The following is a 286,550-nucleotide window of genomic DNA, read 5'->3' on the forward strand; positions in this document are numbered from 1 at the left end:
CATTCTGGGGGAAGAGAGCAGGGTGTGTGTGGTGGTGTGCTGCACTCAGCTGCTGGGGGCTGCTCTCAGAAGTGGGCAGAGCACTCTCTCAAAGCCAGCAGGCAGAGTCTTTGAAGCAGGAGCTAATGATGCCTTATTATGTGGGAAAACACAGCTCCGGAGTCAGGGGGCGGCCAGCATTTGGGGTTGAGGAGGAAGGTCACTGGAGAGGACACAGAGAGGCAAAGCTGCTGGAGATGGAGGCTTTATGAGCAAGGGGGATGCTCCTTGCTTCTGCTGTGCTCAGGGAAATACAATCTTATGAAGAAAAGAGCTTCTTCCTGTCAGAGCATTCAGCCAACAGACCTGCCCTGTTCCACTCCTTGGCTGTTCCAGAGCAGCCCTGAACTCCAGCCAGAAGGAGAAAAGGGCTCGTGGGGGAATCATCTTCCACTGGGTACCAAGAGCCAGGAACTGCCTGGGACTGGAGGACTCACTCAAGGAGTTACACAGAGCTGGAATAAGCTACAGGAACAAACCAAAGCCACTGGAAGCACTAACTTATAAAATAGTTATATTTGTGCTGACATAACCAGATAAGCTCTGTGTCATTACCAAAGATGGCCCCCAGCAGTGGCCTTTGCCACTGTCAGTATTTAACACCTGCATCCTCACAACCCCCCTGTGAGGAGGGGCAAGGCCATGAGCCCCACTTCCCCAGGGGGAGCCTGTCAAAACTGAGCCACTTTCACCCAGGAAGTCTGCTGCTGAGCAGGGAGAGGAGCGTGGGCTTTCCTCCGTGCCCGTGGGGCTGCTTTGTGGTCAGACACCCTGCACTGCCCACAGCTCCTCTGCTTCCTCTGCTCCATCACGGCCACGTCTGCTGTAAGCAAACAGCCACGAGCAGCGGGTGGTGCTTAAATCCTCACAGCCACTACAGTGATCATAAAACAAGAATTGGGGGTAGAGGAGAAAGAACCTGTGGAAAGACCAATCTGATTTGTAACCAAGTGCCAGTCTCAAACACCTACCATGCTCCTAGTGGCATTAATTAAGCGCATATCAAAAACCAAAGTACTTTAAGAAAATGGGACTGCTTATCCCCATCACCCTAAAATCACTTAAAACAGGGTTGGAGGGACTGTCAGGTCTTTTCCCCAGCTTCTGTGATCCCGTGTGGGTGGATCCCTTCAATAGATGGAGCTTATGGTGCTAGCCTGGCTACTTGTGTCAGAGCTGTCCAGCGTCACATCAGGACCTGCGTCCGCGCCATCGGGATCTGCTTGATCTTTAGCAAAGTTGATGAAAACCTGGAAGTTTAAAGGCAAACACTCAGTATGTGACAGCATAAATAATTTATGACACGAATGAATATAAAAAAGGCATGGCTGTTCATTTGACTGTGAGCCTGGAGAGCTCGCTCGGGGATGGATTCACGCTGAATTTGAGAATTGCAGATTGTTGGGCTTCCGTGGGCTCATGTAAATAAATGGATGTGCGCTCCCGTACTGCGGAACCGCCAGCGGCATCTAAAGGCAGACATTCCTGCATGGAGCCTCATTGTCCTGCAGCTCAGGCTCCCCAGGAGCCAGCGAGGCACTGCCCATGCAGTGGCTCCCTTCAATCACACTGTTACACAGCCCCATGATTACTTCATAAACCCATCTGTCTCTGTGTTATTGACATCTGTGCGCGCACAACTGCAGAGTGTACAGAGAGGTGTATAAAATCACACGGAACAGCCTGCCTTTCAACAGCAGCTAATGAATACAGAAAGGACTCTTACCAGAACACTCCCTGCAATGCATTTGCATATTCACAGAGCCAAGCTGTCCTCCCACAAAATCTGAGCTGGGGCTTCCTGCCTGTTTCTCTCACAGCCACTCTCCCTTACTGGAGCAGCACTGAGGAAATCCCCTCCCACACTGCTGTGTCACAGTCCATGGCACTGCAGGGCTGCAGCTCTGCTCCTCTGTCTGGGACAAACCTAATATTCCAGGTGCTGATGCTCAACAGGAGAGTCCTTGTGGCAATCCTTTCAGCTGATGTGCTCCCTACGAGATTCTGTTGCCATTGGGAATGCTCTTCCAAAGGAAAATGGAATGAACCCCAAAGCTAAGTTTGGAGTAGTGCTAAGTGAACTTACAACCTGAGAAGTGAAATTAAGCTTATTTTCAGTACCCATGGAAAGCCTAGCCCTGGACTTGGGGGTGATTCATAGTGCTGCCCTTCACCCACACCCACGAGGCTCCTGAAATCAGCAGTGACAGGGAAGAATAGGTCCTTTATGCTCCAGGCAGCTTTCTGTGTGTGTTTCCCTAGCACCAGCAGAGGTACCTGGAGGCAGCAGTGCTGACAAAGTACCCCCAGGAGGAATATAGATGGAAATCCCTTTCAAACTGTAGTCTATTGTGTGCAGCAGTCCATTATGTGTAACCATCATTCTGCTCCCCTGTTAGCAGTTTTAAATGGATGGCCTCACATTTTAATTCCTTACCTCCTCCAGCGTCGTCTGACTCACAGAGAAGTGCCTGATGTTGAAGGCTGCTTTGCTGCCTTCCAGGAGATCAAATATATTCGCTACCCCTCCTGCAGAGACCGGGACGTGGTACTCCACCATCCTGAAATGCTGATCCTGTGGGGACAGGAGTGGTGGGGCAAAGCCAAGAGCCAACAGATCCAACAGCTGGGCCATGGGAGGATGAAGGGGCAGGGGCTGTGGTGTCTTCTGAATGTTATTGTCTGGGAGTGACCAGCGTTTCCCCACTGGGAGCTCTTGTGGGGTTTGTGACTAGGGGAGCACAACTCAAGTGCAAGGCTGGAGGCTCCAGGGTGGCCACAGTATTTTCCAGCTCCAGGTGTGCAGTTTTGATTAATGCAGAGATTGGGTTACAGACAATGGATGGGATTTGTGACTCAGTAACTCTGGTTTTGTAATCATTCAGTTACTGGAAGTACTGGAACCATCTCAGTGAACCTAAAGGGGGTTTCCATCTACTTCAGGCTTCAGTGGGAAGGGCATTCCCAGGGCAGAGGGTCACCTAACAGCTGCCTTACAGGGTCACTGCAGCTCTTTGGCTGATGTTACTGCAGCCACCAGGAACTGGAGTGCTCCAGCCCTCAGAAAATGTAGCTGAAAGCAGTGACATGTGTGGCTTTGAGAGCTCAGATCTATGTGCACAGTACATGACAAGATGGGCACCTTGCAAGGATCTTCTTGGACAGTTTGAAGGGATTTTGAAAGCCTCTCCTGAAAGCATTTGCCTTGCTTACCTTCAGGCATGTATTTGGGAAGTGTGACTTCATGAACTCTGTCAGCTTCTCAGTGCAAACTGTGCTGCTGTTTAAGTGCATCTTCACAGTGAATCCTCTTCCAAATCTGGGGGAAAAAGAAAATCACAATTAATGCTGTAGAAAAGAGAAAAACACATGAAGAAACTCCTTTCAGAGTGCTGCACAGCGTCTTTGGGGAAATCTAATCCAGGCTCGGTGCAGCTTGAATGGGGTCAGGGTTGTTAACCTGGAGTGAAACTTAGTAAGAAGCTGAGCTATTGTTATAACTAATAAAACCAAAGCTCAACCCTAATACATATTTCTCATTTGTAGCAGTGAACAGATTACTTTGGGGGACACATTCTGGGAAGGCAGGCTGTGAGGGAGTAGAAAGTGCATTAGTTAACACAGAATTTCAGCGGTGTATAAGGGACACGAACCAGGAGAAGTCATTGTTTTGATAACACAGGTCTCATGTTCTGAGCACTCAGAGCTGTAGGTCAGTAACTCCTGAGGCTGTTCAGTAAAAGTGAAATAGGTTCATTTTACTGACCTGCTCTTGATGTGCTGCAAAGAGCCAATGCACTGGAAACTCCCGTTCACCATGATGGCCAGCCTGGTACACAGGGCTTCACACTCCTCCATGCTGCAAAACCAGCCAAGAAACTCCAGTTAGTCATTGAGAAGGTATAAAAATATGGTTAAGTACCTGGAGAACACCACTGCTCCTCCCTACAGTGGGTCTCTGTGGACACCACAGTCAGCCACAACACACCCCCACACCTCTCACAGCTTGGTGCCCTGAAACTGTGCAAGGACCAGTGAGGGATGGATCTCTCCCCACTTCTGCTGACCCCAAAAAGGGAGGCAGAGCAGCCCAGCCCTACCTGTGGGATGTGAGTATCACTGAGCATTTGTTCTGCACTTCCTCACTGATGATTTTCCAAAGGTGGCGTTTGGCGTTCGGGTCCATTCCAGAGCTTGGCTCATCCTGTTGGGAAAGACAGGACTGGATGGAAATTTGCACTCAAAAAGCAAACAAGCCTGGGCTCAGGCAGCAGTTTAGTACAGAGAGAATTCCCCCCTCCTATTTTTATTGAGATTTTTTTATCTCACAAAGCAGCAGGAGCACTGGCAGGTGGTCAGAAGTAAAGGCAGCACTGCTGGGCTTGGTAGAAGTTGGGATAAGGGATATTTATGTCCACTAGGTATCCAACTTAATATTGCAGATCCTGCTCACAGAGGTCTTCACATACTGAGTACACAGCAAGTGGGAAAACGGCACAAAAAGGTATGTTTTACCAATGGGGTAAGCCCATGGAAGAACTAGAAATTCAGAGTGAAAGACAAGACAGGAAGCCTAAAAAAGCAGTCACTTTATGATCCTGAGGGAAGCGGCCCCTTTGCTCTCCTACAGTTTTGGAGCCTTGGCTGTTGCTTTTCTTGCAAGGCTCTGCAGGTAAGCTGATGGAAATAAAAAACAAGACAGAGCTGGGAACTAGGAGAGTTTAATTGGCAAATATACGGTCTATTTTTGACTTCTGGAAGATGCTGCCAGAGAAACTGAAAGACTTGCCACTCTCTTATGGCCTCAAAGAAAACATGAGTGTTTGCTGGAACCTGAACTTTCCTGTGATGCTTTCTATCGTCAGGCCAAGTACGGGCACGTGTGGAGTGTCCCTTAAGCTGTGCCTGAGGAAGTTTTGTGAGACTGTCCAAGTTTTCCTGCCAGCCCAAGGACCTGCTCCTCCTCCCTCAACAAGACCCCATTTCTCACCAGCAGCAGAATGGATGGATTGCCAATGAGAGCCAGAGCAGTTGACAGTTTCCTGTTGGTGCCATAGCTGCACATAGAGGTGACTCTGTCCTTGTAGGCCATCAAGTTCAGCCGGTGGAGGAGCTGGAGTACAACCTAGGGAGTGAGAGTTCTGCTTCCACAACACGTCCAGCCCATGGATTACCACACATGTATCTACTGAAGTGTGAGGTTTCAGCCCCGGATTGGGGTGACCCCGAAAGATGGAAAAGTCTCTGCTCCCAACCGTGCCTTCAAAGAAAGACTCAGTAGTCCTCTGTTGTCCGGTCTCAAGGTTGTTTATTGTTGTTTATCTAAAAGATTCTTCTCCTGAACTGCTGTGGCCCGTTCAGCAGCTCAGACAAAGGCACACTGCCCTCCCAGGGGCTGGTGCCATCTTTTATATCACACATTACATGTTAGGTGTTTATACTTTTTCCCCAATGCCTACTATCCATATTGAATGGTGACTTTCTACTCTAAACCAATCTGTGAGTGCCAACATCACCAAAGACATGGAGGCTAGGAAGGAGAAAGGAGGAGGACAGGGCACACCCAAATCCCTCCATCTTAGAACCCCTGACCCCCATGTACAAAACTTGGACCCCTGCGTACAAGGCTTAAAACCCCCCTGTACAGCACTCAAAAATCCTTCCTTTCACTTTGTGATTATCTCTACTACAATACCTAAACTTGTGTGTGGCTTGTAATTCTTCATACAGAGTTAGTAATTTGCTCCACGGGCTAAGATCAAAACCCCACGTGTGTCTTTGGCTGCATGCCAGGGTCTCAGAGCCCCCTGCCAGCAGCTCTGGCCATCCAGGGCACCCAGAGGGATGTCCTGGGTTCCCACACTGAAGGACTAATTTAAAGGCTCCAAATGACAAAAATGCTGCAAGTCAAACCCCTTGTTACTCACTCCCTTGATGTCCCGCTCTGGGATGCCGTGCAGCCGAGCGTAGTAATACATGTGCTCTTCCACGGTCAGCAGGTCATCCAAGGCATCTTCCTGAGGACAGTAGCCAAAGAGTGACCAGTGGGCCTCACTGATGTCATTCAAGGACCTGTGTAAGGAGGTTGGCACATCACTGTAACCTCACTGAATTGCCAGTGCACTCTGGAATCAAACAGGAGGGAGAAAATCCCTTTCTCCTACTCCCTAGCCACCTCCCCAACCCTTGAAGAAAAATGCAGTGGATCTGCAGAGCTCCAGCTTTCAGGCTCCTAGTTTTGCAGGGGCTGCATGTCCAGTACCTAGCTCTCCAGTTACTGCCAGCACCTCAGGTGACACAGCTGCCACCAAGCCTACACCTGGTAAAGAAAGCTTTGAGGTGTGCCCTGCTGGCTTCCTGGTCTGGCTTAGAAGTGGGATCACACTGCTCAGGATCTGAGCCTGATCCCATTTGCAATGGGCTGAAGTGGAACAAACGCCTCTGAGCAGCAAAATGCAATCTCCTAAGAAGCAACCATGCCACCTTTCAAAAGTTGAATTCCCCGGCTTATTTACTTTTGCTCTGGTTTGACTGTTTTATTTAAGACTTTTACATTTCTTTTCCTTTGCCACCCAGCCTTAAGAGCTGCTCTCAGGTTGATCTGCTTCCCCAGAAATCATACTCTCCATACCCAGAATGGTCCTGGACCCGCAGCCTTCCACTGGATGCTCCAATATCCCCTGTCAGCATCTTAAAGATTGTTGTCTTTCCAGCTCCATTCACACCAAGCAAGCCAAAGCACTGGGAAAAAAAAAGTCAAAATGTAAACTTGCTGTATTTGTAATGCAGAAATATTGCTCTGAGATGGGTGCTCAGTGCACCTTGCCCCTTCTTTTTCCAGCCCCTTGAGCAAGATGAATTGCCAGAGGAACTCAGAGCGTGCCAGTGTTATAATGGAGGTTGTTCATGGTGCAATATACTCCAGCTTATGTTAGCACCATTCGTTTGATGTGGTGAAGAACCAAGGATGTGTCTCCAGAAGAGTCAATCCTTTTACTGTGAGGTGCATTTCTGCAGGAGCTCAGGCCAAATCCCCACCAGCTCATCTGTGCCAAGCCTCCCCTTGACAGGGACAGAGCTGCTCCTGGCAATGGGGTGAGTGAGGTTTGGGCTGGCACTGGTTAAAACCTTCATCAACACAAGTTTTTTGTCACGTAGTATCACCAAAGCACTACATTAATAAGATGAAGAATTGTCCCTCTGTAGTGTAGTTCCAGCGTGTCATGGTAAAATCCACATTTTGTTACTAAGGTTGGAGATAGGCAGTGGTGTGTTGCATCAGCCATCTCCATTGTGCTGATAATTACTGTTGTTTGGCCATCATTAGTACAGACCAGCTGATGTGAAAGTCCTCCTGTGCTGGGGATGCACAGCAATCCATGGCTCTTCCCCACCTTGGTCCATACAGCAACAGGAACTGTGCACAGTCTGCAGTGCAGGGCCACAGCTTCTGCTTACAGGTGGGGAATGGTGCCCTGAATCCCAGCAGCGTCAGGGTGCATTTTGCTAAAAGTCAGAAACCTCAATGCCAGTCCTGGATTATAAAAATCCCCAGCCATAAAGACTAGCACAGCGTCCATGTGAGGGTACTGTCCTTTCATCTCCGTGGGACCCAGGCAATTAAAATGAACCAGGTGCCAAGGATTAATTCCAAGCTTCCCCACAAGTCAGGTGCACAGCCTGAGTTAGAATCTGGTCTCCAGTTTCCTCTGGATCTCAGAGGTGCTCTGTGTACTCCTGTCTTTTTACTTCTCAGGGAAGCAACTGCACTGACGTGACCATAGAAGGTTGTTTTCTTTGGAACTAATTTTAGGTTGTGATTCATGAAAATGTGTGTTCAGCTGGAGTGATTTGTCTTCCCCTGATGGGAAAACACAAGCAGATAAGCCTGACTCACCATCTCCCATGCAGTTCAGGTGAGTAATTTCAGCTGGACACGTTCTGCTGTCTTCATTTACCACCTGGTGATCCCCAGTGACCCCCCCCCCAAGACCAGACTGTACAAACAGAGCATGCAGACATTTTGCTCTAAATATAGAGCTCCATCAATTCCCATCCACTTTCCCTCCTTCTAGGGCCTTCAAACTGTCACTTGATGTCCCAAATCTACCAGGAGCCTTTTGTCACTACTGTAACCCCAAGAATCAATAAATGAGGCAAAGAAAGGAAGAGGCCAGAGCAGAAACAAACCATTACAGAAGATGGCAGTGACAGGGGAAGGTGCCTGCAGCCCTCTCCCCTGGCTCACCTCCCCAGCAGGGATCCCAAGGCTGATGTTCTTCACTGCTGTGATGCGTTTGTGAGGGAGGTGGTAGATCTTGGTGAGGTTCTGCAGCTGCACCACGTCGAAGTCAGCTTTGCCGGACTCCACCCGGCTCCTCTCTGCCTGGACATCCCCATCCTCCACGGCCCCGGGGGGCAGAAGGGAGGCTTTGCCATGGACTCTGTCAAACAGGAACCTGGGGGAGGGCAGAGAGAGACTCAGCCTCCAGCACCAGCCAGCAGCTGGGATAGATCCCAGGGAGCCTCCCCGTGGGCATGCACACAATACTCAGATATACAGTTTCTGTTCTCTCCTGGTATTTGCTCCACCCGGTGTTCTCTTCCTGCCTGTTTTTTTTCCCCCCTTTTTCAGCAAATATTCTGGGCTGGAGCAGGTCCTGCCTTGCGGACAGCTCCTAATGCAGGTGACAGGAATGTTCTCACTCCTCTCTGTGTGCAGCCAGGACAGAGGAGACGGGGAAAGCCAAACAGAGGAGGTTGTCAGTGGAGTGACTGCCCCACCAAGAGCTGAGCATCCACCCACCAAACCAGGGCTGCAGTGCCAGCCAGCACCATCCACCAGGGCACTCTGTAAACTACACCTCTGCTAGGTGTACACCCCCTAATTACCAGGACTTCTGCCAGAGAAAACTCACTCCACATTCACAAATTGTCCTGGAAATTTATGGGCTGCATAATAGCCAGTGGTGGTGCAGGAGCCCGGAATGAGACCACGGAGCTGTGGCTGTTCCCAGTGAGGCTCCAGATGTTACTTACTCCAGGACCTTGTTCCAGACTCTCTGGATCATCCTGTCGTGAACTGTGAGTCGAATGGCAAAGAACACGGTGCCCTGGATGAACATGGCCAGCAGCTTGGATGTGGTCTTGTCCAGCTCAAAGGTTTTGTCAGGGTAGTCCACTCCATAGGCTCTTAAGAAGCCCAGCAGTGCCTGATCCTGAGACAGTTCAATCAAGCCATAGCCAAAGCAAAATTGTGGGAACAGAAGGAACGCATGCCTTAAATTTTCAGCAAGATCACGCAAGCCCTGGAAAAAAACAAAGAGCAGCACAGTCAGTCACTGCTTTTATTCATGGAATAAATTCCTAGCTTTTACTGTGGGACTGGAGTGTAACAATTACATTGGGATTTGCCTGTGTCTCAGCAGAGATAAATTGAGAGCAAAGAGCTCTGCAGACAGCTCGTTTCACAGGCACAAGGTCATAAAAGTCAACAGGCAGCTCTGAGGTTGTGATCACCCATAGTAAACAGCAGCCAGTTCCCAGCATGGTCCCTGCTGCTGCTCCAGCACTCAGAACCCACCCATGAGCCAGAGCTGAGTCCTGCCACTGTGCCCCCTACTCTGTCCTGCACAGCCTGCTCCCCTGGAGCGCTGCCCTGTCTGTTCTCCTTGGACAAACATCTCCATAAAACAAAAGATTTGGCTTTTCTAGACATAGAAGAGCTTTTCCAGCTAACTCACAGCAGAACAGCCCAGTGCAGCCTCACAGTAAAGAACTCTGGTACATTTCTAGCAGAAGAAAGGATTAGTGCACAAAGCAAACTGGAGAGGCACTCAATTAGCATGGAAGGGAACTGCCTGCCTGCCTGCCAGTGGGGCACAGAGGGATGAAAGGTGATCATAATTGTACATCCCTAAAATCCAGGGGGGTGCTGAACAAACTCTGTCCAGACAGAGAGAAAAATCCAAGCCAGCTATTGTGATTGCCCTCCATACAGAAAGAAATCTAAGTGTAAGGTGTGCATTTTATCCCAGCCATTCCCAGGCAGATCTCAGTTTAAGAAAGGGCTTTACTTTAGGGAATCATCACTGTCTCTGGGTTGTTTTTCATCCTTGCAGGGAGAAGATGACTGTGTTACAGACTGAAATGACAGACAGCTGGTGCTGGGTTAACTGCAGCACATGTCAGACTCAGGGCAGTGACATTCAGCTGTCACTCCCCACAGCTCATGCTCAAGAACTCAGCAATGGTTTGAAGTGTCCATCAACAACTGCTTATCAAGCATCTCCACCACCTCCTGCCCTCCATCTTCCATCACCAGGGTGGTTATAAAGAAAGTCCTCAGTTTTCTCCTTTTCTTTTCATGTTCTCCTCTCTGTCACCATCGTTTCCTTCTTTGCTGGGGGTGCAGATTTACAGACAAGCAAGATCCATATGTGATGTGACTCATGTCCTGCCTGTAGGGAACCCCATGAAATCCTGTGACTGTGTCCAGCTGCTACAGACCTGATCAAAGCCACCAAGCCCACAAGAAGCCTCCAGCTGGGTCACCACAGGGTCAGTACTTGTGGGGCTCCTACCTGGTCCGTGGCCTTTTCCTGGGAGAGCAGGAACACAACAGAGTGAGTGATAATGGTGTTGATGCCAAAGAACAGGTTGACACAGACATACACAATGAAGGCCATCCCCGTTTCCTTGAAAAGCCCAGCCAGCAGGTACATCCAGGAAAATGATGCATATCTGTAAATACCAACAGTGCAGAGAAAACCATGGTAACTCAAAGGCTACTTTGAAAACAAACCACTGAAGACATCAGACAATAGATTCATGGGATGGTTTGAGTTGGAAGAGAGCCTAAAGCCCATCCAGTTCCACCCCCTGCCATGAGCAGGGACACCTGCCACTAGATCAGGCTGCTCCAAGCCCTGTCCAACCTGGCTTTGAACACTCCCAGAGTTGGAACACAACGGTTCTGTTTTGGCATGTAACTACATTTCCCCATGACAGAGCTTAAAGAAAGGAAAAATGCCTTTGTGTCTGTTAGAATTTGGAGAAAAGCTTTATGATACATACTTTGAACATGGAATCTCCCCTGAAAACAGAGAGACTGGGCCTGGAGGATTCAAAGCCAGGGAGAGTTTGTCTAAGTTTTCCAGAATTGTGTTACTGCTGTTTATTTTGCTCTCTGATATTAAAATGCTCTTGAACTTTGCAAGAGGTCAGCAAGCACTTGCTTACAGCTTGGGCTGTTGCTGGGACCTTGGATATTTCTATACCCTCACGTAGGGATTGCTTTGCATAAAGCAGGCATGACAACAATGCTTCAGTGCTTCACCTCCCTGCTCCTGGAAGGAGCAACTCAGTCACTGTTTGTGAAGGGCATGTTGAAGAGAAAAGCCCATGTATTCCCCCCTGGATCTCAGACTGCAGCAGCCTGCAAGATCCAGTTCCTTACCCTGTGCAGTGATATTTAAATAACTAAGCTCCACACTTACCCAAAGAGTAACAGCAGAAGAAACACTGCCACTAAGTTACTGTTGTTGCAGAAAGCTGGGATCTGGAAGGCTGAAATAACTCCTACTGAGAGTCCAATAGGGACCATAAAAAGTACCTGCAAAATGATATTAAAAAAGATGTTACTAGGACAACAGTTCTGAAACACCTAACTACAACCATACAGAAGGAACAATGCCAGGACTGAATCTGGTCCCACAAATGCAGCTTGGTTTGGTTTTTCTAAGGGAATGCTTTTTCTAGGGAAACCAAACACAGGTGGGCTCTCAATTCCCCCCAGAAGAATTGCAGATGAATTCCCACAGAACCTCTTTGAACAGGCAAAGCCTCAGCATTGAGGAGAATGGGCAGAAAGTACCTTAAAAAAAAGGTTGTGAATGAAAAATACCCCTCTGGGTTTTCTGTTAGCCTTGCAGTCAGACCACTTCATTGTGCCCTGTAAATCTAGTCTTTATAGTGTTGAGTCAAGCCAGAGACCTACCCAAAGTCTGCCTGGAGAGCTCCCTCTCCTCCTCAGCTTTGGGATTTAGCAGAATTTACTGGCAGGGATTCACTGAGAAATATCAAGTTGCTGAGAGCGCTGGATTAGTTTCAGCCCGCTGAATACTGACTGTGCAAAGACTCCGGGGATTTTGCCACAGGCTGATTTACAAATATGCAGTGCTGGAGCGAGGGCCCGGAGCAGGCAGGCAGGCACAGACTGGCTCCACCCTCCCTGCTGTGCACTGCCGAGCCAGGCTGGGGCCACGCTGCCCTGGGACCCCTTCCATTCCTCCTGCAGGGCAGGGCATCCTTGTGCTGCTGCCTTGGGACCCCTTCCAGCCCTCCTGCAGGGCAGGGGATCCTTTGGTTCTCCCTTCCAGCTCTCCTGCAGGGCAGGGGATCCTTTGGTTCTCCCTCCCAGCCCTCCTGCAGGGCAGGGGATCCTTTGGTTCTCCCTTCCAGCCCTCCTGCAGGGCAGGGGATCCTTTGGTTCTCCCTTCCAGCCCTCCTGCAGGGCAGGGGATCCTTTGGTTCTCCCTTCCAGCCCTCCTGCAGGGCAGAGGATCCTTGTGCTGCTGCCTGCACTCATCAGCCCCTCCAGGCAGGCACTTCTGGCTCACATTGCCCATAGGATTCCAGCCCTTGGTTCTCCCTGAATCAAAGAGGGCAGGTCACCCAAACGCCCTTGAGGATTTCGTGGTTTTGGGAAGCAATGGCATCACTGGGATTTTAGGCACTTGCAGATCTGCATCCGCAGAAGTGTGTGGGATGGGGGAAGCTGGTCACCACTGCAGCCCAGCTGGCAGTGCCCAGGCTCAGGAGCTGGGCTTGGCTGCTCTGCCCATTCCCTGAGTGAGGGAATGCAGAAGACACAAAGCACTTCAGCCTACAGACACTACAAACATTTTTCCCTTGGCCCAGCAATGCTTTCCAACAGTGCCATGAACCCTGTGCACCAGGAGGAAACTTAACTTCAGGAGGAACAAGGGCACACCTGTGCCAGGGAATGCAGCACAGTGCTGGGAGCTCAGCAAGGCACATCCATGCAGCACTGTGAAAAAGAACTGCTCAGGTCCTGCAAGGCTGCACTTGTAGCTTTTCTTGGCTTAAAAACTTTGTGACACAGACTCTTACAGACAGTATTCAAGCTAGAGGTGCCCAGCAGGGTTGTGTCAGCTGTGGGATGCCTGCTGCTGTGCCAGCCATGGATCTCAGACTGGCTGTAGCCTCGAGCCCCGAAGCCTCAGCCCAGATCTGTGGAGCCTGGGTGACAGCAGATCCAGCCCTGCAAGCTGTCAGAGCAGCAGCTGGGTGCTGGGATGGAAATCGAGCTGCAGCCTGCTCCCTGCTGCTCCCATATAAATGTGCTGGGTGTTTTACACACACTCCAGAGAGCAGGAATGCCTTTGCTTAGCAGAATCCAGTGCTGCAGTTCACATTTAATCCTCCCCAGTGCCTTGGAGAACAATTACTACACAACACTCTTGGTAGCAATAAGAAGAACTTTAAATACAGAACTTTTTTCCCCTCATGGTGTGTAATGTTTCCCCTGATGCATTTAGGAATGTGAATTATTTACCAGATCATAAACCAAGTTGGTCACCCAGTAGGTTGTCATCCCAATGCCTGAAATGTGCTGCAGCTGCTTGGCTTTGGTTTGGTGCTCCTTGACCATGTAGAGCACAAAGCTTGCTGTGGTGATGGAGTAGCCCACCAAAACAGACATGGACACTATGATGTCCAGTAAGCTGTTGAGCCTGGGAAAAAAGGGGACAAAGATGCACTTGGTGAGTGAAGGTGGCAGATTTCCCTCACTGTGAGGCTTGCTCAGAGCTCAGAAGCAATAAGGTCCTGATTCTGGGACAGATCTTTTATAATCCTGGAATGGTTTGGGGCTGGAAGGGACCTCAAAGCTCATCCCATTCCACCCCCTGCCATGGACAGGGACACCCCCCACTATCCCAGGTTGCTCCAAGCCCTGTCCAACCTGGCCTTGGACACTTCCAGGGATGGCCTCACCACCCTCATAGAGGAGAATTTCTTTCTTTCTTTGCTCCCTGTGCTGATGGCAATGATGCCCAGCAAAAGGGACTCACAGGACTGAGCAGGAGTGCTGGAGCATGGAGTGAAAGGGCCAAAAGGAAAATCACGTCATCATCATAATCACTATTATTATTGTTATTGTTATTGTTTTAGTTAGTTATATGCCCAAGCACACAAATGTGTGAGGCTGTAACTGTGACTTCCAGATCTCCATGAGAGCCTGCCAAAAAAAAACCCCACAGGAATCCCCAGCTCTGGTGGCAAACAGGACTCTATTCATGTATAGAGGGAATGAACACAAGTGAGAACAGTTTCATCACTTAGAGAAAGATATCCAGTAATTTAGGCTGGTTTATGGTTTCTAATAAGCTGGTTTGCTCCTTTTAAAGCTAAAAAAATTCAGGCATCAGCCAAATCAATCTTCTTACATTACTTGTTCTTGACTCTGTCCTCCAGGATATGGGTGAGCTGATAAGAAAATACCTATGGGGAAAAAAAAAAGAATTGAAAATGTGTCCAAATTAAAGCTTCCTTCACCAGCTCCTGATATTGACAACAATATAGAAAACTGAGAGGAAAGAGAAGAAAGGCAGATCAAAAGTGTGTTTCTGCTCTGTCATCTCTGTGTGATCTTGGGCAGAATTTTGAGCATCCTCCTTTTTCCTAGGATTTCACTTGGCTGCAGAGCAGATCTGAAATTCAAACCCTAGACCCTTTTCCTACACCCGTGTGGCTGCCAGCCCCATTCCCTTCCCACACCTCAAATCAGGCACTGTGGGGCTGTGCATTCCAGCTGACTCCTCAGCACTGACACCTTCCAAACCGATCAACGTGTTCTGTTTCAGAGCTGCTGTCTGGTGATCCCACCTCGTTCCATTTGTTCTTTTATCACCGGGAACAATTCTTTCCCTGCTGCCCCCCCTCCACAGCTGCTACCTGCCTGTGATAGATGTCTTTCTCCATATGGGATCTGTGGAGGTGAGAGCAGAAACCCAGGTAAGCTGGAGACACTTTTGCCCCCAGTGTGGCAGCGAGTTCATTTTGAACTGTTCTGGCTTAAAAGGCTAGGAAAAAAAAAATTTAAAGGAGTATTTTGATCAAAGTTACTTGCAAAAATTTAATTATCTCACTGATAAGTCCCTGTGATGTTTTAAAAAAAAAAATCCATTAAAAATGGGTTTGCATCAGGCCCAAACTGCAACTGAGAAATTCCCTGCTTATGTGCAGGTATCTTCAGATGAGGTTTAAGCTCCTTCTCCAAGGAGAACACCCAGCACAAAAGACACTAGTATTGTTCACCACTGTGCTTTTGCCATGCCTGGAGGCAATTGGTGCCCACAAAAGCAAAAGGAAGAGCATGGAGGGGCTCTGGTGGCCAGTTCCAACCTCCAGTGCAGGTCTCTGCCTTGGCCCCACCAGGATGGCAGCCCAGTCCCTAAGACTCCAGAGCCTGAGGAAGGGCTCCCGTGTTTATGTGCCTAAAAATGAGGCTCTCAATTTGTATTTTGACACTAATGCCTCAGGGAGTGCTGGGCAACCTCCAGCTGCTCTTAAATCCAGAGGTTTTCTATACTGTGCCACCTGTGGAATTTAAACTCCTCATAGCCAGGTGGCAGACCTTAGGAATGATGTGATGAAGGATTATTCTGGGTAATTTTCCCTAAGAATGGGCACTCTGATGGGGGGACCAGAAGGGAGGAGCCTGAAGGTTTAGCTGACCAAATGCCATACTGAGCAAATGAATTTGAAAGGGAGGATTTAATCAGAAATTAATTTTGGAGGAAAAAAACCCTGACCAAACCTCAGTCTTTTCATCAGTGAGAGAAATGGGATTAAAATCTTGGACTGCTGATAAAGCCATACAAACAGCCAGGAAATGTTTCCCTTCTCCAAAAGGGAGAGAGAGAAAGAAAGACACTGTCTGTCTAATCTGTTAATATTTCACTATAAAGCCATTTTCCTTTACTGGAGCTTAGGCTAGAAGTCAAAATTTCCATTTCAATGCTTCCTCCTTTTTTGTTAGCTGGGATTGAGAGAAGAGAAAGCACAATATACAGAAGTCAAAAGCTATTATGACTTGCTTAGTGACAGGGTAAAAAGCTTTTCATGTATTTTTTTAAAATATACCCAGTCTAAGTCAAACCTCTAAAGCAGGACTGGCACCTCTTTCTGACTGCTGAAGTGACAACACACTTTTATCTGGCCATTTCAATGGTTCTTAAACCATCATTTATTTGTCACAACAACTCCATTGAGCTGCCAGGAGCATACTCCACGGAACGTGCCTTCAGTTGTATTTCAGACTGGATTTACTCCTCCTCAGGGAAACCAGCCTCATCTACTCATTTTATTTCTCCCCTTCTCTGGCTTGGATGATTACTGGGAAGCAGAGAATTGTCTGTCTGGTCATTTACTACTAAGCATTTCTTTCCAAAAACATATAAGCAGTGGGACAGATGGAACAAAAACTGCTGCTATTCTTTCTCCCTGAAAATTGCTATTTTGGTTGTATAAAACTTTCCCTGTGAAAACTTTCTGGCTGTTCACAAGAGCTTCCTGCCTTTGCTCTTTGCTCTTCCCCAACACAGCATGTGTTGGGAATAGAGAGACAGAGCAAGGAGCTTCACTGCTCAATAATTCAGCTGCTCTGGGATGTTGCTGCTGCTGGAAGCTCCTGGCTGGGGTCTCCTCTCTGGGCAGCTCTGTGATGTGTGAGCTGAGGGCACACTGCAAACCCCAGAGGGGACAGCCAGGCCCTGTTTGAAGGGGTGGCCAGGACAAGGCTCTGCTGTCACTCTCTGTGAGCTGAGTCTCAGTGCAGTGGAGTGAGCTGGGAAGCAGCACACGCTGGGGCCACTTGTGATCAGCATCTGCTGGAATTCAGGGTGTCACACTCAAAGCTCCAGGCCAGATGCCTGGTTCCATCATAGCTCAATTCAGACATGTCCTGTGAGCCAAGAGACACTGCCACCTGTCCCTGTGTCACCAGGGACAGCAGCTCTGAGGTGAGCAGGGCTAGGCCTGGCCAGGATGTGGCTGGAAGGGCACTGCTGGTCCAAGAAAGTCAATCAGGAGGGTGTTTCTGCACACAATTGCTGCTCTTGGCAGAGCAGAGCACAGACATCGCTGTGTAAGATTTCTCAAGATAAATCTCTCTCTTGTCTCTGCACCCTGGCCTTCTCTGGAGGCAGACACACCTGCAGACAGGTTTGTGCCCACACTGCACTTTGAAAGGGGCTAAACTGCAAAGGGAAAGGCAAGGTGCCCTGGTTTACCAGCAGGAATTTGGGTTGCTGCAGTGTGTTATGGAGGAGAAGCTATGAGGACCCCAAATGGGCCATCAGCACTCCTTGGATCTGTGTACGTCAGGTGTGAGAGGAAAAACACAGCTGAAAAGGATTTTCTCCTTTCATCGCTCCCTCCCCACTCTCACTCACACCCAGACACACAGATGCCCACACACCCTGGGCTGCTCTCAGCAGAACGGGGACATCTTAAAACTTCCAAACCTAACCCAGCCCTGGAGATGACCTAGAGGAGCTTTTCTCTGCATAACTGATGGGCACCTCTCAAGAGCCAGCCCCTGCAGTGCCACAGGAGAGGCAATGAATGGATCAGCAGCCGCTGGCATTCTCGGATGAAGCGTTTTGTGTAGGAGCTGGGGTCCTCCCTGCCCAGCTGCCCTGAGCCTCTGACTAAGCCAAATGAACCTGGTGATTTATTCATGCTCTCAAATTCTGTTTTGAAAGGAATTGCAGAGCAGTGAATAAAGAAAAGGCCTCACTGATGTCAAGGTAAGTGTTGTCATTGACTTCAGCTGAAGCAGGATATCCCTCCAAAGGGGAGAAGTTATCTGCTCGTGTAAAGGGACACTTACCATATCTGGAAGTCTCATTTTTTGGCAAGTTGGCTCGGAGAATGAAGTTGTTCAAGCTGTTGAGATAGGCCGGGAGGCTGTGATAACCCTCAGGATTGTACCACACCTGCACACAATTGAGAAATTGAAACAATTTGGGAGTTATTACTGACAACATGTTGGTTTGTCCTGCTTCCCTTCTGCAAACTACCTCACATTTTAGCCCTGGTGCTTACAGCATTTTTACTGAGCTGAAGCAGAGAAATGGGCATATCAGAATGCACCAGCCAGCCCTTGTTATGGTACATACATCCCCTCATGAGATAAAAGTGTTACTAATTGATCTTTTCACCTCTGTATAATAAAATTATGACAGCAGAAAAATTGCCTCCTGCTAGCAAGAGAAGTGAGACCAATAAAGAAGAATGGGAAAAGAAAAGAAAATGAACTGCAAGTCATCTTTGTCATGCCAAGCTGCAGATTTCAGAGGGTTTTGCCCTTTTTTTTTTTGGAATATCCATGAGCTTAACATCACTTCTCCCTAGTCCCACACTTCCCATGCCAGGACGAGAAGGTGGAGGTTGGTTACCTTAGTCAGGGTTCTGTTGGGGGGCACTGGCCTGATGTCAAACTGCAGATCTGGTGTCAAAGGCAGCCCGAAGCTCCAGCCACCATACCTGAGTGAAAAGCAGAGGGAAATGCATTGCTGCCCTCATCCCAAAGCTCTGATTGCCTCGGATGGGCCATGCCTAAGTGCTACTGCAGCCTGACTTTAGAGAGCTTATCCCAGCGTGGGGCCAAGCCACCTCTCCCGTGGGAGCCTTTCTTTGGTGGGGGAAAACAACCCCAGAAGCTTGGCAACCTTGCCACAAAACTGTTGAAAGCCTCCCTTAGAGGAAGATCCTGGAGCCCAGTGGACTCCTGAGCTGTGTGCCTGCTACTCTGGGGTGAGATGCTGCTTCTGACCCAGGAGATGAGCTGCTCAGTTAATCACTGGCAGATGGACACATTTCCTGCCAGCCTCAGTGGCAGGTGACCTCTGCCCCAAGCCCTGCTGTGCAGCTGCCTGGCAGAGCCCAGAGCCCCACAGCACAAGGAAATGCTCAGACTCTGCTCTCACTGGAGTGGATGCACTCCTCCAAAGTGAAGCGCACACTGAGACTCTTGAGAGAGTCAAATCTAGAGGAAAATCTCTCCCCAGGGTCTACCTCATGACAGGCTGTATCAGATTTTCCTCTTTTTAAAGGTTTGAGTCAGACAAAGGCTTGTCTGCAGATGCAGCCCCAACATGCCAGGTGATTGACACGTTATCCCCGGGCTATGATCCGCTATATCAAGCAGAGCACTTGCACGAGCCTTTGTCTTTTATCCATGATTGCAGGACACTTCAGCTCCTTTCACCAGGCTCTAAACCCCTACTGCCCTGCCACCTCTTCAGGCAGAGGGGACGTGGCAGGTGTGGGATGTCCTGCCTTGCTCCCAGGGCCATTCAGCAGAGAGGGAGGGGTTTGTACCGTTTCTGCAGGAAGTCTTTGGTGGTTGCCAAGATGTAGGTCTCCACATTGTGCCCTGTCACGTTGTAAAGTGTCCGTGTGGAGAAGGTCCTTCTGTGAGGGGGAGTGTAGTTTGTCTGTGGACATGTCTGAGGGGAGACAAACAAAGAAAAACTTTTAAAAAGTGTTTGTGTTTTAATTAAAACCCACCACATTAGGACAAGATTGAGAGCCTGCCATGGCAGCAGTCTGGTGCTGAGCCTCATTGCTCCTTCCCAAGCCAGGGTGCAGGGACACACAGCACACGTCCCCAACACATTCAGGGACATGCTTAAAAACAACCTCTGCTTAAATCTACCCTTCAGTTCTCCTGGCATCAGTGGGACCTTGAAATGTGCTTCATGCTACGTAGGAAGATTTTGGCTGAATTAAGGCTGATCCTACTTAGCAGAGTGACTGCACAGACAACTGCAGAGGGCAAAACAACTCACAGAGCAGAAAACTCTGTGGTGGCCTCAAACTCTCATCTTCCATTTCTCAGCAGCTACACTCTACATTTCTGCTTTACTGTCAGTCACTGGAAATGTTTTCCTGGGCTTCAGAGAAACCTTGAATTAGTCCTGAATATATAATTTAACATGCTGAGGGCCAAAGTCACATCAGTGTTTCATGAGGTTGAAGTGTCCTCCCAGACAGCATGTTGGCTTTCTTCCTTCAGCTCATCCATAACAAAAGCCCTGGACTCCCCCATTGTGCATCTGTTCATCTGAATACACAAAATAGCTTCCTCCATGCTGAGGAACACCTGCCTGTGCCTGCTAGAGGTGAGAATCAGCTTTGAACATTATCCCAACTTGCTGGAGAAATTATGCCAATACTTTTAATGATGTGAAATTAGGTGTATGTCCAGAAAACTGCACAAAATAGCTGCTTTTAAAAGAATGACTAGAAACGTTCAGCTAAGTACATCCTTTATGTTAAAAGGCATCACATTGTGCCATGAATTTATTTGCTATGCCAAAAAGCTGAGGACAGGTGAGCAGCACTGGAGGGAGGAGAACTCAACCCCAAACTGAACTGTAAAAACTGTAACACCCCTGGGGCAGAATCTGCCTTTTCCCCATGTGCATGCAAATCCCAGCAGCTCTGTAGATACCACTGTAGTGCAATTAGGTAATGATATTAATCATTACTATTTAGAACAAGGAGCAGATCTAGACTTTGCATAAAGTTAAATTCTGAGGAGCAAGCAGCAAAAGCAGCTGTGGTTTTATACACTGACAGTGCTTGTGTAAGATGAAGTCTTCCTCTTGAACTCATGCTCACCTCTGTCAAAAGGGACAATCATACAACACTCAAAAACACCATTAAACCTTTTCCCACCATGGGGAGCAAGGCAGAGATGTTAGGGTGTGAGTATCCTGAGGATGCTGTCTCCTTTCCTGTCCCCAAACTGGTGCAGACAGTGGTTATCCAGTGTGCAAATTCAACAAGGCCAAAGAGAGACAGGAGGACTTGGAAGGCTGAGTCCCCCTTAGCATCATGCCAGCCCATAAAACCACTCCCAACAAACGAGGCCCTCAATTATCCCCCAAGCCCCTTCACTTTTGGGTTTATCCAAGTTACCTGGATGCCATCTGTGCAGTTGCAGGCAGAATACTTAGTTCTCTGGTTTCCACTGGTAATCCACTGGCCAAGCATGTCCTCTGTCAAACACTGCCTAAAAAGGAACACATTTTCCTTTGAGGCTCTCTGGGCTCAGGTGTGCAAATGAAGCTAATTGCTGTCATGTTTAATGACAGCAAGGCTGGCAGTTGGGCAGCTCCAGCAGAAAAGCAGAGCTTCCTGTCAGCTCTGGGTGGTTCAGGGAATCCCCAGCCTGCTGCTGTCTCCCGTGCCCCTTGGCAGAGAGCCCTCCCTGCTGCTCCCTGTGCCTGGATTCACTCAGCTATCAGATGGAATCCAGGCAACACTTCATTCCTACAGTAGACAGTGCAAGGAATTGGCACTCCAAGGCCAAAAGCATCTGAAACCTGCCCAGAAATTAGGGTTATTGTTGTGGCAATCCCTGGGCACTCCTGTGATGGGCTGTATTGCCTGGGCAGTCACTGCAAACACCCAGGGTAAATATTTGCCTGCACGAGCATTCAAGTGTGCCCAGGACTTTATCATCCTGAGAATTTATCTGCACAGCCCAAAACAAACCAGCCCTCATGGCACAGCTTCCAGATAGAGGTAACAAACACTGTGCTGAGGACTTGCTGTGTGGGCTCACGTTATAATTGGAATTATTGGGGCGGCAAGGACCACTTCCCAGAGAGGAGAATTGCTCATTTTCCTCCTGGCATCCTGCCACCACCAAAGCTGCTTCCTTATCACTCCTAATAATGCAGGAGTCCAATGCATGAGAATTCTGCCCATGATCAAAGATGGTTATTAAGGTCTAATGGCTAATAGTGTCATGCCAATTCTCTTGCAGGTTTGGAGTTTAAGTGGATAAAAACCCCAAGAAGTACTTACGAATTGCTTTCGTTCATGCACGTGTTATCCGTCCCAGGGAAAGCCAGCATCGAAGAAACTAAAGCAGCTGTGGTTTCATTAAAATTCCTAAGAATTAACAAAGAAAAACAGAAAACAGGAGAAGGTTCAAAGAATTTCCACTACCACAGTGCAGAGGAAAACTGGGTTTGCATGAAACAGGATTGAAGATGTTGAATAATTGAGTATTTGTGGAAGCAGCGCTGAAGGACACGCAGTACGTGAGGACAGTCACACAGGTTTAACAGGAGCCCTCATCACCTCAGCCACTCCAGGGATTTGCCGCCTCTAGATCCAAGCAAGATACTTTCAGATAATCAAGTTTCTCTTTATGGGGGAAAAAAAAAAAAATCTACTGCAATTTCCAGGCACTGCTTGCAGCCCTGCTTTGATCAGGTCTCTCATCCGTGACATCCACTTGGTTTTGATCATTGAAGAAGATTGTCCTTAGTTCTGCCCCAGCTCTACAGCAATGATCCAAAAAGAAAAGCAGGGAACAGGAGGAAGAGAGGTCTCAGACATGCAACTCTGGCTCATTCCCCCATCTAGCAGGACTGAAGTGGAAAGGTGTGAGGAATACTGGGAAGAACACCTAGAGCAGATGGCTTTAGAGCTAAATTTTGTATTTCTGACTCAGAGCTGAGAATCACTGGAGAAGGAAAGAGGTTCACAGCATGAAAATCAAATTATACCAATTACAGTTGTTTTGGTAACAGGATTTTTAAGGAGAATGAAGTAATTCAGTGGGGGCATCCTAATGACCCTGGAAAAGCACATGCTCTTCCAATTGCTGTGTGCCTTGGACTAGCAGGGTCTGACCAGGAAAGAACATCCTGTGCTAACAGAGAGGAGGGAAATATTCACAAGATGGATAAAATTTGATCCCAGAATTGTAATGTTGGAGGCAACTGATGTGGGTACCTCATTTCACCCTGGGGGAGGAACATATATGCATACATTAAGAAAATCCCTATGGCTGCTACGGGATTGAAAGACTCCAATGGGAAACACCAAAAACATTCCTCAGACATTTCATCGTTAAATCCAATTGAGAGGTTGTTTTTCTGAATCTTTCTGATCTGAGCCAAGCCATCTCCGCAGAGATCCCTGGGGAACAGGGTTTTTCTGTGTTGTCTGCACAACACAACTACATGTCCTGTGTGTAGGACACTGGCTCAGAAATAACCCTGAAGGGCTCATTCTGAACCAAGGGGAGTCGGGTGATGCCTCAGGTTTTAGCTTTTATATTTTTCAGATTCTGTGCTGCTTTAGTGTGTAATTCTGAGCTTCATATTAGGGGATGGTGAGCTCTCTTCACAGAGCAGCGAGACAAAACAATTCCTTCTCTAGCTGGGGACCAAGGACAGATGATCCAAATCTCAGGCCCAAGAGCACAAACAATATGGAATAAAGAGAGAAAAAACAGAAGGATGGGACTTCTTAGGCTGAAGCTGTAACTGGACAATTACCTCCAATATGCAAGTGGACCAGAACTTATAAAAGTGAGAGACCTTGTGACTGGTTGTCCATTTTGTGACCATTTTGGGTTCACCTGGGGTGTATCCCTGTCTGGGCTCTTGTGCTGCCCAAGGTGGATCCATGGAGGCCTTTTAATAAATCCCTGCTTTATTCTTTAGCTCTGTCTGGCCTCTGTTCTAGGCCAGCCTTCACAAAGCCTCAGGGGGCCCTGAGGAGCAGCACTCACCCAAAGAAGTCTGCCTGGTCGGCCGTGCCATACAGGGAGGGGGACAGCAGCAGCTCAGGGTACTCGGTCTCCTTGGTCCTCAGTGTCCCCAGGCCCATGGCAGCCATCACGAAGAGCACAGGGAGGATGACCTGGGCGATGAAGCCGCGGACGTCCCGGCGGGTGTGGTGGAACCTCTTGATGAACAGGGCTGAGGTTCTCTTCAGCAGCAGCGGCAAACCCTGCAGGCTCTTGGACCTGATCAGGAGCTGGTCTGGGCACAAAGGATGGCATCGGGTCATGGCTCAGCATTTGTGCAATGCAGGGAAGTGATGGGTAGAGCACTCTGGGAGGGTATTTTGCTTCCTGCACACATCTACAGATGGCAAATCCAAACTACTATGTGGCATTTACATTCTCTGAAAAAATCCCTTTGCCCAGGATTTTTCTCCTGGGAAGCTGAGAGGCCTCAGAGAAAAGGAAAACAATTCTGATCTCATTTGCTTCTCCTGTGTTGTGCTCCCATGGAATGTGTTTGGGGATTGTTTCACTGCATTCTGCTGTGAGTTGTTTTGCCTCTTTGGCCAATCAGGGCCAAGCTGTGTGGGGACTCTGGAAAGAGTCACGAGTTTTCATTATTATCTTTTTAGCATTTAGTAAGTGTCCTTGCTGTATTCTTTAGTTTAGTATAGCATTCTTTAATATAATATAGTATCATAAAGTAATAAATCAGCCTTCTGAGAACATGGAGTCAGATTCATCATTCCTGCCTTTGTCAGACATTCCCTGCAAATACAACACTACTAAGGTGGAACAAACACAGGATCAGGCATGGGACAGGACTCCAGTCATAAGCTCATGTAACACCAGTATTTCGTTAAATTTCAAATGTGTGTGTGTAGTGAACTTCAGTGTGAGACCTTGCAAGAGGAACACAGGCTTCCAGATGAAATAGGTTATCTAAATCCACTTCAACTTTCAGGCAAAACATATTTTTCTTTTAGATTTGCAAGTTGAAATTTTTCATCATTTAAAAAGCTGGTCCTCAGAAAAATAAATAACAGAATTAATCCTGAAATAAGAAAACAACCACAAGCCACTGGGCCTCTTGCATGGACAGGTTTTGTGGTTTACTAAATGCAGAGCCAAACCCTGTGCCAGTTATTATTCTTTATGAAATATTAACCTGTAAAATACACCATGAAGCAAATCCTTTTCAGCCCTTTTTAAGGGTGAAACAAAAGACTTTTCTACATGAGTGACTGTTTACAGTAACATTTACAGTGCAGGTCAGCTTTGAGAAGTACAAAAATACCTCTGTGTCATCCCTTGGATGCCTCCCTGACTATAAATGGTATAAGTACAAACCAGTGTTTCTAACCCAAGAAAGCACTGCAGCCAGGTATGTCTCATTTTTGGGTTGGGTGACCTTTAGGAGGTCTCAGACCCCCAGGGACAGTGGTGTAGCTAGGTTCTCTTCTGAATTTATCCCACTGTCTGCTGCCTTGGGCTCCTTTACCAGACTGCAATGTGTGGGGCACAGCAAAAAGCATCAAGGAGGACCCAGCTCAGAGCTTTGCTGCTTTTCCAAAGGACTAAGGGATTTCCATGAAGCTGCTTTCCAGTTCTACTAGTTATGGGGAAATAATCCTCTACATCTATTACAGCAATTACTTTCAGAGGTACACATTTACTCTTTCACCCACATGCTGTATTTGATTAGATTAAAACCTGGATCAATTTAAAGGAAGGCAGATGCAAACAAAACCCCTTTAGTAGTTTACCCTGTGATTCAGACTATTCCAAAGCAGGGGATCTAAAGGACTGATGAGTGCTGTATTTCCAGTGATTTATAAGTTTTGTGATTCCTGGCTGGGTGAAATGTGGTTTTCAGCAAAGAAAGAAGACAGGGAGCTCAAATCAGTCCATCTGTCAGTGTTTGCATGTGCAGTAAATCTGGAATAAACCCTGTAGGTGATTGAGTACCGTCTCTTTCTGTGAAGGTGTCTGTGCTCACAGACATCTCGTCACCACCAGTGTGACCACTGTCTCCAGGCAGCTGATGGGGCAGCACAGCATCTTCTTGCTGGTCCTTCACAAGCTCTTTTGTCAGATTGAGGAACACCTATGGAGCAAGAAAATATGAAGGAAAATTTGTCCAAATGACTCCATTTACCAAAACAATTACCAGAATCCACTCTCCTGCTTTGTAGCTGTAGTTGGTGCAGCAGTTATGTACAATAATCCTCTTTCTATTCCCTTTGTGCTCAGTGAGAGAAATTAACTTGTTTTTCCGTATAAAATTGTTGCCCAACTCCTTGCCACCTCCTGTCTCTGTTCTCCTGCAGCAGTGGAAACTCAAACCTGTTTCCCTCGGATATTCACCCTCTAGCTCCTGACAATCCTACTGCCTCCATGCTGGGAGTGTACAGTCATGGCACATGGGACACGATGTACAACTGATTCTTGCTGCCTTAGGAAAACACCTTAAGAGAAAGGAAGAAATTCTGAGCAGGAGGGTAACAATCTCCCTCCCTCCCTTCTGCAAGACATGGGTCATCGCTGCTCATCATTTACTTTTTTATTTCTGATGCAATTAAATGTGTTTATTTGACCAGAGATTTCCCATGGGCAGAAAGGTGCTTGTGTTACTCTCTCCTCAGTCAAACTCCAGTGCCTCATTTTCTGGGTAAAACATCAAAAGGCTGTCAGCAAGGTGAGACAGTGCACTAGTATTTGTGTAGATTTATAGATGCATCTGCACACTCGTGTACCTAAGTGTAACCCCTTCCTCCCTGCCTGAAACCCTCATGGAATTCCTAAGATGCCCAGAGAGCAGAGCCACACAGTGCTGTGAAATTCATCTCCATGACATTTCAGCAAATCCAGCAGCTCCTGAGCTCATACCTCTTCCACAGTTGTGTTGGAAATCCCGTAGCAACCCAGGTGGAGATCATTCAAACTGGTGTCCAGGGCTCTGAGAAGGGCCTGGTAGGCCCCTGACACTGTGGACTTGAAGGGCGGGAGCACATACACGAGCTCTCCACCAATATCCTCCTTGAGATAAGCCTCTGGGAGATAGGACTGGATCAAGGAGGTCACTGCTGTGGTGTCACATTCCTCTATCATGTTCTGAAAAAGGAGGAAAACACTCTGTGGTCACTGAAAAGGTTGCAAGGTCAACCTTTCTCCTGCTGGATGTAGCCCAAATCCTGTCCCACAGCATAACTGCTAAGTGATCTCAGTCCAGCCATCCAACATGTCAGGGTAAATATCAAAAGCAGATGAAAGTGGGTTTCTGACCCTTGAAAAAGGGATGTGTGACAGTCTTCCATCATGGTCCATCCCAAACCTCAGCAGGTTGGGTTGAATCACCTACTTTGCAGTGCTAGAGGTTTGTAGTACAACAGAGCTTAATGGGGCTGCCAGCACAAACTCACTCTTTTTCCCATGAAAAACAGGGCTTGCTCATGGGTCTTTTTTCATTTTCTCTGTCTCCAGTGCCAGCAGTCTGGAAGAGGGGCTGGTCTCTCATGGTACCTGTGCGCTGGGGCTACCAACAGCACTGTAAGAAATGCTAGCAAGAGCAGAATTGCCCACTCCTTGCAAGCAGAACACTTTGCCCCAGGCCAGACACTATGGATGGGCTCTTTCCATCTGTTTTATCCCTCTCAACTCCAGAGTTCACATTCTGCAGCCTTGCCTTTAGCCTTCAAGGAGACCCTGTTCTTTTTCAACAAAGCAGAGCACTGACATTGCTGTTTTCACAAGGTCATGGAGATCACTCAGCTCCTGCCCATACATCCCTCAGCCAGCCCTGATGACTCCCTTGGAGACAGAGCTGCCAGGAGCTCTAGGACCAGCTCAGACACAAACCTTCTTTTTGGTGAGGGTCAGGTGGTAGCCATCCCCAAAGGTTTCCTTGAGGTAGAAAGGTGAGCCACAACATTTGAGCCCTCCATGCTCTAGGAAGGCGATCCGGTCACTCAGCACTTCTGCTTCGTCCAGGTGATGCGTGGAGAGAATGATGGTTCTGCCTGGAAAACACAGTCACCACAGAATGGACACTTGGTTTTATGGCAAAACTGGATTTTAGAAGGATTTGGGTAATTTTCTTCCTCAAAAACTTCTCTATTTCCCCACACAATGATATCATTCATACAGTTGCAGGGGTTCCAGAGCTTCCCCTTGCTCTGGATCAGCCCATGGCAAGTAAATACACATTGTTAAGCCAACACAATGAATGTTTATAACAATTTTATCACATTCTGGTCAGATCTGCCCTTATCTCAACAGTGAGACAGCTGAAAGCCTCACTGAATGAGGGAACAGAGAGTATCAGGTGAAAATCAACTGCATTTTTTGGTAATTGTTAGTGAAATTGGATGAAAGGCAACAAGAGAGACAAATTTTACAGTATTGTAAGCTGTGTTCTATGGTGGAGTTATTTTTTAAATGACACTGTGGATTTACAGAAACCAACCAGGATGCACCCTCCAGAATTGCAAAATCCCAGTCTCCCAAATTTTTTTCTCTCTGGCCTCCAAAACCCACAATTCAAAGCCGCTGGTACTGTCTTTGTAAAGTGACACAAATCACCTCTGTCTCTCATCACAGTACCTTTCTTATTCTTGGAGATGATTTCCCAAATACTCCTCCGGGAGCACGGATCCACGCCCGTGGTTGGTTCATCCAGAATCACCACCCTGGATCCGCCCAGGAGAGCAATGGCTATGGATAACTTCCTCTTCATCCCCCCAGACAGGGTGCCAGCCAGTTTGTGACGATGGCTGTACAGCCCAGTCTCCTTCAAAGTCCTGGAAAACAGAGGGAAAACAACCCCCAAAAGTTGCCCTTCAAGCATCTTTTCCAAATACCTGAAAAAACTGTAACTGGAAATGAAAACCTGCTCAAGTATGGACTGCTCTGCTGAGTGGTCAGGGTGTAGAGTCACCCTGCAGCTCAGTCATCGGGATTTTCATTTAAAACATTTTTGAGGATGTTTTCAAAGTTTTTCATCTGACAAGTCAAGGTTAAAGGCTCAACCCCATCAACTGAGACACCAAGATCCAAACTCCCTGGGATGTTCTGGCTGCTTCATTTCTCTGCAGAACCAATAAAGCCAACATCATCTTTCTGACTGGTTGATTAAATCTCTTCCCAGGGCAAACTGTAAAGCAGCAAGGAGTAGACCCTTAGGCCTATAAATTCATCTCCAAATAATTGCCACAGCAGCCTGTAAACCCCCTGGAGAAGAGATATTGTTTTCTTACAGCACAAGTATCAATATATTCCTCTAGTCAGAGCAAGGCACCATTTGAACCCTAAGCTGGAGCTGCAGCAAGACCTCCAGTCCATGATTTTGAGCTTTGCAGGGGCACTGGCGCCACCACACAACTATTTTGACAGCCCTCTCTCCCTTCTTCCACCCTGCTACTTTTATACCTCTTCACTTCTTGGTAGAGCTCTTGTTTGCTGCAGTGAGGGACTTTGATGTAGCCATAGAGCAGCAGGTGCTCCTTGGTGGTGAGGTAGTTGAAGAGCACGTTGTGCTGCATGCACACCCCCATGTTCTTCCTGATCACCTCCTGGTCAGTCCTGATGTCTTTGCCATACACAAAGATCGTGCCTGATGACGTAGGGAACAGTCCAGTCAAAATAGATCTGAAGGAAAAAGAAATAGAAAGGGGGAGTTAGAAAAAGGAGGAAGCCGTGGGTAATTTTTTTCATGTGGCCTTGTAGCTGTCACCACTTCCAAGGTTTTCTTGCATCCCCCTCCCACTCCTTCCAGCCAGACACCACTGCCCACTGGGTGTCCTGCTGCCCTGCCATGCTCTGGCAGAGCAGAGGCAAATTAACATCCATGGGCATCCTTGTTGCCCTCTGTGGGACTGCTCCAAGCTCACCCTGGCTACTCCTCACCTCTACTTTTACCTGCTGCAGCCTCCCTCTGCCTAGGTCAGACCACTGCATATCCCACACACTCAGGAATGCCCTTGACTTCCCGTTTAATTACTGGGAATCCACAGAATGCACTTCTTATTCTCTGAGGTTTGCCTGGAATGCCCACACGGCCTCATATTGTAACCACAGCTGAGACTAAAAACCACCTCCTCATCTGACTAATCACAGCAGAGCATGGAGACCTGATTTCACTGCCATTATTCATGAGAAATGGGAGAGGACTTCTCCACGAGACACCTCACAGTGGGCAGCACTTTCATCTACTTCAAGCAAATAATCACCCACCACGCAGGAGCTGAGTCAAACTCCCTCTGCTCAGAATAACTACTTGCACATTACAGCTCATTTTTGGTGCTGTCCTGCAGGGACTAAAGAGAGAAGATGCATCTCAGACCGCCCTTCACCTTCACAGAGTTTTTCTCTCTCCTGGGACTTTAAACCATCATTTAAAAGCAGTAACTTGTGACCTTACTCAGGAACTGAAGCCCGTGCTAAGTTTCAGGCAGGTTTTATACTTTTCTGCATATCACCTTTGCTACACTTTGCAAACAGAATATGAGGTGAATTGATAATAAGCTGAGGTGAAGCACACATCTGTCTTACTGATTTTGGCTCTTCTGAGGCTTCTATTTATCAGCTTAATGTTCCTTTCAGAGATATGCACATATATATCAGTGGGGAAATCAAGTTCTACAGGTCTGTTTTAGTGCTGTTATCTAACAAGTCAAATAATAATTTATAAACAGCAAGGCTGAAAGGCCAATGCATTAATCCCCTGCCATTCCAGCCCAGCCAACACATGACTCTGTAGAGCTGAAGTGTATCTTTATTAAGTTTTCTTGCTAGTATCACTTCAGCTTTGGTGTGTGCATGAGCTCCCCACGGGTTCCAGAGCAACCTAACCCCAGGCCATGGAACGAAACGCCTGAACAGCTGCTGTGCTGTGTATCCCAGGTCTCTCAGCAGATTAAAAAGCATGTTCCTAAGCAGAAAAGGACCTTTTAGAACCCAAAGAATTCTAGCAGATGAAGGAACTCCTGAGGTCATCCATGAGCAAGATGAAACTACAGCAGGGATTTGGCCCAGTGAAGCACCTTCCTCAGTCTCCCACTGCTGCACAGCCCCACTTGCCCTCTTGCTCACCCAACCACACCCCACAGGATAAAAAAGAGCTGCTTGAAAGGATACACACATGGTTGTAGTTTTCCCAGCTCCATTGTGTCCCAGCAGGGAAGTGATATTCCCTTCATAAAAGTTGAGGCTGAGGTTGTCCACTGCAGCTTTGGATCCATAAACCTTTGTAATGCCCTGGAGGGAGACTCCCAAGGTGAGGTCGGTGGGCTCTGGTTCCACGTGAGGGTGAGGGGCACCTTTGACACCAAAGAGAAGGGTCAGGGGCAGTTACTGCAGTGCAGCAGGTGTTGTGCTCCTTTTCTCATCTCAGAGCAAACCAAAACACAGCAAAGGCAGGTGCCCTTCAGCCAGGAATATTGAGAACACGCCACCAGATCTGCATCATTTTGAACTCTCTGGGATTTTCCCTTTTTTCTTTTGAAGCTTCTAATAACTCCCCATGACAGCCATTAACAACTTCTGAAAAGGTCTCATATTCAGGTGTTTCAGAGCACCTAACTTTATTTATACTAAACAAGCACAGAAAACTAGAGGACATGAAGCAAAACTACAGTTATTTTCAGTTAGGTGGAACCAGCAAGCTGTTATGTGTGATCTCAATATTCTACAGGCTAAATATTTAAAGAGATAAGCAAAGAACATGTGCCCTTTGCCAAGTGGAAACCTGTATTGGCTTGCCCAAACAAAAGTGTATTTCTACACAGAGAGACAGGCATGGAAGGTAACTGCCCAACTACAACACACATGAATATGAGTGTGAAAATCAGTACTGACTCTCCACAAAAAAATAGGAAGAACAAATATAATATAAGGGCCAGATCTCCATTCATGTGAGTACCAGCTTTCAATACTTCCTATGCTTCAAAACAACAATCAAAGGTGTTTTCTGAGGATGGTGCCCCTTTACAAATTTGGCTTTGTTTACCCAAAATATAAGTTATTATTGCTACCCCGTCTATTATCCACATACATATCTTGTTGGGGAGGGTGACTTCTTTCCTTAACATCAGCTTGGAGAAGAGCAGGCCTCTTTGTTTCTCATTCCAGAAGGGCAGGTAGCTGTTGTATTCAATCCAGTAAGATGGAAGCAGTGGGAAGTACCAGGGAGCAGCCATGCCATATCTACCTGAAGGAACAGGAGTCTCATTCAGCTATCTGTTCCTCAGGAAGTGCCACGGTTGGGGTGTACTCAAAACAGCAAAAATTAACTTCACAGAGATTTCTTGATATGCTCATGCACTACCAGGACTTGGCAGAGACTTTTTCTGATTGGCACAATAGGAGGCACTCACTAATTTGTTATTCTGAGTAACTCCATAGCTGGAGGGCAGGAGAACTTTACATTTTCCACTGGGTAGATTTCCGTATGCCAGTGGACTGCTTCATTAGGTGGGGAAGAAAAGCAAAAGACAAATGTACTGGCTCTTGCCCAAGGCAGGAATTACTTTTTGAAACCAAATGATGTAAGTAACACAGCTCAAAATCACTCGGCTGACAAATGCAGTCTAACATGCTCCACTCTCACCCACCAGACTGCAGTCACACCCTCCTGTGTCCTTGGCTTCAGCTTCTTCAGGACACCCACCTACCCGAGTGGCAGGCTGAGAAACCCTAATTCTCCCTTGCTCTGCTTTCTCTCAGTGCCATTAATAGGCTCAGACATCCACAAAGTCATGCTCCCTTTGGTCTGGGACAGAGAGTGTGCACTGTCTCACTGCCTCAGCCAGCTCTGTGTTCACTGTTCTCCAAAAGAGGTGCTACAGCACCACCCTCAATGCTCTGCATCCTTACCTGGGAAAACATTCCTTATGTACCACCCCAGGATGAAGTAAATGAAGGAGTCTATCAGAATGAGCCAGCACATCCAGCCAAAGGAAGTGTTGTCTCCAATCATTGGGGACTTGTACATGTTGTCCCACTGCAGTCCTGCAGAGAGCAATTGAGAAATACAATCAGAACCCCTCTCAGCCAGTGAAACACCACCCCCAGGAGAGCTCAAAGCCTGGCTTTGTCAGCCATAAACTCACCTATGCCCTGTGCCTCGTAGCGAGCAATGTATTGACTTGCATAACTGAAGGCAGTTGGAGACAACAGACTCTGGGGAATAAACAAAATTGAAAACAAGAAACCTTTGAATTAGTCTCAAAGTCAGGTCAGTCAACCAATCAGGTACCTCACTGGGTTATTCCAATAGCCAGAAAAATGAGCATTGGGTTTGTTTTTTTCCCAGCAGTCACAAGGAGCACTGGACCAGGCCTGTGATGGCAATTGCTACCTGGTGACAGGCTGAAATGACTCCTTAGAGCTTGACTTTCTTTTGCTTCCACACCCAGGACACAGCTTCCTCCCTCATACAGGGCTTTATTTTAGGCTTTTGAAATACAGCAGTGCTTGAGAATCACCTCATGGAGCCATGTGGTTAATTCTTTTACCACTTGCAATAATAGATGTCATTTCCTGAATTTGGTGACGAGTCTGGCTTCTGCAACCTAACACCTACCTACTCTGCCCCTTGGTAAGAAACTGGGCTTTATATCTGCTCCCATGTGTAGGAATTTGAGACACAGGAAGCCAAAGGATGATCTGAGGCAGCAATGAGCAGAGCTACCCTGCTACCCAAAGCCCCCACTGAGACAGCCTGGTTTTTCAGAGCGGGCGAAAGCGACCCGTTTTCCTTTGCAATTCCAAAGGGGAAAGTACGTAGTTCAAACTACTGCGATTCAGCTGGCAGGTGGGAACTCACTAAAATTCCACAAGGAGTGCCTTCAGTCAAGGGACACAGCTAATTCCAGGTGTCCCCTCAAGAGGGCCACGGCCAACTCTCCCACCGTGCCTGTCGCCACCCGCTGATGGAATTCAGAAAGGCACGAGATACAAGGAGAGCTGGAGTGTAGCGAGGTCCCTGCCTCCACACACTGCCTGGGAATAAGGAGAAGCAGAACTCACCAGGAGGCTCTTGACAGAGAAGCTCAAGTGGTTCTCGATGACGAGCAGCACGATGAAGGGGAAGAAGGTGAGGATGTAGACGAGGCTGCCCACCAAGGCCGCGATGTTGGTGTTGTTGAAGAAAACACTGATAAAGTAGCTCATGGCTATGATGGACAGGCTGTAGTCCATCAGGTACAGGAACAGGAGTGCTGTGTCTGTTTTGGGAAGGATCTCACCCACTTTCAGAACAACAATGAGGAAGGTGACAGTAATCAGGAGGAAGATGGCGCACTCGATGAACCAGGCGATGAAATGGCTGCTGGCATTGACACCCATCATCTTCATGTACTGCACAGAGGAAGGTAAAAATAACAATCACAAGTGGCATTTGAGAGAAATCAAGAGATCTTTATGCTGATATTGAATGATTTCTTTTTCCAGCTTCTGGACAGGGCCTGCAACGAGACCATGCTCATTCTGTCCAGGGACAAACCATGCACTCCCATTTCAGGAATGCCCAAGGTTTGCAAAGCAGTCTGTTGGAAAAGAACAGCCCAGACAGGACCTGCAAAGATCAAGTGTCACAGCCCACAGGCTCCAAAGCAGCTTCCTCCCTTACATTTGTACATTTTCTAAAGCCTTTTGGTTGTTTTTTTAAAATAATGATAATTGATCCAGTGTCTTAAGCCTAAAAGCTCTCAAATGTCTTTGAAACCAGACTTTTCTCACAAAACCCCAAGACAAAAAATAACAGCTAAATTACCATGGTCAGAAGGAAGAAATATTAATTTATAGTAGCTGATGATTGATTTCCCATACTTGCATAAAACTGTAAATTTGTATTGATAAACAGAGAAGAAACGACATGTGCTGGTGTCTTCTTGTGGATTATTACACAGCTAAAAATAGTGATGCCCTGGTCCTTGGAGACAGTGAAAATGGTTGCCCAAATTAGAGTAGGGGGCTGTCAGGGAGCACACAGTGGGGTTCATTCATTTCCCATCTCATCACAGGTCAGAGTGTCCTTTCTTGGACGTGTTTTTGGTGAATCAGTATTTGTCTCCATGGGGTTGGATAAAAACCAAAACTGCTCAAAGCTTTTCTTGCTCGCTGAAGTTTAGTTTGACAAAAGTTCTTTGCTGTTCATCTCTGTTGACAGTGATCACACTGAAAACTTGAGTTAATTTAATACATTCCCAATGTCTCAATGTCATTTCTTTTCCAACAGGCAACCTGAATGAAGAATTTCATTTCAGAGGAGCTGATGTAATATGTAGCACCTTCTGAAATATTAAGTATAATAACTTCAAGGATAGGAAATAAGTCACTTTTCATGTCTTTGTCCCCAGTAAGTATGACTCAAAGTCAATTTTTAGAGAGCTTTAAATCTTCAGAAACCCTGTAATTTTGTGAGATGCCCATGTTTCCCGTGTTCAGCACTGCAAAGCAATATTCCCTCCTCTTGAAGGGCAAACACCCTGCATTTCCATGGCTTTGAGCTTGGTTATAATGTCAGAATTCACACACTGCAGGTCAAACAATAGATATCTGGAATATTTCCCTTAATGCTTGTTTTGCTCCATTTAATATTGAACATCAGACACACTAACCACGACTAAGGAAAATCTGTTTATAATTCTGCACGCCCCAGAAAGTTTCCCCATACCTCATAAAGCCTCAGATCTTTCTCCTGGACAAGTGTTTTAACAAAATCAGCTATAAACAGCACCCAGGCAGCCATCAGAGCAAATGGAAGGGAGTAGGTCACGCTGGTTAAGAACCTGTAAAAGGCAAAAGCAGGCTTTAGCTGAATACAAAATATTCTGGGGATTAAGGCTTTATACAAGAATATATTTTTCAGAACAATACTCTGGCACAGGAAAAGACACGCTTATATTTCAAAATGTGGAGTAAAATTAATAATTACAAAAAAAAGGACTCCTTTGCCATTGCACTGGATTTTCTATTCATCAAACTCCTGACTGCTCAGATTTTTTTTTTTTTAATGTTGCAGAGGGATTTCCTTGCTCAGCAGCACCACTGGCAGGAGCAGGAAGCAGCATGGGCAGTGGCATCTCCTGGCTCTCCGATGGGCTGCATTCCATTTGGAAACATCATATAATTCCCAGCTCTGTTCCCAGATATAATGGCCAAATTCCATGATCAGGCCATATTTCCTGGTGTTGGAGTCTGGATGTGGGTGCTTTCCTACAGGTTGTCTGTCCTACCACCCCCCAGGACAGGCAGACCCAGAGCACATTTACTGGCTCCTCATTTTAGTTAAAACCTTCTTCCAGTGCCAAATGTGTGAAAAAAAAACCAAAAAAAAACCAAAACCAAAACAATGGCCAAAAATAAATTTCTCCTTTTTCAATGGAAAGCAAGTTGATACACCAGGAGATCCCCTTCACTGCATCTGCAGGGCTTGTGCTTTCCTCCTTAATTTCTAAACCTGACTTAAAACCCACAGCCCGTGTTATTACTGGAATAATGTACAATAACAGTGATAAATTAATATTCTATTTGTTTTCTAACTTTTTTTTTGCTGTAAAGCTGAAAATTTCCTATAAACCAGCATTTTAGGAAATGCTTCCAGGCAAATGAAGCCTTATTTAGAAAGAATCAGGGAAGGCTCCTAAAAATTCAGCATACAACACCTCTTATGTACTGTTATATATATATATATATATATATATATTCTCCCCTCTTTTCTCTCCAGGGTGATAACTGTGCAATAACAATCAATAAGCAGGCATTTTGTGATGACTTCTGCTGGATACAAATCCAAAGCCTTGAGGTATTTTAATAATTGAGCAAACACCTCCCTCAAAATGGGCTGGGGAGGGAAACCCAAAGGCAAGTGCTTTTCCCAGCAGGCCAAGAACAAAAAGGAGCAGACAGCACTGGAGTCAGTGCTTCCAGCAGGCAGTTAATCACTGCACAAAACTCTCTCTCAGCAATAACCCAGGAGTTTGCTGCAGAACTGGGTTTGGGTGCTTCCTTCCTGCTTCCTGGGCGCCTCACATGCTGCTCCCCTGAGGAGGGGTTATGGGTGCCCAGCTCTCTTCAGTGACAGCTGACACAGGAGATGAACAGCTCTGCTGTGGCTCCTAAATGATATCTTATAGCTCCCAAAAAATCTTTTGGCTCATGCAGTTGGCATGGAGGTTTTTCAGCAGGAAAAGCTCCTAGGCCCAGCCTATCTCTTTGCTCCAAGGGAGAGCCTCAGTCAGGGCACAGTGATCCTCACATCTATCAATACTTCTGCTGAACATCCTCCAGTGCTCCCTGATGGACACTGAAATCCCTTCCCTGTGTGTTTTCCACTCAGTTTGGCCACTGTAAAGCTCATAAACCTAGGCACCCTTTTTTTTCCTCCCAATTAATCAATTTTCTAAGTTCTGCTGCATTGTCTACATGTGAACACCTGCAGAACAAGCCAAGACTCATATTTAACCAAGTTCTGCCAACTCTCAACCCCACTATGTGCAGTAAAACAGGGACAGGGAGTTTTACCTGCTGTAAAACCTACAGCTACCACCACAATCCAGGTATAATAAACCACTGAAAACAAAAGATTAGGCAAACTAAACAGACCATCTTAGAGTCAAAGATTCCCTCTTTTGTTCAGCCCCTTGAGAAAAAAGCCCAACTGAACAGAATTAAATTCTTTTTATGCTACGTGAGTATGTTATGAAGGAATGGTGAAGTCCACCAGTCACACAAGACGAGCTGACACAAAACACGAAGGCAAAAGCCACCCAAACTTACATATCCTTGTTGTAGCAGGGGTAAGGCATGGCCTGGACCTGAACAGCTATTTCCTCTGGTTTCTTGCCAGTCTGCAGTTCAATGATGGCCCTTTCAATGCTGTCCTGGATGTAGATGAAGGCCCGGCTGTAAATCTGGCTCTGGGAGGTGGAGTTGTGCGGGCCCACAGTCCAGATGCGCTCGCGGATCCTGTTGGTGGTTTGAGTGATCCTGCTGCTCATTCGGATCGTGTAGTTGAGCACAGGAGGGAGGGACAGGCCCCCGGCAACCGAGTGGCCAGGCCTTGAAGGCAGCTTGAAAATGATACCTGGGAAAAGAAAGAGAAAAGGAAAAGGATTTCCTTTGGAGTCGACAGCACACACAGATATGTGTCGGAACTCAGAATGTCCCGCAGACATTCTCGGACGTTCCAGACCCAGGTCAAAAGCATCTGAGACCCTGGCATGCAGCCAGAGACCCCTGTGGCTTTGAATCTGACCCATGGAACAGTTTACCAACTTTGCAGGAAGAACAAGAAGTCACAAAAGTTTAGGTATTGTAGTAGAAGTAGTCACGAAGTGAAAGGAAGGATTTCTGAGTGCTGTACAGGGGGGTTTTAAGCCTTGTACGCAGGGGTCCAAGTTTTGTACATGGGGGTCAGGGGATTCTAAGATGGAGGGACTTGGGTGTGCCCTGTCCTCCTTCTTTCTCCTTCCTAGCCTCCATGTCTTTGGTGATGCTGGCACTCACAGATTAGTTTAGAGTAGAAAGTCACCATTCAATATAGATAGTAGGCATTGGAGAAAAAGTATAAACATGTAACACGTAATGTATGATATAAAAGATGGCACCAGCCCCTGGGAGGGCAGTGTGCCTTTGTCTGACCTGCTGAAGGGGCCACAGCAGTTCAGGAGAAGAATCTTTTAGATAACCAACAATAAACAACCTAAAGAACAGACAACAGAGGACTACTGAGTCTTTCTTCGAAGGCACGGGTTGGAGGAGGGACTTTTCCATCTTTTGGGGTCACCCCAATCCGGGGGTGAAACCCCACAGATATGTAGGGACTTCTCATTTTTACAAGGCTTCTTCACAGAAATTTTTCTATCCAGAACATTTTTCCTGATTATTCCATATATAAAAACATATGATAGAATGGAGGATAAACAGAGAAGAAAACTGCTACTATGGGAAAGGACAAATATTATCAGGGTTTGGAGTTCCAAGAGAAGCAGAAGTTTCTATCTGCTCCTTAATTATGAAGTATAAAACCAAACAGGTCACAGGATTTATGAGTGGATCTAATCTTTAAATATTAAGATGTATTAATGATACAAATGTAAGTTCCTATTTCCTGCTCCCTCCACACCTCTCTGCAGTCTGATCCCACAATCCAATCCCACGAATGTGAAAAGTGTGACTTAGAAGACCCAGCACAAAATTATGGTGCTTGGCTGGAATATCTCAAGTGATTTATGACCTTCTAACAAATTGAATTGTCTCATATTTGGACTTGAGGATCTTAAAGGTCTTTTCCAACCTGAATGATTCCGTGATACCTTTCTTGATTAAAGTACCTTTTCCTGTACCAGCTTGAAAGGAAATGGCTGCACAAAGATCACCTTGGGGCAGTGGGATTTTATTCAAACTGAGAATTAACCAAGAGAAATCACCACCAGGCAGGGGAGGTGTAAGGGAAGAGGAGGTATGAAAAGGAGGTCTCAATGTGCAGGTCCCACACACACCTCCTCCAAAGGGGGTGTGGGTGGGAGCTGTGACCCACAACAGTTGCTGGTGAAAAGCCAAATATTTTATGCTGCATTCCCACACTCTATGAGGCAAAATTTAACTGTCAGGGGAATTTGGGATTGTCACATACTTGCAAACAGCTCGTTCTTCAGGAAGAGCTCCTTAGCCACCGCTTCCATCTCATCCAAGTCCTTCACTGCCCGAATGCGGTTGAAGGAGACGCAGGAGGACACGTTCACAGCCAGGGCAGCCAAAGTGTTCAGCTGCTCAACAACATCCGCATTGTTCTGCAATTCCAGCCGGATATCATCTAGGGAAACACCCCACAGACAAACCCTCCAGCATCACTACACCCAGCAAAAATCCCGCTCCATCTTTCCACTCCTTCACGCTGATGATGACACCAGAAAGGAGGAAAGAAAATAAACCAAAACCCATCATGCTAAATATGCAGCGTGAAATACATTTCTGCACTCAGCAATGCAATGAAGGCATGCTGTTGACCCAGTTTTTATGTTAATCATTTGTAATATGCTCGTGAGTTTGCCTTTGGGAGGATGCCAGCAATGGGATGTGACAGCCATCCCAAATCAGAAGTCCCCACTAACCTGCTGAGGCTCTAGACACGCACATGGTGCTCACCATTCCTTCCACACCCTCTAGTTTAGGATGTAATCAACTCGCCTGTTGAGCTGCTGTGTCTCGGGGGAGGGCATGCTTTATCCAAGCACATCAAGGCAGAGCTGTGAGCGCTGTGCTGATGTGTGGACTGAACCTGATGCTGCAGTTAATAAAGATGCTGCTGTTTGCTGGCAGGTTTCAAAGGTGGCTGCATAATGCAAGGTAACTAATATGGAACAGCTGCTGCAGGTACCGTGGCTTTATGGGGAGTTAAAGCAGGAGTTGTTGCTCATGAATAACACAGGGGTCATCACCAACTGGATGGAAATGACTGCAACAGACCATAATCACTCCTGGCTGCTGCTGGGATCTGCTGGCACAGTCCAGATTTATGGTGACATGCCTGGCCACTCACTGCAAAAGCAGGTAGGGACAGCAAGGCTGGCAGGAAGGGACTGTGATCCCCATGCTGTGCACTCACAGGGGATGTACCACCACCAGTGTTGCTGGCGATTCTCACAGAGCACAGCACCAAACGTCACCTTGGAGGACCATGCAGGCCCACCAGAGAACAGCAAACTGCAGCAGGGCATCCCCTGCATTGATGCCTCTGGCTCCATCAGCCTGGGTACATTTCTGATCCCTGGCTTTTCTGCTCTGGAGAACTTCTCATCTGAACCTCGCTGCGATGCAAGGGAGCTCCCCACGACATTTTCCAGCCGAGTCCCAGGTAGCTCATTACGGCTAAACAGTGTCCTCCAGTGGTCACACACCATGGCAAAGTCTCCCATCCCTCCAGCTCTGAGCACCCAGGAGAAACATCTCTTCACACCAGCGCTCTGCTCTCTAAGAGCCTTTTCCCTGGAAGATTTCTGCATCACAGCTGGGATTGCCTTGCCCTGGAGCTTCCAGCATGGGCCAGAGAAGAGCAGACATGGGGAAGGCTGCAGCTGGCTGACTCTGGAGCTCCCAGGCCTGAAGTACAAGTAAGGAAGAGGGCAGCACATCATGGACACACTTACCCAGCTCATTTATCTGACTCAGGAGCTCAGCTGCATCCAAATCCACCATCAGCTTGATAAAAACCTGCACAAAGGGATTCTGCAGGGCGTTCTATCAACAAGCAGAGAAAGACAAAGCATCAGTTTGACCAGAAGCTTCTTGAGCTCACACACTGTGTACTTCTAAAACATAACAGAGCAGCTGTCTTCACTAGGTATTTGTACTGCCCCCTCCCTCCTCCCTTCACTCTGCATCAGGATGGGGAAATGCCAGCAGTGGGAATGTCATAGAGAGCTCTCTGTGTCCAAGTCAGTGCTTCTTTGAGCCAAGAAAGGATGCCTACTGAATCTCCACCAGGCACTAGAGTCCCATCAAAAAAAAAAAAAAAGGACAATTTTAGTTATTCTAGAAGTAAATTTCCCTTGTGTCTGTTTTAAGTCCTGTGAACACAGCCAGTGCACAATGCATAGGCAACCAAAACTTGGAGATCAGCACAGGTTTTTGTTTGGCAGAATATTTCATTATTCCACCAATGACTGCAACCAGCAGAGAATATTTCATTTCACTTTTGCATATTCCACTCTGGATTTTCTCTTGGTGCCATGGAAATTAGAATGAATTCCAGCCCCTAAAATTAACTGCTAATGCTTTTGGCTTCCAGGGATCTCATTTTTGTAAGAAAAGGAGACAATTTTTACTACAGAGAAGGGGAAACAAGTGTGTGTAACATTACAGTCTACTGCTTTCTTTATCCAAGCAAGGCTAGGCTTCTTAGGAGGGGGAAAAAGAAATTTTATTTACATTCACTGAGGTAAAAAACATCTTCCAGCTCTTATGTGTGTACCCAGAACTACACGCTTATTATAGATACTGTTTCATTTTCTGAAAAATTCATTTCTTGCCTAGTCTTGGCTGGCTGGATCAGTCCATCAAGCAGAAAGTTAATTTACAAACTGAAGAGTGTTCCCTGCTCATCTTAGCCCTCCAGCAGGCCCCAGCACAGCCAGGGTCAGGGAGCATATTACAAACAGTTCATGTGAGAAAGAGAATTTGCAGGGAAAGGTGAGTCAGGAGCATCTCTGTTAAGGGAACAGGCAGGCACAGAAACTGTGAAGTCCAGGACACCCTGAGAGGGGTCTCCCCAGCTGACCTAAGATGTCCCTGGAACCCCAGTTTACTTCAGTGAACAAATCCATCCTCTCAGGTCCCTCCTGGCAAGAGACAGAGGGGAGGTGGGAAGTCATACCTTGATCATTGGAACTGTCTGGTTTAACTTAGTCAGTGAATTCAGGATGACAGGAGACTGATCCAGCCACTCCTGGGACTTCAGGGCTAGCTCAGCCATCTGCTCCAGGGTTGCATTTGACTACAAAAGAAGCCCACAACATATCAGGATTAATTTATTCATTACCTTACAGGTTTTAACCACTAAATAAAACAATAAAACAGCTGAGACCAAATTTGTTTTCCTTAGGATTTTTCCCAGCATACCCTCATTGTTTGGCAAAATGCCTTTTAACACACTGAATTTATGCAAGTACTTTAAAATATTGTATTTAGAGCATGTCTTGAATATCTGCTTTCCTTCTGCCTCTGGTCTGCCTGTGAACAAGCATTGGTTACAGCATTTGTCCCGGGAGGCACATCTCTCCTGCTGGCTGAAAATATGGGGGTGAAACTTGATAAAATGAAGGCCTTCAACAATTGTCCTATAAATATTAGACCAACAGCAGCTTCTGGAAGGAAGACTCAACCAAAGAGAAAAGATGACTCATATGGCCAGCAAGGCAAGTAGGAAAAGATAATTTGATGAATACTCCAAACAGTGAGAAAGCAGCCCTCTGCTTCCCAGGGAAACAAGCCTGTGCTAGATAAATTACAACCCTTTGCAGTGGGTGTAGCCTGATGTCCTGGAACAGAGCCATACCTTTCCCATGATTGCTCGAGTTTCTGGGGTATCTGGTGTGAAAAGGATCTTCCCAAGCACCATTGGTTTTAGGAAAGACCAAATCAAAGCTCCAGTGGGGGTCTTGACCAGGTCCAGGTAAAAGGATAAGCAAAACGGGGCTGCAAGGGGAGAAAAGCAAACAAATTGCACAGAGAACAAACAGACCAGACACAAGAAAGCTGCCGGTGTGTTTTTTCTCCCTTCTGCCCAGTTTGTTGCTGCGGCCAGTGAATGACTTCAGGGCCTTCTTCACTGACTGATCTAATGCATCTTGACAAAAGCATTCCACCCCCAAGATCTCCTGTTGCTGAACTCAAGACAACAAGAGTCTCGCCGTTCGAGCCAACATTATCTGCTTGAAGGTTAAATGGAGTTTTGTGAACTCAGAGGAGCTAATAATGCCAGTACAGTCAGAAAAACTACACATCAAGAAAAAGCAGTGACCTGTCGAGCCCTAGGACCAGATCATCAACAAATGGGAGACAGTGCAGTGTCAAGCACTGCTCTGCTGCACAGGCAGTTTTCCCTTTGAACATTTATGGAAATAAACCACCAATAATTAGGGCAGTGCAGATCTTCAGCTACCATAAATAATGAGCACTTACAGCCCTCAGAGACATACAGAGAATAGCTCAGCACTAGATCTGTCTGGAAACAGCAGAGTTCAGCTCTGAAATGTTTGTGCCCTAGGGAAAAGCCAGACTTACTGGAATCCTGAGGAATCCCATATTTCCTCATCAGCTTTTGGACATAGACATCCTCTGCATGAGAACTGTTGCTTACGGGGTCTCCAAAGTCTGGAAGCAAAGACTCAAAAAACAGGGGTGTGATCTCCTGGTTGCAGAGGACTTTTGACATGGATTTAAAAGTGCCATGTGTTATCCCAGAGCTGTTCGGTTTAAACAGCGCCTGCAGAAAAGACAAAACACAAACAAATCCTGCACACTGAAAGCACCCCACCTGGAGAGAAATAACAGAATGAGAAGGAAAGGACTGAACATTTTTATACTGCTTTCTTATGAGAGGTTTGCATTTACAAAAACAGGAGCTTTCCATAGAAATCATGCGTTTTTTTTATTATGACAGAGGTGGCACATTTATTTCCAGGTAAGACAGCCAATGTGGGAAGTGCCTACAATGTGTGCAGAGAAATTCCCTACGATGTGTGCCTGCTGACATTCACACACCTGGGTTACAACACACATTTGTCACATGGATGTGCACATCACTGTCCCCATCTAGTCCATGGCTGCACGTGGCTCTGCAATGTGCAGGCAGAATGATGACCAGGAACAATTCCTGTCACTTGTGCTCTCCTGGACTATGGATCAGAGATGGATTGGGCGCTGTGCTGGATGAAGGCAGTGCACCCTGGAGTTACTGCAGCTGTCAGAGCAGTAATGGGTTTGTACTGAATGTTTTGGGCTGGCTCGAGGCTTTGGGTGTGATCTAATGCACACTAAAGCTAAGGCAGTTTTTTGCTGCTGACTTTGGTGGGTTTGCCTTTAGTGGGCAGTTCTCCAGCTGTTTTCACCAGCTGATCCTTCCAGTATTTTGCTGGAAGTCCTCCCTTCTTCAAGACATTATTGCACCAAGTGTTCCTCCCACAGCACGTGCTCCCCACTCATGAGCACATGATGGTCCCACTGCTCCAAATCAAAACTCTCCCAGGAGCATTCCTGGGAGAGTCTGAGCAGTAGAAAGCAACAAGACCTCCCTAAAGGATAACAGCAAACTTACCTGACTGCTGTTTTCTGGGAAAGATGCTTCCAGAAGAGCATCAATCAACACAGAATCACAGAATGGATTGGGTTGGAAGAGACCATAAAGCTCATCTCATTCCAACCTCCTGCCATGGGCAGGGACACCTGCCAGAAGCCCCATCCAGCTTGGCCTTGAACACTTCCAGAGAGAAGTTTGATAGAGCTTTTCCTCAGAACACTGTTGCTTTGAAACAGAATCTATAGTTTAATGCACCTGCGGCTTCTAGGGTAAGAAATTACTGTGGAAACAATTTCGTGGTATTTTGCCTCAAAAGCTCATGCAGACTACACATACCTTAGTCAGTGGCATTTTCCTGGACTGTTGGAGCTTTTTCAGGGAATGAATAGCTTGTAGCAGTGGATCAATGCCAGATTCAACCTGGTGTCTGAAATATTTCATTTTTGTCAGAAGGCCTAACATCTTGTCCATGGGTTTCTGAAGTTCCTTGGGGAAAAACATCTGCAAGAGGCAGGAAGGAAATCAATTATGATGAGCAGGAATCGGCGTGCACAGGCATGCACACGCCCATATTGTGTTAACTCAAACATGAGCACTGTGGGATTTTCAAAACTGCAAGGAGGCTTTACAGATTGGGTGTCCCATGGGAAATGAATGGGATTTGTATTCCTTAATCCCTGAGCACTTCTGCAAACCATTCAGCTGAACATGACCAAATCTAACAGTGTGTTTCCAAACACCTACAGTTGGGAGGTATGTGTCATGTACTGGCTGGGATGTGATCAAATCTCTCATTTCACACAGCACAGGTGTCAAACTCTATGAGTGACTTTTGACCTGAGCCCAAATTCATTGGCATCGTCATTTAACAACTCTTTTTTTGCCCAGGATCACTCCTGTATTTTTAAATAACATGCTCAGTATTCACTTCTCTGTGAATCTTTTCTTAGATGCTGTTGCTATAGCTGGGGGGGGGGTGGGGAATTTCAATAACTTAATAACTTTGTAGTTCCAAATAGATAGCAAAAAGGTATTTTATAGGACTTTTTCCAGGGCTTCCCTTTTCTAGGAATCAAAAAATTTGGCTCACTTTTGGGTCATCTGGGAGTGTTCAAGAGGTTGTGACAGCACATAAAGGATACTAGCAGACAGGGAGGCATTTAGAGTAGGTCCAGTGCCTTTAAATGAGGTTTGCTGCTTTACACCAGCTGGGATTCTCATTTATATCCACGCTGCCACAGCATGGATATGCAATAAAACTTGCTGCATGAGCAAAGCCTGATCTTTGGCTTGTGTAAATCAGTGTAGCTTCTGGCCACTGCAATGATATTTTATAACCTTTCAGCCACGGCGTGCAGCAAAGACTGTAGAAAGCACTCTAAAAATCCAGCACTAACCTTGTATAAGAAATTGTAAACGTCCAAGTGTCTCAGCAGGGTGACCCCTAGGAGGTAGATCCTGCGAGTCCTCTCTGGCAGAGGGAGGCTGCACAGCTCCTGCACCACCACTTGCAGCTGTGGGTCCTCGGGAAGGGTGCTGCAGGACTCCAGCTGCAGCATCTGTGAGAGGAGCTGGGTGTGCACAAAGGAAAGAAGAGAATTGTTAGGGGTGCACTGCACACTCCACCATGCCTGGATTCATCTTGCCTGGCTGTTCTTTCCACAGAGCCATATTTCAACCACCCAAGAACCAGAAAATGCCTGCCCATTACTCCTGCTCCCAGGGACAAATCCTAAGGACTGTGTTTTACTACCCAGCTTGCATAGTAGTAAAAACTTTTGTGGCTTCCATTTCTCATTGACTGATGCATGTGAAGTTTGGAAAAGAGCATGCTCTTTGGGGCCCAGTCCAGACAAGATGGCTGGGAAAGGGAAAAGCATCTGATCTCTGCTTGCAGGAGCAGGAGGCTGAGGAAGGGAAGCTCATCTCTCATTCTGGGAGGGCACTTTTGGACCCTGGTGCTCTCACACATTGTGGTTATAAATGTACTTTTCCACCTGGACTGGGACAACTTCCCAGTGATCAGGACTGACCGAAGACCCTGCTCAGCCCCCATTAGTGTGTCCCAGAGAGCCTTGCCCTGCTCCAGATCAGAGCCATCCCTCTCCAGGCAGCGCCTGGCTGCTGACCAGCTCCTGGTGACAGCCAGAGGGACCATATGGCTCCCAGTCCCCAATGGCTGGGTTGACAACAGTCATGCTCCTACTGCATTCCTGGTGGCTATCCCAACCCACAACACACTCTGCAATCCTCTGTCTATCCCTGTGGGGTTATCTGTGCTGTCACACACCCAGTGACCTGCTCAGCTGCATTCACTATCAAATTACAGTTTTAATGGTCTGAGCAGTAGAAAGCAACAAGACCTCCCTAAAGGATAACAGCAAACTTACCTGACTGCTGTTTTCTGGGAAAGATGCTTCCAGAAGAGCATCAATGCTGGCTGCGGACATTCCTGTTGTGTTTCTGAGGTCCTCTTTGAGCTGGTCCAGATTTTTAAACACATCTCTTAACTTTTCTGGAATGAACAGTCAAAGAACAATTGATGTTACAGCTTTCTCCAGACACGCAGCAAATCTCAAGCACACGGAGAAGACTTCATGTGAAGTATGGGAGTGTGGTACCTCATGGTAAGAGGTAAGAAAAAAAGTTTAAAAAAACTTGGAACATTACTTCCTACATTTTACAGTCTGGTTTGTGGGCTGAAGTTATCACCTCTCAGGACAGCAAAATTTGCTCAGATGGGAAGACTTGGTTCTTTCTTTGTAAAGAAAACAAAGCGTGGTCTTGAACAGGCTCTAGAAGTACCCCAGATAAAGGATGCCAAGGTCATGGTGTATGGTTATTTCATTAATACCAGTTCTTCCTGGCAGCTAGGCAATTCTGGGATTTCCAGCAGTCAGTGTGGTACCAGTGGTGATGTTTACCAGCACTGTAAAGAAAATACAGAAGAGTACCTTGCTTGCTTGAGTCTGTTAAACCCTCGGTGACATTCAACATGGAATTCAAAGTGGCCATATACTGAGGAACCTCTTGGAAGAAAGCAATTTCTGGTACATTTTCTTGAAGCCTGAATTGGAAAAACAAAACAGCAAACAAAACTGAGAATATAAAGAGAAGGCAGGAAGTCATTTCACAAACAGAATACTAAAACAGTCTAGTTCAGAGAGAGAGCCTCACCACTTGAGCTGCGCCTGGATGCCCGTGGCATCTCCAATGAGTACATTCTGGAGCTCCTGGGAGATCCTCCTGTGACTCAGCACGCTGGTCACAAGCTGGCTGCTCAGCTCAGCAGCACGGAGGAGCTGCTCCTGAGACTGGCCTTGCTCACACAGCTCCCCAAAGGGAACCTCAGGGAGGTGGCAGAGCTGCTGGATGGACTGAAAGCTCTCATGGTCACACAGAAGTGCTGTCAGATCCTGGAGGCGAGAGATCTTCAAAGGACATTTTGAAAAAAGGAAGACAAATGCACAAACACTAGTTAGGTGACAGAATTATAAGAGGCAAGCTTTAAAGAGTCTAGCTGTCCCTTCCTGTCTCTCCTTAGGACTAAGATTTTGAAATATATATATATATTTAGTTCTTTCAAAAGGTCTCCAATGGAACAGCTTGTGACAATCATTGTGTGAGCTTCTGGCAGACCTGGCTGGATCTGATAAACCTTGCAAACCTTAACATGTCACTTCCCCTGCCCAACACACTTAGACAGCAGTACTCCACTGGACTTGCCTGTTTACTAATTAATCTCCTCAGAGACCAAATAAATCTGCCTTGCACAACAGGTTTAGCCTTTCAGATACCACCTGGTCATCTTCTGCAGCACAGGAAAGGGACTTGGCCAGAAGTCAGAGCTTCCTCATCTGCCAACCCCTGTAAAATTATAGTCCTTTGCTATTATGGGCTTCCCTCTTGTCTGACATCATTATTTACATTATCAGGCTGTTATGGGAAGAATTATTTTCAGCTTTATGCCCTTAAGTACCTGTCACACTGAGGCTCATCATATTATTGTTACAGATATATTACAGAGCAACAACATTGCAAGCTGCTGTATTTTTTAAAAGGACTTTTAAATGCTATTTCTCATATGGAGCAATAGACTAAAGTGCATGCATGCTATTAGTGCAGTCAGGAACGCATGGGCTAAGAAGCATTTTATTCAAATGAGGCACTGCCAAACCCCAAGCTGGTGAGGGAACTCCATGAATCAATGCTGGTGCTTAATCTCAGGAGCCATTCTGGTGTTGTGTGACATCTGGGGCCAGAGGAGCATGTGGGGACTTGACTCCAGCCATGCTGGTGCTGGTACAGCTCCTTAGGCACAGCAGAAACCCAGTTAGTCACGCTGCTAACTGCCAATTAGGAGTGCACAATTCCACGGATTTTCAGCAGGGCAGAGGTATCTAATCCCTATCTGTGCCTTCCAGAACTCCTCCCTGTCTCCTCCAAGTGAAGCTGAGGCATCCTAGAATGACTGCAGCTCTACAAGGTGCTTCAGGAAGTCTCAATGTACTGAATTTTAAAACTAGTGGTGCACTGAGGAATATGCTGCCACTGGCCATCTCTGCAGGGCTCATCCTCCTGGGACAGCTGGTGGGAAACAGAGCCATCCTATCCAGCACATGGGAGGACAGGAACACCTCTACCTTCCCTGGAAAATGGGTGTACACTCAGTAGGGACAGATAAAAAAACAAGTTCCTCAACCAGTTTACAGGTGACCTTCAAATACAGGCAGCAGGCAGAACACAGAGTTTCAGTCCTAGTTTGTATCAGCTGTTCTCTTAAGAAAACTTTTTTCCATATGCTGTTTTTCAAAACCAGCACTGCACATTCATGTATCACTGCGGGATGTCCTTCAAGTCAGCATTTTAAGCAGACTCACTTTTAGCTTCAGGAGCTCTGGTATGGATGAATGTTTCTCAGAGGCATTATTTTGCATAAAAGAGTTCTTTTTCAGATGAGTTTGCTTCAAAAGCAGTGTGATGTTTTCTGTGCAGGGGAAAAAAACAATAGTTACTCCAGACAAGAATGCCAGAAACTTCCCAGATGGGAATATCAGCACTTTTATTCTGAGGCCAACTGGGCATTGCTATTTTCCACCAAACCCCCATGGCTGAGGACCTCTGAAATGACAGAGCAAGGCCTAAATTGCAATCTGGATTATAAGGGATTGAGTTCAAGTAGATGCTCTGTTCCTAGTGAAATCCACCCCATCCTGGTAATAGGTGCACAGGTAAAACCTCTGGGGTGTTACAATAAGCACAAATGATGAGTATCTATGTGAAATACCATGTTAACTCTCAGAAATAACTGCTGTCATATTACAGCTACATAAAGCTGTGAAGGGAAAGAGGTTTCTATTTGTAAGATTGCTTTGTCTGAATGTCAGCAACCTGTCATCACACTGAGGAGAAGAGATGTGCCTTCTGGAGAGACCGGGATGGAAACTCATAATCCCAACGTGACACAACTCAAACAAAACCCCAGTCTGGCTTCCCCAGGTCTCACAGCTCCAGTTAATTGCCAGCAGATAAAACCATGTAGCACCGTTCCTTCCCACCATTAGGCAAAACACATTGCAGCTGAGGCCCCTCAGCATTAATGAAATCATGGTCACCTGTCAATTCCCCGTCTTCAGCTTCTGCAGAATTTATTAAACACATCAGGTAAGGGTTATAGCTGTTATTCGCTGTCACCTGCAAGATGGTGTTTTGAAATTCTAGAAACAGAAATCTGAAAAATAAGACAGGAATTTAAATCAGCTTCTCTTTCAAAAAACAAGGTATGTATTAGTGAGCGACCTGTCAGCTGTGGATGCTGCTCCTCAGCAGAGTAAATAAGAATTCCAGATGAAAGCTATCTCTCCTACGTGGGTACCCCCCCCCCCAGTTTTATTCCATCAGTTCTTTTTGCTGTTATTTCCCAAAGCTGTCATTCACTCTCAAAATAAGAAAACACACTTGAAAAGTTCACATCTATGTGATGGATGCATTACACAGATGGAAAGGCACACCTAAGGGAGACTGAGGATCAAAAATTAGAGAGTCATCCCACAAAGGAAGGTTTTCCCAAGAGCCTACCACTGGTGGTGAGACTCTGTTCCACTGTGCATTGATACGTGTGCCAACACACAGAATTTTTTGTACATCTGACTTTCAGCTGTACAGCTCAAGGAGAAGTTTCCTCTTCTTCAATTTAACCCACATTATACCTTGTGTCCTAAATTACAGTGATTGCAGGCTTAGGTTGTTCCACTGGAAGAAAATTCCATACTTCTCATGCTGGAATGAGAATGGTGGTCACAACCCATCCATGGAATTACAATACCCAAAGCCCAAACTCACTGTGTGATCAAGCTGGTTGGGGACAGGGTGTGGTCCCTCAGTGTCCAAGGCAGGGTCTTGTTGTAAAGGGTTTCTGCCATGACAGTGAAGTGATGAGCAACGATATCAATCACACTGTCAAAACTGGTTTTGTTGGAGGGAAAAGCTGAGCTGGAACTTATATTGAATTCATTTAGCAGGCCAGGGATGTTCAGCTCATTGAGAATGTAGAGGGTGGCTTCTGTGATTTCTAGAGCTGACAGATCACTGGCAGAGTCACTTGCCACTGCTTCCAACAGCCTTGCAAGGGAAGCTCCTTCAGCTGGATTCCTTTTGGTGCTGAGGAAGCTGTCAAACACATCCCAGGCACTCGTGTAGAAACTGCCTATGATGAGGCTTTGCTGGAGCCTCTGCAGCAGGCTGTGGAGCTCAGCCTGTGCCACCCTGGAGAGCGTGGTCAGGTTATTCCAGCCTGTGGCACTGCCAGAGGAATCCAGGGAGCTCAGCACTGTTTCATTCAGCAGGGCAGGAAGGAGCACATTCAGAAGCTGGGATGGGGACACATCACCCACATCCTGGGCTGGGAGGGGGCACGAGGCATCACCCTGCACCAGCCCCTCCGTGGCTGCACTCAGAGCTCTCAGCTTCTCCTGCAGCCACGAGTTCCCCAGCTCAGAGACAAGGTTTAACTTGGAGAGGAAACTCAGAGACAAGCGCAGAGCTCGGGTGAGGCACGACAGCTCCTTGGAAAAGCTCTCCCTGCTGTGGTTGTAGGCAGCAGCAAACTCTGGGGACAGTTTCAGGTTGCTTATGGCCAGCTGGAACACCCTGGCAAAGGTGTCATTGCTCCCTGTCCCACTCTCCACGCCCAAGGAATCCAAGAGGGGCTTGCAGGGGCTCCTGCCCGAGGACTCCCTTAGAGTGGCATTTTCAAACAGCACCTCAAGGCCTATGTCAAGCAGATCTTCAAAGGAGCAGTTCTGGAGTGTCCTGTAGCCATTGCTGCTGTGCTCAAGGAAAGGATCCAGGGCTAATCTCAAGAACTCCCATATTTTTGCCTGCAGTGAGGTATTGTGCTGTGAGGGAGATTGGCTGAACTCCTGCAGCAGCAAACGTGAGAAATTATAGACAGTGTCCATTTTTTCCTCAAATGTTTTGTTTAAGTTGGTGTCATGAAGAACTTTCATTCCTGCTCCCCACATTTCCATCAGTCTCTGGGTATAGTTACTGTAAGAATCAAGTAACAGGCTGAGAGATTCAAGCTCACTGATGTTATACCTTTTCTGCAAACCTTTCAAAGATAAGATACCTCTCTGCATGGCCAGCAAGTACGTGGAGATGTTGTTTCCCCTGGAGTCCTCTTCATCATACAGCTCAAAGATGGAAGATGCAAAGTTTAGCAGCTGCTTCAGCTCCTCACTGAAAGGAAGGCTGGAGTCATTTTCCATTGTATTTAGCAGATTTTGCAGCATGTCCAGAAGTGACTGGGCAGTGAGACTGTCTGTATGACTCCAGTTCAATGACTGGAGACCTTCAGCAATGTGCCAGAAAGCATCAAGTTCATTTTCCTGCTTTCCAGGAGGGAGCTTCTCCATTAGCTTAGACAAAGAAGAGATCAGCAGATAATGATCACTGGTATTCACCTTTGCCATGGCACCAAGAAGTTTCTCAAGGGACAGAAGGTGATCTGCAAAATTTTCAGAAGTTTCAGGGGTCAACAAGAAGTCAGAAAATAATGATGACACTTTTTCATTTGTGCTGAGATAATTTTCAATGTCTTCAAGCGAGATTGCATCGAGTGCAAGCATTTTGATAACCTCCCGTGCATTCTCCACATTAAAATGAGTCCTGTTTAAAATTATCTCATTCCATATCACTGCAGCCATAGTCAGAACATCTTGATTTTCTTTTCCATAGGGATTAGAGTAGAACAGTCCTTCACCACTCCCTTCATACAGAGGAAGTATTTCTTGAAACATTCTTTCCAAGTCCAGTGTGTTGTCTGTGGCAGAAGTTGAACTGAAAAAGAGTTTTAATGAACTATACAAATCACTCAGATCTGAGGATTCCATTGCTTCAGTAGAATTATGAAAAATCTGGCGCACCAATGCTTTTCCAGGAGCCACCCCAAAGTCCACGAGGATCAGAGCTTTCTTCATCATTTGCAGGAGTTCCACATATTCACCCACTTCTGTCAGGCTCCATTTGGAGGTCAGCAGGCTGCCAGTGGCACGCCACAGCCGGGAGAAGTGTCCCCACTCGGGCTGGCTGGAAGCAGCTCTGCCCACCTGCAGCAGCTCGTAGAGACTGCTGTTCCTCATGGAAGCAGGCGCTGACAGGTGGGAAAACACAGGCAGCCCGTGCCAGTCTGCTGAGCTGCCAGAGGAATCCAGGGAGCTCAGCACTGTTTCATTCAGCAGGGCAGGAAGGAGCACGTTCAGAAGCTGGGACGGGGACACATCACCCACATCCTGGGCTGGGAGGGGGCACGAGGCATCACCCTGCACCAGCCCCTCCGTGGCTGCACTCAGAGCTCTCACCCTCTCCTGCAGCCACGAGTTCCCCAGCTCAGAGACAAGGTTTAACTTGGAGAGGAAACTCAGAGACAAGCGCAGAGCTCGGGTGAGGCATGACAGCTCCTTGGAAAAGCTCTCCCTGCTGTGGTTGTAGGCAGCAGCAAACTCTGGGGACAGTTTCAGGTTGCTTATGGCCAGCTGGAACACCCTGGCAAAGGTGTCATTGCTCCCCGTCCCACTCTCCACGTCCAAGGAATCCAAGAGGGGCTTGCAGGGGCTCCTGCCCGAGGACTCCCTTAGAGTGGCATTTTCAAACAGCACCTCAAGGCCTATGTCAAGCAGATCTTCAAAGGAGCAGTTCTGGAGTGTCCTGTAGCCATTGCTGCTGTGCTGAAGGAAAGGATCCAGGGCTAATCTCAAGAACTCCCATATTTTTGCCTGTAGTGAGGTATTGTGCTGTGAGAGCAACTGGCTGAACTCCTGCAGTAGCAGATGTGTTAAATTATAGATGGGGTTAATTATGTCTTCACTGGAACCTTCACTGGCACTTGTATAGTGAAGGATTTTCATTCCTGTTCTTAGAAGTTCAGACAAGCTCTCCAAGGTTTTGTTGTTAAAATTAAAGAAAAGATCTATAGATTTTAATGTACTGACATTATAATTCAGCTGTAAGTCTTTTAAGATGTACAACGTCTTCTGGATGGCTTGAGTGACTTGTGAGATATTGGCTACTCCAGAGCTTTCCCCAAACTCTTTAAACACAGCTGTTATGAATTCTGACAGCTGATCCAACTCTTCACTGAGGACACCACTTGATTTATTACTCAGCTTTTGCAAATGGCTGTTCAACACCTCCAAGAACTGCCCATAGGCGACGATGGCTGTGTTATTCCACCTCATGGATCTCAGCTTCTCCCCAATGCGCCAGTAGACGTTCAACTCATCCCACCAGGCCTCACCCATGGACTTCTCTACCCCCCTCATCAGCTCCAACACAGGCAGCAGAAGGTACTGATAACCTACATTTGTGCCTATCATTCTAAAAAACATCTTCTCCAGAGCCAGGAGCTGCTCTGGGAAGTTTCTGTAGGACTCAGGCTCAAGCAGATCATCAGAAAACACAGATGGCATTTCTTGCATTCCATTCAAACGGTCTCTGAGACCTTCCAGAATTGGAAGAGAGCTTGTGGAGAGCAACATTTTGAGAGCATCCTTAGTTTTCAATGTACTAAAATTGGAATTACTTAGGAGAGCTGGATTCCAAAGCATTGTAGCTAATTTTAAAGCCCTCTGAATTTCTTTCCACTGGGTCATTGTATTGAAAATGGAAGTCCCATTAAAGTCACTCTGTAATTGCAGTGATGTGAAGTTATAGATTTCATCAATTATTTCCTTATTATATGGTTCCTTTAATTTATAATCATGATGTGGATTCGTTCCCAGTTCAAGAAATGCATACAATTTCTGTAATGTTTCATTCTTCAAATTTCTGAATAGATTTAAGCTTTTTAATTCACTTCTATTCATTTTTTCCTCAAAGCCTTTTAAACGATGTAGATGCTTTTGTATGGCTTCTAAATCATCTGAATTAATGGACCTCTTGGAGTGCTTTCCACCAATCTCTGGTGACTTTATTTTTCTGGAGGGGAACAAAAATGTGTTTTAGTGAATATGAAATCAATGCAAGTGGAAATGTATGGTGATTTAGAGCAAAGATCATAGATTTGAATTACACTGTTAGTAATATCCCTTTAGCTAATGTCTTACCTTAGAACTTCTTCCAATTCAGATACTAAAGTGTGATTGTCTTTCCAGCGAACAAAGGAATTACAAATAGATCTGGTCACCCAACTTCCTTCTTTATCTACAACAAAAATGTGAAGAGCATGTTAGTAAAGATCATGTAATCCTGGAACCTGAGAAGTGCTACAATGGCAAATGTATTCAGGATAACACGCACATAGGAAGTTAGGCTCCTACCACAAGCCACAATCTCCTGGTTACAAATCTGAGTTTTCTTTTGGGGTGTAACTCTTCCTGGCTTTTCGAGGGAAGTGAGGATGGCATCTTAGAAGTGACTTTCTGTGCTGAAATCATTCAAAGCTCCTGTGATCTGGACGCTAACAGAGGCCTCCTCCTGCTTTAGGAGCACTTTGCTGTCAGTAATGCAGAGTAAGGTGGCCAAGTATTTATTATGGTTTCTTTCCCTTCGTTTAGGGTTGCTTTTTGCTGCTAAGTTCTAAGACACCTAAGTTCTGTCTGCAGCATCATTTATGTCTCCCACAGCCATTTACACTCATCTTGATATCCCCATGTGTCCAATCCTCTCACCAGCCACCTTCCATGTTTTCACCTCTTGCACACCTCGTCTTTCTTTTTACCCACCTCAACTTCTACAATCTCCACGAAACAAGTAGAAAAGGGACTGCAATCCCCATCTGTCCCTTGTAGCATTTAGTTCCTTTCCCTTGCCTGTTCCCAGATCCCCAGTTAGAGGGGGATATCTCTGCTGGAAGGGACAGGGATCTGAAAGAATGGCTCATCTGGATGTAAACAGCTCACTGTGCAGCCCAGCCCCAGCCCCTGCCTTGCTGCACCAAGCTGACTCAGACAGAGTCCACAACCTGAGGCACATTTTGACATCACCCCCCCAAAAAAGCAAATCAAGGTGAAACATCACTGCTCCCCATTTCCACTGAGGCTGCAAACTCATGTTAATTCATTGTCTACTGACAAACCCAAGCCTTTTTACTTTTCCATTTGAAATGAGGCATTTTATTCACATTTGTAAAAAGCTGAAGGAAGAACCCATTATGCTGAGCCCTGAACAGTGTGCAATCTGTATGGTTACTTATTAGCCTGCAGTTTGCTTCTCCTCAGCACCACAGGTTTTCAGCAGAGATATGACTCAATGGTGGAGTCTTACCTTGCTCCAAGCAGTTCAGGGAAAGTGGAGAAGCTGTAACTCCATTCTGAACAGTTTTGAATCTATCATCACTCACAAGAGATGCAGAGACATTCTGAGCTCCCAGCACAACACTGAAGGAGGGGGAAATAAAAGGAAAATAAATTGTGGTTACAGGTTTATGTGCTCTAATAGGAAACAGCTGGAATACAACCTATCATTCTTAAAATGTCAGACAGGCAAGACATCACCCCTATTTCTAATTATTTGTTTGATCATGCACAAGACACAAACACCAGGGGCTTTGATGGGAAAGCCATGGTGGTGTATTAGCACAAACATACGTGTGGCACTCATTTGGTGCACTTTTTCAGAGTTATGTAAAATCTACAAGCCACTAAAATCCAGCCAGCAGGTCTCACAAAACACCCAGGTGACACACCAGCCATGTGATTCACTGCTGCAGGGGAATTTCCTCCTTAAAAACCCCAAGAACCAAGGAGACAAGGCTCCAGGGAAAGCAGGGATCCCAAGGGGGAAAAACATCTGTGGAAGGAAGAAGCGATCACAAATAACTGCTGCCATTTCCAATTCTCCTTCTTTCCTTTTTCATGCTGTAATAGCCAGGCTGACAGGGAAGCAAGGAATGTTTTCCAGTCCTAGGAAGGAGCAAGCTGATGATCAGGCATATTGTGTCACAGAGGAGCTAATTTAAAGGACTGTCTGCTCAGGTGTGCAGGTTACTGAAAACTTCACTGTGATTATTATTCCCTTTTTCTTCTCCTGTATAAAGAACAGCCTTCGCTGTAGCTGTGGGGTCACTGAAATGCACCACCTCTCTCTCACCTGCCTCAAATTCTGCAGGTGATACACAAAGAGCCTGGCTGGGCTGATCTCAGTGGCATGAATAAACACACACTGAGCTGTGGGAACAGGCTGCTACTGAGAACAGAGCACCGGGGATCTCTTCTCTCCTAATTTAACATAATGTCTCCATGCAGGCTTCGTGGGCTTGGTGCTCATCATTCTCATTCTGCAGATGTGCTTGAAAGAGTCTTAGAGGGGAAGAAACCCTGTTATAAATGACATATTTAGCTGAGCGATGGCAGAGCCAAGGAGGAGGCAGGCACAGACTTGCCAAAAACAGATGCACATCACGCAGATCAGAAGGCAGCAAACACGGAAACAAGTGCTGTTGCTGCCCTTTTATTTCAGTCTTGCAGGGTTTCTGCAGACTTTAGCTGTGGAGAAACTTGCTTAGCTGAAAAACTATCTTACAGCAACAAACAGGAACATTTGTGAAATCAGTCTGCAAACCAGGTTTTTGTGAGTAATAAAATTTTCTGCTAAACTTTCTATAGGATTCATGACTTGGAAGTTACTGTTTCACACTGGTGGTATTTATCACTCGGTTCACACAGATGCAACAATAAGCAAAAGTTCTTTCCTTCTATACCTTCATATTTCAACCACAAAAAGAAAACTCCCTGTACAGCACTTCTTTAGGAGTTCAGTCCTGCCTGAGTAAGAGACGTGGCCAGGCTCGCTAAGATGTGCTTTTGTAAGCATCATTAAAAGTACTATTTGTGCAATCTCTTTGCAATAACTTTTTACTCATGCATTTACAGTGCCAGATGCCAGGCATAAAAGCACTGCACAGTTCTGGTGATGAAATTCCATGTGCCTCTTTGTCGTGCCTACGATAACTTCCCCCAGCTCTGCAGCTGGAGAGCAAAGCAGAGCAGCACAGTAAATATTAATTCTCCCTGGGCACTCCAGCAGGGTTGGTACTCAGGCTGGGTTCTGCAAGCCAGTAAATGCAACCAAATGTAATAATCCTGTGACTGAAACAGCAGCATGAACAAAACGCTTCTGAATAAAATTACAATTCTTGCCACACTGCTGCTGACTCCTTTCGGGATAAGGACATTACAGCTTACACATGGGTCTCACAATGCAGCACGGAAAATTACCTTGATATTAAATGTACAGGTTTCTAAGTGCCTCGGCAACACACCAGTGATCAAAAGTGAGTCCCTCTAAGCCTGGGGGCAATCAAAGTAGCAAAGCTTCTACAACTCCTTTTGGCATCTTAACCCAACTGCTCATGTATGCAAGATAAAAACAAGAAGCAGTCTGAAGACACTCAGTTTCTTGGTGTCCTCCATATACTGTAACAACTGGACTGTCCAGAATATTTTAGAGCAGGGTCAGTCACACATCCAGAAGATGACTTGGAACAGAGTCCCATAATCTTGAGTAACTTGTGTCTTCTGCAGATCAGGGAGAGTTTAGCCAAACTACAGCCCAGGAAAGGGATTTCAAGGCTAAGCCCATTTTAGAAATTTGTACTGCCCTAGGTGCAATGCAAACTGCATCAAATATTTCAGTACAGTTAAATAATGCAGTTAAGCCAGCTCTGTTTTAATATAACCACTGTGCAAGTACATAACTGCCACTTTTTCTTCTTCAAGTCAGACGTGTTAAAGCTCATATGGTAGAAAACCAGGCTCCCTCTCTCCTCTGCTTTCTTGGGACCAGTCTTGAAAGATGAACCCAGCAGTAGATTAGGAAATCAGTTTTAAAAAACAACATTATGGCTCCCCTACAAGTGCTTGAGGTGTTCCAAAGCAAGCTGAACTTGGCTCTGTGCTTTTTTGGAAAGAAGCAGCTGGCTGCTTTCTTTATCCAGCCAGGAGGGTTTTTCTTCCACCAAAGGCAGTGCCTGTGACTCACCAGCTTTTCTATCTGCACAAGGGCATGACAGTGCCTCTAAGCAGGGTGGGAGAAAACTCAAGAGTTGATATCAAGTTCCCATTAAAAGAATGGCACAAGAGTCACTGAAAAACAACACACTGCTCACAGTCCACAGACACCTTTAGAGATGCATTAGCATGGAGCTGCATCATTCCCCAAACAAATAATGCTTTTAAGGTAACACCTTTCTTTCCAGAGTACAGGTGATGTCCTTGGAGGTCAGTACACAAACCCGCCAGCTTTCAGTGTTTCTCCTGCCATTTTCTCTGTTTTACCTGCTTGGATTCTGAAGGAAATCAATTATGTCTTGCAGCTGCATGTTGTCCTGAAACACATCTGGGGCCAGCAAAAGCAGGTGCCACAGGGAGGTGTCATTCTGCACTTGGGAGACGAGTGTCAGAAATGAGACCATTTCATCGACAAAAGTCTCCTGGTACTCTGGGTTGTGCTGCACCTTAACAAATAAAAAATGTAAGAAATTATTTAAGAACCAGAAGAAATTGTTTAATAACCAGAAGCCTTGCTGCTGGGGGGCACTTCTATGTTTTTCAGCTGGCACTGCACTTGCAGGCAAGTCTACAAACAATACATTCAAAGGACAGGTAATAACTGAGAGTATGACTGTGTTTTACCTTCACACCCCAGGTTGTACAATAAATTCTCTGCTCAGACAAGCCCTACGATTCACAATGTCCTAAAGAGTCCAAAGACTAGGAATACAAGAAAATTAATATCAATCCTAATCTTGGCAAAGAAAAGAAAAAAAAAAAGAAGGCTTTATCTTTAAAGGATTAATTTGCTTTAATTATATTGCTTTCCCAAAGACAAGTAATGCTTCAATCATGAATTGCTGGATCAGATGCAGGAGTCACTGGATGAAGTTATACTGCTGAGCTAATACACAATTAAATTTATTGCCTTCCCAAGGTTTAAACACTCTTATTTACACCACTTCCTCAAGCTGTTCTATCGACCTGCCACTGCAGTGGGGCAAAGAAAGAGGAGAAGCAAGGCCCAGGTGTGGTGAGAACCCTTAGTAGCCATGAGCTGATGGCTGGATGACCCTTGACTTTCCAAGCCATGTACTCAGCTTAGAGGTCTTTGGGCTAACCCCATGCACAAGAATTCACTCAGCCTCACCGTGCCCTACTTGCACTTGGGTACAGAGATGAGCAACTCCTGCCCAGGAGGGACCGTGTTGTAGCTCCAAACCCTGCCTGACGGGTGTGAACTGCCACAGCTCCCAGCTGCAGCCCCCAGGGCAGCTCCCAGGCACTCACCTGGGAGAGCTGGGTCCTGAGCTCCTGGGCAAAGGACTCCAGAAGCGACGAGTTGGTGAAGCAGAAGGTGTGGTGGATGTTGGCCGCCACGCTCCCTCCCGTGGCACCGGGATGTGCCAGGTACCGCGACAGGACCTGGCACAGCAGGGCCCTGAGGGTGCCTGCCGTGGAGTACTGGGGCTGGCTCTGAAACAACAACAAACTTTCAGGGGGGCTGTAAAGCAATACTGCGTTTGGGATGGTGCTAAATGCAGTGATGAGACTTTTTTCAAGGGGCGGCAGTAGCATCTGAAAAGCGTTGTGGTTACAGGGTAGACAGAATTCTAACAGCTGAACAGCTTGACTAAAACCCTTCAAGTTCCTCATCTTATTGCAAAGGGAAATGTGCGCTTAAGTGTTTGTAGGCCTTGACACCAAACCACAAAAGCCGTGTCCACTACATTGTAACAAATTTCTATTACAAAGGAATAGATTCTATAAATATCAAATACCTCTACAATAAACACACAGTGCCTCTGATGCCACTGCAGGACTGGCATGGGCAAGTAAATACTTGAATGTCAAAACCTGTAACATTGTATCTTTAATTTCATAAGTGAGGAAATATACTGCAAACGTCTTAACTCACACAAGTTCTGAACAAAGTATCTCAGGGTATTTCTTGTGTGTGACTATATTTTGTATTTCATGGCATTATGTTTCAAGGTTTGCCTGGTTTCTGCCTAGAGGATAAAAAACTCACCACAAAGCTTAAAAATCCACCCACAGTCACTGTGTTTCCAAAATAAAGCTCATGCACATAATAGGGGAGATCCTAAAGCAATAAAAGCTGTGTCTTGGTACTTTGAGCTTCTAATGCTTTAAGAATGTGGATACACAAATGTTCATACTCAGCTGTTTTGCAAACACAGACTTACCTTCCCAAAACTGAAGATCTTCTTGAACGAGTGGGTGCTTGAAGTCAAGTTGGATGGTGATGAAACATTCTGAAGGTTTTTCTCTCCATGAGATACCAAATCCCCAAATGCTGCAATAACAGTTTGAAACACTGTATTTTACTTAGGGCTTTTAAAACCTCTTTGCTACATAAAACCAGGACACAGGACAGCTACGTACAGCTTTGGGTGCATTATCAATCTGTTTCCAAAGGTACAGCCAATGGCAACCTGTAAGAACTTTAGGTTTTTTCTAATATAATGAAATTCTAGATGACACTGTAACTTGTTATATGAGGCCACGACCTATCATTTTTTTTTTAATAAAATGTAGGACTGAGTTCCTCCCTGACCATCAGCATGAGTCAATAGTTCCCATAACTGTTCATTGATTTGCTTTTCCCCTCCCCACGCCTCTGCACTTGGCCCCTTTTGCATTCTACCTTTTTCTGTCTGTGCACCACGGAGGGTGCTGGCAGGAATGCTAATTGGACCAGTGAATGGCTGGAGCAGAACAGGCAAATGCAAATCTGTAATCATTCATTTCGTCGTGAGCTCCCTGCAGAAAGGGCTATCCATCATGATGGCTTGCAGATTGTACCAGCCATTACCATCAATAAATAATAATTGTAATGATTTTATGGAAACTTTCAGGCTGAAACTTCCTTCAGAAAAGAGAATCACATCAGAGAAGAACATCACCAACAATAAATATCCACTCTGGCACAGAAGACAACTTATTTGCTGGATAACTGTGGGTAAAAACCCATTTGAAAAAAAAAAATCATAAGCTGTTTATGGAGAATTTGTGGGTAGTAAAAGGGCAATATTCCATAAACAGCCAGGTCTCTAATTAATGTCCAATCAATCTGTGATCTTGCATTGCTCTTGTGAAACACAACCATTTAATCCTGGTTTCTTGGCCAAATTCCAAAGTCTTCTCTACAGCTACTTGTATTTGTTCCCAAGAATTTATACTAATGTCATGGCCACGGTCACGTGCCACTATGAAACACATAAATCATTTCAGCAGTGCTCTAAGAACTGCAGCTCTGTCCGGAGATCTTCAAAAGATCAGCACTTCCTAGAGCAGTGAGTAACCTACCCAGTGAAGCATTCCTGCTTTCAGGAACCTCTGCACTCCATGGTGATGGTTGCCTGTCCTTGGCTACACTGGGTGAGCTCCTGCGCTTGCTGGGGGAAAAAAGAAAAGAAAAAAGAAAAAAAAAGAAAAAAAAGAAAAAAAAGAAGAGACAACTGTAACAACTTCCAGAATTTCTTATAGTTAACTTACTGCTTTAACTCAGAATGTGTCTGTATTGCATGGCAGGTGTGTTGAAATCCGGGTTATGCAAAAGCCTGGTTCCTTCTGGAGGCCTGGCACGTATCTTGGGGAAGCAAAAGTACAGAACTCCATGGCTATAAAGTGCACGGCCTAACCAAGAAATCCTTCCAGACAACAGGACCTTACTCATCCTTCCCAACCATTCTACTACAGGAGAAAGGGTTGCTGAGCTTGATTTTTGGACTTGGTTCCCTTTTATTAAGGGAAAATTTCAAGCCATGTTACCATGCACACCTTGGTAAATGCCTCTAAGGAACAGAATCAAAGGGGAGAGCCTTGCCCATTTTCTCTGCTGACCTCTGGTTATACATAGTTTTAGGGCAAGTTATACAACAGCTTAACAAGAGCTTCAGTGAGTTGCACAATGGGAGAGGAGAAAAACAGCCTGGATGAGCTGAATATTACAAAACAATATATCCAGGAAGTGAAGGGCTACAGATAAAACGCTTTGTGACCACCAATGGGGATCCAGCACCCCTGAGGCAGAGCTGCACCTATTCATCTGGAGCCTTCCCCTTCCCAAGGAATCTCTTCCTGAGGTTTTAGACTCTGCTGCATCCTGCTAGTTTTGCTGTGGCTACTGAATAGCTGGTGACTTTCCTTGTAGAACATGCCAAGGCTGACACTGACCATGCAAGGGGAGGTATGGCCACGTATCTATAATGATACTTCCCACCGACAACCTCGAGCATCAAGAGTGGTCAAGATGCTTGTTAATAAATCATGTTTTTGATATAAAATTTGGCCAAATCCTTTGGTTTTCATTTGGCAGGAAAAACCACTTATTTCCTAAACAGCTTTGCAGAAACCAAAAGCAGAAAGCAAGGAGGATTTGCAGCTATTCAAACCCATGGAAGACCTCCAGCTTTGGCACTAGAAGCTCCCATTTCTTCATTTCAATACCCCAAATGAACCATTGTTTAACATGCCCAGGGAAAAATAATGACACTGAGGAACAGAGCTGTGAATCCAGGCATCCAGTCTCCACGTGGCTTTGCCTTCCCTCCTCTCTTCTGCTGCATGACCTTGAATTTGATTAGGATTCACCTTGTGCAACTTCAGTTGCCCACATCCTTAGTCATCCTTCCCACCCACGGAGAGATTCTGACCACTGAACTGGCCTAGGAAATGACTCCTTCTGCACTAAGGAGGATCCTTAAGGAGCCACCAAACTCAGAACTGACTGATGTGCTCTCTGGTGGGGCCCATTTTAGCTCTGGCCAAGGGGGATATTGAGACTCTGACTATGGAGCAGCCCCTCACCTGAAAGCAAAGATGAGTAACCAGGGCCATTGTGAGAAGCCCAGATTTTTAGCTCTCCATGAACCAGCCAGGCCTCAGCATGGCATGCTTCCCAGGAGTCTGTCAGAACTGGGCAGCCAAGATGTAGAAACCATCCTGGCTGGCATGCTTTAAAGCAAATGCTACTTGACTTCAACTGGAACATTAAGAAGTTGAAGTGGTCCCACTGAACATTTCCATTCAGCAAATGGATATTCCAACGAAACATGCCCAGCCAGCTCCATGCTGCAAATCTCTGTGCTTTTGTGGGCAAAAATTGTTTCTGCATTTTTATGTGTTTCCCAACATGGCCTGCAGAGAGGACCCCCATTCTGGCTGGCACCTGGAGGACCTGCTCAAAGAGCACTTGCTCCAGAACAAACATCCAAACTTCCAGCCAAAGCATCCTGAACTGATCCCTCTCAGTGGCAGATCAACATTCTGGGCTGCTCTGGGGGCAAGTCTTATCACTGATCTGACCCACAGTCATGCAAAGACATGTTCCTTTGCTTTGATCTGGGTGAGCTGAAGAGTTTTTCTCAGGGAGCAAAATTCCCTTCAGGAGAAGATTCAAGCCTGAATCAGTGGACACAGTCCTGAGAGCTGTCCCTAATGTGAGTATTTCTGAAGTGCCCAGTTGCAGCTGATATTCTCTTTTCTAAGTATCAGACATCTGTTAGAACAGATAGTTGAGGTATATCTGTTGTACATACACACAGACGTGCATGGATGCTCCCTCCCCCTCAAAACAGGCTTTGTTTTACACCTCCTAACACCTGGAAATATTCAGATTCCCTTACAGTCTGAGGGTTGAGATGTCATTAAGTCTTGGCAGCAGATCTTCTGGTGTGTATGGTGTGCCCTTACACCTGGCATCAGAATCACACAGCACTGTTTGCAGGAACGGGAAGAAGCCCGCACTGGGAAGGTTTCGGGGTGCAAGGTAACCTGGACGGAGAAAGAGAGAGAAAATGCCGTTATGATGATGAGGACATGCACTTTTTGGCCATATGTTTCTGTCAGGATGTGCTATTTTCCCTTCCTAAACAACAGGACAGATTCTCAGTTTCACTGAGGCTCCTTTCCCTGACTCCACCCTGGCAGGATCATCTGCCAAATCCCACTGCGAGCACCTCCTCAACACTGACAAAGTCCTCACAGGCTATTTAATCACAGAACGGTTTGATTTGGAAGAAACCTTGAAGGTTGTCCAGTTCCAACATGCCTGCCATGGGCAGGGACACCTTCCACTAGACCCAGTTGCTCAGGGTCCCAGTTAATAGGAAGAAGAGCCAAGCTATTTGTTCATAGGACACCTGTCGGTCCTGAAGCAACTGCACATTTCCTCCCTTCTCTCCCAAATCCAACAACAGGCAAGAAATGACAAAAACCCCCTTAGATTAAGGTATCCTAATTCTGCTTTAAAAAAAATAAAACAAAGTGAAAGCAGGCACATGGCCAGAGTAACCTGAAGCACCATGAGAACATGTTCTCCAAGACTTGTTGGCCTGGTTTCTACACAATGCCACAATCTTTATTTCCAAGCCAGGCTGTTAAAACAGGGCTTTGTCTCAGCTTATACCACAGGAAGGGGCGATGGATCCAGGACCAACACACATCCTTTGCCTTTTGAGCAGAGCTGCCCCGGGAAGGCAGAGGAGCAATCCATCACCACCACCCCCCGTGCATCCTCCCAGCTCAGAGCAGCTCCAGCACCATCTGCCTGGTGACCTGGGATTTTGGCAGCCAGTGCTGAGGGATGAGATCTGTGTCCCCGTCTCCATCTCTGCAGACACAGAGTGGACCTGAGCAACGAGACACTCGAGTGGTTGATGTGCCACTTGCCCCGTGCTGCTCGCTGCCAGCCCGCAGAGTTCACGGCTGCTCTCCCTCTCGGAGACAAACGCTCTCATAAATCTCCAAACTCTTTTGCTGGATCACAGCAACATATTATTTAAAATAATCATTTGGAAAATTACCTGGCACAGGACATTGCTATTATTTCTGCTATGGAAAGGAGCCAGATTTGCTGAAGGCCTGCGGGCGGGCTTGTGGTAATTGATTACCTTGCTCTTTAGTCTTCAAAGATGACCTGAGACTCTCACTCAGGCACAGCTTTATCTCCTACCCCTCCAACAAGGACACCGTACTACATTTGTACAACATTAATGCATTATAGCAGTGGTCAAACCCCAGATGCTCCCAGAGGGCTTGGCAGGGGTAGGTGGATTCCAGGGCTTTTGGTCTCCTTGATGGAGACTGGATTTTCCTGAGCTTTCCTCAGCACAGTTGGTCACTGCATTTTGGGGTCAGAACACAAAAGCTCATGGTTTAGCACAGGAGCTCCTATTGCTTTGGCCAAAACAGCAATCAGCACAGAGGCCCCTGAGACCTGTAGAGGTACAGGCACACACTTTGTTGGTGGTGTGATTCTCTTCTACACTTCAGTGGAGAGTTAGAAGCACTAGAGAAAATTAAAGGACATGGGTAACTGCCAGAGGAGAAGGCTCCCTGCTGTGGGGAGCTTCCCCCAACACTCCCTGCATCTCTCAAGCCACCTCAGGAATTACACCCCTCTTTCCCTCAGGAATTACACAGCTGGCTGAACCAGCTCCCAGTTACCTCAGAGCACCAAGGGCAGCAAAAGAGCTCCCTTATCTCTACAGGCAGAACTTCTGGTGCTGGGGCCACAGGACCAAGCATCCACCACTCCAAAGGTGTTGTAGGGTAATTAATCTGCTGCCCACGAGGGAAACTTTAGAGCAGGGCACTTTAATCTGGAAGCATCCTTGTGTGAATATCCCTGCCATGTCTGCATGTGTTTGCCCTTTGGGATCACCAATTACAGCCCTGCACGGCATTCTGCACACACGGGCACTTTCCTCTCATCTTCCTTCTCATCTCCCACACCCTCATTCCCATGCAGGGCATTGACTTGCACACCAATCCCAAAATGCACACCACAGACCTCACTGGATTGGTGTCCCTACCAAAACGAAGCTTCAAAGATGTGGGAAGCCATGAGGACTGGGACGGAGGGCATAGCCAACAACGACGTGTAGGAGCTCCACCCTTCACTGCCCTCCACACCTACCAACAACCACACAGCCAGGAGCTAAGCTCATGTCTCTTAGCAGACCAGAAGCAGCCAAAGCTGTGTAACTCCTCAGGGTAAGGCTGAAAGGGGAACACAAGGATGGGTCTGGGGAGCACTGGTCTTCTCCAGAGACATGCCAGATGTTTACAGAGGTAATTAAGCAAGAGATCCTGATGAATCCAGATCAGAGGAAGACTCTTCCTTGAGGTACAAGTATAGCAATAACAAATTCTAGAATTGGACTCAAAGGTGGCACACTTTGAGCTAAGTGGGCAATTAAACAATCAGCTGCTCTGTCACAGTGAAGTGTTCAGCGTCAGAACACAGTGACGGTATCGTACAAAAGGTTCTTCCTTTTCTTTTGAAACAGCAGCCCCAGAAATAAAGAGCCAGGAATTTGTGACCTGAAGTTCGGAAGCACTGCCACTGGTGGTGGTGGCACAATGCCTGTGAAGACATTGCTGGCCTATGAGGTTGAGGCACTCGGTGAGGCTCTACCAACTCTCTGGCAGCTGGATGCAGCATGGGGCCTGATCCACCCCTGAGTCACTGCAGGCAAGAACCAGCATTACCCCATGATGCTCCTGGCACAGGAGCAGCAGCAGTGCCAGGGAGGACTCTTCTGGAAGAGGCCTGGGCTCTGACAGCAGTTAGAGAATTAAAGAAGATTTTTGAGAAAGACCGTGACATGGAAAAATCCAAAATGTCTGGGCCAGATTCCCACGTGGTGTGAGTTAGACCCATGCTGGTTCTCAGCCCTGCATCCTGCAAAGGAAGGAATTTACTGATGCCAAGGTGAGCCAGGAGATTAATGCTCTCTTTTCTCCTGCCCTCCATCCCGTTGCTGGTGGTGAGGAGACGTGACCCCACAGAGCCACAGGGGCTGTCCTGCCCTTACAGATGAATTCCCTGCTGGCCCTGTAACCACTGCATGGATAGCCAGGGAGGAAGCTGCTCCAGGACATCTCCATACTGACCTGTCCCTGCCTTGGCTGAGGTTTATTCAGCACACCAGTGACATCAGTGCACAATGTAAGCACCAGCTAGCAAACGTGACTGAAGGAGAGTTGTACCTGCTCTGCAAATTTTAAAGGACAGTCTTTCCATGGTGACAGTTTCCCAGTCTGAAGTGTAACACCCCCACTAGAGACTTTTGCAGTATTTCTACTGTTGGAAATCCCTTTGTCTCCCACAGGCAGCTCATTCTCCCACTCAAACCTATGGCAATGCCATATCCAAGCCCCAGCTTTATGATCCCACATCACACACTAGAGCAGATCCACTACACATCACAAAATTTTTTTTTAATCTCTCCACTGCCTTTAGCTTTAAACCTCCTAATTTGCTAAAACTCCAATTTCCCTTGAAGGGTCCCAGTACCAGTGCCCATGAGTCAAGGGGGAGAGATCACTGCACCCACTGCTGCCACATGTCTGAGCTGGGAGATCACCCTCTCATACTTCTGGCCAAATTTACACCTCTGCAACCAAAATCCAAGCCTAGATCTCCATACTGTTAGACTTGGGGTCTGCCAGCAGCAGAATCCCAAGAGCAGAGGCTTTTACTGTGTCTTCTGACAGGGAGTTTTGACTTCCTACCCTCACTGAGAGAAGGGCTCAGGAACTGAAGGAAAGAGGCATCCAAAGGGCAGAGGAGGGCAAGGGCTCAGTGCTGCATGGGCTGGTTCTCCCTGTTCAGTAGCATCTAACCAGGCCAGCCACATCTCCAAGAGCTGGAAAGAAACAAGGCATGCAGAGCAGTAACAACAAACATAAGACACCAATTAATGCATGCATGCCACTGGTAATTCTGGCTTTTCGCCACTGGTAATTCTGGCTTTTCCCCATTTGCTCTCATTCAGAGTAAAAAAAGAAAATTAATTTCTCCTATTTTTCTGAATGTTGTAAATTCCAGCACATTTCCCTTCAACATGAGCAAAACATTTTGTTTTCTTCAGGTAAAGGTGCTTGGTATAATACCAACGAGGAATGTCAGAGTGGTTCTAAATGTCATACGAGAGGGATGAAAATTACTATTTCACTATGGTCTATAAGATTAATTAAAATTGACCCAAATGTTTAAACCTAAATGGACCATGTTTCACGTTGCCACATTGATTTTGCTGCTTCCACTGCACTGAGGTTTGTGGCATTTGCATTATAGCTGAGTCCAGCCATCTGCTGATCCAGCCAGGAATTCAGCAGATCAGAGGCACAGCACCATGACCACAGCAGCACCCGGCTGAAGTTTTCTGGTTTCTCCCCACCTCTAGTTTAGGGTTGTATCACCACTACTTGGGCATGAAAAAATTCTCTTGCCTTCAAAATTCACACACTCTGACACTACCTATGCTCTTAAGTCCTTCCAAATTCCTCCCGTAGTTCATAAAAAAATCCATACAAATCTCAGCTCTGGTGAATTGGAGGCACTAATGAGCCAATGGCTTCATTAGGAAGTATTGTGTTTAATTGGAAATGCGTTCAATCATTGCCAAATCATCCAAGGCAACATCATAACTGGGACTTTTCAGCTAGGGGAAAGGTGGCCAAAAACTGGTTTGATAAAGAAACGAATAAAGTTAAGAATCAGTGAGTAAAAAGGTGAAAGAATGGTCACCCCTCACAACACAGGGACAGCAAAGCACAGTGAGATCAGGACATAACCAGCAAACAGGACCGAAAACACATTTTTGTAACAAATATCAAAATGTTGTAGAACTTACTGCCATGGGATAAAGCAGACACTGATTTCAGAAGAGTTAGACAAATTCACAAAAATAGATTTGTCAGCAGCTCCTAAAATGATCACATGGATCAAACCCCTTCAGCTCCTGGCTGAAGAAACCTTAAAACTTTCAGGATTTTTGTAATGGAGGGAACACTTTGTGCTGTGCTCCTACACACTCTCTTAAAACCACCCCTGAGCAGTGGGGGTCTAACCCAGAGCAGCAAAAGACCCCAAAACTGTTCATCAGCTTTATCTCAAGAAAAACTCCTAGTGAGAATATGTCCTGCTCTGGTGACCTCCTCCCAGCTTTCTATGGCAAATGTTTGGCTGGGTTTGTGCACACACAGTCTTCTGGCTTCCCTTCTAGTCTTTCTCATTGTCACACAGCATCACTTGAAATTTTAATTTCTGCTGTTTTCAACAGCCAAAAAGACAAAAGTGCCTGCTTCATGACATGACAAAGATCCTGTTGCCCTTCAACCACATGCAACTGTCCATTTCTAGCTTTGTTCACATCTCTTTATCAGTAACAAAAGCTGCCCATTTTTATTTTTTTATTGTACAAAGCTTTATGCTAATGCTAGGACTTGGAATCTCTCTCCAAAAACTAAACCAAATCATCAAATCTATGGGATAAGATTAATTTTTAAGCAGGGTACTTTTTTTACATGAATACCCAGTTGGCTTATGCCTTACCTATTAAAAGGGAATATTTAATTGCCCTGGCACTTCTATTGCTGTGACATTTCAGTGCAATTTTTTTTCTAATATCTAATCTGACCCTCCCCTGGCATAATTTAAGGCCATTTCCTCTCATCTTTTCACTTGAGACATGGCAGAACAGACTGATCCCCACCTCGCTACAGCCTCCTTTTGCATCTCCTGATTTTTGAAATGAAAGCACAGCAGGACCTCAGATAAATCCATCCAAGCCCCCTGGACACCCAATGTGGCTGGGTGAGATTTAAAGCCTTGCATTTTTTTATCTTTACAGCAACAGGACCCTTGTTTTCTCGTGATGTCCTCAGCTGCCTGCCTAGGACACTGCAATCAAAGCAGCAGACAACTCACAGCCAGACTCCTCCCTCCTCTGTGGCCTCCACGGAAGAAACATTTCATGTTGTTGCCCAATTCTTCCCCCAAGCACTTCAGGCTCTGCAATAAGACCAGCCCAGAGCAGACAGAATATACTTCCATGCTTATTAAGACTGGGCAAGCTGGTTTTGCTGGCCCACAGACCTTCCACTTCCACCTCCTTATTTAATAAAGTAAAAATCAGCGCTGCGATCTGATTGCACTGGATTGATTCGTGGACTGATCATAAAGAGCAGAGAGCATGAAAATCACAAAGGAGCCAAAGAGCAGCAGGTGGAAAGGGAGGAGAAAGAACCTCCACACCACAGGCAGGAACAAAGGAGAGGAGGTGGAAGCTGGAACCCTTCGAAGAGGTGTTGCAAACTCAGGGCAAGGTGGGGAAATGACAGAGCTGCTGTCTGCAGCACGGGGCAGAGCTGAGGAGGTTGACAGTGCTAGGAAGGGATGCTCCACTGCCTGAAGCACAAACACACCAGGAGAAAGCACTAACTGCACACAAGCCCTTTTCCTAGAGGGCTTTTTTAAAGCAATATTTAATGCAGACAAGGCTAACCAGGTCTTGCAATGCAGCCAGGTTGATCTTGTCTGTATGAGCAGCAGGGGACTACCCAAACAGGACCTAGGAAGAGAGTCAGGACATTTCCCAGCAAGAAACTGGAACCTAAAAGCTTAAATCCATATCTAGACTCTTGCAAAAACACCTGCACAAAAACTGTGTCTACCCAACCAACATCTTTCAATGCTGAGTGCCTCCAGAGCCCAGGTTTAGATTCTTTAACCAAAAGTGACCTCCTTTCCAGAAACACAGGTATCAACAACTGCTAATTTCAGTCTGAGCCAAGCTGCTCAGCACCTTTGGAAAAATACCTCTGCCCTTTTAGATCCCAGCACCTAGACTGAGACGTTTCAGGAAGTCAATTAGAATTAAGTGACTGCCCCAAGGCCCTGCTTCAATGAGGAAGGAAAAATCACAGTGGTAAGTCAGGAGTTCCCAGCTCCATCCCTGAGCATCCTTCAGTCACACCCCAGAAGGCAGAAGAGTCTGTGGAAAGCAAGGGAAGAGTGAAGATTTATGACAAGGGAGGCATTACAAACATCACAGTGCTCTCTTTAAGCAATTGATCCCGAGCCAAAGGGAAGACAAGGAACTGTATGGCTGGGCACTGCTTCTGCATGCAAGGAGATCAGTGTGTATGTCTATTCCAGCAAATGTGGGTTAATTAATATAACCCATCCTCCCTTCAGGTCTGGTTTAATGAAACACAGGGTTATATGGCAGTCTGCTCCCTAGCACAACAGAATGAAACAGAACATTCACACCGAAGCCAGAGACGTGGTGAGGTATTTTCCTAATCACTGCAGACTCCAGCAGATAAAATATCTGACGTGCAGAAAAGGGGGGAAAGACTGACAGAAAAGCAGGGGAGGAAAACGAAGCAGTGTAAAGGAACACAAGGAGTGGGGCTGCTCCACCACAGGCAAGCGGTGAAAGAGAGCCTGAAGTCTGCTGTGTGCTTGTCTGTGTGCAGAATAGGCTGAACCCTGGGGGTGGATTATGACTTGCATAAATATCCATGACTTATCCAAATGAATGGAGTGGCCTGTGCAGCTGAGCCATCATCCCAACTCCCTGTAATTAGCATGGGAACCTATTAATTTTTCCACATTACTGGGAAAAGAGATGAATACAGGTGCCTCCAACTAAGAGGCAAATTCCTATAAAGTACAACATATTTTCAGAATTTTCTCACCTCCAGGTGAGATACCTTCTAAGGCATCAGAGAGCTCTGCTCAGGGGCCCATACTGATTTTTCAAGCCAGTTCTGGACATGGCTCTGTTCAAATCCTAGCTACCCCAGAGGCAGAGCCTATCCTGGGCCTTCCTTCTCCCAGGAGCACTGGAGCCAAGAATGAGAGCAGGGTCTGTTCCTACACAGTGCTGTGCCACTAGCTATAAGCTAGACCCAAACAGCTGTGCTGGTACTGACCAGCAGACCACTGACCAATTCTGATGATATTCCCCCAAAATATTGGCTGCAAAGAGCAGCCTCGTGGGGGACTCTGCTGCCGAGTCTCTCTGACAAACATCTCTGAGCGAATGCAATGCACCCTTGCAGGCATCTCCACAACGCCGGGGAAATCTGGGGGGAAATTCTGGGCAGAGGTGAAGGGTAGAAAGTGCTTCAGGAAAAGTTCTGCCAACGGATTCCCTGGCAGGATTTGGTGGATTTAAGAGCTGATCCAAGAGCACAGCTACTTTCCATGAAGAAGTGTCAGTGAATGAGGCCCGGGTTTGACAGCCCAGCTGTCCCTGGGAGTGCCGCAGGAGCAGAGCCGGGGTCTAACAAGGGTGAGGTTTGTCCCACATCCTCCCCACAGCTCAGGGTTCTGAGCAGGGCTCTGTAACCACACCCAGGAGAGCTCCTACCGGGAATAGTGACGAGGTTCAACTGACAGCAGGGGAGAGGAGGCCAGCAGGTAAGGAAGAAATCGGGCGGGGAGGGTGTGACAGGGTGTGACAGCTCGTTAAAGCAAGGAGCGTAATTGGGCTCCTCTGCAGACTGAGTGGGCTGAGCCCTGAGGGACAGATTGTATCTCGTACACAATTCCCATACCTTGCTAAAACCTGTAGGATGGAAAGGGACTTGAGTCCCTGCTCTAGAAAACAGGTGATACAGGCACAAAAGTCTGGATGATACCATCAAACCCAGTGGCTTTCACCTGCAGGCTTCCAGTCCAGAGTTTCCTATTGCACACATACACATCCCAGTGTCTCCTAGCAAAGACAAAGGCTGAAATAAAAGGGTCAGAAGTCACAGCTGCAATGTGAATAGTAAGTTGGATGGGGATTTTGTTTGTAAGACTCTGGGATCATTACAGAAAATGGGTATGCAGACGGTGAAATCTCTTTTTCACTTCTCCTGACAACAATCTCTGCTGACCTGGAAACACAGCATCAAACAGAATCCCTGAATAAAGAAGAGAGATAGGGTTTTTTTTACCTCCTAGATACAAGATGCTTTAGTCGTGAAGAAAAATATTTATCAGACCTCAGCTCCTTGTTTTCCTCAGTTCTTAGTTCTCCTATGAGCAGGTCTTGAGTGGTGACATTTATTTGGCATGTCATTTCCCTCTGAAGCTCAGCCTGGCACAAGCTCCCTTTGCATTAAGTGCTACGCAATATAATTCAGCACGAGCAACTTGCTCCTGCAGGAAGCCCTTGCCATTTGTTCACCCTAGACTGATATTTGCCAGGTAATTTCTCTACATAATCCTCCATCTATTCCATGTGTATTAGCTGCCCTTCAGAAGAAATGACTGTCTTCAATTTGAGCTGTTTTAATTGAAAAAAAAAATAGATTTCATGATATTTCTGTGGCCCTGAATACACAAGATAAGCTTACAGAGTGGGATTTTCTGTGGGGTTATCCCTAAGGCTCCAAACCTCAGCATCTGAGTAGCTTATTCCATCTCTGTGCCATTGATTCTGTCCTTCCTGACTTTTGTCTACCTGCAGTAATCTCTTGACAGCAGAACTGGAAACAGTTTCTTGTCACTACTTAACGATTCTGTCTTAAGGCAGGCACTGGAACTCAGCATAAGGTGAATTTTATGAATAAAATGAATAAAATCCACTCCTGTAATAGTTTTCCTAGATGTGTCCACCCCCGCCTGCTTTTCTATCAAAAAGGAAAGTTCCCAAGTGATTTATCTTTTGCTTTTCAAGCAAAAAGTTTGATACATTTTTTCCAGTTGTCGAAAAAAAAGTGTAATTGTCAAGCAACTGTTCTTATTTAACTATAAAAGCAGCAGAAACTGGCTGTTTGATGCTCTGGTTAGCATCCTTCTCTATTCCCTCAGGATTCTTAGATGGTCTCTGAACATCTGGATCACAAGAATACACCAAAACCATTATTTTCCAGCAAAAAAACTCTCTTGCAATAGAGAGTTCCTATCATCCACTTCTAAGAGAGACAGACGCCTACTCACATACTTACTGAGACTTGTACTAAAATAAAATTCATCTACAGAAGGAAAGGGAACTCATCCAAAGACACTGCCCAACTTTCCCCTTTCCTGCAAAGCACAACTGCTGATGCAACTTGCAGTTCATAAGATTATTCCTGTTAATTCATCAAGGCAGAGATGTGATCATCCCGAGCAAAAACGCTCCAAGTAAATATAGGTTCAAACTAATAACCGTGTCAAATAAAAGAATAAATATTTCCCCATCCAGTTGGCTCCCTTGACATCCAACTTATCTGATTTATTGGGGACAGGAAGTACAACGGATGGGGCAGCGTGGGAGGTCTGCCATTTCCACACTTGGCAAAATCCAGGGTTTTCACAAAGTACAACATGTTCGTGTCTTGCCTGCTCCAACTTGTTCAAGGGAATTTGGGAGAACTTGGGATATATAACATGCCTAAAGAGGTCTTTTGCTGACAGCAGATGGGCTTGGGGTTCAAAAATGATCCCAACACTTCAAGAATGTCCCTTCCCATTAAAGAATTCCTATGATACTTTCAGGAACAGCTCGCCTACATCGCTGCCTATGGAAGGAGGTACACAATGCTTCAGTAGGATTAGGCTGCAAGCTCTCTGCAACAAGGACTATCCTAATTGTACGTCTGATGCTTGTCACAGTGTGGTCCTGTCTCACACCTCAAAGAGGAACGAGGAGTTTCTAACCAAAGAATCACACCTGTCACTCACCAGGGTGGACATTCCCAGTGTTCAGAGGCAGATCCCTCCCAACCACAACTCACACATGGGACAGCTACAAACACTGGGAGCCAACTGCTGCCAGGCATTGTCTCCTGTCCTCCTGCATCAGTCTCCCTGCCCCAAATACAAACCCCCAACCTTGCCCATGCCAGGGCTTTGCTCCTGCAGGCCCATGACAGCCCCATGTGGGTCATCCATGGTGGTGTCTCTGCTATCAACCAGGTGCTGAAATTCCTTAAGATCCCTTCCAATCCAAACCATTCTATGGCTTTATCATTTGATTCAACTCAAAGCTAACACTGTGAAAGGTGAAAAAGCTCCCAAATGGATGAATTCCTTGCTCTGCTTTACTCTATAACTTCATGAACAAATGTGCTCAGAGCTGGGACATGCTTCTGATGGTGGTAAGGACTCACTGATCAGCAGAATGGCTTTAGAGCAGACCCAAGTGCATCCCTGCTCTGAGATGGACACTTCCTGACCCAAGGAGCAAGGCTTGCAAGTGAGAACCAGCTTGTGCAAACTCTCACCCATTTGACCCCCAGCAACTACTGACCCACCCAAGGAGCTGCTGTTTTTATTACAAGGGGCTCACACGCACCACCAGGTCCCAGGAGCCAAGCAAGTTATCACTCTTCAGCTGAGCCTTAGCAGTGAGATACTTTAATGTGCACATTTTGCCTGTGGCATGCACAAGGTAAAACCTTTCATGTCGACCAACCTCATGTTTGCCACCTCACCTGCATAATCACACCTGCAGCCTCTGCCCTCACTCATTTTACTGAGTAAGCTCTCCCCTAGCTGCCCTCTTCTCCCTCAGTTTATCCTGGAAATTTATATTGCTGTCTACAGAGCGGTATCCAAATAAATCTTGATGAGACAGGTCTTTAAGGTCGTTTTCTAATTATAAAGCTAATTTGGAAAAAAAAACCATGAGCAAAAACAACCTCAGAGGAGCACACACATTTTATTTACAGCATGATGCATCCCAGGAAATCTCCACTGGAAACTACACGGAGCCAAATTTGTAAAAGTAACAAAACACATCAAACGAACACATCAGTCACTGAAATGAGAACTAAACCCCACAGACATAAAAACAAACCAGTTACTTACAGTTTTCCTGTGGCTCTGGAGGGAATTTGAGACGGATAATGGCCAAGATTATGAAAACAACCACAGGCCAGGAAATTAAAACAAACGACCATACCTATAAAACAGCAATGAAAATATATCGGTTACGTTTGTGGCATTGATGTTACCCAGAGCCTGTCTGGAATGTACAAGCAGTGCCCTAAGTGAGTTAGGAGGTGCATTGTAAATCACACCTGTCTTGGCATGCATACAATTAAAACCCAAGCATTATCTATTCAGGAAGAAAAACTACCGAAGATTTTCAGAGCAAATAACAAGGCTGAGAGCAGCACAAGGTTTCAGTTTGGCCGATAATTATGGGGGACTGTGTTTACCCAGCTTTGAGACACTGCTATGCCACAGTAAAGGCACACTGGGAAGCACCAACTGGGAGATAAAGCAGCTGCAGCGTGAAAGCTGGGTTTCACTTTCAGTGAAATGATGGGTAAATAGGACTTCAGTTGACCTGTACCCCAAAATGAAAGTGTTTGACAAGCCTACAGCAGTTTTCCCCCAAAAATTTAGCTGTTTTTCACAACCAGTGGATCCTCACGGTAGAGCTGGAAGGAAGGATTTTCACAGTGGTCATTCCCAAGATGTGGAGCTCAAGCATGGCAGAGGAAGGGGTTTATAGAGTTGTGCAACCAGCCCACAGAACACTCATCTAAACACTCATCATCAAAAAAAAAAACCCCTTATAAGAACTTCTGACCCCAGCAGCCCAAATCCCTGGTACCTTTCCATCTCCAGACTGTAGCAGTCCATACACATGAGCTGAGATGATTCCCAGAATGGTTTTGGTTAAAGGGACCTTAAAGCTGATACAGCCCCACCTCCTGCCATGGGCAGGGACACCTTCCACTATCCCAGGGTGCCCCAAACCCATCCAACCTGGCACTGGACACTGCCTGGGCTGGGGCAGCCACAGCTGCTCTGGGCAGCCTGGGCCAGGGCCTCCTCACCCTCACAAGGAAGAATTTCTTCCCTATATCTAACTTAAGGTGGAAATATGTAATAAATATTAATATATATGTAATAATATTAATATATGTAATAAATTAATATATGTGATAAATGTATATATATGTAATATATGTAATATATGTAAAATATGAATATATGTAATAAATATGTAATAAATAAAAGAAATAATGTAATGCTGCCCTAATGTGTTGGAAAACACATGAACAGGTACAGAACTCTTGCCTCTGACATGAGGGTTGCCCCATTCAGTGGACAAGAATTAAGAAAACACTGGAATTAATCATCTAGTATAGTAAACCATTGTAGGGAGGATGCCCAAAATCTTAAAATACAAGCCTTGGTGTTTTGTGAGCTAGGAAATTGTAATTATTCAAATAATCCTTTGCTTTTGCACTAGCTGGTGAGCTGGCTCCCATGCTTACTAAATTAAGAGTTTTCTATCCATCAGTAGTTAAACTGAAACTCCTCTGTGCTACAAAATTGCTGTTTTACCTTCATGCCAACTTTTGGAACTGCAAAGATGTCTTTCTTTAAAATAATCCCATTTTCCATCGTTGTGTTGCTATTTTTTTTTTTCAGATCAGCACATATTACCCAAAGCTGTTTTTCCAAAGTAATTCCAAGCCCATAACCGTGTTTTCATTTCCTGTAACACTCACTGGAACATAAAGCCAAACAGACAGACAAACAAATCCTGGAGAGCAATTCAGCTTAAAGATGGTTGTTCCACAGCAACTCCATCCCTATCGTCCCTGATGAGGTGACTCAGGCTTGAAAGTAGCAGCAAATTCATGCCCCAAAATAGGTAAGTGACAGACATCAAACCACAAGGCACCTCCCCACACACCCCTGCAGAGGTGCTCCTATAATTTTAGCATTCAGCCACATTTTAGCTTAGACAGACAGTACCCTTCCTGCTTTTTATGTATACACTGCCAACCTGTAACAAGATCCATCACTGGCACTGACATATTTTAGTAATTTTTTTTTATATCAGATGCTTTCCCTATAATCAGTCCCCAAACATGCAGTTTAACTGTGATTAATTCTCATGCAAATGGTATCATTAATGTGTCCTCCTTGTTTAGCACCACACAGGCTAAAGTAAAATTACGGGGTAACAGCACAGAAACTGATATTAGTCAGAAGCTGCCTAAAGGAAGGGCTGGACATCTGTCACATTCCTGAGACAATAAATGAATACTGATTGCTCCTACTCAGGAAAATCATTGTCCCTCCCCATTTTGAGCTCACAATGGTGCTTATACTCCCCACTTTCCAGACATGTCTTCTCTCAGTATCTCTGTCCTGTGATTTAATTGCATTTAATAGTAGCTGGGCACACCAGTTGCAACATCACAGCATTCCCACTGTCCCAGGCATTTCTAATAAACAAAAACAAGACAACCACCCCGGCCAAACTGTTTGCAGGTGGAACGTGTTGACTCCAATGGAACCACAACCAACCTCAATCTGGCTCTTGGGACACTAAGAACTGTGACGTAGGTTGCATAATCTCTTAGTTGCTGGATTATTTCACTGCCAAAAGTTGATTTAATCTCTCAGAGCTTACTTAGGATCTCTGGTTGAGTGCACATTTTCTCTCCCCTTCCTGTCTCTGTTTAAATAATGAAGTGCAAGACATAAGAGGCACCAATATCTCCAGTTCCCTTTGGCACTCAGGCCCAACTTGGCTCCCAAAAAGATCTGAGTTTACCTCCTCACATCCTCCTCAGCCTGAGCAAGCTCCCTAATTTGGAGCAAGAGAGGGAAATTAAGGAGGGTTGCAAGGCATGCCTGCCATAAAATAGTCAGCAGTGGCCAGATTTTTATTTTAATTGACATTTCAGTTCTACAGAGTTGATATTTCAACTCCACAGGAAACCAGAATTACAGCAAGTCAGACTGTGGTCAGAAGCACAGGTAGGGCTTAGGTGGCATTTACTCAGGGTACACAAGAGCTAAAAGGGGCCCAAGCCTTCTGCTTTTAACGAGGCTGTTACAATTTCTCGAGAGAAATTAGAGGTAATTTATGGGGATTCTTCTGCATCTCAGGAAAAGTGTATTTTGCAGCTGCAAAGAAGGCTCTGAGGCACACAGCATATCCACAGGAGTCAGAGGCACTCAGCACCCCTCTGAATCAGGCTCCACAACCAGGAGATAGGGCAGGGCAAGCTGGAACAGACCTTGCCAAAGCACACAGTCATACAAGGCCTTTCACTTCACCCTCACATCACACCCTCCATGGACATCTCTCTTTGGCCAGCACCTCCTGTGCCTGCCAAGGTTTCCATTCCACCAAGGCAAGGTTAAACCCCACCACGTTTGGGTTTCTAGAGCACAGGTTATGGTGCAGCTCCCTGAACTGCCCAGGCTTCTGCTGAAAATACCACACACAGCTGTGCCAAAACTGGACTGGGACAAAACTACTCTGCCTGGCCATGCAATGCCTCCCAAAGGAATGTTTGCTGCCTGATGCTGCTGCAGCTCAGATCCCTCTCTGAATATTGCTGGCAATGGTTTATCTTTCAGACACAAAGATCATTGGGGTGTCTGGACTGCACTGGAAATCTGTTCTGCCTGCATCTCTCAGAGCTACTTTTTTTGTTATCCATCCTTTACAAATGGCTCAGTGTAAGGGCAGTCCCATCACCCCCAGATCCCAGGGGCTCCTCAGAGGCTGTGCAGCAGGCACAGGGTCTGCTCACATGGCAGCAGGTGCAGAACTGCAGCCCTAACTCAGGTCTGCTCATGAATGTGTGCATGGTTTTGTTTGCACAGACATTGTCCCAGGGGAACAAGAGAGGCATCCCTGGTACTCAGTCTGGACTCCTGACTTCACACAAGACCCACCTTTGCTTCTGTGCCATTCCCTTCCTTCCTTCTGCTTCTCCCACCAGCCTCCCATTCTAACAGCACACCCTCCCTCTCTGCAGTGCCCCCCTTGCTCCTCAGCTCCCGGTGTTTCCAGGTTCCCCCTCCTGCACTCCTCTGTTGCCACACTCACCAGCTGCCTCTTGACACTCAGCCAGTTCTTCCAGAGCAGGATCCTGAGGTGCTGGGAGAGCGCAGCCATCCTTGGCTCACCCGGCCGACAGCGAGGGGGCTGCGTGTTCCTCCTCCCCGCGCTTAGGAGGCAAAAGTGGAGGCTCTAACCCAAAAGGGCATCCAGTGTCCAAAATCCAGGCCTCTGCCTCTTCCCCACAGCATAGCTCTGAAGCAGCTACTCCATCCACTTGTGGCTGCTGTAACTCCCAGGAACCGTGGCTCTTGTCCTCACAGCAATAGCTCCTAGCAAATTCAACAGGTTCTTCCTCTCTGGGCAGGCGGGCAGATGCAGCAGCCTGCCTCCACTTGTGTTAATTACAATACCCAGCCTCTCCTGGATGCTCCCTGTCCAAGCCCTCCCCGATAAAATGGATAGCATTCCAAAAAGATGCTTCTGCTTAAACAAAAGGTGATGCATGCCTCCTCCTCCCCATGATGAAACTCCCTGTCTGCCCACACACCGCTTCTGCTGGAGAGGTGTCATCAGCAGCAGAGTTAGGCCACTTGCCAGGCCAGTCTGACTTCCCTGAGTTCACAGGGAATGTCTGGGAAGGAAGCAGCCACAGCATGCATCTCAGGGACTGATCCAACTGCTTGGCTTCCTGCATCTTCCCTTTCCTCCAGGAAATCAAGTCCCAGGGTTCTCACTGACTGGTTTCCATGAAACACACCAAGTCCCCTGAGAATGGATCAGATTTCACAAGATTTCAGAGCGTTAGTGTGGCTTAAATACTCATTATTCAACTAATCATTGAATTTCCCAAGCTAGTGGTACCTAAAAAGAACAGCCAAAGATGAGAGGAAAGAGAAGAGGCAGGTACAGAGGGAAGCAATGACAGCACAGGGAACTGCTCATTGCACAAAATGACCAGCATAAATCTGAAATATGGATTTGTCTGATGGGCTCTGGTCAGCTGGAAGAGCTCTGGTCCCTCTCCGGTGTCTGGTAACACTGAGACCATCCTTGAAGCACTTGGCAAGCAATGGCAAACATCACTGTTCTCAGCATATTCCAAAAGAGACATCCAAAACCATTCCTGTACGTGGCATTTCTTTCAGCCACAAACTAACTTCAGGCCTCAAAAATGAAAACCATCTCGAAGGAGTCCTTGCCAAACTCCACCCAGGGACCAGAGTGGAGGTGGCAGCAGAGGAGTTTTGATCCAAGGGTTGCTGAAAGCACTGAGAGGAAGAGAGGGATGTGGTACTTGGTGAAGGGAAACAGCTTCTCTGGATTGGTGAGGAAGCACTGCAAAGGTGGGAATGGTAACAGCTCCAGAACAGTCCCTGCCCCACATACCTTCAGCCTAAATAGATTGGACATTCCAACGGTGGGAGTGAAGCTGCAGCTAAAATTAACCTAAAAGGCTTCCCTGGTATAGTTTCAATAGCAATGGGAAGAAACCTAAACGTCTAACCTTCTAGCTCTATATTCCCTTTTTATTTCTCTACTAAATATCCTTAGGAGGGAGAGGGATCTCATTTGGGTCTGGGAGCTGAGAACAAGCACTGCTCCTTGGGACACTGTTCTAGTTCAGCTCCACATAGGAAGCACAGCTGGATTCACTGCATTTGGTCCAAACATGGTTTGCAAACTTCATTCACTTCCTCTCTGGGGTTGAAAAAAGAAATCCAAATATAGATAATTCTGCTCTGAGGGGGTAAGAGAGAAGAAATTTATAATTTCACCATTCACTGCCTTGCCAAGGTCTTCTAAGGCAAGTGTCTGATTGCTTCTTTTTGGTATTCAGTCAAACAACTGTTTCAAAAGAGCACTATGATTTGGATAATAATTTTCCCAAGCAAATGCACATCCTTACTTCCTTTGTGAACTGAGTCAACAAACATTCCCCTTGGGAAGTACCCAAAGGATAATTTGCTCAAGATCATCACTGTAAAATCAGAATAACTCAATGTCAGTTGGCTCTCAGAGCACCTGCATTCAACTCCCCAAACACCACAGCATTCCCATTCCAGAAGACAGGATGAGGACTTTATTAAACCATTATACTCTTCTGCTTTTTAATTCCTATACTTAATAATTCCTGCAGATGGCACAGGAGGCTGTGGGCAAAGTGACCAGAGCAGGAACACGTCCCAGTGTGCCAATGTGCAAATAGCCAGAGAGGGAAAGGAGGGAAAGGCCAAATTCTTCCCTCTCCTAACACATCCTCAGTTGGCTTATTCCTCTGATTGAACAGCTAGGGCTCTCCTGGGCTGAAGGGCAAACCCACTGAGAGGTGGTTCAGATCACTGAGAGGAAAAGCAGCATCTGCTTCTGTGCCCACGGAGCTGAGGCAGCTCTCAGGGGAGCTCTGAACTGTGATTTTATCCAATGCAAATGATTAGAGCCATGATTCATCCCCTGTGCTGCAGCTCACATCACCCTGCAGGGGCTGCAGCTTCCAGGGCAGGAAGACTCGCCCCACAGAGCCAGAACTCACCAACAGACCCTTCCTTGGGATGCTCTTTCAAATAGAAGAGTTTTTATTTCAGCAGCAATGAATGCATTTGTGCTTCCCAAGTGTGCCCGGTTACCTCTATGAGAAATGAAAACTGAGGCAAGTGATGCAAGACAGAATAAAGCCCGTGAGTGAATGATGTGCCAGATGCTGGAAACATTCTTGCAGGACATGTCCTTACGGGTCCAACGTGCCAGGGCTGGCAGCTGGGAGTGCCACAGGCAGCAGCATGGCAGGGACCCATGAACAGAGCAAACTGCTGCAGAGGAGCTGCTGCACAGGGTCAGTCGGGGGGTGCTGGGGGCTCTCTCCAGCCCTAACACAGTGGGGGAGTGAGACAAAATGGCCACACTTATCATTCATATGTCACTGGTTTCTTGGCCAAAATGACAGGTCCACACAGCAGCACCACAAAATGCAGCTGTCTGCTCATGGCTTGGCTGTGAAATACAAGGGGATCAAACCTTACAGGGCAGAATATTTACCCCCTTGAAGTCAGTGCCAGTCTCTATCCCTGGAAATGTTGAAAAATACATGTGGATGTGGCATTTGGGAACGTGGTTCTGAGATGAACACAGTGGTGGCTACACAGAAGCTTGGATTTTGAAGTCTTTTTTCAACCTCACCAATTCCATGATTCTAACATCACATGTCCTTGCAGCACCAAGGAAGGTGACATTTAAAAGTCTATAACCAATTTAAAGCCCTGCCTCCCTCACAGGTGGAGCAGCAGTTGCCTGAGGACTTGCCAGCATTAGGCAACACGGTGCACAGCACTGGATGATGCTGCAGTGGTGTAAGACAAACTGAAACACCGCTTGAGAAATGGTAGAAAAAAGCTTTTGTTGAGCAGCCCATGGCATTCCCCACGAGAGGCTGCACACACTCTCTGGGAATTGCTCCTAGCTCTTTCCAATGGCATGGCAGAAGCCTGGAAATGCAAATTCCAACACACTTCCTGGGTGCCTAAACTCAGGCACAAGACGTGGTTTTGAGAGAGATGGTCACTCAGCATTTTTAAAAAACTTTGAGAACACTCCAAAAAACTAAAATGGGCAGCACTATTTTTAGTCCCTATGAAACTGCAGGTGATATGGCACCACCACGGTACCACTCTGGCACCAAACACATTTCCACTATTTACTGGTGATTTCCCCCCCCCCAATTAAAATACATGCGCAAAGCAGCCCCTCCTGGAAGCAGTTTTCCCTCAAGGGGTCTGTCACTGTCATCAATACAAGGATTATATCACACAGGGCCTGCTCCAAAGAGGTCAAGGAGAACTGTGCAGCTGATTTTTGGCTCGAAGTTCTTGGATATTAACTCTTTATTCCTGCAAGGCAGCCTTGTTTCCAGGAACAAGCCCCCAGACCAAGCCTCAAAGTAGAGCTTTGAGATACTCTGATAGAAGAGCACGAAAATAAATTTTATTTTAGCCTGAGTCCAAGTTTCCTGCAAATTAATTAAAGGCATGACAAGCTGAAACGCTTGGGACAGGATTTGCAGAAGAGCTCACCATTGGGGTTTTTCCTCTTATGTCAACAACGCTCTGCTGGAGCAGATTGAGGAAAAGGCAGGGAAATGCAACTTTTTGTTTTAAAGCCATGGTGCCCTGTTCCCAGCCAGTCTTTCACCCTACTCCTTTGCTCCCAAGGTCACCTTCAGCCACATCTGGCCCTAGCAAACCTACAAGTGTGCATGAATCATTTCCCACCACGCCCAGCACCGAGGGCTGGATTTGTGAGGCTCCCCCACACACACCTACCTTGCCACAGGGCTGCTCGCGGGCTCCACACTCCCCCTTTTCCAGTGGTTACAAACTCCTGTGATCCCATCGACACGCAACCCTGCATCAGGATTAAAAGTTAGTCAGCAAAGACTTGTGGGCACAAAATGAGCAGTGAAAGGCAGCAGCTGCTGGGAGATCCTGGCAGGCACCAACAACTCCAGTTTAGTCTCTCCCTGGTACAGCAGAAGGTCACCAGTAGAGCCACCCCCCACTCTATTCCTGCTCAGCAATGTACAGGTCTTCAGAGTGTGCAGGGAAGTCTCTAACTTGGGGTTTGTTGTGCTCACACAGTTATGGCCAGGCCTGATTCATTAAAACCCTTTCTTCAAAGCCTTATTCTTGGGGCCAAGGCCCAACTCCCAGTCTACACAAACCCACTGAATCCCAAGGCTGGAGCAAGTGGGTGATATGGGAGTTTCATCAGGATGTCCTTTAACCCTTCCTTCAGACCTTTAACAACGTTAAACCCAGAACTGATGCCAACAAGAGATGGCTACCAGTGTCCAAATCCTGACATTTCTCATTTATCATTCTTTGTGCTTTCAGCTGGTTTCCAATCTGCCAGCAATGCTCCTGTCCCATCACGTGAGCCTGGACAGCTGACAGATGGACTAACTAGGGATCACATTATTTGTGGCAAGGCTGATAACTAGGTCAAAGCAAGGTCACTGTGAAAAATAGATTTGACTTTGCAAAGAACAATTGGTATTTCCAAGGCTGGGCACAACTTGCGCTTTCCAAGCCAAAGCGTCAGCAAAGCTGCCCAAAAAAACTTCAACAAAACAGCTTCCAAGTTAAGAGGCCTAGGAACAGACTGTAAGGATAAGGAAACACAGAGGCAGGATGTGCTTGGGACAACAGCTGTATCAGGGGTGGGTTGCTCTGTATGCAATGGAACCATATTTCCTGAAAGATTAAAACAGTATCAAATTAAAAATTAACTATATTTGCACATCAAAGGAAGTTAAATCCTCAGTCATGTGGATTTAGTATAGGCTTTTTTCTACGTTCCATAATGCAGTGGTTTGACCCAATATACATAATCATGCAAAAACCAGGAAAAACCACAATTTTTATTATATTATAGGATAATAAAACACCTACTTAGAGGCTTGCTCAGATTTAGCAACTGAGTTGTGAGCAATATTTGTTCCCCCCATAGCTGGAGTGCATTCACACATGCTCCTTCCCACATGGACTCTGAAACAAGCACAGGACTTCCAGCCCAGGCGCTTACCATATTCTTTCTCTACAACCTGGTTGCACATTTCAGTGAAGAACCTACAGATCATTTCTGTGGGATATATCCACCAACAGGCTTGGAAGCTATGGGGAAGGGCTAACAGGCAGCCCCACAAGCTCCATTGTCTAGAAGCAAACAGCAATCTGAGAGCATAGTCTAAGGCCACAGAGCCACCACACTCCTGCTTAATAGGTTTCTAGGGTGACTATCCATCACCAAGTCACCTGGGTGTTATTACAAAATCAGCTAATTAAAACCACACCCTGGGATCTAAACGAGCATAGGGAGTGCTGATGAGTAATGACAAGTTACACAAGGCCTGTCAGCCTCCTGGAGCTGGGAACTTGCTTGCTGTAGAGAAAAATAGGTGTTGTAATAATCCCTCACAAGCACCACAGTGATGGAGGAGCACAGAAGGGCTGCTTACCTACAGAACATTTCTGAGAGTTCCTTCCTTCCTTGCAAAGGAAAGGTTAAAGATCTCTTAGGTCATTGATAAAAGGCAGGTGTCCCAAAAGAGGGTTTGATTCTCTGACTCCCAGGGTGGAGATGGGCAATCTTCACTGGATGGGCAAGGAAGGTGGCTCTGCAATCAGCCTGGGAGAGAGTGCTCACCCCTCCTTTCCCTAATGACTGTAGCACCAGGCACCCTTCCTGGGAGGAATCAGCCTGCTCCTTCAGGAAGTGCAGTGCACAGAGAAGGGCTCGTTGTAAGGCATCCCCTGAATTATGGCCTGCATGTCAAAGCCCGTGTGTGCCTGATCCTTGGAGAGCTGGGGAGCAGGTGTGGGACACGTGCTGGGAGAGGCAGCTCCTTGGGAGGGGCTGCAAGATGTGCTGCCACCCACCTGGGCCTCACCTGCACACCCTGAGTTTGCAGTTCCCTTCTGCCTGCCACCTGCACGCCCTCACTGGGGCTTCCATGATGTGTCCTTACCTTGGGAGGCGTCCTGGGAGATGCACATCCCTGGATGCCCAAGCAGACAGAGCCCACTCTGGATTTACACCTCAGAGAGTTGACTTATGCTGTAGTTTAACTTTTCAAACAGAAATGAAATCTTGAGTTGATATTGGGACTTTGCTGTCACATGGAAGTTATCCTGGGCATGGAACAGAGAAAGAGGAGAAGTTAAACTCCAGCACTGCTGGATGGATTTGCACAGCCAGTCCAGCAGCTTCTGGATAGCCACAGATGCTCAATCACACCCAAACCAAGCCATGCTTGGTGGGCACAGAGTGATGCACCATGCAGGACCTCCTCAGCAGGTCAGACAGGTCCTGTTTGTGCTGGTCCCACTCCATGAGCACTGTAAAGCTGAAAGGCAAGCTGTCCACAGCCACAACTCCAGGACATCTGAATATCTGGCAGGCCTGGCAGACCCCTCTGAATATTAGCAAGATTGTCTGGTCACTGTATTCAGGACTTCTTGGTCTGCAGTCCAAGATATCGCAAATATCTTCCTGGGTTTTGCAGCTTCTGACCAGAAACATCTTTGCCCTCACTGCCAACCTGGATGTCTGAAAATCTCCAAAAAGCGACGTTGTTTGTTCCTTCTTGGTTTCTTTTCCTTGCCCCCCAAAATTTTCTGCCCAGAAAAACTTTTACATTATAAAAACCCCTCATAAAATACTCCTCAAACCCATGCCAAAGGATGAGTGTCCTTTTGGATGCCATCACAACTACCACAATCAGAAATGTAAGCAGCAGGACCAGTGATAAGAGAGGAGCACAGGACAGACACTGTGCCTGTGGGGGCAGATGAACACCTTTGGGCAGGAAGTTACAGTCTGTCTTCAAAGGGCCCCAAAGAGCTTTATTATTTATGGATAGCATCATTATTTAGAGTCCAAAGGTCTGCCCATTTTCTCCAGCTTGTTTCAACAAAGATCAAAGGAAGATTCACCAGTGTCTTCCTCTGCACTGCCAGAAGGTAGTACTAACAGCAGCAATTGGGGCTCTTTACAGCCAAAATGCTTCTAAAAAACCTTTTCTAATTATTTAATAATGAGACACTTGATGATGCACTGGAAGCAACATTCATTGCCTCCAAGAAAACAGAAGCAGCATCAGATGTCTGCTTGAGGAAAAAATGCCATGGAAGAGGGTGCCCTCTGTAGACACCAATCCATGTAAACCCCTGGGAAGGAGCTAACTGAGCCTTTCCAAAATGAACTCCAAGACAGACTGTGATAGATATACACCTGTATCTCACTAGAAGTGGGTGAGCAAGGCTCAGTTTTGCCATCCTGACAACTGAAAGACAACATTAAGGACTACTGATGGGATTGGCAAATGGGATTGTGTATTTATCTGGGATATAACTTCTTCCTAGAAGCTAAACCAGAGGATAAATGTGGAGGTAATACCCAGCGTGAGGCAGATGACACAGCAAGGCATGAACCTCCTCACCAGTTCAGGCTGTTTGACTTGGGTGAAGAGACCTGAGGTGCACAAATAACATAACATGTAATAGCAGAAATCAGCAAACAACAGACGATTGTCTCCTTTTGGAAACATTTTTCCTCTCAGCCCACGAACAGAAAACTGGGGACTCCATGATACCTAGACACGGTCTTCATTTGACTAATCCAGCTATTGTAGAATCAACAATTTATCTCCCGCATTTACATGAAGCAAATTAAGCACAGATTAATTTGGAACAAGGGTGGGCTAGCAATGGGACAAAATACTGCAAGCAATTCTGTGCTGCAGGACTATTTTCAGATTGCTCTGGGCACGAAGGCTGCCCAGGAGCTCATCACTTGGAGGCAGGCAGGAGCCTTGGGGCCCCACCAAGCTAAAACACTGAGTTCCTACACCACGGGAATTTATGGAATTTCCCCCAGTCCCACATGTTAATGCCACTTGGATACAAATGGATATTTTATGACAGTGAGGTTATCTTAAATTCCATGGGAAAGTTGATGAAAACTGTCACTTAAAACATCCTTATCAAGCATTGGTTAAACACTGGGTTTGGGAAGAGAGAGAAATTCTGGAAAAAAAACCTCTCTTGCATGTAAGAACGTGGAATAACTCCCACATTCATACACACACACACACAGCAACACACTGTGGTGTGAGAGCACAGGGAGTTTCAGCACCACCTTGCCTTGATTCTTGAAGAATTTCTATATTTGCTTTGATTCTTAAAGGCATTCAGAGCTGGGGCTGCAATGCTTGGAGTTCACCATGAGCTGAGCAGGAATGGTGTGTCAGCTAACCACAAACACATTTCCACATTTCCTCAGTTTTCCTTGGAGTATGAGCGGGGCAAAATCAAATCTCACTGCAAAATCCCTGGAAGAAACCATCTTAAAATGTGTGGCCCTTACATAACCCAAAGTTTAAATGACCCACTTCTACAATCATTCATACACATGCTTATCTCCACAGACAACTGAAAAGTGGAACAGCTCCCCACAAACAGGAAGAAAAGCCTGTGGAAAAAATCCCTGAGGACTGGGGCACCAGCCTGTGGGAGCCAGAGGCCTCTCCTGGGTGGCAGGAAGGCTCTTGGCACGCTGCGGGTGCCATGCAAAGCACCACCAAAGTCAAACCTTCCCATAAACACTGGTTAGAACTATTTCTTTATTCAGATCTCAGGAAAGCTGGGGAGTCAAACATCTCCTTTTTTTACAGCAGAAAATGTGAAAATCCCACGCTGCCTTTTTCCTGGACTGGATACTGCGAACTTCCAGACAAAACCCTGTATTATGCATTGGCTTTGAGACTTTCTATTTCTTAATTTCTAGAATCACAGAATCATAGAATAGCCTGAGTTGGAAGGGATCTTAAAGATCATCTCAGTCTAAGTCCCTGCCAAGGGCCGGGACCGCTTCACCACTTCCCCTAGATCAGGTTGCTCAGAGGATGCACAAGCATCTCTTGCAGTTATTTTTTTTCCACAGGCAACAATCAACAGCTCCAAACCCAATTCCAAACGCAGCTTGGTTCAAGTTTCAAAAAGCTCTCATGTTCTGTCTGTCCTGTGGGTGTGCACATTTTCCTTTAGTGTGGCTACAGCATTGCATTTGAAGGGCTGCATTTAATTTTTCTTTTTTAATCTCCAAGGCAGTTATCTCTGACAGCGAGTGTGTCACAGGACAACACTTCTTGCAGGGATTGCACAAATAAGCCTCCAGCCTCTTGCCTTAACAAGCTACGCGACCCAGTGATGTTCAGCATGGCACTCCTTGTGTTTTACTGCTGGCTGCAAAGATTTGTTTTGAGCCTCTTTCAGTGCTAAAGGTCTTCATTGCTAAACAGCCCTTGCTGTTGAGAAATACATGAATTTAATGTACTCATACTGGAATGCCTGCTTGGAAGGTCGTGGAAATTCAGCTTAAAACTGCAATCATCTCTCTCTTCCCCTCTTTTTCATTCTGCCTCTGAGTTTTCTAGTTGCTGTTTGTAAACCACTTCCTGAGCTGGTTCCTGTGCTGCAGCAGCTCTTAATGAAGCAGGCAGTCACCTCAGTGCTGCTCAGGCACATGAAAAGGATGATCTGGAGGAGGAAGGGGCAGTGGTAAGTCTCATAAAAGCAGCATCCTGCTTGTGCTGCTTTGACAAGGTGTGAACTAGTTCCATTCATCCTGGCCAAGTTATTAATAATCAAAATCCATCCACAGAAGAAAGCAGTGCTAGCAACACTTTCTTTGGCTGTCTGGCAAGATGCCTGTAGGGAGGACATGGAAGAATCTTATGAAGAGGAGCACCAAAGCCCATCCTGGACTGTTTCATACCTGGAAGAGGTTAAGGAAGGTTTCTGGAGGGCCTGTCTTTGGAGAGGAAATAGAAATCAGGCTTTTGAACATTTTGCATCAAAGCTCTCTTGCCTGTGCTACTGTTGCCTGTGTACCTTTTGCTAGGAAACAAAAAGCTTCCATGACAGCTACCAGCCATTCCAGGAGTGGAGCTCTCTTACTACACTGGGAGAGAAGTTCTGAGTATGAAAATGTGTCTGTGAATTCTTAAATAAGTCTGGCACCTTTCACGTTGTTTTTCAGCAAGCACTCTCCACTACCAGCAAGAGCTCTGACAGTTTACTGGGAGCAAATCCTGTGCTGTATTCTGAAAGTACATTTGCAGTTTTATGCTCTCAGGTATTTCATTTTTCTCCCTGGTGTTTCTGGTGCTGGCATCTGGGATATAAGCGAGAGCATTCCTTTACTTGAAGCAAAAGATTAATTTTCAGCTCTCACAACTGAAAAGAAAAGCTGAAAACCATAGACTCTAAAAAGACATGGTAATCAGAAAGGCCACCACAATTTTTGAGTGGTTTGGGGTAGTGAAACTTTAATTGTGCCTGTCCCTCTGATTGTTGCACATGAGAAATCTGATTCTAAGAGTTACGCTCCCATGGTCAGTGGAGAGATGCACACAAAGTAGCTGAGCTATCCAAATCTGATCAAATATTGCACAAGCTGCTCTCAAACAAGTTACAGATTCAGTATCATCTGCAGAAATAATAACCACCAGCATTTGGCAGCCTCAGAGAAACCTACTATTTTCTAATGGGCTGTTCACGGCGACCCCAAACAGACAAAATTATTCTAATAAGGTGTTCATTATGTATCATTTACCAGCTTGTGCAAGTGTTGGCCCAGAACTCAGGACCACACCTGACCTTTTAATAGACACGTTTTTCTAACCACCACTTTCTAGCAGGCTGTGCTGTAAAGCAGCTTAGCTTTGATTGAAATGTCCCTCCTCCCCTCCAGCGCTGAGCATCCTGCTCCATTAATGCTCCACAACTCTTATCACACCTCCTCGCTCCTGCTGCTGTGATGAAGGGCAGGAGGTGCATTGTGTCTGCTGGGCCCTCTCAGAACATCTCTATTGCCGGCACAGGCCATTAGAAACGGGACAAAAAAAGCACCAAGAGCAGAAGCAGTGGGGACATGAGAGGAGGTGGTGTGTCTGGCAGGTCAGGGGTGCCGGGATGGCCCATCCACGTCAAAGCCCAGGGACCAAGGTGAAACATCCCCCAGGTCAGGGCCCTGACTCACAGGCACTGACGCAAACACCGCAGCTGTTAAAATGTCACTGCCTGTCCTGCCCCGGGTGGCACCCGGCAGGGAGCAGCCCCTGTGCCAGCACTGCAGCACACCCGCGGCACCTCCCACACAGCCAGCAGCCAGCCTGGAGTCAGGGGCTGGGCACGCCGGGATGTGAGCCCTGCTGCAACGAGGGGCACCCCTGGGGGAGGCTTTGTCAGCAGCGGGGACTCCTCAGGCCAGTCTGGGGGGCTTCCATGGTGCAGTGAGCTCAAGATGCTCCAACACCATTAGAACTAATCTCAACAGCAAAAGGAGCTTGCGAATGGACAAGTGGCACAGCAGTTTGCTATGGAAGAAATCATCACACTGCCTGGGCACTGACTCCTGAGCCAGGGCAGCAATAACCTAAGCCATAACCTAAAGTGACCATAACCTATGGGCCATGACCTAACTTTGCAAATACCCAGCAGCCCCAAAACTCTCGGGGCCTGCTCACAGCTACTGCATGTGGTTTAAGTAAAGCCCCTCTTTTAAGGCTTTGAGGGGGTGCTCAAAGTATCTTCCCCACTGCGGAGGAAGAGAGAGCTGTGTGCTCCAGTCTGGTGAGAGCTCACCTGCAGAACTGCCTCCCGACTTGGGGGCCCAGCACAGGAAGGATGTGGGGATGTTTGAGCCAGTCCAGAAGAAGCATCAAGATGATCAGAAGGATGCAGCACCTCTGCTGTGAGGAAAGGCTGGGAGAATTGGGATTTCTCAGCCTGGAGAGGAGAAGACTTTGGGGTGACCTAACTGGAGCATTCCAGTGCCTGATGGAGCTGACAACAAAAATGAAGAGACTCTTTACAAGGGCCTGGAGTGACTGGACAAGGAGGAATGGCTTCCCACTGACAGACAGTAGGTTTAAATCAGATGTTAGGAAGAAATTCTTCCCTATGAGGGTGGTGATGCCCTGACACAGGTTGCCCAGAGAAGCTGTGGCTGTCCCATCCCTGTCCAAGGCCAGGTTGGACAGGGCTTGGAGCAACCTGGGATAGTGGAAGATGTCCCTGCCCATGGCAGGGGGTGCAACTGGATGATCTTTAAGGTCTCTTCCAACTCAAACCATTCCATGATTCTATCTGAAACTCAGGGCAAAACTAGAGCCATTCATCTGAAGTGATGCTATGAGGTGCTCCCACTACCTGTTTTGAACTCCATGGTCTCCTGCATCACCTTTCCAGGGTTCTCCCTGGCCCTGTGTGTTCTGTCTTTACCTTGGCTGCTCTGTGAGGGGACAGTCAACTCATCCTAAGTGTGCTAACCAAGAGAGACACAGAATCATAACCAGCCCTGTCCCTGGCACATTAAAGACCAGCCCACACAGGCTGGGGGATTTTTACTATGGAAGGTCCTTTCCTTTGGGGTACAGTTCCCTCTCGCTTGAATCAATGATCATTTGTTACATTAATCAGAGACAGAAATCAGCTACACTGCATTCATGCTCTCTAATTGTCCAGCTGGAAAAATCAATGCTTTTATTGAATTAGCCAGTTGCCACAGCAAGTTTTCTTTGATTTCTATGGTTCCCATGAATCAATAGGAGTCTGTCATTGCCTCTAAGTGGAGCAAAGTCAGGCCCCAAGTCACGTGGCTGGATGACAACATAAATCTTCCCCAGAGTTCTGTGCAATTTGCTGAAAAAGTACCTCCAGCGATTTCCTCCCCTGCCTCAGCTCCTAACTCCAGCCCTGCTTATCAATTCTCATCTCTCACACTTCATAACCCCTGTTCTCCTGCCTCCTTATCAGGTTTTCCTGTGCCCTAGGCAGGACCTCCTGCTGCTGTCTCCCTATTGTTTTAGGTGCAGGTGTGTGTGCCAGAAACATCTTTCCCTGATAAACCCAAATGCCTCCCCAGGACTCCCCTCCCTGTGCTGTTAGCAATAAGTCATCTTTAATCAAACTGCCGGTCCAAATATTTGGTTTGGTTTGGGTTGGTTTTCTTTCAGAAAGGTAATTTCGTTGCTCTTTTCCAGCCTTCCCATAAAAGTGGCCATTTTTTATCAGCACAGCTGGCTGGGAAGCATGACTCATACATAAATTACCTCTTTTACTGCCTTCCTTCCCTTTGTCAGCCCTTCTGCTGTCAGCTACCTGGGACAGGACCATTATTCTTCAGCGTTTAGCAAACACTCTATACATAATGGGCCATACTGTAAACAAATGAAAATCAGACCCGAAATCAAATGCAAGCTGACTGACAGGACTTTTGTGTGAAGCCCTCCGAGCTCTGCGGGGGTTTAATCAGCTGTGCTGCAGGGCTGTGGTACAGGGCTCTCACAATGGCTCTGCCTTACTGCCACGCTCAGACGGGATCCCGAGGGATGGCCACGGAAATCAGGTCTTTAGCTCTGTTACCCGTGGCACACTGGGCTTGATTAAGAACGATCGCTGCCTTGCAGGCTGAGAAGAACCCTGTGACTTGTGACTGGCGGGAGATGATGGATAGCCCAGCACTTATTGCCTAATCAGAATTTCTTCCAGGGAAATCGGGGGAAGCGATAGAAATTAATGCTAAGGAATGGCAAGCTGCGGGAGATGTCAAAACTGATGGGGCAAACTTCCCAAGACAAGTTGGCCCTTTTTTAGTGAGGGCAGAAGCTCATAAAAATCCTGTGCTAACAAATTTTGGTCATGCTGTAGAGAAGAGAACACAGGGAAGGCAAGGATTGTAAAGATGACTAAGTGCTAATCTGAGCATGAGTGAAAATCAGGGGGAAACAGGAAAGCAACCTCAGAGGGCTGCAGCATTTCAGCCACCAAGTGTGAAAACAAGAAATGAGCAGCAAAACTGCTGCATGGCATGGCATGGCACAGCTCAAACTGCCTGAGCATTCTGCCATCAAACCATTATGAAGAGTATTGCATGGCATTATCTGCAGGAGAAACAGCAATGCTTTCACAGTACCAACAGTGAGAAGCTTGTGAATGTACGTGTGTTGGAAGGAGATGTTGGTGGTGTGGTATTGCCTACCCCAAACACTCATAACTTTCAAGTTAGGCTGAGGAAATGGTCAAAGTGGCTTGAAAATGGATGGGTTTATAAAAACACTCCATACATTCTAAATGTTTCTCTTCTAGTTTCCAACATTCATGGCTTATTTCTGCTGTGCAAGGGTAGAGTCTGCTCCAAGTGTCTGCAACAGAGCCAGAGATCAGACTTCAAACACCAGACCTCCCACAGCCTTGTGGTTTACCCTTTCTGGGGAATCCAAGGAATCCCATGGAGTTCAGCATTCAGGGTCTTCCCAAGATGCTTAGAAGAGGATCTCTTTAGCCTAAAATGTCTGTGAAAAACAGTACCCACCCTCTTTCCAGATGGGATGATGCTGATAACCAAGTAAAATTATGAACAGTGGGTCAGCAAAGGGAGGTTTTGGCAGGGAAATGTCAAAGCGGAAAAAAAATACAGGATGTGAAGAATTAACCATCCTTTCCCCAAACCAGAACATTAGATCCAAATTTCTAACATTAATTCAGGAGTAAAAACCCTTTCACATGATTTAACCATGTTCTTCATTCCTACTCTCAGTGTGCTCCTTGCCATGGCTTATGGCATCAGTGGAATTTGAGGCTGCCTAACACTGGGATTTCAGTCCCTTGCAGTGGGTAATCTGTAAAAGAACTTCCCATATTCTATTTGAAGGGTTTTTATCTGACCCACTGGATCAAGCTGCCTCTTGCCTGGAGAAATAGTTCTTCTCCCCATGTGTTTGTTATGATGCTGATGTGTGCTCGTGAGATGAGTTAAAAGGAGTCTGTTCCCAGGTCTGACAAGGTGTGTATTTATGTGGAAAAGAGTGTAAATAAAACCAACCAAGCAAAAAGTCCTGCTTTCCAGCTCTTCCAGAAATAGCTAAATGTTGCATATTGTCAGCAGAATTTTATGTTCTGGGAATTCTGTCCCCAGCATGTTTGCTTCTTTTCATCTAGGCAATAAACCACAGCAACACAAACTGAAGTGTGACCCTGTCCTTATTTGTCACCCAAGTCTTAACGGAGAATGAGATGAGGTCATAATTATGTGATTGATGATAGTATCATGAATTAAAAAGCAGGGCTGGAGAAGACATTAGTTAGACAAATTGAAGAAAGTCAATTGAAAGTCTGTGGCTGTGTTTTGCAGGAAGACCCATTAAATTCCCCCTGGCCCTGCTGCCTTGGCCTGAGTCCCAGGCTCAGTTTTTACCACCAAACTCATACAGGGCCGAAATTGTCACCCCCATGTGTCTGCTAATTTAGCTCAGGAAAACAGCTCCACACAATTAAAGCTCCAGTGCCTCCAGAGCCACTGAGCACAGATGGGCACAGGGACAGTTTCCATGCCTGAAATGCATGGAGACAGGTGGAGGAAAAGGTGGAGGAAAGCTGCAGCCCAAGCAGAGCCCAAGCTGATCCTGCCCTCGCCCCAAGAGAGTCAGGAATCATCAGGACACGAGGCACGAGCAGCACCACTGCAGCTCCAGGTTAATTAGTACCTGCCTCAGCTCTGCCTAATGAGGGGTGGTGTTTGTCATCCCCGTCCTGAAGGCTCCCTGCTGCTTCCAGGTGGATTTGCCACATGAACACGGGTGCTCTGTGCCCAGGATTGATGGAACTCAGTCCTGCCCAGGGCTTTGCACCAAGAGATTTCAGCTGTGAACAGGCTTTTCCCCCACTGTTTCATGCAGGGAAACACCAACGCCCCTCACTGAATTCGCACTGGCTTATCATAACCTTGCATTTTCCAATTCCCAAACAGCTGTACTAAGCTAGCTCAAAATATTAATGGAACAGAAGCTACACGATTAAATCCTGCTTCCTTGAAAAGTAGTATCTGGAAAACAGCAGCGTTTATTCTAGAACCTGGAAATGTTCATTTTAAGGCCTCCTGAACAACTTCAAATACTTGGTTTTTAATGAAAAGCTCAGAAACTTGGCTTTGATTGAGGTGAAAAATGAAAAGGCTTGATTTAACAATGTTTTCTGAGGGGAAAAAACCCTTCTTTTTCTAGCCATAAGACATCAGGAAGATGATTTTGAAAAGCCAGAATTTGTCCTGTCGTGACTTGAGACTCTGAGCAAGGAAGGTCAGAACAGAAAGAAGCAACCACAACAGATTATGAATGCAGGGCATACAGAATAAGAGCATTTTCAGAAAGCACAACAAACTCCTGGAGAATCCAAAGCCATTGGGTTTGGAACACAGAGAAGAGACAACATTTATTTTCAATTTTTTGTCCCCACAATTCTTCATTAAAATGTTATCCATGTTTCTAAGGCCAAAACACAGTTACCTAGTGCAGTTACTTGAGAGGAAAAACAAAGGAAAGGAACAAGTGATTTATGAAAAAATGTCTCACTTTTCTCTTCTGTTATTAAAATTAGACTGTGTAAAATCAGCAAAATCTGAAAATGGATGATTTGCTGCAACTAAACCCATCTGCCAGCTAGAGACTGCTCCAAGCCTCGCTGGCTGTGGCACTGCCTGCTGTGTGATGCTGGCCATGCCTCTTCACTCAACTCTGTCTCTCTTCCCATGTTCCTATTTAGCCATGATTTCTATTCAGCTCACAGGGTCTTGCAGCAAGCCCTGTTTTTATCCTGGATCCCGGCTCTCCAGGGTCTGGATCTCGGTCATTTCTAATGTAACAGATAAATAACCACCTATGGCTGTCTTTCCCAGAGAGCTCGTGCCACCTTTGGCAAGGTGCTGTTTTTCCAGGCATTTGAGGAAAATGGCAGCTCTGCCCGTGTTTGCTGTCAGTCTCCTGTGAGCCTGACAGTGTGCCCGTGGTCCCCCAGAGCGCTGGAACTGAACCCAGGCTTGCAGCGTTTCCTTCCCTGTAAGCCAGCTCCTGGATGTCAGACAGAAAGATGAGTCCCGTGGAGTGATGGGGACTGTGCCTAAACCCTTCACAGCCAACATGGGCTTGTCTGTCACTCATGGAAATCACTGTTTCCACCCTGCCTGGAGTCTCTCTCTTCTCTAGATAAGCGTGTCGAGGGGGTTTGTGAACCAGAGATGACTGGGGCTGGGTTGCTATGTAAAATCACTCTGTTCCTTCTTCATCTGTTGCAGGCTCTCTCACCAGGCTTCACTGATTTCCAGATGCTTCTCAACTACCAGAGCCATGACTCTGTTTGCATTTTGTACTAAGAAAAGCTCCTCATCTAGGATTTTTGCTTTGCTTTTCGCCTTTGCTTTGCTTTTTGCTGTAGATCTACCAGAGATGGTGCCTGGTGGACAGTAAAACTATGTCACCCATGGCTCCAGGCTCTCTCTCGCTGGGACACAGGAGAACACCCCGCCCATTTCATCACCTCCCAGATCCTGCTGGAGCAAATTCCAGCTATCTGGGGAACCACAGTGAATTAACATGCAAATTGAAACCTAAGCCAAGATTCGTGTCACTGTCATCTTTATGTATTAGACCGTGGATCATGAAAGGAATTATGCTCCAGCTGGCTAATTAAGTAAACATGAAGCAAACGAGGGTAGCAGACAAGGGTCTAAGGGCCTGGGTGGAGGCAGGAAATTCTCCTGTGAAGATGGGCAAGTTTGTTAGGGGTAGCTTCAAAATGCACAAATGACAACAGCAGACCAACAATGGGACTTTGAGGTGGACTCCTGTCCATGTCCAGGTACTGCACAGATTTCCACCTCCCCTGCCTCACAGAGCAGCACACAAAGGGACTCTGAGATGAGACAGGCCTTGAGGACAAAGCTTCTCCCTGCCCTCTGTCCAGGCCAGTGCTTTCCAACAGGTTTTTGCTAGCACTTGTCCCAGCCCAAACCTCAGTGCTCTAAGGCAGCTACAGCTGGCTTTGCTGCACACTCAGCCAGGGGAACTGTACTCAAAAGATGGGGAGCTTAGCCAGAAACCCTGCTGAAAACCAGAAGTGCCGTTCCTCACATAGGCATCTTTGATGGTTCCACCCCGATGCCAGCGGAAAACCAGCTGCATTTTAACTGTCCTAGCGCGCTCTAGTGGGAGCCGGTTCCCTGCACATGTGGCAGCATCCCGGCAGGATCCCGGCGGGATCAAGCAGGACAGCTCTCCCGGCAGGACAGCTCTCCCGGCAGCAGCCCTCTCACCCAGGGACACAAACACCGGTGTCCAAAGAGCTGGAGGCAAGGAAGACACCGATGAATCGGTGATTTCAATTTCCCAGAGAAGCTGTGGCTGCACCCCTGGAAGTGTCCAAGCCCAGGTTGGACGGGGTTTGGAGCAACCTTGGATAGTGGAAGGTGTGCCTGCCCATAGCAGGGGGTGGGATGAGATGAGTTGGAGGTCCCTTCCAACCCAAACCATTCTGGGATTCCATGGCACCGTGAAAAGGTGAAGCAGCCTGTTATTTGTGGATAAAGTTATTTCTTCCCACCTGCTGCAAAAATACCCCCACAAAATATTTCCTCCTATTTCCTTTTCTCTGGGAATTCATCCTTTCACACAAACTGCCTGACAAGGCAAGGAACCTCAAAGCGGATGGGATTTTTTTTTTTTTTTATACTGCAAACCCCAATTTGCAATTGCAAACAGACCTGCTCACCCACAGCCTGTATGTGGGGTTCAGATCATAGAGTAGGCACTGAGTCACCAACAAGAGAAACTATTTCATTTTTTTTTTGGTATTATTTTTCCTTCTATGCTTGGATAGGAACCAGCCTCTGGGAGGAAAGGAGTGTTCAGAAAATAAATCGTCCTTCAGTTTATGCACCTTTGGGTCTCATTCATAACCCAGAGCATTAGGAGAATAACTCAGGCTGAAATCTGCAATATTTATTCTATTACAAAGAAATTGGTTTCTTTTGCAGGAAAAGCATTAGGCATTGATACCACAGGTTTGGGAAAAGCAACCACTGGTGTTAGTGAGTGAAAAGGGGACGTAACCTTCACACCCCAGGTCAAGTTGAACATGCAGAGCTCTTTGGTGTCTCTGAACTTCAGCTAAAGGCTCACTGTCACCTCAGCAGCTCCGTGGGACCCTGAGCAGGGATTTACAATGACAGCCGACAGCCGGCACGGCACGGATATGATTTAACTGGGACCTCCGAGGAGCACAGTAAAACAAAAGCTGCTCCGAGCTGATAAGGGCTGAAAAAGAAACTCAAAATGCATCAGGGCTCTTGAGCCTCTCTGTTATTGTGGAACACTCCTGGCCAGCCTGTTCATCAGCTCAGTGCTGAAGCTACCCCAGAGTTAACTCACAGCGAGTGGCACGGGCAGCGTGATGCAGCTCTCGAACAAGGTTCAACAGAGCAATACTTAGCAGCTCTTTTTCTCCTGGAATACACCAAGAAGATTTTACCCTGAAGTTCTCATGAACCCTGAGAGCAAAAGGCAGACAAACCAAAAGCCTGCATATAGCAGTAACCCTTGAGAAGCAGCCTGGATTCAATTGCACTCTCACCTCTACTGTTGTGCAGCATCTGAGACAGAGCACTCGAAGCCTCCAGGAGACTTTTGCAGTAAGCAATCCCATAATACTCAGTAAGGGGCACAGATAAGTGCTTGCAAGACTGTGGTCTCTGTGAGACTGGAGAAACTGAGGCCCAGTGCCTGGCAAACAGCCTCCTCAAGGGAGACAGCAGACATCAGAACAATACACTTCCTTGCTTCCCCCTTAAATAACTGCCAGGGAAGAAAAGAGGAGTTCGGGTAGGACAGAGGTGTGTTTGTCTTACCTCATGCTGAACACCACAACCTCTGCTTGAGGGCAACACAGCGCACAGCACAGGCTAGGGGTTGCTGAGGGAAGGCGTGGGGAGGGCTGTAAATGAAAGCAGGGCCTGGTTAAGGAAGATAAGCTTGGTAGGATGGGGAATTTCAAAGCTGAGGACTGTGTTCATACAGGCACAGATGCACACAGTAACATGTTTTTCCAAAGCAGCCTTGTGATGTTGGGACACCTTTCCTGGGCTAAGACAAATCCAGATCAGACCATTGGTGTAATGCTCCCTACTCGTGACACTTCATCTCTGAAGCCCCAAACCAGGCCATCCACTTTGAATGGAGTCCTACTTTTTGGCTGGGTCTTCCTTGTCCACTAGCCCAGCCCAGCCTCTGCTAGCCCACAGGCAGCTGCAGGTAGCTGGAGAATCCTACCTTGTTTGCTTCCTACCCTAACAAATTAATCAACAGCCAAACTCACGTGTTTTTCTACACCCTTCTTGGTCTGCTACACGAAAAAAACCCAACAATAGAAAACAGACTCACAACAGAGACTCAAAGCCAAGCTAAAAAGCATCACTTGCTCCCTACAGCCTAAAGAGAAGGGAATCTAGGGTATTGTCCTAACACCAGCAACACCATCCCTTTTGTATGCCTCTATTCAGCTTCAACCTCTTTTTACTTCTCCTTATTAACACAGCAGAGCACAGTGCTTATTAAGCCTGATTTTTCTTTCTTGGATGTAGGCCCTAGTATGATTTAGAAATAACCTTAATGTGGTATTTGTAATTCTAGCATTTACCTCTTCCCATTATTTCCAATATGATGTTACTGCATTCTTGGCTCAGGACGAGCTTATGTAATGCTTTAAAACACCAGGAAAAAGCTCCAATGAGACCTCATTCCTATTGAATAAATGATGGGACATGAGCAGAGCACAGGATATTTGAATATCCTTTAAACATCACCAAAACCAATTAAAATTAAGCTCTATAAAGCAAAACTAAACCTCTGGGGAGGCAGACTGTCTGATTTCCCTGCAAAGCCATCCCCATCACACTGAAATCCAGACACCCCTTTAGCACACAGCCAGAATATCCCTTCTCAGACACAGAATCACAGAATGGTTTGGGTTGGAAGGGACCTGAAAGATCATCCAGTTCCAACCCCCTGCCATTGGCAGTTCCAGTTCCACTATCCCAGGTTGCTCCAAGCCCCATCCAACCTGGCCTTGGATGCTTCCAGGGATCCAGGGGCAGCCACAGCTGCTTGGGGCACCCTGTGCCAGGGCATCACCGTCCTCATAGGGAAGAATTTTTTCCCAATGCCCAATCTAACCCTGCTCTCTTTCAGTTTCACTCCATCTCCCATTGTCCTGTCATTCCTGGCCCTTGTAGAGTCTCTCTCCATCTCTCTTGTCAGCTCCATCAGGCACTGGAAGGCCACAATTAGGTAATCCTAAATCCTTCTCTTCTCCAGGATGAACCATCCCAATTCTCCCAGCCTTTCCTCACAGCAGAGATGCTCCATCCCTCAATCATGCCAGTGACCTCCTCTGAACTGGCTCCAACAGCTCCATGCCCTTCCCGTGCTGGGACAGGGATTAAGCCCAAACCACCCCCTGCCACTCCTGCGCAAACAGAAACCTCACCTCGGGTGCCAAGGGACAACGAACTGCTGGACAGGCAACGGAGCCAACGCCATTATTGACCCTGATAACATCCCTCCCACTGTTTGTCTGCAGGCAGCAGCGTCCCTGTCCTCATGCGCAGGCTGACAGGGCCACCAGGCACCCCGCTGGAATACACAGCCGCTCTCCAACGTTGGATAACAATGCAGTGCTCTGTAAAATTGTTCATTTCCTCACACATTCATCATCACCAAAGCCCACCTCAGCTGTACTCTGTGCACAACTTTTATTCTCTCCAAAGCGTGTATTTTCATAATGATAGTGCTCACGTACCACTTAACAGTATATTTTCATTTGGCCCCAGCCTCCCTCTGAGCAGTAATTTATTGCTGCTTGTCACTAGCTGCTACTGAGAGTAATATACACACCGGGTTTATTCAGTACGTTTGGTATTTCTGGCTTGACTCTTCCTCACACAGACAATACTACCTAAGCCCAGAGACTCACAAATCACAACAGCCAAGCGTCTGGGCCTTCCAGCTGCACTTTGCCTTGCACTTCCCACCTTTTTTCCTGCCAGAGCTAAAAACTTCCATTTATTCCTTCTTTTGTAACCGAGTGGAGAGCCTAATGCAGTCTGAGTGCTCTGGGAGCTGCAGGTGTACAGGGAACCCCTGCGTGGCCGATGAAAATGTGACAGAAGTACGCAGGGATGCCTCGGGGGCCTGCCCGTGCTGACATAATTGCTGATTCAATATTACCAGGGGGGGCCAGGGCTTGTGCTGCAAATTAACTGCAGAGCTCTCTACGTGCAAAGCACTGCCGTCCCAGTGCTGCAGCTAAACCCTGCCGGGGTGCACAGGGGCACAGCAGAGATTGTAACCAGCTAAAGGCCACATGTTCAGTGTTACCTGCGAGCCGCAGGCCAGCGGGAAAACAAACAAAGCTCTTTTGCAAGGAGCATCAGGAAATCTGGAGGCCCACAGGGGGATAAAAGCTCCCTTTAGGGAGACAAATAGAAAATAAATAAAGAAAAGCATCATTTTGCTATTGGCAAATGATTTTTTTACCTCAGATTTGCTAAATGAGTGTTTTGCCTCTGCCCGTGCGGAAGCTGTGAGAGAGGACTTGGGGACTTTCCACAGATGAAACTCCTGTCAGTGCTCCTGCAAAACATTAATGGTCCTTACCGCACCACCTTCCACTGCGAAGAGGTACTGCCTTAGTTGGCCCTCATTTCTCACCTGTGCACCAAGCTGGTTTCCCACCGCGGAACACTCTGTATGTGTGCGTGTGTGTGCGCACACATGTACCTCTGTGTGGGTGCGGTGCACCCGTGTCAATGCACACAGATGCACGAGTGTATGCGCGTCTGCGTGTGCCTCACGTCGCGCACACCCGCTCGCCCACACGTGGCCCACACAACAGCACGGGCCATCCTCACCCTCCGGGGCACCTCACCCCCGCTGTCGCACCCCGAGGACACGCGAGTGTCCCAAAACACACGTGCCCGCCGCCCGACCCCGCCACCGCCGCCTCCCTCCATTCCCCGCCCCGCCCGGGCCGCCCCCTCCCGCTCCCGCCCCCGTGCGCCCAAATCCCGCCGGGCCGCCGCCGCTCGTCCTTTCCTGCGCCCTCCTGCACCCACCGACGGCGCCATGGCCGCGCGGCAGCAGCTCGGTAACGTGGGGCGGCCGATGGCCGCGGGGAGGGTGGCCCTGAGGGCTGGGGGGTGCCCTGCCGCTGCCGCAATGGCCGCCGGCCCGGCCCGGCTCGGCTCGGCTCGGCAAGGCGGCCCCGGAAGGCGCCTCAGCTCCGGTTCCCGCGCGGGGTGCCGAGGGCGGGCAGGCGCTGTTGGCGTCCCCCGGGCCGGCTGTCCCTCGCTCCCGGGGCACGGCTCGGCGAGCGGGAAGGCGCTGAGGCGATCGGGCCCGCGCTCTGAGGAGCCCGCCCTGAGGCCGTGGCCTCGCCTGAGGGGCGGCTTCCCCTGAGGAGAACCGCGGGGCGGTGGTGCTGCTCCCCTTACGCTCCCCAGGCACCTGACAGCGCATAAACTCCTAAACTACGCAACTTGTAAAAGCTTCTCTGGCTTAATCCTGTTGTTTTCTCTCTTCCGCCGTTAAAACTGAAACACTCGTGCTCTTCCCGCCTGCCAGCTTTACTCAGCGTCTCTGACAAGACCAACCTGGTGGAATTTGCGAAGAGCCTGAATGCGCTTGGCCTGGGTTTGATTGCCTCCGGAGGAACGGCCAAGTCCCTGAGGGATGCTGGCTTGCCGGTCAGGTACACACACTGCCCTGTACATCACCACCAAAAATGCTCTTTTGGGCCCTGAGGTTGCTAAAATTGCCTTTTCTCTGAACAAAAATGAGTGAAAACTGGTCTGAAAGAAGTATTCCCTTCAAAAACAACAACAAAAAAAAGAAAACCCTGCCCCAGCGCAAACTTCAGACCCTTTTTGTCTACAGATCTGTTGGCTGAGGCTGAGGAGCCTTACTGTGAGGAGCTTTTTGTTGGGTTTCCTTGTCTGCCTTGATCCAGCTTTATTTCTATGGGACAGTCTGTTACCTTGATGTTTGTAATCTGTCCTGAGTGCTGCTCCTCACAGCCAGGTGAAAGCTGATCTTTGCCTGGTCCTGGGACAGCACGGATGTGTCAGGGACATGTTGAAGCTCGCTGGAGTTCACTAGTCACAAATAATTTTTCCAGCACAATCACTTAATGCAGATGGAGCCTTTAAGTGTTGTGCATCCGCTGTTGGAAAAAGGTCACGTACAGTCACTGGCTGTTTTAGCCCATGATTCTGGGGAAATTTGTTCTGGTTTCTTCCATGCTGTGATTAAAAAAAAAACCAAAAAACAGCTCTGGCCAAATAAAAATGGGTTTCAGTGCAGTGATGAAAAAAATACCAATTATTTGGCAGGACAGGTGACTGTGACTCCGTTTTTGCTCCCTGTGAATGCAGTGGTTGGCCCCTGGGTCACATCAGCACGAATCTATGTCACCTTCAGAGCTCACTGTTACCCAGCCCTTGGTTGTGTCTCTCCCTCTTATTTCCTTGGCTGTGCTGTCAGTGAAGCCTGAAGCGAAGGATGCTGGCATTTCCCCTTCCCTCTTTGTTATTACCACCCTAACAGTCACAAGGAGTGGTGAAACTAAGCTGGGAGGAAGAGCATCTCCACATGGCCTTCCATTTTGACTTGGGGTTTGCTTATCTTGGTTATCCCAGTGTATTCAAGCTGTACTGCTTAGCTGGGTGTGACCCAGGAACTGTTTCCACCCATGGCAAAGGCAGTTGTTGCCCCTTTGGCGTAGGGGGGTTTTGTAGTGAAATCTGTACGTTTTCTTTGGTTTGGGTCACTCAGCCTCTAGATAAAGTCAGCATGGCACATCTGTTTTCTTCTTGGGCAGAGATGTCTCGGACCTGACAGGCTTCCCTGAGATGCTGGGTGGGCGTGTGAAAACCCTTCATCCTGCAGTCCATGCTGGTATGTTTGTGCTAATACATCTTTCACTCCAAAGAGGGCAGGGAGGGTGGGAAGGAGGAGGTGACAGATGCCTTTTTTAGGGGTTGTATGGAAGAACCGAGTAACAAGAACAGATTTGGTCCAGGAGCGGAAGGAGAGGTGAAAAGCCACGGGGTGGAGAAGTGCAGGGTGGCTGAATTACCTCCTTGTTGCAATGCTGGCATCTCTGCAGTTAGCAAAGCTCTCTCCCTGGGGCTATGAGTAACAGAACTTCTCTGTAAACGCCTCTGCAGAGTCAGCTGCACAGAGTTTAACCTGGGGGTGGGTCTGGTGTGCAGCACAAGGAACAGCGTAGCCTTTAGGGGTGATTCTTGCATGCTCTGATGTTCTCTGACTCCTCTTCAGCAGGGAGGATCTCTGATACCTGGTCTGCCTGCACATTAATCCATCTGCTCTTTCATCTCCTGTTGCTGTGCTTGAGGTACCTCAAGTGGGACCTGTTGCCCATCGTACGTGAGGGCTGGAGACAATGTCCCCTGACCCTGAACACAGGACTGTGCTGCTCCTCACGCTGTGCCAGCCTGTCACCCTCATGTTTCTCTGAACTCCTAGACCCCAGCAGCCACCTGCACTGCTCATCCTCTCTTGCTTCCCTTGTCTCCTAGGGCAGGTGCCCGTCTTCTCTCCCCTGAAGTCCTTGATGATGGTTTCAGTGTGTTAAGGGTAGCAGCCGAGTGCTTAGAAAGCATTTTGTTGAGGTTGCTGGTTGGTATTTGGAGTACTGTAGGATTTAGCATTCCACCTGCCAGCATGGAATTTGAACAGCCAAAGACTGTAAAGTGGAATAAAGGAGCAGGGGCTGAGGGTGCTGTCAGAACTAAAATTAAAAAGTTAAGATAGAAAGGCTCAGGACAAAAGCACGATGTGAAGGGGGATGTTGAATTGAAATTTTAATTAAAAAATTAAAAACTAAATGGTGATTTAGTTCTTTTTTAAATGAAGATCCACTGTTTTTTGCAACTAGGCATCTTGGCTCGCAATATTCCAGAGGATAATGCTGATATGAAGAAGCAGGATTTCAGCCTTGTAAGGTAAATGTTGGGGGATGTGATGCAATCCATCAGTAATCAAAAACCAACAGCAGAGCCCAGTCAACACCAAGGAAGGGGAGCAGTAGGAATTGTAACCTTTACACACCAGCAGATCTGCAGTGTCCTTTCTTTGCCCTGGCAGAACATGCTCTGTATTTAAAAACATCATTTTCTACAGGACCCGCTTCGCCACTTGTAGTAAGAGAAAGCTGAAACAAGAAAGTTAAGTTGTGGTTTCCACAGGGAACTCAGAGGTCTGAATTTCTGCTGTTTCCCTGGAAGTTTTGACACGTTACACTCAGTCAGTGTAGGGCCACGTTACACGTGTTGCAGAGTGGAGTTCAGTACTTTTGAAGCTGGCTCATCCTCCCTCAGGTTGGTTCCACGTGTCTGATCAGATGGCAATTCCCGATTTTGAAATGCTTGCTTAGTAAATATACCCTTTGATATTTGCATAATGTTTACTGAGTTTCAGCACATAAATAAAGAATAGACACGGAAAATGGGTCAGGAACACTGCGTTTGTTCAGACAGAGAACACACAGATAAGAGACAGAAAACCTAAACTTTGAGAGCCATCTTGGGAGCAAGTGAGCTGCATCCAGAAGCTGAAGTAACAAAGCTTGTGCGCTAATGTACCAAAGTTTGGGGTTTTTTTTTTGGTTTTTGTCAGAATGTGTTTACTTAGTTCAGTCACACAGGGCAGCTGGGGGCTGTATGTAACTAACTGGTGTTAACATCCAACTACTGCTTGTGAATAACCAGTTGTACATCAGGAGTAGCTCCTGGTGCAGAAGCAAATGGCTGAGCTGGACATAGCAAATTGTAGGTGTAGCCAGGGTGGGAGGTACAGTACTACTGTGGGCCAGAATGCATCTGGAGTTTTAAAATTACTTCTAGAAACTGATGGATGGATTTCTGGGCTGAATTTGAAAACCTGAAATTTAAAACCACGGGAATCCTCTTAGATGGCTCAGCAGTGGTGGCTCTTCAGAGCATGCTGCATATTAAAGCAGGCTCTGCTGAATTGCAGGGGGAATAACGTGCCCTTACATCAGTGACTTATGGTGCACTTGCATCCAGACTGGTAATTTGGATTCAGGTTCTCTTGCAAAAAGCAGAAGTAGCTGATCCTCAGCAGGACTGCCTTTGCGTAGTTGCATAAAATTTGCATATCCAAGTCAGTGAAGGAGAGCCTGATACTGTCTTGGTTTGCACAAATAAAAGTGTCAGCAGCGTTAAAGTCCACAGGTTGCTCATGGTTTGCAGCAGGTCAGGAGCATGAATGGGTCAGGGGGAAGGGGGCATCACAAACACAAGAGACAATGAAAGACATTGTCGGAAATTTAGAGACACGGGGGGTTCTGAAAGCCATACTGGAAGCTTATCATCCCTTCCGCTGGAGTTCACAGGGAGTGGGAACAAAGGAATATTGTAAGTTGGATGCAAGGGTACTCATCACAGCAGTTCTGTGCCACGCTGAGCACGCCTTGGAGTTCTTTACCTTCATGTACTCAGATCAAGAGAGTAAATTAATTCTCTTGGATTAAAAACCCTGTTTGTGAAGGTCAGAACAAATCCCTCCTTTCACTGCAGTTCCTGTGGCTCTGGTAAGATGGGACAGGCAAGTTATTACATCATGCTTGCTGGAATACAGACCTGCTTCTAGATCAGATGGAAAAACTAATTCCAGTAAGGTCCAGTCTTAGCTTGACAGGGAAAAGTCGATTTTCTCCCTCGCTTTCATGTGCTACAGAAACTTTATGGCATTTGGGCTGCACACTCAGGTTTCTTATATTGTTGGTATTTTTAAAAGTCCAGAAGGTGACATGTAGGTCATTTTTTGCTCTTGGAAAAGTTGTGGAAAATTAGATTGATTGTACTTCGTTTGCAATGGATCTTTCTTGGGTGCTTACACTCTTTGGAGAATTGGTGGATGCACATTTTCAGTATTGCTGAGAGCCCATTTGGAAGTCCTTTGAAATGGCTCAGGTTGGGCACCAAAATAACTAAACATTTATATTCAGGCACATGTGTTTAAAGAAGCTCTTCCTTCAGTCTGGTTGCTGTAAGCTGTGGCTCTTACATTGTTTGGTCCCTGATCTGAGATACAAGACCATAAAATCACCGGTGATATCTTGTGCTTGCCAAGCCCAGTTTGGCACTTTTATTTCTTGCTGAGTAACCCAGTTTTCCCCCTCAATTCTCAGAGTTGTAGTGTGCAACCTGTACCCCTTTGTGAAGACCGTGTCTTCTCCCGGTGTGACTGTACAGGATGCAGTGGAAAAGATTGATATTGGTAAGTTGAAGGGAGAGCAAATCTGCTTTCCGGACAAACTCTGTGCTTCTGAACTCTGAGTGGTCTCAGCTCTTCTCTTTTTGTTTGGTGGTCTTTGCACACCTGTAAAGGGAGTCTGCTCAAGGGCTCAGGAGCTGCAAGGAGCAGGCTGAAGGCATAGTTGGGTAAGCCTCGTTGCTTTTAAGCAATTAAAGTGTCCGTAACAGGCTGGCAAGGCATGCTGCATGTGGGGCAAGTCATGCACTGCCCTGGAGAAGGAGCCTGAGGGCTAGGAAAGGCCAGGTGGACCATGCTTCCTGCTGAACATGGAGAGCAGACTAAACCTCTTTTACAGCCTGACACTGTAATAGAAATTTAAAAAAAACATCAGCTTTGGAGAGCAGAGCTGAGCCACTGGAAGTGCTCTGAGGATGAGTGAGAACTTCACTGCAGGAAGCCATTAGAAGGAAAGGGGCTGGTCTGAATATGTGGGAGAGTGCTCGGGACCTGATCTGGGAAGCATGGACACCTGCTTTGGACATAAGCACGTTTTCTCTTGCTGCTAGTTATTAACCCCAAAGGCTTGCTGTGCCTTCACTGCAGCATCTCTGCTTGGCAGCCTGTGAACAGCACAGGCACAGTTCTGTGCCATGCGCTTGGACTGGGATTGGATTTTCTTGCAGTAGTTTAGTCCAAATGATGCCCAGCAGAGCTCTCTATTAAATGTTTTATGGAGTAATACTTGCTCTGCATGAAGCAGTGCCAGCCTCTGCTTTTCCTTTGCAGCAGCCTAGTATCTTGTATGATTTAAAGAGTTGCAATAGCAGTGCAGTCACACTGAAGGGAGAAGTGTGGCATTTTATCTCACACAGAGGACCTGGGCAAGATTCATTATTATTTGCAGAGACATTTGGGAATCTCTGCTGTGTGGCAGCGTGAAAGCAAATCTTTCTGCAGACCCAGTGTGCAGAGGATGGTGGGTGAGCCATGTGTGGGGACAGCCATCTTCTTTCTTTGGGATGTGGCTGTGCTGTTGGTAGACATTCTTCCTCCAGTGTCTTAGGTTGGAAATTTCAAACCAAGACACCCAGTTGCTTATCACGTCCTGTTCCTGCAGCTCTGCCAGGGTCTGTCAAGCCCAGTCAGTGTGCACCTTCACCAGCAGATTGAGTTAAATCCACCAGCCTTGAGCACTGGGAAGAGCACTCTCACCCCTCTCTGTGCTGGAGAGGGGACACACATTCATCTGGCACAAAGGAGCGATGGTGCACATCCCTTCCTGGTGGTGCTGTGTCCCGGAGGGAAGTGCTCCACGGCCGTGCCCCTCTCTTGCAGGGGGAGTGGCCTTGCTGCGGGCAGCTGCCAAGAACCACGCCCGTGTGACAGTGGTGTGTGACCCTGCAGACTACGCTGCGGTAGCTAAAGAGATGGCAGCGTCCAGGGACAAAGACACTGCCATGGAAACCCGGCGGCTGCTGGCACTCAAGGTTGGTCACGTCTTCCTGCCATGAAGGGCGGGGCCAGGCTCCTGTAGAAAACACCAAATCTTCTGAAAGGTGATGTTTCTAAGTTGACAGGTGTCCCCCGTTGTGTCCCCAGGCCTTCACCCATACTGCTCAGTACGATGCAGCCATCTCTGACTACTTCAGGAAGGAGTACAGCAAGGGAGTGGCGCAGCTGCCGCTGAGGTACGGCATGAATCCTCACCAGAGTCCCGCGCAGCTCTACACCACGAGCCCCAGACTGCCCCTGACAGGTGAGGCCCCGGCTCTGCTGGCCTGGAGGGAGCTCTGGGATAGCTGGGAATGGAGGTGCTTGGACAGCTCTTTGAAACTGAAAGACCATCTTGTACCTTAGTCCAGGGGATGGCCAGCAGTGTCTTCACAGCTGCTTTATGACTGAGTGGCACTAACTTTGCAGTTAAAAGTTGAGCTGGATGAGACAGGAAAGCTGCACTGTTGAGCCCCACAAGGCCAATTGCAGCTCCATGTTCTCTGTTGCTGGAGGATTGTGTGTCCAAGGTGCCTTGAACAGATTTATGTAGTTTACTTTATGCATTCTATTAGATCCTGATTTTGCAAAGGAAAACCTCATCATCCTTTTAAGATGCTTTTCTACTTGCAAGTTTCTTTGTTTAGTATCTTCCCCATTTTTTTGTGTCACTATTTACTCTGCCTAGAAACCAAGCTATTTTTCTCTAGGTTTGATTCTTTTTTTTTTTTGTCTTTCTTTCTTTGATGGATTTGAGCAGGGGGGGTATTACCTTGGGTTTGTAGAATGCTGCTTCTGCTGATGGTGGCAGCAGGAAGGGATACTAGTTCCACTTGCAAATTTGGCATGAGTCTGGTGTATCTCTGTGCCATTTTACAAGGGTGTGCCACTTGCCACAGCATTGCTGTAGCGAAGGAAAACCCTGTTTTGGAGGGAAAGTCTGGCTACTCTTGTTCTTGAGACTGCTTTCAATGTGTGTAGGATTGTCCTGCTGAATAAGCAGGGAAGCTTTGTGTCGCAGCATTTTCCCCATTTCAGCTCTGGGACCTCTTTGGAAGCTTCTCCATTCCTGCACTGGAGGTCGATTTGCTTGCAAGTCTGCTTCCCAGTATGGCAGCAGAGCTATGCTATGCTCACTCCTCCTGAATCTGGATTATTGTTGAAGTGCTCTTTTGTCCTCCAGTCTCCTGAAATGCTCACAGTGCTGCCATGTCAGTACAAGCAGTTCTTCTCTCAGGGCCAGAGCAAAACGTTTTGAGAGCAGACCTTTAAATGGCCTTTACTCTTGGTGTGGATTTCTGGGCACTCCACCAGTTGCTGAGGAGCCAGGGTCATTGAACAAGAGCAGTTTGTAGGGATTTCAGTGCTCTCTGGGGAGATCCTTTGTGCTGGCTCTGCAGGCTCTGGGGAGTGGGCTTTGCCTGCTTTAACTGCTCCATGTGCTGTGTTTCCAGTGGTGAATGGCTCCCCCGGCTTCATCAACCTCTGCGATGCCCTCAATGCCTGGCAGCTGGTGAAGGAGCTCAAGCAGGCGCTGGGCATTCCGGCCGCAGCCTCCTTCAAGCACGTCAGCCCCGCAGGTAGGCTGGGCCCTGCTCCCCGGCCCCGGCTGCGGGCAGGTCCCGGGCCGGGCGCCGGCAGCTGCAGTGCCCTGGCTCGTGTTTCCCACTAGGTGCTGCTGTTGGAGTTCCGCTCAGCGAGGAGGAGGCCCAAGTGTGCATGGTGCACGACATGCACAAGAGCCTGACGCCCTTGGCCTCTGCCTACGCCCGGAGCAGAGGTGAGGGCTCCAAATAACCGCAGCAAAACTGTCCAGAGAGCTGAGCTCGGGGCTCAGCACCTGAGCAGCATCCTCAGCTCTTGCCCTGCTCTTCCCTGTGCACCACACTCCTCCTCCAGAGGGGTTTTCTCCATAAGGGTCTTCCTGACTGCCTGTCAGGAGTTGTTTTCCAAGAGAGCAGCCTTTGTGTACCATTTCAAAGAGCTAAAACCACTTTGGATTCTGTTCCTTGGTGAATATAGGAGACCTGTAAGAGGATATATTTTTAAATTTAAATTTGTACGCACACACACACATATATATACATATATATATATGGGACTTTGACTAAAGATTCTAGATAAACAGCAGTGCTGGTAGCACACTCAGCTTTGGGGTACTCAGGAATATTTAACTTGAGTGGAGATGTTTCTGTCTGGTATTTGATGGGGTTTTTTTTAGTGCTTTTGTACTGCAGAGCTCACCAAAAAAAGCTAAAAAAGTGAACAAAACCAGCTTCCTCTGCTTAGCTGAGATACTTTGCTACATCTCTCATTTTCCATGGCATTCCTAGAAAATCTGCACAGATTACAAAAATCAAGGCAGACTTGATAAGGAAAGCAGCACGTTGGCTTGGGTTCATTTTTCACAGACCTTCTTTGCATGTTGCTTTCACAAAACCATTGCATGATTGCTAGAAAAATAAACCCTTAGAAAGGCAGGGACAGAAGAATTGACCTTGCTGAGTAGTGGAGCATTTGTGATGGGAATTGATTTCACCTTAGCTATGCCATTAAATAGGAAATACTTATTTTAAGACAAAAGAAGAAAAAATTTGCCACATTTCTGGATCTGCTTTCTTGCAGGAAAAGCCAGGTGGGAGCATAGACATCTAAAAGCTTTCCTCTTTTTCCAACTATCTCCCATCTAAAATCTTTCTGTGTGATCCTTGCCTCTCCTTGTCCTCCTGCCACCAAGGGTACAGCTGGGCTGCTTGCAGTGCTGCAGGTAGTCATTACAGAGTTAGAGCTTTGACAGAGGCAGTGAAGAAGGAAGAATATCTGAACTGTGGGAATATATAAAGGTCCATGTGTTTGAGGTAGGATTTTTCATCCTTGTTGCTTTTATGGCCTCTTTTTTGGTTATTTTTGCTGTGGGATTGAATTCTTAGCTCTCACAACAGTTGACTGGACTGTAGGAGTGGAGAGTTTTCTTTGTCTGATGCTGAAGTTCGACAAATGAGTAAAATCAGGATTTTTCAGGTGCTGATCGGATGTCCTCTTTTGGTGACTTCATTGCCCTGTCTGATGTCTGTGATGTGGCTACTGCCAAGATCATCTCCAGAGAGGTCAGTGACAGCAGCAGATCATCCCAGGGTTTCAAGGAGAGTCATTTCAGATGCTGCCATTGGTTTCTAACAGACTTTTTGTTGGAAATGGACCATTTTACCAGCAGGACTTTTACAGGGCCATTTGTGTCATCCTCTGATCTGGAGTGCAGAATTTACACCAGTCTTTTGATGCAGTTGGTTTTTTTTCCATACCAGTTAGCAGCTGGCTGTGTGCTGGAGCCTGTGAAACAGCAGAGCTGGCAATGCTGCTTTCCACGAGATGATTGCAGACCTCTGGAAAGGAGCCCTGGTTAGGCTGTCACAAGGTTGAGCAGCTGTCATGGGATAAAAGAAGGACTGGGATGCTGATGGCCAGCCCTTGCCCTAGGCAGGAATTTGGAAATAGGTTGCTACCTGCCACTTCCATGTAGGCTCAGCCACTTCCCAGGCTGTGCTTTTTCCTTAGCATCACTGAATCTTTTAGGCTTGGAGCAGCCTGTTCTAGTGGGAGGTGTCCTTGTCCACAACAGGAGGATGGAGTGAGGTGGCCCTTTCCAAACCAAACCATTCTGTGATTTTATGATGCCAAACAAATGGAGGAGCACATTCAGCTGGTTTGTGAGGGTAACATCTCGTACAGTGCTGCTGAAAATGAAAAAAAAAAACTCATCCACGCCATAAGGCACGAATGTGAAAGTTGTGTATTGCTTCACAGCACTGAGCAGTGTAAACTCTCAGTTTCCATGCTCTTAACAGCTCTTTTTCCACAGTTTTTGCCTCCTCAGGAGTGTCACTGTTGAAATAAGGATTTATTGGATTTTAAGCCACGTTTACTGTTAGGGCTGAGAAGTGGGGATGTCATGGTCAAGCTGTTTCCCCCTGGAGGAGGATATCAGTTATTAGTTCCATTCTGATTAGAGGGATGTGGGGTGCTTTTTACTATCTTCTGCAAGAGCTCACAATGCTCTGCTGTTTTTTGTTTCCAGGACTGAAGCCCATACTGTAACAGTGCTTTTGCTGTTGTAGGATACAGACAAACCCCAAGAGACGTGTGTCTTCTGTGCAGGAGATGGCTGGTGCAGCTTTCAGGCTTAGCCCCTGTTTCATTTTTCTCCTGTAGAAGCTGAAATCTCTCTGTGTTGCAGGTGTCTGATGGTGTGGTGGCTCCTGGCTATGAGGAAGAAGCTCTCAAAATCCTTTCCAAAAAGAAGAACGGTGCTTATTGTGTCCTCCAGGTTTGTACCCCTGCTCCAGTCAGGGATGAAGCTGGAAGCACAGACACTTTGGACCTGAGGTGACGCACTTTCACATGCTGCAGCCAGCATGCTTGTCAAGCAGTGTTAATATTCTGTGGTCAGGTCAGTGTCAGGTTGCCTTCCTGGTTCCTGCAGTGATTGTTGGGACTCCAGAATCACCCAGTTGTGGTGAACGTGACTCGTGGATCACACACTGCTGTCAGGTCCTATTTCCCCTGCCTCTGAGAGACAGATGAGCAGAGAACTTCACTGTAGCATCACAAAAAGAAAATCCTAGGCTTAGCTGAGGTTGCAATTGTAGTGTTGCTGCCAGGGGAGCTGGAGAAGATGGCTCAGGAGCTTCAGGCAGGAAAGAATGAAATTGCAGACAGTCTTGGCAGCTGATTACCTCCTGGAATTCAATTAACTTCACAAGGATGAGGTCACGTTGGTGAAGCCTGTATCTTCAGGGCTGAATGCAGAGCAGTGCTAAGGGAAGCTGGTCTAAAACATTGCAGTGGATTAGGAAAACCACATAAAGCATGTGCACCCTCCTGTTTAGAGCTGGTCACCTTAGTCTGGCTTGTTTCCTGTCTGAAACCTCAGCTAGGGTTCCCAGAATTCTGAGTAAGGCCATGCATGGGTGGATGTGAGTGCAGTGTCACAGTTCCAGTTGACCTGATCCCTGGGCTGGTGTGAATTCCAGCTTGCATGGAGATGTGCCCCAGGAGTGCAGCTCTGGAAAGAATCACGTTCACTGTTCTTGGATGCCACAGAGGGCTGGCAGTTGTAGCTTGAGGCGTGTAGGAAGCAGCTCCAAATATTCCTTCCTCTGGAAGGCTCTGTGTGTGCGTATGTTTTTCCCCTTCGTGTGAAAACTGGAAGCGTGTAGGTTTTGGTGTAAAAGTGCTTTATTGGGCTGTCTTTGGCTTTCAGATGGATCCCCACTACGAGCCCGACGACCTGGAGGTGCGAACCCTCTATGGCCTGAACCTGATGCAGAAGAGGAACAACGCGGTCATCGACCGGTCGCTGTTCAAGAACATTGTCACCAAGAACAAAAACGTGAGTGTGGGAGATAAATGAGCTTGAAGACACACGGAGTGTATGAACTGCTGTGCCTTCATCAGGGAGTTTACCACTGGGCAATTTCAAGAGCTCCTAAATTATTTTAATGAGGTTTAACTGGCTCTTAGTAAACAATGCAGTAGACTTTCTGGACCTAATATACTTGAGTAAATCAAGATAGCTTTCCTTTGTTTTGATTCCTTGGATAAATAAGAGGAGCTGGAGTTTTCCCATTATCTCAGACTACCACAATGTTTGTAAATACTCTTTGTAAACAAGAAGCTACCGTGTGCAGTTTTTTATGGTGAGACAGCCATGTACTAAGGATCCATCACATCTCCTGACTCATTGTTTACCTCACCCTTTTGTGTGCATGCTATTGTATAAACTCTGGCCTGGCTGCTATTGCTCAGCAATTGGAGCCCACATCACCAGAAAGTTTTCAGTGATTTCTTTGTCTCTGTTATTTTAATAAGAATGAGATCAGACATTCATGAGCACACAATTAGTCATGGGCTCAGAAGCAAGTTCAGATATTGAGGTAACAAAAATAGTATTCCTAAATTAGGAACGGAACTTAAAAATAATACAGGTTTTGGGAGCTGTTCTAATTGTCGTGGTCCTGGTTTTTGCCTGTGAGCACATCTGATGACAGTCAATGCAGGGGAGTTTTCAGGCTGAAGGCCCCACCGAGACTGAGTCTTACCCCGGAGAGTTGGGAGATCAGCTGCCAAACCAATCCCTCATGGGTTTTAATCCGAACAAAATTAGCTGGTAATTGACCAAACCGGGGTATTCTTGGCTCCCCTGTTTCCCCTGTGTGTGGTTCAGGGGCTGTGCTGGCTGGGGTGCAGCGTGGCTGTCAGGGTGGTGCTGACCCCGCTGCTCTGTTCCAGCTGCCCGAGGCTGCTGTCCGGGACCTGATCGTGGCCAGCATCGCTGTCAAGTACACCCAGTCCAACTCGGTCTGCTACGCCAAGGATGGCCAGGTAGGGAGCTGCAGAGGGCTTCCCCACCCCCTGCTCACAGGCAGCCCTGGAAAACCCTCCTGCACAGCTGAACAGCGCCAGAGGAGCTGCCCTGCACGCTGCCGCGCAGAGCAGTTGCTTCTCAAGGGGCTGCTTCAAAACCTTGCTGCCATTTTTTTGTGGTCACAGCAGGGCTGGCTCTTTGGTTGGTGGGATTGTAAAAGCTCTTACGTGCTTCTGCACTGTGGCCTTGAGTCATTTCTGTCTAACTGCTCTGTTCTTTCACATCATTTTTCTCAGGGAGTGTTGTAGTCGTTGTAGAGCCTTAGGAAATTACAGTAGGTTTCTCAGCTGGATTCTGACTGTCCAAATGCTTCTTTGTTTTCACTTTTTCCTTCATAAAGATGGGATAGGCTTTCTTCTTTTCACCCCTTTGGGGTTATAAAAATCTTCACCCTGATTGTGTTTTTTAAAAAAGCTGAAGATGGATGTTGGAATTTTTAGGGACATTATCAAATGTATAATTGAGATTATGAATCATGTGGTCACACAGTGGTTTTGGGCTAGAAAGGACCTTAAAGCCCATCTCATTCCACCCCCTGCCATGGGCATGGACACCTTCCACTATCCCAGGTTGCTCCAAGCCCCATCCAGCCTGGTGTGGAACAATTCCAGGGATGCAGGGGCACCCTGTGTTAGGCATCACCACCCTCACAGGGAAGAATTTCTTTCTAATACCTAACCTAAAGTTCTCCTCTTTCAGTTGGAATCTTGAATTTTAAAAAAGTCTCTTCTTTCCAAGTCATCACTGGGTGTTCAGCCAACTTATCTAAAAGTTGGTGTAAAGGTATTGAAAGTTGTATTGTTGCCCAGCAGACCATTCTTGTAATGGTTCTGTTTAGCTGGCTCTTTGCTCTCTGTGGAAATTTTTCAGTAGGTCTGGATTAGTACAGAAGAATACAGAGAATCTTTTTGAGCTTTGGTACATCATAAATCAGCAAAATGGATCAAAGAGTGAACCCTACAGGTAGAGACTGAGACTGAGCTGCAGGGCTCTGCCTGCACTGGCACTGATGTGTGTCAGCTTGTTGGTACAGCCTGCAAAGGCTGCAGTGCTGTCTCACAGGACTTCCTGGGGTCCTGTGCTGTGTGATTCCTCAGGTGGTGACTCTGGAGAGCCACCATTTGTCTTTTATTCTGCTTTATGTTGGGTTTCTTCTTTTCCTTTTAAATGATTTTCTACACTCAGCAGTGTTAGGTCGCATAGCCCCAGAACAAAGGCGTCCCTGTCTTTGCTCCTTTCCCCTCACCACAGCAGCAACTTCCAATTTCCCCAGTGCTTTTGCAAGGCTGGGCTGAGCGTGGTGCTGCAGATGTTTCCAGAGTGTGTGTGGTAATGGATGTACCATATGGAAGGGAGAGGGCAGGAGGGAGCAGGGAGAATCCCTGGGCAGGCAGGGATTCAGCTGGCTGGGCTGCAGAGGGGGCTTGCAGATTTTCATGTGGAAAACACCTTCCACATTGCTGCACTCCGTCTGCTCCTCCAGGATCTGACCTGGATTGGGCTACATAAGCCAAGCCTGGGAAGTCCAGCTTGCTTTCTAGGGGTTATTTCAGCCTCACAGCATCCCTAAGAAATGGGGATGCTTAGGAGAACTCTGGTGTATGAGACATCAGCCCATCCAGCAAGGTAGCTGTGTTAGTAGATCCCAGGAAGGTGTGGAGTGGGAAGCATTTCTGGACCTGGGTGTCACTCCATGTGCAGGAAGCCAGCTGCCACTAATTGCAATAAACGCTTCCACTTGTTCTGGCTGACTTTCAGCTTGTACCACGTTGATTTACTCTTGCTTTAATGACACCATCATGTTTTAAATTAGCAATTTAAAATTATTCTTTCTTTATTCTCTGTACAGAAGCATAAAACAAACCTGCTAATTTACCTTATGCTTTCCCAGTGACTTCCCTGTTTTGTTTGTCTTCCCAACAGGTCAAGTCCTTTATTAGATTCTTTTATTTCCAAGTGTCTTTAGGGTTTTTGTTTCCATTCGTTATCCAGGGTAAATCTGAGCAAACCCAGACCAGTCTGGATCATTTTGCAAGAATCCTTTGGGCATTATCCATCTCATCCACTCTGTGCTGTTGCACAGCATTCCAGCCATGGAGTGTGTTTGACTCTCCTGTGAACCAAAGTGTTTTTAGTCAAGTAATTCTTAATTCTCACCCAATCTTTTTCCTATTAAGAAAATAGATCTTTTTTTTTTTTTTCTGCTCACCCTGTGCTGCTGTCTCCTTTCACTGCTCACACTTAATAGGCTCTGCTTAAGCACTTTTGGATTCCCAGGAGATTAGGTTCTGAAAGAAACAGAATTAATTTTTGTGTAGGAAAGGGGGGAATGGCTCCTTAGTGGAGGATTTTGAAGGTTTGGCTGTGGTTTTGGGGGAGGGAAGGGCACCACGTGGGGCAGGGAGTGATGAGGTGTAGGAAGAAGGATTTTACAAAGTGAAAAAGGCAGGGAATAGGTACAAGCCAGTGTGAGGGGAGATGCAGGTACAAGTCTAGAGGTTGTGTTACCAAGCAGAAAAGCTAAAACCTACTGATTTCTCTTCTTTAGACCAGAAATTCCAGGCTGGATTGAGGAAATCTTCCCCAGCAGTGTTCCATCAAAACCTGTGCTTTTAAAAAAGGCCAAACAATGGCTTGAACCAGTGTTACAGATAAACCTCTGCAGATGTGGGGATGCTTGTGAAGAATTTACAGGCTGCATCACTTTGATCAACTGAAGTACAAAGTCCCTGCCATTTTGGAGTTGTTGAATACAAGACAAAATTTAGTTACCGATCTCTTGACAAAATTTAGGTCACAAGAAAAGTGAAATACTTTGAGGGGTTCACAGAGGAAAGGAAAAGGCCTTTTTAGAAAGGTTCTTGGATGCTGACAGAGCACCCTATTCCATCACAGGAGTGCCAGGCCCCAGCTCACAAGGACACGATGAAGACTGAGACACCATTCTGGCTGGGAAAGGACACAGGGCATCCCAAGTATTACAATTTTGGGGATGTTTCCTGGTATTTTGGCCCCTGCTAGCAGCAGTCAGTCTGGGGTACTCTCCAACATTTGCATCCCCAGCTAAAAAGGCCTGCCTTAGCCTGGCCTTGCTAGTCCCGCTCTGAAGGGCTGCGTGGCAGTTCCTGGTGTGCTGTGGGACACAGCCAGCCCTCTCCTTGGTGCAGGGAGGGAGGATAAACCTCTGTGGAGGTGATAACACACCAGTGTGCAGCTGCTGTCGAGCTCCTTTGGGTCCAGGGTCCCGTGGAAGTGGAAGTGGGTGGGTTGAGAGCAGAGGTTGGACATCAGCAGTGTTTGTCGGGGGCAAGGTGCCACTAAACTGTAAGAAAGTTTGTGTCTGTTCAGTGTTTGTGGTACCAGCAATATCCCTGTGGGTTTATGACACACTGGTGACTTCAGTTATGGCTGAGCAGATTATATAAATCTGATAGCAGCCCAAGCTTCCCAAGCCTTTCATTTGCTCCTTGGGGGGAACAGGATCCAGCAGAATGTTTTATGGTTCTGGTAAGAGGTGAAGTCACTGTGTCCTGATGAATGGGAAGACAAATGAGTCATTCCTTTGAGGGCAGCCTGCAGCTTATGGCTTTACCATGTGTCCCAGTCTGAGCTGGGAACTCTGAGGCACTGGCCAGCACCTGGAGCCCCAGCACTGTGTCCCTGGAGAACAGCTCAGCTGTGGCTGAGCAGGAAATGATGGGAGAGACTTGTTTCCTGTCAGCTCTCCAGAGTGGAATGGCAGGAGTTCTCCGTAGGAAGCAGGACCCACAGGATGGACAAAAGTTACCAGCCCAGCTCTGCCATGCCTGGTGGCTGGGTCTGGCTGCAGAAGCTGAGCCAGTGCTGTATTTTCATGGCAGCTTCCTTGACATAAAACCACTGTGTGGGTTTTGCTTATCAGTTAGAGATCAAGCACAAGTGCTGTTAAATCGGGTTAGCAGCAGCTATTTCAGAAAGCCTGGGTTCTGGCAGATGGCAGCATGGGAGATGTCTGGTAGCTCCAGGGCCTTGACAATTCATGGATGTATTGGTGGCACTGACCAGCATTCCTGTGTGAGCAGTGGGTTTACTTCCTGATCAGCCTTGCCAGACAAACTGCCCCTCATCCTCTGCACCTCTCAGCTGTGGTTAAGCTCTGCGTGCCTGACTCAGCAGAGAGACCATGGTCTTTGGGTGACCTGGGCTCAGGCATTGACACTCTGACTGAAGTGGCCCTTTCCAGAAGAGGCAGGAAGCCGTAATTGTGTCACTCTCCTGAGGTTAAGGCTTTGACTGATGGCCGGGGCTGTGTTCTTTAGAAGCATGAAGGAACATCGGTGTTTGAGCGTGACTCTCAGCTCCAAAGAGCTGCAGGAGTTCGCAGTGCCAGTGTAACCAATCTCAGGATCAGGAGTGCAGGCATTCCCCCGCTCATCACCTACACCTTCTGTGCTTGGAGCAGCTAAACTGGGGGAGGTCAGGGCTGCAGCTGTGGCTCTGATGCCAGTGCGTTGTGCTGCAGGTGATCGGCATCGGCGCGGGGCAGCAGTCGCGCATCCACTGCACGCGCCTGGCCGGGGACAAGGCCAACAACTGGTGGCTGCGGCACCACCCGCGCGTGCTGGCCATGCGGTTCAAGGCGGGCGTGAAGAGGGCCGAGATCTCCAACGCCATCGACCAGTACGTCACCGACACCATCGGAGAGGTGAGGGCTGCCGCGGCGTCCCCTGCAGCACAGCTCCTGCCAGACCAGCTCTTGGAGCAGGACTTACCGCTGGTGTGTGTCGTAAGGGGGGGCTCCAGAGCTGGGGTGTCCCGGGCCCGGGATGGTGATCCATCCCCCAAGGTCACTGACTGCACCCACAGCCCCGGGAGCTGGAGCCTCAGGGAGCAGCTTGGCTTCTTCAGCTCCTGGTTCTTCCCAGCAGCGAGGATGGGTTAAAGGTCCAGCTGATGTTCCAGTTCTCCCTGCCTTGTCAGTGGCACCTTCTCACACAGAGCTGTTTGTTTGTGTGGCACTTTGGATTCTCAGAATCCGAATTCTGACCTTCCCGTTACGGGCCATAGTGAGACAACAAAATACTATGTCCTTTTTAAGTATCAAAAGCCAGGAGCTGGATTAGGGACCTTGTGAATCACCTTGTGAGCAGTTGCTTGTTTAAAGGGGCAAGAACTGGATCAGTTGCTGTTTCAGAAGGTGAATCATAAATTGAGCTGCTGTTGGTCACGGGTTAAGTCATCTACCAGATGCCTGCTGGCATTCGTGGAGCAGCACACTGCAGGCAGAGCATCTTGGAATTCAGGGGGGAGAAAAGGAATCCCTCAGGTCCTGTGGTGAGGAGAGGGAAGGAGTTAAAAGGATGCAGAAATAGCTGATGGTGGTGGTGTGTTTTAAACCCTCCGGTATGAAGTTCCCAGCAGCAGAGTCATGGAGCAGAAATCCCGGGATCAGAGGGAGGCCATCACTCATCCCCCTGGCAGGGAGCTGGGGGAGCTGTGTGCTCTGGGGCTGAGCTGGCTTCTCGTGCCTGCAGGATGAGGACCTGGTGAAGTGGCAGGCCTTGTTTGAAGAGGTGCCCAAGCAGCTGACAGAAGCAGAGAAGAAGCAATGGATTGCCAAGCTGTCTGCTGTGTCCCTCAGCTCCGATGCCTTCTTCCCTTTTAGGGATAACGTTGACAGAGCCAAGCGGGTAAGGCTGAGGCAGGGCCAGGAGGCTGGGGTTGGCTCCAGGAGGCTGGGGTTGGCTCCAGGAGGCTGGGGTGGCTCCAGGAGGCTGGGGTGGCTCCAGGGCAATGGCTGTGCAGCCCGAGCTTGTCCTTTTCATTCTGCGTGCACTGCTGAGCAAAATCCCTGCACTAGGATAGCACATCCTGGGAAGGATGTTCCCGGTGGTTACAGCTCTCACTGGACAGTAATTATCCAGTCATTGCTCAGTTTGTGGATTTCGGATGAATAGAGGATTAAAGTTTATTAAACTATTTAGGAATATCAAGCCAAGGCCTGTCCCTTCCAGAGGAACCAGTTTAGATTCTCTCTGAGCAGCAGAGAGAACTTCCTGCTCCCTTAAGGAGCATCTCTGGGACTGGAAGCCTTTGTTCAGTGGGATGTGGATGAAGGACTGGGACTGCCATCTCCTTCTGAGGGGGATTTTGGGTTTCCATCCTCTGATCCGTGCCCTCCTCCCTGTGTGTGTGCAGAGCGGAGTGCAGTTCATCGCCGCCCCGTCGGGCTCGGCTGCTGACGACGTCGTGATCGAGGCCTGCAACGAGCTGGGGATCACCCTCATCCACACCAACCTCCGTCTGTTCCACCACTGAGCCCCCTCTGGGCACGGCCTCACCAGCAGCCGAGTGTCACTGCTGTAACTGGGAGGCTCCTGCAGCCTGTGCTTAGCAAGAGCTGGTCACTCTGGGAAGAGGCCTTTCCCCGTGTTCAGGGAGAAGATAGAGGTACAGCCTGGCTTCCAGTGTAGAAAATCAGTCTCTTTTGCAAATAAACATACAGGTGTTAGCTACCTGCTGTCTGTGTGGTCCCTGTCACCCAAATTCTGTGTCCTCAGGAAAAAGCTTTATTTTTGAGGTAGGTTTTATGGTGCAGACTCTACTGATGGCATGTGGGATGGTGTGAAAGCCTGGCTTCTGCTCAGCTTCTCATGGAACTGCTCAAGACCTGCATTGTCCTGAACTAAGTTGAGTTGGTGGGAGTTTTTTGAGTCAGCAGGTACTTCTAATCCATTACCCTCTTCCCTGGGAGGAGAGGGGAGCAGCTCCTTTGCACTCTGGGGTTTGGTGCTCTGAGTCCTGCCCTACACTCTGCTTTGGCAGTGCTGCATTGCTTTCTCCAAGGTAGAAGCCCCACTGACAGGCCTGTCTCCTCACTGGGAGCAGAGCAGAGTTGACAGGCTGAAGTGTCTGGAGCCACTGCCCTTCTCTGCTGGCTGCAGTTTGCATTAAGCAGATTTGAACCCAAGTCTGGGAAAAAGCAAAGTGAAAATCTGGAGCGCAGTGAGGGAAGTGCAGGATGAACCCAGACACATTGTTGCTGGCAATCGCTGTTGCCTGTTCCAAAGGGATTTTCTCTTTTTGGTTCCATTTTATAAAATCTGTTCAGTTTTGCCCAGGAGCAGCCCGGAGTTTTTCAATGAACACTTCTGTGGGCTCAGCTGGTGCAGAGCAGGGAGTCTGCACATGTGCCCTTGGCTCAAGCAGGGCTGCCCAGGTGGGAGAAGCACCTGGGAGAGGGGAAATCTGGGGTGTGCTGCCGACTTGCTGTGACTGTGGCCGTGGCTTTTGTTTTACCTGATTGTCTGATCCAGACTGGTTCAAATGGAGCAAAGCAGAGACACCTCCTGGCTGAGTTATCTAAGGTACCATAATCCACACACTGGTTTTCCTTCAGCACTGTCGTTCATCTGCCCCTGCTCCAGCCTGAACAGAGCAGACTCCTCTCTTTTCTGATCTCTACAATGAATGATTTTGTCTTTTCTGATCTCCACAATGGATTATTTCCAAGTGACTAGATGAGACAGGACAGGGTAGAGAACATTCTATTTCTTTGGCACAGATTAGGACAGCAATCCAAAATAAAAATTGTCCATTTCTTCCTGGCTGGCCCCTTTGCTGTGCTAACCCCAACCCTGGCCTCGGACTGTTTTCTGTGCTGTTGATTCCAGTAAATTGTCATTGCTTGGAGTTTTACTTGAAAAGTTGGGGTTTGGGACTCTTCCACAGAGTCCACCATGTCCCTTGCATGTCTTCTCTGTCCTGCTGCTGTGGCTGCAGCTGGCACAGACCCTGCTGTGAGGGTCTCCAGGGAATCCCTCTGTGCATCCTTTACCTGCATCTTCTGCGGCTCGGCTGAAACAGGCTGGCAGTAAGAATCTGGCAGCTCCTGTTCTGTGTATTGCCCTGATCCTTTGTTTGCTGTCCTTGGGGTGCTGTTTGTTTTACCGAAGGCAGTTAATAGGTACTGATCTTCCAGGTGAGCTCTGCAGGAGATAGGAAATGCCTCCCTCAGCTGATAGCTCTGTAGGAGCTGCCTGCTGTCTTACTCGTGCTGCATGACTTGCACTCATCATCTCAGCACCTGCAGAGGGATGGTTTTGCCTCCTGCGGTGCCCGTGGAGAGGTTAAAGGACAGGCAGGAGCTGTCAGAGGGGGGAAGTTGGATTGTTTAATGTCCCAAACAAGAGCTCTTGACGATCCTGCCTCACTTGAGTGGATAAAGGTTGATAAAAATCTCTGGTCTGGTTCCAAGCGTGAGGTGACTTCACAGGAATGTCTCTGGGGATGGCTTGTCCCCTGGGCTGCGGTGACAATTTCAACTAGCCTGGCACCTTCCCCCTGAAGGAAGCTACCCCTGAAGCTGTGGGAGGGATTGTAGGAAAGGGCTGTGGTGGTCTCAAGGTGTCCCTCCTGAGGTGTGCTGATCTGCTACTGCCTTGGATGTTTGCAGGGATTAAAAGCACACTGGGAGCTCTGCTTGGTGTCAGTTCCCAGAAGGAAGGGAATGTCCCTTCAGCTGATGTGTCCTGAGGAGCAGCTGCTGCCAGGCTGGGATTTGCACTGTCACCTGTGGCACCTTACCCCTGGCAGGTGCTGTGCTGGCAGGACAACAGCTCCCAAAATGTGGATGTGAACAGAGAGCAGGGAGGAATCATTCTGGGCCTTGGCAGCCAGTAACAGAGGGGTTTCATCTTCTTCTTCAGCCACCAAGGGACTTTTCCCTGGAGTAGAGAGCCCTGACTCTGGTTGTTCCTGGGCTCTACCCAAACCTGAGCAGACAAGCCCTGTGGAGATGTGCCTCCTGTGCCTCCTGTTCTGGAAAAGAACTGCCAAGGGCTTAAATTCTGCAGGGCTTGGCACAACTGTGAGCACCATGAGCTTTAAGGCGCAGACAAACCTCTACAGGGAGCTTGGGGAAAAGCACTGTTTAAATGATTTTATCTTGAAATGCTCCCTGTGGGCACGGGCAGTGTTTGCTGCTGGTACAGGAGATGTGGCAGAGGAGAGGAAATGGGCTCTGACTCCATTCAGTGTGTTGGTGAAGTGAATTATTTATTGACAAAGTAAAAGGATCATTGCAGAGTTGTTCTCTGGTCCAAAATGTGTAGTCCTCACTTGGGAAAACCCATCTGGTTTACTGGGAAATGACTCCTCTGTGTCTCTGTCTAGGCCAGTTTCAGTTCTCGGGTTTTTTCAGGGACATGTTTGGCTGTGGAGCACTGGTGGGGTAGGACTGACTGCTGCTGCACTCATCCTGCTCTCTGCAGAGGTTTGGGGTGCAATCCCTGCTGGCAGCTGCCACATGTCAAGAAGCCAAATGGAGTTTTCACGTGATGCTTTATTGGGTCCAGAGAATGGCAGTGACTGGAGCAGTACAGTGCGTGTGCAGCCGAGGGGAGGGGGCTCAGCAATCCTGACAGGACCTGGCCTGCTCTGCGTTTGCAAGGCTGGACAGGTCCTGGCAGAGCAAGCAAAGGGACTCACTGCTGGCTTGGTTCACTCTCATCCAAAGGGTTGTGAGGAGCATTTTGTTTACCTCCCTCCCCGCCATGAGGTAGAAGCACAGGAGACAAGAAAGGGGCCTGTGCCTGCAAGAGCCAGGCTTAGACCCAGCTGGTGCCTGTCTCCTGCTGGGTTTTGAAGCTTTAAACACATGGAAATTCACAGGTTTGGACCGTCTCACTAATTCTGGCACCTCGGCCACTGAAAGCTTATTGAATTCTAGGTCTGGAACCAGCTCTAGCTCAGTTCATGTGCAAAGCAGGGGCTGTTTGCCTTTCCCTCCCTTCCCCTGTTGCCCCAAAGCAAGCCTGTGCCTCCTGCCCGTGCCATACCTACCACTGTCTGCGCTCTACGGGGGCAGGGGTGCAGCTGGAAGCCTTTAATTAACAAACTGCTCTACCCATAGTCTCTGCAGGTTTACTTCACTCTTCTTGGGGATGTTTGTTCCATCTCGTGTCAAGGCAATGTTACTCCAGCTCTGAATCATCCCGCTCAGAATGATCCACCTCAGAATAATCCAGCTGAGAATAATCATCTTCATCCTAAATTCCACGGCAGCAAAGAGAATCACTTAAACTATTATGTCTGGTTTGTAAATCTTTTTATTAAAAGAGTTGGTTTTTTTTTTCTCTTCCACAGTAGTAAAGCTTTGGCACTTACAGTATAAAAATAATCACTGATCATAATTACACCAAATTCCTCTTTTGTCAACTGCATACTAAGTGTCTTCCATACATTTTATTCCCATATAAAAACACTTGAAGGTCAGGGGAACAAAACTGATAAATAACAGTATGAGATATAAAGATACAGCTAGAAAAATACTAGGATCATCAAGAAAGAATTAGGACTGTGCATATTTTAAATATCACAGTGATTGGATTTGCTGTTCCTATCTTATTGCTGGCTGCACGCTTATGTGAAAGCAGAAGTGTTTGGTGGACTTTCCTATCCCTAAACCTCAGTATCGTTGTACTCAAATGTTCTTGCGTAGCACGGGAACCTTGAATTTCTACACCCTCCCTCCCCATCAGTATTTTGATCCCCCACCAAATTTGTGATTTACAACCTCTCCCCCTCCTCCCTTTTTTTTTTTTTTCTTGCCCTCTTCAAATTTGAAAATATTGACTGGAATTCAACCCCTTGAGGAAAACCAAGACAATCGCTATCAATCATGAGAAAAGTCTGAAACACTCCAAGAGTGGCGCTTGGAGAAGCTGTGAGTTGAGCTTAAGCTGGGAAAACGGCTCCAGAGCAGGGGGCCATTCTCACTAGATGCAGTTTTGCTAGCATCACTCCAGTTTGGATGGTAATCGTGGCACATAGGGATTTACACTTTGGTTTGTCTGTTGCCATGGCCGCAAGCAGTCTCGCTCGATGTTACTTTCCCCGTGGATGTTGTGTGTCTGCCTGTACATCTAGGGGCATGAAACACTCAATGGGGCAGTTGACGTTCTGTCGGGAGGGAAGGAAATCAGTTAGAGCTCTGTCCTGGGCGTGCTTTGTGCTGGGAGCTGCCGGCAGCGCCCGGGGCTGTTTCCCAGCACAAAGCACACGGCTGGAAATCACTCCATGCACTACTGCCTCGGAGCATGCATCGAGGCCCTGCTGGGACCGTGTGTGTGGGGGGAGAGCTCAAGCAGGTCTGTGTGTACTGGGGGCTGCCATGCACTGCTGGGGGAGCACCAACGCGCGGCTGCTCGAGCCCTGCAGCGACCCCGCCACCTGTGCCAGACTCACACCAGGACGGGGCAGAGAAAGAAAGCTGTACTCACAGTGTTGGTGGCCTGGTGGTACCTCTGTGTGAACTGTGTGTAGGTGTGGCCAGCAGAGCCTTCGGGGGCCACCTCCACGCTGGGCCTGCGGCAGTTGTCACAGCGCCAGCCCTGCGGGGACAGAACGGGCCCGTCAGCGCCGTGGCCGAGGAGCTGCCGGGGCTCACAAAATCTAGTCCCTAAAGCTCATCCCATTCCACTCCCCTGCTGTCAGCAGGGACACCTTCCACTATCCCAGGCTGCTCCAAGCCCCATCCAACCTGGCCTTGGACACTTCCAGGGATGGGGCAGCCACAGCTTCTCTGGGAAACCTGTGCCAGGGCCTCCCCACCTCCACAGGGAAAAATTCCTGCCTGATATCCCATCTAAATCTACTCTCCTTCAGCTTAAAGCCATTAATTCATGATCATTCATACATGAGGCTAGAGCCAGCAGCACCAATGAGGCTGCTCCTGTGTTACACCAAGTACTACAGCTCTCCTAATTACTTCTCTCCTTATCTGAGCCCGTTTTGGCCCCTTCCATGACCTGAAACCCAGCGGTCTGGTAAGTGCAGCCCAGCACGGCCTCCCCTGTGTCCAACATAACACCTCCCCCCTGCTTACCTGCTGTCCTCCGTAACAAGTGCAGGAGCAGATGGCCCCAAAGTACTCCTTCTGCCACTGCTCCCCAACGTGGTACATCTTCCCATCGTCATAGCACGTGGTCTCATCTGTGGAGGCACAGGCAGAGCTCAGGTGCAGGGCCTGGGCTGGGCTTTAGGCATTCTCAAAGCAGCCTGGTGCTCAGCAGGGGGGGCCCTGGGGAAGTGTGCTCCCCTCGTCTGAACAGAGGCTCCCTGACTGGCAGGGAGCATCAGACACGTTCACAGCTCTCCAGGCACTTTAACCTCCGGCAGGGGGATATTTTCCTGACATGAGCAATGCAGTTTGAGGCACGGTGTGAAGGCCAGAGGAGCTTGAGGGAATAGGCCCTGCAGGAACGTCCAGCTGGAGCAATCCACCCCTCTGAGACAGTGACATGTCCCTGGTGTGCAGCTCCAGGGCCAGAGGCAAACAGGTGCTCAGTGTGCTGTGACCTGAGCTAACAAAAGGTTTTCTTCTTTTCAAGCTCAGGAATGTGAGATTTATGCCTTCATCTCTCGTGAGAATAGACTGAAGCTGTCACCAGTTCAGCCTGAACCAGACACACTGAGAATCTGCTTGTCCCCCTGGCAGGACAGAGCTGAGATGCTGAGACTTGCTGAAGGAGAGCTCAGACTAACAGCACGAAGACACTTACGGGGTTCACACTTGAATTCTCCTTTTCCATTCCCAAGGCAGGTGCAGCTCATCATCTGGCCATTCTCCCCTTGCCTGTCCCACTTCTCCCCAATCTTGTAGTTAACTCCATTGTCATGGCACCACTCTGGAGAAGGCAGGGCAACAAGAATCAGGGGTTATCCCACATGCAGCAGGAGGAAAAGAGCTTGGCATTGTATCAGGAAAGGCAGGAGAAAGAAACTTCTCAGCTCATCTAAGTCCCAAGGAGGAAATGAGTTCAGCTCCTGCAGTCTTTAACTGCTGAAGGCTGTTGCAGCTCTGGAAAATGTGTAGAGGCTCTTGGGAAAAAAAGTAGGATGTGGCAAAGAGTGGGGAGAGGCAGTTTGGTTCATAGGAGATGAAAAGGAATTTAATAGATGTGGGGCAGGAAAGGAGAGGAAAAATATTTAAATGCTTTTTTTTGTACAAATACCCAGTATAAAATTTACCACAATCTCACAAGGCACCATGGGTAAGCCATGTGTATCAAATAATGAAATATAAATATTAATCCTGTAAAATAAGCATCTTTTCCTGTAAAATTGTCTTTACATAGACTCCTCTGAATCTATGCAAATTGCAGAAATACTCTCTCTGCTGTGCTTATTCCACAATTTAAAAGCCTAATTTCAATTAGCTGGGTATGTGTTGTGTTAAACTGCTCAATCACAGACTTTTGTTCCATTCCCTTGTGTCAAGCTGGATATTTTTCCATGTAAACCACACAGTTCTGCAAAGAATAAAACTTAATGCCCTGGGCAGAAGTGTTAGAAAAATTAGAAAACTGGTTTTGCAAGCTGCTTTGCAAAGGCTGCCTGCAATGCAAGCCAGATTTATTGTAATACCAGCACTGGCTGTAATACTCACTGAAATCCACACTTTCCCATATTACCTAGACACGTCTGGCAAGGTAAAAAAGTCTCTTATCAACACAATACTGATTGTTGCTGACGGCAATTCTAGATTAGCTGCGAAGCTCAGAGGTAACCCAAGTTTTCCATCGCTTCTCATGATGCAAAACACCGCTCTGGTTTAAGACCCTGCCCTTCATTTGCATCATGTTTGGATCAGGCTGAGCCTGTCAAACATGGCGCTGCTGCTGGGGGAGAGCGGGGATGGGGATGGTTAACAGCAAGCTACTCACTAGAAGAGTCACATCTGAAATGGCCACTGCCAAAGCCTAAACACTGGCACCAGAGCTTAAAGCCAGTTTCAGATAAGCGCTCCCATTCCTCGCCAATGGAATAGAAGGAGCCCGTGTAAGTATCAAAGCAGGTGTCGTCAGCTGGCTGGTTTAATCCTTCAGACACTGGAACAGAGAGAGAAGAAACAGGCATCACACACAGCAATGGGAACTGCTGAAAGACAGACTGATTTTCAGCGAACACACACGTTTTTCTTCTTGTAATATCCCGGCAGCAATGGAGTTACCCCATGGGCACACACTTGATGGTTGTCAGCAGCCCAGCTCCCTGTGATTTATTTTCCATTTGCATGTGCCAGAGCAGTTGAATGATAAAAAACTGACATGAAGGCTATTTTCATTTTGACTTGCCAAGTTTGAAGCAAGTGTGAGTTTTTGCGTTTGCTGCTGGTGAGCAGCAACCTGACTCTTGCCTGTCTTTAGGAGAAAACGTGCTGTAGGATGTTGAGGAACAGCAGGGGGTTGGTAGCTGCATGTGCACCTTCTCTCGGGGTGCTGCAGGTTCTGTGTGATGGCAGGGGGATGGGAGGAGGAGAGCAGACCCTGTGGCTGGGCAGAGTGATTGGTCACCTTAGGTGTGTGTCTTGGCTGGTGGGTGCTTTACAACCACCAGTTCAGGGTGTGATGATCAGGGTCAAGAGCTGATGGTCCAGTCTGTGACAGACACAAGACTCCCTTTAAGCACAGCAAATACCAGCTCTCTCTTGGGGCCTTTGAGGCTGTGTCTGCAGCCTCAAAGCACTTTCTCTGTGCTTGCACAACAGCTCAGGACAGCTTTCAGTGTCCAAAACCAGAGGACCTCACAAATCACTTGTCCCAGTGTCCCACTATGAACTGTCCTTGTCAGAAGTTTCCTTTCTGAGCTGTTGTCAAGCTTGGGCACCTTGGTAGGTGCAAGGAACCTTGGTAGGTGACCCTGAGTAAAGGGAATGAGGGAGGGGCTGCACAGGTCCAGCCAGGCTCCCTAAGGCTGCTCCTTACCAGTATTGCCAACTGTGACCACCTCCTCCAGCACCTTCTGTCTCCGGTGGTCCTTCAGGGCTTCCACTATGATGTTGTAGGTGGCCCCTCTTGTGAGACCCTTGAGCGTGGCACTAGAGGAAGTGCCAGGAACCCTGAACTGCAACATGAGACAATGCCAGGTCACCAGAAAGGTGGTAACACCCTTTAAAAGTGTTACCTCTCTCACAGGAAAGATGGGGATGACCCTTATGCTCTGTACCATGACGGAGCCAGACCACTCCCCTGAGACACTCTGAGAACTTCAGACAATACCAAGTTAGACTTGGCTACTCTGGACTATGGATCACTAGGGGTTAATTCTGCCATTTCAAGGAAACCAAGGGAGACATCATAGGAAGAGTGCTGTAAGCTTGGAGAAGCAGCACCTCAATCTCTGAAACTCCCACTCAGCTTGCTGCCCCCCTTCCCTGGTGAAACATCAGCGAAGGAAAGTTGTCTGGTTTTGCAGTTTTATCCTGTAGCCTCTTCCATAAAGGAGATGAGGAGGCTTTAATCCACCCTGGTCTCAGCCATGTGTTAAACAGACTCTTTAGGCTAATTCCTGCCACTCCCTTAGCACAGCAAAGGCACTGGGGCCCTGAGAGAGCCAGGTGAGGCTACACCACCCCTGTGCTGAGACAGCCCGTTACCTGCAGAGTGTCCTCATCCTGGCTGACGGGCTGGCAGGAGATGATGTACTCGGAGCTCTCCAGCAGCGGCCTCCAGGAGATGGTGGTCTGGGACAGGGCCTCCTGGCCCGCGCTGTCGTTGCGCCGGGGCACGCGCGAGTGCGGGTACGAGGGCTCCACCACGATGGGCACCTGGTAGCCCGGGATCTCGATGGCCTCGTCCACGCTGGGCAGCGGCTGCCTGGAGCCCGGCCTGAGGGGAGTGGCTGTGGTGGGCCCGGGCCGCCGGTAGCCGTGCTCCTCGAAGAAGACTTGCTGCCCCTGGTGTCCCACTGTCTGAGGGTGTCCAGAGGAGCCTGGAAGTTGGATACCGTTGCCATTGTCATACCTGTTGTTCGTGAGGTAAGGGGTCCCCTCGTCAATGGAAGGCACGTCCAGGATGTCGGGCTGGTTGGGGTGTGGTCTGCTGATCAACGTGGGGAGCTCATCTGGCAAAGAAAGGTTAGAGGCCGTCAAGCAAATCAACAATGGCCAATCAAACAGCTGTATTACACCTCTCCAAGCATCAAATACTGGCAATTATCCCAAGACACAACACACTTTTTATGACCTTGCACTGATTGGGAAGGTAATTTCCCTCTCTGCATCTTTGACACACGGGCATAAGAAGTGTGTTGGTATGAAATTTTCATACAGCTGAGCGACGCTTTGGAACACTGTAACCCAAAGAAGCCACCACCACTGCTCAAACTGAGAAGGAATGATTACAAGAGATAGTTGCAGGTTATAATTTTAAGAGGAATCACTGGTGAGCAGAAATAAACTGGCTCCTTGATCGTACTTGGATGTCCAGCTGGTATTTTGCTTGCTATAGGTCAATCTTGTACCGTGAAAGTTGCAAAGTAACAGGAATGCAACATGCAACAAATTGAATGGATTCTGCATTTGACACCATCAAGTGTTAGACAGTCATGTTAACCCTGATTTAATTATCCATTAGGTACCCAAGCAAGAATCCAGCATCAAGCACACTGTTCTGTTGCCAGTGTTCAAACACGGGTAAATGTTATTAATATAAGTTTAGAAGTGTACCTCCTGCATCCTTAGAAAGGAAAACCTCCTTACAAAGCCTATTTGACTCAAAGAAAAGGTGTGTGTGAATGGGATATTTTTTTCCCCAAGTGGCAGCTCTCTCCTGTTGGCACACAACAATCCAGAGCTTTGTTTTACCTGTCCTTTTTCTGCCAACCAGTGGTTCACTCTTCTGACTGTTCTTGACAGCAATGATGTAGATGATGTATTCAGTGCCAGGTTCCAAACCTAGGGAGGGAGGAAGAACAATTTTACACTTATGAGCTGCTTTTCTTTTCTGATTATGTGTGAGAACTAAGGCAGAATGAGAGGTGGGTATGGCTACAGTATCGGGTATGCGCATTTCACACCCGAGGTTTTCAGGACAGTTTTCAGGCAGAGTTCAGCCTCCTGTTCCTCAGAGCAAGTCTGCAGTCTGACCATGTCAGCTGGGATCATGGACCCCCCAAACATAAGGGATCTTTAGCACACATAACTGGTGGGTGCCAGAATCAGGGGCTTTTCTTCCTTGGAAGGACAACAATTGTGGTGACAGTGGAAACAAGCACCAGACTGTTCCAATGTGGTGGTTGTTCTGATCAGTGAAGAGCAATGTGTTTGTAGGATGGGTGTGCTTACAGGACCACTCTCTAGTACTGGAAACCATAAAAGAGGAATACAATTTTCTGCCTATTAGCTAATCATCAATTATAATCACATTTTATAATTAGGCCTTCCGCGTTCCTCTCTCAAAATTCAAGTGTTTCAGGTGAAGAGCTCCCAGACAAAACAAGTTACCAGTAATGGTAGCCTCGGTGGTGCCGGGCCGGGGCCGAGGCAAGACCTCCTTGACTGGTGAGCCAGGTTTCTCATATCTGATGATGTAGCCCGTGATCTTGGCTCGGGGAGGCTGCCAGGTGGCCAGCAGGGAGTTGCTCGTGGTTGTAAGGAAGCGCAGGTTAGAAGGAGCATCGATAGCTAGGTGGAAACAAAAGGGTTTAACAAGTCAAATACAGAAAGAACCAACATATTCTTCACCTGAGCTACAGCTGCCTGACACCCTTCTCAAACCTACTTCCAGGGAATATTAAATGTGATCAGATATAGACAACTCCTAACTGCCATATGTGATTACTGTGTGCTAACATGAGCAAAAAAGTCAGACAAGATCATTACCAGTGGAGGCATCCAGTACCACCGGGGAGCTGCGTGCATTCTCGTTCAGAGTGTACAGGTAGATCTTGTAGTCAGTGCCAGGCTGCAAGCCTAAAGTGAAGTTGAAACACAAAAGTTAGTTAAGGAGAGGAAGCCACCTAAGATGGCCATCAGAAGGTCTTTCAATAACCTCTTCTTGGAGTGTAGTCTTGATGCCTCAGATATTTTTCCCACCTTTTGTTCCTATAGTATTTCTCATCAAGGACATTCAATTCCAAAACAAGAACCCAGTGTACTTTCTGATCTCACCCTGGAGCTGCAGAAGCCCTCACTTACCAGTGATGGTGTAACTCCTGAGCTCAGGGCTGATGGTCCTCTGAATGGGGGTCTGGCCACCCGCGGGGACAGCTTCCACCAGGAAGCCAGTGATGGTTTCAGTCTTGGTCCTCCAGGTAATGGTGATGGTGGTCTCGGTGACATCTGTCACCCGGGGCCTGCGAGGGGGACTCACATCTGCACACAAGGAAAGGGTCCTGTCAGTACAGGGGGGACTGGCAATCTTACCAGCCAAGGGTTGGCACGGCCTGGGATGGAGCTTTGGACAGAGCCCCACTTTGGACATAGCCCCTGGCCTCTGCACCCACACAGAACTAAGTGGTCATTTGGGGAGGGCCACCACTTACTTTCAAGGGTTGTGACCACCCCCTGGGCTGGTCTGCTGGTCAGGGAGTCCTTCAGGGCATACACACTCACTTCATACTTGGTTGCTACCTAGAATGGACAGAGTTGTACCACGTTAAGAGAAGGAACCAGCACGGGGGGAAATACTCCTGCCCTCAGTCAGTGTTTGGTGGAGCCACGTTTCTCAGTCACTACTTACAGAAATATGAAACCTTAAAATAAGTTGGGGAAGGACTGATGGAATAATTCTAATTATTTCCAGCTGGAATAAAAGAGTAGGCATGGACCCTGACACACTGTGCACATGTGCACACTCAGGAGCAGAAGAAATCCTGGAAGAAGCTTATTTATCACCCCTCATTTCAGAATCTGTGCTTCAAAGCTGATTCTTCAGAGAAACTCTAATTTCCCTCCTATTTTTCTCAGGGTTAATGGATGCCATTTGCTATGATAAAGAATAAAATAATGTGAATAAAAGATAATTGTGAATCTAACAGCATGGGGGGTTTTGTCCTTGGCTGCATCAGACCATGGGTCCACTTAGATTAGAATGTTTTTTAAGGCTCATTTTTGAAAATGATTCATAAAACTTCTTAAAAACAGATCAGTAGCTTTTTAAGATCGCAGGAACCATAAAAGCAGTCATTTTCAGCCTTCTCCAGTTCAGGAACTCCTGAAATGCTTCCAGTGGAGAAGATGGCTATATAGCAAATTTAAACCTAAGTCACAAAAGACTTGTGTTTTTAACTTATATTTTGCAGATGCCTTAAAAATAGGCCATAGACTGCCAGAGCTCCCATATCACAGCTTGAAATCTCTGTGTTAGATCACTTTATCTGACCTCTTTTGTGAAAGATGAGTAAAAGCATTTTGCTGGGTTACTTTTGATTGTGAACCTGGTAATTTGCATTTGATTAGGCATCTAGTCTCTCAGTGCTAGATAAGGAAGGGGGTAGAATGCAGCTTCAGCAGGCCAATTACTTGTCTTTTAAAAAAACTACAGTGCTGAGTAGCTGCAGGCTGACTTGCCATTAGTTTCAGAGCCAGACCCTTAGGAGCTGGAATGATCTACTCCAACTGAAGCTCCTGACACAGGAATCTGAAATTTCTTCAAAAATCTCTTTCCACAACACAAAGAAAAAAGTTACCATCAAGCCAGACACGACTGCAGATGTGCTGTCTGGAGAAAGGTTGATTTCTTTCATGGGACCAGTCTTTTCTTTGGGGTTCACTCTGACTCTGTAGCCAGTGAGGCGAACGTTTGGTGCGTTCCAGTTGATGGTGAGACTGGTGGGAGTTACCTGAGTAAACTTCAGGTTTGTTGGAGGTGGAATTGCTGCAAAAACCCAGACAGGCACATGGTTACTTTAAAAAAAAAAGACAGTTGGGTAACACAGTACTCTGTCCTGAACATGAGACATGTTTAGGCCAGGAAAGTGGAGTGCCTTGTACACAAACACAGGCATAAAGCACCGTGTGAGGGGACATGGTGTTCAGGAGGAGATTCTCAAATCTACAGAAACACTTTTCAGCCAGAAAAAATGAGATATCGAAGCTTCAACCCTGAAGTTAAGTGAGCAATGACATTTGCTGTGATGTAAGGTAAAGGCTTGGGAAGGTGGCACAATCTCTAGCAGGCCAGCCTGTTGTATTTATTCTACCAGTCTCTGCTTTTCATCACACAGCTCACGGTTCAGTCCTGCTCCACTTGCCCCGCTCTGTTCATTTCCAAAACACGATGGATGATTTACAAAAGTTAAGTAGGAAGCAGGCTCAGGAATTGCAGAGAAGATATAAAAATACTGCAAATGGAGAGGGGAAGCATTTTACAGCCACTTACACAGCGAGCAAGGCAATGGAAAAGCAGAGCTGTGGTGGCCATAAGGCTCATCACACAAGAGCCTGTCCCCAGGAGCTAACACATCCACTATCCTTACAAACAAACCCTTGCCTAAAAAAAGGAATGGCCATTGAAACAGTCTCTTGCCTTACTGTTGGTAAACCTGGGGCTGTAAACAGAGCAAAGACACACCTTAGTATAGTGCCCACTATGGCTCATTGCTATCAATGCTTTCCAGTTGTACAAAGTGGAAATACAGGGTAATTCTTCCTTCTGGCTTAACTCAGAGCTCAATCTAAAGCCCATGAGAATCAATGGAAAGTCTTGAATGACTTCAAATCCACTTCTGAACAGCCCTCAAAAGGTAAACCACAGAGGATGTGTTTGAAAAAGTATTATATATGCATTTCTGGCAGGTAGTCAGCCAGCTGTTCCATCATTACATCACTTTGCTTCAGTTGAGCCCAGCAGATCTGTACACTAGGACCCACTGAATTCATTCCACCCCTGGAATTAATGTGCCAACTTTTCAGCCACAAATGAATGGGAGACCTTTATTACACAGGCGCTACCTGTCTTTGTAACAAAGTCACATCTGGTAACGCTGGAAGCTTGCAATGGATTCCATACTGCTGGAAGCAACATTAAGCTAATTCCTTGCAGTGAGTTTCCTCTCTCATCAAGGAATTTTCAATGCATGGAATTGTAGCTGCATCAGCCTGGCACAGAAGAGACTCTCCTGTGGAGGTGATGAGGGTGCAGGGTGTGGGCATGCAGTGGGCTGTGGTCCCTAGGGCAGTGCCAGTGAGGGATCTGCAGGCTCTGTGAGACCTGAGGGTTCAGCAATCTGCCAGCCCTTCCTGCTGACTTTTGGCTCCAACAGCAAGGTCCCTGGGGCATGAAAGCTGCCCTCATCTCTCTTGTTGGTCACTACCTGTGCTTTGAGGTGTCCCATACCTTGAAGGGAAGACAAGAGCGTTGTGAGAGTGCTCACCATGGCGCAGGCTCCCTGACCAGGGACAGGAACACCACTGGACACCCTCCCTCCTTTCTCTAGGATCTGCCCCTGCACTCCTGCTCTCTTTGCCTGCCTTCCCTGATGCGTATGCAGGCTGCCTCTGCTCCACACAGCTCTCTGGCCCCAGCTAAGCCATCCCTCAGGAGCAATCCCATCCCCTGGGCTGCCCCTGGGGCTGTCGCGCACGGAGCACACGGAAGCACACTTTACCCCTGGGGGCAGAACCCGCTGCTGCCGTGGCCTGCTGGGGGTGGTGGGAGCTGTACCTGTGGACTGGGTCCCAGTGAGGGGCAGGCTCTCCATGTCATCGTAAATGGCAACGATATTGATAGTGTACTCAGAACCTGGCCTGAGGCCATGCAGCTCAGCAGTGTCTTCTTCGCCACCTGGGGCCGGCAATAGCTCATGGATTCCATCCTCAGGGCTTGAGTAGGTCACCCTGTACCTGGTGACTTGCCCCTGAGGGCTTTCCCAAGCAATTTTGATGGAATCAACATCCACCTCAGTGAATGTTAGTCCTTTAGGGCGGTCAATGTCTGTTAGGCAAATTAACGGTAAGAGGTTAAGTGATAAAAAGCAGGTTGTGGGTGAGGAAAATAAAAAGCATTTCGATTACATGCAAAGCGCTTTTCAGTTTGGTGTGGCAAGGGGGGCACTGGATTCTCCTCTGTGCTGCACCTTGCACACATGCTTACATCCCTAAGCCTGAGTTTGCAGGTGCCAGGCAGCAGGAAAGCAATCGTGGCTTTGGTGAAACCAAAAGGACCTGCATTGCCACCTTCAAATCAGCCAGGACACCAATTCTCACGTATTTTTGAGTTCCCTTGGCACCAGAACCCCTTTCAGGCAACTCTAGCAGCATTAAGCTACCTTAAAAGGGGATGAGCATTCCCATTTCTTTTTTTTCTAAGACCCATTTCTCCCATGTAAATGGTTGCTGGTGCCCAAGGCAGCCAGAGAACCCACCTGGCTCTGTAAGTTTGGGTTCATGCTGCACTTGCTGTTCACTACTGGGAGCTGCTGTGCTAAGTGCCAGTCCAAGGAGAATCCATCCCGCTATTTTCTTTCATAAATTAATATCAAATTAACACACTCATCAAGAAAGCAAAATTACTCAGCATATTATATTGTAAAATCAGTTAGAAACAAAACTTTTCAGCTTTGTATTGAGTGCACAGGGAATGTCCACAGGTGCAACTGGCTGATATGCACACCTCCCAATTAAACCAATTCACAGGATTTCATGGCAAGGTGGGAGCTCAGAGCAGGGGAAGTGAGCCTTGTTCCTCAGAAGTCTGGAGTGGCTATCACAGAAATACACCCATCTGCTACACAAAGTGGGAGGATCCAGCATGAAATTTTTATATTGGATCAAAAACATGTTTTTCTAGAAAGTTTCATCTTTTTCATTTGCCATGTTGTATTAGTCCTCATTTTTCTACATTTTCTAGTTGGCAAAGGTGATTTTTGTCCAGGAATTTGTTGGTTTGAATGTGGACTCCTCACTCATCTCTGCAAAGCTCTGGAGAAGCTCCTGCTGTCTGTAGTGTTTGGGGCTGAGTCGTCGTTTTGAATACAAGCTTGAGCAGGGAAATAAGAATCACACAAATCCCTACCCCAAAGGTATCCCTCAAAAGCACCTTACCTCAAACATATCCCAGAGTTACAAGGTCCCTCTTCTGTCCCTCCTGTGACCTGAGCAGGACTGCTGTTTTGTACACAGCACCTCAGTCCTGGAATTTCTTTTTTTTTTTTGCAGTGCTTCATCCCAGGTATAACCCATGTGGTTTCCCTTACTCCTTCACACAGGGCAAATGCTCCCAAGCCCAATCCAGTCCCTTAACAGCAATCACCTTTGCCACCTAGCTCCACACAAAGGAGATCTTGGCACAATTTTATCCACTGATTGGCTGATGACAAAGAAAACCCCAAAAGGCTTTGTAGCTTTAGTGAAAGAAAATGAGAAGCGCAGCACTTTGAGGGGGCGGGAAATTGCATTTTGGCAGTGTTGGAGGCAGAGGGACTGCATTTTTGCCAGCATCTGCAGCTTAGGTGCATGGTACTTCTCACAGGGCAGACCACCTCACACTCTCCTGGAGACCTGGCCCCTGGCTTTTGCTTTCCCTGGGAATGTGGTGGTAGGTTCAGAGATGAATAGAAACACGTGTTTGCTCCCATGAAGTGAAATACGTACTGGTGACAGCTGTCTTAACCAAGGGCTGGCTCTCCCCGTTCTGATTCTGAGCAATGACACTGACCACGTACTCCACTGTGGGCTGCAGACCTTCAATAGTGACTTGAGTTTGATCTGTCGGGAAAGAACACCATCAGTCAGAAAGAACAGCACAAAGCTGCAGAGAGCTGGCCTCAAAGCAGCCTTGAATGAATGGCCTGTCCAAGCCATACCATGAATAAATGTTATTAAAACAAGGTAGGACTGACAAATTAAATTTGCCTTTAAATTGCATCGTGCTTCTCTGGCAGTGCACAACTGCCATTTGTACCTGCTCCAAGGCTCCACAGCTGAAAGGGCAGGTGAGCACAGTGGGTACAACAAGGTACAGGGAGAACAGCTTTCATCATTTTTTAGGATAAGACTGACCATCAGCTCAGCTGCATCACAAGCATCCCCAAGTGCTCTGCTGATCCCACAACATGCAGTTTTCCTGAGAGCTGACATGGCAGGTTCACCAGGTCATACACTACAAACTTGAAGTGTATGTGACTGAACCTATGCTGTGACCAAGGGTCACGTTATGTGACTTCCAGAAGGATTTCCAAGCAAGTTTTGCTGGATGCTAGAAAATCCAATGGTATTTCTCTGAAATGCAGGTGCTTTTCATGCACACTGAGGCTGCCAAGAACAAACTTTTACAGTACAGTGGTGTCAAAGAAATACGAAGCTTTTGGGACAAAAGTCTTCCTGAGCTCATCTGTCCTGGATGAGACAGAACTGAAAATCAGCAAGATGCAAAAAAAAGGTACAAGCAGCAGCAGGATTTTAGTGGTCACATCTTGCATTCTTTACAGATCCAGTGCAGGATGACATGACTCTTACCTGCAGGGACATTTTTGGTTTTTGAGGGCCCATGTCCGTTCTTGGGGACAGCATTCACCCGATACCCTGTGACTGGGGATGCTGAAGGGAGCCATCTGATGCTGATACTGTTGTCCTGGACATCAGTGACTTGCATCTGGGATGGTGTGTCTATTTCTGGGCAACAAAAATAATTGTTCTAAGTATGCTGGTACAGGAAACCCTCCCTCCACTGTTGTGTCCTGGCTGAATTTTATTTTGCACTGCTTGGAAGAGAAAACACATGTTGCTATTTATTTATCTCTCATGCTAGTCCAGAGCAAAAAAGCTTTAACCATGATGTGTGGGTGAGTGATCGCATATCAATGTTAGTTGAGAATTTTTGTTGTTTTAAAAGCTACTTAATGCTTTTATCTGCAGCTACAGAAGGAGTAGGATTTGGCTATATCCAAATCAGGAGTGAGACAACAGTCTTGGCATTAGAAAGTTAGGTCTCCTCAAGATCACAATCTGACTGTGAAGCTCTGGAGTTAAGCCAGCAGTGACCCCACATTATGAGAGCCCAACAGGATTTCCACTCTGCAGTGAGCAGTTGAGCACTGCTTCTGTCCATATCTGGACTCCACAGGATTTCCCTTCTCCAAGTCCACAGGCCCCCTTCTGTGCCACATCAGTTACCATGCTGGGCCACCAAGATACACTGCTCCACAAACTGGCAGCCCCACAGCCCACGGCTTCTAAAAGAAACCAGGGATCAGCAATACACATTTACGGGGAAAAGCCAACACAAAGCTGAGGGGTTTTTGCCTTGTTTGGTTTCATCAGGTCTCACCTGTCCTGTAGGTGACAGTGACTGGCTTGCTGCTGGCAGGGCTGTCTCCACGGCCAGTTACAGCATACACAGTGATGGTGTATTCAACACCAGGCTTGATGCCAGTGATGGTGGCAGTAGACACTGTGCCAGGCACCGTGAACTCCTGTACTGGGCTGCTTCCACCTAGCAAGAAAGAGTAGGTTAAGAAAGAAATGTGATGGACTTGTAAGGCATACATTTAAGATCTCTACAAAAGCCAGGACAGGCCTACATGCATCAAGCTGAAGACAGGACTCTGTTGACTTCAGTTGTTGTTGGGTCAAAATTGTTTTGAGGAAAAGAACAAAACATGTACATAGAACCACTTCTAAAATTACTGGAATACTCTAGATACTCTTTCTTTTGGGTAGACAAAAATATGATTTGCTCTTTTTTTAAAAAGGCACCTATATGTCTGCTACAGCCCAAGGTGCCTTTGCTGTTTGCTTTCTGTCGGCCTCAGAACAGTTTCTGGTCTGTGACCAGCTGTAGCAGCCTGCCCTCACCTGTTTCACCATAAGTGATCCTGTAGTATCTGACTGTCACTGCAGGAGCATCCCAGGAAATCCTGAGGCTGGTTGGGCTGGTAGGGGTGACTTCCAGGTCCCTTGGAACATCAGATACTAGAAAAACAGAGGATTGAGAAGGAATTTAAACACAGCTGTACATCAGCTACATACTCCCCTTGCACCATGCTCCTCTGCTACTCATCTGTGTGTCCTTTGGCTCAGGGCACACTCCTCTCCGAAGAGATGTATCTGGTTAAAAACCATATGGCACTGGACTGGATTTAATGAAAATAGTTCTGCTGCCCTAGAAACATCTGAAAGCAGCATGGGTCCTCCCACCTTTTCCAAAATCAGGCCTTACCTCAGCACACAGGCATTTCCTCATGAGTGAAGCTGGCAGGGGAAATGTGGTTTAAGAGCAATGATTTTGCTGGAGGACACCCCAAATCCAGCACTCCCTTCCAGGCTCACCTGTTGTCTGCTGGCCAACCAAGGGCAGGCTCTCCTCCCTGCCGTTGACAGCAATGATGCTGACAACGTACTCGGTGCCTGGCAGCAGGTTGGTGAGGGTGATGGAGTTCCTGGAGGGGGGCACACGCTCCTCCTTGGGCCGGCCCCCGCCCTGCTCGGGCTGGTAGCGGATCCTGTAGCCCGTGATGGTGGCACGAGGAGCGATCCAGTGCACGGTGAAGGAGTTCGCCGTTATATCCGAGAAGTCCAGGCCAGTGGGGGAATCAAGGCCTGGGTGTTTCAAGAGACACAAGGGTGAGCTCAACCAAACTGCTTGGCATCATCACAGGAAAAAAAAAAAGTAATTAAGTCCCACTAATGAATTCTTAAAGGATGGCATTAGCCACGCGTGCATCCAAGTACCTGTTTTCTGGATTCCATACAAAGGTGCACTCTCATGCTGCTCAGAAACGCTGTAGACTCTCACCAGATATTCAGTGCCAGGGAGCAGGTCTGTGGAGTTGAAGAACAGGAATTTGGGCTAATGTTTCTTTGCTAACATCAAGGAGTTAATCAACCTACACAATTTTAACTGTGTTTCTTAGGAGACAATCAGGTTTTGCTTGATGGAAGAGCTGAGCTTCCAGGACGATCAAAAGTTTAAATCAGTTATTTTTGTGGCATTATGGTTCCTTGCAGTGCATTAGCCTGAAGGAGCACGATATCCTAGGTCATTGCTTCATCAGTTTGTGGAGATTGCTTCTAGTCAATTACCTTTTTACAGGATCCATTCTAGTTATCTACTAGTTTATCTATGCACCAGGCCAAAGCTTTAGCTGATATAAGCTGAAATAGGACCAATGATTTCCAACACAGCTGTTCTAACTCAGACAAGCTCTAGATTTAGTTTTTTATTCTGAAAACAGGTCTTGTCTCTCACTTAACCAACCAGATCCTCAGAGAAAAAAAATACTAACCCAACTATAAATATAACACAGCTTTTGCCCCAAAAATTAATGTCAGCTTTCGGAAAATGGTAGCCCGCATTTTGCTGCCATGTCCTGTAAGGTTCCAAAACAGGATGTGTTTTCTGGTCTGAGCATACAAAGTCAGAGGAGCAATGACCTTTTGCATATTCTGATCCTCTCCTGAACCACTGCACTGCAAGTCCTTGACACTATTGGCAAAGCAGGCGAACAGCATGTATTTACTGTTAATACCTAACCAGGCTGCAAATCAATGCAATTGCCTCACAGCCTGATTCATCGCTGTCCTTGGACTGATAGGAAAAAACCTGCCTGTGGTTTGGCTTTAACTTGGGTAAAGCTAGAGGCCAAATCCCATTTGGGGTGAGTTTCTATGAGGCTACTTGCAACATCACTTTAGATCAGCTGAGAATTTGGCCAGCCACACTAATTTTTTTTTGCTTCATCTTGTGTCATGTGGACCTTCTCACCCTCTACAAGTATTTGAAAGGAGGCTGTAAGTAAGGTGGGGGTCAGACTTTTCTCCCAGGTAAAAAGTGAAAAGCCAAGACCTCAAGCTGCACTAGAGGAGATAGAGGTTGGATATCAGGAAAAATTTCTTCACTGAAAGGTTGGTCAGGAGTGGAGTCACCATCCCTGGAAGTGTTCAGGTGGTGTGTGGATTGGCACTTGGGGATATGGCTTGGTGGTGAACATGGTGGTGCTGGGTTGACAACTCAATGACCTTGGAGGTCTTCTCTTAGTAGCCTTATGATTTTATGATGAGGGGCTTCTCATGTTTGATTTATGCAGGTAAGCCACTTACTTGTTAAGATCACCATGTTGTCTGAGGGTGAGACTGTCACCTCCGCAACATCTTCCTCCTTCTTGGCGGGGGAGTAGCGCACCAGGAAACCGCTCAGCACGATGGAAGTCGGGGCAGTCCAAGTCACCCTCATGGTGTCAGGCCCCACGTTAGTGAAGCGCAGGTCAGTGGGAGGAGGCACAGCTACACAGCAAAGAACAAACCTACCTCAGCTCTCAGATTCATATTGATCAAGAGGTCTGTTCAGGGAATCAACCACCAGAGAAAGTATCTCATGCACAACTGACTACGGCATCAGACTCATGCAAACAGACTTCTAAACTACATTTGGTTCTACTACAGTTAAGAGAAAAATGTGTCTGCACTACTGTCGGGCTGCTTTAACCTCTTGGCAATTCCTGATATGTTAAATGTACCCCGTGGGGCTAATTTAAAAACAAGGTAGCAAGTTTCACTAATGTGCTTCTAGCAGCTGGATTTTGTATTACAGATGTGGTGCCAAGAGAGGTTTAAAGTTGCCATACAGCAGCTACAGATGGAAAAGTCATCTCATCTAGAATCCATACATGCACACACAGGAGAGGAGAGGGTATATCACTAATTTCCTACGACTCTACTTCTACTCATGTTGAAGGATTTACAGCCTCAGGGCTTTCAAACACAACAAGATTTCATGCAAGAACCAGTTTCCAGCTCTCCTTCAGCTCATGCACTATAGAAACCCTCGACGGTGTGGCATGGCTGTCACTGGCATGTACTCAGGGAGCGGTGTCCATCTGCATCCTTTGGGGCATTGTGGAAAGAGTGGGGCCACCATGGAAATGGGCTGCTGGAAGCTCAAACAGCTGTCAAGGCTGGAGGGTGTCTACTGATCTGCTCCGCCCTTCAGCACTCCTATTTTGAGGAATCACAGTTTTAAGGTCTGGCAAACACACAGCTCATGTTTCAGGCTCTTGATTCCAACTGGATCCTGGAAATCTGAACAGCAGAAGGTGAATGAGCCTGGCAAGTCTGCAGTCATTCATGGTATTAAAATGCCTCCAATTCAAGAAGGAGCAGCACCATATCCATCCCCAGCTGCCATCTGGGGAAAGGAGCGAGCTCTCTCTGCCTGGCTTCCCTGCAGCGAGGGGCTCAATTCCTCTTTGGACAAAGCCCCAGCACCCTGACAGCCAGTGACAGCCAGTGACACTGTCCATGTCCCAAAACACAGAAGTTTTCAAAATTCACCCGTTTGCTGTGTCAGAGTGGTAGGGGCGCTCTCTCCGCCATTAATGAGTGTGATTACACTGATGTCGTAATCAATGCCCGGCTCCAAGCCTGTCACTGTGTAGTATCCTACTGAGGAGTCCACAAAATCTTCAAAAATAGGGACACTTTCTCCTGCCGCAACTACAGTGATGCGGTACCCAATAATGGTGGAGGCGTTTAACGGGGTCCACCTCAGGCCGATGCTCGAGTCAGTTATGTCAACAAAGCTTAGGTCAGTGAGCTGGGGCACCTCTAATGAGTTAAAGAGCAAACGGGAGAGGCAGAGACACACGGAGGCAACAAGAGAGACAAGGGAGAGAAAAGCAGTGTTCATCACTATTAACATCGACAGAACTCGGGAAGCAATTGCGGTGATATGAACAATTTCTCTTGGGGTTTGGGGGAAAAAGGAAGGATTTTGGTAGGGTGGTTTTTGTTGTGTTTTTGCTTTTGTTGTTTTCAGTCTGTTTTCTTAGATTTACCCTTCAATGCAGTCTCCAGCTGCTTCCCTGGGCAGACAGAAGCTGAAACCTTGATCCCCTCAGAAGCTGAAACCACAGTTCTCTTCAGACATAAAATTTTCAAAGAGCCCTACAACAGGCACTTAACTTGCAACAAATTTACTCTGAGCAATGATAAGCCTCAAAGACCCATCATTTTCTGACAAACAGAAGCAGAAAAAAACCCAGCCCTTTTTTCTTTCTACAGGTAAATTACAAGCGAGCAAAGTTTACTAAAGTGCAAACAAAACAACAACTCTGTTGATTGACCCTCTAAAACTCTTGTTTTGTTCAAATGGTGAATCTAACTTTTATCACTGGGATCATAAAAATATCAACTCACTTGAAGAGGCTAAATCAGACCCTCAGCTGGTGAGAACCTTCACAAAGCTCCAGGACAGATCATCCACTGTCTGAACTATTTACACTGCACCTGGAAAAAGCCTCAAATCCCTGCAACGGCTTGAGGATCTGGCCCAGAATTCCTCAAGTTCTACTTACCAACTAACTGCTGCAATATATATGCTAAAAACAGATGATGTGAAACAGTAAGTAACAGAACACTGCCTTGGAAACATGGAAATGGTTAAAAATGACCTTTAGATGGTATTAATTTTGTCAGAGTGACAACATCCCCGAATTGAGAGGTTATGCCCAGCATAAGATGTGCCCAAGAGCCTGACATATATGGCTAAAATTGTTCAAAATATCAAGTTTTAGCCACTAAATAAAAATGCCCTTTAATGACCTTTAAGATGCTGCCTAAATTTCTGTAGGGAAAATAAGCCCAGCTGTGACTGTTTTCCCTACTGATATGATTCCATTAGCAAAGGTGCTCATTTCCTGCATGTTAGGACCAGCAGAACTGGGCAGGGAATGGGGAACTTTAGGTGCATCTTTAATTGGCAATGGCCAAACCTTCAGCTGCTCAAGTCAATAAACTGGTATTGACTTAAGCCACAAGATTTGGCTGTGTAACTTTATCAGGGTGATCCTGAAACCAGTGGGGACTAATGGATGCTCTTCCTCACTCAGGATCAGACATCAGTGAGTCAAAGATGCAGGAATCTGTGTCCATTCTGTTCATTACAAGTTAGTTTGAAAAAAAAAATTACGGGGCAGAAATATTGCTTTATTAATAGTGGTTTTGTTCTGTTTTGATGTCCTCCTTGGAAAACACTTATTTTACAGAATAGGTGCCAAAAAAAAGGCTGGTTTTCTGTAAAATAATTGTTTATCCACATGGAATGCATGTACCATATCACCTTTAAAGAGTTGTAAGAGCCAGACACATACATTCTTAGCTTTCCCCCACCAGAAGATGGTGAAGGGCTAAAGCTATTACTGCATAACTATGCAGCATCACAGTATTAGTTCACCCCAGGGAGCACACAGCACTTCAGTGAAGCACAGAAATTTTAAAGCAGTGTTACAAGAGCAAGCAAACACAGTAGCTGGCATCATCTCAGCGGAAACAAAAACAAATGAAGCCCTCACAAAGGAAAATGAAATGCAACCATTTAGGGAAATGCATATTAATTTTTCTACTGTAGCTACAAAGGCAGTTTCTGCAGTCCCCACAGATGTCACGTAAGGTGGTACACACCACACTGTGCCCCAAGTGCTACAGTGATGGACCTTTCCATCTTGGCTTTCCTCTCCATTGTGCTCGAGTGGTCTTCTGCCACTAGTGCTGCCAGAATTTCTCCTGTGCTCGCTTCCCACTCATACCTCTGTTCACCTACTTCCTGTTCCCACCAGCTGTGCTCCAGATGCTGGGGCACTTCAGGGCTAAGTTAAATCCCTGCTGCTGCTGCCCAGCTCAGCGTACCGATACAGCAGATCCATGTGCTGACCGCCAGCCTGTGAAGCACAACACAGGCCACCCATGCAGAGAAGCACACAGGTGGAAGAAGCTCTGTCACAGGCTGGAACGTGGCTATTCTGCTTCTTGAGATTAAATGTGAAGTCTAAGCCCTCTACCAGCAGACGAATACAAGTTCTGCATTGTAGAGCTCTTGGGCTCAGCCATTTGAGCTTGGGCAGCTGAAATTGCTGCTCATCCTTTCGTTACCTGGTGTGATGGTTTCTGAGATGGGCACACTCTCCTGGTCGTCCTTGACAGAGTAGACGCTGACGTTGTACTCCACGCCAGGGTTGAGGTTCTCAAAGGTGCAGGTGGTCTGATCTGCACCCACCACCTCCTCCAGGGTAGAGCCCTGCTGCCCATCCGTGGGAGCAGTGGTCACACGGTAGCCACTGATGCCTGAAATACAGAGCCAGCGTCAGGAGTTTCCTCATGGATCCACTTACATCAGTCCTCAGCGCGACAGCCGAAGCAAACATGTGACATTTTACAAGTGATTCTGCCACCCTGGGCCCAGCAGGAAAGAGGCTGCTTTGTCAAGCACCCCCCAAAATGAGCTTCCCAGGAGCTAGCCATGCCACCCTCATGGTATTTCTGCTCCCTTTGAGACATCACCAAACTGAAAATCTCAGGAGTTTTGAGCAGAACCTCTCTCAGGATTCTGTCAGTAAAAGATTCATCTACCAACGGGTTTTTGAAAACTTTCAATCCACCTTTTATGGGAGTCCATTGTGCAGCTCCCATCAGCTATTGTGGGAGAAGAGTTCATCCTGAACATTGTCAGAACTTCCACATTCACTTTGCATAGCATAAACTCATTTGTCACTTCCAGAAATCTTTGTGGTCCATTCTGCTTTCCTTCCCTCAGACTATTTTTCAACCACTGGAGATACTTGAAGAAACCCTTCAAATGCCTAAAACAGCTGAAATATTCTAACACATTCATGCTCCAAAACAGCATTTTACACAGAAATTAAATCATTGAGAGTCCTACAGCAAGTTGTAGTTAGCTGTGAATTATATCCTTAAATATATCTAGAAACAGGTACATTTTTCTTTAAATCAATCAACAGCCAATTTCCCGCCAAACTGCAAGGCAGCACAGAAGTGTTAGTTAGCATTCTGCTGCAAAAGGAGGTTTGAGCAGAGAATGAGTTCACATGGTTACCTGGAGATGTGCTTCTCTCCCAAGAGACTATCAGGATGCCAGTGTCAGGATTGGACCTCAGGCGCAGGCTGGTTGGTGGAGCCAGTGCTGCAAGTGTTCAGACAAATGGGTCACTGATGGCAGTATCATGCTGGCTGCCTCACAACCCTTCCCCCATGATATCCTTAACCTCTGGAATTAGCCAAAAATATTCCCCTGAAGCTGTGACCCTGCATTGCATGAGCCAGTGCTGCTGTCACCTCTGCACCAAAAAGAAAAACCAGACCACGACAGGGAGGAAAGCCCAGAACTACCTCCCAGAAAGCAGTGGGGAGTGGAAGAAGGAATGATGGAGGAGAAGCAGGTGCCATACGTGTAGTGACTCTCCTGACGATGGGGGTCTCTCTCTCCTGGCCATCCATCAGCACTGTCAGGCTGTAGGTGTACTCCACGCCGGGGGTCAGCCCGGAGATGACGATGCTGCCGGAGTCAGAGATCACCTCCCGGGGAGCCTCCCCGCCCTGGCTTGGGCGCACTCCCAGCTGCAGGGGACAGGGGTTTGCTGTTCAGTCACAGGCTGTCAGCACCCTGACTGACCATCCAACAGCAGCCCTAGGGGCCCTCATGCTGAACTTCAGCTGTTTGTCCTGTAACTTGTGGTCTAGATGTCCCACTTGAGCTGAAACCCCATGTCTGCACTGACCTCTGTCACCTAAACCTATGAACAACAGGCCCTTTGCACCTCTCCCCCCTGTGCTGCCACCTTCACCACAGCCCATAGGGAATGGCTTTAATCTGCCCTCCCCACCACAGTGAAGCAAGAGGAAAAGCCAACACAGGACTTAGCTCCTCCTACCTTGAAACCAATCCTTGGGGCAGGTGTCCAGGTGATGACAATAGAGGTCTCAGTCACTTCTGTGTTAAAAGGAGGAACAGAGCCAGCAGGCTGATCTGTGGAGTGAATTGACCAGAGTTGAAGTCTACCTGCTGTGATGGCTCCAAACAGTTTGAAAATCTGACCTACAGCAGCACAAACAGCCAGAGGTATGAAACTGAGTGCTGAACTAGACCACTTCTGAAAATCCAGTGATTTGGGAGAGATCTGACAGATGATTTTTGTCCGCTGCTGGGCTTGACAGACAGTATGCAAGTGGCCTAATCATAGCCAGAGCTTTTATTCCTGAGGCAAGCAAAAATACTCAAGTGGATGCATGATCCTCTATGCATCCAGCTCCAAGAATCTGGGGAATCCTGTTTTTTGGCATGGTATCTAAAGTGTTCCTCCAAACTCAGCTGGTTTTTTTTTTTGATTCACCCACCATATGCCTTCCAATCAGCAGAATACCACACCCCTGTCTGTCATCCAGCTGTCCCAGCAAGGACCATCTCATCCCTCACCAACATCTTGTGAAGTCAGCAGAAAGGAGCCAACGTCAGTCTGAGGCATCTGTGGTCTCACTGACATCTGTCAGAAGCATCACACAGAAGCCAAAGCCTTTGTGTATGCCAGAATCAGCCTAAACAACAACAGAGTTCAATCTGAAATGGCCTTGTCAATAATGAAGAGGCCTGGGTAATCAAATCTATAGTCTCAAACTGGACTGGTTTCATTCAGACAAGCCAGAATACATTAAATCTAAGATACCAGCTCACATTCTACTGGAGGAATATTTATAGATAAGACTGTCAGCAAAAAAGCACCTTGCCAATGTCAACAATGTTACACTGATTAAAAGTTTGAGCCCTTATTTTAGTTTCACATTGTTCTAAAATAAACCACATTCTCTTTTGGAAAGAGGATGTGGTTCTGGGCTTGGGTAGCTTTGAGTTTTGCTAGTTTATGTGATGGCATCATCATTATTTAAATCCTGGATCTATTTGTTCTTTTTAGAAGTATGTGGGGGTTGTTACAGAACTCCCTTTCCTTCCAAAATTTGCTTAATATTTCTTCCAAACCAACATCACAAATAGAGATGACTGAAGTGCAAAAAAAAAACCAAACAACAAAATAAACCACCACCAAAAAACCCCATAGAATACAATGTTTGTGTCAGTTTGGGTAACTGCAGTTGAACTGCCTTAGATGGTATGGCTGAGCTTGAGAAATGACTGCTTTCAGCTTTATGTAAGTACCAGACTAATTATTCCTTGCCCATTTGAAAGGGAGCTGTATTCTTTCCTTGATTTGTCATGCCAAAACCAGGCAATTAGGAAGATCAAGTAAAATTAAATTTCTGACATCCAGTTAAGCAAAAAGTGAGATATCAGTAGTAAGTTCTCCCTCTTGTTTTTAATCATCAGGAAAGCTGAAATACATTTTACTAAAAGCTTTTTGATGCAAGTAGCTCTTTTTCCTGCCAACGAGTTCAGAAAGAACAACAAGGAGCATCTCCCAAGCTGTTCTGCTGGAATACTACTTCAAAAGGCTGCCCCTGTAAATCAACTCACAATAGGCACTTTCAGCACAAGTTCTGAAGAAGGACAGGGTATGAAAGGAGTATGTGATGCGTGTGTGTCTCACTCACAAGTGGTGAAGACGCCGGTCTCTCGGTTGCTCTGCAGGTCACCTTTCACTGCCACCAGGTACACGGTGTACTCGGTGCCAGGCTGCAGGTTCCTCAGGAGGTACTTGGTGGCAGAGGGTCCCACGTTGTAGGTGCGGGGCTGCCCTCCTCTGGTGGGCCCTGCTGTCAGCTTGTAGCCCGTGATCACGGCGCGGGGCCGCGTCCACAGCACCAGCACCGAGTGCTCCGTGGTGTTGAGGAACCGCAGGTTGGTTGGGGCGTCAAGCTCTGGAGAGGCAAAGCAGAACACCCATCAGCTTTCCCAGCTGAATCTCCACCTCACCCCCACTTCCAAAGCATGGCCTGTATTTCTGATGTACTGTGTGAGGGCAACGGAAGGGAAGAGAGAAGGTGGGACCATGAGAGAGCCGGGAAGTTATTTCACTTCTACATCCACGCCTCAGTGCCATCCATTAATGCACCGAGACAGGCAGACCTGAGCACTCCAGGCTGCACTGATTTGGGTCACTGCCATCTCTGCATCCCATGGGGAAGGCAGCCTAAAAGTTGACCTCAACACACTCAGGAATTTCAACAGTTTCTCATGAGCACTGAGCATTTTTTAAAAACCAGCTCGGTTTAGACTTGTCAGTGTAAGCACGGAAACCTAATTTTAGCCCTTTTCCATGAAAAAGATTTATTCTTTTTAATCCTTGCCCAGTCCTCTCAAAATCCCTTCCCAAAATAAACCACCCCTACTTTGTCATTTGAATGTCAAAATAAGTAGTAGTCAGCGACTTTCTGCAGAAAACCAGTTCCTAGATCTACTTAAAAATATTCACACCATGGAACCGACCATCCAACAATTCCAAGCATGCTCATCTCTCCCCTGGGACTCAGGGAACAGCTCTTACCAGGCTTCCTCCCCTTTTTATCAGTGCCCCTGGGAAGCTGCTGAAGCTGATAACCCAGATAACTCCATAAACAAGAGGCTGAGGCAGCACAGCTCCTTCACTGGAGCCACAGTGACTGGTGGAGATGTCACCGCCTTCGGCTGAGGCAAGGTGAGGTTCTGGAGAGGAATTTGCCCCCACACCAGGCAGCGAAGCACTGGCTGCAGCAAGGAGTTCAGTGTTCACATGGCAAGTCTCCCCACCTTTGCTAGGTTCTAAGCAGATGCTGAAATTGAGAGCAGTGAGCTTTCATCAATGCTCTTTTTTTGCTGGCAAATGTTTTTTTCTCCTTCTGGAGCAGTAATATTTTGGCAAAAAAAATTTAATGCTTTCATCACTCTCCCAGTGAGTCAGCACAAAGATGCTTCTGTCCTTTTTGTTTTCTCCCCAGTTGTTTGCTCCATTTTTGAGGAGGGAGGAAAAAGGAAGGGAAGTCTTCCTTCTTCCACCACTGGAAACAACTGGGGAGAATTTAAAAAGGAAAAGGATGACTGCAACCCGGCTTAAGCCCATCTCCAAATCACAGGCTGGAAGTCAGCTTTATCCCTTGCCAGTATTTATATCTGGGCTAAGTCTCATCTGACAAAGATTGTATCTTCCTAAAATGTGTAGCCTAAAGTCAGTTCCTTTCTGCACAATTTAATTTGCCAGCTCTATTAGGCTTTTATCACTTCCTCTCCCCATAGTAGAGGAAAAAGGGGAAGATTAAAAAGCCACACACACACACTTGGAGTTTATTTGTAGACTGCTTTTTAACGGAAGGCCAAAAAGAGAATCACATTTACACCGTGGGAAGAGACTTCTGCTGCAGGGTTTTCCTTGGGAACCCTGAATGATTTCTGTTTCCCAGGACTTTCGATTACAGGATGCAATTTATGTGAATAGTTTTTGCAATGTGGTTTAGGCCAAGCAGTTAAGCAGATGATCACAGCCTATGGAAAACGATTCCAGACATTTGTGACTGGCACTGTGCTGTCTGAATTAAATGTCTATACTCCAATGTACACCTCTCTGTGTGCAGTTTCAGAGGAACCCTACACCTAGCCCAGGCTCCTCAAAACAACCACAAAAAATTACAGATCTAGCTGGGAACTGAGCCCTTCTTGTTCTAAATGCTTCCAAGAGGGTTCAGATTCCTAAGTCGCATCCTTGCTTTTGAAAGCCTCACTTGAAAGAGGAGGGAGGGAGCTCACACCATCTGTGCTGGGCTCAAATTAGACACCTATGGCAAAGGATGGACATAAGGATCCCATTCTCCCTGCACAGTCAAGGGACAGGCACTATTCATTGCTCACAACTTTATGGATGGAAGTAAGGATATTCCTCAAACAGCACAGCTAAATTCACAGATTATCCCATTTCCTTTCCTTCTCTCTCATATTACTAAGAGCCAGGCTGGGTTCTCAGAGGTTGCTCTTATTTACTGAAAAGTAGCAGAAGAGCAGCAGATGCACATAGCTGAATTTTGTCCCTTGGAATAAAGTGACCCAGCCAAAGAACATCACAAATACCCACTCCACCTTCTATTGCCCAATAAACAGGACCTGATCAAACAAACTATGTCCCATGTTCTGTCTGATCCGCTCCTCTTGGATCAAGAATGGAGAGATAACCACCCAGATAAAACTCTTACTCTTCCATCTGAAAACCTACATCTTGCCCAGCCTCTGCTCCTCTCTTTTCTCTGCACTGCTGCAATGCAAAAAACAATGCCTAACAAAGTGCATTTCTCCTCACACTGGTGAGGTGCTGCACTGCCACTAGATCATTAGCAATCAGATTCTGAGGGATCCTGCATGATCCTTCCTTGCATGTGCAGGCACAACTGCTACTGGTACCAGGGGAGCCAGATAGGTATGGAGCTGTCAGAAGGGAGACCGGGATTTTCAGAGGAATCTCAGCAAGGCTTCTAAGTCATACTGAAATCTGCCCTAAGGTACCAGCAAAAGAAAAAAACTATGAAAGTCACAAGCTGTGATCTGTGCTGTAAAAGAACTGCAGGGTCCATCAATTCTCAGTCAGTAATAAAAAAGTTGAATTCCAGCCATGCAAAATTGTTTTAAAGCACCATGAGACTTAAACTCCCATTGGAAAGCCCTGGAGGAGGATAAATCTGCTGAAGAGATCATTGTTAGAATGAATGAATTCCCAGCCCTGTCATCCTACTGATGGGATACCTCCTGGGCTAGAACTGTTGCACTTCAAGTGCTCTGTTTATACATTTCTCCAAGCAACAGAGAAATCCACACTTCAAAAGGCTGAAAAAAAGCACGGAGGAAAGACACTTACTGGTGGTTTGCTCTCCAGTCAAAGGTTTGCTCTCCCTGCCCTGGTTTACAGCAAAGATCTTGAAGAGATAGGTTGTTCCTGGGATCAGGTCAATGACTTCAGCAAAAGAGCTCCTGGTGATGGGCAGTCTCTGGCCGTGCTGGCCAGGGCGGTTGACAGGGATCACCTCCACCCGATAGCCGGACACTTGGCTCTGGGGTGGGGTCCACATGATGGTGATCTTGATGTCAGAAACCTCCACAAACTGCAGATCTCTGGGGGAAGGCACTTCATCTGAAAGCACAGGGGTACAACAGTTGTCAGGGGGAGAAGTTATAGGTTTCCATGGAAGGAAAAAAAAAAAGTGAATTTTGCTTGAACGATGGCTAACCCAAGAATATTTACCAAATTAAAAAGTCAGGGTAACCTCACTATAAACATGCCTACACACGTTCCCAGACAATATTCAAGCAGACTACAATTCCAAACATCACCATCTACTTTGAAGTATGCTATGTCTTCAGAAGGTATCTTTCTGTGACAGAAAGAACTGAAAGACTAAATGTAATATGCTACAGAACTTCAAGTATATGCAGAACCAAAGCCTGAGGGGAAACAAAGTACTCCAGGGGTTGGAAACAGTAACCTCCTTCTAAAATTAAAAGAGAGGGTTTTCAAAAGGCACAGCATGTTCTCAATGCCTGTGATTAACTTGAAAATCCACCTTTTATAATTAAAAAAGTAGAGGGGGCTGATCTGGCCTTACTGCAGTCAAATGCAAAATGCAGTTCCCTCAGTGCTGGGCCACAGTACTGCACCCTTGAATTCCTGTGTTTAAATTAAGTTTCATGAAACTAGGCCTGATACTGCCCTAAGGTTAACCAGTGCACATTTTTGGAAGATGCAGAAGCCAAACCATAAAAATCACTGAGCTGAGTTCATTCCTGGTAAATTCCCATTTGCAAACACGTGCTTGCAACTTGCAGGACCATGAAATTCCGCTGCTCACCACATCAAATCCCAATTCTTTCACTATCCCTTCTTTTGGTTCAGTTATTCAGTCCAACTGGATACTTAAAGAACCCTGAAGCCAGAAGTTTTTTAAATACTGAGTGCCTCAAGTTTAGATCCTGTGGTGTTTTGGCACATCAGTCAGTGCTGAGCAATCTCCCATCCCCACCGACTGCAAAGGTAAAAAATGGGTAGAACTGGAAGGGAGAGGGAAAAGTCAGGTGAACAGCTGAACATTGGGTTGTGGTGTCTGAGTACATAACCCTGAACATCTGCAAGCCAAGTGCTGGTTCAAAATGATACACCAGGTACTTCAGAGGATTTCTTAGCAGAATCCCCCTAAGATAACTTGGGACATTGATCTCTCTTCTGCAGACAACGTAAGACCTGCCTGCAGTCCAACCCCTGGGAATTCCATCCTCTTCATGCAGAGTGGATTTTGACTGTGTCAATAAGTATGATTTTACTACAGAACTTCAATACCAGTGAAACTTACAATTCAAACCCACAAAACCATAACCGAGTGAAGCACTTCCTTAGCTAGCAACAGGAATCTCAGTGACTGGAACCCAGAAGATGAGCATTACCTGTGCGTGGGACCCCAGTGGTTTCCTGCTGGATGAAGACAGGAGTGCTCTCCTGGTTCTCTTCCACAGCATAGATGCTGATGTTGTACTGAACCCCTGGCATCAGGTCACTGAGTGTCACAGAGGTGGCAGTGTCGGGCAGGTTGAGCTCTGTGCTGCTGCCTTCCACAGAGGGAACGTAGACAATCCTGTAGCCTGAAGCAAGAGAAATATGCAATCCTCAGCACCAACAGTAAGCACAAAGAATGCTAGAAATGAGGGCTGAACTGATCTCCCTCCTGAGCTTTGATAAAAATAGTCCTGAACTTCAGCAGGACCTGTGGCCTGCCTGTGCTCACGTCCCATCTACAGACCACACACTCACACCACTTTCCAAAGCACAGTCTGACCTGGGTTAGACTCTCTCTGAGGTCTGACATGTGGATTTAGGCCTGTGCTGTTCTCATGCTCACTACAGGAGGGTCTGGATGACAGATACAAATATAAGGTCTTGGGGCTTGTTTCTATTTAACACAAATCCAGAAGGAATTCTTTTACATCCAGCCCTCTGCATTGCTTGGTTCAGCCACTGAAGCCAAGGAAATGCTGAACTACCCATGTGCTTTCCAGCTGCTCTCTCTGACCAGGCAGAATTTTGCACTACCTTTGTTCCAGAGGTATATTTCATTTTCCTTTTCACCTACATTTTAGATTCTACCAGTAATGCAGAATAAGTGCACTCCAACAGGACAAACCTGTGATTGGAGCCTGTGGTCTGCTCCAGCTGATGACAATGGATGTGTCATCCACACTTTCCACTGTGTGGTCGGGTGGTGCATCAGGAGCTGTTGAAGACAATAAACACAGGAGGACAGCAAGTGTGAGGATAAGAAGTAACAAAAAATTCTTGAGCAAACAGTAACAACAGCTTTCAAAGTGCAGCAACAGCCACCAACACACACCTGTAGTCTGTGAAGTAGACAGGATGAGATTCTGCTCTCCCTCTTCTGAGATCTGGTAGACATTAACAATATACTTGCGACCAGGAAGCAAGTCAGGGATGTTGACAGAAGTGGCTGTGCTTGGAAGATCTGAGGAAGGCAGGAGACAAAAATTTGTTTTAGCAGTTCCATCTTCTTGCTTTCTGTCCAAATTAATTAATTGAGAAATCCATTCTAATCTGGGCTGAAGTACAGTCTTCCTGCAATAAAACAACAGCTTCTCTGCACTGCATTTGGTTCATCTCAGAAGAGTTGTGTGGAGAGCTGGGACCAGCAACCAAGGGATATTGCAGGGCAGCTTGAGCAGCAGCCCCCTGTAGCCATCTCAGCTGAATACTCACTTCATACCCTGACTGTTGACTTTCAGTACAGAAATATATGGAAAAACTTTCACATGAGTAGGTTATGTGGAAGCATTGACTCATGAGTGAAGAAGAATGACATTATGAGGGCTGGTGAACTTCTTTCCCTTCTCTCAGATGTCCACCTACGTTCCAGATGTAGAAAACTCCCCAAGAAGCAGCTCCATGCTGACCAGACTGAAACCAAGCATCTTAGGGGAGACTGGGAATTGCCTTTCAATCTGCCTGTAAACCTCTGTCTGTAGACAGATGAGCTCAGGAGCTGCTTCACAGCTAAGCTCAGCTGTCTGGGCAGAAAGAAAGGTGGTGACAGTGCTGGCAGTCCCCACAAGAGCCAGTTCTGCTCAGTGTCCAAGCCTGTGAGTTCAGGGGAGCAACAGTCCAAGGAGAATTATTAGGTCAGGAGATTGCTGTTCTTTTTGTCATGTTATTTTACCACACTCATGTCCCAGTAACTATTATAACTTCAAATGCTTGAGCTGAGATATTGCTATTACCACTGTTAGGACAGGAAAGTAGGAAAAAGAAGTTAAAATGAAATTACATGTGGTGGTGCCATGGGCTCTACAGTAAATGTTAGACACAGGAATTGAAACTGGTTTTCTGAGTCCAGTGCCTTTAACCAGCTTCTCAGCTCAGCCAAATTGCCATATTATCAAAGATGAGGAAGATCTGACCCAAACAAAATAACTGACAGAGCCAAGTGGAACATGAGATATCCATGAGATAACAAGCAGCCAAGAGAGGGCATTTGGGAAAAAGTTCTCTCTGTCCACTGAGATGGAAGGACAAAGGTATGCCAAAGGAAATTAGCCAGGAGGCAGGTTCAAAAAAAACCAGATTTGGTTCTCTTCTCATCTGAACTGTTGCTCATTTCAGGATGCTGTGGAAGCCAGTAACTCTACATGATTATAAAATTAAAAAAGAAATCAACTACTGAAAAAAAATGGAGCAAAGATCCATGGAGATGAAAAGAATAATTATATCTACTCAAAGTTATTACTCATCCACCACTCCTGGCTCAGGCAGTTTTCCTCTGCAGAATTCTGGGACAGTATGCTGAGGGGATATTGCTATTTGCTTGCCTTGTTCTCTTACAGCTATTAATGGAGAAAAGACAAGGAACTGAGTTTTTCATCTGAGCTCCTGCTGCCACCCTCATATCCTAACTGAATCCCACTGAAAGACAGGGAGGTGCTGACTGTTCACAGCAGCTCTGACTGCCACAAAGCAGTGATGCCCTGACTGTGAGCAGTGCTTTGCCCTGGCACACACAGTATTGTCTCACCAAGGTACTGTGGCTCATCGCCCTCCTCGCTCAGCTCGTACTCAACACGGAATCCAGAAACGGTGTCAGAAGCAGAGACCCAGGAGACAACAAAGCTGTTGGATGTGATTTCAGTGACAGATTCTGAAGTAGCAACCACGGGAGGAAGAAGAGTTGTCTCTCCTGAAACAGTGTTGCCTAGGAGAGAGAGCAAAGAGATGTTGCATTAAACATGACTACACTTTTGTGTTAACCGGGATGCACAGAGCAAGGACGTGGGTGAAGGAGATTAGGTTTTCCTGGATGCCCCCTGCTCAGCTCACTTGTCACTGCTGTGGTGCTGGTTGTGGTAAAATCAAAGCGGGTGACTTCTTTGTGGCCATACTGCTGGACGCTGATGAGCTGTCCCTCATAAATCACACCAGGCTTCAGGCCTGAGATGGTGTAGGAGTTCCTGTGGCCAGGGATGGTGGCTTCCTTCCACTGCCTTCCTGAGTTTTTCTGCAAGAAAAAGGACACAGACAGTGAGAGACTCCCTGGGCTGCAAGCAGGGCAATCTAGTGACCTAACCTGCTGTGTGGTCACTACTCACTGTAATACTCAAACACAGGTACGGCTTGAATGGCTTTAGTGCACAGACAGAATCAAGTCAAAGGAGATGAGAAAAGCATGCCAAGAAGCAGGACCAATGGCATTGAGCTATTAGGTTTTACAGGGGTAAAATAAAAACAGCCTAGCTGTGAACTTTGCCCTTTAAAAGGAGCACTATTTGTTATAAATTCAACTCATTCCTTCACCAAAAGCACAGTGAGGCATGAAGTAGTGGCTGGAAAAGATACTTTTGAAGCCTGTTCATAATAACACTGTAAAGCTATCATCTGAAAACAATATACAGAGAGGTTCTTCCCTTCTACCCTGTGTTTGAACTCTATGGGAAGCTTTAAAATAATGCTCCATCCTCTGAGGTTTGGACTCCAGTGCTTTAAAGTCCATTTCATTCAGGCCTTCATCCAAGATACACTGAAATCAGTAAAAAGCTTCGAGTGCCTTGAATGGCTTTGGATCAGGGCCTTTATTGTTCTCTTAATAACAGGCAGCATTGAGGTACTAATGCTCTTAATCATTAAGTGGTCTTTTGTGAAGCTGTACTCAGGGGAGCTGGAAGACAGCTCATCTGTGTTGGTTAAACCAAATCGTCCCTCACAGAGGAGCCAGCCAACAAGCTGTGGTTAACCAGTTTTGGTTTAGACTTTGGAGAAGATGGGAGTGACTGTTTATTTAATCCTACACAAGCTGTTTATGATTTCATATCCTAGTCATTTTTACCTCCACATTAACAGAATAAAATGTATCCCGGTAGTTTCTGGACATGCACATGTTACTAAAACAGCATTTCTTCGGATGAAAAAGTTTCCACAATGATTTAAATTCCTAAGGATACAAACTTGTCTGCTTGCTGTACTAGTGCTTTGTTTAATAAAATACTTTATGAACACAGCAACCAGTGAAGTTTGGGCAAGAAAACACTAAGTGTTTATACAGCATTGGCTCTCCTCGATGCTCAAGAGGAGCTGTTGACCTCAAGAGGCCAAAGACACTGAATAAGCAACTCGAGTTTGCTGAAGTTGTGTCAGCCACTTCTTTCAGACAGCAGAAAAAGCCAAATAAAGTACTCTTGAGGAACAAATGATGACAAATGTGCTACTCACAGGTCTCCAGCGCAAGATGTACTGGGTGATGTGAGATCGTTCAGGAGCGTTCCACTGGATGGGGTGGGAGTTTGGCTGATTTGTACTCTCTGTGATGATCACCTGGACAGGTCCACTCGAGCCTGAAAAAAGGCATTGCAGGTTTTAACCTACTGGGGATATTGTGGAGTCATCAAAAGCAAGAAAGCTGCGTGGCTCACATAGTATTTCTACACATGGGAAATCACTTCTATTGCCTTTCTATCCTTCACTGCTACCTAGAAAACTAGTGAATAAGAATAAATTCTGTGGGGAAGTTAATGTGCACTCCTTGGGTCCATGTCCTCTAAGCTACCAATGAAACGACGATGGGAGAGGTCTAGCACAGAAAAAGTCTGTAAAGCAAAGCCTTGCTGTTCAAAGAAATGGAGGGAAGTTCTCAGCAAGTAACTGTTTTCTTCATTAATATCTCCTGCAATGGCAGCAGGGAAGCTGATAAAAACCATCTGCCAAATCCAGGTCTAATCATGCATCATGGTGAGGGAAAATTTCTGACCTGACACTGAATACAGCCTGAAAATAGACACTTATCTTCTATTTTACTAAATTTCTGAATTTTCCTGACTCTGTGTAGGACTCAACAGATTGTGAGACTTTTCTTCTGCACAAAAACCCCCAGAAGGGTAGGTGGAAGTCCTGAGACAAGAGGCCCATGAACCGATGAAAATACAAGCTTTGCAGTGCTCTAATGCCTAAGACTACTGATTGCCTTCAGCTAGGTCAGGCTCTATTTCCTCCAACAAGCTCTCCAATAGAGAAGGACAGGTTTTATGATCCCATGGTTCTCCTTTCAGTCCCTCCCACCCCACTGGGGAGGTGTCACTGAATACTCAGCAGCACTGTCCTCATGTTAGTTCTCAGAAAATCCTAGCAAAGAGATCCCTGGAATCGGCAGGAAAGTGTTTAAGCCATCAAATAGCTGCACCCTCACCCCATTCCCAACATTTCTAATAATAATTTATTTGGACAACCCTGTAGCATACATACCTGTTCCCCATTTAACAGGATTTCTAGAAAAACAAACTTGTGCCCACAGGCAGAAAATTTCAAAGCTCACCTAACCCCAAACCTACATTCAGAAACATGAGATTTGGTTTATTTACACATTTTCAGTCACTCTTGTGTCTAAAGCAGCCCCAAGCCTGGTCTCCAGGCTGGAGGCATGCATATTTCACATAGCTCAGGGAGATGTTTGTTTAAGCAGCCCAACAGGAATAAATGAAGCTCAGCAAGCATTAATACTTCATCTTATTCAGATTAAGACAGTGGCAGTTGCAATCTTAAACAGGAAAGTAGAGAAGTTCCCCTCATGTTCTGTTCAGGGAACTGAAGCTGAACAACCAACAAACAGGCATTGCCCATTCCTATAGAGTTCCTGGAATTGCCTGGACAAACAAGAGTTCAAATATTTAATGTCTTTGGGGCACTGATCAGGAAAAACATTTTGTTCCATGATGGATTTTGCTTCTGTAATGAGTGGAAAAGGAAGAATCACACATGTGAGTTTCAGGAAACCTAAGCAGAAGATTACACGTGTGATATCACTAAATACCAAGAGGCAATGTAAACCCAAGCTGTTGTGTGCACTGAGGGTCATTCTCTGAACTAACCCTGGCCTCAGGAACGGCTGCAAACAGCTTGAGCCCCTCTTTATCAACCCCTGACAATTGCTTGCGTCTGCCAAGGGACAGGGAGAATCTGTTCTGTTTTAAAAGGAAACCAAAAGGCATTAGGTACAGAAACCTGAGCAGGTGAGGGGTGGAAAGCTGGCCTTCCTCAGGTCTCACTCAGCAGGTGCGTTCATTTTCTGTTGGGTTTCTTACCTGGGTAGGTCTGCAGAGGTTGGCAATGCCATTCTCCAATCCCACGACCATAGCAGTAGCACTGGTATCTGACCCCATGCACATACTTCTCCCAGGAGTCTCCAATTTGGTAGAAGGTGCGGGTTTCTGAGTCCTGGCACTGGTCTGGAGGCACAAGAGAGACAGTTCACACTGGGTGTTACTGAAACCACACCGTAATATCTACAAAAAAAGCCCCAAAATACTTCTGCGCAAAGAAATGCAACACTGATGTTTATTTGCAAATACAGGTACAGAATGATAAAGGGGCAACAGAACTTGAGTCTCAAATCAAGGTTCTTAATATAGCACTGCAGGTATTAAGCCAGATATTAGGGGGCTAATTCAGCTGTGATGCATTTCAGTGGGGTGTTCCTTCTGGAAAGAATTTCATCCACTCTGGAGCTCAATTCCGCCCTGGCCAATTGAGTTCATCTCTCATCCAAAGCTAAACCATGCTGTTCTCGAGGAGATCAAAGGCAAAAACTCCTCCTGCCTTCAGAACTCTATGCTTTAATAGTTCCCAGAATGTTTTTATTTTCAGCAGAATCTTTCCAGATTTACCATCGTATAAACCAAAGTGGGATAGATCAGATCCTGAAATCAGCTGAACTAGTGTAAATACAGCACAGTACAGCACTTCAGCACACTTTCTACTCTGACAACTGCATGTATGCCAGGCTCCACAGAAATTTTCAGTGAGAACCAGCATTATGTTTGCTTGGATAAATAAGAGCTTTGTTTAGAGAGAGCCAACAAAGTTAAAACTTTAATTGCACTTATACAGATAGCTGAAATCCTCCCCCCACCCGTTCCTTCAAACTAGTAATTTTCAGGAGCTTTATAAGCCATGTTCCTTGAGTAAACACATACTGCTGTTAATAAAGCAGAGCTTCACAACTATTAATTTCTAATAGATTTTCTTGGCAGTAGTTTGACACTCTCTTGGACTTAGTAATTGCAAACCAAACAGCCAGGTCTTATCTTCCAATCAAGGTTTGCTAGGGAAGGGGAGGAGGAAGAAGACATGAAATCTCCTTCCTGCAAAGAATCCTGATGGTTTGAGCTAACCTCCAGAGCACTATTAACACGTGTTCTCATCCTGAGCTTTCTCTTTGCTAGAACAAAGGGCAGCCAAAAAAATCAATTCAGTCCAAGGTAAGTTAATATATGCTGGTGCTCCTTCCTCAATTCAGGGAGAAAACTCTGGAAGATTTTAGGATAGAGAAAGGCAAGAAAACTGAGCCCAGCATCAGGGCCCAGCTGCATGTTTTATCAGTGTCCAGGCTGAGAGCCCTGCTAAGCTGACAGCTGAGGTACCAGAATCCAGCCAAATGACCACAGGCTAACTGCCCTGCTACATTTTACAACATATGCTTGCCACAGTCGTGGTTCTTCCGTGACAGGTGTGATAACCCAAGCATATGCCCTTAAATTAACAAATGCCCTTTCACTTACCCTCCAGGAAATGCAGTGTTGCATTTATTTTTGCTTTTGTACAATTCAGGACAGAAAGCGGACAAAGACTGGGCCCAAACTCACACACCAGTTTCTCCATACCACAGCCAGTTTGTACAGAGCCACAGAGTGTGTCTGGCAAGTGGGGACAGCCAGTGACTCACCAACAGGATCACACTTCCATCTCCCCCGGCCCTGGCCAAAGCAGGTGCAGTTCAGCATGTGCCCCTCATCATGGCGCTTGTGGAAGGTCTGGTTCACGTCGTAGGTGATGCCATCCACAATGCACTGGTCTGGGGGAGAGAATAGAGTTCATGAGCAATAGGTGTAAGCATTGAGACAGAGCCCTTCTGCCTGGAACATCATTCCCTTGCTAGATCAGCACACAGACTGATTGTGACCAGCTCCATCCAAGTCAGAAAGGAGCCTTCCTTTCTGTAATCTGTGACCCTCCCAGCGCTGCACACACAGCCCTGCTCCCGAGTTCATCTGTCAGCACTGTACAAATAAGCAACACTTGCAGGAAAGAGGTCTGTAAGACACAATCCAGCTACAGAACTGCCTCTTTGTTCCTTCAGACAGATTCCACGTGTGATCAAAACTCTAAAGCACCGCACTGATGCTCGGAGCATCTCCTCTGAAGAACATCTCAGCTGAAACTCCTCGGCCTCAAACCACTGCAACTATCCAAGGAGAAAAGGGCTGCTCCAAATTTATGAAGATACAACGAAGAAGTACAGCCATCCTCGTGATGTTATTCTGCTGGGTATCTCTGCTACCCTCTGTAGTAATCTGAAGGCAGAGGTAGACCTTTTACACACGGAAGATGCTGGTGGTGCCAACCAGACTACTCTTCCCTCATAACACAGTAACCAGACTCCATGCTGTAGTACAATGGTATCACTCTATTAGGTTCAATGTCCATCTGGGATCTGGCCCAGAATTCCTAAAGCCAGTCTAATCACAGCAAGGAGCAGAAAGACAAAACAAACATGAAAACAAGCCCAGAAGCAAGTTGTTTTGTTAAGTGGGACCCAAGAGACCCAAGTTCAGGTCTGGAGTCAATCCTGGACCAGCTGTCCTTGGGGAAGTGAGTCCATGATTCCCATGATATTTTCCCACACCATGGGCACAACATCTGCATAAACCAAGGAGCACTCAGACTCTCCTGCAGGCGCCAAGGTCTGGCTGCTTGTGTTTAAACAGCTCCACTCAGATAACCTTCGCCTTTTGAAAAAGCAAAGTATCTCTACCCTCTCCTCATCAAGAAAGACCACTTCAACTCCAGAAAGAAACTGCAGAGAACTAGCTGTGTGAGTGGAAACAGGACTTGCACAGCCCAGAATTTTGAGCAGTGCCTTTCTCGCTGAAGGGAACACACTAAAAAACCCCTTCCAAAGCCCTTGAGTGAGCTTTTCCCTATAAATTATATCCCACTTCAGCAGTGGTGTTAAAAGAGTCCTTTCTTGGCCTCTTGACAGCAACCCCCCTGCCTTTTCCAGACATGAAGCCAATGCTGTGAGCTAGCTGTAGGATGATCAAATGTCTGCGCTTTTAAGTCTTCTTTTTTTGGTACTGCTTAAGTACTTCTCCACTTGGACCACTCACACAAATGAGTAAATAAATAAGAGTAATCTCCATGCTTTTCTGCCAGCTTTTCATATAGATCAGCCAGCAAAAGGCTAATCCAGCACAGAGGAATTGAAATTTTCACTGCAGAACAATAAAACACAACAGCTCTGCTTTCAAACTTCAGACTAGTCTGGAGTTCTGTCTGTTCTTGAGGTGGGGAGGTGCTTATACTGAGCTCCATGTAAAGTCACAGTGCTGCCAATTCCTAAACGCAGACAAAAGGAGGGAGGGATACCACAATCAAGACAATCAAGGTTTGCTTCTGTTTCAGAGCCTGTAAAGGCTGGAATATACTTTTCCAGCACATAAACAAGACAAGAACTTCACAGCTCTTCTAATTCCCTTCCTACTCCAAAGAGTAAACAACAGTTCTTGAGTGTGGGCTCAAGCCCACAAGGACAGAAACGAATACCAATTTCTGCCACCTCCCACTTTGACCGAAGTGGTGATATCAACATGAAAATCAGTACCTCTGAGCTGTGAATAGGCAATGCAGGTCCACTCTCCACGGCCATTTCCTACACAAGTACATCTCATCATGTGGCCCATGTCATGCTGCTTATCCCACTGGTCCCCAACACGGTACATGACACCATCGTTGGTTGTGCAGATTTCTTCATGGGCTGGGTGAGAAGAAAGCAAGAGGATTTTTATGAGGCCAGAACTTACAAGATCTTGAGGACTGAGATCATTTGCAATGCCCCTTCATAGCAAGTAGAGGTTTTCTTCAATCTCAACAAGGAAATTTTAGGCACACACTCAAATTTAGGTTCTCCATCAGATCTACACTAGTTTGCACCAGCTGAAGAGCATGCCTACCACTGGCTTGTAGCAAAGAAGTAATGAAAATTGCCTTCTCCTGGCACTGCTAAATCTCTGCCAGAGTTGTCAAAAAGGGGAAAAAACGACAAAAGAAAACTTCAGAAATGCCTTAAAGGGCTTTGGACTGAGACTTAGCTCATTAGAAGTCACCGATATCTGATCAACGACAGATCTTCACTTTCCAGCCCAAAGAACCTCATAGAGGTGTTCCATGACCCCTTTATGGCTCTCAGCCTTACCAGCCATGGGGCAGAACCCAAACTTCTGGTCAGCATCGTAGTTCTCAGTGGTTCCACACCACTTCATGTTGTCCCTCCGTCCCTCGGAAGTACAGTCGGTGTAGTTGCGGTTGTTGTACAGGAAGGGGAAGTGGCACAGAGCACCATTGGAATTGCCACCACGCGTCTGGACCAAAACTGTACAAAAAAAATGAAGAGAAAAGGGCAAATTCAGCCTGCGCTCTCTTAGCATGCATAGAAGAGCTTGGAAAACAAACCACTAGCACTACTTTTTCCCATGTGTGCCCTGTATATAATCCACAGGCTTCTTTTCTCAGCTTTAATTAATTCAGATGTGGAAACATAAGCTTTGCATGAGGTCAGTTCGGTTCAAGCTTTGCTCTGGAATGAGCTGCAGAGGCAGCCATGGGAATTCCCAGGAAACAGGGAAAACCAAAGCTTACTGTGTTCGGGAAGTAGCTTTGCAAATGCCTTCTCCCAAGGCCTAGGGAATGAAATAAACTCACAGCTCTCGGCATACCTGTATTATCTCTGAAGCTATTTCCCAGTGGTGCCTTTCAGCTCCAAGGGAATCCTTCACCCTCAGGAAAGGGTTACAGCTCAGTTATGTACAACAGGACAAGCCAAAACCTCTCTGCAGGCTAGAAGCTTCATGTTTTGCAAGCAGCAGTGGAAAGAGGGCTGTAATCTACCTGAACTAATCACCTCTTGAGCAACTCTGCTTTACAAATATTGGAGAACAACAAGACATTTACTGAGATTTTTCTATATGACATTCCTACATTTCTCTTCCCCACAGTGTATCACAAGAAGCCTCTCTAAAACATGAATGTGGGCATGGACAGGGACAGTGTTTGGGTGTTTTTTTGGAGGTTAGTTACCTTGTTTTTTAAAAAATAAAGTATTATATTCCCTGCAGAAAAAGGCTTGACTTTCATCAGGAAAAAACAACCAAAGTAGAACAGAATTTTTAAAACATGTCTACACAGTGTAAGAAGCAGTATTTTCATGTGGGAACGTGAAATATTCTTTCCAAGGTCAGATCCCTTGGAATCCCCTTGGATCCCCCAGATCCAGAGCTGCCTGGGCACTGCTCCATGGATGTCTGACAGGCACTCCAGGAAGTGCAACCACACAGGTAGACAGATCTGTGCTGTGAACACTGACCATCCACAAACAAGAAGCAATGCTGCTGCCTTAGTCATGCCCCAGCTCCTGATCAGTGACCACAAATCACATGAAGAGGACTGCTATATATGGCAGCCTTGCCAGATAGCCAGGATGGAGGGAGTGACAGGGCTGCACAAGCTGTTCTCCATGTTCATCCTCCTCTTTGTAGCCTAATATGGGCATTGCTTGAAGCAATTCACCCAAGCAAAGCCAAAGATAAGCATCCCTTGGGCCAAAGCTCCACCATGACCAGGTACTGCCATTCTAAGGTCAGCTCAGAGAACAGGACTCAAAGGGTACATCTGTAGCACCCTCCAAAAACACCAAGAGCATACAATTGCTCAGTCACCAGGCAGCCCTCCATTCACAGCACTGCCTCGAGTCCTTCCAGACTGCTGGAATTGGTCAGGCAGCATGTTCCTGTGTCCTCTGCTCCCTCCTCCATCCCTCCACTAGGGTCACATGCATGTGAAGACCCTGTGATTAGAGCTCACCGTTCTGCTCGGTACAGAAGGAGTATCTCCTGTCCTGCTCGAAGTTGGAAGTGGTGCTGCACCAGAAGTGCCCATCCGTGCGGCCCTCAGTGGTGCAGGAATAGAAAGTCCTTCCATCGTAGGTGAAAGGCAGCACACAGGGCTCTCCATCAGAATTGCCACCATACGTTTGGGTCACAGCTTCAAAAACAAAATCACAGCATTAGATTGCAGCTGAAAGCAATTCACAAATTTCAGGGCTCTAAAACAGCAACAGCCCCTCCAGGCCAAGTTGCTGGCTGCTGGGAACCCACACTGACTGCCAAGGAGCTGGGCCAATACACACCAACAGACAGCTCCATAGCTGTGGCATCCCTTCACATTCTTTTCCAAACATATATTACTGCAGCTCCACTTGAATGAAGTTATTAATGCTGCTCCCCAAGGGCACTGTCTCCCTCAGCAGGTTATAAATAGCTCACTGGGAAACGTTCCTGCCCTAAACAACAAGGCTTCAAACAACCAAACCATTTTGTCCCCACCTTGCACCTTTCTCCACTATGTCTTCTTCAGAGGACATTTCTGACATGCACATTGAGGGTGCTGCTCCCCAAGGGCTCTGTTTCCCCCCAGCAAGTTTTACACACCTCACTGGGAAACATTCCTGCCTTAAACAACAAACATTCCTGCCTTTAAACAACCAAACCATTTTTTCTCCCCCTTGCACCTTGCTCCAATATGTCTTCTTCAGAGGACACTTCTGACATGCACACAAAGGGTTATACTTGGAAATTAAGCCACAGGACAGTCCTAGAGACCTCACAGCAACTCATACCTATCTCCTGGCAGCTGACTCCGTTGCCCAGGCAGGTGCACAGCATTTGCTGGCTGCCCTGAGTCTTGAGCCACTGCATGCCCACCGAGTAGACGACGCCGTTGTCGGTGATGCACTGGCCGTAGGGCTGGGGCTGGGGCTGCTGCGGCTGGGGCTGGTACAGCGCCGTCTGCACGTTGGTGATGCTGGGGGAGCCAGAGCCTGCAGCACAACGCGGGACAGAAGGGACATGTGGCACTCAATGCTCAGCAACAGAAGGCTGCCATTAAGTGCTGAGATAATAAAACCTCAGGCTCGCCATCAGACGGAAGGCACGACGCTCTTAAGCTTCCCCAGACGCGGCTTAATTACTCCACTTAGCAAATTTCAAAATTAGAAGAACGACTCCCCCTCTCTGCTAATGACAGCCTCTGGCTTCCAACCCTGTAGAGTGGCTTTAGAAAGCATTTAGAAACTCTTTTTCATACAATTGTTTAGAAAACAATTTTTTTGGGGGAAAAAATATTAGTTGAAGGAAATGTAGAATAGAAAAATCAAAATCAGTGACAAGAAAATAAAAATTACCAAGGAAGTAGGGAGATAAGGCAAAAAAGGATTAATTTTGAATTTTTCATTGAGAAACAAGAATAAATTCAAAATGTATTCTGTTACTCAGCAATTTTTAAACTTTGAATCAAAGTTTTTAGCACATTACCATTTGAAATAATACTGAGAGACAAAGAGGCTTGTTGTTGTCTACATCATATGAATTTTTGCTAATGACTCCCACAGGAACCTCCACAAATTCAACTCTGCTAAAATAGGGAAAGTAATAATGGAAACCCTTGAAAATACTGGCATCCTTGAAGTGTTATGTATTTTGAAGTTTAGACCTTCTGAGAGTTTTAAGTTAACCTGATGGTACCAAACAGTTAAAGGTCATTTACCAAGAAAAATTTAGTGCAGGCACTGCAGGAAAACAGAAGTTCTACATTGCACTCACTGATAAGAAACCTAGATCCTTAAAATGACAAAAAAATAATTTAGGAGCTGAAGACGTAAACCTTGGGCACAAAAAATATGCTACCCGTAAACTAGGCAATATTTCATACCAAAATTACAAGCTATCTCACATACAGATACTAAACAGCATTGTATACATTCCTTGACATTTTTGGGTTTTTAAAGCTCAGCCATTAGTAGGTGTATTTATCATGTCAAAGAAACCAGATGCTCTCAGTGGGGTTTAAATAAAGGACATTTCAAGAAAGTTACCCTGAGGCGAATACATAAAGTTCAAACATTAACTTGGAGCCCCATGCTCCCAAGACAAAGATAGTTTCTGTGGATGCAGGGCCCTAGATGTGATTTACTGCCCTGTGATTGTGCAGGCAATCCCATCTGTATGTGCCAGCCCCATTTGCGCATGGAAACAAGGTACCAGTTCATCTTATCTCCTTGCACTAACAAGGAGCATCTTCTGAACTCTGACCCTCTTTGCTGCTGATCTTTCCCAGACAATACTTGAATTAGGATGGAACAACTCAACTCCAAGTCCTGACCTGTCAAAACGTGCCATTCCTCTTCCCTGTGTGCCATGCCACAGTGTCCCACTTACCAGTGCTGGTGGTGTGCAGGGACGTGTGTCTCTCACACTTCCATTCTCCACGGCCGTTCCCGGTGCAGACGCACTGCAGCAAGTTCCCACGGTTATCCTTCTTGCTCCAGGTGTCTCCAATCCTGTAGGAAGTCTTGGTGTCGTGGTCATTGCAGCGATCTGTGTGAGGAACGTGACTCTCAGCTGGGCCTGCACTGGGCAGCTTCCAGCGCTCCACCACCAACTCTACCGAACAAGCTCATCCTTTAAAGCCTGAACTAAAGGCCCACCTCATTCTCTGGAGCCCACTACTGCAATTCCTACATGCACTAGAGCCTGCACTAAACTGCACAGGCTGAGAGCATCCCAAAACCCTGGAAGATTCCCATTCACTTCCAGAACTGTGCTTTCACTTTGCAGCCACTGTCAAAATGAGCTACTTACTAAAGCCATTCTAAACCCACTCTGTCTAGCACACACCTTTAAAGCTAAACTTGTTTTAATGACTTCTTTTCTTAAAAGAAAAAAAAACAGGAGTCATTGCAGCTTGGTCATTTCATACTATACACAGGGCACATTTCAAGTTCAGGGCTCTCTCTCATGTGGAAGGGACTAAAACCTGTTTGAGGGCAACATGTAAAATCCCATTTCTTTCAAAAGAGGCCTGCATGAAGCTGCAGAGAAGTTAATACAAGCTGCTCAAGTAATACCAGGAGTAGCAGACTTTCTAAATCTCTTTAATAACCCACAGCCCCCAAAGAATTGAGCAAATGGGTTCAAAGGACAGCACAACAAACTACTTTTGTCTGGATGCCAGATCCACATGGATTAACTAGTTCTTCTTCCATTACAACATTTTACCTTCTTATTCAAGGGAAACTTGATACAGTGGCTCAAATGTAATCACGGATCAATGAACATGGATTTATGAAGAACTGTGGAAGGACAGATGCATTAAGCCAGACTGCCACTGAGAGAGCACACGGGACAGAATGTGAATGTAGAAAACATGTTACTGATTCACACTGCTAGAATGACCAGAAATTGAGCATTTGCCAGAAGTATGGCAAATTGGTGAGGCATTCATCACGCAATTTTGCAAATGTGAAAAAAATGTGTCTAATGGACACACTTCTCAATGAAAACCTGAAATGTCACGGAAGCAACCAGCTGTGATTCTGGAAAATGCTGGCCATAAAAGATATATAACAGCAGCACACACTTGAAGTGTAATGCCATTTTGTGGGCTAGAGGTATCATTCTATAAACATAAATTTGAATTTCTCTATTCAAATGTAATTGGAAAACAAAATGAAAAATGAACAGCTCCTTATATTGCAATTTCCCCCATGATACAACAGCACAGAGCTGAGTGATGGAAAGAAAGCTACTGCCAAATGCATTTTATTACTAATAATAAGTCCTCCAAAATTCACAAACAACACATTCTGTTTTATTCATTCCCATTTGACAGCTAATGATTTTTCCCCACATGTGTTTCACAGACTTAATATTGTCAAGGCTGGGTTGATTTTTATAGCTTATTTCTTGACCAAGTCTCTCCAGAGCTTCCATTTTAATCTCAACCCTCCTTAATGTCTTATTCTTTACTGCTGTTTATATCATCAGGTCTGCTGTTTATATCAGCAAAAATCCATTATTTGTGTGCCCCAAGGCAACTGAATGTGAGGCAATTGCAAGGCTACAGAAGAGTTTCTCAAACCTTGCACAACCAAGGTGTAAGGTACAAAGTTAAATTTTCTTGAGGCAACTGGTGTAAACCCGAGACAGAAGTAAGGTCTGTGGTAGAGCTAACAGGAGTGGAACAGAAGGTTAATAAACAAGCAAGATTTTGAGTTTTAAAAGTCCTGTTTGCTCTGCAAATACAAATAAAATGGAGTATTTACGGTAATGTCCCTCAATGATGCAAAAACTTTTAAAAAAAAATCACCTGTGCTGCTGGAGCGGGAAAGGGGGTGGGAAAAGTGATAGGCAAGATGGTAGAGCAGGCAAAACAAACCCTAATTTAGCTAACACATAAGGAGTAATAGAGAGAAAGAAGAAAATATTTTAATCTTGCAGATTCTGCTGTGGGAAAGGGTATTTAACTTAAAAACCACTCGATTGTCCCTCAGAAGGCTCCCTGAAAGCACAGAAATGGACATCCTAGGCTAAACACTCTGCCATTTTGTGGGCCCAGCCATTTATTTCCCTGGCTTCCTGGGAGATGCCTGGCTGTGGCTCAGCTGACATACAGATCCCTAAACCTTTCTCTCTCCATGAGATTAAATCCCCAAATAATCCAGGCACCCTCATCCCCAGCACTGACGACCAGCTCTGGGGAGTGTTCCCAGACTGCAAATGGAGACCGGGGCACCACCACAGGCCTCCCTCCCCTCTTCTGCTTCCCGCCACTCCTCAGGGGACGCCCGTCCCTCTCAAACTACTGCTACCTGCACAGGGCAGACGAAGGAATAATCCTCCTTTCCCACGCAGGGTGAAAAATAAGTAGTAAAATAAAAAAAAATTTTAAAAAAAAAGCTAAATAAAGCGGAGCAGCCGGCAGGCTGGCACTTACTTCTGGAGGTGCAGGTGATGCGGCCGCTGCCCTCACCGAGGCAGGTGCAGTCCACCATCATCCAGCCCTGGTAGGGCTTCTCCCAGGTCTCTCCCACCACATAGGATGTCCCGGCCGTGTTGTCGTAGCATCGCTCGGCTGCGAGGAGAAAGCGGATCAGAGCCCACCCAGGGCATTCCCACACGGGGACGCCTCAGGGACGAGGAGGAGGAGAAAGGGCCCACACGCCCTGACTGCGCTGAGGGAGAAGGAAGGAGCAGGCACTCACCCACAGGCTTGCAGGTCCACTCGCCCTTGCCGTTGCCCAGGCACACACACTCCAGCATGTAGCCGCCCGTTTCGTGGGGCCGGCGCCACGTGTCGCCGATCTTGTAGGACTGGCCGCCCTCATGGCAGCGATCTGTGGTGGCACACAGGGGAGCCGAGGTGAGGGACACACCAGGGACGGCATGGTGGTGACAAGGTAAGGGCTATCTGGCCAGGGGCAAAGGGGGTCAGCTGGGGTAAGGGCAGCAAGAAGGAGGAGGGACACTGAGGAGAATGAGGGGGGACATCAGCCTGTAAAATGGCGCTCAACATTGCCCACAGGCACCCGCCATTTTCTGTTGGAGCCCACTATTTTCTGCACTTCCCAGGCCCCGTCCTCTTCCCTCAGCTAAGCTCTCCATGTTCCAAACCTGGTGAAAAGGGAATGCCAGGGAGTGATGAGGCCCTGTTTCTCCCTCAGACCCTGCTCGCAGGCTGAGGGCTGGTGAGAGAGGGTTTGCCTCCATCTCGTCTGAGGCAACGCCACTTGGGCTTCTCTGCGGCCATTCATGAGGGACACGGCGGCCAGGACAGCACGTGGAGGCTAAGGAGGTGCTTGGTGTGACAGCCATACCGCGACAGGGGGAAATCAGACCCCTTGTGGGGTTTGGAAAGCCTGCCCTGGAAAGGCAGGCTCCTGCCCATCAGCACCCCACAGCTCTGAGGCAGCCCAGGCTGAGGGAGGGCAGCATGGCGCGGGGCAGTTTGCAAACACGGGGTTTGTTTCTTTGGAAGAATCTAAGGGGAAAAAAAAAAAAAGAAAGAAAAAACACCCACATCTCATCATTTATTAAGAGCCAGGAAAATGTTTTGTGGGCTTCATTTGTGAAAGCAGGGAATCTCAGAGCTCTGAAGATTGATTCAAAGCCAGTTGCAGTCAGTGAGACTCTCCAGTGAGCTCTAAACCAGGCTGATGATGAGGAAACAAGGCTGCTCTTACACTTGCAATTTCCTTACTGACTCTCTTACAACACTTATCATCCCTGCCCAGTAAAGTGCCATTAAATTCTGAAGGGCTCCAGCTTTACTTGTTAGATTTAATGCATTATTTTTTTCCCATGCTACAATGATGGCTGGTTTCCGAGTCCTCTGTGGCAACACTACTAGGATTCGCATGTGTGTCTTAAACAAGAAACTGGATACTTTTAACAGCATGATTTTTCCCAAAAGGTACCTCAGAGACTTTGAAATCTCAGTCTAAAAATCCTGACACACAGCAATCTTCCTCTGGGCTCACAGAAAGTCCAATTATGAACTAAGGGGAAATTGTGAACAATTCAGTGACTCAATAAGGAAAGGATTTCCAGACAGAGATGTGAAACAGGAGCTGGGGAGAAAGGACCAAGGGAAGAGAGGGAAGAGCAAGAGGAAAGTATGGGTCAGGCTAGTGAAAAAGGAGTTGCAGAAACATGTTAAGCTGCTGTCTGGATATCAAATCCCAGTTCCCTTAGAGACCAGTGTTCAATGACATTTTTGGGGGATGAAGGACTGGCTCTCAGGTAGCATTCATTTATTATCATTTATTCTGAGTAGTCCCATTAATGCTGACTGTGTTATTTTGACCCATCAGCTGCAGAGCAGACTTTTTCTCCAGTCAAAAAACTACTTTTATACTTGTGCACCTGTGAAGATCTAACACACTCTTGTACATAATAAGTTACTACCTGTATGGCTGGACATTACTAGTAATTTTTGACCTGTGTTTTCTCACATAGCACTTGACCTCTTAAATAAAAGAGCAGTTTGGGTGTATGTATGTACATGGGGCAAGGACTTTTCATTTCAAAGCTTTGGTGGGCTTTGGATTAAACCCCATGCAACTGTAGCTAACAGGCACTGGGAACAGTGGGTAAACTGCTCTGGAAAATATGACTCCAAGGAACAATAGCTCTAGGAAGAGGCTCTTAGTTACATACTGGCAATGGTGCAGCTGATTCTCCCACGTCCAGCTCCAATGCAAGTACAGTCCCAGATCATGGAGTCCTTGGGGCGCTCATAGGTCTCCCCGACCCGGTAAGTGGATCCAGTGTATTTGTCGAAGCAGGTCTCTTCAGCTAAGAGGGAGAGAAAAAAATTTAAATAACCAGCTTCATGTAACCACACCAGTAACATGTACAGTCAACAGAAACACATTCCTTGCCTCCTCACACAGATACTCCTTTTATCCTGAGGAAGAATGCCTATCAGTCTCCTCTTTCCTCATGGGATGAAACAGCAGAGAGGAAATTGGGTGAAATTTGCCCCCTCAAGGCCCCCATGATGCTCAACAACCTCAATAACCTCTTCTTCCTTCCCACAGGGAACCAAAAGTTGCACATGGCAGGCATGCCTGAAAGCATCGATCCCAGCTGTTTGAAGCCAACAGGAGGGAGCAAACAACCCCTGGAAACTGTGTGCTTTGTCATGCTAATCCCGCTCGCTCTGATTTAGCAAAAACTGAGTAGGTTAATCCCAAATTCTGCAGCAGTCCCACCAAAGTCAACAGCAAAGTTCACTGCTTGTGCATTGCTCACACTGATGCACAGGTAAGTGATTACAGAACATCAGTGCTGCCACCAGACTCAAGATGAGAAGCAGAACAACTTTCTGCACTGCTGGGCAGATGAAGTTCATTGTGTCAGAAGGAAAACTTCCTAGTGGGTTTCTAAACCATAAAACATGGGAATCCCTGCAGCGGAAGGAAAAGTAGATTGAATCCCCTTTTATGGAGTAAGGGGACTGAGTACTCCTTAAAATACTCCAGTCGTGAGGCAGGCAGCACACAAACCTTGCACAACAGATGGCTGAGATGCTCACATCTGTCTTACATGAACACTGTCAGCCAGGAAGCAGCTTTTCATCTCTTCTATCTCCAGAGCAACATAAAGGAATTATGGCAAACCAGTGGCTTCAGACCAATAAATACAGATAGATTGCATCTGATAAACTGAACTACACCGAATCCTGGAGAGACGCATCCTCCAGCAGACCTTGCATTTAAACTTCTTTCTGTTCCCTAAACTTTTTCTGCACAGACTAAACAATCTCATTTTACACTCAATTATAGAAAGCTCACAGCACGGCCGGGAGGCTATGGAAAGTTGTAAGTTGAAATATTTTTAAACAAGCTGACGACACCGCACAGCTATGAAAAGTTGGGGTGAAGCAATCTAACAGAGCAGAGCCAGAGCTGCAAAGTGACTCCAGATTTGAACTTCCCCGTGCGAGTCCAGGAGTCAGTTCAGTTCATTATAAAGAAGAGGTTGGCTCCAAAATTAATGTTTAGATCCAATCCTCCAGAGAGATGAGTGATGTTTGGCTCAGGGTTCTGGTGGCAGGCCCATCGCTAATGGAAAGCATTTCTTAAAATCCCAAGCCAGATCTTCAGTGTAATTGAGTGTAGATCCCATTACTGACCCTAAGTACCAAACTTCAGTGGAAAACCTGGGCTGCCAGCCCTAACTCGTACAAGGCTCAGCTTACTCGGCACCAAAAGCCGCGCTGGGGTCTCGACGCAGACAAAAGGGGCCACCAACTTACGTTCGGGCTTGCTCTCGCAGTTGAACCCCCGGCTCCCACCGTAGCAGGTACAGACCAGAGTGTTTCCCAGGTAAGTGCGCTCCCACTGCTGGTTTATCTGATAGTACCGTCCATTGTCATAGCAGGTCTCTGGGGGGAGAGGAGCAGGACCGGGCATGCAGAGGGGGAAAAGAAAGCAAAGTTCGGCGTTACCGAGGGCAGCAGCCGGGAGGGAAGGGGCGCGGGGCGCACACGCGTGCGGGTCCGCCGAGCCGAGGGGGGCTAGGGGCGAGCTCAGGGGTCAGACAAAGCCCCCCGGGGCCACCGGCGCTGCCGTGCCCTGCCCTGCCCGCGGGCGGTACTCACGCTTTCCCTGCGCAGCGGAGCCCTGCGGCAGCGAGGTGGTTTGGGTCTGCGCCTGCCGCCGGCTCTTGCCGCCGGCTCCGCGGCGATGTCCCCCCGCCGCCGCGGCCCCCAGGCAGAGGGCGAGCAGCGCCAGCCGCCACACGGTGCGGCCCGGCATCCTGGCACGGCTGGGCTCGGCACGGCTCGGCACGGACAGCCCGACGGACGGCACGGCGCCGCTGCCGGGCGCTATATAGGGCGGGCTGGGCGGGGGGAGGCGGCCGCCGCCGCCCCAGCGCCCATTGGCCTCGGCGCCGCCGGGGGCCGGGCGGGGGCCGCCACCGCCCCGCCGAGCCCCGCCGGGGTGGGAGGCCCGGCCCCCCTCAAGCGCAGCGGCCGTGCCATTTTGTAGAACATCTGGCTGAACAAAATGGCTTTTTTTGAGGGGAGAGGCAAACTTTTCTCTTTTTCAGAGAGCAGCGCTGCCTGTAAGCGGATACTGCTCTGTTCAGGAGGAGTAATGTCCTGCACGGGGGAGGAGGTGAGGTGTAACGTACGGGTTGGAAATAGCAACCCTGAGTGATGTTTTATCTACTGCTGGGAACTCGAGGTTAAAAGCTTTCACACCTCACTTGGAAAAATCGGTGTCATTGCATTCCATTCAAAATAAATTTAACACCCTCTTTGTCTGACTTTATTTCTTGGTGTCCAAAATCAACTCTGAGAACAAAAAAAAAAAAAAAAAAAAAAAAGTGAAAGAAATACTAGGTGTTGAACCTTTATTAAGTAGAAGCATTCTTCTCTTCGGTGAGATGCCCTAATGTAACTTTGCTGTACACAAATTTTGTCAACCTCTTCCATGTGTCTTTTTCCCATGGGCATCTCTGCTTCTCTGGGGGTGGGGGGTATTTCTTTTCCCTGGTTTGAAGGAATACTGCAAAGCAGAGAGTGTGTACATACAGTAAGTGTGGCTCTCGGGCTGCCAGTGAACAAAGCACAGTGCATGCCCCATTCTGGTACGGTGCCTGGACCAGCACCCAAGTTCAGACCATACAAGAAGGTTGTGTTTCATGCTTCTCACACATATTTTGTCTTGGCAAAGGGACTGTTAATCTAAAAAGTCTGCTGCAGTTCCCAATGTATAAAAGCAACTCTTCAGACAAACCTGAGTGTGAAGTAGCCTGCAGTGTTTCCAGACTTCTTTAAGGTGAACATCCACAGTTTTCCATGGGAGTTCTTCAGCATGTTGAGCCCCACGCTCTGGTTCCACTTCCTGCAAGCCCTCTGGGTTCTCTTTACGGACATGCAGGCAGTAATATCACTGCTGGGATGAAGGCCATGGCAGCAGGCAGAGTACTGATCCAGCGCGTGCTCTGTCCCAGGAAAACACGTCCTTGTGATGTCAGGTATCTGTTTTCAAGGGAATTTCTTTTCCCCTCTATGAGGAGTGCCCACAGAGACATTTACACTAGCTACTCTGCTGAAAACTTACTGGAAATTGAAACCTGACCTGGCAATTGAGGTGAGCTGTGGTGAGCTAATTCCCACCTTTCCTAATTTTTATTTTTAGATGCACTGCACTGCCTTTTTTTTATTTATCTATTTTTTTGAGTCACCAGACACACATTATCCCACAAAATATTCACAGAACTAAGGTGGCCGCAGCAAGGGAAAGTATTAGCTTTTGAAGCAGGACACAGCATCATAAACCAGCAATTATCCAGTTTCTTGAAATGAGAACCTGCTTTCAGAAACTGCTCCTGCTTTTCTGAGACCTAAGATATGATGTGTCAGCCTCAAATTCCATCTCACATTCCGCCTTATGTCTGGAATTCTCTGATAAAAGCCAGGTGAAAAGCACATAGTCAGAAAATGCTGCTGTTTGAGCGTTGGATGTGCTTTACCTAGCTCGCTCCAAAGGAAGAATTACTGAGTGGAAATAATTGGAAAAGAGGAGTTTCCATTCATACATGCAATGAGGAGGCAATTTGAGGTCATTTTTCCAGTCACTCAGTATAGAGCCAATGAATGTGTGAACAGACCCCGCCGCTGATACAAGCTGCTAATTGGCTCAGTTGGCATGGAAAAGGAAAGGGTTATGAGAATCCTTCAAGGACAGCAGTGTTAGGATATATAAACTTTGCTCAGGGAAATCTGCTAAATGTAAGAGCTAAGTACCTAAGGAACAGGATGTAGTGGAATAAGCAAACATGAGGAAGAAACATCTGCTTTTAACAACTATTTGCAAGTGACATCTAAAAGGTTCGTGTATCAGGTGTAGTTCCCATGAAGGTTAAATTATTGACATTGACCTCATTTCTGTCTACTTTAAGTCCAGTCCATGTAATTTTGCACTGCACTGAGGTCTTCAAGGGCAGTATAAGTACTTACACAAACTGAAAATTGTATTGTCTGAAATTTGAATGAAAAAAGACAGTGTCAGCAAGCGTGTGACTGTGCTAATGCTTTCCACAGAATTAGTTACACAAATACAGGGACAAATGTAAGATCCTTGTTTGAGAAAATATTACTGGAAGCACATAAACCAATATTATAATTTCCAGTGATGCTCAAATTAGTTTCTTGCATAGCCATCATTTACAAGCCGGCAGAAATAGTCTTACAAGTAGCATTTCAAGATGATTTGGAACAGCCTGGTTTCTTTTTTAAAGGAATCTCTGACAGTAATTACAATACAAGCATGTATGATTATTATACTGCATGCTGTTAAACTTTGTGAGATGTCTCTTATTTATTTCAGGACAGGGATGTAGCTCCTTTGTCTGTCCCTCTGTCAGTTTGTCCCTCAAGCTAACAGGAAATGAAAGGAAGATTCACCTGAAGTCTTCCTTCAGATGACATCAGTTTGAATTTATAAACTACCCGTTCATGGCTTCTGCATCCAAATAAGGAAGAGGAATGTCCCAACCTCTGCTTTAGCCATTGGTATTCTGATTCATGTTCTTGGTCTATTCAATTTTTTTTTCCTTACTGAAATCCTACCTTTTTGACTCTTGGCTAGGAAAGGCACATACCCTTATAAGGTTCTCCTGACTTTTGTTGCTCCATTGTATTGCTCTGCAGATAAACCTGTCCACTTGATTTCCTTTACTGCACACACTTGTGGGGAGCCACACGTGTGACTGGGAGCATGGTCTGTCCCTGTAGCCATTCTTCAGCACATTCCAACAGCAAAGGGAGGATGAATCAGTACATAAAGGACCAATCCAAGTCACTTGTTATTCTATAAGCAACCTTAGAAAAAAAGGCCACTTGGGCTTAATTATATCCTTCTAAAATTATTGCTTATAAGGAACAAGAACCATGAAGAGAAAAGGTCAGGATTCCTCTCCTTGACATAGGGAGACCATTAAACATTTCCTGCAGTTCCCAAATATTTTGCAAGAACCCCTGTTGCGAGCTGAAAATTTCTGAATCATCACAATTTCAAGTCTGTGGTTTTTGTTAGGTCACAGCAAAATTCACTTCAAGGCTGCTGAGGCTGTGCTTCACAGTGCTTCATTCACTGCTGAGTGTCTCGTCCAGGAATCCGGAACACGGCTCTTGAAATGAAATCCATTCCTTCTGCCCGTTAGCTGCAACTTCAGGGAGATGTAACTCCATGCCGGCTCTCAGCACAGGAATGAATTTCATCGGGTATAAATGCTCTGTGACAGGACATTAACTGCATCTCTGGCACTATCAATGGAAATTCCTTCTCTTCTCCCTCCTCCCTAGTCCTTCCCAACGAATTGTTCGGTGTCATCAACACAGAAAAATGCATTTCCTTTCTCTAGCTGTCCCTGGATTAGGAGATTTAGTTTGGTCTACCCAAATCGTTGTAGTTTGCCAGTGATGAGAAGTTTGCAGCCACAGCTCTTGTTTTGCATTAGAGTCTGCAGTACTGTCAGCCCCAGGCGTTTAACCCTCGTGAGCCACTCCCTGCAAAATCAAGGGAGCAGCTTTGGAAGGCAGGGGGGAGGAGATTTCCATTCTTTTCCGGGTGGAAGAGTTCTCCTGGGGCTTTCAGGTTGTTTGTTTATTTTCTTGACTTTCAATGAGGTGTTTACATCACATACTAGTGATTTAAGAACAGAAACTGAGATCCTGACATGCTTCTTGTTGCCAAAACATCAACAAAAATGAGAACTCTCATTAGACCCACGACAATGGGAATTTGCAGGCAGGTGGCATGGGACAGTCCCTCATTCCCAGGTGAAGCTTCTGGATGGGCAGCACCAGCTTCAAAGAGCTGAAAACCTGTTCTTCATCACATTTGAGATGTTTGGCAGAGACTTTCACAGATGCCTGAATCCTATCTATGTTGCCCTAAATACTTTGGATACCCCATCCTGGTGCCCCTACAGGGAGCTCTGCAGCACTTCTGGGAACTCTCAGGACAGCTCTGGAGCTCTGAGCTGGCGTTTCAGGATGCGTCAGGAGCACCGCTGATCGGGACTGTGGGACCTGGCTTGGTATCCCACACCAAGCACAGTGGGGCCAGCTCTTGAAAAATGTTATTTTAGGCAGAGTTGGAACTATTTTGTCTCAAGGGCTGTTCCATCTCCCAGTTGATGTCTGCCCTGCTCTCAATCTGTTGGCTGTTTTTATTTAGTCATTACGGGTTTCTAACAATAATTTACCTTTTGACTAATAAAGGGTTTTTTCTTTTAATGAAAGGGCAACAGTCAGTTATGTCCATTTTGTTAGGATCACTTGCATCTCCCTCAAAGCCCAGAAACAGAGCTGAAACCCTCCCTTTTTCCACAGCACTTTTAAAAGTACTAATGCGAAGTGAAATAAGGGTGATATCACCACCAGCAGCATGAGGTGAACTTGGCCACAAACCCTAGTGTTTGAGCGTAATTCCTTTTATTCTCTCCCAGTGAATATGGCAAACCACACTGAGTCTTGTTTGGTTTTAGGCAGGCCTGGTTAAAATCCAGAAATAAATGCTAGTGCTGGGTTGAGCTTGGCTTGCTGTTAGGAAGTTGAATACACTGAGCAAGCAAACAGCCACATATTATGATGATTACAGGGGAGTGCATAAGGGGTTGAAATTGAGAGTCACAAAGGGCTGAACTGAGCCAGGAGCATGCAGAAGGGAAATGTTTTGGCTCCAAGTTTGTCCCCTGCTTCTTTCTTACCCCTTCCACCCAGCATTATATGGAGCCAAGAGTGTAGATAGTTCTTTATTGCCAGTTTTGAGGGGTTTTTCTTTTTTCTCTTTTCGTTTCCTTCTTCTTCTTTTACTGTAAATAATCTGATTTTTTGGCTGCATTCTCAGAGATGAGAGAAGCTCTCACTTTCACTTGTTTTTCAGCCCTGCCCAGAAGTTCTCATTGGCCTCCTGCTCTATACTTTCCAGCTTCTGGGGTAGAGCTTGAGTCTTCTCCCTGTCTTCATTCTCACTTTCTTCTTCTTGCTTTTCCACCCTCTGCCTTCCGGTAGTCCAGGCCAGCAAGATGTTTCTTGGTTTCTGATGTATTTATTTTAACTTGGCCGTTTCTATGGCCCAGCAATAGTGTCACTTCTCCTGTGGGACTTTCACAACTCTTTCTCTTCTGTGGATGGGAATCCAGCCCAGAGAGAGGCCCAGAATAAGGCAGAAGGGCTGTTTCTGACTTATTCAAACCCTCTGTGGAGGCTGAGCTTCTAGCAAGAAATAGTAATAAAGCAGGCTGGAGTTTCATTCTGTGTCAATCTGTCAACTCACAATTAATCTAAAGCCAGGGCATCTTACAGGTATGATTCTTCCCTGGGGAGCTTTGCTAAGGGACAGTTTTGGTTCTTTACAGGCGTGAGTATTGAAATGGTTTTTTCCTCCCATCCCTTCCATTGGAAATCTCTAAATGGGACTCAAGCTGGCAAATGGAGCTACCTTAGTCCTAATGTCTCATTGCCTAACTGCTCCTGGGGTGGCTTTGTGTTATCTTCTAGCTGTGCTTAGATTCATTTTGGTTGAAAGCTGGGTCTCATGGCAAAGGACTTCCTATACTGACTCAGAAAATTTCTGCTCTGTCATTAATCCTTTGAATTCCTTCTTTACTTTCAATTGTTGATTATAATGAGTTAGACTTTTTTTTTTCCTGGCACTCAAAACTGATAATAGTCTGCATATGTTTTTTGATTCTGGTCCTTGTTCTGGTTTTGGGACTTCTTTGCATCTTGGACTGGCTTGGAGCTTGCATTTTCAGTCTGTAGTGAGCTACCTATCCATGAAATCATACAGATTTGGAGCTTTCCAACAGCTGTCACTCACTTCATTTGCCTTTCTGACAGTATTTGTAGAGTTTGCAGTGTCCTCACTCTTGAGATGATGAATGACTGTAGTAACAATAAATATACATGGTTTTCATGGGCCATTTTACATCATTCTTTTCGCCATCTACCCTGACACAGCCCCACTGAAGGAGTTTGTGTGGAAATGGAAGCTTTATCACTGATAGGATTCAGCCTTGATGTGTGTGGGATTGACTCAGCTAGAGATGCTGCAAGAGGTTTTCCACTGGGACATCACAAGGGAAAACAAGTCAGTTTGCCTGGAACAAGGAGCCATGCCCATATTCCAGGAATCTGTTTTACTACTTCCAAACACTTACACAGTGATTTAAAGCTTCAAAGTGTTTTGCAGGGAAGCTGGTGATTCAGGCACATCTCCTCTCTTGCAGAATTCTCCTCTCAAGACCAGCCAGCACCTCCGAGTGCTGGGCAGAGGGATGGCTTCATAGTTTGGCCTACACTTTCTTGGCTACACTTTTCCTGTAATGGCATGGGAGCAGTGGCCAGGCAGGTACTTAGGCATGTAATGGATGGAAAATGAAACCTCTTATCTTGTAATAAGGCAGTTGCAGTCCAGACCCTTGAACCTAGCAAAAAAAAAAAAAAAAATCACATTTTTCTTAAAAGGTGCAGAATTTCAGCCTGTTAGCAGGATGTTCTAGAGTAATGATTATCATTTCCATAGGTATGGAAACAGAGGTGGAGAAAAAGCTGTTTTAAAGGGAAGAAAAAAAAAAAAGCCTGAATAGTTTGACACTGTCTGAAGAGGAAAGTTTCTCTTTATGTTGTCCAGGATAGCTTCTGGCAAGACCAAAAAAGCTGAACATTATTATTTAGTGAAGTAGGAAGAGTTTCAAAGATGCATCATATATTGGTCATGTGCTAAAAACAAATATCCCAAAGCTCTTGATGATGCATCTGGTGTTTGCACTGATTGAATATGTCCCAAGCCAGCTATATTTATTGGAGGTACATTTTTGCTTAGCCAGGTCATGCAGAAATTGAAGTAAACATTACCTAAATACATATCATCAGATTGGGGTATTAATCTGGCAGGATTAGTATAAACCCACTTGCTGTCCATTCCATGTCTGAAAGATTTATAGGGGAAGGTGGAAGCTTTAGAGTCTGGAGATATACATTGCTTCTGCATCTGATTATAGTCTCCAGATTTATATACAATGTGGAAAGAGGTCGTAGCTCACTTTCCAGGAACAACATTCACATTTTCCACAGAGTGCATTAGTATAAAGTGAAGATTAGGTGCTCATAAAATGAAGGGAAAGTTTTGACAGAAGGTCTCTTAAATTAATTTACAGTCAAAAATGTCATGTGTAGTACTGAAAATTAGAGCTACACAAAGAATTTATCTCCTGATGGACTCTTCCTTCTCCCTTTTTTTAAATTTAGTTTCAGTGGTGCACAGGGACATAGAAGTGGAAGGCTGCAAAGGGCCTGTATAAGTCTCATTTCTTTAGAAAAAAAAAATTCCTGAAATATAAATTTGAAAAATTACTATTTTTCCTCTATCAAATAAAACAGCCAGAGACATTTCTTATAGGGAAGACAAAATGGGGAGCAGAGACATAGCCCTTTGATAGGATTTTTTATAGAAGATGGAGCATCTGTGCACGGGAAAGAGACCTGTAAGACAACAGAATCCTAAGGATCACAGAAAAAGCAGTAGTGTTCTACCAAGGTTGTTGTAAGATGGCTTTTTGCTAGAGCTTTGGGCTCTGGATATTGCTGTTCAAGCCCCTCTGAAATGCAGGGGGCTCAGGCCAGCCTAAGGACATCTACCTCCCATGTGTTTATGACCTAAGATTGTCTAACAGGCCAGGTCCCAGAGACTTGTGAGCCTGAATCTCATTGAAAGACAGTAAATTTTAGTGTCCTGGTGCCTGAGTCCATACAGCCATGTCCTTTATGCCCCTGGCTCCTGTAGAAACAGTGTCTGATAGAAATTTGCCAGTGGGAAGCAGAACAGCTGGGGGAAGCACTGTCAGGCCAGAGGCAGCTCAAGGCACTGGATTCCTTGCTGTTGTTGGCTCTCAGCTGTGAGGGTTTGCAGCTGAAAGAGGGTTTGCACATTCTGACCCTGCAAAGACCAATTAAAGTGTGTAGCTTTACCTGCTGCAGTTATTCCACTATTTGATTTACCTCAGCTGCCACCTGAATAAAGGCAGGCATGTGCTTTGTCTATCAGAGCTTGCTCCCTGCGCTCTGTGAGCAGCGTTTAGGTACCTTGGTATCCTCAGCCTTGCCACTGGGAAAGTGTGCATGAATAAACTGCATGACAGGGTCATAAATTACAGGGAGAGTAGAGCAAATCTTGGCAGCAGATCACAGCTACTGGAGAGATGAGAGCTGTGGCAGACACATGAGGAGAGAAGCAAAGGAAGACTAATATTTAAGAGGAAGGCAGAAATTTTACTACTAGACTTTGTTCCACTGAAATGAGACCATTTCTAACCTTGGTTTCTTTGGGAGCAGGCTCAGTCTCTTAATTTCTGTTTAATGTTTTTCTTTTTGTCTCAACTCTCAGGGAAGGATTGATGCTTTAAGGCCATTAGAAATTCTTCCTTCTTTATAGAAAAGCCAAAATGAAAACCATAAAGTGGCACTGATTTTGAAACAGGCCAGAGCAATCTCACAAAATTGCTCTCAATGCATACTGTCCATGCCCATCTCCAAATCCATGGACTGCAGCTGAATCCCTAAATTTGTGCGTCAGCCTTCACAGGATGTGGGCCTAAATATTCCTTCCACGTCCAGTGTCCATCACAAACTCTAAGCACCACTACTGTGTAAAATTAATTTTTCTTCTTTGAAGTTTCATGCACTTGTAACATTCTCATAAGTGTGTTTGAAAACTGTGGTGTGACTTTAAGATACGCTTGGAAAACCTTCAAACAATTACAAATATGCACACCAAAAAAAATCTGTGCTTGGATGAGGTAATCCACAAGAGGGTTTCCAGTTGGCCTTTTGAAAACCAAGTATTTTATATATAAATGTCAACGTTAATTAAAAATCAACACAGAACAGGAAATAAAAACCCATAATGCTGTATTGGTTATGATCTGAATACACTGATTAGGTATTTCTAAGAGTTTATTCCTGCTCTTGGAAGCGGTCAAGGTTTTTAAAAGGAACAAACAGATATGCACCCACTGGAGGATGCAGCCCACCAGATGATTTCATACTGAAACAAACACGTGGAGAAGAACTTTCAAAGACATTGTGGGTCCTTGCATACTGCCTGCTTATTAATGAAAATAGAGCATCCTAATCCTTTTGGCATCTAGAAAAATCCCTCCCATGATTTAAGCTTATTGGCCAAAGCCCCTCCCTGGAGAACTGTGTAGGTTCATCCCATGAATCAGTGAGACCTCATGAGTTAATATTTGTGTGCTTATGCTCTTAGTTAGCTTTTATGAGTGGTGCTAAATGGCTTTTTAGAGCCGGTTCTCAGATACACAAAATGTGCTTTCCAACACTGCTGGTTACAGCCAAGATGCAGGAGCAAAGAGGAAATGGCCTGGGCTTAATCCGTCCTCAGGACAATCTTAAAGTGATTAATTTGTGGCTGTCCTCGAGTGCCACACAGCAGGTTTCAGTGCTACTGAGTTGTTCCAGAAATCTGTTTATTTATTGGCGCTGCATACATTACTGCCTTTTTAAGGATGGCAAAATATGCCACAGCATCCCAGGCACACTTAATGCCTTGCTAGTGGAGTGCACACTTGGAAAAATTTTGCAAGTCACAGCGCTTTAAATCAGGGGTCATACAGAGATAAAATTGATTTTAAAACTATGCCCCATAGTGTGTTCAGTGCTGTGCACACCATTTGTTTCTATGAGTGCACAGGAACACTGCAGACATGCCTCAGCTAAGGGTGATTGCTTACATCCTAAAGTCCTTTCAGGTGAAATTCTCTCCTAAATGGTAAAATATAAATAAACTGAACCACATTCACCTCCATGGAAGGTAACACTTTCTGGTGTTCAAATGCCATACTAGATATCAGTCACTGATTTGTTTTGCCTTATTGAAAAAAGAAACTTCCTTTACAAAACTGATTTTTGATATTGATTTTAAGTCCAAGCATAACTTCGGGGTGTTGTGACCTGGGAATTTTAAATTTAGATTCATATTCAAAGTTGTATTGATGTGTCTACTAAATAGAAATTCAGTCTAAATGAACAAATGACATAATGCTTATTGAGTGGGAACTAGAAGACATGGCCTTGTTAAACTGATGCCAGAAAAGCCAAGACCAGGGCGAGCATCACAAACATCATCTGTGAGTGATGCCTTTCCAAATAGAAAGGGTTTTTTGGTAGGGAAAAGGCTCAACAAATGTCCGTAACTGTCTGGAAAGGACCAGAAATCAGTCTTCCCTCTTTCCTGCTGCAAAGGAATCTGAATGAGGCTGCAAGCAACTGCTGAATCCTGCAGAGAAGAAAGGAAACTTTTCACCTGTCACCATTTGCAAGTTGCCAGAGGCAATGGAAGTATAAATACAATAACTCACTGCAGTAGCAAGAGCTTTGCAGTGAACTGCACCATCACCCTAAAGCCCTGTGTTAGATTATAAGGGTATGCTCTGCATGATGAATGCTTCTGGTTTGAAATATTCCAGGGAGAACATTTTTTATCTCTCCCCCTCCTCAACATCTACCAACTGTGTTTGCATCTAATAAAGTCCAGATGCTTCTTGAAATAAAATTATTGCTACATTGGACCACAAAACTTCTTTTTAAATTAAGGTTGTGACATTTTTAGCAAATGTTCCCTTTTGCTGCAGTGGGCTCAGAGCAGGAGACAGTAACACAGGCAGAAGGTGTGAATTTTATCTGCTAACTGTGGTGTTATTGCTCTGCAGTATTATTGCTCTAGTGGACAGGTTCTAATATGGCCTGGATCTAATATCCAAGATCTTGGAGAAACTTTCCTAAGAACAAGTGGGATTTCTCCTAATCTAGTGTATACTTACCTCTCTGCACATACATGACATTTGAAAAATATTGTTTTCTGTCTGGATGACCAGAGGAATTAAACCAGCAGTATGCACGTGGAAATTTGGAGGCACGCTTTCTAAGGAAGAAATTTAGGATGCTGTGTCAAGGAAGGCTATGAGGCATCATTGTAATGGTTTGCAACACGTTTGTGGCAGAGGGCCAAGCCAGACAAAAAGTGAATTTATAGCGGTTCTATTATGTCTACAGTAATAACCATCTTTTATGCAGGTGTGACAGCCTGTTTTCATTTTGTTTAAAAGACCAAAGGCTTTTATGGGCAAACCTTGGCTTGCACATCTCTGTCTTAATCATCTCTCCTACCACTATGGTGAAATACCTTGACTCCTTGTGTGTTTTGTATTTTCAGCCATCCCTGTCCTGTTCTTACAGGAATCCTCCCTTGAGCACACCTCCGTTATTGTGCAGATTTTCCCTTATCCAACTTGCAGCATTAAGAAATAGGGCTCCTTTTTTTAAAGAACTGAAATACTTGGATTGCAAGAACTGTTCCCCCTGTGTTCCACAGGAATTCACTTGTGGCTAGATACTTCTGGAAGCCTACTGCCCTTTCTGAAGTAAATGCATCTCTGAGAATCACAGGTCATATTCCTCTAGGGTCAGGTGCTACATGGAATAACATGATGCTAACTATGCTCTTTTCAAGTTTTGAAATTCTTTTCAAATTCAATTTTAAGTCCTTTTAAAGTCAGCAAAATTTGGCAGCTCTCCCTTTTGAAAAACTGAAAGTTAACAGGGAGAAAATCAGTTTTCAGTTCCGTCTTTGTAGGGAAAAAGTCTTAGTGTTGAACAAACTAAATGTATCATTTACGTAAAGAAAAAAGAGAAATGTTTCAACTTCAACGTCATAGCAAATTTTAGCAATAAATGAAAAAAATTAAACAGTTTCATATCTATTACAATTTCTAGGTATCCTGACACTCACTTGGAAAACAATACTGAGGGGACTCGGGGAGGAAAGATGTCAATGCAAGTATTGTTTTCTGCAAAGGGCTATAAACACAGCTATTTTTGGATGTTGTAAATGGAAATTACATAATGTACAATAAATGAAAGAAAATATGGAGATCTGTGCTGTGCAGATCCTGATGTCAACCATGCAGTCTGCTAGTGGGTCTGTGTGTATGAAAATTCACACTGGTTTGTTTTCAAGGTAGAAAGAACATTCAGTGTCTCAGGTGTATTTGGATTTATAAAAAACTCACCCTTGGGAACAAATACAGAAGACAAATTGAGTCTTCAAAATAACCCCTCTGCATTTCAAAAACAACATACTATTTTCCAAGAACTATCATTTCTGTCTCCAGTTTTATATATGAGCTTTACTGGTGAAAGGATGGATGTGAGTCCTTTGCAACAGAGAAAACTTGAACCCACAAATTTCACTGAGTTTTGACCTTCACTTTCACAGCAAACATGTTGGGATTCAAAGTTTGAGACCTGGTGCAGAGCTCCTTCACTTCTTAACAATTCAAGACTTCAGCTATTAATCTGGACTGCAGAGAGGAATTGCATGTAGACCTGGTTACTGCAGGTGCTTGTACTCCTTGGAAAGTAAGGTTAGAGGATCCAAAAAATCGCATGCTCTAGTCTGGGGTTTGAACACACCAGAGGTGTAAAATGGTTCAGAAGATGTTGGTTTAACCTTGACTTGAGCACCTCCTGTGGAGGAGATTGCTTCTGTAATCAGGGCTGCACTTTGGAACTGCAGAAAGTTCTTCCTAAACCACTAAAGAGAAAAACTGTGCTCAATTATCCTCCTTGTGGATGTTCCCCCACAGCCTCAGAGTGACAGATCTTGATTTCCTTCCTTCCTTCCTTCCTTCCTTCCTTCCTTCCTTCCTTCCTTCCTTCCTTCCTTCCTTCCTTCCTTCCTTCCTTCCTTCCTTCCTTCCTTCCTTCCTTCCTTCCTTCCTTCCTCCCCCCTCTCACTTTTCTCTTTCTCTTTCTTTCTTTCTTTCTTTCTTTCTTTCTTTCTTTCTTTCTTTCTTTCTTTCTTTCTTTCTTTCTTTCTTTCTTTCTTTCTTTCTTTCTTTCTTTCTTTCTTTCTTTCTTTCCTTTCTTTCCTTTCTTTCTTTCCTTTCTTTCCTTTCTCTCCTTTCTTTCTCTCCTTCTCTTCCCTTCCCTTTCTTTCTTTCATTCCTTCCTTCTTTCCCCAGATAAAACTCACTTTCAGATCTCATCATCTTCCATTCCTTTCCTACTGCTCCCTTGTAGACTCTTTACCATTTGTCCCTAGACATCTTGTTGAAAAGCTTCAGAGTAACAGGAGTGGCATCACAGGCAGAGGATGGGAATCAGCCTCTGAGTCTTACCTACACTGTTCTACTGCTTTTCTTCTTTCCTACAGCCCAAAGTGAGAATTCTAATTTTTGGCAACAGCATCTCATTGAATTTTATAGTGTAGATATAGACTATAGATAGTCTATATCTAGTATAGCTATTTATAGTATAGATATTAGGCTATAGAAAGTCTAAAGTTTTCCTTATCCCTTAATTCCTTGCCTGAGTTCTGCTGCTGAAGCACATAAGCTCCCTTTATCACTGAGCATTCTGCACTTGTCTCTATCAGATGTCAAGTTATTGATTCAGAGGTGATGTCAAGGTAATTGTGGATTCTGACACTCTCCTTGAGAGTTCTCCTTGAGAATTCTTGGAAATTTTGGTGACTTTTGGCCAGACACAAATGTCCTAGTTATGTTCTATTTATTCTTGACTGCTGTACCAGGGAACCATGTTTTAATGGGAATAATTTAAATTTTTAACATGTTGGTCCCTGAAAAAAGAGTGTTCAAGACTGAAGAAATTCTAAACACTATCATACTTAATGCAATCCTTATCCTACCCTATCTCTTCTTTCTCTTGATTTTTGAAAGAGATCAAAGGAGTAAATTATTCATAGTCTTTGTAAGTGAGCGCTAGCAGTTACGTTCAATGTGCTAATAATGTGCAGCAGCAAAGCAGAAATGGAAATTGGACTATGTGCAAATGTTCCCTTTTTTCCCCCCATGCATTCTGATTACTCTCTGTGGACATAGCATCCCACAAAATATGTGAAGTTTACATACAGAGCAACAGACAGAGCAAGTTTCAACAAGAATTCCTTTCTTCCTGGCTGAAGTGCATAAGCCCAGAAACTGTGCTCCCAGCACAAGCTGCAGTTTACGTGCCTCCTGTACATGTGTTTGTGTATTTGTGAGGCTTTTCAAAACAAACTGGGCTGAATCACATTGGAAGAGCTTCACAGGCCACGTCCCTGGAACAGCAGACTCACACCAAAACCCCTTGCCTGCAGGCAGGTAGGGATAGCAATTGTTTACTCACTTGCACGAACCAGGAAGGGGTTTTCCCTTCACTTTAGAGTCCCATATGGTGATGCTTCTCCCGCTGGGTACTCTCAGCCTCTTCTCATGCACCCAAATTGCCTCCAGGGGGGCATCCTCCATCCTCTGACCCACCCCAACCATCTTCAGGCTTGAGATCCAGCTCACTCCTGTTCCCTTCTCTGGAGCCACACTCATCCTTCCTTGTGGCATTCACGTTCTCTGAAAAATCCCTTCGCCCCGCATTTTTCTCCTGGGAAGCTGAGAAACCTTAGACAAAAAGGAAAACAATTTTTATCTCATTTGCTTCTCCTGTGCTGTGCTCCTGTGGAATGTGTTTGGGGATTGTTCACCCACAGGTGATTGTTTCACTGCATTCTGGTGTGAGTTGTTTTGGCTCTTTGGCCAATCAGGGCCAAGCTGTGTGGGGACTCTGGAAAGAGTCACGAGTTTTTATTATTATCATCTTTTTAGCATTGTGTAAGTATCCTTTCTGTATTCTTCAGTCAGTTAGTATAGTACTGTTTAATATAATATACTATCATAAAATAATATATTAGCCTTCTGAAAACATGCAGAGTCATCATTGCTTCCTGCCACGAAGGTCCACGCAAATACAATACTTCCTATTACACCATCCCGCACGTCCACCTAATTTTGTATCCCGACTTTTAATTATGGCTGGTGGGCCAGAATTTCTACTCAAGAAACAGAAAAAGTGGCCCAAGAGACCTCCAAGAGACAGAAATAGTGTGTCTCACTCCTACAGTCAGCTGAAGGATTTGCAAAAGCTTAAGATGACTGACAGCATTTTGAGCTGCACTGAGGTGTTGGTGGAGGGATTACAGCATGTAAAACGATGCACAATTAAACACCCTGCATCTAAGCTCATAGTACATGATTGTCCTCTACATTTTTGGAGGTTATTTTGACTAAACCATTATGTACTGGCCTAAACCCAATCTCTGGAGGAAAAGATTAGCAGGACTATTATGCCATCTTGCCTAATACCTCTCAAGATTTATTCTCACTGGAAGCTATAAAAAAATATTTTGTAATCTCCTCCAGGTTACAGACACATTGGCAGACACACCTCCCTCGTATCAGGATCACCACTTCCTTCAGGGCTGATGGATGATACTGTAGGAACAGAGATAAACTTGGCCCTTGGTGTATCATGAGTCTGATTTCAAAAGCAGTGATTTTTTGCATCAAGATTAAATGCATAAGCTTGTAGTTTTAGGAGATATTTATTCCAGGAATCCATGCTCTGGCTGTCCTGAGCACGTGAACCCCTCAAGAGAGTCTCCACAGCCAGACTGCTGCTGCCCTAATTAATTCTCCTGCGCATTGGCATTTACAAGCAATAATTTGACTCTCTCTGTTTTATTAAAACACATATTGTAAAGTGCTCAGCTAAGGAGGAAATTAAAATTTCCTTTCACACCCAAGACTTTCCTGGTAATGCAAATACCTTGATGTTACCGCAGCCAGCATGTTGTGTGGACAAAGCAGGGCAAACCAGCCAGAGAGAGATTTCATGGAGAGAATGATCAAGGGTGTTTGTGGAGGCATGAGTTCCTCTGCTGCAGAGCTGGGGCAAGAGGCAGGAATGAGAATAACCTGACCAGGTCTTCAGCTGGTACAGTTGGGAGTCGTTTAATTGATTCCAGAGGAGCCAGTCTCCCTGAAACAGAGTGGGTGGAAATCCTCAGAAAGGCTTGCACCAAGGACCTCGCTATTTATGAGATGCCTCTTACAGAGCTTTGTTCTCACCATAGGCAACTCTGAAAGAGGCTTGAAATGAAGGGGTCAGCAGAGAGGCCAAGGGTACAGCTCTTCCAGCTGTTCCACAGTTGGGATGGGAGAAGTGCTCCGCAGCTCCACCCTGTAAGGTCCTGAAGGGCTTTATTTATTCACAAGGATGATTATTCACTAGAATAATTATTTAGTGGAAACACTTATTCAAGGGAAATGATCACTCAGGAGAAAGTAGGATCAGGAGGAATGAAGCAGCATATCCACCATATCCATCCCTGTACAGCAGCATTTACAGGAACAAGAGGGGAACAGCAACTTTTTCTGGTTGAAACCACAAGTGAAATTATAAGCAGGAAAAATCCCTTTTGAAACTAACCAGGGCTGTGGGCTTTCACTCCTACGATTGTGGCAAATGGGATGGGGTTTTTAATGACAAGATACTGTTGATGTAGAGTGGTGCCTCCTGGGAGAAGCAGGAAGATCCCCTTAAACTGACTTTTCCTACCTCCTTAGTGGATTTTATCCCATGCCTTTGTCATTAGGTGACATTAAAAGTGCTGGGCAACACCCTGTGTGTCTCTTAGGAATCTTGCTTAACCTAATAGCTATTACTTCTAATTCTTTCATGACCCAAGGTGTTGAGTGCACTCCTGGGTGAGAATCTGTGGATCTCAAATGCCATTATGAAATATTTTGCTGTTGGAAGGTACTGTATCCTTAAAGTCAGAACTTTGGAAATGTAAGCAAAATGTCCACAAAATTCCCAGACAATCAGATCCAGTGTTTTAATAATCTAAAATAACCCTAAAAAAGGTAGAAAATCTGATTTTTAAATTTATGCTAATTTAAAAATTTTAAAGAAAATTTTCTTTTTAAACCTGGTATGAAAGTCAGATTGCTTCTGTTTTGATCAGAATCTTGAAAAGCAATATTCCCGTTTGATTTGGAATGAAAATAAATGCTGAAATTGCCGGGCTTTTGAAATGCCTTGGACGTGAGTCTGCTCTGATTGGAAAGTCAGATTGCTGGTTTATTACCTCAAACACAGGTCTGTACTGAGCCTCGGCGACACGTAAGAATTCCAATGACTTGGGGCTAACTTTCTGCACAGGTATGTCCCTGAATCTGTTAAATGCTGCTTCTGGGTTACAGTCTTGGGGAGGCCACCATAAAAAAAGCAACTGTCTCTATTTTTTCAGGATCTTTCAAATGGTGGAAACATGAGATCTCTGGCATTTTTTTGCCCTGCTCTATTAAATAGGGGTTGTAACATGTAGGGCCTGCTTCCCTTGAAATCCCAGACCTGTATGGGGTTTATCAGTTCCTGATGGATTTCCTGCATGGTTGGACGTCTGTCCTTCTTGCTTGCACAACCGGCTGTATTCCCTGCTTAGGGAAGCAGCTGGCAGTTCAGGAGTGGGCTGATCTGAAAAATAAGGATGGAATGTGCTCTGAGCTGGGATGCTGGGAATGGTGGTTTGGATCGAAGGGAGAGCAGCTTTACCTTCTTAATCATCCTGTGTTTGCTTAATTACCCCCAAGTATGTTTTTCATTTCCCTGCCCCCTCTGAGAATGTGAGGCAGGCTTGTTGGGAGCATTAGGAAGTATGAAAGGTGAATTTCCCTGTAATTTAACCGATTTCCGAGTCGCACACGCTCCCTTCAGAACACAGCTGCTTTCTCTGCTGCTTTTTGTTTGCTTTTCTTCCAGAAGCCTTGCCTTCCTTTGGCCTGTTTTTCCATCTTCTCCTCCTCCTCCTCCTCTTCTGAGTCATATGTTGACACAACTCAGTGTTGGTCCCAGTTGTTCGAGCGGGGCATTGTTGCTGCTTATAGGTACAAAGAGGGGTTATTTTCACGCTTGCCATGTGGATACTGAAATTCCCTTCACTTCTATTTCTTCAAAGTCTGCTCTTCAGTGTCAAGAGGATCAGCTGGTGCCAGTTCACTTTCAGCTCTGTCCTAGTGGGCACCAGTTGGAGCTGATGAAGACCAGAAGGTTTTTTCCCAAAATGTCCTCTGTCTCCTCCATAGCCCTGTTTTCAGTGCTGTGGGAATGCCAAGTGTTTCCAGGAACACTCCAGTATGGAATACCCTGCCTTGATGGCTGCTTGTAAATGGTGATGAAAGACAGCTGAGAACTGTGACTGTGTTGTGGCATGACCAAGGTCGTGTCACCATGACACTGATTCCCACCTCAGGATAGCCCAGCTGGCAATCCTGTCTGTGCACCTACTGATTTTGGAAAACCTTGGTCTCTGTGACCACAGGAGTGCAGCTTTCTTGGGGCACTCCCGTGTCCCGGGGTAGCCTCTCGTCAATTCCTTCCTGCTGCCTTTCTTATTTTCCTTATTGATATGAAAATGTCACTGGTGAGAGACTGGCCTGATGGGTTTACAAAACAGCACTTCAGGCTTTGAAGTAAAAATAGTTTTAAATTAAAAAACACTTCTTAAGTGGCTGAGATCTATTCTTCCTGAAGGAAAATAACAGACTAGGGAGTTGTTGTACTGAACATTTAACTGGTGTCAGGGGAATAAGTGTGCTGTTCCCATTCCCTCTCATACAACTCTTCGGGGCCTGGATTTTCTTTGCCTCTTGCCTTCCATGCTGAAGCAGTAAGTACTTCAAGGCAAGGACTGTCTTGTAGTTTGTTTTACAAAACATCATGCTTTAGAATACTTGATCATCATTTTAGGCCTCATGGCGCTAGCGTAAGAGATAAAAAACCACTGCTGTCTCAGATACTATGTTTAATGGAGCTTTCTTCTCCTTTAATGATGTGCTTTGTTTTTAGAAGGATTTCTGGCCTTTCTAATCCACTATTATTCTTTCCACTGTGCTCTTCCTTCTCTGGGTGATGCCTCGTTGTTCTTCATTCTATTCAGAAGACATTGTAAAATGAGCTTGGGTTGTGCTCACTGAAATAAAGTCACATGAATCTGTATTTATTTTTGAAGAGAAACTGGGAGCCATATCTTCAGCTCTGAACAGGCTGATTTTGCTTTAATTGGCTTTGTGACCCCTTTTCTTTGCTTTCTCCAAACATCTGTCCAACCACTTTTATTTGCAACAGTTACAAAACTGGAAAAGAGCATGTCTGAAAAATGGAAAGGAAAAAGCATGACACCCTCTGAAAGCATTTGCTCAGCTGTTTTGGAAGTTCTTTGTGGGTGTTGGAGTGTTTTAATCATTCAGTAAAAACAATGCCATGTAATTTAGCAGTTCAGAGGCCATTTACACAGCCTACTCAGTATTCTGGGGCTGGAATACATTCAGCTGGTCTTGACCACCAAAGGTCTCCTCAATGCCTCCAAAGCTGGCTTTATGAAATTGGGTGGGTCCATTAACATGATTTTTAAGTGGAGTCCTTGTTGACAAGCAACTTGCACTCAGAAATACTGTCATACAACTGTTTTCCCCCTGTGGGTCTTTCTAAGAGCATGCTGTAAAAATGTTTACCATCAGTTCTTACACAGCCTGATTTTTAAAAAAGAGTTTGTTGTAGAGGAAGTGATTCAGGAGGAAGGATCCTGAAGAGACGGACCCACACAAATGAAATAACAATCCTCCACTGGGGGGAATTAGGCAGAACAGAATTACAAGTGAAAGCAATACACTGAGTCTCTGGTGGACCAAGATAACATAAGATCAGAAAGGTAGGATGAGATGAGTACAGTGGAGATCTTAAAACTCCAGGGAGTGACTCTTAATTGGGTTAAATGCTGGATGAATTGATAGAAGTATAAAACCAGTCAATATATCTGAAAATGGGGGAGATTTACACCATTTCCTGCAGCAAGACGTTGCTCTGTTCATGACTTTGGGACCCTAAGAAGTTTCTGAGAACAAGGATTTTGGGAATTTGCCTTTTATATGGCAAAAATAATTGCAAAAAGCAGGGTCAAGATAGGACAAAAGCTAAACACTTTCCACAGTGGAAGGGAAAAAACCCAGGCAATAACATTTTGATTTCCAACCATAGGACATTAAGCAGAGTGCTTAATTAGATAGATAGTGATTAATAGCAGTAGGTGTTCATCAGAAAAAGAGTGAGGTGATCATAGAAAAGACAGGGTTTCTCATTCTTTGTAGAGAAACATCACTCAGACATAAAGGGCAGAATTGGTAGCAGAGAGGAAAAAAAAGGAGAAAGATTTGTAGGAAATTTTGTTGAGACAAATGGGTGGTGAGTCCAACACTCTGAAGAAAGTCTTGTTCTATAACGTGACACAGCAGCTAGAATTAGATAGCTGCTTGTGAAACACTGCTTCCTTGGAAACCTCATCACAAATGTCTCTTGAGCAACAGGAAACCAGGATATAAAGCTTTGCAATATTTATTTTTTAATTCAATAATACATGCGGTGATCTGCCTTTATACCGTGCCTGTATTTAATACATTAAAGAAGTGGTCATGCTCTTAGCAGATGTTTCCCATGCCTCCCACTTCCTAAGATAAAACATTATATTATCTGTCCATGCACCCATACAAAAATGCTAAAAAATAACTCTCAAATTTCCCATTTGAGCCTCCTTGTGATAAATTCTGCCCTCAGCCTCAGCCTTGCTTTGAGTCTTGCTACTTGCAAGCAGTCATTTCAAGAGGGAGTCACATCCCTAGAAAAGATGAAGTTGGATTACAGATGGTGAGATCTTTTTAGCTGTGTCGCCCACACTTTGTTTCCTTAGGTGATCATCCTCCTCTCCCCTCAACTTCTGAACCCACTGACTAAAGCCAACCCATTGCACCAGAAGGGCAGAAATGTCAAGGATAATTTTGTCACTGTAAGAGTCAGCAATAAATGGTTGAGTAGGAAAGAGAGAGAGATCTTGTGACTGAAAGGAAAGATTGAAGTGTGAGCTCAGGTGTGAGTAAGCCTGAATGTGCCCAAGAGAGATGTTATGAAAGCTCCACTAATGGGGAAATGATTGAGAATCCCCATATCCGACGTGGCTCGGTAGCAAACCAGCTTTCACTGCGTGTTGAACTAATAAAATTAATTGGGGCTGCTTTTGACTTGTGGCCTTGGAATCTGTAAGGTTTTCTGTTCTGCTTTCCTCCACAATCTAGCAGGGGTTTTTCACCATGAAAGTCGACATTGTTCTAGCGCTCTGTGTCTTTAGAAGCTGAGCTGTTAAGAAAAATGCCAAATAAATTGAGATGAATGGTAAAATTAAAGGTGTTGACGGCACAGAAGAGGTCTTTGGAGAATCCTGGATTATAATGGTATGGAGATCCAGAGGTGACGTGCCACAGGAGGTCCATGAATCTATGAACTCTCAGAAAACAATTTCATAGTCATTATTCTGGGTAGGATTGATAGAAAAAAATAATGCTTTTTAAATACAATTCTATTCATCATCCTATACCTTCCCATCAATGGACTTATTCTCCCTGCATTTACTCTGAGGTGTCTCTGTGCCTCCTGCAACAGCTGAAGTGGCTTTAGAGATGTTAAACCCTGCCTAGAGGAGGCCTCTAAGAACCTGAGCAAAGCTGTCCCTCCCAGAAGGGGAGGCAGGTTGCACCAGGTGACCTCCTGAAATCCCCTCCAATCCATATTGGCCTGAGCCTGATGCTCCTGCTCTTGGGACATTGCTGGCTCAGAAAATCCTGTTCTTTCTCCCTACCGACTGAAATCTTTAAAGATGTTAGATTAGATTCCAACTTAGTGTGTATCTTAAAAAAAGAGACAGGAATTTAACAACAGGACCAGTCTTTTACCATGTTATGCAGAAGTTGGGGTGTTTAGGAAAAAAAAGCAGATGTTGAAAGAACCATTAAAATAGCAAGAAATGGTAACATTTTTTTGATAGCATTACTGCAAGTACTGTCTGTGAGAAATGTGACAAATTTGGTTCCAGAGTGTCTGTTTGTCTGATGCAGAGCCTCTGATGTTTTGATTCTAACTGAGAGTAAATGCTTATTTCCAAGATAACTTTCAACTCTCCTCCATGGGGCGGTGGGGAATGTTACTAAAATAATAAACCCACCAACCAATCTGAGGGGGACACACAAGTTCTTGGAGACTGTGGGGGAAAATGCTGGCTGAGAAAACTTGTCTGTGCGACTTCAGTAGACACAGACTATCTGCTTCTGCAAATCTGCATAATTTCACTGATGTGAAGTGCTGCTGGGTTAGTGGTTGGACTTGATGGTCTTCAAGGTCTTTTCCAACCTAAATGGTTTATGACTGTGAAGTAGTAATTTTGCCTCGCACCAGATGAGTCAGTGGCCTCAGACCTCCCTCTGGTGAGGATTTCCTACGTTCTTCTGGAAGCAATCATTCCTGCAGCTCTGTGGATACATTTTCCTCTCAAAGCCCTTTTGTCTGTGCAGCCACCCGATGGGCCCCTGTGCAGCCTTCCTTTGGCCCTTCCTAGAGCACATTTTGGTATTTTTGTCTGCAGATTAACAAAAATCCCTTTCTACATCTGCCGTGATCTATTGACCCTAGAAAATTTACATTCTAGAAAATTTACATATGATCTACATGTAAAGGGTTCATGATAAAGCTGCTGATGGAGGTGAGGGTGGTCCTTGGAATTCCCAAGCTCAGAGGGTCTGCTGCCATACCCTGCCCTGCCTGGGAGCTGCCTTCCTCTAAAATGTGCCTGCCTCGGACCAGGAGGCTGCCACCCCCACATCTGGACACATCTGTGTAGCAGATGATGTGGGATGCTCCTGCAGCAGTGACCTGGAAATATCATCAGTGGCTCCCTTCCAATCAACCTTGGTGCCACTGAAACAGGGAGAGTTTTGCTGTTCATGCCTCTGGTAGCTGGATATGCTGCTTAAAGGGCGATAGTAGTGTCCAGGAGAACGAATAAAGCTCTTTGTCATACATTTTCCTCGCTGGATTTCTCTTTCCCAGCTTTTCTTAGTGGGGGGGGATGGTGAAAAATCTGGCTGTACAGCTGTTTTCTTTTGCAAATGACAGTTGTCACTTCACAAATTACAATTTAATTTGGCCACGCCTTTCCTGTAAGTAAGTGATAATTAAAATCAAATGGGTTGTAATATTAATAAGAGGAACACTGATGGTTCTAAAGGGTGTAATTAGAAATAAATGGATAAATAGGATGAAAAATAAATTGGGTGAGGAGTGTGATTTGAAACAGAGAGCCCTTTCCTGCTGCCTCTAATATATTTCGGATAAAGGAAAAATGGTTGGAAATATCTGGTCTAAGCAAAGTTTTGATGGAAAATGTTGATCTTTCTCAGCCCTCATGGCATGGCTTAGGTGGGCAAACCCCTGTGCGTGACAGGGGGCTGAGACAGCCGGGCCAAAGGGAGAGCAGTGCAAGAGGCCCTGAATCTTTGCCTCTGAAATATAAAATTTTAGCGTGTACTGAACAAAATTTGAACTAAATTAAGCTTTGAAATTAATGGGCCATTTCAGTTGTTTGAAAAGGAAGGGAGAAATAAATTAACCTCAGCTCCTGCCGGCCTGGAGCCCGCGTTCGTGCCCAGCTGCGGCAGAAAGCTGACGCTAGTTAGCTCATTAGTTAGCTCATTAGTTAGCTCATTAGCAAGCTCATTACTGGGGTGGGAACCGGACGGGACGAGGGGAGGGTGCTAGGTGGATTCTATGGTGAGCACCATGTGGTTGCTGTTCACAGCGTTTAGACGGTGGAGAAACTCTTAGGTTGCTGTTTCACAAGGGAGAGTCTCCTCTAGGTGCTGTCCTTGTTGGTGCAAAATTCTTTGTGGGTCCTGGTTTGGAAAAGGTATTCCTGGAATAGGCTATGCTGTCCCTTTTCCCCTGGCTTTCTATTGCTTCATCTCACTCCCATGAAGCTTCCTTCAGGCTCAAAAATGTAAAAATTTCCTACAGTGAGCTTTCTCTGGAGAACAGCTTGTGTTGTAGAATCTGCTGTGTCTGTGTGTGAAAGGGGCTTTTAGATGCTGACTATTTTGCTTTGTTCTGATTATGCACCACTCTCCTTAAAAACTCAAAAGTATTGCAGAGAGCTGAGCTGACTATTTAAATATCCTTTATGCCCAGGAGGATGTTTTAAATAGAGATTATTGAATCTCTTGATGGTTTTAGTGCTGCCTGTGTTTTCTGCTGGCACTAACCAGGGGTGACTGGAATAAACCCTTGGACTCCTTTTGCCCTGCTTGCTTTGAGTACCTCTGAAGTGTGAGACTGGCTAAAAACCTCTGTGAAGGCCAATTATGAAAGTGATTTAATGGTGTTTTTTTCCTGCGCTCTCTTTTAGTGCCTTCCTGTGCATAAACTTACATTTAATATCAGCAAGCGCTCAGCTACAGCTCTGTAACTGAGCAGAAAGAGCAGCTTCCAAGCTTTTAGCAGGTAATGCCTTTCATCAAGTTTTTGGTAGTCTTTATGGGATTTTTTCAGTCTAGTTCCATGAGTCCTACAGGTAAGACAGCTATTTTTGGTGCTGATGTGCAAAAGAGCAATACCTGTATTAATACAGGTGTTCAGAAGCATCTCTCCACGTTCTAATGTGGAAAAGCTGAGGCCATTCATGGTACAGAAGCCTGAAGACAGCATGTCCTTGTGTCTGGGAAATGAGCAAATGGATGGTCAATGATTGACCAGAAACATTGCCCATGATGTTCTTCAGAAAGAACTTTACAAATATTGGGGGTTTTTTCCCTGGCCAAGGTAGTGGAGATGTTTTCTCACAGTGCTTGAAAACTTGCTGTTATTAAAGAGAAGAAAAATGAAGTTTATTTCTTTGTCATGAAAAAAAATCTTCAGTTTGTGGCCTTCATGACAATTAAATAAGTTTCTTTGAAAAACAAGTGTGGACTATAAATAGGAATTTACAATATTTTGTCAATTATCCCAATTCTAGTGGTTGAAAAAAATTGACCTCAGTCCTTTGTTCTCGTAGGCAAATGGTGAAAGTCTTGCTTTCTTATATGGAGAAGTGTTAATATTTCAGCAGAAACCACTGAAAGTGCTTTCGTAATGAGGTCTAGACAGAGTGATACTTCCCTTTTTGAGCAAAGCACAGAAGTCCAGGCGGAGACAAAGACTGGCTAGTTTCTGGAGGGTGGCACAGAGAGCAGCTGGAGCAGTTAAGGGCTAGAGGAACCCTTCTGTTTCTTTGGTCTTCCACTCACAGACCCACCTATCTTGTATGCTTTTGGTGCCTGGGGAACAGGCGGAGTCAAGTCCCAATGCAAACCACAATTTCCTCTCATTCCTGTTGTTCACTGCCTGTTTGGGGAACTGTATCTGGTAAAATTAAATAGATGATGGGCAGTATTTGTAAATAATTTCTTAGAGATGAGCTGGGTAATTCCCATCTGGGTTATCTGTGAACAAGGAGCTGTGCCGGTATCTTGACCAAATTCCTGACTGTTTGCTGATGTTGTATTTGCCTGTGGTTGTGGTCATACAAGCTGGTGGGAAATTTACCCCAGGACTGATAGATTTTGGGCAAGAAATAACCCAAATCACCAATTCTAATACCTCCTATGTGTTGTAAAGTTCTAGGATCCCTCCTGGAGATTTATGGCCTCACCCTGCCTTGCTCCTGACTTCTACAGCTCTGGCAAGGCTGGTTGTTAAAGGCTCAACAGGAAGTGAAGTGTGAACCATTGCAATGTTGAGTTTCACCCATTTAAGCTGAAATGCCATATTGGTACTTTTATTCCAGCCCAGGCAATTCCAAGTGCTTGTGCTGCACTCGGCTGCAGCCATCGGTGTCTTTGGGCTTTATCCTGCAGCTCTCCCCCATATTGAAGAGAATTCTTTGACCTGCTGCCAGATGGTAGGGTGAGTTATCAGTGTCAAGATTTTGAAAGCAGTATTCAGCTCACCTTGGGATGCTCAGAACTTTGGGGAGGCTACAGGCTTGATAGAATTCAGTATTATTCCTTTTTTAACAAGCTGAGAGCCCAGTCTCTGGTGAGAGTTTGGAGTATTGTGAGTGCAGGCTGGAACAAGAGAATTTGAGCTTGGTGCTATTTCTGCAGTGACAGCAAACTAAAATCTCCCTGTCAAGAGATAATTGGGAGATTGGGCCATGGTCATCCACATATTATCCCTGCTCCCTGCAGCTGCCTCTGGCTTTACACCCAGGCAGAAGATTTCTCATTTTCCAAACTGTGGCTGAAAAGCATTGCCCTTGCACCACACCCACAGCAGAGGCAGAAAGGCTGCAGACTGTGACCCAATAGTCTTCATTTTCCTTCCACTGTTTGAATCCTCCCAATCTTAATATTACTGCTCCTATATCTGTTCATTTCTTCTTTCTTGGCCATCCCTTTAGTTTTTTGCTTTGACATTTTTTTCTGGCTTATTTGCTGATTCCGTAACTGGAATATCAAGGCTACTTTTGAACAAACACAATTTCCACTCATTGGAAAGGTAATCAGTGCAGTTAATTCCTTTGCATATGACTGAGATCTACTCTTGAAAGCATTTAATGATAAATACAAGAGTAGAAGAGCAGTATCTGCCGTTACTTCTTTGAACAAAAATATTTTAAGATTCTAGTCCTAAGTTACAAAAAGCCAACCATTTATTAAATGTTATATATCTCTCTCAAAAGCCTGGATAGAAATATGATTTATGGATACACAGAGCATTCTTCTAATGGCTGAAACCTGCAGGGCAGCAAATTGGTGCCTTCAATGGAGACATTGCCTGGATAATTACCACCCTGAGGCATGGGTAGGAGAAACTGAGGTGAGAAGATTTATAAATGATGTATTTGCAACTTTGAGTTATTTTTTTCCTGGTTTATTGATCAAAAAATCACTGAGGTGGGGAAACCATGCATAAACGGAGCTGGAGTACTAAGTGGGAAGCTGGGGTCAGTGTAAGGCATATAAAGCTTGTGCTGCTGAACATTTATTGACACACAAACAATGGTCTCTCAGCAGTGGGGAGGTGCTGATCTTTGGGAGTCCTGTCTGCAACCTCCTGACTCCTCTTCCCCGAGCCCACTGCCCCACAGAGCCTTGTGCTGACAGCTCTGGAGAGCACATGTGGTAGGGAAACCTTCTGACAGAAAGCTTCCTCACAAAACAAATTTATTTTAACTAATCCAAAACTTTGATGGTAAAATGCTGGCTTTGGTGTAGCTCTGTCATGTAAGCAAACAAAGATGAAGGACTTCCTTTCACAATAATGCTTTCACTGGGAATATGTTGAGTTACTATACTATCAAGCTTCAAAACACCATTGTTTGAACAAACCTCCTCAATTTTATTGAAATAGAATGATTTTTTTTTAAATTTTGTTTTTTACTCCAGCAGACATTTTCCTGAGGTGGTAATTTAATTGTTGAAACAGACAACTTCTCTAATTTGGGATGAAAACTAACTTGGAGGTTTCCAGTAAAATTGAAATCTCCAATTGGAGTTTGGACCGTGCTCAACACACGGAAGGAAACTTTGAATGGCAAGGTAGGGGAAATGCTAAACCCCGTGTTAAACATCTGCTTCCAAGAATGTGACTTCCAGGAATTAATTCCTGGGATCAGTGGCTGTGTGCCAATTCCAAGTGTCAATGCTAGGGTCAGGAATCAGCCTTGCAGCTGAGCTCCTGTGTGTCTGAAGCTGGGGGGTGAATTTAAGTGTTGGGTGAAGACTGTGAAGAATGCATCTATAGAAGGAATTGATTTAAGTTGCTGCTCCAGTGGGGTTTTGGGGGGAGGGGGTCCCCTGTGGGCTTTTTTAGCCAAGTCTGCCTGTGAGGGAAGCCACAAAGGTGGAGCAGAAAGGGAAGGCACTTGAAGAGAAACCTCCAGGCTGAGGAGTTGTTGCTGTCCGTGATTGCTGAGCACAGCTCTCTCTCCCCATGTGCCATTTGTGTCCCTGGCCTGTTGTCCCAGGAGCTGTGCTCTCCAAGCTGAGGCCTGTTGGGAATGCCCCAGGGGAAGCTGTGACTGCTCCCTTCTCCAGCTGTAGGATGAGCTGGCTGTTGCCTCATCCGGGAACAGCTGACTGTGACTCTGCTCCAGAGCATCATGAGTGGGGACAGCACAGCTGAAATGTTTCTTCTTTGCTGACTAAAAATCAGCCTGCTGACACATCACTGGAGCATGGCAGGAGAGGTGAGAGCCTGGCCTTGCAAACCAGCCTCCTGCTGCCCTCAAAATACTGCAGTCAGCACTGAGGAGTTAATTCCCTGACTTAAAATATTCTGTACTATGTGTCTGTCTCCTTAGCCAGCTGTCTGCTCTGGTCTCTGCTTCTTTTCACTACAAGGCTTCTTCCTCTTTGGGAAAGTTAATGTGAGAGCTCTGTGATGCACAGGGATTGGCACATGCTGAGAGGAGTGAAGTTTATCACTTAAAGCTTTCTTGATGATGTTGGGCTTTGCAGATTCAATGGGGGGAGAAATACTGATACATCTTACTGATGTTAGTCACAACGTGGGAGGAATCCTGTACTGCTGGGTCATTATGAATAAACCAGGAGCTGTATCCTTCCTTCCCTGTCCTTGGCTTCTCCAAAGGAGCTTGAAGTAGATAAGAAATCTTCTGAGGCAGAGAGAGCAAAGATAATTTGTCTTAGATCACAAGGTATGTGATGGGCCAGGAACAGACTTGAAAAATCTTGCTTTATAAGTCAGTGACCATCCAATCAGCCGTAAAACTTTGGGTTTGGGCTGAGAAAATAAGATTGGATGCATTCCTAGTGATACTTGCCTAGAAACAGCATTTTCTACCTCATTTTGCCCTGGCTCTGGGTGCTGTGAGGAGGGTGGAGTAGGTGCTGATGCCAGTCCTGCAATAAGATGTTTCCCCACATCCAGACTAATGGCACTTGGCTGGCTCTGGGTGTTTGGGTCACCAAAACAAACCAGTCCCACTGGGACCAGGGCTGATGGGACTACTCTTGCAAGATTAGAGGTAAATGTCTGAGTGCACTGAATGTCAGTAAATGGCAAAGTTTGGTGGTGTTTGGATCAGGCCATAAATGGTCACATCAGCCACACTCCCCTCCATGCCAGGATGTTAAAAACATGTGAAATCCTTGTTGGCCAGCTCCTGACAAAAGAGAAAAATGTACAGCAAATTCCCTGCAAATAAAACTCTGCTTAAGAACTTCCACCCTATAATTTAGTGCCTTTTTTTAAACTGCTCAAGTTGATGACTTTGTAACAGACAACTTCAGTAGACAAATATTATTTTTAAGTGGTGTAATGGTGGTTTGTTATGGTAATGTTCAGACAGCTCATACTGGTCCACTGGCTAAACCAGTGGAAAGTCACTTCCTAATTTTTCAATCTTTGGAGCCTTCAAGGTTGTACTTTCAAGCACGTGTACCAAGAGCATACAGTAACTGAAAAAGAATTGAACAAAAAACAATTGCACTAATTATTGAGGATTTTATTTTCAGAAAATTTGGAATTTGAGCTTGCTTTTAGGAGAGCCAATGCTCATCCAGTTTATCACAACTTCTACCAACAGTTGCCATAATGTTCTGGAAGCAAATATTTCTTGCATGAAGGTGTTTTTTGCTTCTATTCTCTCTTGGAAAAGCTTTGAAAAGGAACTTTCTCACACTCTACCAGCCAAAAGTAATCTTGCTTATTCCAAATGCACAAATGGAGAAACCATTCCAATCCAGTACTCTTTTGATGTCCAAATGTTTTGGTTCATGTTCCTCTCTGGACATGGCTAATATTTGAGGTGAGGAAGTTATTCGAGGACTGCTATGGGAGTGTGGCTCCTTGTCCCTGTAGTAATTGTACTAAAGTGTCTTCTCTTAAACATTTTTTGGGGGGAAAAATATCTCCAGCTGTTGTAGTTGTAAGTGGATCCTCCCCTCTCACTTCAGAGCAGTTAACTCTGGGTTTGGACCTGAAGTGAGCCATGAGACCTGGTGCAAGCCTGGCAGTGGAATTGAGTGGTAGGCAGAATCCCAGGCAGAAATGTGCAGAAGGCTTTAAGCAGCACTAAGAAATGTTCAATGCTACGAAGGCAAAAATCTTCACTGGCATTCCAAGAGGATGTCAGGGAAGAAAAACATGGTACATCATGCATAAGGTTCTTTTCATACAAAATAAAGAGTAATCCCAAGGGGTTGGATGGCTTAGTTGTTCTAAAACTGATGTATTTTTGCACCAGACTTTAGAAGCAGCTGGTCACATATGGCATTGGTGTGAGTTTGTCACCAGCCCCCAGGATTCAAATCAGTGTAAGTCTGATGCTGACTTTTGAAGCTTTGTTTTCAGTTTGGAGTTTTTAATGGCTTTCAAGTTGTTGTTTGTAACTAGCTTGAGTCTGAATTTTCCTGTGTACCTTACAACCAAGATATGTCACTCAGGAAACCCAACATAAAGCCAGAGGACTGAATTTATTTTTGTTGTGACGACACTGCTTGGAATAAGGTTCCTCACTGCATGGTACTGGGGATTTGTCCAATAGCCATTAGAATGGAACTTCTGAGGTTGGATCTGAAATTCAGCCTTGAAAACACACAAAAATGTCTGATCAGAAGCGGGGGGAGAGACTTCCTATTAGGGTGGAGTGTTTACTTAGCTCTGTGATGTGTTTTTACAGTGTTCTTTGTTTCTTCAAAGCTCTCTATGCAATCATTTAAGAAACCAAAAGGTTGTCAGCCTTGTTAAAAGCAAGTCCTGGAAGTGTTTTTCAAACCACCTCTGATTCATCCTGCCCGTTCTCTCTCCAATATCTCCTATAGATGTGCACAGTTGATTTTTGAGTTCCATGTTCCATGCTAAAAACCTGCTCCTGCATGCACTTGCAGCTTATGTTTTGTAATGAAAAGGTTTAGTCAGCAGCAGTAGGGTTATATTGGTGCTCTGTCTGTCCAAACAAAATACTTTCTGCTCGGGACTTTTTCTTAAACTGCTTTTGGCTTTGCTGTGTGAGAACCTCAGGCTATAGCTAATTTAAGGATGAATTTAGTTATATTCCCATTGAAGTAAATGTCTGTTCAGTCCTACTGCAGGCAAAGCCTTGTCACCCTAGTTGTACTTATGAGCCTTGCCTGCTCCAATGACATCAAGGGAGTGTTCTTGGTGCAAAAAGAAGGGGGAGATGTTGGAAAATGAAATGCAAGGAATTCTCAGAACTTTGGGTCTGTAAACCAAAGCTTAGAATTAAACACAGGATTTAGAACATTTAAGAACTAAATGTTCTAAACGTATCTGTTTTAAAATTTAGAACATAAAAGGCTTTATTTAAATGCCTCAGAGGCGTTGCCTCTACCTCCCCCCTTTTCTGAGTGCTGGAAGCCCCAGCACTCATGAAGCAGCCTTGGATCATTTTCCATTGTATCCAGTGATGATGCCTTCATAGGGCATCCAGGATTTACATCCCATTCCTTTTATACTCTAGGTCACAAATTAACCCCAAAGAGATTGTGGCTGAAGCCTGCAGACCCTGTGCTCATGCTGTTGCTTCTTTGCCTCCCTGTCTTGAATTCTTCCTTGATGGGATTGTTTCCAGGGTGCATTAGGGGGAATGAGGTAGATCTGGTTTCCAAAAGGGACTAAAAGCCGTGCTCTGTGTGCGTACCGCAGGCAGCAGGACATCAGCAGGGATCAGGCTGTTGTTTTATCTAAGCCAAAGATGCAGTCAGCTTGTTGAGCAAAAACCCTCCAGGAAATGTAAACTCCTGCATTCTGGATCAGCTGATCCTGCCTGCTGACGTCCCCTTGATCTTCACAGGTACCACTGATTGTTTTGGGCTTGCCCAAGCGCAGTGTGAGGCTGCTTTAGGTTAGAGGGGCTGGTGACACTTGGCTCCAAGCTCTCCTGGATGTGGCAGGATGCAGTGAGCATCCCAAACTGGTTATTGGTTATTTCCCAAGCTTGGAGGCACACCAGTCTTTCAGAGCCTGCCACTTCCAATAAGCATGTACAGCTCAAATATGCACACAGTTTGATTGTGGGCTGGAATCAAACTGAAAATCCAGAATGAAAGCAGCTATTTCCACTCTGAAATTGGACAAGAGGCATTGAGTTTGCTAAAAGAAAACACATTTCTGTGGTAATGTATCTCCCCCAAGACCGATAGTGTAGCTCAGTGTGCAGAACTGCTTAGACAAAGCTACCATAGGCTGTGGGAGGAAGTTATTGTTCCACAAATCCTGCAAAAAAGGTGCTTTGTTGATAAGATGCTGCCCAGGAGCAGGGACAGTACAGGTGCACCTGCTGGTCTCTTCTGGCTCTACAAACAGCTCCTGCAGGTATGTCTTAAATGCTGGAGAGCCTGCTTAATGCTGGGTGTACACAACTTGCAGCCTTAAGTGTTGCTCAGTCAAGGTTTTTAAGAGCTGCCTGAATCCTGGTGATGCTGCAAGGTTCCCAGAGCCTGCTGAAGTTTGCACAGCAAAAAGGGCAGGGGCAACCCCATCCCTGCTGTCAGCTAAATCGTATGACTGGTCCTCCTAAAGCCATACTGACCCCTCAAGCCACTGCAGCAAATTCCACCTGCTCTCCCCATCTCACTTCAAGATCATAATCTTCTTTGCCTTTTTGTTCTCCTAACTGCAGGAGGGCTTGGCTCTTACCTGTGGGCAATGTTCAGGCTGAGATTAGCACGGTGATGGAGGAAAGAAAACCTGGGAGAGGCTTAAGCAGTGCCTAGCTCTTTTTCTGACCCTTGATTTCCCCCACCTGATAAGAGCTTCCTCAGAAAGCTCCCAAACAGCAGCTGGTTATACAGTAATGGAGATTAAGGAAAAGGGATTTGCTGGAAATCTCCATGCTCTGGGAAGTCTCTTGTTAAAACCCTGGTTTGCACTTTGCTGTCGTGGTTTACTTGAGTTATTCCAGCCTCAAGGAAAGAGAAGGTGTGCTGCCAATGCACGGGTCATTAATTTCCAGGCCATGCTGGAAGGTGCAAAGTTTTCCTTGGTGGTTTACTGACAACAAATATTTGTTTGGAATATGTTTGTGAAAAGTAGAGCCCAGGACTGCCTTGGAGCTTCTCATCACACCAGTCTGTGGTGAGGTGTTGGGAGACTTTAGGGCTGTGTGAGACCTGCCTAACAGGCCATGGCAGTCATTCCCAGCCTGAGATTAACAGGATGTTAACAAGTTCAGAGGGTTATTTTTTTCTGTCACCTGTATGCTCATACTTTAGTAAAACTCACCTCCTCTAGTTACTCAGAAATTCTGCAGCCCCTGGGTTGGGAAATGTTTGAGCACGTTCCCCTCCCAGCTTTGCTGTGCAGTATCTCATCCCACGCAGGTGATGCTAATAGCACTCAAATCAGTGGCACTGTCCTCTGGGGTTTGCTAAATTAAGATAAACCACATCTGAGATGCAGAGGCAAAGTTTTGACTTGTGAACATATTGCTGAATAGCTTGTGCTGTGCTTTTTGCCTGGGGAAATGATGTAAAGTCTAGTCCTGGTGAAGTTTTAATTTAGGCCGCTGTGTTCTGCCTTCCTTGAATCTGATGGCTTTATTTCTTCTGTGGTGTAGAGCTTGTGAACAGCTTTGTCTTGCTGCAGAGGTGTCTGTATTTCAGTGGGATGTAAGAAATCTTTCCTGCACACTCACTTCTGCAAATACATAAACTGGTGACTAATTTTAAATAAATGAATAATCTCACTGAGCTGGAAATAGACTGAATAAAAGTCCTCAGGGTTTTCCTAGGATTTGAATGGGTTCCACATGTAAAGCTTTCTGGGAAGAATGTCTTTAAAATACAATTCTAAATGTTTGAAAGCACTCAGATTTGTGTAACTACAAACAAAGTTAGAGGAATATCTTCAATTTTTAGCCTAAGCAGTATAAGTGATTTGTTGTAGGTAGTTTCAGATATCCTATTTTCTATGTCAATTTTTATGCTCTTACAGTTATGGTTTCTTATGGTTAAAAGGCTGTTTTTCCCCTTGTTGCTAAGAGAAAAACACACAAACAGAAAAGCAAACTAAATACAGTCAGTTTAACTATTCATGAGAACCTTTTATTTGGTCTTACATTTAATGTCTCTTTCTCCTAATTTTTCCATTTGCAATGCACACGTTTCACAAAGCACTTATAAGATTTTTTTGAATGGGAGCATAATTAAGAGCATGCACTTTAGGACAATGACAAATTGGGTTTGTAGAATTTAATGTGTGCCTCAGAAAATGGTGTGGCTGTGGACTTGTGCAGCTTTAAATCAACTCTCTGTGTTTAAAACCATATCCCAGGTTTTATTATTTGATCTTGGATGCTATTTTACCTATGACAGTGTGGATTTTATACATATCCCCAATACTGGTCTGATCAATGCCATTATAAATAAACATAAGTAAAAGGGTTTGTTTGTTTTTTTACTGTGCATTTCAGGCTCAAAGTAAGACACCCACCCCACTGGGTTTAGTTTCTCTGCAAGCTGTGGTTTTTCAACTAGACAGTGGGAAAGGCTTGGAGAGAATGTTGTGGTATCCGTAGTTTTATCTGGAGTTTGTGGGATTCAGTGTTTGATTTTGGCAGTCAACACTGAGTGTTTTTCATGTGGAAATACCTGCTGCTTTGAAATTCCTATACTTTTAAAAAACAAAAGCCTTAAAAACATGAAACCCTGAAAACTTGGTCTGAAAGGGCATCTTCAAGAAAATGCTGTAAAATCATTGTAAAAGTTGTGTATAAGAGCAGTAAATTCTTCCCCCAAGGGAATTCCCCCATGTGATGGGCACTGTAGATTTATGACAATATTCATTCCAAATCAGGAATCTGAATTCACCTGTTTTTTGTTCAGATCAGGTAGGATGCAGTTTTGTAACTAAAGTGAAGCATTTGAAGAACTTTTTTTCAGCTTTTCACTTCTGAAAATCATTGATTTTCTGCCAGAAAAGAACACTCTGAAAAAGCAGAAATCAAAATAACTGTCCTGACTTGCTGCACTGTGGCACAGCAACCATAACCATGCAGGTCTCAGCCAGTCTTGTTACTTCTGTGTGTGTCAAATATCCATAATTTTCTTCTTTCAACCAATGATTTAAATAGAAAAGGAGGTATCTATTTGTGTGATCTAGAAGATAATCTGATTTCTTAGATCATTTACACTTTGCACAGGTTTATTTTCTAGCCCCTGGGTGATCAATTTGGGACTCTTTTTCTTTTCTGAGGGATAAATTATATTTTTGGAACAAAGCCTCCCCGGCACAAAACTTCACCAGAAACATCTATATTTTGATGAAAAGCTTATCCCAAACCACTTCAGTTAAGGTTCTGCTTTAGAAGCTTATAACAAGATCTCTATCAGAACTGACAATCCTGCAGATGAGCCCATTGTGTTGGACACAGCAAAGTAGAGCAGGGATCTGAATCAAGATTTGAAATATCCCTGAACGCCTTATCCACTGAACTAAAGCAAACAAAAATGCTTATTATTGTCTTTTTGGTAAAACATTCCTTCAATCCTGGCTGCTGCTCTCTGCCAAGACTTCTCATCCGGGTTTAGTCATCACTTATGACTGTAAGACTAACAAACATTTATCTAAACACTTATGTAAAGCCTTGTACTATTGCTTTGGTATGAAGAAAAGTACATAAATTCTGCTTGTCTTTGTTAGAAAAAAGCATGATCCTCGTGAAGAGCTAGAGACATTTTAAGTGAAATTTGGGGCTTTTCCTATCTTCCTGTGAATCTGTGAGAAAGTTGCTGATGGAAGGCAAACCCCACACCACTTGCAGCCTCTCCTGGAGCTGCCTGTCCAAACACAGCCAGCTCCTGCCACCCTGCTGCTTCCAGGGCTGCACCTTCACCTGGGCATCTCTCCTGAGATCTTCCCTTTTGTGGTGTCTCACAAACCTTCAAGTGCCCTTCTCTGAGACCTTGTGCTGTTTCTCATCTTTATTTCATCGATCAGGGTGTTCCTTGCCTGGCTTGTCATTCAACATGATTCCAGCTGTTACAGGCTTTTCTCCAGCTCCAAACACTTGCAGAATAATCTGTGTATTCCATAAGAAGTCCAAAGACACAGTGGGTCCAGTCTTCCTGCTGTTGTTATGTTAGGAGCAAAATAGAAAAATATCAAGAATGATGTTGTCCTGCTTTTTAGACCATGTTCCTGAGGGTTTTGATTTCTATCCAGCTATGGTCAAATAATCCCTTGTTCTTGCAGATGAGCAGTGAATTTCCAGTAAGGATGATCTTAGGAGACTGGTAAATCCACACGTAGTTTCATCTGTTCCACACATTTCTCCTTGCTTTCTGCCAGCCAGTGTTTCTCTTGAACACTTGGATTTTCTGCAGAAAGCCATCCTTGTCCCATTCCTAAACTTACTGTTTTTCTTCCCCAATCTCCAAATGTTTCTCTTTAGATATTATACTCTGTCTCTTAAATCCTAAAAGAAAGCTCTGTTCTAGAACTCTGTGTAATTATCAAATAATCAAATTGCTGATATCTGATCACTCTTTAAATGTGAGTTTTGAATATTACTCAACATACGTGGAGCAACTCAGCTGTGAACTGTAACCTCCTGCTCAGAGGATACCTGGGAGTTCCCCACTAGGCAGAGTGTTTGTAAATGGTCCAAGCTGAGGAAAAGCTGCAGTTGAAGCTGGAGATCAGATTTTTAGATTTCCAGGCTAATCAGACATGAAGATGCTTCTGTGCATACCTGGGGACAGTTGAAATGTTTCATGCTGGATGCTCATCTGCCTTTATTATTTTTTGCATGCTTTTAAAAACACTTGACTTCTCTTAAATATGAAGGTCAGTTCCATCCTAGGGTCACTGATAGGGGTGTGTCCAAAGCAGCATCCACCTAACTAATAGCTAAATAATCAAACTTTGAGAGGGATGGCTTGGTAGCTCTGCACCCCTGGGGCATCCACTGGGTTCTTTCCCTGTGCTCCTGAGCTGGCTCTGAGTCCTCTTCTGCACTACACTTCTTGTATTGATATTTGTGGTGTTTATATATATTTAACCAATATATTACAGGCAAGACTCCTTTTTCTGTAGCAGTCATGGTAGAAAAATTATGCCATATTTGGAGTATGTGGTCTTTATTTACAGCACTTCTGTAGCAATAAATCCCTGTGTGATGCTTAGCTCTGAATTAAGGAGGAAATTAGCATTCCTTTTCAGTGGCTGCTGAGCTGTGCTTCATGCAGAGAAAGCTGTGGCAGTGCCTGGGTGGGCTGAGCAGCTCTGGGGCAGGGAAAAGGAGCAGTGCTGGGTTGTACCCCTCCCACACCCTCCTGGCACTGGCAGCTTCATCTTTGACAGCAAATTGTTCCAAGCGTTGATAAAACAGGCTGAGGAAGGATGGCAAAGTCTTTGCACCAGTCTGGCAGCTCTGCCCTGGGCATCTCGAAATGCACTGACAGCCATGACTTTCTTTGGGTTATGCTGTTCCTAAATGTTTGGATTTGCAGGGATACCATGCAGCTGTTGCCTACCCCCTTGTCTTGCAGAGCAGCATGTCTCTCCTCACAATGTCCTTTTTCAACAAGATATCAACAGTTTGAGTGCAAGAAAAGAGGAGATGTTCCAGATTCCCCCATTTCTGAGAACTGTTGTGATACACACTTGCATCACATGGATACATTCAAAGTCTATAGGGTATTGTCTGAATCTGGGAGGGTGAGAGATCACACATGACACAGAATGATCTCATCTGGCTGTTAGGAACATGTTTCTTTCTACCCATCTGCTTGCAAAGCCCTTGGGTTAAGAATTATCGAAAAAACCCCACAAAACTCAACTGCAGAGTGCCCAAGATGTGAACTAGCGTCATATGCGACAAACAAAGCAATCAATAGGAAAAAAAAATAAAATATTTTAAAGACAGAGCTAGAGTCTCTGAAACCAGATCATTTTTTTTGGGAGAAGTTTCCAGAGTGGCATCAACTCTCAATACTGTTGTGGTAAGATGTGGCTGAGAGGTTGGAGTTCAGCTTGACTGTTCTTAGTAATGTCAGATGTCACGGACTGCAGTACCAGCCTAAAGATGAGCTTGGGATTTTAGCTCTCCTTATTTTTCAGTTTTTGAGCTGAATTCTCCTTTTTCAGAAAAAGCAGACAAACAGCTAAAACCTCCAGACTTTGATTGCTAGGTAAAATGGATTTGGAATAAAACTTATTTGGGAGATCTTGATATCTCCAGTTCAAATGTCAGAATAAAGGACTTCAGCAGGGTGAAACTTCCTGATGCATCTCTCCAGAGCAGGTAAACTTCATGTAACAACAAAACAAACCAACAAAATTCTGAAAAAGCTCAGTTATCCAAGAAAACAGTAAGAGAATGAATTTATTTGGTGCTCAGTTCTACCTGTATTTTAAACAGAAGGCTGCTTCTCAGGGGTGAAAACTGTTGTAGCAGGTGAAAATGATTTTCTCATGTGGTGGAGGATGCAGGCAGTGTTTTGAAACTGAAAAAAAAATACATAATAGTGCCATCAGATAGCTTAACTCTGAATTGAGGAATTTAATCTCACCTTGCTTAGCCTATATCCAAATATGAGTGCTCCCAATTTAAAATGGGAAAGGAAGCTATTGCATGGTATTGGATATACTGTGAAGTGTTGTGGGGTCAGAGGCTTCCTTGAGAAATCCAGACAGATGTGGAACAAAACCAGCTTTGGGGAGTCAGGGCTTAGCTGAATTCATCCACTTCTTTTGGCTTCTACTGCTGGAATTTCACTGCTTGCTAGAAGAGGCAAGTTGTTCTTTTCCACAACTGGGATGAGAACAAACATACTTTGCCATAAAAATCTTAGCCCCTAATAATATTTGGTTTATTTTAATACCTCTTTCTTCTATCTTAGGGACAAATAAGACTTTTTTTTTTATCTCATAATTCCAGTAGAATAGGTTATCCTATGTTTCCTTCCCAAATATTTCTTGAAGGAAAAATAAGAACTGAAGGTTAATTTTCAAGAGAGAGTGTGTGACCTGCTTATATAGCTCATATTTGACAAATTAATCAAATTTCTAATTCTAATTACCTCCCAGGTTTATAATGAAGCCTCACATGACCCTTGAGAAAAGCAAGGACTGACAAGTGGATATTTTTCCATGTCCAGCTGCTTTGCTGCCTCGCAAGAGCTGTTGGACAAAGCAAGGGACAGTGCAAGTGTCTCAGCAGGAGCTGATTGAGCTGTCACAAATGCTCATTAAATCAGAAGGTGGAGAATAATACACAATGAATAGCAGGTGTTTGAAACTATTCAAGTTCCATCCTCACTTTATGTATAAACTTGATAACCACGGTGAGACTCTGGTGATTCATTTCTATGGCAGCAATTCTGTGCCCAAAAGGGAAATCTGTCCCACCAAGCACAGAGGGGGAAGGAAGTGTTGTTTGGAACTACAGAAAGGCAAATGTCCCTCTCTGTTGCAGTGCTAAGGTACCGCCATAGCTAATGAAACCGCTATTTTTATTATTATTATTTATTTTATTTTTGGAGAGGTCAGCTTTTTTTTTTGAGACATCACTTAGTGGTATCTTGAAGGGAGATTTTTAGAGCTGTAATACTCGAACTGGAGCTGAATTCAGGCACTGAAAAAAACAAAGTAAAACCAAAATCTAATCAGTACCAAAAACATTGGTGTTGTAAAAGCTTTGAAAGGCACCAAAGGACTCAGAACTTAGGTTGAAATGAGCTCAAATCTTTTGGCTGGGTATTCTCAGCCTACATCTCTTCCCTGTGATGACATTCTGTTTCCAGTTGCATCTGTGTCTGGAGCACTTTCCTTTGAAAGATATCCTTCATTTGAAGAATGAGGTGTCATAATCCATGGGTCTTCCAGCAAAACCTTGAGGCTGCAGCCCTGCAGATGGCTGCAGCCAGGAGCCATTGTGCAGCCTGGAATCCGAGATACCTCGGGACACCTCAAGCCTCAGATACACTCAGATCTGTTCAATGTCTCTCAAAGTGCAGGGATGATGCTGTTTAATGGGAGCCATGCACAGTTTGAGCACATCTGGTGGATTGCTCTGCAGAAGAGAATATTCTGGATGTTGGTGATACAGCAGACATAAAAATTAACACTTCAATATATCTTTGGGCCATTTCAAACTTGCTAAAGCATCCTAATTCTTGTTGCTACTGGCATGCCTTAGCATGTACCAGTGGCAGGGAATTAGCTTCCTTTAATGTGAATGTTGTCAGAGTATTGGAGGTTTTGTGGACACTGGTTTGGGAAGACAAACTTCTCTGTCCACTGGTTTGTGGACAGAGAAGGTAGAGTGTGCTGGAATATTTTCTGTTCTCATTCCTTAATTTTCATGAGGTAAGGTGCAGGTCGGTTTCCGTTAGATGCTGTGAGCATTGACTCCAGTAGACTTGGCAGGTAAGAGTTTACAGGTCTTGGGGAAATTTTACCTGGGTTGAATATTATGCACTTTCTCCTTGAGGTGAATTGTGATTTAATTACAGAAGTGTAAATCAGCCACCAAGTTGTGGTACCACTCATTTGGGGCATGAGCCAACTCTTGCAAACACCCATGGTGGTGGCAGGAGTGTCCTGCTTCCCTTCCTGTGAATGACACCACCTCCTCTGGAAGGAGGGGAGCTGCTGGGGGGAGAAGATGAATTGAAGCCCCCCTTTTTGATGGTATCAGAAAGATTAGCAGGACTGATGTGGTTATTTGTTGCCCTTTGACTGAAGGATTGTGGTGTTCTAATTGGCAGCACTAATTTTAGAGTGCTTTGTTTCTCGCAGTTATGCCAGTTTGGGTATATTAAGAAGTTTCTACTTGCTTTTAAAATCCTTTTTTATAGGTCTGGTGTTTGTTAAGTTCAGTGAAACAACGATCAATTTGGTCTCCTAAAAAGGAATATTAGCTTTGAGGAAAACAATTTACTGTTTTCCCCTTAACAGCGCCTCCCTTTCATTTCTGTTTGTTTCTCTTTCCTGGTTCCTCTGAAGTTCAGAGGTTCTGTAGTGTCAACTGATGGTCATTTGGGAAACTCTTGATATAGTGAGAGGTAGGAGTTGAAGTTTCTATCTCTGATTAAATAAATTTCTCTAATTTCTTCTTAATGAGAATATCTCTTGTTTGTTTCTTTGTTCCCATCTGGGAGAGATTTTTGAGCAGTGACGCTCTAAGAATGTATGGCTGAATTATCTGCTGCTGCTCTGATTTCTGTGGAGTTGGGCCAGCAGAGGCTTTGGCCCAGTGTTTGTCCATGTTTCCCAGAAATGCTCTTCTGAGCAGATTTGCACTGTTTCCCAGGGAAACCCTAACCCCATTTTGTGTGATAATTCAGGGGAGTTTCTAAATGCAAGAACCACATGGCAAAGTGTCACATGGGAGTGAAGGCTTTGTGTTGAAACACTCAGTAGTGACCTTCTATCCTCAGAAAATCTGGATATTAGGATCCGTTGGTCTTGTTTGCCACATGAACATCTCTTTTCCCCCTGCTACTCTTGAGTGCATAACCCAGCTTCTTACCTATCCCAGGACCAAATCAAGTAGTTGGTTTCCCACTTAGATTTAGTTTAGATTTAAACCTGGCTTGTGGGCAGGTGCTCACTGTGCAGTAGCTGACTTCAGCTCAGCTGTGAGAGACTTGTGCATTATAATATATACATTATAAAGATCCCATCATGGAACGAGTAGGCTGAAATCTGACGCCCACTGCCTTGTGGGATTTTTTTCTTACTGGTGTAAGTGATTTCAGGATGCTTCTTAGTAAAGTAACAATCTATTATGGACAGTTTGGAGGGATTTTTGTCCAAATCTGCCTTAAAAGGTCACCTGGGAGAGGCTTGCATGATTATTTGCTCGACACTTATAGAGCAAAGCAGTCTTGCCATGCTTTAACTGCCAGTGCTGGGAAATGTGTTGGATATAAACATTTGTGATTCTTCATAGTGAAGTTGTGCAACTCACCAAGCACTCTGTCAAGTGAGATGAGCCAAACTGGATGCCAGGCCCATCTTACTGCGTTTTGCTTGCATCAGTGTTTTTTATTAGTCCCCAGAGGAACTTGTGTGCCTTGTTCCAGTGATGCCTTGTGAAGGCTGACCTAGAACAGAGACTAGACAGAGCTAAAGAATAAAGTAGGGATTTATTAAGAGACCTCAAACAGATCCACCTTGGGCAGCACAACCCAAAATGGCCACAAAACGGACAACTGGTCACAGGGTCTCTCACTTTTATAAGTTCTGCTCCATTTGCATATTGGAGTTAATTGTTCAATTGCAGCTTCAGCCCATGAAGTCCCATCCTTGTTGTTTTTCTCTCTTCAGTCCACGTTGTTTATGCTCTTGGGTCTGAGATCTGGATCATTTGTCCTTGGTCCCCAGCTAGAGCAGGAATTGTTTTGTCTCCCTGCTCTGTGCAGAGAGCTCATCATCCCCTAATATGAAGCCTAGATTTACACACTAAAGCAGAATAGAATCTAAAAATATAAAAGCTAAAACCTGAGGCCTCACCAGGATGAGGTGCTTGTCACTGAATGAGGTGACCCGCTTGGGCTGAGCCACACAGAGAGTGCCTCTGTCCTTGGAGTGACAGAGGGAGCTGCAAGGGGCTAGACCTCCAAAATGGATGGATCATGAGCAGCATGTTGAGCTCCAGAGCACACACATTTCTACAGGTGTCTGACTTCCTCGGAGCCTCTGTTCTGTACAGGGGGTTACAATGCAGGAGTCTGGCCTCCAATCCTAACGCACAGCTCAAAATTCAGCTGTTTGTGATCAACCAAAACTATGTATGTGGAGGGTTCCTTGCATTACTGCAGCCTCCAGAGCTTGCTGCAAGTGCCAGGCTGGCTGACTGCGTGCCTTCCTGAGACCAGAGTGAGTTGCTGGCTGGTTCAAGTGCCCCTTTTGGCACAATTGGCAGCGAGTCTCTGCTTGCTCACTGGATGTGGAGTGGTTGTGGCATGTCTCCCTGCTTTCAAGAGAGGCACAGCATGGCCTTGTATCCCTGTACAAAAGGCCCCAGCCTTACTGACTATATGCCATCACATGAGTCACTTCAGAGTAATACTGTTCCAGGCTGTGTGAGCAATTGTGAGAAAGGTCCTGGTAGGAACAGCTTTCAGAGCTTTAGTCCAACTGGATCCATCCTTTCCTGCCACTTCCCAGCATCTGATGTTGCAGGCAGACTTAAGAGCAGCTGACTGCAGAACTAGAGGGATATTTCCTAAGGGCTCCTAAAAGAGAGACCACCTAAATTCCTGCCTGAAGATAGGAATAGTAACTAGGGAAAAACCTTCTGTAGATGAGAAGATTAAAGCCTACTCCTTAGAACAACTTCATTCTCATTTTTCAGGAACTTTTCTGGGCTATACTGTTAAGAGGTCATTCTGTTGGGGCCTGCAACATGTAACTGAACACCAGGCACAGATGTGTCTGCAGCTTTTCTTTCAAAAGAGGAGCCGAACATTTGTGTAACCCAGCAGCTCAGGAGTTCTGGAGGGTGTGAGGGTGGACCCATCACTTCTGATACCTCTCTGGGAGGAAGGTTCAGTAAGAGATGGCGAAGGGAGAGTCACAATGAAGGGGGACAGTGTGCTCTAGTGACTCTGGGCATTCAAGTGCTATTCTCAAGCAGACTGAATGGAAAAATCCCTTCTCCTTCAGCAGGGCCTGGGCAGACAAGGCCAGGCTATTCCTCCTGCACCTGTCCCAGTTCAAGGACAGCAGTAAGTCTGGCCTGCCAGATCTGTTTGTCCCAGAACACCGTAATCATTTACCATAAAACACCAGCCAGTGACGTTTCCCTGAAACACACTCTGAATAAATATTTTTTTTTCTCCTTCGTCTATTTCTGTAGAAAGGGTCTTTTGATGAAAATACCATTGGTATGTTTGAAAAAACCAACCCCTGAGTAGTTATTTACCGAGTCCTTAAATACACAGGCTCAGTAGTTGACTGCTGTGAACGCCTTGTCTGCAGTGGCAGTGCTGAAATTCCCATCTCAGCCTGGAGGCTCCAGACATTTCCTCCCTGTGCTCAGTGATGTGGCTCTGTTTGTGTGGGCCCAAGGGGACAACCTCAGCCACCACTCCCTGCTTGAGTGACGCTGTAGGACACAGCCAGAGCCTCAGCCTTGAAAGACAAGGGACACTGAGACCTGCAGAGGATGTCAAAGCACCTTGGGAAGTTTCAACACGTTATTTTTCTGGTGGTGCATAGGGCTGGAGTCAGTCTTGCCCTTCAATGTCATCCAACAATGACTTTAGTAGAGTTGGAGGAGTTTCAGTGTGGGTTTTGTACCTCTCATGTCTCTGCCTGGAAAGTGCCAGCAGTGTGGGGCTGCTTCTCTTCCCCCACCTGCTGAGCGTTCTAGAACCTAGTGAATACAGGGGTCACCATCTACATAAAGCAGCACAATTGTCCCCTCACTGAGTTCCTGTTCCAAGTGAACAGCTTGGGTGGAAATCTGTGCAATGACTGACTTGGCAAAACTCAGAAAATGCTCTTTACTAAACATGACTTATTTTGCTGCGAGCCAAATATAAATATATATAATATATAGTAAAAAGGTGTGAAGTTGAGAGGCTGATGAAAGGTTACCCTGTAAGCAGTTGATAAATCCTTGACCTGTTTCACATCTCGTTGAGTTTTTTACAGACTAAGGAGCTGTAAAATGTCTATGAATCCTGATGACCAGCAACTCAGATAAGTAACCAGCTCCTACAGGAGAGTGAAACAGGAGCCAGGAAATTGAAATGGTCCTGGCTTCCTTTTGTTTTTGCAAATATTATTTTCAGTCATTGTGTGTATCTGCTATAATGTACTAGGAATGCTCTGAGGTATGGGTGGTGACCAGGCCTCATTAGCCAGGAATTGCTAATTTTTTTATCCTGTGTTTGTCCTGATTTAGGGAAGGATGCAACACCATACTTGTTCTAACTTTTAGGTTTTTTAGCTACAATTGTGCCAAATATTCCCTGAAGTTTAGGCTAGCTCAGATGGGCAATCCAAAAATAATCATGTTGGAAAAAAAGTGAAAATTAGTGAGCTAAACTAAGTGTTCTGTTCTTTATGCATCTTCTGAGAGAGACTAAAATACATTGAAGGTAATACAAATCACTTAATCCTCCAAGTCTCTCAGATACTTTGAAAAATTTGACCATACTTTCACTAAGAGTTTTTTTTTTAAAAAAAAAAAAGTTTTTAATCCATGTCAGTCTGCATCTTAGTGTGCCTAGAGTAGCTCCTAACTTGGTCACATGCCCAAGACCCTTCAGGGTGTTTCAATATCTGCCACTGACCTAATTCAGTCTAAAAGAAAATGAGACCTAGACTCTGAAATCCAACTGTGCTTTCTCATAGATACCCTTTAAGCCAGCTGGTGTAAAAGAAATCATGGTGGTCCAACTGCTGACCTCCAGAAGCTTATTCTATTGGGTGTTTTCTATCATGGATAAATAACTTGATTTATCTAGAACCAGATCCATTTTGTGGTTGATTTGATTGCCGGTCTAATCATTAATTTGTGGTTGCTTTTTCTATTAATCATTAGTATTCTTTATTATTCAGCAAGGCTTGGTATTTTTTAATATAATCTTAGCAAATAATTTACTGGTGTCTTTTGGCTGCTTTCTCCTCTAACCAAGGGGTGATTTGTTAACACTTCCGCACAAGAACCTACTTAGGGAGTCTTGTTCTGCACATGCAAACCCAGTGTGGATGTGTGAATGAAAATGTTGGCTATGACTGTGCTGTTGGAAAGGTGATGGGAATATTTTATGATCTTTCATGATGTCTATGGTGTCTTTTTGTGGGACATTGAAATTCCTGGTAAAATTTTATCAATATATTACTGTCATGCACATGTTGAAACCAAGAACCTTTTGAGGCTTAATGATGTTTGAAGACTTTGTGCATGATTTTGGGGAAGATTGCAGAAAAGATCCCATTTTATGCTGCCAGTGCAGTGCAAAGAGCTGGTAGTGAAAGCTGGAGTCCAGTTCTTCACATTTAAACTTGGGGAGGGTGTGTTTGAACCAAACCTCTTTGTATACATAGTATCTGATTTATATTAATACCTGAAATATAGGCTTCAACAGCCTTAAATATGTGCCTGAACTGAAAGTCTCAAACTTCCCATGTCCCAAACACATCTAACTCCAGAGCTAGATTTGAGTGGAAATAGGAAAAGCCTATTTTAAATACACTTTTGAAATATGCTGTTTAAGGGCTGTAAATAGTGCCACTCTTCTAGGCATCTTTCATTTTCCACAGTTCTCATGCTAGTGTCTTAACAGGGCTGATTGTATTTATACGCAGTGTTGAGGGGAGGATGGCTTTGTGTTCTTCTCTCCCTGGCCCATTTTCAGTGGCAGCAGTGGCAGCACAGTGACTTTGCTCTCCAGTGCTGTGTTTGAGCACTTTGGGCTTTTTAATTTCATGTTCATCCATGCTGTCATGCAGACAGCAGTCATTCATGTACTTATTCACATGACCGCCTGTTGTGTTGCTGTTTCCATGGGAAAAGAAGATGCTTGGTGTGTTCAACAGCCTGCAGAGAGCCACGTGTCCCATTCCCCAAGTGAGCCCTTTAAGGCCTTTTAAGTTACCTTGAAAATTTCTCTTTTGTATTAGTACAGCTCATATCCTGAAGTAACAAATGGCATAGGATCCCTCACATCCTACTTTCTCCTTGCACTGGCACAGGGTGCCCAGAGAAGCTGTGGCTGCTCCATCCCTGGAAGTGTCCAAGGCCAGGTTGGACAGGGTTTGGAGCCACCAGGGATAGTGGAAGGCATCCCTGTCCATGGCAGGGGGTGGAACTGGATGAGCTTTAAGGTTCCTTCCAACCCAAACCATTCCATGATCCAATGATGAAATTTGGTGTATAAATGTACATTTTGAACTAGCATTTATCACTGTAGACAAAACTAAGCTGAGCTAGGTATTATATTTAAAGCAGAGGTGATAATAATACCACCTATGGTTACAGGCTTCCCACCATACAAGGGAAACACGACAAACCCAAGCCAACTATTTTTCCAGACTTTGTGCCAGAGTTCAGTTTGCATAGGTGGCAGTGTTGGAAACTCTCCAGAGAAAGCTTTTTATCTGGCCATTCATTTCTACCAGCTCTTCTCATCTTGAATCCCACTCAGGCTGAGCCTAAACCTGCCATGGCTGCAGGAGCCAACCACTGTGCTATCCAAAAAACTCACGAGTTTCAAACCTACTGCAACTGAGACAAGCAAATCTCAGATAGAGGCCAAGCTGGGCTTTTCCATTTCCTTTGCTTAGGAGAGCCAAAAGCCCTCTTCTAACAAGTTGAACTCATCCAAAGGGAACTAAAAGGAGAATATGGATTATTGGCTGCTTGCTTTCTACACAAACATGTAGTTTTCCACCACTGACATGGGGAAATGAAATACCACGTGTTGTGCTGAAGCCCACCCACAGGTGGGTTGGCAAATGTGAATTTGCTTGTGGCTGTTCTAGGTCCTGCTGAGGCAGGTTGGAGGTGAGAGGGGAAGGAGCTGTAAACAATTCCCTCTGCCATTAGGAGCTGTGTCTGTGCCCTGGCTGAGAGACTGACACCTCTGAGTGACAGCACCAAGCACTTAAACTTTGGGATGAGATCTCAGACAAAGGCTGTGTTGTAGTGAAACTTTGGGAATTTGGGCTGTTGTCCAGTATCTGAAGATACTGAATACTCATGTTCCACAAATAATAGAAGAAAAATTCTGAAGCATTTCCATGACATAGGTGCTCCTCTACAATATCCACATATGGGAAAAAAAATCCCAATGGTCTTTTTGAGCAGTTCTTCCAACTGGCCACTCACTCCAAGCCAGTGCCCTTATGGGAACCAAAGCTCTTGGAAGTTGTGTTTTCATCTGGGGAACTCTTTTAGCAGTCTTGGAAACATGACCTCCTCCTTTCAGAGCAATGTCTCTGGATGTGCCAACAGGAATGGCCACAAATGGGGTCACCTGCCAGGTTCAGGGTAATAGATGGGGGAGTCTGTAAGTAGCTGATGACCAAGAGGGCCCCACGGGTTGCAACCTCTTCTGCACTGTGTCTTGAGAGCAGTGGTTAGTCCTAAGCTCTCCTAAAATTCCTAAAGTCACCAATTATCTCAAGGCTTGAACAGCCTCTGAAAACATTTGACTCTTCTCTTCTATTGGAAAGCAAAGGAAAGATCAAAATCTCCTGATTAAACAAACTCAGGATAGTCTCATAAAGATTTTGAAGGCTGAGATTCCCCTTTCCTCCAGAGAATATTAATACTTTCTGCTGAGTTTTGAAAAATCAGGTGACACCAAAAAGAAGAGCAGCTAATGGCACTGGATGGAGTGGCTGATCTCATACGTGCAGAATGTGCTCCCATGGGATTCCTGCTGACTTGACTGAGACTACTCCTGTATTAGGGCAACTCACCAGATTGGATTCTAACCATAAATGAAAAGGTTTTCTCTGTTCCTTAGGCCAGGAGAAACAGGAGCTGTGCAAAGCTGGAAGGCATGGCCAGTTGGAAGTAAAGGGACACCTGTCATTGGAGGCCTCATGAGCCTGGGGTGAGAAAATTAAACTGGAGCATATTAGGAGTATCAGCAGAAGGTGGAACTTGCCAGTGAGAAGTGAAATGCTGACTAAAACAAATATCCTTACAAACCTGTGCAGCTGGATTGATTGGCAAGCTTGATTACTCATCCTTTCCTGTCTAGACAGAGCTAGTTTTTAGATTTCATATAAAAAGTTAATACTTATCATGTTTGATGGCTGTCTTGGTGCTGGCATGAAGCTCCATGAATTACTGTCAGCTTGACTGGAAATGGAGTGTGGGAAGGCATTAGTAAAATGGCCTTGACTTTGGGTAGAAAAGAGAGAACCTTTTCCTGCCTCTTTTTTGGAGTTCAATTACAGCAAATGCACTTGGCCTATAGTAGGCTGCCATATTTGAGAAAATCTTACCCCATTTGTCTATAAATAAGAAATATTGCACCGTGCCAGGTCTTGGCATAAACCTGAACCAAAGCAAAGTTGTCAAAGGTATCAGATATATGGAGGAGGGAGGTAGATGAATTTGTACCTGGAGATTTTTATATCTTGGGGATAGCATGGCTTGTTCAGAACTATAAAGGCAGAAGGTGACCTGTGTAAGCTGGGCCCCAGGCTTTACACTGATGAAGCTTCCAAACACTCACTGCATGCCCAGGCAAGGCAAATTCCTTCTGCTGCTCTGGTTGGAAGTGATTTCTCCTTGCTGATGTGGAAAAGTGGGGACAGGAACCCCAGAGATGACTGTGTGCTGGGCAGCCTTTAAATGCAGCAGTTTTTCAGTCCAGTCAGTTCCACGTGGAGCATCAGAGCTGATTTGGGCCAGTCCAATGTGTTTAGATAGAATCCAATAGGTCCAAGGTAAACAAACGTGAGAAATAGCTTTGACCTTGTCAAAAAAACTGAATTTTGTTGGAGAAGGGGGTTTCACTCAAGGCTTAAACAGGTATTTGAGCCGTCCTTTCATCTTTTGTGAAGCACGTTATGCTAAGTGCTCTTTGGCTGCTCTTTTGGGAAGCTGGCACAAGCAGTGCTAAGGAGCTCATTTAAATAGAGCTGGCCTCATTAGCATTCCAGATGCTGAAAATGTGCACAGCTGGATCCCTGCCAAAAGCAGGCCTCTTCATCTGTGGCTTTCAGCTGGGCTAAAAATAAAGTTCAAAGTGACTTTATTAAAATCTCCCTATACGTGTACCTACATAAACATGTATTTATACATCCATAAACATATTATGGCCAGGCTGATGTTTGCCTGTTGCCTGCCTAAAGGGTGAAGTCCTGCCCTGTCTTTTGCTGGTGGAGGTGGTGTCAGATTGCAGAACTGTGTGCACATCTAGGTGTTGAGGAGACAGGTCAGGTTGGGATGCTCTGTTGGTTCCTGAGCTCACTTTAGACTGCCATATCCCCCTGATCAATATGGCTGTGCCCCCTACGTGACCAGCCTGGGATTTCATCATCAATGTACAACTCTAGCTCTAAGTGAGTAGGAAAGTTTTGAAACCCAGCTTTTTCAGTAAAAACTGCAATAGGTGATTGTATGAAAATAGCCACTCAGCTGAGGTAAGAAGCAGAATGATGAAAATCAAATGATTTTAACAACTACCAAAATAGAAAACACAATAAACTAAACTTGTGGCAATGTATAGATCCTCAGCACATCATTCCCTTCCTTAAGGACTTTGTGTGCTGTTTGATATCCAAAAAGAGAATAAAGTATAGAGAGAAGGACAAAAATAGATCAAGGCTGCAGAATGGCTTTTTTGCAAGAGGTGACTGAAAGTGTTGATTGTTTTAGCTTGAAGAGAGGTACAAGAGAGAACTCTCTTTATCTGCATGACCTGCAGGGAGGAGATCAGCAGGGCAGGTGTAGTCACTCATGACTTGAAAATCAAAGGCTAAATTTCTAGTTAGAATCTACCAAAAATTTCCAATAACAACTCACCTATGTTTAAATAGTGGTGTACAGCTATGCCTTTTATGTTCTGTGCTATCAGCGGAAAGGAGTGCCTTTCTCTGGCTGCTTGGTGAAGGTCTCTCTTCACCACATTCTGCCAATTCTTGGGTTTCCACACATGGGAGTTTCTACATGGGATCTTAAAAATGTCTCATCCATCTACCTGAGCCAGTCACTCAGTGACACAAAGCAAATGAGGGATGGTGAAGGAGAAGCTTCATAAATCACAGATGTGAATGGAATTTATTTTAGGGGAAAGGGAAGAGTGAGAAAAAGCCCAGCGATTTTAATAAAGACCAAGACTGTGGGAGATCAGTGTCAATGCATATCATCCAGGAGGAGGAGGAGTGGTGGCTTCAGAAGGTCAGCAGAGTGCTCCAAGTCACAGCTGTGCCCAGAGAGGAATGAGGCTCCTGGATGGTGACTTCAGCTTCCTGGAGTAATGCTGCACCATTGCAGGCCTTCCAAGGATGTCTGAGATGGGAAATATCCATCTACCATTTATTTACCTATACCCAGTGGCTCAGTGAGCGTGTTTGCAAGTTATCCCAGTTCCCAATAAAGTGATGATGTTGGATGTAACCACTACTTTCCAATCCTAGCCTAGTTCAAAGTTGGTCTTGTGGGTTTATGGCTGTCTAGCTCTCTCTCCATACTGGTATATGGGCTCATTTTTAATTAAATAGCCATCATTGAAGGAGCTAAAAACAGTCCAAAAAAGTTTTGTTGACCAAAGACTGAAAATATGAAATGTTCTTTGGGGGGTTTTGGGTGTGGATTATGAGGCACATTTTAATAATATTTAGTATGTCATCTTCAAGCAATGTTTTTAAACCTCAAAACTCCAGGGAAGTTCTGTAGGCTTTAGCAAACAGATGTTAGCAGTCAGGAAAGAATTATGATTCTTGCCCAAAAATATTCCCTCCTGCCTATCAGGATATCCTGATGTGCAACCCTTCTGAGATATGCCTCCTATGGAAGCAGGGATGCAGTCATTCTGCAGGTCTGTGAATCCAGGGATGAAAAAGAGGTCTTGAGTCCCTCCCTCTCAGTCACCAAGGCAGCAGCAGCTCTTGTGGGACATCCTGATTAACAGAGGGTGTGTGTACATCAGTGCACACTTTGTCCCCATCTAGTAGCTGCTTAATGTTATTTAACTCAGCCGCTGCTTGTAAATTAACAGTCTTTAACTTAAATATGTGCACAAGGATCCTAAATCCTGAGTTCTGTTATCTCTTTCAGGGATAAATGGGAATTATGAACTATGAATCCAAACTCCTGCTGTTATGAAAACTGGGGAAGGGTTGGCCCCAGAGGTCTTGATGAGGGGAAAAGACAATATCTGGTTGATGGGAATGGTTTAGCTTCACCTCCAAAGATTTACATCCACTTCCTATCACTTTCTGTTTAAAGCTTAATGGTAAAGGTCCACAGATGTTCCTGGGACAGCAGGAAACCATGGCTCAGATCCAGAAAGACTGGAATTTTCTGCTCTTTTACCAACAGTATGAAGATATCTTCGTGAAACTGCCAAGCAACATAGGTATAGTTGTGAGAACACCTGAAAGGAGTGGATGTGCTGATGCACAGTGAGAAACCAGAGGACTGTTCCAAGAGGCACCACATCATAACACAGCTTCATTATCTAGGGTTGGTGCCACTCTGCCGCATCCTTCCCACAGGAGAGCCTGAAGGATCTCATCCCCTCACTCTCCAGAGCTTGCATGTTCTAAGATTTGCTGAAGGCACCTGAAACTGTCTCCTTCCTTTATAGCACCCCTCAGACTGGTTAACATAAAAACCTGCAGTCAACCTGCCTGTGAATGCAGAGGTGGCTTGACTTAATCCTTGCAGAATTCTTCCCAGTTTTGCTGCGTTCCCATCCCTCTATGGGCTGTCAAGAAAAGGAAAAGGAGGGATGAAGGCTCTGTAAAGGGAGTCGCAGCACTTGTTGGCTGTGGTGTACGCTCCTGCTAGTTTATGTGTTACTCTCTGGTGTTCTGCTGGCAGTACAAATCAATGTCTTTCTTTATCTTTGTTTCCACTCAGCATTCCTGTTCCTGATGTGCAGTGTGAGCTCCAGACAGATGCTGCCTTTTGAATGCTCCGTGTCTGTTCTTTAGGTCTAGAGGCACAGCCAGGCAGCCAAATTCAAAGATTTTAGGTCTCCTTTTAGTTCTTTTGTCAGCAGGAAGCTGAGACTGCTCCTGGGTATCTTCTCTGTTCTTCTCTGAAAATATCAACTGGTTTTTTATTTCTCTGGGAATTCAGTGTCCAGTCTTAGGGCTGAACTGATGTGCCATTTTTTTTATATATATAACCAATGGATCCAACTATATATCTTCCCTTTTATCCCTCTGCTTGCTAACACTTGCATAATCATTCTTTCAGTGAAGGTGGGAGTCCTGATTTCAGAGTATTTGAAGTTCTGATTTTTGATCTTATGGTGGGGTTTATTAATAATTTAAAATAGAAAAAAAATCGCCCTTTGAAATAGCTCCACTTAATATAAATACTAAATTTAGGAGCATGTTCTGCCAATTTTTCCTTTGATACACATGCCCACTCTTCACATACAGTTTGCCAGGCTTTTATGTGACAGTAAGGTGAAATTGGCTGCCTGTGAAAAGTAAATATATCTGACTAATACACACTCATTTTATCTGTGCAGTATTTATATGATCCCTCCATTCATCTTCAAAAAATCTTCCTGTGTCTGTAGTATATCTTCTCATTTTACAGATGATTCATCCTTTGTGCTGGTGGAGAAGGGACATAGGGGATTCCCTAAGAAAATCCTGCATCAGCCATAGCTTTAGTTTATTTTTCTCCTGTGGAAATACATAATATTGTGCATGGATCAGCTTTTTGGAGACCAGCCCAAACTCATTTGGATACTTGAATGAAGTTCCCCTTGATTTGGGATCTGTGGTGGGGAACCATTACTTCAAGAGGCGTTAATTAAACTTAAGAGGATTATAGTGTCTTAATTATGTTCATGTAATCACTACTAGTTTGGAAGGAAGCTGTTGGGAAGGCAGTGATGAACCTCAGCTGGAGAAGTACAGATGGCTTAGGCCAAGTAACTCTGTGACTAATGTGAAGGAAAAGAGATGTTGCAAGAGCAACCTTAATGGTAGTATTTTTGCCTAACTCAGTCCATGAAGAGTTTCCTTTTTATACTTGACTGGGTTTAGGACGTGCTCCCAGGGCCCAAGGAAACTCATGGACCTGGTGCTTTGACTGAACATGAGCCCGGCCATGCTCTGGTGTTGGCAGGTTTTCTGCTTTAAGGTGAAATCCCTTACAAATGGCTCAGTCAACCCATAATAAAAATCAGAGCTGCAACCTCTTGGTTCAGGGAAGTCCAGCTTAATTGTGGTTATAACCTTCTGCTGTCTGAGGCACTTAAAAATGAATGACAGGCTGAAGAAAAGGAGAATTCATGGATTTATTTATTTATTGCCTTCACTTCCTCAGTGACTGGATGTAAAGATACGTTGTATGATTGCAAGTCCAAGAAAGGCTCCCTGGGATGTTTTTGAAAGCTTCCAGAAATAGATTCTGACGAGCTTGGATTGAAAAGTGTAAAATTCCAAGCACAGGAGCTCACAAGTTTCGTTAGAGGCAGGAAAGTCTCATGTTTATAGCTGCTCTAGGCCTGATCCAACTCTTGCTGGTGTCAAGGGAAAGGCCTTTGCTGGAGCTCTTCATCAGCGAAGTTCTCAGCCCTGAGAAAAAAACCAGATTTATGGAGAAAGCTGTAAATGGGCACTTGACACCTTTACCCTGTTTAGCAGAAGGAGCTGCAGAAGATTAATCTGCAGCAGTTTTGCTGCTGAAGGCATTTGAGCCATGAGAAGAAGCAACAGTGCTGGTAATGAGTACTCAGCTGCTGTCATTGCATTTCCAGGATTTTCAGAGAGTAAGCAGTGACTGCTCAAGTGGTGAACTTGGGAAATAATGTCTAGCCTGGTTTGTTAGGAAAAGCATCGGGCATTTCTCTTTTTTTTTTTTTTTCAGAAGACAGGGTAAAGTATGACAGCAGCACCACCAGGGCACTGGAGACAGGCCAGATATACATATTTGGTTGGGCAAGAAAAACAACCATCTGTCTAGAGAAGGATGTAAACATTAAGTGTTAACTGTCTCTCTCAGCCTCTTCTGTGGCAGAAAGGCAGCTTTGTCTCTTGAGTTATTCTGCTACAAGCTACTGTAATGCAGACCGTGTTGAAAAGGAGCAATTTAGGACAGGATTTTTCTTTTACTGTATTTTTCCAAAGGATGACTTTTTCACATAGGTCCCTTCTGACTCAAGAAGGGAGAAATCATTTGGAAGGAAATAAATCTCTGCTGATGGCTACTCAGAAAAGCAGCCAGTGAGCACGGGTGATCTAAGATTAATAAATGCCATGGATGATGCACTGAGTTACTTCTCAGTTGTTTTTGTTATGCTATTAAGAAGTTCAGATTTAGGCTTCCAAGAACCACAGGCACATTTTTGGAGATATATGCATTGCAATGAAACTTTGCCTGGAGCATCAGCACAAGGAGTGAAGGAGAGACTGCAGTAGCAAGCTGTGATTATGGCACATTGAGTTCGTAAGGCTGGAAATCCACAGAGTGCAAAGGAGCCTTGCACCCCTTGGCAATGCAGGACTCGGGCTCGGGGGGCTGCTGCCCTTGGAAATCAGGGCAAGTCCTGCCCAAAGGAGGACTGACTTGTTTTCTGAAAGAATTTTGCTGCTGCACCACGTGCATTAACTGAGGAGCTGACCCATTCCATGCACATTGTCTTTGTGGTTCTCTATCCTCAGTTCCAGACTGAGCTAGGCTGGGTGCAAGCAATCTTCAAACTCAGGTCTCCTTTCTGCTGTGACTGATCCTCCACCTTGTGTCTTCTCCAGTCCAGCATCTTCACCTCAGGCCCTTTTCTCACACCTTGTTAAAGCTGCTGAATACAAGACCATTTCTGTTCAATCCTCTGCTGCAGCCAGGAATTGGAAGGCAAATTTAAATCTTAAATCAAAAATCTCCAAACAGTGGTGCCTGGAGATTTTTATTATGGAATTTTATGTTGTCACTTTTTCCTTCTGTTGTATATGCAAGGTAGGTAACTATCAATTAATCATAATTGATGTTGTGTTAGGAATCTGATTTAACAATTAACAGAGGGAAAGTTCTCAATATAATATGGCAGCTTTAGTTTTAATAAAAGGCAAATTAAACTATCTCATTCTCACTGCTGGACTTGAGTCTGCAGGGACTGAAGAACATTGGGTGGGATTTTGGGGTTATTCTCTGCTATGAAACAGAGAATGAATGTGGAAAAATACAGAAGCTTGACTTCTGATCATCAAACTAAAATCAGAGGAGATGGCAGAGAGAGAATTGGAGAAGGTATCCCAGTGCTTGGATAGTTTTAGGGAAACGCATGCTGGGAATACAAACACCCCCAGGTGCAGAGCCAAGGCTGGTGAAGCATTGCACAGGCTCTTTGTGCTGGACCAGGCTGTTTCCTCCACCCTACGCACTGAGGCCGGAGTTTGTCTGGCTGAGTCATCCCTGCTCTCAGAATAGGAGCCTGGTGCATCTGGAACAGCGAGAGCCTGGCCCAGAGCCTGCTTGGATTTGGTGAAATATTCTTGGCAAGCACCAAGCAGTTTTAAACCAGGCCTTCATTAAATCCATTTTCATGTGCCAAAGTATGCCAGCTTCACTTTATATGCAAACTACTTGAAGGAGAGCTCGGTGCAGATTTATATTCAGGATAACTGCAGGAGCTGTGCTGCTACAGCCAGGCTCGGATGACAATCCCAAGGGATGAGAACTGGCATTTGCTGGGGCAGGAAACGTCATTTGTCATCCTTCATCCATCCCACCTATGTAAGCCCAGATCAGGCCACAAAATCTCAGTCATATGGATTCCTGCTGACTCCTGTGGGGCTCTTCTGGCATGAGGGGTTCCTCCAAAAGGAGATCCATGCCCTGAGGCCTCACAGCCACTGGCTGCTGTGTTCCATGTGTGTCCCAGCTGGTGTCTCATGTGGGGTCACACAGTCAGTGATGGCAGTGCTCCTGGTGGCTTCCTCAGCCTTTGGGAAGCGGACAAGAGCTAATAGAAAGCTAATTTTAATAAGTCAAAAATCAGTTTCCAGATTATTTTAAGATGATACTGGCAGGAAAAACATAAATAGCAAATTTTGTTTTCCAAATGTGTTTGGGAATACTGTGTGGTTGGGATCAGCACTCACCTTGGCATAATACTGTTGGACTTGCTGACGTTGGGATTTCTAGCATTTAATATTTTTCTGTTTAACATTTGCATGGCCTTTCCACAAACTTCAGGGACTTGATAAAAGTCCTCTCTGCAAGCCCTTCCTGCAAAGGAGAGGAGAAACCAAATGCAAATCCAGTCAAGAACTGACTTTGCAGCTTGAGCCTGCTGTGAGGAGGCTGTGTTGGATGGGGTTTTGGCAGCACAGAGCAATCCCAGAGGAGGCAGGGCCCTGGGCATGATCCTCTGCACCCCTGAGCCCAGCTCTGCGTGTTCTGGGACAAAAGGGCAGGGGGCAAGGCAAGGTGCCAGGGTGGCACCAGCCCTACAGCCACTTTGTGGTGCCTCCTGCCCATCTCATCCATGCTGCGACAATCTTTGTGCCTTCTGGAGGGGCTGTACATTTGCAGTGTTGATTTGCAAGCCCCTCAAAGCTGTTTCATTGCTGCTGTGTGCAGATGGAAGAGTCGCTGACCAACAATTCACATTTAAAATTATATTTTCTCTCTTCCTGTGGCATTCACATTCTCTGAAAAAATCCCTTCGCCCAGGATTTTTCTCCTGGGAAGCTGAGAGGCCTCAGAGAAAAGGAAAACAATATTATCTCATTTGCTTCTCCTGTGTTGTGCTCATATGGAATGTGTTTGGAGATTGTTTCACTGGATTCTGCTGTGAGTTGTTTTGCCTCTTTGGCCAATCAGGGCCAAGCTGTGTGGGGACTCTGGAAAGAGTCACGAGTTTTCATTATTATATTATTAGCATTCAGTAAATGTCCTTTCTGTATTCTTTAGTTTTGTATAGTATTCTTTAATATAATATAGCATAATAAAGTAATAAATTAGCCTTCAGAGAACATGGAGCCAGTTGCATCATTCCTGCCTTCATTGGGGCATTCCCTGCAAATACAATACTTTTCTTCTGGAAATGCAGTGTTTAGTTTGACCCCAGGTGGGAGTCGGATGATTTCTACCTCTTGGTGCACTCAAAATTTTGAAATCATTTTGGATGGATCTGAAACAGAATAGCATGTTTTTATGTCCAGCCAGGGAACCAAAATGTAATTATTTGCACAGCTGTAATCACACTTCAAAAGAGCCATGACTCTTCCTGGGGTCCCAGGTGCATGGAGCGGGCATTCCAGCCCTCAGGAGCTCTGCATCCATGGGAATGCAGGACTGGCCACTGCCCTGCTGCTCAGCTGGTGGCTGGAGCATCCTGACCAATAGGTTGTATTTTACAGGAGGAAACTCCAGCTATAGCTTGACTCTTTTGTCAGGAAATGCAGCCAGATGAGTCTGGGCAGAGCTGAAAGCCAAGGTGAAGATGCACTTACCTGCACAGACCCCAAAACCTCTGCCTCCAAATTCCTGTTTATGAATGGGAACAGCTTTTCTCCTCTTAGCAACAGTCCAAAAAAATTATGTGAAAATCAATGGGCTTTTTAAAAACAAAATTTTCCAGAGAAAGGTACGTCTGTGAAGTATTTTTTTATGATGACTATTTTTTTAAGTTATAAAACTTCCAGCAAAATTGTTTTTCAAAACATTTTTCATTTCTGGTAGTCAAAATGTACTCTTGGTATTTGCATTAAAAATTTGAGGAACATCCTTAAAAAACCTTGGGAAGGCTTGAAAAAACAATGTCTGCTTTAAGTGCTTTCAGAAAAAAAAATCAAATTCTGTTTATTTTTATACTAGAAAAATAAGTTTATATAATCTAACTAGCTTGTCCCTTTGGCTTCCAGTTTGAGCCAGAGTCCCAAGGGAAGTGGGCAGCAGCAACCTCAGGAGGGCTCATGTGGCAAGGTAGAAGTTTCTTCTGCTCTGTCTGGACCTGATCAGCCTTATTTAAAACAGAATTCCCATGGGCAGGCTGTATTTTAATGCTCATGCTTAGGGGTTTGCTTGATACGAGTGCAAAAACATGCCTTTAAAAAAAAAATAAAAAGACAATTTTCTTCTTTGTGGTTCTGTCACAGCCTGTTGTGTCCAAAGTGCTGTGATGGGTGGCACCTGTTTGATCCAGTTTGTGTCTCAGGACTGGTTTCTGTTCCTTGCACAGGGAAATGAGACAGGAGGGGGCTGGGAAAAAAATTAGGAAATGGGACTGAGGGCTAAAGATCCAGCTAATTTGTACAAAGCCACATGATTTGATGTCACTGGAGAGCTTGGCCTGTCCAGTTTGGGTTTTAGTGGAGATGGAGGAGTTGCAGAAAGGATTGCAGAGAGCACAGCACAGGCAGGCAGCTCTGTGGGGTCTAGCACCATGGGAGAGAAAGTTTACCAAGTGAAACCCACTGCATTTGCTTTTTGCTTTTTTACTGAGTTCTAGATCTGATTTTAATGGGTATTTATTCCCAGCTTGCTTTATAGAGTGGCTATTAAAAAAACAGCCTCTTAAAAATTATTAAAAATGATGTTTCCATTGGCAGGGAACATTTTCACAAACAGGGTATGTAATTACTTGTTGAACTAGCAAGGGACCTGCCATTTCCTTCAGTCACTGACAGCATTGCCTCCTTTTAATGACTGGGTGCAGAGGTTTTATTGTTCAAGTTATTGGGAGACTCTGGCTTGGAGACTGACTTCTGGGGCACTGAATTCTCCAGCAAGGCTGTTTGAACAGCTCTGTGGTCTGGGCAGATGTCCAGCTGGATGTATGGATACTCTGCTGGAAGGAAAGTTTTGTTGCTAAGTTGTATCTTGACTGGTGAATCCTGCTCAGCAGTAGTTTGAAATCTGCCCAGCCTGAGCTTTTAGCATTGATTGGGATCATTTGTCCCACTTAGATCAAGGGCAAGAGGGAAAGGTGCATTGCAGTCCAATTGCTAATTCCACTTTAGTTCCCAAAGAGGTACATCTCCAACAAAGGGCTGAGGCTCCAGTTTTGGAGATTTGTGTACATAGGCTTCCCTTCAAGGAAACAAGTTATAATTCGGGAGCAAATGTTTAAAAGCTGAATTTACCCTCAAATTATTTTCTCTGCTCAAATCCTTTTGTCCTGATGTGCCCATGTATTGTATTTGCGGGGTGCCCCGTGGCAGGCAGGAATGATGAATCTGACTCTGTGTTCTCAGAAGGCTAATTTATTATTTGATGATACTGTGTTATATTAAAGAATACTATACTAAACTATAGTAAAGAATACAGAAAGGATACTTAGAGAATGCTAAAAAGCTAGTAATGAAAACTCATGACTCTTTCCAGAGCCTTGGCACAGCTTGACCCCAATTGGCCAAAGAGTCAAAATAATTCACAGCAGAAAGCAATGAAACAATCACCTGTTGGATAAACAATCCCCAAACACATTCCACATGAGCAAAACACAGGAGAAGCAAATGAGATAATTATTGTTTTTCTTTTCCTCTGAGGCTTCTCAGCTTCCCAGGAGAAAAATCCTGGGGGAAGGGATTTTTCAGAAAATATGACTGTGACACCCATGGTTATGATGCTGCACTCTTGAACATGACAGCAAACACCAAATCTTACACGGGGCTTGTGACAAGATGTGGCCTCAAGGAAGACCAAGGAGGACATGTGCCAGATAATCCCTGCAAGGGCATCTGGCCCTGGTTAGACAGATGGAAAGCTGGGACGTCTGCTGTGCTGTGGAACACTGCTCCCTTCAGCCTCCTGCTGCCACCCACATTCCCATCCTGTGTTCATCCACCTGCCCTGGCCTGACGTGTGCTCTGTATGTCTAGACGGGAGTCTGTGCATCTGCCTGACAGCTCAATCACAGCCATTCTTCTGGATTGTCTGGGCACCCTGGAGATGCTCTGGGACACAAACATTAGTGGCTTACCTAGAGCTGCCTCGTAGCCTTAAACCACAAACAGTCTGTGTGCTGGCATGAGCCTTGCATTTACAAGTGTGGTGGAAAGGCAGCCATGGAGATCTAACCCAGACACCTCTGTGCTCCCCAGGCTGCAGGGATGAGAGATCCCCCTTTCTAACTCCTCTGCACAGATGGTGTTTCTACACTGGCTGCTCCTGTGCCACGTGCAATTCCCAGCTCCTTTGGCTGTTAATTAAATGGTAGGCTCCGTGCCCTCAAGCACTGGCTTCTGAGACAAGGAGCTAACAGCCCCGTGTTTATGGCCCTTAGCAACATGTGTTCTGTTTTGAGCAACTCACCAACAGCATGATACTGGCAAATTAGTGGGATTTTAGGGAAAAGAGCAGCTAGAAGGCTGGCACAGTGGCATTATCACAGAGAAGGTTTAAATTTTAATTATGAATAACTAAACTGAGCAGCACTAAAGAGTGTCTGTCTGCTAGTGACTCCTTAGTTCAAAGTCACAAGATTGACCCATAAGAGGCTGAAGGCACCTGAATCCAGAAAGGATTCCCACAACCTCAGTAGCTGCTCCCCAATTCCAGGGGCAGATCCGCTGTTCCTTCCCCAGGAGCAGTAGCAGCCTAAAGCATCCCCTGTGTCCCCTCCCTTCACCTGCTTGTTGTGACCCAGTGCCTGGCATGCATTTGGTAAGGCAGCAGGTAAATTGGATCAGTGAACGGCTCCAGACTATAAAATAATCCTGGAAGTGAAGGCTAACCTGATCTGTTCCCCAGCACTGTGTCCTGGCAAGCCCTGGGGTCAAGTGGGCTGTCAGAGCAGAGGGAATGATTGATGGCAGACAGGCAAAGGTGGGAGATGTTGAAGCTGGTGCAGCTGCTGAGACCAGCCTGGGCTGACTTCACCAGCCACCCACAATCCTGCTGGCAGTGAGGCATGCCTGTGGGCTGGGCAGCCAGGCATTGCAGCATTTGCTTCATCCCTCATCCATAAGTTAGCTCTGGTTTGCCTTAAGCGCAGGGCTCAAACTAGGGAACCTTCCCACACCTCACAGGGCACACTGCATGCCTGGCACAGCACACAGGGCAGCACTGGCACTGCCCCCACCCAAGAATTTATGGTTGTCGCACACTCAAAGGATGGCTGTGCTGTCCAGGGTGAGTCAAACCCAGCACATCATCCGCATCCACCTCTTGATGGTTTTTGCTTTTTGTTTTACAAGCTGGTCGCTAAAATTTTGATGGTGGGATGGAGCAGTCCATCTGACTTGGCTGCTTGAACTTCAGTATGTAAAAGTGCAACTGTGTGCTCTTGGTTAGTGAGGGGTAATTATATTCTTAAATACTTGCTATTAATTATAGAAAATACCAGCCTGCAGCTATGCTCAGTGTTGTTGACCTGTGTGTGATTGATCCTCCTGCTCCAGAAAGGTCTTTGTGACCCTGGAGCATTTTTACAGCTTCTTGAAATTTGCTGTTGAAAACCACTTTATGAGGCTCATGGCTGGCCTGTAGCAGAGTGGTGGCCTTGCTTTTTATGGCTTGGGAGGAAAAATGAGAGGGGATTCCAAGGGCTTTGGCATGGAAGGCATAAAAAGGATTCCAAGGACTTCATACATTCAGCATCAATCCTTAGCTCCAGTGGCAAATAGGAGCAGCTGATGAGCAGAAAGACTAAAAGCTTCCTTTTAGTCTCACTGGCAACTCTGACCTGTGGTTTTGTTTTAACCAAGGTATCTGGTATTGTTGTATGCACTGTTCAAAGTACCTGACATGAGTTTTATCTCAGATAAAACACGAAAACACTGGTTTGCTTTGCAGTTTTGTAAACAGGCAAGTGGATTGTGTAGAGTAGCTTTGTTTGGGGCCTGTGTGCTCTGAGGCTCTTTGAAGATGCTTTAAGCAAACAGCACTTGCTGCTAGCTTATTATCTAGTCAAACAAAGAGATGTTGTGGTTTGAGTTGCAGAAAGGAAAGAATCAGCTGCTGTAAATACCAGCCAGTGGATGAAGGAAGAAGCAATGTTCTTTATACTTTATACTCATGGTTGTCAGAAAGCAAAGCTAGGACTTGCAGAGTATCTGTAAAATCTGCAGCACAGGTATAAGCGCAACCATCACATGGAGCAGTGGGACCTTCACTGAAAAGTTAAATTCTGCTCAAGGGTTTCCCTGAGAAAGGACCAGTCTGTGAGTTTCTTGATACATATTTAAGAGGGGCATCACTGCCTTAGGCGTACTTGTGCATCCAGAATGCCTTAAATTGAGAGCTGGGATATAGCTTAAAGAAACCAAATAAATGGACAAAGAAGCACACAGAGCCAAATTCCTGCTTGGCAAAGTTCCTCCAGCATTAGAGCATTTGGCAGACAATATTTAATAAAGCATTGTATCCACACTGAAAACTTTACACCGTTTGCATTCCCTGCCTCTCTTCCTGCCTATTGTTTTTCTTCAGACACTGTTGGAGTTACAGAGAGATGACCATTATAGCACTCAAGGTACTTGTGTTAGTAAAATGAAGTGTTGGTTGGTGTGTGTGTGTGTGCGCTCTTGTTTTGGATGGGCTGGTCCTTTGCTGTGCAGAAATAATTCCCTGTCTTAATTCCAAAGGGCAGCAAAGGATGGAGTTAAGGCAGGTAATCTTTTCTCCTTTTCACCTAGGGATTAAAAAAAATCAGCACTTGCTCCTTCTTCTTTGCCAGAAACTTGGAGATTATGGCTAAACGCAATGTTTTGAGGTAATGTTTTTCACAGGATAAAAAGGATGTTGTTTTCTTTGGAACTCAGCAGTTGGAGAGTGAGATGCTTGGGATCAGCAGTGCATACAGGAGATAATGTGCATTAATTTTTTCCCCATCTTTTGCAGAGTATAACCCAGAGCTCTTGTGCTGCTGCATGGCCAGGTGTCCCCAAGGGAACAGCACTGGATACCCCCTCCTTCCTCCTTCAGGACCTGGGTTTTGTGGGGAAATCCCTCCAGCCAAGAGCAAAGCACTAATAACTCCACTTTACATGCTGAGAAATTCAACTGCTATCTGTGGAGTGCTTTGAATGCACATGAAATGTTTCTAGCTCTGCTGAGAGCCTGAGCAGCTGGAATATGGCAGGGAAATAGTTAGCCAGTGGTTGGGAAGCCTCTCTGGGAATGAGGAGCCTCCCCAGCTCCACTCAAATGATGGCAACAGGCCACTTACCCTGTCCTCAAAAGTGAAACGCTTTACAGATGTCTATGAGGAAAATTGATCTGGGCTGCTTTATCCCATGGAGCTAAACAGGGTGAGGAAGCTTTGGGTTTTCCTATTAGAAATTGTTTTGTTAGGGGATAGTCTGTGGTCCAAACAATCAGGTTTGAGAAAAGACCAGATTGACCATAAAGTACTTGAGGCAGGTATTTTTCCAGACAAATGCTTCCCAGTTTCATAGGGCTGGAAAACTTGTAGATTTTCCATAGTTTATTGGTGCATGTTCCTCTCCTCTTGGCTTGTTTTGAGCTCTGCAATGTTCAGGAGCTATATCCCGATGTAGACCTGTACTGTGCCCAGCACAGCTGAGCCTTGGTAATGCATTAATCAGAAGAAAATAAAAGGGCCAAGAAAGAGCAAGCTAGAGCTCATAAATATTTGGATTTCAAGCATTATGGTTGCTCAGAGCTGAGGTATTTAATTTACCCCATTGAGAGGAATGGAAGATGTACTACTCTTCCCAAGTCTTAAGTATTTCCAAGTGTTTCTCTTCTCCATCCCTCACTGTTATTCATTTGCACTTTATTCCTCTTGTCCCTTCATCTCTGGGTGACAAAGAACCTTTCATGCTTTGCTTTTCAGTCGGCATCTAAGAACTTGGGCAGGGTCAGATCAAGGCCTCTGTTTAAACCAGCCTTGGCTGTGTTTTTGATCACAACAGCTCCTGTCCTTGTGTCCAAGGGGCTCACCAGGCTGCAGAGCAGGTGCTTGATTTCCCTCCATGCCCAGCAAACTGCCCTGGCTCAGCCCAGCCACCCCTCTCCTGTTCCCTCCTGGGCTGAGCACTCGCTGCCCTGGACTGCTGCTCCCTGCTGGGTGTGGATTTATTGGAAATGGAGCGAGCCAAACTTTCAGGGATGTTTTTCCAGTGGCTGGGAGCCGTGCCCTACCTGCTCCACCCTGAAAGCTTCTCGTGGCAGGCTCGGTGCTGTGGGGCACAGCTGCCAAGGGAAAAGGGGGTAACTTGACCGGGTCTGGGGTCTGACTGTCTCAAAGGACAGGTCTGAGCTTGTGCAGCCCCTTTTCTCTTTAAAACTTGCAAGAGGGGTCTGAGAAGCGCAAGCAGAGGTAGTGACAGGAGTTGTTTTCTGAATTCCTTTAATAAGAACTAAGGGCAGTTTGACTGAAGAAATTTTGTTTGCATTTCTCCTGAAAAATCTGGAAGGGTAGGACTGGTGGAGATTTTGTCAGCAGAGGAACCACGTAAATAAAGCTGATGAGTCAAGAGAGAAGTAGGTTTTAGCCCAAGCAGCCCCACACTGCCTAAGGAAAGCTGGGATATGAGTTCCACCTGGGAGGTCTCCAGCAGCAGGAAAGGGGAATGACCTGGAAACTGGGGCTTTTGCTGGTTTATTATCACAGTGCCTGGGGGAGAGAGAAGGCGTTACAGTCACAAATCGACCCTGCTAAGGGCAGAGAGCCCCCACACAGATGTCCTGTCTCGCTGCAATGCCTCCAGCACTGCCTGCTGGGACACACATGGTCACTTGGATAGATGCTACTCCTTGCTGGCACTAAAGCTTGCCATGGAGAGGTTTTTTTAGGAGAGGAAAAGCAAAATGCCAGCTTTGCTGGATGAGACCAGAATAAGAAATCCAACCAGCCAAAACTTCTGCTGCCCTGCAACCCAAAACATCTGTGCCTCATCCCATATTTTTCCTTTGAGGGCTGTTCTCCTGTTCCTTTGCTCATGGGCAAGCCTTGTTGCTGTCCCAGCTGCAGAGAGCTTCATTCTTCCTTTCCCCACTGCTCCTCTTTGCCCTCTGTTCCTCATTCCCCAGGAGGGGATGGGAAGCACAGGGCATCTGCCTGCCAGTTCTGCTCCACTGACAGAACCCTCCACTGTTCATTAAAGACAGGAAGTGTTTTCCAGGCTGGAGGTGACTCTAGGTCTGCTTGTCTCAGGCTTTCTAGTGACTCATCTGTCTGCAACTGATATGATGCAGCCTGATGGATTTTTTTAAAAGTGCAGACAGTGTTATGTGTTGAGATATCGAGAGGCTGATTTCTGTTTTGACTGTTGTCATGTTGGCTTGCAAAGCCTAAGGTATGTGTCACTTTTGGGGGGTTAACCACTCTCATTCAGGGATTTTATTAATAGCTTCTATGCTTATGAATGAACAAAAAAAAAAAAAAAGAAAAGGGCAACTTGTTGAAATTGGAAGGAGTAGGAGGGAACTTTTCATTTTTTTTCTGATCTGCTGTGAATTTCAAAGGCTTTCCCCAGAAACAGAGAGGCAAGGAGGCTGAGTTTCCTTCTCCCTGAATGGAGCCTCTGCTGATCACAGCGGATCTGACTCTGGCAGTGTTATGCTACAAAATATATGGAGCCTTATGAATGAAACCTGTTACACATTAACACGCTAAATATACACCCACAATGTCTGGAGCTGCGTGGTAGTAGCTTCAAAGCATAGTATTTAGAACGAAAAAAGTGGGGCTGTAGATTGTGTTTAAGTTCATAAAAGATATAAAGGGAAAATGCAAATTTAAGCAGGGAAGAAATCAATTTAAAAGAATTGTCTGAGACAATTTGAAAGTATTTCTCTGGCCACTGCCTATTACCTCTAACCCCAGAAGTAAATGATAACAAACACACCATTTCTTTTAGAGGTATCTGTTTCTTTTTGTTTTAACCATATTTACATGCCCTGACCCTTCTGTGATTATTCCTTCTCTTTTTGAATGAAATGAAGCAGTCAGGTAATTTGAGTAGCATTCACGAAAAGCCCCACAGGTTCAGGAGCTGTGCAGCTTCCAGATGAATGTTTTATTAAGCCTTTCAAGGGTGGCCACATCTCATGTCCCTCATTGCTGACTTGGGGCATTTTCCACCAAGCACAGCATCTCTGCAGTGGTGATGAGCTTGGAAGGGAGAGGATTTGAACAGGACTGTCTTTTATCACCTGAGTAACCTCCAAGGTACAGCTGGAGGGGACGTGTGCTGAAGGTGAGGAGGCTGGGAGGTGGAATAAAGCTTCAGCTCTGCTGCACCTGGTCCTGATCCAGCCCAGTGAGAGAGTCCCTGCAATCCAGTGGGCTGCAAATGACACCTGGAATCGTTGGTCCCTAAGTGCCTCACCAAGAGATTGATAACTCTGTGTCAGAGGGACAGAGGAATTAGCTGGTGTTCAGACTGTGCATTGACAGAGCTGCAGGACCAGGCAGGACTGCCTGAGCCATTCACTTACCAACAGATACCAGAGGGTAAACAGCCTGGGAAAACAGGGAAACAGCTGAAAGGGTAGAGGAACCTCCCAGAGATCCTTCCAGTTTAATGAGAGGGTGTTGCATTCCTCCCTAAAACAGAAGCCCCTGAGACTGAAGTAACAGGAGAAAGCAGAGTCCTGCTCTGAAAGTTTTAGGCAAAGAGGTGGAGGGGCCAGGTTATCCCTCTGGAATTTTTATTGACTCCAGCTGCTTTTCTCCAGGCTGATTCACCTCTGTCTCTAAGGAAACATGGGAAAGAAATGACGTTTCAAGCAATCTGGAGGGACTCACAATGTGCCTTCGGGGCAGTGGGTGTGTAAACAGAAGAATGTGAGATCAATTACCTGTGCTGTTTAGGTTGGCTATTCCCTCCCCTTCCTTTGCCGACCTGTAACAGAATTTGTATTGAGGTGATTCATGCCCCCCAGTTCTCTTGGTTTCTATGGAATACTTTGCAAGCAGCAGGACACATGACATAACCAAATCACGTGTGTGTGCCCTGAGAAGGCCATCAAGGACTTGGTCATGGGCTGCCACGAAGGGTTCTTAATTGTGTTTTCATTCCCATTAGTTAATTTGCAGTAATTTAGAGGATAAACATTTGCAAGCTACAGGAAGCATGTTTTGGGCAGTGATTCATGGTACCATTGAAGAATGATAGAATGGTTTGGGTTCAAAGGGGCGTTCAAAGGTCATCTAGTTCAGCCCCCCTGCAATGAAATGAGCAGGGAAGCATGAAGAACATATAGAATAGAAAAGAGATTATTTTTATTTTTCTGAGGGACTTTTAAAATGCCTTTCACTCAGGTGCTGTGAACAGGTTCAATGAAAGCACCTGGTTCCTTCACAAATACTGCTGCTAACAGCATCTATTTTAACCACACAAAGACCAGAAATTCTGACAAATCAGTGTCATCCTGTTCATTTTGACACTATTTTGGTTTAAACCATCTACATTAGCTGCAATAAACCAATACATTAGCTGCGTTTTTCTTGACTAAACTAATTTGTAAAAAGTTCTCCAGTTTCACCCAACTCTATTTACACACCCTCCCCTATCAGTAGATTATGTGACAGAAGGCTCCAGAAAACCAAAGCACTTATGAACAACTTCAGGGTTTATTGTTAAAAAACACATCTAAAGCCACATAAAGAAATGATCAGCACCCAAAACAGGGCACTCAAGGTCTTGATTCAACGTGTTCACCAGATTTGTTGGTCCCAAGTACATCTTTCATCCATACAGCTTCCATTGTCTTTTAGTCAAATACATATGCTTTTCCAGCTCGAAGGAAAATCTGCTCAGGAATCATCCAAAGTGCGACTTGTTCTCCCACAGCTACATCTCCCCACAAGAAAACAGGGCTGGGGTTAGGGGGTATTAAGTAATTCCTGAGCAAGGCTGGACCAGGGCAAGAGGAAGTTCAATAGAAGGATTGTAAAGGACTCCCCCGGCCCACACAGGTCTGTGATTACAGGCGCTGCTGGGGTTCATCCCTGTGGCACCTGGAGGAGTGGGTGGCAAGAGGAGCTGTTTGTCTGTACATTGAGCTCCTGTTAATGGTTACCTGAAAGCAAACTTACACCTGCTCAATGGGACATTGTCCTGTAGCCCACTTGTAGTGGAGGGCAGCTGACCTTTTATGCCTGGCTGGTGGAGTTGCTGCAGCTGCCGGGCACAAAAATGCACATGCAAATCCTTTTGGAATTCCTCAGCTCCTACTCTGTTGATGGGATCACTGAGGAGGCCCTAAGACTAAGGGAATTTCCATTCCATAAAACTGCTTTTCCACTCCTATGGAATACGTGGCTGGATGCACTTGCTTTAATTCAAAAGCAATGCCACTGCTCTTTGCACCATGGAGTTGTGAGGGTAACTTGCTCTAAAGAGGGACTGAGTGGGCCAGTGCAGGGTGAACCAGGTGATTATGGGAGCTGAAGTTACAGAATATCAACTTTTCAAAACTGTTCTATCTTCTAACTGTTCTATCCTGACTTTACAACAGGTCTCATCCTCAATCATAGGTGGCCCCAAGGTAAATTCACAGGGTCAAGACCAGCTCCCCTCCCACTGGTGATTTGATGGCCTCTGTTCAGCAGCTGGAGCCACAACCTTCAGTCTGACCATCATGAGCACCAATAAACACCTTTGGGCCGAGCACAGTTTGGTCCCCGCTTAGTGGAAGGGAGCAGGTGGCCACAAAGGAGATGGAAAAGGACCTGTTGTGGCTCACCTGTGCCCTGAGCGTGGGCTCCTGCTTTGCAAACCACAGGTCAGGCATGGGCCACAATCTAAATGTCTTTGGCCAATGGCACTGGAGAGCTCAGTTTCATCTCTGTCTGTCCCAGCACTTGTGCCAGAGCACAGCTGCAGAATCCTGTGCTGCACCATGCTGCCTTTGCATGAATTATAATTTCTTCTATTAGAAAAATTATATATGAAAGCAGAAGAAAAACCTCCTCCAGCATATAGTCCCAGTTAAGTTAAACAAACATGTGAATTTATGGTAAGCCCTGTGAACTACTGAGAAATGTCTACCAAGGCCCATAAATGTGCTGGCTTTTAGTCTCAGGCTTAATCATTTAATTACCCTGTGCTGCTTTGCTGGGTGCTTCCAGTGTGCAAAGAAAATACACCAGGGGTGGATATAACAGCTGCTCATGTGCTACAAAGATTCATCCTTTTGGGAAAGGATATATATTTAATAATTTTGAACAGTCTGGCCTGTGTTGATAGCTGGCTTTCATTTACTTGGTAGGATCCTATAATTCTTTCAGATCAAATCTGACACCAAGCAAAGTGTGAGCGCTTCTGTAGATGTGAAATTGTAAACAAAATTGCAGTGCTGCTAATTTTTGATTAAACCCAACTCCTCCTTGAATGGAAGGGCTTTAGAGCAGGGTAGGAAGTAAAGCTGGTTCACCATTAATCCCAAAAGAAATCTAAAACCTTTTTTTTCCCTATGAAACTGTGTATTTTGAAGTCTGGTTTAATTTCCTTTTTTCTTTTTTTTTCCTTCTCTTTAGTTTGTATCTTTGAGAAATACCAACTTTTCTGGTTTTATTGCACTTTCTCACAACTTCCCCTCTGGAGATTTAAGAATCTGAGATATTTATAAGCTCAAATACTCTGATTTTATTGGTCCTCCAAAGGCTCCATGTATGGCTCAGCCTTACAGCCTGCTCATGTCCTTCACTGTGGTTTAAACAAGGCTGTTAAAGAAACGGAACCTCTAAGGACAAAATCCCCAAAAGGTCATTTATCAGACATTTGGCAGACTAAGTAGCAGCTCTGATAATGCTTCTGATGGGCTGAATGAAAGATCTATAATCCTTTCCTATAGCAAATGTAGGCAAATCTGGATCTATTCCTCCTAGCAACCAATAATTTGACATAAATTACACAGTAACTGCTTAGCCGTGTTGGGAGGGTGGTGGTGGGTTTTTTTCTTTGCCCTCAAGATGAACTTCATTTGCAGCGGGGCTGCCAAATCCATTTCATTGTAAAGAAATTTGCTTTCTAAACTAGATACCCCCAGGGATGGAGATTGTGTGGAAACGAAGCCAAATCCAATTGCTTGGCTATCTCTATGGGTTGGATGTAAGTTAGCAAACAGTATCACTCTTTGCATCTCCTATTGACTAAGCCCTTTATTTACTGGCTCCAGGCTGCATTCCTGGAAGCCTGTCAAGCTGTTAGAACACGTGGAGCCTGCTGGAGAGCTGGGGGGAGGCTCCCACCTTAAGGTGTCCTGCAGCCCCTTGGGAATTTCTCTTTGCAGCAGGAATTCTGCCCAGCCCTTCTGGGTGGGGGCTTGAGCCCCCACGTGCCACTTGTGATCTGGTCCCAAGGCTTTGCTGGCTGAAGCTGGGATTTGGAGTTGTTTTCATTCTTCTTTATGTGGATATCTGATGGAAATCACACTCTCTCCCTAAGGAAACCTCAGAAAACGTGTCAAAGTTGGAGTTGCTGGACATGGTTGTGGATGAACCTTCTTTTTTTCCAGCTGCATTGAAAAATGCTGTTTCACTTGCAGGGTGGGAGGATGGGTTTGCTGCTGGCTTTGAACCCATGGGATCCAAATTCCAAAGAGTCTGTGGGTGCTGCTCTATTATAGATAAACCCTTTGCTCTATGAGTGCTGCTTGTCCCTACAGCCGTTCTCAAATCATGGCAGCAGGGTACAGGATGGCCTTTTCTACCTGAAAATCCTCCTTTTCCAGCCTCTCTGCTATCACTGTCAACTTCCAACCTAACCACACTAGAAAGTGTAAGTACAGAGCTCAAAATCCCCCAAAAACACAGTCCAAAAGGGGAAAAATATGTTCTTTCAGCCAATCAGAGTGTGGGCTGAAGAATGAGTCACGTCTGATGTATTTAAAAATATATGACCTATTCCTGTAATGTAAAACATGGCCACAGCTCGCTGTTCTAATACAGTGGAAATTCCATATTTATTCTCATGAAGCCTATCTGTTATGTTATCCAATTGAGTTACTTAGAAACAGCAATTGCTCCAGTGTTTTAACAGGGTTCTGTAACCAAACTTTCCTTTGTGAATTCACTGTAGGCTTGTCTTGACAATCCACGAAGATGATGTAACCAAAAAACAGCCCATTAATCTCATCTGAAGCTTTGAATTCCAAGGTGCAATAAATCAAGTTTAAATGAGTTTCCACTGAACAAAAGTAAGGGGGCTTTATGAAAAACTTTCATATTAAGTGAGGGATTCTTTTCCTGCATGTTATTATATAATTCTTCAAGCAGCAGCTAAAGGGACACTGATGAGTCTCTTTACTTCTGCATCCTTATAAGATGCTTTGTTTAGGTGCTGAAACACACACACACACACAAATAAATTAGGAAGGGGTGAATTTAGCGTCATGCTCTTGTGGGAAATACATGCAGAATTTATTCCTTCATGGACTATCTGGCCACAAGGCTGATCTGGTGACTCTGCAGAAGTTTTTTGGCAGTGTCTCCCTGTGTGTACATGAATCCCTGCTCTCCCAGCTGTCCTGACACAGATGGCTGTGCACAGACAGTGTCAGCAGGGAGAGGAGGGGAGGTCTGAAAAGCTGGGGCTCTGCACAAGAACAGTGCTCTGGCTTTTAGCAAAGTCTCCTTACAACTTCTCCCTACCTGCCAGCTCCTGCCTGCTGTAGGATACAGAGGCTCTAGGGTTACTAATGCCTGCACCAGAGCCTCCAGTCAAAGTCCCATCAGAACTGCAAAAGAAACAGGAGGCCCTGTGAGGGGAAGCAGAGAAGGGGGAGGGAGAAAGTGCATTTGTGTTGTCGTTGTGTTGTCTTTGAGATTTTTTTGATGCAAAATCCGTGAGCACAAATGGTGTGGAAGCAGGGCTTGGCTGCCTGACCTGGTGCTTCCCAAAGCTGACTGGAGCAGGTCTCTTGGCTTCAGCATGCCTTTAATTCTTTAGGCATTTTAAAGAAATTCCCCAAACTGTATTCAAAAGCCAGAGCCACATCTTGGTGTTTCAGTTCCTTATTCTCATGAAGTCCATTCTCAGAATGACCTGGGGCAGGGTGGGGAAGAGAAGAATTCACTAAAGCCAAGCCAGGGTCATTTTGTCTGGAGCTGTTGGGAAATACCAGTTCTAACACTGGAGAGCCCTTGGATGGGTAGCAGAGGGCTGGAGCCTTTTTCCCCTGGGTCAGCTGGAGCAGAATGTTCCCAGTGAAAGAGGAAGGAAGCTCTCCTGCACCAGTGGCTTGTCTGGGATGTACAAAGCTACTTGGTGACATTTAATGCCAGAATTTTCTTGTGCAAAGCGCAGGCACCGGTGTTTTCTCACCTCAAAGGGTTGCAAGGAGAATAAATCAACACAGTTTGAGAGGTGCCCAGATGCCATCAGCACCAGGGAAGTGGTTTTGGAGCTGCTGCCAGCCCAGGAGTCCTTTCATGGGATGTGATTCTGCCATGCCTGGCACAGGGATGGTACTGATCTCAGGGTGGCAAGAAGCACGCAGGGATTGTGGGCAGCTGCCTCTGTTATTTGGACACATTTCTCTTGCACTGCGAGGACCTGTGGGTGCAGCTGTGACTGTCTGAGTGTTCCCCTCACCTGTGTTAGTCATTTCCAGCAGTGATTTTGTGTCTCCATGAGTAATTTTATACCTGCTTGGCTTCCACATCTTTGTGTTTTACACAAAGAAATGAAGGGAGGGGAGGGTTCCTTTGCTATGGAGGCCAATATTCCCAGCAGGCACCAGATTGCTCCCTATCCCACCATCCCTCCAAGAGGGTTTAGCTCTGCTGGCAGGGCCAGGTGAGCCACAGAAGAAGCTGGAGCTGCCAAGGCTCTTTCCTCAAGCACCGAGCTCCTCTTCCCATCTCCATGGGGCTGAGTTTGTGTGTGTGTGTGTCCACCCCAGTGCCAAGAACTGCAGGAGCTGGGCTCTTCTCTTCTTCCCTCTCTCCAGGATTTCTGTGGAGACTTGTGTGGAGCCTGGTGAAATAACAGGAAATGCTTCTGACCATTCCCAGGAGTTTATGACCAAGGAAAACCAAACAAGTGCCTTAGCCTAATAAATGTCTTGGGTCACTTTTCACTGGATGGAGCAAATAAAGGTCATTGGTGGAGCAAAAGGATTGTATTTTCCTTTCTGTCAGGTTGATGCTACCTGAGCAGGCACGGAGTATAAGGACAAGACCATAAAGCTGATACTTGTATACAGAAGTCTCCCCTTGAAAAAATCCAGGTGAAATCAGTAGAGTTTCTTACCAATTTAAGCAGGAATCTGAGTCTGAATGACCTGTGGGTTTTGCAGAGTGACAACAGGGAGAAGGAATTGTGTTATCACATTCTTTCTGCACTCATGAGATTAAATATGTGTTTGAAGGAGACATTGTAGTCTCCTTAGGAGATACTCAGAGGCTGTCTGGACACAATCTTAGTAACATGCCCTGCCTGAGCAGGGAGTTTGGACTGGATTACCTCCCTTCCAACACTGCCCATTCTGGCAAAATCACAGGTCACATTCATCCCTAAGTTCAAGTATTTGTTCTTGAAAATTATGTCCCAGGTCAGTCACAAACTATTGAGCCTGAGTGGTGGTGGCTTAGGTAGAAAAGAAAGTTATTTCCACCCACAGAGAAGTTATAACAGAGATTTACTGTTTTGATGATGGAAGAGGTGAAGATGTACAAGCAAATGGGTCCTTTCTGACCTTTGGAAATTATTTGAATCCACAAATTTCCCCTGGCCTGAGCAAAGCTCTCGCTGAACTGAGGAAGAGCTGGAGCACACAGCTGGCTGCAGCACATCTTCCAGTAAGTAGATTTAGTAAGAGCACATGAAAGGGAAATGTTTGCTGATCAAATATGACCTAGGTGTAGAGAGCTCTTCAGCAGGGGAATAGTTCAGCTGCCTCCCTTACCAGGTGATCCTTTTACTTAAAACCGTATTAGTGAGCTTCTACTCCCTCCCAGAAAGTATTTTGAGTCATCTTGAGAAACAGTAGGTTTGCTAGCAAGGGTTCTTTTAAACTAACTAAAGGCATATGCAAAGGCATGCTTTCCTTTATAAGGTATTTAGTGACAGGATCTACTAAATTCAGCAGAGGAATTCTCTTGGGAAGTCTATCTTTCCACAACAAGGAATTCTCTTGGGAAGTCTATATTTCCACAACAAGAAATTCTCCTCCTTTTCCTACCTCTAGAGAACTGGTTTTTGTCATTCCTTTGCCTCTGCTGGCACTGTTGCTTTTTCCTTTACTGATACAGTGTTTTCCAACAGTAATAACCCAGGGTAGACCAACAGATTCAAAATCATTGTGTTTGCTTTTCTTTTGAGTCCTTATCAAGGCTGGGAACTATTCTATTAAGGTGCCTTCATATTTAATTTCTCCTTTCCCCCTTGTAAATGCTTCCCTGATTTACTCCTCTTCATTCACAAGTGAGAATTCCACAGTGCCCATTTCCTGCTGCCTCTCCATCCCCTCTCTTGCAGCAAAGAGAGAATCAAGGCGCACATGAATGGTCTTGCAGCATCAGCAGAGCAAGAGGCTCGGTGAGTCAGCCTTGAGTCAGGAACAGTAGCACCAGTCTGGCTGAAGAAGTTTCTGAGTGGGAGGGACTTGCACAGCCTTGAGTACTTACCCAGACACCCAGAAGCCCCCCAACTCTGAGCTCAAAACCATGTCCTGGAATAAAGACTGGATCCTGTATTCTAAATATAAGGGCAGGGGAAACATCAGTTTCAGGTAAAAAAGATTGATAAAAGAGCTTGGTTTGTTCCTTTGAACATCATGATGAGGTTCATTCAGAAGGATGTGTGGGCTTTTGGATCCCAGCTTCATAAAGTTCTGCAGGGACTTTATGCCACTTCAGGACCTTCTCTGAATGCTGTTCAGCTTCTGGGGTCCTAGGGCCACTGCATCCATGCACTTAATGGAAAAGAGCACAGGGAGTGCAATGAATGAATGCAGATTCTCTCACTCTGAATTTATAGAATCATGCACATTTTCTCCTTATTTATAAGGACCTCCCCATCTCCCAGGTTCCCTGACAACAGCCCACAAAAAGCCCACAACCTCAAAAGAGATAGCAGCTCTCTTCCCAGGACAGGGAAAAGCAGCCTTTCCCTATGTACCTTCATTTTCAGGATGAAATATGATGAGAGAGAGGTCTCATATTCCTCTTTCTCTTGGTCATTGTGTGTCAATTGGTTCATGGGGCAGAAGGTCAATGGCTTGAAGCAGCACAGTGTGGCCTCAGGCCCAGGGCAGTGCCTGTCCCCTGTGCTGGGCACTCAAATCCTGTGTCCAGTTTTGGGTCTCTCATGACAAGAAAGACATTTAGGGGCTGGAGCGTGTCCAGGGAAGGAAATGGAACCAGGGAAGGGTCTGGAGCACCAGGAGCAGCTGAGGGAGCTGGGAAAGGGGCTCAGCCTGGAGCAAATGAGGCTCAGAGGGGACCTTCTGGCTCTGCACAATTCCTGACAGGAGGGGACAGCCAGGGGGTCAGGCTCTGCTCCCAGGAACAGGGACAGGAGGAGAGGGGAGGTTCAAGTTGGAGATGAGGAAAAATTTCTTAGTTGGAAAGTTGTTTCTGTAGCTCAGGGTACAGCAGGAGATCCATTATCCATCATCATGACCTATGGATGCCATTTCATGCCACCCACAAGTGCAGAGCTGCAAAGCCTGGCACCGAGCTTGGAATAATCCTAGAGAAAGCACAGATTGATGTCTGAGCTCCCTGTGAGGGTGCAGGGTCTTGCTTTTGGTCTTGTGCAGTGTTGGATGCACAGCTCCTGCTGCAGCAGGGCTTGTAGTGAGTGCTGCTTGGACTGCCACAGCCTCTGAGGAGAGGAATAGCAGGAATGGTGGGTTTGTTCCTTTCCCTTTGCATTTTCCCTGTTTTCTTTCTTTTTTTCTCTCCTTAACCTTGGAGAGGGTCTGGAGAAGGTGAGCCAGTGGGACCAATCTCCCTTACGAGACTTTCAGTGAGCGTGCCCACCTTAACAGGCTGCAAAGCCCCAGCTTCTGGCATGAGAGGTTGGTGGTGGGATGCCACGCCGTGGGCATATCAGAATCCAGGTGAATGAGACTTTCAGTGAGCGTGCCCACCTTAACAGGCTGCAAAGCCCCAGCTTCTGGCATGAGAGGTTGGTGGTGGGATGCCATGCCGTGGGCATATCAGAATCCAGGTGAACTGACTGGGGCACTGTCTGTCTTGCTGCAGTGAGAAAAATCCATGGATGTCTAGCATAGTGGAAAATTACAGAGAGCAAACAAAAATGTCAGAAGGGACAGAGACCTCTTCTGATGTAGGGCCAGGAAAGCTCAAGGTTTGGAGGAAGCTGTGCTGGTGATTCAGGGGGTGGTATTCTTCCCTTTGAGTCAGTGCTGAACCCACACCTGCCGATGACCACATCTGAAATACGGCTGCTCCGACAGCGCCGTGCCCGCGAGCACTGTGCTGGAGGGCTGGCTTCTTGCTGGATTTTTCTTGGAAAACTCCCATCCAGGAAGAGTTCAGCCCTGACCAAGGTAGCTGATGAAAGCTGGCAGAATCACAGCAAAGGCTTTGTAGCTTTGCTTGAGCAAGCAGAGGAGTTCAGACGTATTAGATCAGATCCTCTGCTAGTAAAACACAGCGTGGCTCTGGCTGGACTGCAACTGCAAACATCAATGGCCCAGCTCTGCCGAGTGAATGGGACAGAGGAGCACAGCTGTTACTCCCAAAAGCTGCAAAAAAGGTCCCTGGTACTTCCAGAACCAACAAATATGGGGTGGTTTGTGCAGCGAGGCTTTAATGTTTCCTTACAGATGAAGAACTTTAAAAAGCAGCTGATGTGGGAATGTGTGAGAGTGATAGCGCCTAAGGAAATACATTTAATAATAACATTCCATCATTCCTTGATACTGGAATGGTAAAATGGAAAACAGCCGAGGAGTTGTTGTTTTTTTTTCCATAAAAGTGAATGCACCAAAAATATCGGGGCTGGTTCTGCTAATTAATGCTTTATAGAGCAGTGGGTTGATGGAGATGTAGCTCAGTGGATGTCTGTGGTGGGGAAGATAAATTTTGGTTAAGTGTTTTCCTGGATTAGTTTCAGATTGTAGAACCCATAAGAAATTCTGGAGCTGTAATGGCATTTAAAGCTGTCTTATTCCATGTCAGCCAGAGCTCCTACAATAAAGGGGCTTATGCAATTGTTGGCTTGCATAGCAGCAGCTTAAATAAAACCCTTGAACTTGGTAGCATTACCTTTGGGTGGCACTTGACTTCAGTCAGATACTCATGTACGCGTGGATTTGCATAGAAATGAGGGGAAGGAGGGAGAGGGAGGCAGAAGGAGAATTAATACTGCCTTTGGATTATAATTTATTTCCTCCTGCACGACCAAAGCCCCTTGGTGACACCTGAGCAGAGTCTGCAGTGTTAGTTTGCACTGGGCCACTCTGTAAACACTTCCCAGAGCTGATGATCCTTGGCTGAGGAGCAGGGACCCCTTCTGTAGAGTCCCAGGCTGAATTCAGAGTGAATTCTCCGCCGCTGAAGTGAAGAGAAGCAGCTTCACAGATTCATCCAGCCACTGAATTTGCAAAGCCACAGTGACAGATGTGCTGATGGTCAGAGCGGGTTCAGCTGTACACATGTGGGAGCTTGCTGAAATGGAGAATAGTTTGCTCTTTCTCTGCTGACAGCTTTTGACAGAAACCATTTCTCTTATTCCCAGATCCACCCGTGAATATTATGAGCTCAGAAATGAGGCCTGCAGCCAAACCATTCTTGGTATTGGTTTTGCTAAAGCAAACAAAAAACAAGTGATGAGGTCTGTTCATCTGTTTTAACCCATTTCTAATTATAGCTGTTTTCTCAATCCAATCAATTCCTTCTGTTGCTCTGGTGGGATCATTCAGGTGGTCAGCAGGAGCCAGTGACTCTGGCTGAGCCAAAATCCAAGGAACCTGCATTTCTCTCCATGTTATAAAGCAGTGATGGTTCCCAGCTGGACAGTAGCAGTGGGATCAGGGGCTCAAACTCCTTCCTTAGTGCCCATCCCTGTGTCAGCACCTTTGCTAAGCTGGTCAGAATCAGAGAATCACAGAATGGTTTGGTTGGAAGGGACATTAAAGATCATCCAGTGCCACCCCCTGCCATGGGCAGGGACACCTTCCACTATCCCTTGTTGCTCCAAGCCCCGTCCAGCCTGGCCTTGGACACTTCCAGGGATCCAGGGGCAGCCACAGCTTCTCTGGGCACCCTGTGCTAGGGCCTCACCTCCCTCACAGGGAAGAATTTCTTCTCAATATATCCCACCTGACCCTGCCCTCTGGCAGTGGGAAGTCATTCCCCCTTGTCCTGCGACTCCAGGCCCTTGCAAATGATCTCTGTCCATCTTTCTTGTCTCCTTCAGATACTTCAGGGAAGGAACCGAGTAATGCAGGAGCAGGCAGAGGAATAAGGGCACTCCCCAGTGCAAGGAGAGGAGCTCACCTTGCAGGTACAGCACGTGAGGTGTCACTGTGCTGCACCAGCACAGTTGTGCCATTCTCAGAGAGGGGGATTTTATGGACAGATGGAAAGTATTGTCTGCAAGCTGCTGTCCACAGCTTCCCTGTGAGTCAGTGCAGAGGCAGCTGGATAATCCAAGTATTTTGGGAAGCTGGGCTACTTATTCTGGTAATACTGAAATTGCAGGAGGGAAAAAGTCAGTGGAAGAGAGAGGATGAGAGTTTTAATTTGCCGGTGGTGATTTTTGGCAATAATTACTTATAATTATGATGTATTTTCATTAAATCTAGTCAAAACATCAGAAAGAAGAAAAAAATTCAAATATTTGCATGGATTGGATGAACAATTTTTGGCTAAATGGTTCAGATTTTCTAGCATTGACTGAAAGCAAAAATCAGACTTGCAAAAATCAGACTTGCAAAAAGCAAGCATTCTTTTGACTTTGTTCTTTAATGACAAAGATACTGTGAGAATAATACCTGACCAGGTCTATTTTCATGCTAATGCCATCTGCAGCAGCTCTTTCACTTGCTTTCCCTTAATTTAAAAATTAAGCTTCTGGGCAGGATCCTACTTTTATGGACATGGACAACCTGATCCTTGTAACTCGCTTGAGCCCAACAGCCAATTCCACCATAAATAATTTCCAGAAATGTGTGTAGCTTGTTTGGGTTCTGTGAAGTATTTTTTGTTTGGGTTGTACTTTTTTTTTTTTCCTGAAAACATCCTTTTTTTTCCCCTTAGTAATTATGTTGTGAGCATTTAACTGGGTAAGCAGTGCCAACAAAAACCCTTCTAAAATATCCATTTTCATGGTCATCCTGCTGGCAGGGCTCAATGACTCATGTGAATCCGTGTTCCCGTCTCCCAGCGGGAGCGCCATAAATCCTAGCGGAGGAGCTGCCGCTGGATGCCTCTAGGAAAGATGGAGGAAATGAGCTCCCTTGGGACTCCTGGTGGACGGAGGACACTCAAGGCTGCTGAGGGACCCTGGTGGTGCTCCAGCTGTTGGGCACATCTGCAGCTGGAGGCACTGCAGTGCTCTCTGCTCGCTTTCCCCGCGCCGGTGCCACCCGCTACCTTGAGTTTGCATTGGCAGGAGTGAGCTGGACTCTCTTTCTGAAGGACACGCCACCACAGCACCTCAGCGCACCAAAATGCCTGTGGTCCCTCACTCCCTTCCAGTAACACATTCTAGTTTGTGAGGGTTTTGGCGTTTCACGCTCGCCGCCTTGTTTTGTTAGGTCTGCCCAAAGGTTGCGGTGAGCGTGGAAAGGATGTGCTGCAGATTTTAACTGGGCTAACCACCTCTGCTGGGCTTCTCTGGGATTTGTGGGGAGTGATCTCAGTGGCCCAGCTGCTCTCCAGTCCAGCAGAGATAAATGACGTCCACATCCCATTCTCAAAGCAGCAGCAAGGGAGTGATTTATTGAGTGCAGCCTCCTTCAAGAACGATGACGTTTACACAAAGTATCGGTGAGAAGCTCAAGCGCAGGATTGGGGTCTCAATTTGTGAAGCATAGGAATTCTTTAGGCAAGGAGATGGCTTATGCTGTCAGTGTGTTACAAGGGGTAGCAGATAAAGCCAGCCAGATGCAGAAGCCAAATTAACAGTGGGAGCATGACTAACGTGTCTGCCATCAGCAGGCTGCCATCATTTGTTCCTGTCAGAGCTGAGGCAGCTGCACAGAGGAGGCAGTTATGTCATGCCTCACATCCTTAGCCCACTGGGGAGATGGGAAGGATCCCCTGGGAGACAAAGGTACTCACAATGTCAGGTCACTCTTAGTTATAGGATGGCCCAAGAAGCTTCTGTAAGTTATTTTAATAAAAAAGTCCTGTGGTGATCGGCCTCACTGCTCAGGGTTATCTTTTCTATCAACAGCATGCCTGGCCTCTGCCTGCCATTTATCCACTGTGTGTCAATTTAACTCTCATTTCAAAAAGAAAAAACTCTTCCTCCCTTCCTTCCCCAAATATGTCCCCAAAGAGAAGCAGAGTGACTCTTCCTTTAATATGAGACATCTGGTCTCTGGGATCTACAGCAAAATCAAAGAAAGCATGAAAAAAATAGGGTGGAAAAACATCCCAGCTTTTATTATCATGTCCCACAGAAATGCCTCCCACAGAGCTGCATGAGAAAAGTGAGACAAGAGCTGATAAACAGCCCACAGACCAGCGATTCATGCTCTCCATTTTTCTTTGGCCTTACAATATCCCTTGCTCCTCCCCAAACCATCATCTGCTTAGCTGAGGTGGAATATTGGTTTTCATCCTGTGCTAAGGATCCTTCAGTCATAACTTGGATTACTTTGCACCATGTGTAGTTGATCAGAAGTGCTCTGGCCTACCAGCTCTTTGGCCAAAGAACCAGGCTTGTAAAAAAGTAAATGTTGCTTGTTTAACCAAAAGATTGTGAACTATGGACAAATATCCACGGAAAACTTTTACCTTTAAGATGAGCACTGAAGAAATCTAGAAGTGCTTCTGGTTTGCAGCCCAAACCACTTCGTTTTTTTTGTCTGGAAGCAATGCTGTGCTAATTCATGGGAACTCTAACACACTTGCTCTCTAGCACCAAGCACATTCCCGGGATGCCTTCCCATCGTGTCTTTGCTTGGGGTAGGATGCAGACATTTCCCTGCGTGCAGTGATTTCAGTTGGAGCTGAAGCAGCCAAGTTTACAGATTTCTGCCCCAAGGTTTGAATGCTCACTGGGCCTGTTGCAGAAACCACAGGTAAGCAGTGAGGCACGTCAGGATGATTTCACTTTCTGCTGCCTTCCGGTGGTATTCATTCATAGCTCAGATCTGCAGCAATGGGCTCATCATTAGAAGAATAATGGAGAGAATGTGACTCTCAGTCACTTTTTGAATCCCTGCATCGTGAGTTGGCTTGGCATTCATCCTGACTCTTAGCATAAATTACAGCAGCCAGAGGCTGGGTTTAAAATTGTTCCAAAGATGGCCAGGGCCTGACTCCAGGACTTAAACTAGACTCCTACACTCAAACCAGGTGTGAGGCCACAAGTGTTACAGAAACTTTTCCTATTCTAGCAGAGAAACGTGTCCCTGCTTCCTGGGTGAGAATTATTGTCCCTCAGACCAAGCCTAGCCTCAGCTGGGTGTCAAAGTACAGGGTGCTGAGTTTGTCTTGGAAAAGTTATCTCAGTGTTTAAAGGGGCAGGAATTGGTCCCCTGACCTCAGCTGGGAAAGGTGCATAATTGAAAATTCTCATCTGTGCTCTTTCAGGAAACTCAGAGGGTTAAATATAATGTGAAGTTAAACATAGCAGAGTCAGGTCTAAATTGAAGTCTGAACTTCAGGTCCTGGTGCAGACAAACTAAAATGAGGGTGAGAACATATCTGCATGGCTTTAATTGATCACTGACAGGAAAGGAATAAAACAGGAATGCCTTCTTTAGTAATTTCAGGGGGCAGAGGATGGATATTCAGCATGAGATGGGGAGAAAAAAAGGAAAAACTTCTGGTGCAGAGATCCTCTGCTGGACTCAGGACTATGATAAGCCTCTGAGGGGCAGAAAGCTCTAGGAACTGACAGGAGCAGCTGAGCAATCTGAGCAGTGGAAGCATTGTCAGCAGCACAGCAAGACCCATGTCAGGGTGAGAGACAAGTTACTACTGGAATCAGAAGCCCTGGAAAAGGTTGGGTTTATACCACGTTATTGTAACTTCTAACGTGCCCTGCTGCAAAAAGCAGTGGTTATGATCCAAACCTCCAACTCTTTCCAACAGTTACCATAGCTCAGAGGCAGCTCTTGGAGAAAGGAAGCATAACCCCACTGAGTTGTTGGGTGGGGTCCTGCGGATTTGTGACACCCTTATTAATACTTTCCCCGTGCTCACTGGTTCCAGATATTCTTTGAAGATCTGTCTGCTAGGCCATGTAGAGTGGGTCACCTTCAGGACACCATCCTTCACTTGCACATGTTAAAAAATGAGCCATGCTGAGTGCAGGGAAGGGCTCCTTCCTCAGGGACCCCTGTGGCAGGGAGGAAATTATGCATCTGACTCCATGTTCTCAGAAGGCTAATTTATTACTTTATGATACTATATTAAAGAATACTATACTAAAGAATACAGAAAGGATACTTAACACAATGCTAAAAAGATAATAATGAAAACTCGTGACTCTTTCCAGAGCCCCGACACAGCTTGGCCCTGATTGGCCAATGAGAGAAAACACTCACACCAGAATCCAGTGAAACAATCACCTGTGGGTAAACAATCCCCAAACACATTCCACACGAGCACAACACAGGAGAAGCAAATGAGATAAGAATTATTTTCCTTTTCTCTGAGGCCTCTCAGCTTCCCAGGAGAAAAATCCTGGGCAAAGGGATTTTTTCAGAGAATGTGAATGCCACACTCAGGAAAGTTCGGGATGCACTCAGCAGTAGCACTGGCAAGGAGCAGACAGGAGGATGTGCTTGCCCTCAGTTAAGTTTGCAGTTCTGAGAAGGATGGTGAGGAACATTGTAGAAACTTTGGGGGTGTCTGCTGAGGTTCATCCATGCCTGAGCTAGGTAATCACTCTGAATTTCAGAACTTCTCAGAGAGTCAGGATAGCTCACAACGTATCAGTTCTGGTGGATCAGAAGTAGCTTGGGACTGTTCTCAACGTGGCTGTTTGGTGGGTCCCCATCAACTGTAATGCAATTCTTGACATGGAATGCCAGAAACAAGAGAACTTTGCTTATTTAGAACCAAAACCTGGAACTGAAAGACTTGCCAGCCTAGAGGGATGTCATGGTCCATCCTGCATCCAGAAGAGGCCAAAGGTAGGCATGGGAGCCTCCAAGGCTATTTTGGCAGTGGCTGTCACCAGCTCTCAGCTGGTGCCTCTTCTCTGGTGGTTGGTGGAGGCCTGTGGCTTCTGTCAGGTGGGACTGGGGCTCTCAAAACCTCCTGTGCAGGCCAAGCCTACGGGTAACTCCTTTCTCCTGATTGCAAATTGAAAAGGGAATGTGATTCACTGGATCTTGAAGTCCTGAGGGCTTTCCGCTGATTTCAGCACCCAAAGCAGGAGGCAGGGCACACCCTGCCCAAGGAGGTCCTGCAGGGCAGAGACAGGGCAGTGTGGCCACTCACTTCCTTTTCCACTACATTCCACTGGGAGCATAATCTTTGACCCTTTTATAAACCTCTTGAACAGCTGATTGTACATGGTGAGAGTTCCTCTGCTGATCTACTGCTCTGCCCCACAGGATAGTAAAGATTGGAGGAAACAATGGGTGTTTTCCCATGTGGTGTTTTTGGAAAGGTTTCGTTACTTTTCCCCCTCTTCCAGTCCAGATATGAGTCTGGATCAGAGCCAAACTTCCTTTCCTCCCTCTCTTTAACCACCCCCTCCCCATGAATTGCCCTAGTCAGGAACTTCTCAGACATCAGTGACTCATCTTCTGGGTCCTACTCTGATTACAAATGTTATTTGCAGTTGTTCCTGGATTGCTGTAATGGAAAGATTTGGACATGCCCAATGCAGTGCTCTTCATACAAGAGCATGTAATATTTCCAAAGAGTAGTTGGTGTCTTTCCATTTAAATGGGAAATACAGAAAGAAGGGAGACCAGGATTGTGGCAACAAGGAGATGCCCAAAGCAAAATGTTTCTGGTAAGTGTGACTCACAAGAGGCAAAATACTTCTCCTTAACTGCTGGCCAGCTGAGCGAGAAGAGAGAAAGAAGATAAACAGGACAACACAACAGCATCTCTCCAAAGTTTCCAGTCCTCCTGCCCAGTCTCTGAACACTAGTTTCCAAATGTCTTTCCCTCTTTTACAGCTTATTGGCAGGGGCAGCAGGTGCTTCAATAGGATCCTTTCATATTATATTTTCCAAGAAGGTATATTTTATTGGATTCTGTGGGATTAGTAAAATCCAAATAAAACTGAGAATAGTAACAGCTTAACTTGACTACAGCTCTGGTAATGATATCCTGATTGCCTGTAAGTCTTTAGCAGCATCTGTGCTTCATTTTCCCTCCTAAACTACACACATATACTCACCTGAAACTTTTGACAGTCAGGGGTTGCAAGTCCAGATTAGGCCAACAGTTCCTGGAGCTGGTTTCTTGTTTACCAGAGTGTGTTGTTGCTCAGGGCATCAGAGAAATGTGTAGAAAGCCCTTTATGAACCAGTTCTCAAGATATTCTGCTTCAGAAAAAGATTTCAGCCTGCAGTAGTTAAAGGTCAGCTTCAACCTGAATTATGCATTATAACTTTCCTGAGTGCCTCTCCTTGATTTAGATAACTCTGGATATAATTGTCATCCATAATTTCCTTATATCCCTGCTAAGCTGTCAGGCTCATGTTCCTCGGTGGCAGGGACTGGCCGTGCCCTGCAGGGGAAAATGGGCAGTTTCCCCCAGAAATGGGCATTAACTGCTAGAAATTAGTATCTTTTGTGCTCAAGGGAAGCTGGGAGCAGTTCATTAATCCTGTGGGGGATGTTCCCAGTGCTGAGATGCCTGCAGAGGAAGATGAGGTTCATCCTACATGTAGCTGTACCAGGATGCTTTGTGGAAAGCAGGGTAGTGCTACAGTGGGGGAAAAAATACTCTCTCTACTGCTCCCAGCCACAGAGAACAGCCTTTTCTCTCAAAAAAATGCATTCAAGTGTTTTTCTACCACCAGAAAAAAAAAAAAGATTTTCTGCTTGGTCTCCAGTACTGGCAATACCAGAAACACTTTTTCCTTTCTTCTTTTTTCTTTCATTTTTTTTTCCCCCAGCATGACTGGGATAGCTCATGACATCTTAGAAATGTGGGTGCCAAAAATCTAAAGTTTTCTGAACTGTTCCTTAACACAGGGTGAGTTTCCACTGCACTTTTAGCCTGAGACTGAACTCTGACTTCAGGCTCCCCACACAGCAAAGCCTCGTGGGGGTGGTTTGAGCCAAAGTGAATTCAGCAGGGGGCATAGATAAGAAAAGGATGTTTCACTCGAGTTAAAATCACCCACTCACAAGTACTGCTTGTTCCCACTTCCTTCCCACACGTGGTTCTCCATAGTTGTGTTACACTTTAGGATATTCGCCTATACACCAGTGGAAAAGGGGTAGAAACATTTCTTTTATTTTTATTTTCCTCCGTGTTGTAGATAATCAAAACGCAAGGATATGGGACAGAAAGAATTTTTACTCCAAGTTCAAGTCAAATGGCAAATCCTACTGATAGATGTCATCATACTCGTGACATTAACTGATGTCTAAAACTCAATATAGAAATTCAAAATAAAACTGGGTAGAAGTTATAGAAAAATTATGATTGGTTGTGGTTTACCTTGATACATTTTTTTATTAGGGAACTTGGAACGTGGTTTTTAAGAAGAAAGAGTTATCTGTAGGGATCTGCTTAGCAGAGATCAGACTGTGAGTGATTTTGGAAAGTTCACAGTCCAATATTAATTCCTGCATCATGGCTGCAAGGAAAACAATGTAGCACTTCTGATGGGCCCTGCAGACACATAACCCTAGAGCAGAACTGTAGGCTGTGCTCATTTTAATGGCTCCTCATCCTGTATGCAGCACAGGGGCAATTAATTAATTAATTACCATAGCCTGAAATTTTCATAAAATCTAAGCTAATGGGGCCAAAGTTCTCCCTAGGAAATATCCATGGTGCTCACCCTGGACATAAGTCAGAGTAAGAATGTTCAAATGTAGGATCATCTGGATCTGTGGGACTTTGGGCAGATTCCTCCATTTCTCTGGGCTTCAGCTCATCATCTAAATCACATTTTGTCCCTTTATATTTTATTCTCCTCCAAGCAAAATGGTTTTGCCTCTTTATAGTCCCCCCCATCCCATTAACATCAGGTCATGTGGTGCTGTGCTAATAAAACTTGTAAATAAACAGTAATTTTTCCTGGAAACGTTTATAATGCTCAGTACATGCAAAGAATCATGAAAGGATACATAAAATAAACATTTTCTTTGTAGCTAGTGGAACTTTAGCAGAACTATCACTGTATTGACATTGATTTCTCAACCATAATTTCCTTTTAAAGGAATACTTTCAAGCATCCCGTGGAGTGCAGTGGATTTCAGACATTTCAATATCTTTGAGGAACTGCAAAGATTAAAATACACAGTTGTTGCTCTTTGCCTTGTAGCGGTCTGAAAGATTTCAAATCGTGGCAAAAGCAAAATATCCTAAATTAATCCTAATCCTAAAGCCCTGAAAATGTTGAAACCATCCTTTGCTGCAGCCTGTAATGCTGTGGGTTGATCCAGCAGAAAGAGCTTGTTTGCAATCTCAGAAATTTATATTTTATATTTTTCTTTCGCAAGAGCAGGACATTGCCTTGTCTCATTCCTGCCTCAGTTATCTCATTTCTTGCTCTGGACTTGCATTGCTCAAGCTCCAGCAATGAAAGTTGCACAGATGAAGCAATACCAGGAACAAAGCAACTAAAAGCCTAAAAAAATTTTTAAAAATAAGGAAAAAAAAAATAATAAGCAAGGTGAGGAGAAAGAGACTTGGGAGAAAGTTTGGAGCAACTCTGTGACACTGAAAGTCAGAAAGCAGAAATGACAATGTTCCCCATAGAGACAAGAAAGTTTTAAAGAAAATTCTTTCTGCGGTTGAAGATTAGAGGAGACTACAGCAGTGTCTGTAGGAGATAGCTGGTATCATCAGGAGATTTACAGGAATTAATTGCACTGAAGCAAGTTATTGCTAGTGGAAGTTACAGGGATCATCAGTGGGTTTTGGGAGACTTTCCCACCATCAGTCTTGTACGTGCGTGGTGTGCATTTTTGTGCTGACAGTTCAGGAACTACTAGCTGGACCCAGCCTAGATTAAGCCTCTGCTGCAGAACTGAGCTTTAAAAGGGGCTGGCTTCAAGCTGAATATTGATATGGCCCCACCACTGCCAGGCTGAGCTCAGAACAGGGCACATGGCCTGGACAAAAATGGACTTGAGGGCAGATGGGCTTTAAAAGCAAATTTGCTGTAGCTCAGAATGGTGAGCTGATGTCCTGTGACAAAATGGTATTTTCCAAGTGGTTAGAAGTAGGAGCAGGCACATTATAGTCTCCCTGAGGTTTGTTTTTCCCCTTGAAGCTGGAAATTCAGCCTGACATACGTCTGAGCTCGTGGTCTTTGAGCTGACATGAATGAATACGTAGCACCTGCAGGCACAGAGAAATGTTGTGATCAACGATTTAGCTTGGGGAGAGAGCTGAAAGCAGCTGGAGCAGTGGTCAGAAAGGTGAGCTCAGTGCAGCTGCCATTTAGGAGTGTCCCTGCTAGGCATCATATGGAAAATCAGGAGTGTTTGTCCCTTGCAATGCATCAAGCAGCCAAGCTTGTAGAAACACCTGGAATCCAGGCAGAGAAAGCACCAGGAAGCACAGTTGCAAATGTCACCCTGACCACAGAGGGTGACTGTGTACACCCACACAGCCCTGCTCCATGTGAGCTGGTCCAGCTTGGAGACACCAAAACCTTTCCATATATCTCTCTGGTAGCCTCGAAATTGGGATTCTCTCTGGTAGCCTTGAAACTGGGATGTGCTAAGTGGTGTTAAAAGATGGTAACGAGGTTTGCTTTAATTTCACCCCATCACATGTAATAGGGCAGGAAGCAGAGCCTGGCTGCCCAGGGGTTACTGCCCAGGGGTTACTCCCAAGCTGTGGAGCAGGCCAATGATCTGGCTCTTCCCGAAGTGCTTCTGTGTGTCTGACATCACTTTTTCCATGCTGAAAAGCCAGTAGTCTTACTCTTAGCGGAGATGCTTTTTCCCTTTTGTGGTCTCCTTCATGATGTAGAAAGGAGTAACAAGCATCAGGTTTTCTTTCCCTGCAGAGCAGAGGAAGGGAGCTTACATCTCACTGCACAATTAGCAGCAAAACTGGGGTTTGGGGACTCTTCTCCCTTTCAGGGACTGCTTGTTTGGTGGACAGTGCAGTATGTCTGACAAACATGAAACAGCATGTCGCCCCATCTCTAGCTTCATCCAGAAAAATAAATAATTCCATGAACTGTGTTACCCTGACTTCATCCCAGCTTTTGCTGTTGGTACAAAACACCAATTTGCTGCCCTAAAAAAAAGCCTCTCTTGCAAAAAGGAGACACTGAGTGTTTCAGTTGCATCTGAATGATGAAGTGTTACAACTCTTTACCAAAGCAAGCCTTCAAAGGCTTTAGCTGATCAGATAAACATTCCACAAACATTTCTGCTGGGGCTGCAAAATCTTTTGTCTCCAGTGTGCCTCAACCCCAGAGAAGAAATAAGGACAGCAGATGATGCTGAGGAGATGTCTGCAGCATTTCCTGATTGTGGCAGACGAAACACGTATCAGGATTCCCCCCTTCCTTCTCTTGGAATTAATGCTGATCTGACACAACGCTTTCTCTTTTCTTCCCCCTAAGCTGTATGGCCTCTTGAAATAAAGCTTAAAATCAGAGTAGTCCAAGCTCCTACCCTCCAGCAGATCAACACTCCTGCCCAGCTTGGTTCAGACTTACCAAGGGTGCCCTTGATCCCCGTGTCTGGGTTGTCAGTGAAGGTATTAAACAGAACTGCCCCAATACTGAGCCCTGCTGAGCAGTCACCAGCTGGCTGTAACTCTCTGGGCTCAGTCACCCAGACAGGTTTTTCCTCAGAGAACAGTGCACCCATCCAAGCCTTGAGCTTTCCCAAAGGGAAAGAACCACTGGAAATACCAGCGTTGTTTGTAGGTGAGTTGGATCTCCAGGGGCCTCTCCTTAGCCCTGTCACGTCTGCGAAGCTGCCTGGGAAACATCAGCAAACTTTGAGCAGCAGATCTCCCTGTAAACACACCAAGCCAGCTTTGGAGCTCCCAAACTCTGCTGCTGGCCCAGGAAAAACAGGTGAGCTCCTGCAATTCAGGAATCCCTCCAGCTGCCCGTTCTCTTGATGGGTTTGTCAGTGTTGCAGCACCGCGACTCTGAGGCTGGAAGTGCCTGCTAAAATTCCCTCTAGTCTAAAGAGATTAGACCCTGGCAGGAAGCTGTGTGTGCTGGCCGTTGTGTTGATGTGTGTGCTGAGGTTTAAGCCAACCTGAAAAGCCAAGCTGCTGTTTTCCAAGCTGAAAGCTAAGGTGTCACAGCTTCTATTATTTATAAATAGTATCGCTGCACGTTCTCCTGGAGGGGAAAAGCAGGGTGTATATTCTGTGTGCACCTGAGGTTCAGAGGTTTGGTTCCTATTCCACACTTGGGAAGCAGCAACTCTTTTGGAAGACCTTGTTTTGTGCTCAGGAGCTCAAAGAGCTGGAGATGGAAGAGCTGGTAGCAGAGAGCTGACTGACACACCATGGAGCTCATGAGCAATCAGGATACTTGCATTTGGTTCCCTAGCAAGGAGAAGGGAATATACCGAGTAATGAGCAAGGATACAGGAGACTCCCTTGCTCAAGCAGCAGCAGGCCTGTGCAGGAGTATTTCTGTTTTCTGTTTTCTCTTTCCTTACACAGCCAGTCCACACAAGCTTTCAGTGTGGATGAACCTAGAGCTGGCTAAAGCATTTGCAAATTCTCATCCTGCAAAGGGCCAGCACTTTTGCAGGTCTGCATGTTTCCAACTCCCAACTCTGCTTGCAAAATGTATCCATCCTACACCAGCGTGTGATTTCAGCTCTGTAGTAGATGCTGATTGCTCTGGCAAGTCAGGCTGCTCATTTGAATCAGGCTGGGGGATAAGATGTTGCAAGCATCTTGAAACACAGGCTTTTCCCTCGGGATTTCAGTCATTCCCCAGGACTGACACTCATAAACAAAATGATATCTGGGATCAACGTTGGTCTCTAGATTATGGTCCTATGTCTCCAAATACTTTCACCAGTGTTTATCCCTGAGCACAGGGCTGGGCCCATCAGTCTCAATCTGTTTAACTTGAGGAGGCAGAGGGAGAGGAGTGGTCGAAGGGATGCAATTCCCTCAGCCTCGCTGCCTACCAGAATGGCAGGAGGCTGAACTTCCAGTCGGTATCCAACATGTCAGCAGGTGATGGAAAGCCTAAATTGTGGGCTGGCCAGGCAGGCTTTGTCCCAGAGCATCTGAGGGGCCTGAGGAGCTGCATGGCACAGAACCTGTACTGTGATAGAGCCTGTAGCCAAGGCACAGGGGCCTTCTAACCACTGATCTCTTTTGGCCAGCGTTTTACATGCTGGCCTCACTTCAATGAAGTAGTGAAGCCAGCACATACTCTTACTTGGCCTGCAGGTTCTCATGAATAGTAATAATAATAATAATAATAATAATATCTCAGTAAGAAACATTTATGACCAATTTAAATATTTGTCTTTTCTCCCTGTGTGTCATTACAATTAGTTATTTCTGTTAAATATATCAGATTATTCCCAACACCTATTTGATTTTAATAGCAGTAAGAGAAAAAGAGGATGGTGCAAACCTCTCCAAATAACAGGAATGTTTTTTCTCCTCTATTTGTCTATTCTGCATTTTCAGCAGGCAGTACAATGCAAAGGAGCCTGATAGGTTCAGGAGCACATATTACTTGTAAATACAACTGCTTGCCTCTGAATCTCAGCTGAGGGTGCTGGTTGTAAATGTGTAATTGCAATTTCTGAAACAGGAAACAGATGTATTCTGTATCGCAACCCTCTGTGGTTTGGGATGGGGAGGTGGGAAGGGTGTGCTGACCAAAGTCAGAGATGTGCTGCAAAATAAAGGGTTATTAACTCAGATATTAATAAACAACATTTGTCACTGCCGTGCTTTCCTCTGTGTCCTTCAATGTGCTTTGCAGGCAGCAGCTGATGGGCCATTGATGCACTGATCCCTCTGCATCCAATCTGTGATAGGGATGTGAAAACTGTGATTCCAGCTCTCAGCTTCCCAGCACTAGGTAAAATATGATGGCAGCGCGAGGCAGAACAAGGTGATCCCAGTAAAGTCATTTTTTTAGATATTTTTCTATCTAAAAATGCTGCTGGGTGAACTCCATGTTGGTGAATGTTGCGCTGTGATAGGAATGTCTGGGTTCTGACAGAAGTAAAAGGAGGATGTCAGGCTAAATTCCAGCTCATATAGACTAGGTAACTTTAACAGAAAAGTGATTGTGTTAACTCAGAACAAATGCAACAACAAAGATCTGGCTCCAGTTACCATGAAACTGAGGCCTGCAGGACCTGGACCTGGAAAACAGAGGTGATGATGTGCAGTCCCTGCTTCCTGCAAGTGGGCTCATAAAAGTAGTTTGCAGCCAGCCAAGGACAGCTGCTGAACTGCTCTCACTTCAGAATTGCTCCTGGGTGGCCTTGGGCTGGGCTTTGTCTGCGTTTTAAGGGTTAGCTGATCTAATTGCACTGCGTGGCCCTCCCGCTGGGGACAGAATTTCTCGTGGCACAGGATCTCCAGCTGGAGGACCCACTCAGGTGCACTGCTGAGTACAGCAGAGCTGCCAGGCTCAGCAGGTACGTGGAGCTGCCTTGTGTTTGCTGCCCACCCCTGTGCTCAAAGCCTGCCCAAACTGCAGAGTGACACAGGTGATGAAATGAAGGCCTTTTGTCTCAAAAGGGGGCCTGATTGAAGCTGTACCTGACTGGCTGTTTGCCTCATCCCTCTGGCAGAGGTCACCTCTCCAGAGCCACATTGGCAGGGGACAGAATGTGCTCGTGTCCATTTCTGGGGTGCTGAGGCTGTGCTGTCCCTGCTGCCTGCCACGAGACCTGCTGCTCTACTGGCCAAGGAGACAAGAGAGTAGACAGGAGAGGTGTGTCTGCATGACGGCTTCTGGATCACAGCTGCCTCGGAGTTCAGAGTGCAGCAGGAGCTCTGTTCTCCTGAGATAATGCCTCCACTGCACCAGGGACTCCCAGCTGCCTCTGAGGAGAGGACATAGCAGGCAATCCAGGAGCCTGAGCTCATCTTCAGGGACAAATACCATTGCTGAGAGACAGGAGGACCTAAACCCACCCCCTTTTTGAAAATAGTGGTATAACTCTGGCAGCAGCAGGCTCAGAACTCAGGGGAGCCGTGTGCCAGCTCAAGCCTTCCCTCCATGTACACAACTCTGCCTCTCACAGCATGGCCACTATTTATGCTGAAAACTGTTCTCACATCTGAGCTCTGTGGGATAGCAGGGACACAAATGGATCTCAACCTTATTTTTGACAGGCTAAATTTCTGACACATTGGCACCTGTCCTTTCCTAGCAGTTCACTGGACTTGGTTTAAATCCCCTGATTTGCTTCTGCTGTTAGACTCAAATTTTCAAGTCTGCTCTGAAAAGCCAAGCCATGATCCCAAAGCCATGAGTGAGAGGATGGGAAAAGTAAAAAAAAACTCTGTGAGGAAGAGATTTTACCCGGGCTTGGAACGCAAGAACTTGACCCGACTTTGACTTCTCCAGCTCAGACTGTGTGTGGGGAAAGTGAGGTCAGGGAGAGCTGAGTGGGCAGAGGTGGGCACCACCCGCTGCCACCGGGGCACAGACAGGGAAATTGACACATCAAGTTGTTTTCTTCCGTGGTGCCAGGCGACGGAAAGCGGGGACTAGGTTGTTGCAACGTCGGATGGCGGAAACAGATGTGCTCTGGGCCCTGCCATGGCCAGCAGGGCTGCAATCGGCCATGGCTCGGGAAGGGTGGGAGCTGCCAGATGCCCGAGCACCAGAGCAGGGCAGCTGAGGTCACCAGGGTGGATTTCAGGGCTGGCTTGTGTTGAAACATGATGTGGTATTGCTGTGAGAATATGAAATACAGCCATACTTGGACCATTTGTTGGGCTGTTGCTAGGCAAACATTTCAAAAACAATCATATTTTGCAAACTAATTCCTTCTTTTTCTCCTTTTTTTCTTTTTTTTTTCCCCTGAGGCCCTTAATATTCTCCATTATTTTTATCATCATATCAATTCTTTACTGTTGCTGTGACTGAGCACTTATCAATTTCTCAACCTCACAAATCATTCACGGGTTAATTTTCCAAATATTCATCCAGTTTTTTGATGCCCTACATTTCAATACATGGCCACACTGATTCCTGAGGCACAGAAATTGTTTTTTTTCTGTATGAAAACAGGCTCAAGGACATCACTTTTCACAGCTGTATTGCTGGTATGAATTTTGCTCTGTGTGGGGATTGGAAACCTTTATTTCTCAGACATTATTAAAGAAAGTGCAGTCTGTTCCTCACAGCAAAAGAATAAATAAAATGCAAGTGCTTTAAATTAAACACATCGGATCAAAGCTATTTACTTTATAAGATTACTCTAAGTGAATTTTGAGCTACTTGTCAAATATCAGGATTATGGCCATGGAACGGTAGAAATAAAGCTGGATTCAGCCTTTCCCATGTGTCTCGCTTTGTGCTGTGACGTCCCACTGCCCACACTGATCTTCCGTTTGCCAATCCTGCTCTCGTGGATGATCTCCCTGGTGTCCTCCCGGGCTGGGCAGCAATGTGGGGCCAAGGCAATGAGAGACACTTCCATCTTCATTTTAGGCATCTACCTGGCACATTTCTCCGTTGCCCTGAATGACTTTTCTGGGATTACAGCCATGGAACAGTCCCTGGAGCTGTAAACCCTGCGTGCTGATGCTCAGATGGTGACGCACTCTGCTGCATCCAGAGGCCTCATGGCATGTCACCAGCCCTCCCTGTCCAGTTTGTCCATCCCAGGAAAGATCAGAGGCACCTAAGCCTGGTTTCCCAAGAGCTGGAGGTGAGATCACCCCTGGCATAAACACCAGAGCAGAGATCACAAAATTCCTGAATAGTTTGGGTAGGAAGGGGCCTTCAAAGGTCATTCAGTCCCACCCCCTGCAGTGAGCAGGGACATTTTACACTAGATCAGGTTGCTGAGAGCTCTGTCCAGGCTGACCTTGGACACTTGCAGGGATGGGACAGCCACAGCCTCTGTGGAAAACCCGTGCCAGGGCCTCAGCACCCTCATTGTTACAAACTTCTTCCTTACATCTAATCTAAACTGATCCTCCTTCAGTTTAGAACCACCCCTTTTGTCCCAGAGCAAGAGGCCCTGCTAAAAAGTCCATCTCCCCCTTTAGGAGCTGAAAGGCCACGATGAGGTGTCCTTTTCCTTTTCCAGGCTGAATATTGCCAATTGTCTCAGCCTTTCCTCATAGCAGAGGTGCTCCATCCCTCTGACCATTCCTGTGACCTCCTCTGGACTCTGCTGAGAAGCCCAGAAGTGAATGCAGAGCTCCTGGTGGATCTCCTGCCTTACTCAGACCAGGAGCAAGGAGAAGGATGCGCATCCCTTCCAGGGCTCCCCAGTATAACACTGGTGCTCACTGCTGGATGGTTAGCCACAAAAATTAGCAGCCAGTTTCTTGGTATGGACTCCTGCTGTGGATTTGATTTGATCAGTGTCAGCAGAGGATTGCAGCCCAGATTTGTATCTGTCAATCAGCATTCTCTGTGTCTGGTTTCTTGTCCTCTCTCCCACCATCCAGAGACAATCAGCTCATCCCCAAAGAGTGCATGGGGTACACTTGATAGCACATGACTTTGCTCCACAATTTGTTTTCTCTGTCTTGCTCCCAGTTTTCCCAGAGCACTTTGGGTACATTTTATCTCCTCAAGGGCCGCAGAGAAATCCACACTGTCACACACACAAACACACACACACAAGAAGGTGGTATTGAATGAATTAGTCTTTGCATCTCAGCTGGAAAATTATAATTTGAACCATTCCACTGAGCAGTGAAATAATATATGCAAAGTGCCTGAGAGAAGCCCAGCTTGGAGGCTTCTAGTGGAAAAAGAAAGTTCAGATAGACAAAAAAAAAAACCTGGCATGAAGGAGAATGTCATGAGATCAGCCCAGAGAATATGCTGAGGAAGACAGAAAATGACTGAACAAATCTAAGTAATTTGGGTAGCAGTTTGCATTTATTAAGTTCTGGCTCATCAGAGGTACCAAATTAGGCAAGTGCACAAGTGCTGTGTTTATCGTAGCCGGCTCCTAACGAGCATCCTCCGACTTGAGGAGCTCCACTTAAACAAACAGAGGCAGCCGGGGGTGGCGGGGCAGTAATGAGGTGTGAGAGCAATGCGTGCTCAATTCAGCCCCTCTCTGGCTAACAATCAAGCCATTAGTCCCACAAGAAATTCCCTAACATCGTGCAGGAAAGATGGGATACATCGTGTTGTCCAAGCAGCCTCAACCACGTGCTGCCTGCAGAAAGCCCAGCTCCCACCGGAGCCACACTCGTGGCTCTGCCCGGATGGCTCCAGGATGGAAGCAAAAGAGGGCTTGGTCACAAGATCTCACATTTTTATAAGTTTCAGTCCATTTGCATACAGGAGTTAACTGTTCGATTAATAGCTTCAAATTATGAAGTTGCATCCTCCTTGCTTGCTTGCCCACCCTCCTCTTTTCACGTTGTTTATGCTTCGGGCCTGAAATTTGAAGAGATTGTCCTTGAGTTTCCAGCTAGAATAGGATTGTTTTGTCTTCACCACCCTGTGAAAAGATCCTAGTAACACTTAATATAAAGCTAAAAGCTGCACACCAAAACAGAACAGAAAAACTTAAAACCTAAGGTATCACTTCCATGGAGAAATCCAGGATTCCTGGGGGCGCAGGATTTGCTGGTGATGTGAACCAGGCCTGGCTTTGCCTCCTTCCACACAGACTTGCTTCCTGCATTAGACTTCTGTTCTTCAAGTGCTTTGTCTGGTTTAATCAGGCTGCTCCACACGTGGGGAGTGCTCTGATATTTAGCATGGAAATCCCAAGTGGCATTTTTATCAATTCCTTCTCACTGCACGCTCCGACTGCAGCCACAGCCATGAGCAGCAAACCCGTTTGAAATCATCCCAGGAAAGGAAAATATAAACAAGCCAGGAGTAGCTCTCATATGCAGAGAGAGGCCATTTCTCCTTAAATTCAGCTTTCCACCATGTCTCCCAAATAGTAAATTCACAGATTCCCTCTGAAAATCCAGGAGATAGGAAAACAGGCATTTATCCTGGCTAGGGACACATTTTGGGTAACAGGATTTGATACTTGTCTTCAGTAGCTCAATGGATGTGTTTCTGCATTGTTGCTGCCATTTAACAGAAAGGTTAGTTGACTTCTCCCACATCTGCATCTTGTACTAGGTTTATGAAATCCTGAGCTTTCAAACACGGTTTTCTCAACAAATACTTTGTTTCTAGTGAGGGCTTATGAATGTTTTTAAAGTAAAAGGTGATTTTGTCTTCTCTTAAGAGTTTTTTAAATTTATTTCAATGAGCCTTAAAGTTATATGCATACATCCCTTAATCATTCCTATAATTCTTGCCTGCCTTTTCTTCTTCTTTTCCATTTAAATTTGGATTCATCAGTGATATCCCTGTAATCTCACTAGTGATCCCTTTGCCAGAGATGCTCCTTCTCTGATGCACACAGCAACTACATCCAATTTATTATAGCTGTCTTGCCTTACTGTTTTATAAATCCATGTCTCAGAGGACAACCTTCACCCCCATCCCCGCTCTCAAATTGTATTTCTTCCATGGAATATCTGCAGTTTGGATCACTCTCCCTCCCTGGCATTCCCTATCCTGAACTGAATCTTGTTTCACTGTTTCCTTCTCATATTTCTGAGCGCTCAGTGCAATACGGATGTTGGCTGCTTGTCTCAAAGCCATTTCAGATGGGAATGTATTCACTCCTCTTGATTCTCAAGGAATTAATGATGTTGTTAAATAAAACCAGACACCGACTTTAATCTTTTTACTGCTCCCCTCAGTATCTCTGCTTTTCAATATGGAGCAGCTACTATTTCTTCTTGTCCCATGGATCTTCCATCAGTGTGCTCTCTGGGTGAAGGGCTTCCCATCTTCTCCACTCTAAATGTCTCTTGAGACATCGTGCTAAAATTTTGATTCCTTTCACTGCAACATCACCCTCCAGTCGTCCAGAACTATTTGTCCACGTCCAAGCCAGGGCTGTGGTTTATTTGGTGTGATGAATTCTCTTCCTGTGTACGTGTGAATATGCAAAGGAGGCTAAAAATGACCATGAGGCTTAGCACTCCTGCTGTTCCTTGCTCCTAGGACTGTTTGTCTCCTGAACTATAATCTGCCCTCAAGGATACAGCTAATGCGGGTTCCTCCTTCCCACATAATCTCCCTGTTTGTGGAGACAACAAGAGACATGGGCTGCCCTGTTGGGTTGCGTCTCTCATCCACAGAGAGCAGGGCAGGTTGATCTTGGCAATGTTTCCCAGGACTTTGCTCAGACCACCTCGCAATGACTCAGGCTCCAGCCGTTCCCTCAGAGAGATGATGTCCCATCTAGCAGATTGCACAGCCAGGACTCAGTTCTGGCCCCTGGCTCCTTCTTTGTTCATTTCATCCCTTTCATCCAGGTGCCACATCCCATTTCCCTAACTTTCAACTTGACTGATGCCTCTAGCACCTCTGGGACGAGCTGTCTGCAGTTACAGGCTTTACAACTCCTCAGAAAATACTTGTATTTAAAAAGTACTGTGTACCCATCATCCCTCTGGATGAATGGAAGCTGCTGAGTGCCTGGCACATGGGAATCATGGTCTGGCCTAGGGACTTCAGTATGGACTTTGAGCTCTGACTTCTAGTTCTGAAAGTTTGGGTTGGGATGAAGGGCTGCAAAAGGATTCACTAAAGGAGTTGTCAGCAGGCACACATCGAATCACAGAATCACAGAGTGGTTTGGAAAAGACCTCACCCCCTGCCATGGGCAGGGACACCTTCCACTATCCCAGGCTGCTCCAAGCTCCATCCAACCTGGCCTTGGACACTTCCAGGGAAGGGGCAGACACAGCTTCTGTGTGCCAGGGCCTCCCCACCCTCACAGGGAACAATTTCTTGCTAATCTCTCATCTAAACCTCCTCTTTGTCAGTTTGATCTTTTGTCATTTCTATCTTGTACCAAGCTCAACCCAAAGGAGCATCTTTCTTTATCTCCACTTATTCTGGCAGGTTAGAACACACAGCTATTGCCACACATTCATTTCTCCCACAGGCAGCGAAGTGGGAACAGCTCTGGAGCAGACATTTATTCTGCAGTGGATAGAGCCCAGGCATTTTGATTTGTGGAGCAATACTGGAGCAGCAGTTTGGAGGTGGCACCTCTGCCCTTTTGTCAGTAACTGAAGCAGTGATGACGCCACCTGGCTTGTTCTGCTGCCCCAGTTTATGTTTCTATAGGAAGGGCTGTGGTATCTGTGGGCTGTGGCCATGCAAATATATCCTAGCATACAGTGATTTCTTTCTAATGCAATTCTCACCTAATTCTCACAAGGTTTCAAAATGCATCATAATTCTGTTTGAATGGAAGACCTTTGGGGTCAAAATCCTACTCCCATGAAAGTGAATGGGAATTTTTCTCCTGGCTTTCATGGAATCCAGATCTGGCAAGCCATGAATGCAGATCTGTCGTGCTTCTTTCTCTTTCTTCATTAAGTTACAGTGATTTTCATTTTGTTTTTTTTTTCCTGGGAATCAGATTAGTGAATTCTCATTTGACTGAATACCTCTCCGAGGTACCTCAGTGAGACTGGAACATTTCCTGTGGCTGTCGTATCCACTTCAATATCCTTCAAAGTGAATGTCACAGCCCTGAACCATTGAAACAGGCTTTTCTTTCACAGCAGCAGAGCAGCAAACCAGCCTGGATAAGATGAGAGGGACACCATAAATATTACATAGGGTCTGAGGCATTTGCTGTAAATTCTGCAGGAACTATTCCAGCTTCCCACTGGGAGAGATTTCTTGGGAATAGAAAACTCTCTGGAGTTTGTAATAACTTCTGAAGCGATATTGAGATTTTTAACATTCCATATTACACAACAGGAAGCAGAATCTTAATGGAAACACTACACACAGTTGCCTTTAATAGGAAACAGAGTCTATGCAGTGGTGGAGGAATATGTAAAATAATATTCCCCTTTCTTTTAATTTTTTTTTTAATTACCAGTGATTTTACCTATTTTTTCATTTAGTGAACCCTTTATACTGCTGGATTCAAGAAAAAGCTGTGCAAGGTGAGGCATGGCAGTCAGAAGGACAACCTGTACTCTGCAGGCTACCTGGATCCTCACTCCAGTTCTCCCAGCTCAGGAGAACAGGCTGCCACACCAGTGCCATCAGGCTTCAGCTTTGGGTTTGCAGGGGTTGTTTAGAGACTGGGCTTTGAGCTGGGGCTAGATCCAGGTGTTTTCCAAAGCCAGCAGGACCTGCACATGAAATTCCTTCACATGAAAGGACCTTCAGGCTGCAGAAAGCTGAGTTTCCTCTTGACCCCCTGGTGGAATGGGTAGGTTTGAAGCTTCAGACTTCAAGTTGGCAGCATCAGCTTTTGTTCATTTTTGTCAGTGTGGGATGCAACAGCCTGCCTGGGAATTGCAAGCACACACATAAAGGGGATGGGATGTAGGATCTTCACTGGGGCCTGGCTCAGCCTTGTGCTGCTGCAGAGGGGTTGTGTGGCACAAATGTTTTTCCTGACTTTCAGCTGAGAGAAATTCCTTCCAACTGATGTTGCTTTTTCATACAAACCACAGGGTACATGATCTTGAGTCAAACCCAACCCTTTTGCTTTAAGGTGATTTGTGGCTGTTTCTTGGGTCTGGGCAAAGAATGGGGCTTGAACTTCTCCTTGCCCACAAGCAAGTGGCTGGTGAGTAACACTTGTGAGTAAGCCTCATCAGATGTCTGTGCAAAGGAACCTTTCCCCCACCCAGTCTGAAACATGTACACAGTGATCCGAAGATCCTGTGGAAGCAGGCAGGCAGGAGGGCTCGAGCAAGCCTTGGCTCCAGAGCTCACCTCTGACTGCAGGGAAGCTCTGACCGGAATCCGGACTCCTCGCCTCACCCTTGATTCATTTCCAAATTTAAAGCTGGGATAATGTTTATAGTAAATAGAGGTCACCTCCACGTCTGGGGAGAAATTTCATCTCCGTGCACTTCTGTGCTTTCAAGAGAGCTGAGTTTTAATAGCAAGTCTTTTATTTACAAGTGGTTGGAAAGGGGAGGGGGGGTGTTTTAATAAATGAGTAATCAACGGGTAGCACCCAGCAGCTTGCTGTCGGCAGTGCATAATTTTCCTGTTTGTAACGTGCTCAAGGAGCTCTATTGAGCATTTATGAACTCTGTGCATCACTCAGGAATCAGGCTGTGCTGTGAAGTGCACTCAACTGCTGCAGACACTGCTGAGAGGGCAAAGACAAGTGCCTGTGAATGAAAGGGAAACTCATTCCTGGGAAGTGCACCAGGTCCTGGCTGTTTTAGGATCACACTGTTGGAGCACAGTGAGAACGGGGGTCCTGGAGTGTTTCAGCCTCTCCCAGAAAGTGTGGGACAGACAGAAACTTCATCCTGCAAGTTTGCATGGTCATCCCCACAGTCTGATACTTTTTGCTTGTGTTTGTAGAAATTTCCAGGCAGAGCTGTTGTGAATAATAACAAAGCTGACACTGAAATCTGGTTGTGAGCTTCCGAAGGAAGCTTTTTCCCTCTGTGCCAGAGGGTTGTGTGTTGAGCTCAGATACAGACAAATCCTTACCACATCCCTCTGGAACAAGCTTGGAGGGGCACAGCTGGAGCAGAGGGAAGGCTGTTTCCAGCTAAAAACCTGATTATAAAAACGATGCTAGAGTGGGAAGCAGCTCTCTTGCTGGGGACAGGACCTTGCAGCCCCCTCCATGCTGTTTTCCCTCCAAAGTGAAGCTGCTCTTGCCTGGGCTTGCAGGAATCCTGTGTTCACCTGCTCCCCCTGCACCTGAGCTTTGCAGCAGCGGCCAGCACAGCAGGGCCAAGGGTTCCAGAGCTGAGAGGGGACACAGCCCCAGGTACGGCCAGCAGGGATGGGGAGGGCTGGCAGCTCTCCTGTCATCTCCTTTTGCTCTGCCCTGGGCCCTGGGAAGGGGAGCTGCTGACAGGTCAGCCCTTTCACCTGGCTCCTGCTCAGGTTCCTTCCTGCAGGCCATGTGGAGCTCAGCTCCTGCATTTGTGTGCCCCTGGGAGAGGCAGGTTTCCTTTGCAGAGCTCTCCTGGCCCTCAGCACATCAGTAAGTCATTCCACAGCTGCCCACCTCAGTTCCCCTAGACCGGGAATTCTGCAGGATCACTCAGCTTGTGCCTCTCTCTCACCCCTCCCACAGGGATGCTGAGCCTGAGGTCTGCCCATTACCTGTAAAAGAGATCAAAGAAAGCTCCTGGTTACAAAATTAGATTCCTGGTTAGTGGCTTCTGGCCTTTCCCGTTTCTGGGACTGCTGTTCATTTCTGTTTGTGATTTTGAACAAGTCTGGACAATTTTGGCAGGTTTGGTGTCAGGAGTTTCTAATCTGGAGTTGTCTACAAAAAAAAAAAAAAAAAAAAAAGGAGGATCTGGATGTATTTTTGCATTTCCATGACTGAAAGCTGCTGTAAGTCCCAGAAAGGCTTTTTCAATGTTAAATAACATTTTGTGGCTTCTATCCTGAGGCGTATTTAAAAGGTTTGGTTTTCCTGAGGTGGATAATAAGGTGAAAATTGTGTCTTATTATAATTTCTCAAGTCTAGCTCTCCTCCCAGTTAGCACCAGAACAGTCCCCCCTGCTCCTGAGCATTAAATTCAACTGCTAAGGCTTGTTAAAAACTCCAGGTTTAGCTTCCTGCTTAAACTGTAATTTTAGATCCTCAGTGGGTGTAAATAGACACAAATACACAAAGCAGCTCTGCTGAGTGACATTCCCTGGGAGCAAGGCTCAAACATTTAATTCCTTCTCTTCACCTCTGGTGCTTGTTTCGGTCACACACACAGACTGGGACACTGGGAAGGATTTTGGAACTTAACCTCCTACAGAAACCTATAGCTCTTCTTTTTCTGTGGAAGCTGATCTGTAGGTTTACTGGTTAAATCTAGATAGGAAATAAAATGGCCATTATGGGAACTTTGTGCAGCCCTTCGATGTCATTTTACATGGCAATTTGCAAGAATACAAAAGTCTACAAACTAATGTGGTGACCCACCAGAACTCCCACTGGGAGTTTGTCATTCCTTCTCCATGAATTTATGTGTAGAGTGCTTGGAGGAGGATGCTTTTTCTCAGTGGGTTGGAGTTTTTCCTGGGGTTTTTGTTTGGTTTTGGTTTTGGTTTTGGGGTTTTTTTTAAGGGAAGAGTAATTTTAACCAGCAAATGCTTTTGGAGTTAAAGGGGAAATCATTTTTGATAAGCTTGTCTGGAATGACTCAGCTCAGTGTTGGGGATATGTAGTGTAAAGCCATGGATATAGATGGGGTTTTCAGCCATTTCCCAAGGGATAACTGCTTCCCACATGGCCCTGGGGGTTCTTGCATCCCTCACCCTGGACAAGGGCCATGCTCAGCCCCTGGGGACGAGTGGGAGACACTGGCATCTGTTAAACCACGTACACACTCACGTGTCAGTGCACATGGGCATGCCCACTTCAGCACAGCAGGTCTGTGTTTCTCACAGAAGGGAAGGGTGCAGGATGTGGGATCAGCCGTCATGGGATCAGCAGGGCAGGCTGGCTCCATGTTCATGGGACACCGTCCCCATGGAGAGCTGAGTCCCCTGCTCAGCTCCTGCAGAAAGGTTGGGCATTGCTCATCAAACATTCTCACCGAGTCCCAGAGTGCTCTGGGTTGGAAGGGACATTAAGCTCATCTTTGCCATAGGCAGGGACACCTTCCACTATCCCAGGGTGCTCCAAGCCCCATCCAGCCTGGCCTGGAACACTTCCAGGGATGCAGGGGCAGCCATAGCTTCTCTGGGCACCCTGTGCCAGGGCATCACCGCCCTCACAGGGAAGCCTTCCCAATATCCCATCTAACCCTGCCCTCTGGGAATGGGAAGCCGTTCCCCCTTGTGCTGTCACTCCAGGCCCTTGTAAGTTGTCTCTCTTTACATTTCTTGTCAGATCCTTCAGGCACTGGAAGGCCACAATTAGGTCACCCCAAATCCTTCTCCTCTCCAGAGTGAACGATCCCCAGTTGTCTCAGCCTTTCCACAGAGCAGAGCTGTTCCATCCCTCTGATCATCTTCATGGCCCTTCTCTGGACTCACTGCTACATGTCTGTATCTTTCCCATGCTGGGGACCCCAGACCTTTTCCTCATCCTCCTGGAGCTCTGTCTTTAGCAGGCCTGTGCAGCCCCCAGCCGCTGCAGCCAATATGTGCACAAAGCAGCTGGTCAGAATGTTTGGTCAAGGCTTTGCTTTTCTCCTCCCCCATGGAAATTGGCTTTTAAACAAACTACTTCCCATGGAGAAATTTCCTTTTTGCATGGACATTCCTGGAGGAGGAGGGGATGCCCAAAAAGCTGAATTGTCTGTGGAGGATACAAACATCTGATGGTGCTTAAACAGAGGGAAATGACCCCAAACACATCAATTTTCACTGGATTTGAGTGCCTGAGTGTGTTTTCTCACAGCAGCACTGTATGATTAACCTTAAGTGGTTTCCATGACTGATAAGTCCTTTCCTAGGGGCCTGCTCTGCACTGGCTGCTCAGGGCATGAATTCCCAGCCTTGTCATCCCTACCCCTTCCCAACCCTTAAATCCCTCTTGGAGCAGAGTCTTAGGGGATTGTCCACATTGGGCTGGACTTATAGGAAGCAAGCAAGAAAGGAGGGGGGATATTTTCACATTCCTTTGAAACATACGTTTGGAAAATTTCCCCAGGAAAGAAAAGTGCTTACGCAGCTTTAGTTCCTGTACATGTGCTTTGGATTGTGTGAAACCCTATCTGCTTTTCCTCAGCAGAGTCCTGATCCCCATGGGAGAGAGGCACATCCAGCACTGGTGACTTGCTGCAGATCTCCTTCCAGATTCCACAGGCAAGGAATGTCCCCACCAGCTGCATCTGTCAGCTCAGGTGGGTGGGAGGAAGAGAAGGAGATGTTCCTTCTTGGGCTGGGGCCCAAAGAACTTCTGACAGCAAAATATCTGAGATACAAAGACTTTGCCAGGAAAGATGGATGCGGATTCAAAATGCCTCAGATATTTTACCAGGAGGTGATTCTGAAGGGTTCTCCTACTCCACATCTTGATGCTGCTTGTGCAGCCGGATAATCCCTGCCTGGGGCAGAGCATACTTGGGATGAAAACCCCAGGACAAAGCCCCCGAACAGCTCACCTAAACTGGAGGGAAGGGAAGGACTGATCAAACACTCAGAGCTTGGTATGATTAGTCTCAAGTCCTCAGTTCAGATCACACCTCCTGTGCTGAAGTTTCTGGGGCTAAATGCTCAGACAGCTTCCCTTGCCTTTCCTGGAAACGAGGGGATTCCCTCCTCCTCTGTGCACATGTGTGTCTCCAAAGAGTCTGGCAGAAGAAATGATTGTGGGAATGTGTGTGGGCAGCCACACTGGAGAAACCAGACAAAATGACACCTTTTTGTCACTCCTGACAGGATCCAAGGGGGAAGTCACTCTTGAGAGGACAAAAAACCCTCGCTGCTGTAATGGAAATGTGGTGCTGGAGAGAGTAGGAGGCCACTTCCAGGAGATGACTGGGCTGACATGGGTTTCCACTGCTGCTGCCCATGGAAATGTGTGTCCCCACAGGGGCTCAGCATGCATATGAGGAGGAGGAGGAGGAGGAGGAGGAGGAGGAGGAGGAGGAGACAGCTCCCTGAGAGGGGGAAAGGCAGGGGGATCATTGGGAATGTGAATATCACAAAAACAAATCTGTTCATAATTACAGCCCAGCAGTGCTGCTGGCAGTCACTGCTTTTGGGGCTGGACCCTTACCCTAAACAGACATCTCAGCTCCCCTAGACTCATCTTGGATGAAAACTAGGCAGGGTTGGCTAGAACAGCAACTTGGGGGTAGCTTCCAGTCTCCTGAATCAGCATTTTGAAAGCCAGACATGCTGAGTTACCCCCCTTTCCTCCCCCAGGCCTGTGTGTATAGACAGCCATAAAACACACATATAGCTCTGTGTTAGTACACACTCCTGCCTCTGGGAAATGTCAGCCAAGATATTATTCAAAGATTGCTCAGCTTGCCTCAAATGCTGCTAGGCTTCAGAAATTACACCCCACTCCAGGAATGGGCAAGAACTGACACAAGGCAGCAACAACCAAAAATTTCCCAGCTGTTGTGTCTGGCCTTTTGAAAACAGGAATTTCTTGGTACAGAGCCTGAAACCTTACTCTTTCCATTTGACACTGCTGGAGGGAGGCACCAACACTAAAAGGATATATGAGAAAGGATTTGTTGTCAGCAAGGTGCTTGTAACAACAACATTTGGGTTTTTTTAAAGATCTAAGTATGGGCAGGCATTAGGGGGAGGGAAGTAACCCTGGCTTGGTCTGATTTTCTTCCCAAGCCTGCCTGCATGGAGCTCCACTTGCAAGGAACACACTGTGCTCCAGAGCTCAATGGCCCTAAACACCAGGGGAGACAGCTCATAGCTCTTGGTGGGTTAATCAAGTTGGCTGCAGGCAGAGCCAAAGAAACACGATGCAGATGATCTCAGGAGAGCCCCACAGGATAGCAAGGTATGATGTTCTGCTTGGCCTGGTTTACCTGAGTTTTCTCTGGGGACATCAGTTCTCAAAGGCTGGTGGAACAAACTCTGCAGAGGAATGCGAGAATAGCCTGTGATTCCCTTGGCTGCTGTCAGGGTATGTGTAAAGTACTCTTAGAAATTCAGGACTGGAATGGGAAGCAGGTTCACCAAGACCTGGATCAAGAGTGGAAGGTGTTCTGTTTTAAGTTCCTGGTGCACAGGACCTGAGGCAGGCGGCATTCACATGAAAGCAGCCCTGTCCAGGGCCACAGGAGCTGTCTGGAGCAGGGGAATGGAACTGGATGACCTTTAAGATCTCTTCCAACACAAACCAGTCTCTGATTCTACAAAGGAGCTTTAAAACACTCCACTGAGCCCCAGTCTCCCTTCCATAGATCTTTGATACATGGTTTGATGAACTGAAGCTTCAAGTGAAGCACTCGTAAGCCCAAGATGCTCTTGCAGGGGTTGATTCCATGATGTATCTCACCTTAAGGACACAGAAGCCCGCAGCTTTTAAACTACCACGTTTCTTCCAACTTACATCCTTAGTGCAGCTGCTCCTGGGGCAGTCATAGTCCTTTGGCTTGGAAATTTTTCCTTTGTGGCCTGTGACGTTGTCTCTTGTTCAAAAGGTTGTTGGATATGCGTCTTCAGGGGCATAAAGGACAGATTTATGCAGATTTATGTTAAAGCAAATCTATGGCAGCTCCAAGCTTCCCTCCTTCCCCTGGACCATCCACATCTTCCCTCCATCTGACAGCACAAAGTACTTCAGTGCAGACTTCTATTGTTCTCAGAGTGCTTTGATGGTGGAAACCAAACGTGGTGCTTGCAGTGCTGCAAACTCTGATTTATAGCTGTATTCTACATTTTATTATTGTGCCCCCAAAATCAGATCCATTCAGTCAGAACTCCATACATAAGGCTGGATATTGGGATCTGGGCATGGTGATGAAATTTTTGAATAATCAGAATCTCAAACACTGAAAATCACATTGCCATTTGTTCTACCAACTGGTACTTTTAAAGGTTTCTTCCAGTACATGGATGCACAAAGAAAGATCTGGTGCAGAACACGTAGACCTGGTGAACATTTCAGTCTAAGTGTGAAAAATGGCCTCGATGGAAGCTTGGAAAGGACAAGTCATGATGTCTCAGGGCTTTAGCAATGATCAGCTTGATTTTTTAGTAACAAATGCTGCAAACACAAAATCCTGAAAGAGAGAGTTGAGAAGTGCCTGGTGCTTATTTTGGCACTGAGAAATGTGGGTGTTTGGAGGAGCAGAGCACCTACAGCTCCTGTTGATCCCAGAAGAAGGATGCTGCTTCCAGGATTTGGACAACGTGCGATGGAAACGGTTAAATACAAACCATTCATCACATAAGTCAGCACCAAGTAAATGATCTCATATTTATTTATGTCCCCAGCCAAATTTGTACTCATTTCCTCTGTGAAAAGCAATAAATTGCCTCAGCTAGAGGCTTCAGCATCCAGTTTTAAGCAACATGATACCCACAATCTCCACAGTGTTGCTTGTACTCTAGAGAGGTCATGACTTACACAGCAGAGGGGACAGGGAGCGCCACCGTGGTGGCCTCTGTGCCCCCCTTTTCAGCCCCAC

At 45.9% G+C, this 286,550-nt stretch overlaps 3 protein-coding genes across 12 annotated transcripts; 1 reads left to right on the forward strand and 2 right to left on the reverse strand.

Annotated features, from left to right (window-relative positions):
* Nucleotides 1–841: 841 nt before the first annotated feature.
* Nucleotides 842–103,948, reverse strand: ABCA12 (ATP binding cassette subfamily A member 12). 4 transcript variants are annotated; one of them, XM_038142586.1, is made up of 59 exons: nucleotides 103,688–103,948; nucleotides 103,514–103,609; nucleotides 100,828–100,913; nucleotides 87,056–87,218; nucleotides 84,852–84,933; nucleotides 80,584–80,867; nucleotides 76,575–76,668; nucleotides 64,612–64,759; nucleotides 62,291–62,379; nucleotides 61,168–61,277; nucleotides 60,251–60,436; nucleotides 59,246–59,424; nucleotides 56,235–56,347; nucleotides 55,076–55,172; nucleotides 50,814–54,947; nucleotides 50,087–50,202; nucleotides 49,352–49,458; nucleotides 47,649–47,902; nucleotides 47,426–47,538; nucleotides 46,862–46,986; nucleotides 45,869–46,042; nucleotides 44,808–44,972; nucleotides 43,457–43,658; nucleotides 42,729–42,868; nucleotides 42,048–42,167; nucleotides 40,822–40,912; nucleotides 39,309–39,488; nucleotides 37,451–37,757; nucleotides 35,346–35,460; nucleotides 33,698–34,027; nucleotides 32,779–32,848; nucleotides 32,543–32,677; nucleotides 31,722–31,877; nucleotides 30,810–30,987; nucleotides 29,099–29,317; nucleotides 28,274–28,470; nucleotides 27,530–27,690; nucleotides 26,561–26,785; nucleotides 25,640–25,778; nucleotides 23,675–23,927; nucleotides 21,952–22,038; nucleotides 21,058–21,151; nucleotides 19,453–19,580; nucleotides 18,528–18,615; nucleotides 17,960–18,065; nucleotides 14,511–14,565; nucleotides 13,619–13,796; nucleotides 11,538–11,653; nucleotides 10,623–10,782; nucleotides 9,079–9,347; nucleotides 8,288–8,498; nucleotides 6,671–6,780; nucleotides 5,967–6,111; nucleotides 5,030–5,164; nucleotides 4,140–4,243; nucleotides 3,806–3,898; nucleotides 3,253–3,358; nucleotides 2,477–2,614; nucleotides 842–1,289 (listed from the first exon to the last, which is right to left on the reverse strand). In XM_038142586.1, exons 6-59 carry the CDS (start codon nucleotides 80,650–80,652, stop codon nucleotides 1,170–1,172), a joined length of 11,934 nt encoding a protein of 3,977 aa, XP_037998514.1. In that variant the 5' UTR covers nucleotides 80,653–80,867; nucleotides 84,852–84,933; nucleotides 87,056–87,218; nucleotides 100,828–100,913; nucleotides 103,514–103,609; nucleotides 103,688–103,948; the 3' UTR covers nucleotides 842–1,169. The 4 variants fall into 4 exon arrangements, with proteins under 4 accessions (XP_037998514.1, XP_037998517.1, XP_037998518.1 ...); XM_038142589.1 differs by having other exon boundaries at nucleotides 102,465–103,609; XM_038142590.1 differs by lacking the exon at nucleotides 103,514–103,609.
* Nucleotides 103,949–103,984: 36 nt separating this feature from the next.
* On the forward strand, nucleotides 103,985–123,688 carry ATIC (5-aminoimidazole-4-carboxamide ribonucleotide formyltransferase/IMP cyclohydrolase). Its single transcript, XM_038142592.1, has 16 exons — nucleotides 103,985–104,123; nucleotides 104,600–104,726; nucleotides 105,855–105,931; nucleotides 106,935–107,001; nucleotides 109,212–109,300; nucleotides 110,615–110,766; nucleotides 110,879–111,035; nucleotides 112,225–112,350; nucleotides 112,443–112,550; nucleotides 113,792–113,877; nucleotides 115,005–115,094; nucleotides 116,031–116,159; nucleotides 117,059–117,151; nucleotides 121,696–121,878; nucleotides 122,708–122,863; nucleotides 123,372–123,688. Exons 1-16 carry the CDS (start codon nucleotides 104,102–104,104, stop codon nucleotides 123,489–123,491), a joined length of 1,782 nt encoding a protein of 593 aa, XP_037998520.1. The 5' UTR covers nucleotides 103,985–104,101; the 3' UTR covers nucleotides 123,492–123,688.
* Nucleotides 123,689–126,498: 2,810 nt separating this feature from the next.
* Nucleotides 126,499–178,469, reverse strand: FN1 (fibronectin 1). Of its 7 annotated transcripts, XM_038142460.1 has the most exons (47): nucleotides 178,236–178,469; nucleotides 177,891–178,019; nucleotides 176,288–176,425; nucleotides 174,334–174,465; nucleotides 174,066–174,203; nucleotides 171,509–171,667; nucleotides 169,912–170,112; nucleotides 169,098–169,277; nucleotides 167,434–167,610; nucleotides 166,843–166,995; nucleotides 164,905–165,033; nucleotides 163,265–163,408; nucleotides 161,403–161,524; nucleotides 160,017–160,194; nucleotides 159,715–159,891; nucleotides 158,026–158,154; nucleotides 157,819–157,908; nucleotides 157,085–157,279; nucleotides 155,508–155,780; nucleotides 152,287–152,553; nucleotides 150,618–150,712; nucleotides 150,135–150,303; nucleotides 149,783–149,869; nucleotides 148,822–149,013; nucleotides 146,227–146,499; nucleotides 144,997–145,179; nucleotides 143,629–143,718; nucleotides 143,227–143,496; nucleotides 142,753–142,869; nucleotides 142,226–142,390; nucleotides 141,415–141,570; nucleotides 140,551–140,664; nucleotides 138,623–138,892; nucleotides 136,647–136,834; nucleotides 135,501–135,588; nucleotides 135,154–135,330; nucleotides 134,839–134,928; nucleotides 134,461–134,640; nucleotides 133,822–133,911; nucleotides 132,980–133,079; nucleotides 132,613–132,844; nucleotides 131,942–132,080; nucleotides 130,901–131,065; nucleotides 129,737–129,862; nucleotides 129,061–129,167; nucleotides 128,456–128,566; nucleotides 127,258–128,135 (listed from the first exon to the last, which is right to left on the reverse strand). In XM_038142460.1, exons 1-47 carry the CDS (start codon nucleotides 178,390–178,392, stop codon nucleotides 128,061–128,063), a joined length of 7,317 nt encoding a protein of 2,438 aa, XP_037998388.1. In that variant the 5' UTR covers nucleotides 178,393–178,469; the 3' UTR covers nucleotides 127,258–128,060. The 7 variants fall into 7 exon arrangements, with proteins under 7 accessions (XP_037998386.1, XP_037998388.1, XP_037998387.1 ...); XM_038142458.1 differs by lacking the exon at nucleotides 127,258–128,135 and adding an exon at nucleotides 126,499–127,222 and having other exon boundaries at nucleotides 132,613–133,079; XM_038142459.1 differs by lacking the exon at nucleotides 132,980–133,079 and having other exon boundaries at nucleotides 132,613–132,947.
* Nucleotides 178,470–286,550: the final 108,081 nt, after the last annotated feature.

The sequence above is a fragment of the Motacilla alba genome, chromosome 7, assembly GCF_015832195.1.
Source record: "Motacilla alba alba isolate MOTALB_02 chromosome 7, Motacilla_alba_V1.0_pri, whole genome shotgun sequence".
NCBI lineage: Eukaryota > Metazoa > Chordata > Aves > Passeriformes > Motacillidae > Motacilla > Motacilla alba.

Excerpts from the sequence above, each read along its gene's own strand:
- ABCA12 (XM_038142591.1), bottom strand. The coding sequence starts at position 80,652 with ATGGCTGCGCTCTCCCAGCACCTCAGGATCCTGCTCTGGAAGAACTGG. Across the intron at positions 62,380-64,611 it reads GACATCTCAACCCTCAGACT|CAAGCGCAGGAGCTCACCCA; the intron begins GTAAGGGAATCT and ends TTTTTCCCCCAG. Across the intron at positions 29,318-30,809 it reads GCTGGGAAAACTACAACCAT|ATCTATTTTGACTGGACTGT; the intron begins GTGTGTATCCTT and ends TTTTTCCTTCAG.
- ATIC (XM_038142592.1), top strand. The coding sequence starts at position 104,102 with ATGGCCGCGCGGCAGCAGCTCG. Across the intron at positions 105,932-106,934 it reads TCATCCTGCAGTCCATGCTG|GCATCTTGGCTCGCAATATT; the intron begins GTATGTTTGTGC and ends TTTTGCAACTAG. Across the intron at positions 109,301-110,614 it reads AGTGGAAAAGATTGATATTG|GGGGAGTGGCCTTGCTGCGG; the intron begins GTAAGTTGAAGG and ends CCTCTCTTGCAG.
- FN1 (XM_038142458.1), bottom strand. The coding sequence starts at position 178,392 with ATGCCGGGCCGCACCGTGTGGCGGCTGGCGCTGCTCGCCCTCTGCCTG. Across the intron at positions 170,113-171,508 it reads CCTGCACACCACCAGCACTG|GCTCTGGCTCCCCCAGCATC; the intron begins GTAAGTGGGACA and ends GTTGTGCTGCAG. Across the intron at positions 155,781-157,084 it reads CACTGGGGTCCCACGCACAG|ATGAAGTGCCTTCCCCCAGA; the intron begins GTAATGCTCATC and ends CTGTGCTTTCAG.